Source organism: Gymnodraco acuticeps, unplaced genomic scaffold (genome assembly GCF_902827175.1).
Source record: "Gymnodraco acuticeps unplaced genomic scaffold, fGymAcu1.1, whole genome shotgun sequence".
Classification (NCBI taxonomy): domain Eukaryota; kingdom Metazoa; phylum Chordata; class Actinopteri; order Perciformes; family Bathydraconidae; genus Gymnodraco; species Gymnodraco acuticeps.
In genome coordinates, this window is record NW_022991645.1 from 239,100 (window position 1) to 504,371 (window position 265,272).

Consider the following 265,272-nt stretch of genomic DNA (forward strand, 5'->3'; position numbering starts at 1 on the left):
TAGAGAGAGAGAGAGAGATAGAGCAGAGAGAGAGAGAGAGAGAGAGAGAGAGAGAGAGAGATAGACGAGAGAGAGATAGGATAGATAGAGAGAGAGACACAGACGGACAGAAAGACAGAGAGAGAGAGACAGACAGACAGAGAGACGGACAGAGAGAGAGAGAGAGAGAGAGAGAGAGACACAGACGGACAGACAGACAGACAGACAGAGAGAGAGAGAGAGAGACGGATGGACGGACGGACAGACAGACAGACAGACAGACAGACAGACAGACAGACAGACAGACAGACAGACAGAGACAGACGGACAGACGGACAGACGGAGAGAGACACACAGAGAGAGACAGACCGAGAGAGACAGACCGAGAGAGAGAGAGACAGACAGACAGACAGACAGACAGACAGACAGACAGACAGACAGACAGACACACACACACACAGAAAGACAGACACACACATGTTGATTCAAAGGAACATGTGTTGCTTTCTAGACCCTCCAGAAAAACGCGATTCTGCGATCGCAGAATTTACCGCATAATCAGCAAAATGGCGCAGATTTTTAAAAGGCCACATATTTATCAAAAGACCGCATAATCCCCGCATTTGTCCACACAAAGTTGAGGGGAAAAAAAGTGAACTCGTCTTGACGTGAAGTGATGATGATGATGACGCAACGTCATCAGCTCGCACATCACAGAAGGTAAACAACACCGTAGAGTGAACGTGTGGAGCTCACACGAGAGAGAAAACACCAAGATGAAAAAATCTAATCCATCTCATTTACCGACGAACATTTCTGCTAAAGACCGGGCAAAGCAGTACCCCGATGTCTTGCACGAAAGTGGGGGGAAACTATTCTGCACCCCGTGCAACTGTGTTGGAGCATAAGTATTATGCTCCAACACACAGTTGGATAACAATGTTATTAAGAGAACATCGACGGTGACGACCCACTTTGATTCATTCAAACATTCGAAAATGCTTTCTGCTGCTGCGGACAAGAAAGCCAAACAACTCACGTTCACCGAGGCATCAACCTCCAAAACCCGTTCGAGGGCTACAAGAAACGAGGTGAGAAGCCTACAAGATTGAAGCTGGTCAGATAACGAACATGAAATTAAAACTGTGTGTGTGTGTGTGTGTGTGTGTGTGTGTGTGTGTGTGTGTGTGTGTGTGTGTGTGTGTGTGTGTGTGTGTGTGTGTGTGTGTGTGTGTGTGTGTGTGTGTGTGTGTGTGTGTGTGTGTGTGTGTGTGTGTGTGTGTGTGTGTGTGTGTGTGTGTGTGTGAGAGAGAGAGTGTGATTAAAATAGCCCAATTGCTTTTACAATAAATAAACATTGAATGTGTTTAATTGTATAGTAAAGGGGTTGGTTGTGTGTGAGAGAGAATAAATAAATAAGACATCCCAATATTTATTTTTTCCGCATATTTAGCATATTTCCGCATATTTCACAACTTCCCGCAATTTCACCGCATAAAATCACATAAAACCCTGCATGTTTGATCGCATAATCAAGGATTTTAGCCCGCGTTTTTCTGGAGGGTCTAGCTTTCATCTGTAGGACAGAGATAGTGTAGCACAAAGACTGTAAGCAGGGGGGACTATTGGATTATTGGGGATTCTCCTGACCTTGAACCTAGCACCAAGGTGAACATTATAACATGTCCAATGCAACAACACTTTGGTATCGTCCTGACCTTGAAACTCCTTAACTTTCTGAGTATGTGGTGTTCCCAGGTGAAGGAAACAGGTTGGAGGTGTATTCAGATAAGCAGCACAAAGACCTTTATTTGATGTTTTAATGTATACATTCAAATGAGGGCTGTCAGGGTTAGGGTTAGGGGTCAACCCTAACCTTAACCCTGTGGAGGAACAATGCTCAGACATCAAAATACTCTCAGCAGATGTGCAAAAGTAACACAATAATGTTAAACATGTAAAAATAAATGCTCTGCTACTAATCGATGTCTTTAAATGGGCTTAATAAATAACTTTGTACGTGTATAAGAAACGTCTATAAATCAGTACACTTTAGTAACATTTACTGTGTGTAAAGCTCTTTTTCAGTTCATTCCATCTCTGCAGACACTCTGTGTTTTCTCTTTGGCTAAATGTGATCTATCCCATGTGTGAAAGGGTCTGACGAAGGGCTACTGGAGAACAGAACAGTCTGGAAACCTCATCAGTGAAAAGTGAAATGTCCATGTTCTTTTTACTCTCAAGACTTTTCTCCTAAGTTTTGTCTCCCTTGTCTTTTTTGCCATTACTATTTCAACAATATAATATGTGTAATGGTCAGCCTGTCCTCCTACAAAAATCGACCATATAGGCCAATTGTTCAAGCCCTTATTACGACCCAGAGACACGTTTTAAAGTGTATGTTGTTTCTTACACGACCACTAGAGGTGCTCTAGTGGTCGTGTAAGAAACAACATGCTCCCGGCCCGTTCATTGCAAACGCTCTGGAGGGACGTTTATTCACAAATAACCCTCTCTGGAAAATCCTAAATTGTGGAATAGTTTGGTCATTAAAATGCTTTTTGATTCGATTTCTGGCGAGAAGTGTATATTGTACTCTTATAATCCACGTCCAGTCGATGTATAGGATCTATAGTTTGATAGATGTTACGAAGATGATTTGAGGTCTCGCCAGGAGAACGTGTACTGTATATGGGGCAGCTTCCATGTAAAGTTAGCGTGGGTGAAAACAGTTTTTCCGGTCTCAAAGTTTTCATAATAAAATCGGATATATTCCCCTCACTGTCAAATGATTACACAGTGATATCTCCATTACTCATCCACTAAAACACATCAGTTTATTCTTGTTAAGTACACACTATTGATTGGTTTAAATTGTGTACAATGCTTTTGTGTTTTTAACCTTCGATTCAGAGAAACAAATAGTTTTTTAGGAGTTTAGACACTACAGTTTCCGAAGACACTACACTACCCAGAATCCCCAGCTATCGTTTGGGACTACAACATCCGCCTTGCTTTACAAACCCTGTGATTAGTCATCAAGCTCTGTGATTGGATGTTGGAGTGGCAGTGCGACAAGGTTACGCCGAGTGTCAAACGGCTCTTTGAAATGGAATGGTCCACGCCAGTCTATCCAAAACTGGAATTGGACGGGTCCAGCCCAGCCCCCCCCCCACCAGAACTACACATGCTGGCTATTGTGTGTTTCGCAACATGTTCTATGGCACGTCTCTACTGTGAATTGTAGTTTTATAAGACGTTTTCGTATTTCCCAGAATTAGAAGTTGCTTGTTTACTGCTTACTTGTTTAGGGGGATACGAAACACATTGGTGTTATCACATTTAAAACACATAATTAATAAATGGGTGAAAATTGCTTGTGTCCATAATGGGCAGCATTAATATATACCCACATGACAGCTAAGGTCAGAAGAGCTTTATTTAACAGTTGGTCTTATGTCTGTGACCCCTCCTGTTGTTCATTGATAAGCCTGAAACATGCACTTGTCAAGGTTCAGAGGCACATTTTGCAAATATGGCAGTAGCCATCGATCATCTTAAGATAAGATATACTTTATTGATCCCAAGTTGGGAAATGTTTTTGTTACAGCAGCATACTACTTTGTTCTACAATTCAGAGGTTAACCTGGTATTTTTACTCCACTACATTTATTTTAGTTACTTTTCAGATTCTGATTAATGATGTGAAATATAAACAACCCTTAAATCAGACTTTAGTTACACCTGAGTCAAATTCAGGGAAGGTGATTGTCAAATGCCAAAAGAAACTGCAATATATTGGACGTTAAGTACTTTGTCAGACTTCATATTTATCTGTGGATAACCCTAAAAAAAATTCTTATTCAAAAGAAGACCTTAACTTAAAGTATTCTTTAATGTTTAAATAAAGCCTTATTAGTTGGTCTGTTTTGCACATCCTCCTGTTAATATATTTGTACATCCAGCACTAAACTGTTTTATTGTAGAGATCACTTACAGTATCTTCTTGATATTTTCTATTCTATATGTTTCTATCATTGACCTTCTACTTTCCCCCTATGAAAGTATGTACTCTTAATATTTTTTTCATCAAATATAACATAATTTCAACAAAAAAATGCAATAACGTTTTTTAACGACTAGGTGTCCTTTTCTATCAGCTGTGCACCGTTATGGTGTAAATATAACCAATTGGATCAAATATAAATGTTATAATTAATGTTGATACTGCAAGGAGACGTATTTTGTGAAAATAAATGTAAGATGTTGTTTAATTGCTGATATATTTATGATCACGCCACATATTCAGTTTCGGCGGCACTTCTTCCAGTTTGTCTTTAAGTCTTTTCATCAGGGCTCTATAAATAGCGAACTACGGCAGATATGTAATATTTAATGCAGCCGAACCGTGTATTACAATGCCGTTATGTGATGACCTCCAAAGAGAAAAGCAAGCAAACTCGGAATAAAGTATTATTTTATTTTTTTAAATGTTTTTCGATTTCATATCGCATTTACACCATATCCCGACGTGCATTGCGGCGTGATTTTAGCCTATCAAAACCTCTGAAAAAAGAAAGGTGTCTCTCAGAATCGAAAGAGAAAAACCTATGGGAAAAACATTGTACACAATTTAAACCAATACATGTCGTATAATTAACAAGGATAAACTGATGTTTTTTAGTGGATGAGTACTGCAGATATCACTGTTAAATCATTTGATCATTGGTTTTATTATGAAAACGTAGAGACCGGAAATACTGTTTTCAACCCGTAACTTTACATGGAGGCTGCCGCATACCTCAAATCATCTTCGTAACATCTATCAAACTATAGATCCTACATATCGACTGGACGTGGATTCTAAAAGTACAATATACACTTCTCGCTAGAAATCGAATCAAAAAGCGTTTTAATGGCCAAACTATCCTACAATTTAGGATTTTACAGAGAGGGTTATTTGTGAATAAACGACCATCTGTAACGTTAGCATTCAACGGGAGCACTAGAGGGCGAAAACTTTAAAACGTAATTATAGGACGTATTAAGCGCTTGAACAAACGACACATTTGGTCGTAATAAGGGCCTGAACAATCGGCCCATTTGGTCGTATGAGTTGGAGGACTTGTTGGTACTGGTGTGTGAGTAATATATTAGAAGCTACCTGGATGTGATGAGAGGAAGGATGAGCATCTTCAACATCCTCATCAGCAGCTCTCCAGGGAAAGAGAAGTAGATCTTCGCCTGTCATGATAAAACACATCACCATCAAACATTTCTAAATCAAAGCATACTTTTTGTCAATGCTTGTTGAATAATAAATACAGTAAAGTGCTTCATAGAGTTATAGCCCTCCCGCCTGTAACACAGCTTCCAATAGATCAATCTGTGCTGCGCAGTAACACTCGATGCTCACAAACACATAACTGTTCTCATGGACACAGTTTCTGAATATAGCTTTTTATATTTCAGACTCAAAGGATTGTTCAACGTATATATATATACAGTGGGGCAAAAAAGTATTTAGTCAGCCACCAATTGTGCAAGTTCTCCCACTTAAAAAGATGAGAGAGGCCTGTAATTTTCATCCTAGGTACACTTCAACTATGAGAGACAGATTGGGGGGAAAGAATCCAGGAAATCACATTGTAGGATTTGTAATGAATTAATTGGTAAATTCCTCGGTAAAATAAGTATTTGGTCACCTACAAACAAACAAGATGTCTGGCTCTCACAGACCTGTAACTTCTTCTTTAAGAGCCTCCTCTGTCCTCCACTCATTAACTGTATTAATGGCACCTGTTTGAACTCGTTATCAGTATAAAAGACACCTGTCCACAACCTCAAACAGTCACACTCCAAACTCCACTATGGCCAAGACCAAAGAGCTGTCAAAGGACACCAGAAACAAAATTGTAGACCTGCACCAGGCTGGGAAGACTGAATCTGCAATAGGTAAGCAGCTTGGTGTGAAGAAATCAACTGTGGGAGCAATTATTAGAAAATGGAAGACATACAAGACCACTGATAATCTCCCTCGATCTGGGGCTCCACGCAAGATCTCACCCCGTGGGGTCAAAATGATCACAAGAACGGTGAGCAAAAATCCCAGAACCACACGGGGGGACCTAGTCAATGACCTGCAGAGAGCTGGGACCAAAGTAACAAAGGCTACCATCAGTAACACACTACGCCACCAGGGACTCAAATCCTGCAGTGCCAGACGTGTCCCCCTGCTTAAGCCAGTACATGTCCAGGCCCGTCTGAAGTTTGCTAGAGAGCATTTAGATGATCCAGAAGAGGATTGGGAGAATGTCATATGGTCAGATGAAACCAAAATAGAACTTTTTGGTAAAAACTCAACTAGACGTGTTTGGAGGAGAAAGAATGCTGAGTTGCATCCAAAGAACACCATACCTACTGTGAAACATGGGGGTGGAAACATCATGCTTTGGGGCTGTTTCTCTGCAAAGGGACCAGGACGACTGATCCGTGTAAAGGAAAGAATGAATGGGACCATGTATCGTGAGATTTTGAGTGACAACCTCCTTCCATCAGCAAGGGCATTGAAGATGAAACGTGGCTGGGTCTTTCAGCATGACAATGATCCCAAACACACCGCCCGGGCAACGAAGGAGTGGCTTCGTAAGAAGCATTTCAAGGTCCTGAAGTGGCCTAGCCAGTCTCCAGATCTCAACCCCATAGAAAATCTTTGGAGGGAGTTGAAAGTCTGTGTTGCCCAGCGACAGCCCCAAAACATCACTGCTCTAGAGGAGATCTGCATGGAGGAATGGGCCAAAATACCAGCAACAGTGTGTAAAAACCTTGTGAAGACTTACAGAAAACGTTTGACCTCTGTCATTGCCAACAAAGGGTATATAACTTATTGACCAAATACCTATTTTCCACCATAATTTGCAAATAAATTCTTTAAAAATCAGACAATGTGATTTTCTGGATTTTTTTTTTTTCCTTCTCATTCTGTCTCTCATAGTTGAGGTATACCTAGGATGAAAATTACAGGCCTCTCATCTTTTTAAGTGGGAGAACTTGCACAATTGGTGGCTGACTAAATACTTTTTTGCCCCACTGTATATAAACAAAGCACCAAAGCCATATTAAAAATATAAAATAAAAACATGAATAGCTATTGTTACGTGCCGTAGTGTTTGTGTGGGTGTGTGTGTGTCTTTCTCTCTCTCCTTCTGACTCCCCAGGTGCAGCCTGATTGTCCCCAGGTGCAGCCTCTCCCCAGGTGCAGGCTGATTGTCCCCAGGTGCTCCTAATTCCAAATCAGGGCCTCCATATAGGACCGGAGGAAGACTGCAGTGAGGCCTCCTTTTTCCTCCTCTGGCTGCATGTGTACAAAACTGTGTCTTGCCGATTGATAGATGTGCTCCTAGACATATTGATTATTTAGTATTCTGTGCAAGTTGGCTGGTGAGCCTGTGTTCCTGTCTTGTTCATTAAACGACCTGTTTGTTACTTCAGAGATCGGTTCTCTCTCTTTTTTGTCGTGCTTGGTCATCCTTGTGTTTTGTTACTCCCCTTGGTACCCCTAGACTTGGAGGGAACGTAACAAATGGGGGCTCGTCCGAGATTCTGAGACAAAGAGTGAGTATCTGTTTGTGGTTTAGCGTTGATATTGTGTTTGGAAGCATTGGCTGTTTACATTTAAAATAAAATAAAACATTGTGGTTTAAAAGCTTCCTCAGTTTAGATAGGGGAGTGTCTAGCTGGGCTGAATGAGTCCTTCTTTCAGGCACTCATTTTTTATTTTGCCTTTTTTATTTTCGGGATAATCCTGGGTGGGGATTTCTTCCCTGTTGGAGGCAGGCGTTTCAGGGTTTCGGCCGCTGATGATTGCCTTTTTAAAGTCGCCTCGAGCCCGGCACGCCCCAGAAGATAGTTAGGTAAGTTTGGTAGGCAGGATCTGGAGGAGTTTGTAAAAAATTAAAATTAAAAAATTAAAATATTTGTAAGTAGCCGTTGCTAAGGATGGTTTTTCGATCGACTTTAAAATACCATCTACAAGCTGATGCTGACAGCCCCGCTCCTGCCGTCCGCTTGCGGCAGACCACACTTCCACGCTCACCGGCAGCAGGTACCGACTGGCCATCGGGAGGACCGGGAGGGTGTGTGTATGTGTGGCTCGAGCGAGCGAGAGAGAGACCGTACGTGTATTGTTGTTGTTAGCATCTGGTGCTAGCTAGCTGCGCTAACGGATATAAGGAGCTGTTTAAATGAAAACAGAGGAGCGACATTTCGCCGACAACTGCGCCGAGCACTTGACTTTATGCAGGAAGCCAGACAGTGGGACATTGTACGAAAAGTCAGCACACTCAGCACGGATAGTGCGCGCAACATGATTGCAGCGTCCAGGCAGCTCCCGTTCGAGCATATGCCTTGAGTTGCACATAGCTCCAACGATCCATCACACACACACACACACACACACACACACACACACCATTTGTATTGTATTATTGTATGAGAGGTTCCAGGTTGAATTGAGGCGAATATTTGTAATGTTCAGAGGTTGTTGTGTTTAATATTCATGAAAATATTTGTCATTGTTCAAATGATAATAACATTTGCATAAAGCATATTTGTCCACTCATATGTTGATAAGAGTATTAAAAACTTGAAAAATATCCCTCTAAGGTACATTTAGAACAGATAAAATATGTGCGATTAATTTGCGATTAACTATGGACAATCATGCGATTAATCGCGATTAAATATTTTAAGCCGAGCTTGAATGACACAAGCACATGTTTATTTCCATGCAACTCTCTGATTGGTCTGGTGTCATGCCTCTGTTGCATTCACTGAACACAGGAAATTACAGTCCTACCGTCCTCTCTTGTGTCATGATGAAGTTCACGTTGAAGCAAAAAAGCCCAAAATATATAATTTTCACTCCGAGTGGGAGGATGATTATTTTTGTGTCTATTCCAATTCAAAGTCCATCTGTCTCATCTGCAATGCGAGCGTGGCTTTATCAAAGAAGGGTAATTTAGGAGCAGCATTTCCAAACAGTGCACAAACGCTACGAGACGGAATTCCCTCCTAATTCTGCCCTACGCTCCCAAAAGGGGAGGGGCCTGAAAGGACAGCTAAATGCACAGCAGTCCATTTTCACCAGGCCCAACAACAAGAGCAAGGCTACTACCATAGCATCTTATCGTGTCAGTCACGTTCTTGCGAAACACATGAAGTCTTTCAAAGACGGCGAAGTTGTGAAAGAAGCATTCCTGGAGGCTGCTGACGCGCTTTTTGGGGACAGTCAAAATAACAGAAGCATTTCAACAGGTTTTTGATATAATAAAAACTCAAGTTAGATACCGTTATTAATCTGCTGTAAGTTTGAGTTTGTTTGAACTTATTCATTATAAGTATTGTACAATTCAGGTTAAGAAACTAGTGTTGCTTGCATCCTATTTTAAAGGCATTTATTTTTATACTCTACTAAAATGCAACAAAAAAAGGGTTTGATTCTAATAATGTTGTCTTTTTTATTGCACTTTGGCAGCAGATTACTGAGTAGCTTCAGATCTGAGTTGTCTTATTAGTAAGCCTCATTTATACTTTTGTAGCAACACTATTTGTATATAATGGCAAAGAAAGGGTCTTTTCTTTTTTCCCTGTGTCATATGTGGCAGCACTGTTCAATGTTTCTTGAAAACATTACCCACTGTAGTATGTGACGTGTGAATACACTCCAACTCTGTATCAACAACACTGTTGTATAACTTCAGTTAAATACTTGTATGTGTGTAGATTAGAAAGAGGTAAGATAAAGGATCTGCAGTATTTTATGAAGTATTCATCGTACAAAGGTCAGTTTTATACAAGTAGAAGTGTGTATTTACCTGGTAGGAGGCTGTCAGTAATGGCTACCTCTCTATTTGGACTGGTAGATCTCGGCAGACTGGCAACTTTAAAAGTAGCTCTCGGTTCAAAAAAGGTTGGGCACCCCTGCTCTAAGTGATCATGTGACCTCCATGTTTGTGTCTCTACGTTCAGCCGCTGAAAGACAGTTCCCAGTGAAACTGAACTATTTATAACTTTCACTTATAATACATGGTATGCTATTTACAAGCCTAGAGTCTTTTGCATATGAGTTGTACCTATTATCTGTATTTATAAAACTGTCCAAACAGCAATATTGTCTATGCTATTCTTTCTATAGAACTTGAATGTATTTATTTAAGAAGTGTAAATGTGCCAGATTTAACCATAGAGGCTAATTTTCATCTGCAGGTTGATGACTTTAAAAGAACATACAAGAGCACATAAGCAAAAACACAAAATGAAAACACATAAGCACTTTATACTGTCTTTATTTATACCTGTTTTATAGTGTATTACTTTTCTATACTGCTGATTATAATGTGTATACCTATGCTTGTGTAAATACTTCAGTTTGTTAATATCTGTCGATAGTATATATATATATGTATATGATAATAGACATCATTGCAATTTACTGCTTCTTCTGTACTTTTGATGCTTACTGCTTATTGTTGTCTTGTACTTGTACTCTGCGCAATGACAATAAAGTTTAATCTTATTATATTAATATAGAAAGTCTGTTAAATGTATCATTACTTGATTTTTTTTGTACTGGTTTTAGAGCCGCAACTACATGTCGTCTTATCACACAACTTGTTTTTCTATTGCAATTATTATTCATTTATTTTGATCAAAAGCCAAATGGTATGTACAAGGTGATGTCGTAATGCTCTCTAACAACATGTGGGATATCAGAGAAGCAGTGGGTGAATTTAAAGAGGACTTTATATTTAAACCCAGTGTGTGAATCCTTGAGCTCTGAAAAACATGCTGAATGCATTTTAGAACATTTACAAAGCCCCCTTTTTCATATTTAGATCCCTGCTTAGGCTTGAGCTTGACTGGACAATTTACGTTATGTTCTTCTAAGCTAACCTGAATTAAACCATTTAAGCTAACATGTGCAGTAAGCCATCTTTAAATAAACTGTTTAAATTGCTAACCAATTATTTTTATTTAGCCAGTAAACTAATTGTCATCCATCAGGGAAACCTGACCAAAAGCATCGAAGCATTAGCTCATAGTGTAGCAACAGGACCGGGGAAGTTAATCACACATTAGCAGTTTCAGCTGCTTCATTTAAAGCTTAAAGTGTGCAGCTGCTAAGCATACTTTTTAGCTCGGTCTTAAAAAAGGTAGCTATTAACAAACTGCAGACTTACTGAAACTTGCTTCTATAATAAAACTAGCTAATTTGAGTTAATAAAAACTATTTAACAACCTCAACCAAAGCAAACAAAAATGTAAGGGTTCAGGTTTTGAGAAGGAGTCACTATCAAACCTTCATGTTGTGTGATAAAACTTAAAATAAAATAATTGAACAACCATATAAAGTTAAAAATAAATATTCAATTGGACATTAAAAATGGAGTATTAATAAGGGAGGTGCAGACACGGCTCCCGCCCAGCCTGTGGTCCTACCTGTGTGGACAGCTGGGTTCCCCTCAGCAGGAAGCCCATGGTGCAGCCGCAGACCACGGCCACCACCGACAGTGTCAGCAGCCCGTTCCTCACCAGGAAATCCTTCACGGCATTTAGGAGGTTCAGCGGTTTCTTGAGGCCAGTCTTCACCCGGTCCCCCATCGTCCTTCCCGCGTCTCCCGTAACATACGTGCTGTGGTCGGAGCGCGTCTCCTCCTCCGCATTGGGTAAAAGAAGCTCCTCCATGCTGTCCAAGGTTTCCGTCGGTTCCGTGTTTGTGGACGCCTGGCAGCGTGTCAAACCTGTGAGAGCCAAAGACGAGCTGACCTCTTCCACGGAGGATTAGATGATCCTGATCAAAGCCTTGGGGCTGCGGGCAGACTTACAGCCGCTAAGAGGCTTAAGAGGGGAACAGCTCACAGCCTCTGTTGTGGAATCTGGTCCTGCTGCGGGCCGTCCTGCATGGACCCGGTCCGGATTCTGTGATTTTTTCAACAGTTGGGTTCAAGAAGTCAGAGGATTTCACATGATCCGGAAGGTTTAGACGGAGTTGTTTGCCTCAGGGAGGTTTATCTGTATGAGCTCAAATAAGTGTCAGTAAGAATACGTTAATAAACTAAAAGATTACCGTTTTATTAAAAAAAGAAATATCGCCAAAACTTGCATTTATGTCTCCCAACTATTTCATAGGTTCTGGCATTTTAATGTATACCAAATCAATAAAGTAAGTGTAGGCCTACAGATAAAGCATTTTCTGTATCACTTAAAGCAGGGTTGCCAACTTTGGGTACCTGGCTGGAGTGAGATTTTGATATCATGGGTTTAATTACACATGTGAGCACGAAATGACTGCTGTCGTGTCAGCAGCGGGACCTTAGCATATATATAGGATATATATATACAATATATACAAATACACAATATTGGACACAGACTATAAAGGGCACAAAGTTTCATTCACTAATGAAAGTCAAACACATGTTTGTTTCACTGTTTTATTGTGTGCCTGATAAGCAATTAATTGACTTATCGTACGATAAATAAAAAATAACTCGATACATTTCCATTTACATGAGGATGTGACTAGCAGTTTGAAAGGATGTACTTGCATTATTATTATATATTATCATTATGTCAGTGGTCTAAAATGGTCATACAATGGTGCCGACAATATTATCGTTTATCGCAATAATCTCCGGGAAAATGTATCCAACAAAATTAATTATCGTGAGAGGCCTATACATGAAACACACACACAAACAAATCTACAGACTTACTCCAAACTGCCAAACATATTAATTAACACACTCTATTTTGGCCTAGTAGAACAATAAGCAGCAGACTTTTACTTTTTTATCATTTCTACTGGATCTTAGATCTGCGCTTGCGCAATACGGGTCGGCAGTTGCGAGAGAGTATTTTTGTTGGGTAATCTATGGTAGGGCTAACCCTTGACAGTGAAACGCCACGCGTGAGGTTTAGATTATTTCCCTGTCTCAATCCAAATTGAACTGTATGAAATAAAAAGGCACATTTGTTTTGTAGTAAATAAAAAGGGCGACCTGGAGCCAATCCTGCAATTTACCCACAGGTGAAAGAGTTGACATGCTGAAAACCCAACCCCTGCAGGGGGGTCTGGGGAGATTCTCCCCCAGGAGATTTTTTGAAATACTAACATAAAATACACATTCTGGTACTCTCTTGAGAAGACAAATAAATACATCTATTAATACACGACATGTTTAAAAAAATGAATGCCATTTTAGTTTTTTGTTACTTTGTTCTGAAAGCTGAACCTGCTGCTCCTCACAGAGAGAAGAGGGAGAGGCTGTGAATTACTTTACATTGTGGATAAGGGTGGATAGTCCCCATTGTTCTGTGTGTCAAAATGAAAGACAGACCACACACCTATCACTCATCAAACCGTGGGGTCTTATTTCATTACGTGTTGATTTCTATCAACACGTAATGTTGTATCGACGTATAGAGATGTACTACAGCAAAAGTATTCTCCGTCGGGACTTCCTGCAACAACACCACGCCGTTATCTTGATTCTGATTGGCCAGAAGACATTATCAAAGATGTTCTTTAGAGAAGACGATCACTACGTGACAAAAGTTTTCAAAACCGTTTCTAGTCTTCGGTATTCTTGTTTTTTGGCGTGAGAATAGTTTGGACAGCGTGAGAGCGTGAGATTGAGAGTGAAAGCGTGTGTCACACGCCAGATGCGTGAGAGTTGGCAACCCTGACTTAAAGTGGACCTATCATGCTATATTGGAAAAATATATTGTAGGGCCATACCTATACAAAACATGTCTGTGAAGTTTTTTGCTTAAAATACCAAACAGTTCACCCATTGTAGCCATGCCTCAAACTGTTCATACCCCTCTTTTGCAGCCCTGTTAGAGAAACGCGGTTTTTGGGTCCTTAGCTTGAAAAAAAAAGAAAAGAGGAGGCGGAGATAATGCCTGATCAGAATTCTACCGGAGATAAAGTTAAATTCTGCTGTGATAAAACGCCATCCTGTTCTAAACCACATCAAAGATTATTTCTGAAACAGTATGGAGCTCAAATGCTTTTTCTCTTGTGGGTTTATCACAAGGTGAGTTCCTTTTTTTATTTCCTGCTTTTTAAACACATGTGGGCCCAATCCCAAACCACTCCCTCGACCCTACCCCTCTGTGACGGAGTGAACTCCGTCTGTAGCCACACTCGCAGCTCAATGAGGCTCCCTCCTGTCAGATGGAGGGAGTAAATACAGCAGCAAGCTTTGGGACGGCCTCCCCTCTCTCCGGCAGAAACAGGAAATGCCGTAACTGTGGCCGTTTCTCAATCTCGAGGATACTGGCTTCCAAGTCAATATTTCAAGGATACTACGTCATTGAGTGCCGCCAAAGGACTGTTCCAATCTCCAGCATACTTGGAATTCCACCAAGGCCGCGTCCTTGGTTTGGGGGAAGTTTTGAGGCTGCACATCGGTAGACTTCGCGTCCTTAAAATCCCCACAATGCTTTGCGCACGGATCAATTTCAAAAACCCTTGTGGAGAATGGCTGAACCAACGCAGCACACATTTAAATGTAAGTATGTAGTGGTAAATATGTGACTTTGTTACATTTGTTTGTTATCACCAAAAGTGTGTTCCGTGAAAGTAAAGCAAGTTCATAATTAGATAGACATCGTGAGGTATTTATTTTCGGTACGGTTTATGTTGAAACTGTTAGAGACTAGAGAGAGTGGCACACTTGTTAGTCTGTTCCATTCTTCTTCGTTTTCCGAAGCCGTGGCTTGGAAGTATACTGGCTTCGTTTCTGAAGGAAGTGACTTGGAAGTACGCGACTACCAAGCAAGCATCCTCGCGATTGAGAAACGGCCTGTATGTAACAACGGTTTGAAATCAGCGTCTCTTAGACAAAAAATGTAAATGTATAACTGAAATAAAACTCCAAACATCTTTCATTGTGTTTCAAAACTCTTTTAGTTTTAAACCTGATGTTTATAAGCTTCTTAGTTTTTGCAACAGTCTGTAAATATACACAACTGTATAATAAAATGCACACATTTACCTTTTTCTAGACTAAACACAGGTATGATCCTAAGTTAAAACATATGAGGTTATCATGAGGTTGTTAACATCGCAGTTTATCAGTGGATGTTTGCTGGAACTACTTGTTAACAGGGTGTTTCCTGACGGACACACACAGCGTGGAGACCGGTCAGGTCAGAGATGTTCACAAGTCTTTTTTTGCAAGTCCAAGTCAAGTCTCAAGTCTTTGGTCACGAGTCCAAGTCAAGTCTCAAGTCTTTGTGGGGTGAGACTTGATCAAGTCTCAAGTCTTTGGTCACGAGTCCAAGTCAAGTCTCAAGTCTCTAAAAAATAAAAGTCTCATGTCTCTTCTGGTTGTAATAAGCCTTCTATTGTCTGCTGCTATCCAGTCTGTTAAGAATACTGCACAGCTATATCTAAGACATTCAAAGCATTTACTGTATTATTATCACTCCTATATCTATTAGCATACAGTATCAGTACTGATTAGTTGTTTGTTATATGATCACTTTAAACAGGCTATTGCAATGCAATATGAGGAAAAACATCACACTTTAGCTAAATGCAAACAACTTATAAGCAAAACACTTCAGAATCAGAAATCAGTATCACAAATACTTTATTAATCCCCCGCAGGGAAACTGTGTTAAAAGTACTTAAAAGTAAACATTTGTTCTGTGCCATTTGTAACTAAAAAACTATTGCTGCAATATTATCTGAAATATACTGAACTGGTGATATTAAAACATGACCTGTTCCAAAAGAGATATCTACCATTAACACCATTTACCAGCTAAATGCTGGTAAATCATGCAAGTGGCTGGTACTGTATGTTGCACGCACCAGCCAAAAATAACAATGGCAATCTATTGAGTGGCTGGTAACATTTCAACATTCACTAGGCTAGCCATTTGGCCAGTGGACAAAAATGTTAAAATGTGACCTCTGCAACCGTATTGTTTAATTACACTGGGTCTATAATGACATCTTTTAAGTCTACTATAAATAAATATATTCCTCTATCCTCTCACTCAAACCCAGTGTAATGGTAACCTGATAAACCTGTAACATTAACGTTACGTGGTCAACAATAAACCTGTAACCTGCCTATAAACCGACAGATGTATTTATGTATGTAACTATGTATTTTTCTACGTTTAACGTTAGCCAGTAGATGGTGGCAGCGGAACGTAATGATTAACGTTACCGACCTTTTTTATGTCATGTCAAGAGTTGGATGTCAACGCCACTCAACGCAAACAAGTGTGACAAGCAAACATTCACTCATCTTTTCAAATATTCAGTTACAAAGCTAGTAGCAAGCTAAGTTAACATTACATAGCTGAAGCTGAGCTAAACATGTTTGCTAACCGTCCATAAGTGCTTTGACAAAAAATCTGTGGAAGCCGTAATACTGTAAAAAGCACGACCAATTATTTTAGCCGGCCCGGCTAAAGTAACTGGATGGCCTACCTGCCTGTCAGCCTTCCATCGGGGCACAAACTTATCTCGTGCCCTCATTGGTCATGTGCGCGTTCGTGTGTGTTGGAGGAGGGGCTCTGTAAGGAAGTGGCAGATTTTCTCCGGTTGTGTATTTTCAAATTCTAGCGCACTCGAGCCGGTTTCTCAAAATTACCTACCCCACCTTTAATACGTCAAAAATAGAAAACACAATGATTGTTCACGAGTCCCAAAACACGAGTCCAAGTCGAGTCCGAAGTCTTTTGAGCAGGAGTCCAAGTCAAGTCTGAAGTCTCTGTGTGTGCGACTTAAGTGCGACTCGAGTCCGAGTCACAAACTCGAGTCCCCATCTCTGGGTCAGGTAGAGACCGGTCTCAAGCATGGTCTCAAGTCAGCACCGATGCAGACTCGCTGTTTGAGGGCTTGATAGCCCACTCCCCCTCCACACCGCTCCACACTCGTTGGTTTGGAACAGCCCTCAATATGGCGGACCCTCCGCGCGAACACGCAAACGGAGGGGTAGGGTGTTGGGGGCGGTTTGGGAATGGGCCGTGCTCTTCAGTACAGGTTAGCTCTGAGTGTTAGCGAGGCTTGCTAATGTAAACAAAGACGAGATTACGTCCAAAACACGTCAGGCATTGTTTCTGATAGCAATTTTCTGTGGGTCCGCTGCCGATGTGACGTCAGATCGGCAGCAAATCTGTATCCGCTCGTTGTACCTCTGTTTTTAAAAGATTTGGGTATGGAGGAAAAGAGAGAGGGTTTTATTTTCTGACGCTGCGTGAGTTCCCCGACGCACCGGGGACACATATTTATGTATAAAAGACATCACAAAGTGCATTTTGCATGATAGGTCCCCCACATCCTGTTTGTCGATGTTCCATGAGGAACAGAAATGTCTCGATTTGTCCGACCCAGGCCCGGCTCCAGGACGAAATGACTGAGGGGGCTGTTAAAAAATCAGAGGGGGCGATTTTTGTTTCACAACAACAAAAAATACTGGCAATGTAATGAATTGAGACGCCAAGTTTTTTTCCTTCTCACTGCTCTACAATCTCTTTGCTTCTTTATTTTTATTCCGGATTTACCCCTCTCATTCTGTTCTTTTCCTCTGATGATTTAATAACAGATAGTACATTATTAGATGGCTGCACTTTGGTTAACCTGTTAAGCCGAGAGACCCCGGTTCCGGGGGCCTCCTGCAACATCTTGCAGAAAACAGTGTCTGAGGGCATGTTCATTTAATAAACTATGAATGTTTTATATCCATGTAACGGAAAGAAACTCATCTAACTGATCATTTAAAAAAAAAACAAAAAAAAAACCACAATGCTAACGCTGAGCCTCTGAATTAGCAACGAGCGAAAAATGCTAACGGATGACTGCACCGAAATTCACTCACAAAACCTTATTAGGCCTATTTATCTTTGCTGCACATATTAACCCATCGTTTCACATCGTGAGGGGACACAGAATCGATGGTTATCCTCATTATCACTCAATCATACGAACTCTTGGAGATAATAACAAGAACACACATCAAAATATATGGAGCTAGTTAGCCAAAAATGGCAAAATGGCTCACCTGTGTGGTAGTCTGGTCAAAAGTGGTCTTCAATGGCATTAAAACGATCAAAAACGATGCTGAAGTTAATCCATATGTGTCTGTGTCACTTTGAATGATTTCTGATTATCCATGAGCAATAAATCAGCTTTTCGGTTTTGAGATGTCAGACCTAGAGACAGCTTCACTATGGAGCAAAACTGCTTGAGCAAAGACGCCATTTTTGTTTTGTAACATGAGTGTGTGCGGGACGATTCCCCTTCGATTCTATTGGCTCTAACGGTCAGAAAGAGATGTCACATGTCAAAATCGAACAAGGGGGGTCAGAGATAAGGAAAATCCACCCAAATGGCCCCAGAAGAGGGTTTTTTAACTAAATCTGTCTAAAAAGGTCAAATGTCACTTGTTTTGCATCAATCTTTATACAGGGTACTTATTATATGTTGTACTTTGGATTCCTAAAGCTTTTAGTCTACTAACCCATCATCCAAGGTTAGTTCACTGTAAGTAAAAAATAATCTTTGGACGGACACTATAATTTACAGTTTTTTACCATGTTCAATCTGAATTTTATTTAAAATAAAAACATCTATATTGATTCTGACTTTTCTGCATCCAACTCACAGGTTTATCATTACTTTGAGAAAAAAGATTATTAATGTAACCCTTTTAGAAGGGAAGATATGGTCATTTGTTCTGGGAATGTCATTTTCGAGCCTGAGACCTGAAAAACAGGCTCAGGGCTGAACTGGTCAACAGACTAACTTTGATTTCCTCAATTCATAAATTGACAGGCTCTGTAATTATACCATAACCTTTTCTCCTCTATCCCTTAACTCCTCTTCCTATACAGATTGACTTACTTAATTACTATCTACTCTAGTCACGTCAGGATTAAAGAAAAATGAATCATTAATCATAATTAAATGGTTGATTTTTTATTTTCAGGATTGAATGTTCAAATCAAGGCCTAAAACCTGACATTTCATAAGAAAGTGACTAATATATAAACCAAATGTAATATTGGATCAAATACTACACCAAATGGACAGACACAGATTAAAAATAAAAATATAGTCCCCTGGTTTGTCTCTAGAGTCTAACTGCCATGAGAAATATCAAATTAATGTTCCAAAATCCGTCATTGTACCAATACGGTTTATATAATTACATAACATATTAATATTATTCTAGTAAAAGGGCTCGCTTTGGCAAAAACCTGATCCATCCATTGCAGCCCTAAATCATAACAAGTAACCATCATGTGTGGTGCTATCTGTAGTTGTCTGTCTTATATTGTTTTCACATTGCTGTGAAAATGAATTTCCCCCTGGGGACAATAAATCTAAACTAATGTAATATTCAATCCCGCACTTGGTGATTGAGAACATACATTCGTAACTTACCTTGTTTAAAGCACTTTTGTTGTCTTGTTTCCAATATTTTGCGGGCAGTTACATTGAATTAGAAGTAGAAGAAGAAGATGTTTTGATTTTTAAAACAAATTTTAATTGCATTTGTTTTAACTATAGACACATTTTGCAAAAGAGTTGGAAACAAACAATACATTTCAATTAATAAATAACCAGATTTCCATGACTACAATTAAATATAATTTGAAACATTGTACCCATTTAAAAACATCCTCCTTTACACACTTTAAACACAAAAACTACACTTATCTTTTAAAACTTCAATAATAGAGAGCCCACACATCCAGAACCCCCTGCAGATGATTGATCAGCGTATAGTGCATGCTCCACCCTCAGATGCGCTGCCACCAGCCCCCTCAGACAGAGCACAGCATCCGTCAATCCCACTCCAGCAACTTGGTTTTTTCTACTTTTCCAGATTGCTCATTTTGCATTAGCAAACAAGAAATGTATCAGTACTAGAGTTTCCTTATTTTTCAGGATGTATTTGGGGCCATGGACAAAAAGTGGTATGGAGAAAACCTCCCCCAACCCTTCCACCCACTCCTGTAACATGTAACACAACATGTTTTAAGACCAGCCAATCGGGTACAGGACACCACTAAATGCTCCAATGTTTCTGCCATAAAACAGAACGGTTGTGCCTGGGTCAAAATGAGCTCTGTATTTATTAGCGGCTATTGCTCCATGTATGATTCTCCATTGGATGTCAGCCATCCTTTTCTCAACCGGAGATTTATACAGGATCCGCCAGCTGCCCTGAGAGGAAGAGCCCAAGCCAAACACATCTGTCCACCTCGACTCTCTGACGCCTGCAAGAGAGAACTGAGGTTTAGCACCTTTACGCAGCTAAGGTATAGCTGCACTCTAAAAAGTCATTCAGGGGACCTTTTACCACCAGTTAATTAAATGCATGGTTGCAAGATACACATTTGAATTAATTGATTTAGATAAACATTTTAAGTTGCAAACATTCATTTATAAGTTGTGTTGACGTAATAAGGTTGGTAATTACATCAACTTAATATTGTGTGTAATTTAAACTCGGATTTCTGCGTTAATTGACTTCAAACTAAATTCAAGTTGTAGTTGATAACTTAATTGTTCTACACCTTGAGTGAAGGATTTCAAGTCCACTCCCACTTAACATGCCTGGACAAGTTCCGACAGTTAAGACAAATAGAAATACTATACAAAGGACACTTTTAAGGTGAGTGTCATCTTTTGTCATTCAAATACATAGATAGCCTTGTAGTTGCACTGTATAGGCAAATTGCTGTTTGACCAAAATGAGCAGCCTTTGAACTGTGAATAGTTCTGTGAGAGTATACAAAGTAGTAGAGGCTACTGTGAGTGTAACAATACTTTGGTTACTATTGTGATATAACTTTTTGTTAAAAAATGTCTTGGTGAAGCAGATAAAGGACATGCTTCTTGAGGTAGGATCGTTATTTAGAGTTGTCATTGAAATGCAAGTCGTTGGCAGTCACCCATTCAGAATATATTCATTTAGGTCATTTCTCTTTTTATTCCTTTTTCAAAAATAGCACAATACAATTGAAGTACGCAGAGAACTATAGCCATCCGCTGCCTTGTCGTGTACCTTGGAGAAAAGGAAGAGGACCTTTTCAAGGAGTTTAGCGAAGTAATTAAAAATCTTGAAATAAAATAAAATCTTTTTTGGGCACATTACTCCTGTTCTGGCTGCCTTACACTGGCTCCCTATAGAACACAGGATATAATTTAAAATTCTTCTTCTCGCCTACAAAGCCCTTAATGGGCAGGCGCCATCTTACCCTAAAGAACTCATTATACCCTACTGTCCTACTAGGGCATTGCGTTCCAAGAATGCAGGGTTGTTGGTTGTTCCTAGAGTCTCTAAAAGTACAATGGGAGCCAGAGCCTTTTCTTATCAAGCTCCACATTTGTGGAATCAGCTTTCAGTTTATGTTCGGGCGGCAGACACCCTATCCGTTTTTAAGAGTGCGCTTAAGACCTTCCTTTTTGATAAAGCTTATAGTTAGGGCTGATTAGATTCAGCCCCTAGTTTTGCTGATATAGGCTTAGTTTGTCGGGGGACATCTTACTTCTTCCTTCTCTCTGTCTGTACCTGTGTACTCTCATGTTCCGATTAACCCAGCTTCCCCAAATGTCTTTCTTTTTGGTGTCTATATACGCCGGGATCCGGAGTCATGGATGATCCTGCGGTCCTGTGTCCTGCATCGCGAGCCCTGGATCTTGAGTTGTGGCTGTGGTCCTGGATCATAGGTCCTGGATGGATATCCTCGTGGATTCATCTTCCTATTATACACACATGCATTTCCAAACATTTGGACTACCTATGTTGCAAATGTATTATCTTTTCAATTTACAGACGGCATCTATTGCACGTCTGTCCGTCCTGGGAGAGGGATCCCTCCTCTGTTGCTCTCCCTGAGGTTTCTCCCATTTTTCCCTTTAAACTGTGGGTTTTCTTCGGAAGTTTTTCCTTGTAGGATGTGAGGGTCTAAGGACAGAGGGTGTCGTATTGTCATACTGATATTCTGTACATACTGTGAAGTCCACTGAGACAAATGTAACATTTGTGATATTGGGCTATATAAATAAACATTGATTGATTGATTGATTGATTGCTCTCTGTCAGTTACATTTTGAAGCATATTGCACTTTTGGCCACACCCCAATCAATAAAATCTTAGCAACGTTCAGCATGGATAGGTGTTGACAGCAATGGCATGGGAAAAGGATTGTGTAACATTTGAAAAGTGGCTTCTGCTCTTCACTTAACCAGTTCACATATTGTATGGAACCTGCTAAAAAGATGAGAAGATCCACTAAAACTTGCACGGTTGTAATTGACAAAATCTGTCCACATGCATTTAAACATTAGGCAAAGTACTCAAAAGCACCTCTGTGTGTCTTCAGGACCACATTGCCATGACGACACACACATGCAGACTCAATAGGTGAAAACAATACCAGCGTTGCTTTAGCAGCTGGTAATAATGGCTCTGAATTCGCTCAGAGTGACAGTTTAAAAAGTATGCAGTTACCTAATTAATTATCTCTTATGCGCTAACCTATTATTTAATGTGCTTCAAAAGGACATGAATATCGCCTTCATCAGTGACCGGTCCACCCAGGATCTGACCATACGATGGCAACTATCGTGGTCCAGGGAAACAAATGAATGAGCAAGCATTCTGCGTTAAATGTGTTCATACTGTTTGAAATAATGACTGTCGGCAGTGCAAACATCTTTGTACATCTTTTGTGAAATGGATGTGTGTGATCTGCAGACTGGTGGCCATTGAGAGTTTGTTTCTGTAGTTTTACAAAAACTTTACAGATTTTACATATTAGGCACTGGTTTTAAATATGCAAAGGCCTCTAACTTCGTTGTGATGGCAGCATTTATTTGCTGTGTCCCCATGTCCCATGGTAATATGGCTAATGTGTTTATTTATTATTTGTGGGGTAATTTCAATTTGTGTTATTTATCTTTTTTTTCTCAAGATTTAAATCAAGCTCAGCGCAAGTTCTTTCAGGAAGACTGGGTATATATATATAAATTCACTCTGCAGCTGCATATAGAGTGGCGAAGTCACGCCCATCTACCCATGGGACCTTATTTCTGAAAAATTATGTATTGAAGTCAATGGAGAGAGAAAACGTATCTTTCGATCCCGTTTGAATTGTGCCATGAATTACACATATGATGTATGTCAATCTTAAAAAATCATTTCCAATTCAACATCTTTGTTATGGAATTAATTAATTTCTTTCTTTAAAGGCAAAAACATGAAAAAGCTAAAAAAAACACAACAACTATTGAATACAATATATTTGGAGCAACCTAATTTATAAATGGTTGTCAACTTAAAAACGTGTATCCTGAATGAGGGTAATTAAGTACATACAACTTGAAATGACTTTTAAATAATGTGGTAAAATTAGTTGGAACAACTTAATCTTTGGAGTGATCAACTTCAAAGGGTTTGTTGAGCCAAAGCATTTGTTTTTAGAGTGTGCCACTGCTTCCCACTGCAGGAGCTGAACGTTCCAGGTGTTAGAGTCCCCAGTTATAGCAGGAGACCATCCTCCTCTCTCCATTCCCCCACCGCAGGACCCACACTCAAGGCAGGAAAGACATACTCATGTCCCTTTCTCCACTGGTCAGCCAGATCTGCATCCAGAGCAAAAGTCCGGTGGGATGGCGACAGCGACTGCCACGCCTCATCTACCAAGTTCTCCAGAACTCTGGTTGATCGAATGCCCGTCATGTTCTCTGTTGAGATCCCTGTCAAATGGCCAAGTTTTACCACTCCCGCTTTGATGAACGCATTCTTTAGGGTGGCCGAAGAGAAAAGGGTTCGAGAAAGAAAACCAGTATCAAACAATGGCTCCTCAAACAGCCACATCCCAGGCCGGGGATCAGGTGGTCTGGTAAAACTCAGAATCGTCCAGGCATTGATGATCCAGTTATCTTGTAAGCAGGGGCCTTCAGCAGAAACAGATGTTTATAGAAACCAAAACCCCCTGCCCTCCAAAGCAACAGCCGGGCCATAGCCAGCCAGCAGGGAGAGGCACCATACAGCAGCCGCTGAGCTGCCTGCAGTCTAAAAGCAGCAGTCCTCGCAGTAATGTCCACAAGACCCTGCCCCCCTCCGCCACAGGTAGGTACAGGACCATAGAATGTATATATAAATGGACGTAGGGTCCGTGACGTCACCCAAAGGATTCTGCAGAGTTGCAGAGAAGCCCTTAGTAGGCGGAGTCGGCCACTAACGGCTCGACAGTGATATCAGAGTTCAACTCCCGCCTGCTCGAGGCGGGACCTGCTGCCACCGAGCTGGAAGTTCCAGAGCTAGCTGAAACTACGCTAAGCTAACATGCGCCGGGATCCGGAGTCATGGATGATCCTGCGCTCCTCTGTCCTGGATCTTGAGTCGTGGCTGTGGTCCTGGATCATAGGTCCTGGATGGATATCCTCGTGGATTCATCTTCCTATTATACACACATGCATTTCCAAACATTTGGACTACCTATGTTGCAAATGTATTATCTTTTCAATTTACACACTGTTGTGGAAATAATTATCATAAGATGCCAATTAGTAACATACAGGACAAACCTCGATGTCTGTTTACCTTCTTTAAGGACACAGGCGGCTTAGCCAATAATGTTATTGTTCCCATTCTGTGACCGGTCAATACTGGGTCACAGATGGTCTGTGTTGTGGGTACACTGGGACACTTCCTTCTCTGTATTTGTGGACTCCAAGGTAAAATCTTCGAGGTCATAAGTGTCCGAGGCAAGTAGCTCTGGATAATACATTAAAGAGTAGTGTTGTTAAGCCTGATTGCTGGATTCAAATCCACTAGAGTGCATGTACCTATCCAGAGGGGAGCCAGAACTTGATAGAGCTTGTCGCCGCACAACCAAACGTAATCTTGTGGCGAGCTAAACCCCACATCACTGGGCCAGGCCAGTTGTATTGCTCACGGTTGCGTTGTCCCAGGCGAGCCGTCATCACGAGGTGGGAATGCTCCATGGGGTGTGTGTGTGTATTCCCTCGGTCGATTTTGTGACACGGACAGTCAGACTCCGCACACCGGTAACACAAACGAGGAACCAGAGAGCATATGGAACCGCTCAGCTGGCACTCGCTTGTGACACCTTGTGTGTAGTGTGTTTTGGTGTATGTAGTGCAAGTGTGGTGCAAGTTGGTGATTAGGACACATCACTTGTTGTCATCTACTTTTGTTGGTGATTAGGACACATCACTTGTTGTCATCTACTTTTGTTGGTGATTAGGACACATCACTTGTTGTCATCTACTTTTGTTGGTGATTAGGACACATCACTTGTTGTCATCTACTTTTGTTGGTGACTAGGACACGTCACTTGTTGTCTTCTGCTTCTACCGTTTCTCCTTTCCTGTGACTACGACCTTGCAGTGGCTGGCGTGGACCCACGTAGCTCTCTCTCTGACCCTTGGCCTTCAGAGCTGTCCTACTGTAGTTATTGGGTTAACACTTGATAGGGATGTTTTCCTGAGTGCAGACAACTCAAGGTAATGGATTAGCACATTATCATTTAAATACAAAAATAGGATAGGCCCCTCAGAATTATTTGGGAGCCTTCCTGAGACATGCACATGCATAAATGTAAGGTTTGTGTTAGTCATTTAACATGCAAGAATCATAAACTCATCAGTCCAAAGCAGAGAAATGTTATTGTAATTTAAAGGTGAGCTAGTCCCTGCGGATATCACCCCCTTCTCAATGATTCTAAATGTTATATTAATTCACCATTTACCGTTTGATAACATATTAGTTTATCAGAAATATTTTCCTCTTCCATAAAACAGGTTTGAGAAATAAATGTTCCAATATAAAATCAATTACTCAATATAATTGACTCTTCCCTCCCTTTTCTTACATATGTCTCATATGAAATAATAACTTAGGAGTCTATTTAAGCATGGTGTAATCTATTACTCGAGAAGACTCAGTATCACCTGTGTGCAGCTTACAAAAAAACAAACAATTGTGAGAAACATATATTATGCAGGAAATGCATACCTTTGTTGAAAAACAAAGCATATCTGATTTGGGAGGAAAAGCTTCAACCCCTTAACATCTGAGTCACTACTGAAGGCATAGCATGAATGATAGTGGGTGTCTGAGGGTGTTTTTACTGAGAAATGTCAAACACATTCAAAGCCTTACATTTGAAAACTGGTTTGCATTCCTCCACTTAAAAAGACGTTATCATTGGAAACAATAAAAGCTAATTGTTTTGATGTAGAATCTATCAATTGAATCGTTAGAGCAGAACAGAATGGTCGTATTGTAGCCTGAGTACTGTGCAGCCTTTAGTTTCACCAGGTGGAAACATTGTCCATATAATGTGAATACATGTAGAACTAGACATTAAGAGGCTCCTGACATTAGGCCTATTTTAAAAATAGTAGGGGCTTTTAACAGCTTGCCAACTTACAGGCATCCTCTGCATAGCAGTATGAATAGCCTTAAAAAAACAACCCACTCTGCGATAACGAGAGTCATATTTCTGAACCAAATGCCCTAAGTTAAGCCGTTAGTCCCATCTGACTGACCCAAGGGTTGGTGCTGGTGTGACCGGGAGGCTTCCAGGTGTTCTTTCAGTTCATGGCTTGGTGGGGGGAGTGGCCCACGTGAGACACTATTGTTCAGTCTGAGGAGCGGCATTGTCTCTGGAAGCAGGGAATGGTGTCCATTCTCAGACCAGACCATTAATGTCATTTCATGTAGAGCAGCCATAGCATCTCTGTGACTGCACTCAGAACTGTGTCAGAACTGGGTGATTCTTAGTGAAGCCGTCCAAGGCCATAGACAGAATGGAACCACGTACCAACAAAAGGGACACAAGGTCATCAATGTCTCTCTTTACCATTGGCCTAGTTGCACAACAATTTAGTGGGAAAAATGTGGAGCACTAATCCATCATCATGTGAAATGTTGAGTTAATCTAAATAATTACTTATGGGTTGAAATCAAATTAACATTAGAACTAATGTTTTTAGGTTATCATAAATGATAAAAAGAGAGGACTGTTGTGGAAATAATTATCATAAGACGCCAATTAGTAACATACAGGACAAACCTCGATGTCTGTTTACCTTCTTTAAGGACACAGGCGGCTTAGCCAATAATGTTATTGTTCCCATTCTGTGACCGGTCAATACTGGGTCACAGATGGTCTGTGTTGTGGGTACACTGGGACACTTCCTTCTCTGTATTTGTGGACTCCAAGGTAAAATCTTCGAGGTCATAAGTGTTGTGGAAATAATTATCATAAGACGCCAATTAGTAACATACAGGACAAACCTCGATGTCTGTTTACCTTCTTTAAGGACACAGGCGGCTTAGCCAATAATGTTATTGTTCCCATTCTGTGACCGGTCAATACTGGGATACAGATGGTCTGTGTTGTGGGTACACTGGGACACTTCCTTCTCTGTATTTGTGGACTCCAAGGTGAAATCTTCGAGGTCATAAGTGTCCGAGGCAAGTAGCTCTGTGTTCCCACACTGTTTAGGCTATCTCCTCAAAATATGTTGTTTACTCTCTGCGAAACCAGTTAGATGGGCTGGCAAGAGAGAGGCTCTCCAGAATTGACGTGGCAACTCTACCGTGGAGTCAGAACCTCTGACTCTTGGATTTGTGATGTGAATACTCTGGTACCAACTCCAAATAAATCACAGTGGTTTGACATCAAAGCTCCGACTCTTCCCGTGTCTCCTTCCTGAGTCGGTGACTCCACTGCATGCTACACAGAAGTTTCCTCTACAATAAGTGTCCGAGGCAAGTAGCTCTGTGTTCCCACACTGTTTAGGCTATCTCCTCAAATATGTTGTTTACTCTCTGCGAAACCAGTTAGATGGGCTGGCAAGAGAGAGGCTCTCCAGAATTGACGTGGCAACTCTACCGTGAAGTCAGAACCTCTGACTCTTGGACTTGTGATGTGAATCCTCCGGCCGTTAACTCCAAATAAACCATCATGTGTTTGACATCAAAGCTACTGCTCTTCCCGTGTCTCCTTCCTGAGTCGGTGACTCCCACTGCATAGCTACACAGAAGTTTCCTCTACACACACGGCATCTATTGCACGTCTGTCCGTCCTGGGAGAGGGATCCCTCCTCTGTTGCTCTCCCTGAGGTTTCTCCCATTTTTCCCTTTAAACTGTGGGTTTTCTTCGGAAGTTTTTCCTTGTACGATGTGAGGGTCTAAGGACAGAGGGTGTCGTATTGTCATACTGATATTCTGTACAAACTGTAAAGTCCACTGAGACAAATGTAACATTTGTGATATTGGGCTATATAAATAAACATTGATTGATTGATTGATTGATTGATGCTCCCCATCTGCACGCTGCCGTGGCATTTTACGTTTCTAAGGTAAGCGGACATTAAACTATTCAGCAAAACTATAACTAATAATCTAAGTTATTGAGTTTTTAGCAAAATACTTCAGAATCTTAAAATCCCTTAATGTTTGTATGCAATTGTGCTAAATTCAACACTGGAATCAAGCAAATATTAATATGTTTGCATGACATTAGTTGTTTATATTTTGATATCACTTAATTATACAATACATTTAAGTCAAGCTAAGGTACATGTGATGGTAGCTAGTTAGTGCTCTTACGTGTGAGCAGGGGCGGACTGGGACTAAAATGCAGCCCTGGAAACTGACCCAGTCCGGCCACATGAAATGCCAAATGTTAGAAATCCGCTGTTTATTATTTAAAGTTTTACGTCCGATTCGCTCCTTTTTTCCTCTCTGTACACAGCTCCAGTTTGGGCATTGGCCTGTCATCAGATTTCATTTTTAGTTGCTGCTGTAGTGGAAGTTTAGTAAAATAATTTTTGATGAAATACTCCAAATCTCCACCCTCCATAATTGCACTTGCTTCAGTTGCTTGCTACTTTTTAAGGGCAGTGATGACAGTTACAGTACGAACTGAAGTTGATGCGATTTGATTGGATTGTGAGGCATGACGTGAGCCTCATCTGATTGGTCAATCCCTCGATTTTTGTTCACCAAGGGAAGCCAATTTCGGCTAGCCTCCTCTCGCAACAGAGTGCAATCTACTGTTTCACCATAACATCTAGAGGGGCGCTGTTTCACTCTTTGTAAAATACTCAATGAGAATGGGGGAGAGATGGGCCGGCAGAATAATTACCGAAACTAAACGAAGTGTTTTTATTTATTTATTAAAATTATAACTACAATCCAAAAAAACAGGGGAAGCCTGCCTTCCCTTGGCCTCCAGGAGAAAACGCCACTGAGTTCAAGGGATAATTCTCTATGGAAGCAAACAAGAGACAGAAGTATTTGAATTTGATCAGACAACGAATTTATAGCATTGAAAATAATTACTTTGAAAATCATGTATCTGAATTTGTTTTGCTCCGAATTTATGTGAAATAAAAATGTAAAAATTCAAGTTAAAAAAATTCGAATGTTCAAATTCAGATCCCAAAAATTCAAGTGAAAAAAATTCGACTTCAAATATTTCGGTGTTTAAAATTCGATGTCAAAAAATTCGGTGTATAATATTCGACGTCAAAAATTGCGATGCAGCATCAGCCGGGCTACTCAGACAGGATAAGCAATCGAGTCCGAATGCAATCAAACCGACTTCTGGCCTATCAGAGCCAAGCGGCAAACCCCGGGACAGTGCGGTGAAGCCCAATGCTGCAAACTGTAGGCGATGGATGCAGATGGGAGCAATTCCCGTAGACCCTATGTTAAAATGTCCAACTTAACATGAAAAAAAAAAAAAAAAGTTTTAACAACATTATTTATTGACTTTTCATTCCGGTATAATCATTGTGCGCAAAGATGGCACTGTTTGTCAGAGCACTTCATCCTTCTGGGATTTCATGAAGAACAGCTCCAACGCCTGTGTGTATGGGAATGCCTCTGGTGCTGGTCCATTAACTGCCAGTGTTTCCCACAGATCTGAAATATACTTTGGGGGGTGGTGGTAGCGGGGGGGGGGTTGAGGTGACGTGCAACAACATGAACCTTTCTGTTGGTCGCTTGTTAGCAGACCCTTCACGCGATGGCAGAGCGAACAGGTACAGGTACAGGTACAGGCAGGGTCCATAATGATAGCCCTATAGTTTAAATCTACTACCCACACATGAACATATGGAAATGGGTTACTATTTTAAAAAATAAATGTATTTATTAATGTATTTAGGAACCTATCCATGTGATTTTTAGTGGGGGTCGACCTCAAATCCTCTAGAGGGGTCCAGGGGCATGCCCCCCCGGTAAGATTTTATTTTTTAATTTGGAGTTAAATGCATCAATCTGGTGCATTTTGAGGGGGAAATAAAGAGACTAGATCTATGGAAACACCTATATTTAACAGAACTGTATACATTTCAATAATCCTAAAATCAAGGCCATAACCAATAACATACAATTTCCAATATGAACAAAACACTGAAACTTGTTTATTAATTTAGTTTTGGTTCATTTATAGTTGTGAGTGTGTCTGTGCTCCTGAATCAGCCTCTCCTGTCTCCCTCCTCTCCCTCCTCTCCCTCCTCTCCCCCTGCTTCCTCCTCTCCTGTCTCCCCCCTCTCCCCCTGCTCCTCTTTGAGGCAGCAGCAAAGACTAGTTTTCTCTCAACAAGTTTTAAAAGTGTATCTTACCTTTTTTCACCTAGTTAACTTTTTATTTATTTATTCATGCATATTTTACTAATCACATTACATTTCATTTAGCTGACGCTTTTATCCAAAGCGACTTATAATGACCGATTACAGGGACATTCTCCCTGGAGTAACTAAAGGCTAAGTGCCTTACTCAAGGGCACACTAGTGGTGGTGTTCCTGGCAGGATTTGAACTAACAGCCTTCCGATCTTCAGCCCACCTCACTATCCATTAGACCAATCACTACCCTCTCAAATGGAAATATGTGTTTACATAAATGGTGACCACACCGTTTGAGACCCACTGAGAACTTAGACTAAGTTAACTGTCTAAACACTCAGAGAGTCCTTTACCTCACCTGAGCTGAGGTTATCCCGAGCTTGAATGACACACAGAGACCAATCAAGGGCTTTGATTTATGATCTGTATGACAGTGGCCATGTCGGCAGGCCACATCATGTGGACAGCCAGTCACCCTGTGTGAGGCAGGCCACTTAACAGGCCAGAAGGAGGCGAGATCAGAGCAAGGGAGCGAGGGATCATTGTCTACAAGTTAATCGATCGCAGATGGCGTCGTGGTCACGGACGAATAAAAAAAATATATATAAAAAAAAAATGTTATAAAAAAAAAAATAAAAAAAAACTAAATGAGGCGCGAAATATACTTGGGCGGCCGTTAATATACCTGGGCGGCCCGCCCAGGTATAGTCTATGTGTGGGAAACCCTGTACTGGTGTTTTTATTAAGCTAACGTTAATGAATGTTTAGAGTTGGGTTAGCATTTGAGCAATCGTAGCTCCATCTGTGCTAACGATGCTATGCGTAGCATCCAAGAGTGTAAAACATTAAGTGGGATGCTACTGTATACCAAAAGGCTTCTGTGCGAGGTTGCTAAAATAAGGTCATCCTTGTACGTTAGATAGTTAGTTTGCTAGAGGTTACTGTATGCATTGTTAAGGTTAATTTAAATTTGCTATGCTCTACTATAGCATAACATAGACTAGCTAACGTCAACGTATTGTTGAAGAGAGGCTTAGTGTATATTAAATCAACCTCACAATGAAATGTGTGTATCTTTAAAATATGAACGTCACATTTATAGATAATAACGCTCCCTTAGATATTGTAATATGGTTTGTTGAACTGGAGTTATTTATTGCAGCTAACCGTCTATCCGACCCAAACATTGTTGTTTTTAATATTATTAATCTCCATCTCACCAGTCATAGCTCACATAATTAACCTCTCCATAAAACAGGGAAAAGTACCCAAAGACTTCAAAATTGCAAGAGTAACCCCCCTGCAGAAAAAGGGCAGCAAATTGGACCCAGGCAACTACCGCCCTGTTTCTATACTTTCCTCCATCTCGAAAGTCATGGAAAAAATAGTATATGAACAGGTCGAAAAGTACCTTGCGGAAAAGAAACTAATCTATGAATTTCAATCTGGCTTTAGAACATCCCACTCCACTGACACATGCCTTCTTTATTTGAGCGACCACATCAAACAAGAGGTGGACGAGGGCAAGTACTGCGGCATGGTGATGCTGGACCTACAAAAGGCTTTCGACACTGTCAATCACCCCATTCTGATTGACAAGCTAAAAGCAATTGGTTTTGATAAACTATCGGTGAGCTGGATGCAATCCTACCTGGAGGGGAGAGAACAGATGGTGGAGGTAAACGGTACTCTGTCCCCCCCACTCCCAGTGAGCTGTGGTGTTCCACAAGGAAGCATATTAGGTCCGTTACTGTTCCTAATTTATGCAAACGACATGTCATCAGCATGTGACTGCAACTTGTTCCTGTTCGCGGACGACTCAGCCCTGCTGGTCTCTGGCAGGAACAGGTTGCAGGTTGAAAAAACCCTCAGCTCCGAGCTCGGCAGAATCTGCACCTGGCTCGTCGATAATAAATTATCATTACACCTGGGTAAAACAGAGTCCATTCTCTTCGGTTCGAAACATAATCTCAGCAAATCCGACGACTTCTCAGTTGCAGTGGGTGACATTATTGTCACAAGTAAGAAGTAAATTACATACCTAGGATCTATTCTTGAGGCAAACCTCTCCTGTGACAAAATGGCATCCAATGTAATAAAAAAAGTCAATCAAAGAACTAGATTCCTATACCGGATCTCCTCTCTGGTAAACAAAAACACCCTGAAAACTCTGGCAGGAGCACTCATTCAAGGGTACTATGACTATGCTTGCACGTCATGGTACCATAGCACCTCCAAGGCGCTAAAAATAAAACTTCAAACGTCGCAAAATAAACTGGTCAGACCTTTCATCTAGAACCCACCTCACCTCTGCCCACTTTGACAACCTAGGATGGCTTAGAGTAGACGACAGAGTACAGCTACTTGCAATGGGCCTGGTCTACAAGATCCACTACACCTCTATGGTACCCATGTACATGTCAAAATTCTTCCCAAAGGTCAAGGAATACCATGATCATAACACCAGAGGGAGCTCCACAAATCATGTGAAACCCAGATTTGGCACAAAAAAGGGGGAATACACGTTTCACAATTATGCCACATCAAGGTGGAACGCTCTTCCCACAACTGTAAAGGAAAGTAAAACTATACTTACCTTCAAAACCTCTCTTAAAGAGCACCTTCGGGGGAGAGCATTGCAAAACTGGCCCCGGTAATGGTACAAATCTCAACCTGTCGTTCAATGGACAGCTTCCCCCCCCCCCATCTATGTATATACTCGCATTTTAGACTCTGTTACTAACTGTATATCTGTAGACTTGGTATGTCTTAAATGTCCGGTTAGGATGTATTAGAACGAAATCTAAAATGAAAATTGTAAATAAGCCATCTGTATGTCAAATATGTCTTATATGTCTTAAATTATATGATGAATTGGAAATGTGGGACCCTGATGTAAACAAGACGAAAGTCTTTCTCTGGTCTGCATCCCCTTAACAATTGTATGTTTTGAGCTGTACTGTACTGTACCCAATATACAAGCTGTTAATACACTTTTCAATCAATTCAATCAATTACCAATGCCTCTTTTAATTGTATTATCCTCACACTTGAGAAACAGCCTTATCGTAGAACAGAACATGTAACTTAATGCCTGCATTTAAGGACGATGAATAGCGTAGTCAATGCTTTAGTGACAAGGAAATGATTTGTTTAAATATTAGATACAGTATGACGTTATCTGTGACTTTAGTCAAAATTAAGCTTATCCATTACATTGCATTTGTTAAATAGGTTTGTGTCTTACCCTTACGTGTGTGATACATATGAATATGGCATATGAAAACAAATTAATTTGACTGACTCATGTAAACCTCGTCCAAAGTAACAGTAAAATAAAAAGGACCTACACAATAATACTCAATCAAACTGATACAGTATAAGGACTGTGATATCCAGAAATTTCTTAAGTATAACAATAAGATTATGACCTGTTTTTAAAAGAAGATAAAAAGTTGTTAAAGAAGTCTGTAACCCACGCATGTAACTTTACATCTGTTTGTTCAAAGTGTCCTCAAGGTGATCCAGACAGGCTGGACCAGAGGAGGAGAGACAGATCTGGACTCCTAACAGCAGAGAACTTCAGCACGGATTCCAAGGTACACCTTTTTCATACTTTACAAAGAATGCATAAAGTAATGACTCTAATACACTGATACACATGCCATTAAACATGACTAAATACTAGATCACCTACACATCAGTGATGTTGAGTGTACTTTCTTAGAAAAAGGAACATTTACATTTTACCAAGCAACATCACTTTTTTGTTCAACTTTCACATTTCAATGTATTTAAGGCAAATATTATTGAACATAGAGAGAGCTGTGACCCTTTGTCTCTGCATACTGACTGTAAAACAACATGTTAAAAGTGATTATTTCAGTGAGACAACCGAACAGAGCAAGCTTCTACAGTTGCACTAAGTTTTGATAACAGTTAAATATTATTTTAATAATGCATTTATTTCAATGTTGATGAATTGAGAACGGTGTATTCATAATCTGATTATCTTTGCAGTACACTGTTGGATTTAAAAAACACATTCAAATAAAAAAAATCATTATATTTATAGCCCCTGAACAAACAAACACACCTCTATCTTAAATAACACACTTGCTCTGCAATAATATGTTTTTTGATATTTCTGTTAGGAAAGGACATGCCTGAGAGACAGGACTGCTTCACCATGTTCTCTTTCTCTGAGGGTCCAGAAGAACATCCAAGAGGGAAAGGAAAAGCTGATGTGATGAGATTTAAGAGCAGTACAGGACATTAAGAGACATTTATATTGTAACACAAAGACCTGCACACTGAAGAGTTTTGTAGTCTAACAGGAACTTAATTTGTGTGTTGTTTTTTGTTTTACGTTGCACCTCAGAGACAGTGTGATTATTGTCAGGCCTATAAAGTTTGGCAAAAAAAAAAGTCAGCTGATCAAATGCATTTGCCTCACTTTATGAGCTTCACATCACTTGAGCCTTGTACCGCAGAGTTTGCAACGTCATAAATAAATGGTGCCAATCTTCAGTCAGATGTGAATGTGTAATCTAACATTTTCAGCAAGAATAACGGACAAAAGGAATGCAAATACAATTTATTGAAATGTGAACTAAAAGTTATCAAGCATGAACCATCACCATTTTTTTTTAAATAAAAACGAAATAATATACATAAGTTACACTAAATGTTAATCTGTTAATTGATTAAGTAAACACATCTTGTCAAATAAAGTGACAGGCTAGGCCTGTGCAGGTGGTAACAGCTATGCCCAGCATGGGCTAAGTTCTGTAGGTGCAGCTGGTGCAGGTCCTCCTCCCTCAGGCCTGGTCCTCCTCGCAGGGAAAGACCCTCAGCCCTCTCTGGCCAAACCAAGAGACAGGACGTTCATAAAGCTGAGGTTTCCCCCAAAGTCTCTAATCATCCATCCTGTGAATATGAGAGGGGAAAAAATAGTGTAATAGATGCTTTGGACAATAAGAAATATAAAGTTAACTGTTGAGTTGCTCAGTTTTTTAGATTGAAAGGGTTTAATAATACAAACAAAAGGAGAGGCACCATAAAATAAAGATTGGTCTTTCAATAAATTGTGTTGATTTTGTCTTTTGAATTGTTTGTCTAAAGTCAAGTAGCTAGAACTGTTACTTATAGTTTGAATGATACAGTCTGGTTATAATGTGTGGAGGAGGCATCACAGGTAAGAGCACCATTTGTTGTGTTCCATCCACAACAAATGCACACAGATTGATGTGTGTGTATTTATTGATCTACTATTTCTTGAATCATTACTGTCAGTCCAAAACAAGAGATTTTGTTTTAGTAACATTTAAAAATTAAAAACATTATCTCTTTTCCACTACACTATCTTGAATACTTTAGTTTTTACGTCACTACATTTATTACATTACATTGCATTTAGCTGACGCTTTTATCCAAAGCGACTTACAATAAGTACATTCGACCAGGAAGACACAACCTTGAAGAAAACAGAATCATATAAGTACATCAGGTTTCATAGAGCCAAACATTTCAAGTGCTACTCAACTGGCTTTAGGTAAGCCAGTCCTTTATTAGTATAAAAGTGCTTCGTTAATAGTTCTAACGCTCGAAGTGGAGTCGAAAGAGATGAGTTTTCAGTTTGCGCCGGAAGATGTGCAAGCTATCTGCCGTCCTGATGTCAATGGGGAGCTCATTCCACCATCTTGGAGCCAGGACAGCAAACCCACGTGTTTTCGCCGATGGGAACTTGGGTCCCCCTCGCAGCGAGGGCGCAACGAGTCGTTTGGCTGATGCAGAGCGTAGTGCACGCGCTGGGGTGTACGGTTTAACCATGTCCTGGATGTAGGAAGGGCCAGATCCATTCGCAGCATGGTAAGCAAGTACCAGTGTCTTGAAGTGGATTCTAGCAGTTACCGGAAGCCAGTGAAGGGAGCGGAGGAGCGGAGTGGTGTGGGAGAATTTAGGAAGGTCTAACAGCTTTAACATTGTAAAGGTGTCACTTCGGACTCTGGGTAATTATGACAGCATGTCGTACTATTTTGAGAGTTTGAACAAACCAGACCTGCATCTATTAATGTAGAAAATAGTCAGCACATTAAACCATTATGAAAGTAATAATTAGTTAGCTCATTGTTCAAAATGAGCTCCAACTACACACAGTTAAGTCAACTCTTGCATCGGTAATAACAATAAAACAAATGATATAATAGTATAACTTGTGTCTACTTTAACAACACTTTCCTAATTATACTAGCATACTTTTACTAAAGTAACATTAACATGTTTAAATGCAGGGCTTTTTTAAGAGAGTATTTCGTATAGTGTAGCATGGTCTACTTGACTTATCTAACCGAAGTGATCGTTACGTTACTTTGCAAACCGTCACAGCCCCCCCCCCACACACACACAAAAGGACACGGTAACGTTGTGATTCACTTCAATTAATGATAACTACGGAGCTTGCTAACAGCAAGGCACAAGGCTACTTCACTCATTTAGCTAATGTAAGATACAAATGCTGTCGAGCTTGTAAAATAAAGAGCACAAACTGACTACTTACCCGAACGGCGAGCCCCGCTCTTCTCCGTCATTTTTCTCCCGGGTTGTTGTGATCACATGACTGACAAAGCCGTGCTCTGATAGGCCAGAAGTCGGTTTGATTGCATTAGGGCTCGATTGATTATCCTGTCTGAGTAGATGGATGATGCTGCATCGCAATTTTGGACATCGAATTTTATACACCGAATTTTTTGACGTCGAATTTTTTTCACTTGAATTTTTGGGATCTGAATTTGAACATTCAAATTGTTTTCACTTGAATTTTTACATTTTTATTTCACATAGGTAAATTCGGAGCAAAAACATTCAGATACATGATTTTCAAAGTAATTATTTTCAATGCTATAAATTCGGTGTCTAATAAAATTCAAATACTTCTGTCTCTTGTTTGCTTCCATAATTCTCACCCACCTCTTGCTCTTGCCCTGCACTTGTATGTGCCAGTTGAGATGGTTCTTCCACCAGCTCAACTCTGTCCCTCATCATGAACGCAGGAGGCTGGCTGTATATCTGAACTCGCGCCTTCATCATTCTCTTCTTCATCTTGCACTTGTTCTTCTAAGCTGCTGCTGATAGTGCTTGTAGCAGCGCTGCTGCCAAAAGGGTCTGTTCATTTGCGACATGTATATGCTTCACCTGCGAGTGACTTCACCTTTTTTTCTCTTGACTTCTCGGCCCCACCTTTTTCTTTTCGTTTTCTTTGATTTGTATCCATGTTTTTTCATTCTCCCTGTCTGCCGCGGCGTCTAATCCCTTCTCTTTGTGTGGCCGGTCTTTTTTCTTCTTCATGTGTGATTATTTGACAGATAAGAACCACACAACTGCATTAGCGGCCGCTGTCGCCCTCTGTCGGCCGTCAGCGCAACTTAAATGATGACGTTAAACTATTTTTTTTAAAAAGGGCCGGCCGTCAACGGCCCTTGACGACCGGCCGTTCGGTGGTTCTCCAGATTCTACAAATGGCCAGTCCGCCCCTGCCTGTGAGGCCTCCTCCAAACAGCATAATAACCAGACTGTATCATTAAAACTAAGTACCAGTTCTAGATCCTTGACTTTAGACAAACAATTCAAAAGACAAAATGTATTTAAAGACCAATCTTTATTTGAATGTGCCTCTTAACCTGAGATATTAGTTATACAGTAATAGTATTGACAATCTAAAAAAACTGAGCAACTCAACAGTCAACTTTATATTTCTTATTGTCTAAAGCATTTATTATTTTCATTTTCCCCCTCTCATATTCAGTGTGAACGGATTGAGACAGCGTGGTGTCCAGAGAGCTGCAGAGACTTCTGGGAGAAACCTCTGTGTGATGGACTATTGGTTGGTTTGGAGAGGACTGTGGGTCTTGGAGGATGGAGGAGGACCAGGCCTGATGGAGGACCAGGCCTGATGGAGGAGCCCATGCTGGGCAAAGCTGATACCAACTGCACAGGCCTAGTCTGTCACTTTATTTGACTAAATGTGTTTACTTATACATTTAATAGGTTTACACCTTCTGTCCATATGTGCTTTTTATTTAAAACATGTTTGATTAACTTTTGGTTCACATTTCAATAAATTGTATTTGTATTTGCACTCCTTTTGTCCATTATTCTTACTGAAAATGTTAGATTACACATTCACATCTGACTGAAGATTGGCCCCACAAGGCACAAGTGATGTGAAGCTCATAAAACGAGGCAAATAGAAATAATCAGCTGATGGAGTGTAGATGTGGAAATAGGTGCATTCGATCAGCCGACTGTGTTTTCACAATAAAAGTAGTTCTTAGTGAATGTCCTGTACTGGTCTTAAAATCTCATAACATCAGTTTTTAATGTTCCTCTTGGATGTTCTTCTTGACCCTCAGAGAAGGACAAAATGTCCTGTCTTTCAGGCATGTCCTTTCCTAACAAAAATGACAGGAAACATAAAACATATTATTGCAGAACAAGTGTGTTATTTATGAAAGCGGTGTGTTTGTGTGTTTAGGGGCTGTAGATATCATTATTTTGTAATTGTAATGGTTTTTTTTTATTTCAACAGTGAGCTACAAAGACAATCAGATTATGAATGAACAGTATGAAGCTCATCAACATTGAAATATATGTTATTATCAAAATAATATTGAACTGTTACAAAACGTAGTGCAACTGTAGAAGCTTGCTCTGTTGACTCACTGAAAGAATAATTTTACCACGTTTTTTACAGACAATATTGAGAGATAAATAGTAGCAGTTCTCACTATGTGTTAAATATATTTGCCTTCAATACATTAAATTAGAAAGCTGACAAAGTCATATTGCTTGTTAACATCTAAATGTAACTTTTTGCATGGAAAAACCCTCAACTTAACTGATGTGTAGGTGATCTAGTATTTAGTATTGTTTAATGGAATGTATATCAGTGTATTAAAGTCAATACTTCATTTATTTAAACCAATATCTTTCTTGATTCTTTGTACAGTATGAAAAAAAGAGTCTTTGTACCTGTGTTGAAGTCAGTGTTGGGAAAGTTCACTTTCTACATGAACTAGTTCAGTTCACAGTTCACACATTTTAAAATGAACTAGTTCAGTTCATAGTTCATAATTCAAAATGTTGAACTAAAGTTCATGGTTTCAAAAATGAACTAATTTATAGTTTATAGTTATTTTTTCAATACGTTGCTGCGAGCTATTATTTGTCAAAATGATTGCCACAACCCATATAGACCCACAGACAGCAATCAGAATACTGGCATTTCCATAACGCTTTGCTGCCGCCCATTCAGTCCACACTAGTAGCAGCTGCAGCTTTCATCTCTACAGTATATTTTCAAAAACATGAGGAAAAACGTGCTGCTTGAATGGTCTTTATTAAGTATAATAAATAATCTAAATATACTTAAAGTACCAAAAGTGAAAGTAGTCATTGTGCAAACATATAACATATAAACATGTGCCGACATAACTCTGTACTAACACAACACGAGGTATAGGAACCAGGCTGAGGTATGAAACTAAGGTTACAGGCAAACGTTAGATTTTTTCCGTCTGAGTCAGTACTGACTTTAACGTAAAACTCTTTTAAATGCTCATACACCGACGCCGTAGAGTCTGACTCTGAGCGAGTGCTGCTGCAGCTGCTCTCGGCTTCGTCCATACTAATTCATCATTCAATGCTCGCCGGTTCCGTGGTTCCACATTGTTTGTTGTGAGGAGTCTGATGACGTATATTTTAGTGCGACAGCCAGGGGTGACAGGCACAGGCAGCTTGCCTTTGCCAGATTGGGTGGTTTTCCGCATTATTTTGAAGCCTGTTTACGGTGTGTTTTAACTGTGTTTTCGGCTGAAAGGCATATGAAATCTGGCACAGTTTTGAACGCCGTTATAATACAGTGCTGAGAATGAACGCACTTTTGAACGCCGTTATACAGCGCTGAGAATGAACGCGTTCTCAATTACGTTCATCTAGCGGAAATACAGTACGTTCAGTTCACGTTCGCCCAAAATATGAACGCGTTCAGGTACATCACTGGCTGAAGTTCACTGCTGTGACGAGTCCAGTTCTGTCTCTCACTCTCTGGTCCAGCCTGTCTGCATCACCTGGACACCTTAAACAAACAGATATATATATGTAAAGTACCATGTGTACAAACAATATAACTGATTCTCTTCTGTTGAACATGTTGGATTGTGTATTGTCCGAGTCAGGGTCCTTTTTATTTTACTGTAACTTTGGAAGTTGTGTTACCAATGCTTACTGTTCATTTGATACCCATTTGGTAATGCAATTAATAAAAACAACAAGGTTTGGGTTCGTTCTTCAGATGACTGTGACGTTAACGTGTAAGCTCGATAATGAACTACAGCTCAACCAACCGTATTGTAATATCTAAGTAATCATCTTGAAATATGACATTAATATTGTAATATACACACATCTTATTGTGAGGTTGATTTCACATACACTACTTCGACATTAGCTTGTCTACATACTTGAGCATAGCCAATTTAAATTAACCTTAGCGATGCATACAGTTCCTACCTACATAATAAAATATCTCTCTAAGTTACAAGGATGACCTTATTTTATCAACTTCAAACAGAAGCAGTTTGTTCTACAGTATTATCCCACTTAACGCTTAACACTTGTCTATTTAGTTTTAACCTTTATATATACAGTCTATGATTTTAACTTGGGAGGCCACTATTAGCAACGTTAGCACCGATTTAGCTACCACTAGCTTACATGCTAACTCAAGCGTTAACATTCATTACGTAGCTGATTAAAATGATTAACACATAAATAAGTACTTGAATTTCACTTACCGCAAAACCGCATTCATGCACCGTCTGTTTTAACCACAGAGCGAGTCACAATAGTCCGATATATAAGCATGAAGAACAAACAAACACGGCAGGGGTCAAGTTGTGTTACCTGGATGAGCTGAGCAGGCAGAGTCCCTGTAGCTTCACGGAGCAGCTAGCAGAGAGACAAGAAGCTAACAGCAGCAGTCACTTGACAGAGCCGTCACTCAATGTGACCACGCCCTAATGTATGCAAACACTTTAAGACCTAATATAAATAAAAGGGTCGTGTTAGAAAACAATTCACTCACAGATCCATAATCATGAAGGTGGAATCTAACTATATTCATAATAATATTTATTGCATCCAGGGGCAGAAACATGTTTTTTTCTGCTGTAAAGTTGGGCATTTTAACATGGGGGTCTATGGAAATGGCTCCTTTCTGCAGTCAATCCCTATCGGCCAATATATGAACTGCAGTGTGTGGCACTTCCGTATTGGCGTCATGAATGAGTCTATGAGGAGAAAAGGCGTGTGGAGTTATGCAATAAATACACAACGTCTAATAGATTTTATATGTTTTACGAGACATAAGGGCAGGAATTCAGAGGGAAAGGAGCAGTTTTGAGCTCTGCTACTAAAAACTGCTTTTTTTTTTAAACGTCATACGTCAAATGCGTCATATTACGTCACATGGGGGAGCAACTTTCTCGGACTCGTCTCTGCCCAATCCGCGGTAGTAGTTTGTAGTTAGTTTGAGCATTTGTAATCATAGTGAGCTGGAGTTTGTGCACAAACTCCAGCCTGTCAGGCAGTGGCGGAGCCAGGACATTTTCAGTGGGGTGGCCAGGATGGAACCAGTGATCATTTTGGGGTGGCATTGAAATTACTATTATATGAACATAAAAATAGATCTCACTATAAAATAAGGGGTTATTTAAGGCACCTCTACATTATTTGGGATTAAGTGGTGGAATAGATCAAATAATATTCAGTATATCTAACTATTTTTTTCGTATTCCCGCAGGCAAAGTATCAACGAAGCTTACATTATATAAATGTAATGCAATATAGAGACTGTTTAGCTTATGGTGATCAGCAGCACTATGAGCTCATTCTCTCAGTGTATCATCAGGAATACAGAGACACACACACATCATTTAAATAAGAGTTTTTAAATTAAATGATAGGTTAAGAATAAACATCTTAAAGTAAATAACAATAAATAATAGCCCTTAACCCTGTAAGGCCCCCGGTTGTAATTTTACAACATTACTTGAAGCTATCCTAAAAAAGTCAGTAAATGTTTTTGCTTTTGACTACATTTACATAGTCAACAGGTCCTTTTGTTCATCCTCACAATGCTATTGGGTAGTAAATGTGTTATAGGTCCTGCCCTCTGGCCATACATGCCAGGGATTTTGGGCCCCATGAAAAGATATCACATTGGGCCCCACCACCAGGCACAGGCTACGCCAACCAAGCACAATTGCTGTAACCACACCTCCAGAACCCAACCCACTCATTTATGCTTTAAATAACTCTACCTGTACAGGCTTGCATCTATCTTGTAGTCCAATACTAACTGCACAATATTTACTGACACTGAGCTGTGAAAATATAACGCTTATGGGGGGACAGGGCTGCTAAGTCTAGAGATGGATCTGTTGGTCCTGGCACCAGGGGGAGGGACAACTGATTTAGTATGAATAGCTGCTAAAAATGTACCTGCATTTACTAAATGTCAGCTAAAAGAGCAGTGAAATTAAAAACCTGTATAGATATTGTTAGAGATTTAAAGGGAAAACTGATCCGCTTTTCAAATCTCCGCGCGTCCCTATCAAGCTGGTTATAATACAGGAAGGAATCCATAGCTACCAAGTAACCGTTAACTTTAATGGTAATACGACAATGCAATACAATCATTACAATACAACATAATATATTACAATTATATTGTAATGGTTAAGGAGTATGCCGGCTCACTCCTGCCCTGGTTCGCGTGCTGCGGAGATCCTTTCGCTCGGGGCAGCATGTGAAGAGAGACCGAACGCCAGGGATCCACCGGAGATATACCAGAGTAAGAAGGAGGGGTTAGGGGTTAGGTCAGCTGGTCATCTTTTCAGGTCATCTCATTGGGAGACGCAACGCTGGCCAGCAGGAAACCAAACAGGCTCACTTTCCAACAAAAGGTCTCAAGGCCTACATACCTACACCTCCCCCACAGAGCAATAAAACCCTGTTTACTCCAACCAGCCCAGAATGTTTATAGCCATTTTTAGTCCTTACATTTATGGAAGGACAAAACAGAGAAATCAATATAAAACACAAACACAGGTATTGTTTGAACAGTATTCACTTAACTGCTACTATTGATAACCACCAGAGAAACCCAAGGGACCTCTCTTAATATCACAAACACTGTAGCTAGATCTAAGTTGAATGCAAATCAAGACATGCTCTCACCTTCCCCCATCTTCCTTTGTCCTCAAAAACACATGTCAACAGGCCCCAAATCCAGCTCACAGTTTTACTCAAATTATTCCCATTTTAAGCTTATCCACAGTTTGCTAATATGTATACATACAAATATTACACTACAATATTAACAGTACTTAATGTCAGCTTAGTAAAAAAAAACATAACAATTATTATTTACAATGGACTACGCGTAACTAACACCACTCATAGACCACACCCACCTTTTCTTTGAAAAACTGGGTGACATACTGTCGTGCTTTAGTCCCTCTCTCTTGTCTTTCTCTCCTTTCTTTTCTCTTTTGAAAGCCTGACTTTGTTAGTCGTTGAGACATGGTTCACACGCAGTGGCGGATGGTGGAAAATATTTTAGGTGGGGCTGTGGAATTGGTGACCAAACAATACTAGGGGGGTGCCCCAGTAAAAACAATTGAGAAAAGACCCCTTAAATTATGACTTCTGGTGATGTTAGAGGGGGGGGGAAAGGACAAATTGAGGCTTAAAAATATGAGAAGACTGATCAATACCTCCATAATCTTCAGTGTGGTTAGCTATGAATCTTCCAAAACTTCCAAACACCTTGTCCTGGACATAGTTTCTAGATAAACTGTGCAACAGTACAGTAGGCCCACACAAACTGCAGAACACCGGGGCTTTGGGAACACTCAAAATTACTTTAAATGATTTAATTCCCATTCAACCTGTTAAGGGGCTTTTTTCCCCCTTTTTTTTCTCACGAAAACTGAGTCTCAGGGCTTCTTAAAATGTAATAAACTATTCATGTGTCCTGCTCATTTAACAGTAAGAAACTCAGCTAACTGATGATATGCACCATGTTTACCGAAACAAAACACAAGTCTCACAAGAAGCGTCTAAATGAGCCCTGAGTGGAAAAATGCACTCTAGGTATAAATCAATCGATATACTTATCGGATATGCACAAAAAAGCTTAGCTAACAAGCTGAGATTCCACAGATTCTAGAAATATAAGTATCATCACTGAGCGATCAGAACTCGCGACAGGGGAAGCAAATACAGACATCACACAACCTAGCTTTAGGTAGCAAAACACAGAGATATGCCCACCTTTTCCTGTTATTCTGATCAAAAACGAGAAAAACGCAGTTGAAGGTTAATCCATAGGTCAGTTTGAAAAAACTATTGATAATCCATAATTCCATTTTTATGTCAAAAACAGAGTTTTCATTAGCTGCTAATGATAGCTTCCAGAGTGAATGACAGCTTCCTGTTTTGTCTCCTTGGATACGAGTCCAAACATCTCACAGACTGCACCGGGCGCTGACGTAGGCGCCCTGTGACCATCAGATTTGACAACGCTGATTGGCTGAAATTATGTTTTGGCGGCATAGTTTAAAGACAGCAACAGTTGGCTTCCGCTGCACTTGCTGCACTCTCATCTGGGCGCTGTGCATAGCGCCCAGATGAGAGAGGGTAATGATACACGGGCAAGGCCAGGCAGGAAACATGTGACTTATCAGTAACTTTAGACATCGTAACACAATTTTAAACGAGATTTTATTGTAGATTATACATGTTACTGATACCAATTATAGGGCCCTCCCATTTGACATTCCTGCCCTCCCCCAATAAACACGTTTTTTTTATTATTTATAACATTTAAAAAAAAAAAAAATGTTTATTATAAATAAACTGTGAACTTTTATGCCACGATGTAGATGGCATAAACGTTCCCATACAGGTTATCTATTGGCCCCTATACAAACGATGGGCTTTCGTAGCGTATCAGCGCGCGCCAGCAGAGGACCCGGAAACAAGAGTTTCTTCGGTTGTAGCAAAACAAACATATCTGGTGTTCGCTGTCTTGTATTCCTGCAGCTTTCACACACACACATTCTTCCGACTTCCCTCTCTGCTTCCCTCCCCCATCATTTCTAGTCTCCTGTCATGCAAACCTGCTCCTTATTTCACACAGAGTAATTTAAGCACATTGAAGCCAACTACTTCACAATGTTGTGGCCATTTTAGTACTCACACATGAAATAATAAAGCAGAGAAGTCAATAGAATACAAACACAGGCATTGTTCAGCATCAATGAATACATTCATTGATAATTCAGACCCTAACTGTGTGACTCAATTCTCAAGGCCTATTTATACTGTAGGTCTGCAGGATATGCATCATTAACTACAAGAATGTAACTGCATTAAATCTGAGGAAAATGTCCTTTGGAGTTCCCTTGTTAATTTGCAAAGACCATTGATGATTAGCCAAGAACCTCATGGCCTCTAACTGCAACAAGACTTTCTGAAAAACACTTAACGGGTAATCTTTTCACTCAAAACAGAAATCACAAGTAATTCTGCATTTTACCTCCTCACAGATAGCCAAAAAACCACCCTTTTGATTACACAGGTGGAAGAAAAAGACTAGTGCGCTAATCTACTTTTAAGAAAAAGGGAACATTGTTTCAGGAATATATAAAAAACCTCAATTCAAGAGGAATAAATGTACTTTGTCCTTCAAATTTAACATGCAGGAATGTATAAAACCACACCTATATTAGTGATAACATGATGCAACACACCTCTTATATATGGGTGACATTAAGATGAATATAATCTTCAATTCTCCACAATTTGTGAGACTGTCTCCCCCCGCCCCCCTCACACCCCTTCTTCTCCCCCGCTTTCTCACCCCCTGATTTTGCTGTTATCCTATGCCAGAAAGATAGGGGGGTGGAGTTAGTTTTAAAAAGAAATACGCTCAAACTAAATAAAAAGCCATTAATGTTCACTCACTAAGTCACCTAAAACCTTTATTGTCCTCTCTAAATTAGATTAGTTTTTTAATATGATTTGTGTTAACTAAAGATGTTCTTTTTTTTAAGTTGTATGGCTTGTGAACTAATGTGTAATTACTTTATTAACTATAAGAGGGGTAATAATAATTTAAAAGATCTTAATGACCCCCTGATCTTGTATTTTTAATGTTTAATTACTTCACACAACTTTAAAAGCCCCTATGAAGTTGTTGTTAACCAAGGATGTTCTTTTTGAAATTGTATGACTTGTAAACTGAATGTTCTCTTAAGTTGTATGGCTTGTGAACTAATGTTTTAATAATTGTATTAACTACAAGGAAGTCTCTTTGAAGAGTGTATTAATAGTTTAAAGATCTTAATGCCCCCTTGATCATGTCTTTTTTATTGTTTAATTACATTATTAACTATAAGGAAGATTCTCTTGCCAAGATACTTTTAGACACACGTTTATGTATGCAAAACCTTAAAACTAGAAAATGAAGTACATTGTCTGATTAGATTTTTTCTTAAAGACTGTTTCTCTAAAAGGCGAGTTTGTGATTTTAACACTTTTTACTGACACTGGGCAGATTTGTGTGTAATTCTCTCACAAAGGAACAGTAAGATACACTTTTTATGTATGCAAAACCTTAAACATTTTTGAAAACAAGATACTTTTGTGATACACTTTTATGTAGGAACATTTTACAACTAGTAGAATGTCATTTACTTTGTAACAAATATATTTTCTTAAAGACTGTGACTCTAAAAAGGCACGTTTTGCGTTTTTAACACTTTTGTACTGGCACTAGGCAGATTTTGTTTTTTCTCTCGTTGTGTTTCTCTTACTTGTGGATACAGTTTTACGTTGGTCAACTGTACAACTGGTAGAAAGTTAAGTACTTTTTCTGAACAGATCTTCTTAAAGAATCAAACTCTAAATGGAAAGTTTTGTGATTTTAACACTTATTTACTGACACTAGGCAGATTTTGGCTTTTTCTCTTTTCTCGTGTTACTAAGATACTTTTAGATACACTTTGATGTATGCAAGTGGGGGAGACAGTCTCACACATCCAGACTCCTTTCTTCATGAAGAGCCTCAGACGGAGGGTCTGAACCCGGCACAGATACTGCATCCGTTTCTTGATTGGCTCTTCCGATGGATGGCGGTAAGTTGTCACAGGCGTCTCGCTGATTAAACCCATATCAATGCGTCTCTTGGCCATTTTTCTGTTTTGAAAGGTGACTTGATGAGTGGAAATGACTGGCTTTTTATTTAGTCTGCACGGATTTCTTTTTTTCACCTAACTCCACCCCGCACTATCTTCTGGCCTCATATCGTGTGACAGGAAGGGGTGGAGAAAGGAGGAGAGGCCGGGGCTGTGAGGGGACGGGGCCTAGACAGTCTCATGCACAACTTCAAAGAGACTGCCTTAATCAACACCTAGATTAACATCAGAGGCTTATAACACACCGGTGTGAAATCACACCTACCTGTTATAACACCTCAACCCTCACATCAAAGGATTAGACAACAAAGGCGCTACACAGGGGGGCATTTCACACCTACATGTGATGACACCTCACCCCTCACATCAAAGGATCTCACACCTACGTGTGAATTCACACCTAGGTGTGACATCCACCTCGAACAAAGGGAGGCGGGACTTAGCTCATTAGCATAATTGGGGGCGGGCCCACCTGTAACTTGTTATGCATACTAATGTGATGAATGCCGTATCATTATTACTACTCAAAGAAAATCAGTAATATCTTTAAAAACTAAAGTCCTTTTATATCAGCTGTGCACCGTTATGGTGTAAATATAACCTATCTATGAATTAGATCAAATGTAAAAGTCAGCCGAATTAGTGTTGATACTGCAAGGACACGTATTGTGTGAAGAGAAATTGAAGATGTTGTTTAATTGTTGATATATTTATGATCCACGTCAAGTATTCAGTTTCGGCGGCATTTCTTCCAGTTTTTCCAAAGGTCTTCTCATCAGGGCTCTATAAATAAAGAACTACGGCAGATCTGTAATATTTAATGCAGCCGAACCGTGTATTACAATGCCGTTATGTGATGACTTTCAAAGAGAAAAGCAAGAAAACTCGGAATTAAGTATTCTTTTAAAATGTTTTCCGGATTTCATATCATATAAACACCAAATCCCAGCATGCATTGCGGCTAAAACATCCAATCAGTGAGCTTAAACCATAGCTGAGGATCTTGGGTAATCGCTCGAAATGCCTACGTCTGTTTCCGGTTATTTTTATTTTGAAATTCAGTTCCTAACGGACGCCAAAAAAGCCAGAGATTATGAAATTAAACCAATAAATAAAAGCAAGGATAATTGTGTGTTATTGGTGAGTAAATAACAGTGTGTTATTTAGAAAAGAATAACAAATTAGAAGGAAAAAAAGATTTAAAAAATACAGATTTCAGTATTCTGAGGCTCTGAGCCCCATTTATTTTCCTCACAGACATTACATTACATTCCATTACATTACATTGCATTTAGCTGACGCTTTTATCCAAAGCGACTTACAATAAGTGCGTTCGACCAACAAAATACAACTTGAAGAAAACAGAATCATATAAGTACATCAGGCTTCATAGAGCAAAAACATTTCAAGTGCTACTCAACTGGCTTTAGATAAGCCAGCCCTTTATTAGTATATAAGTGCTTTGTTAGTAATTATATCGCTCGAAGTGGAGTCGAAAGAGATGAGTTTTCAGTTTGCGCCGGAAGATGTGCAAGCTATCTGCCATCCTGATGTCAATGGGGAGCTCATTCCACCATCTTGGAGCCAGGACAGCAAACCCACGTGTTTTCGCCGATGGGAACTTGGGTCCCCCTCGCAGCGAGGGCGTAGCGAGTCGTTTGGCTGATGCAGAGCGTAGTGCACGCGCTGGGGTGTACGGTTTAACCATGTCCTGGATGTACGAAGGGCCAGATCCATTCGCAGCATGGTAAGTAAGTACCAGTGTCTTGAAGTGGATTCTAGCAGTTACCGGAAGCCAGTGAAGGGAGCGGAGGAGCGGAGTAGTGTGGGAAAATTTAGGAAGGTTGAAGACCAGACGAGCCGCTGCATTCTGGATGAGCTGCAGAGGTCGGATGGCACATGCAGGTCGACCAGCCAGGAGGGAGTTGCAGTAGTCTAGGCGTGAGATGACGAGAGCCTGGACCAGAACCTGAGTCGCTTTCTGTGTCAGCTGGGGACGTATCTTCCTGATGTTGTAAAGCGTGTATCTGCAGCAACGGGTTGTAGCAGCGATGTTTGCAGTGAAGGACAGGTTGTTATCTAGGGTCACACCCAGATTCCTTGCAGTCTGAGTCAGGGAAACAACTGAGGTGCCGATGTTGATTGTTAGGTCAAGAGTGGGACAATCTTTTCCCGGAAGGAAGAGCAGCTCAGTCTTGTCAAGGTTGAGCTTGAGGTGATGAGCCACTGAGAGATGTCAGCTAGACAAGCAGAGATGCGTGCGACGACCTGGGTCTCTGAGCGGGGAAAGGACAGAATTAATTGGGTGTCGTCAGCGTAGCAGTGGTAAGAAAAACCATGCGGGCTAATGACTGATCCGAGCGAGTTTGTGTACAGGGAGAAGAGGAGGGGACCAAGAACAGAGCCCCTGTAGTTAATTGACAAGGGTCGGACTCAGACCCTCTCCAAGTCACCCTGTAGGTACGGTCTTTCAGGTATGAGGTGAGGAGGGAAAGTGCTGAGCCTGAAACTCCAAGTTTTTGGAGAGTGCGAAGGAGGATCTGATGATTCACCGTGTCGAATGCAGCAGACAGGTCCAACAGGATGATGACAGAGGAGAGGGATGCAGTTTTGGCAGTGTGCAGTTCTTCCAGACGGCAACAAAAGTCCGAAATTATACGATTTAAAATAAAAGCAATAAGTGTGGCTTCATATTGAGTAAGAAGATGTTTTTATGAACCACACAGCTTCCGGTCTTCCACGACCCGACCGGAGAAAAAGACGTGTTGCAGGCACGAAACACATTACCAGTAGAAATACATTGCTTTTAAAATCGTGCTGTGCAACACGAAAAAAAAAAGGGGAAAATAGTGTTGGAGCCATGAGACTGGGTTGGAGCGAAAGGATGCACCTGCAGTGCATATGAAAATAAACCATGCCCAAGGCGGGCTAAACAGTTCATCGTCTCCGTCTCTACTATTTATCTCTGTTAACTGTGTTCGTTATTCTCGCGTCCAGGAGAGAAGCTTTAAAAGGAGAGAAGCTTTAAAAGGAGACTAAATGGAGTCTCTGAGAAGGTTCAAATGGTACTTTAATTAAATGGCGCCGTAATGTTACAAGCAGAAGATGATTCAGAGAGAGGGATGTAAAGAGCTCCCTCTCTGTGGTCGGCCGACCAGAAGAGGACCCACAAGCCTTCGTCCTTCCCGCTTGCTGGCTGTTTGCTCCTCCTCTCTGGGGGCTGTGGTGACGTAGGAGACTTCCCCTTTGTTCTTCTGTGTCCGATATTGCGTTAAACGGAGGATTTCGACATTTTACATTCATTGCTTACTTCCACATGCCTTTTCTCCTCCTTATCTCTTTCATAACTTTATATGTAATACATGTTAACGGCGTCAATAGCCACTTTAATGATACTAATGGACGGTAGTCCCGGATGTCGTCATGAAGGATTTTCAGAATAAAAGTTTGGTATTGAGAACTTCCGTTTTTTTCCAGAATAAAATAGCATTTAAACTGACGGTATATTTAAGGTACATTATGCTATCAAAACATTGATTTTAATTTCTAACATCTCCGAGTGCAACGATGAGGAAGCTGCCATCCTTAACCAGTGTGCCTTGCTCGTGATTTAGGCTACCAGTGTTTGTGCTGCCACGCAAAAAAATGTTTCAAAAGTGGTTTCTATGTTGCCCTTTATTTGTGTATGTATTTGCGATAAGTGTGCGTCTTTGCGCGGTGCTGTGTACCGGAGGGGGGAGAGAGAGGAGGGAACCCCCCTTCGCTCCTCTCTCTCTCCCCTCCGGTACACAGCGCCGTAAAACGTAGTGTGGAGTTGCATTAGGTAACGTGAGATAAGGCTGATACTTGCACATTAGTTTATGTTATGGATCAGTATCAACAGTGTTGTGATGTGACTGACGTTAGCTAACATTAACTGTAGCTAACGCCGGTCACTCACCAAGACAGCTGCTCTGTTCTCCACTGGTTCTCCTCACACTACAGCTCCATTTCTCTCCGATGGCCGTTATTTCTTCTAATCCTTGGCTGCTCCTGGTCTCTTGGACGCCTAGCAGGCTCATAATTATAATCATATGCATTCGAATATATATTTTCAACCTCTTCTGTGTCAAAACTAGCATTGTGATCGATGTTTATTACTACGTTAGACCGGCCGCTCTCCCCCATGTTACGTCACACGCGGGAGGTCACATGGGGAGGCTTTTTTTTATGCGGAAGTAAAAATGTCTTACAAAAACAACGCCAGATGTCACTGTAGTGTATATTTCTGTATTTTTTTTTTTAAATCTAGTGTATACATCATTTTCCTACACATTTATTCACTGGTGTGTCCAACCTGCAAGTTGCTCTTTAATTAAAGTAACCCATTTGAACCTTTTGAGAGACTCCATTAGTCTCCTTATTGTAAGCTTCTCTCCTGGGACGAAAGAACAACAAATACATCTAACAGCACCCAGTGATGATGACCCGACCAGAAGAAATCCACGAGGAGCCGCTGCAGTTGTTTCATGAGGCCCGGTGGTTGGGTTATGTTAGAAATTAAAATCAATATTTGATGATGTAAAATAGATTAAACACCAGTACTTTTATAACTGTTTTATTGTGAAAATACTTCCGGTTAGCTTACGCCTGTGGTTAAAGTTTATTTTGAAAAGCTATTCCGGAAGGGATCTCCGAAATGCCAACAGTAGCTTGACTTCAGGTTTTAGGGAAAAGTAACGTTTACAGCCGTTAAAATGTATTAAATATAAAGTTATGAAAGAGATAAGGAGGAGAAAAGGCATGTGGAAGTAAGCAATGAATGTAAAATGTCGAAATCCTCTGTTTAACGCAGAAGAACGAGAGGGGAATTCCCCTACATCACCACAGCCGCCATTGAAGAGGAGGAGCCAAATGAGATATATAGTCAGGTGACGTAGGACCTCTTCTGCTCGGCAAGGCACTATAAGAGGGAGCTTTTCTTGCTCTCTCTCTCTGAACCATCTTCTGCTTGTAACATTACCGCACCATTTTAATTAAAGTACCCATTTGAACCTTCTCAGAGACTCCATTGGTCTCCTACTTTTAAAGCTTCTCTCCTGGACGCAAGAATAACGAACAAAGCTATCAATTGGTATTACATTACATTGCATTTAGCTGACGCTTTTATCCAAAGCGACTTACAATAAGTGCGTTCGACCAACAAAATACAAACTTGAAGAAAACAGAATCATATAAGTACATCAGGTTTCATAGAGCAAAAACATTTCAAGTGCTACTCAACTGGCTTTAGATAAGCCAGTCCTTTATTAGTATATAAGTGCTTTGTTAATAGTTCTATCGCTCGAAGTGGAGTCGAAAGAGTTGAGTTTTCAGTCTGCGCCGGAAGGTGTGTAAGCTATCTGCTGTCCTGATGTCAATGGGGAGCTCATTCCACCATTTTGGAGCCCGGATAGCAAACCCACGTGTTTTTGCTGATGGGAACTTGGGTCCCCTTCGCAGCGAGGGTGCAGCGAGCTGTTTGGTTGATGCAGAACGGAGTGCACGTGCCGGGGTGTAAGGTTTAACCATGTCCTGGATGTAGGAAGGGCCAGATCCATTCGCAGCATGGTACGCAAGTACCATTGTCTTGAAGTGGATTCTAGCAGTTACCGGAAGCCAGTGAAGGGAGCGGAGGAGCGGCGTGGTGTGGGAGAATTTAGGAAGGTTGAAGACCAGACGAGCCGCTGCATTCTGGATGAGCTGCAGAGATCGGATGGCACATGCAGGTAGACCAGCCAGGAGGGAGTTGCAGTAGTCTAGGCGTGAGATGACGAGAGTCTGGACCAGAACCTGCGTCGCTTTCTGGGTCAGCTGGGGACGTATCCTCCTGATGTTGTAAAGTGTGTATCTGCAGCAGCGGGTTGTAGCAGCTATGTTTGCAGTGAAGGACAGGTTGTTATCTAGGATCACACTCAGATTCCTTGCAGTCTGAGTCGGGGAAACAACAGAGGTGCCGATGTTGATTGTCAGGTCAAGAGTGGGACAATCTTTTCCCGGAAGGAAAAGCAGTTCAGTCTTGTCAAGGTTGAGCTTGAGGTGGTGAGCAGACATCCACTGAGAGATGTCAGCTAGACAAGCAGAGATGCGTGCGACGACCTGGGTCTCTGAGCGGGGAAAGGACAGAATTAATTGGGTGTCGTCAGCGTAGCAGTGGTATGAAAAACCATGCGGGCTAATGACAGATCCGAGCGAGTTTTTGTACAAGGAGAAGAGGAGGGGAACAAGAACAGAGCCCTGAGGGACCCCTGTAGTTAATTGACAAGGGTCGGACTCCGACCCTCTCCAAGTAACCCTGTAGGTGCGGTCTTTGAGGTATGAGGTGATGAGGGAAAGTGCAGAGCCTGAAACTCCAAGTTCTTGGAGAGTGCGAAGGAGGATCTGATGCTGCTTTAGCCGTGTGCAGTTCCTCAGTGACAGCAAGGAGCAGTTTCTGTGGAGTGACCTGCCTTGAAACCAGACTGGTGCGGATCCAGAAGGTTGTTCTGATGGAGATAACAGGAGAGTTGTTTAAAGACAGTATGACCCTGAAGTGATCTCGTTGGACCGGGAGAGACAGCCAGCTGTTCGCCGGGGACAAGGCATCTGTTCAAACACACAACGAGCTTGAATCCACTCGGTAAGGAGAAGCCTGTTATATCGAATTCTTCATAGTTTATGCAGGACAAATTAGGTTTGTGTGTTTGACGGCGGCCAGCAGATCCTGAAAATAGCTGTGCATTTAAAACAACCTACATTTATAAACATAGGCATCCTATAACACGTGGCGTTGCTTTGTCACAAGCAGGGTGAGTTCAAATTTCTTCTTTCTTCTTACATTTAACCCTGCATGCTATTCATTTGTGCGTATATTCAGTTTTAGGCTGATCACTTCAATAGGTGTCTCTTGTTACGTTTTAAGTGTGAGGCCTATAACGTAAATGGTTCAGGCCATTAAACTGTTTGAGGCTGTTTGAGGCAAGGACACAGCCATAGTTGGAAGCTGAGGAAATTGAAGTGAGTGTTTGTGTAAACGACAGTTGGATGCTGTTTTAAAAAAGTCCTTTGTGTGATGAGGCTTGATTCAAGTTTGAAGCTTTATCAGTGGTTATTCTGTTCTGTTTTCAACCAGACATTGCATGTGGATTACGAGGGGAAATGCGACATTCGTGCGTCAGATAGACGATATTCTTCTGATTGTGTTTGGATAGCGTCCCACTTTGTCCCATTATAGCGTGTTTAAACAGTAATAGATAATCATACTGGCTTTTAAAGTCAAATATTACGTAGATAGGTTTGAGGCCTATGACGTAAAGGGTTTAAGGCCCATTTGTAGGGCCTGAGCACGAAGTGCAAAGACCTATTGAAATCGCTGGCGTTATCATTCTTATTAGGGCCTGAGCACGAAGTGCAAAGACCTATTGAAATTCATGGAATATTATTCTTATTAGGGCCTGAGCACGAAGTGCAAAGACCTATTGAAATCGTCAGTATTATTAGAGCCTGAGCACGAAGTGCAAACACCTATTGAAATCCATGGTATTATTAGGGCCTGAGCACGAAGTGCAAAGACCTATTGAAATCCTTAAAATTATTATTCTTATTTTCTTTGATCTGCACTTTCGACCTGTTTTTGAGGGGCTTGCGACACTATTCATGTAGCGACATTTGGCAACGCCGCCAGGACGGGTGAAAATGTTGACATTCTGGATTCGATGCGTGAAAAATTTCAAACTTGCTCTCTAGCGCCACCTGTGAACATTCAGTTTTTCGAACAAATGTACAAAGTCCCAGCGTAAGTCTGACTGACCTGAAATTTTGCACACTTATCCGGGTGCAGCAGCTCTACATATTATCTAAAAATCCCCATGAAATCCCGAAGCTCCGCCTACTTTGATTTTTTTTTAATTAGCATAATGTGAAAAAAATTGAAATATTAACTTAAATTCCAATTTCTTGATTTTCCAAACCAAACTTAGTGTCTGACCCAATGGAGGGTCAGACACATTACCGTACAAAATGAGCACGAGGTGTGGAAAAATGTGGCCGACATCAATCAAAACGTATTAGCAAAAGGGTGTGGCCTACACATAAATGCTCACAATTCATCCAAAATGTATCCAAATATCACAGATTTCGGTGGATAGGTTCAGTGTGTCTTGGGGAATAGGCACAACAAAAAATGTTCATTTCGGACAATAGGGGGCGCCAAAAACTAATTTATATCTCAAGAACCGATGGACTAAAAAAATATATGTTGTCATAGACATACTGGCAGGGTGAGTATAAACTGAGATTTAAAGGGTCGCAACCAATGAAAAATGTGGGCGTGTCCTATTCAGTTTTTTCTCGAAATCGAAGGGTTAAAAAAAGTACCGAGCCATAAGTAGCGGAAAAAATGAGTTACGGCCTTTAAATTCGGAACGCATGTCACAACCCACAACCTTTTCCAGACTGTAGAAAAAAATCGTACGTTTTCGTAAATACGGCTCAGTAGCGCCCCCTATTGTGCGCTAGTCAAATATGGTTTCTTCGAACTACCCGAAACTTGGCACAGAGATTTCTCATGGAAATGCGGACATATTTCAAAATGGCTTCCATTATCCCCGCCCCCCATGAAGTCGGCCATTTTGAAATATGTCCATTTTAAGCGCATTTTCGCATACTTCTCCTAGGACAATGATCGGAAAAATCCCAAACCAGGACAAGATCAGCCCATATCCAATGTGATGCTAAATTGCGAATGAATAGTCGACTGCTCAAACGGGGAGCTCGTAAGCTAACAGAACATGTACCAATGTTGATGATTTAAATGCCACAAAATCTCTAAAATGACTTTGGGACGCAAAACTTGGAACACACGTCACAACCCACGTCTTTTTCCAGACTGTACAAAAAAAACGTACATTTGTGTACACCAGCTCAGTAGCGCCCCCTATTGTGCGATAGTCACATATAGTTTCTCCAAACTACCCTAATCTTGCCACAGACATTACTGATGGAATTGCGGACATATTTCAAAATGGCTTCCATTAGCCCCGCCCCCCAGAAAGTCGGCCATTTTGAAAAAACGGTGTTATTCATGCATTTTCAGCGCATTTTCGTAAACACCTCCTCGGAAAAAGATCGGAAAAATTTCAGTCCAGGACAAGTTAAGCCCATATCCAATATCATGTTAAATTGCGAATAAAATAGTTGCTAGCTCAATCGGGGTGAACGTAAGCTAACAGAGAATGTACCATTTTTGACGATTTACATGTCTCAAATGACTCCAAACTACTCGCATATTTTTCCAGATATTCACGAAACACTGTATACACATTGCTATTATGATGGCACACAAATTTACCAGCAACAGCTCCGCTTATTAATTTCCCACATTAACCATAAACACCCAATACATATAAAAGTCCTAAACAATGTATGGTGAAATGTTTTCCATCTTTGTTTTTCTATCTACGACTACAAACAGTCTTTCCACTACAAGCAGAACAGTAACACATCTTTCTATGCAATACAATAGAACACATCATTTAAACCAGCAGGATGTAAACAGAGGAGAACAGCCTGTCTGATTTAGTGTCATGTGATTATCCTGTAATGAGTAACATACACGGTGTTGATCGACTATATAAACAGTTCATTTATTGTCTCGATACATGTGTTGTGTAAGACATTTGAATCAATTTGATACGTCAATATTAAATGTACCTTTATTTTGAAAAACGTTATTGTGAAGGACAAACCGGATGTCACATTTCCGGTATTGCCGGTTTAGGGAGAGACTTAATTCAGGTAGCTTGCCTTGGCTGTGTGTGTGCGCGGAGGTTTTGTCGTCGACAGACTCATTAAACTACCCACTTCTCGGTACATAGAAACCCTGCTCCACTTTGTCAAACGTGAGTAATATCGCAATTGGTGTGTTATACTGAAATGTGTTGACATTGTATGCTTTTCATTGGAACACGCGGTGGGTGTGTGCAGTGCTAAGTTAGCCTAGCGCATGTTAGTAGCTAGCGGCACTTGCTTTGATGTACGTTTTTGTTGATAACCTCGCGAGTTTGTATCTTTCAGTGTTGAGGTGGGCACCGTTAGATTCTGTGTCTTTACGGTCATAAACAATGTGTTGGATGTGGAGCTAGGATAAGTAATAAGGGAGCTAGGAGTGATTTTCGGTGCAGTAATAGGTTAGCATTTTTCGCTCGGGGCTAATTCAGAGGCCGTTACAGAAATGTGTTTTCCTTCGAGGCGGCGAGCCCACATACGTTTCCCGGTCGCTGCCGGAAGACCTGGGAGTCCGGGACGCGAACGTTTGAGAAATGACGAACGGCTCATTTCGGACATGCGCGTCTGCTTGACGCCGGGACGACCGGCGACCCTCCCCTACAGGCGCTCGGACGCGAAGGCCCGCCCACAACTGCGTGCACGTCTGTGACCGCAGTTTTAATTCATTGTAAACTACATAGAAATGTTATTTTAAACTACAGTGTTGTTTTGTGTTGTATTTTCTAGACTAAAGATCACCCCGCCATTATTTCAACTCCCCTGTGAGAGTCACGTGGTGTATTTTCAAATCCCTTTGTTCTTCAGGATAGAGGTTGGAAAATCAGTTGCCATCTTGTCTTGCCCTCATGTTGACAATCAGCCACATGGCAGTCACCATTTCGTGAAATGCTAATTGAAAGTACTCTGTTTGTTCTAATACACCTAGTACCACTCACATGAGGCTAGGCACTCCATCTTGTGAAGGACACATCATACTTCTTGGCAGAGTTGGAACAATAAAATAGGCAGGTTATCTTACCGTTGGAAGTTTAGTATTTGTGGGGAAGGAATATTGTATTTCCTAAAAGCCCAATCTGATTTTGGAAGTATTTCTGCTTGCAAGTGTGTATTGGCGGTTTTTGAAATATTCCTGTTTGCAAATGTGTTTTGGCGGTTATGTGCTGTGTTGTTTAACCATAGTGTGATTTTCTTCCCATTTTTAAGATATTTTTAAGGAAAATAAACTTCTTGTTAAAGGTGGGGTAGGTAAGTTTCAGAAACCGGCTCGAGATACACTTGTTATATTCCATGGAATGCTCTTAACATCCCGATAGCAATGAATATCTTAAGTGCTTTGACAAAAAATCCATAACAAAATGTCATCTGCGGAACCCGTAATACTGTAAAAAGTACAACCATTGGATTGCCGCCCTGTCTGTCAGCCTTCCATCTCGTGCACGCACAAATGTATCTCGTGCGTGGAGGAGGTGCTCTGTAAGGAAGTCTGAAGGAAGGGGCGGATTCTTTTCGGCTGTGTACTTTCAAATTTGAGTGCACTCGAGCCGGTTTCTGAAACTTACCTACCCCACCTTTAAATAGAGGTCAGTTTTGCAACAGCTATCCCTAGTGGATTGAGCTGGAAATTACAACTGCGTACTCTGCTGGTAATACAGAATTATTACACAGATAGAGGAAACACCTCTTAGGGAAAGATACAATAACATTCTGAAGTTTAATTGTAAGTGTTATAAATGAACACATGCTTCATCGCGAAGATAGAATTGCAAAGTGGTTTCTAATTATAAGAGGAGAAACTTTACATAATAGTCTTTCAAACTAGACTGTAGAATATTCAAACACCAATGTATTGAAGCTAACACAAGTTATGACATTTGCATAATTTCATACACTTCGGTATGCACTGTACACAGTAGATTTAGATTTTCACCAGATTTCTATTTTCATATTTCAAAGTCAAAGCCATACACTGTACAATTTTTATTTTTAACATCTTCTGATTTAAAAATGTGCATCATTTTTATCTTTTAATTTACTTTATTAATTTTTTATAAAAAACTTAAATCATAATTTTTATTTTTTATTTACTTTATTAATTTCTTACAGAAAACTAAAAACTTTAAAAGTTAAAAAAAAATCTTTAACTTCAAAAAGAATTTATAAAAAAAAAAAAAAAAAATCCCAGATTTAAAGTTAAGTAATGATGACATAGGATATTATTTATCGGGAACGAAGGTGTGAGTCAGAGGATTAGTGCTTCATCTTTGATAACTTAATAATTCCATTCGAGTATTTAAGAAACATGTCACCAAAAGACACCGTAGCTTGTAGGAAAAGGAGAAGGGAAGGGAAACTTCCAGAGAAGGCAGGGCAGACACCTCCAACAATTCAAGCTCAGGAAGAACCAGAGAATGCAGGGCAGACACCTCGAACAGTTCAAACTCAGGTAGCGCCAGGGATCCAGTTGCAGAATCAACAAAAGGGACAATGGAGAGGAGAGCAACGATCAAGACGAAGAAGAGATGAAGGCTTCTACAAATGTGGTCAGCTGACACATTGGTCCAGAGAGTGTCCGCAGAACATTGCACCAGAGACGGCCCTCCATGCAGTTAGCCCAGGGGAGGTTTCCATGATGACAACGGAGGCAGGGGGTCCCAGAGATGTCAAAGACGAACAGCATTGCCAAACATGAACCAAATGCCACTGACAGCCTGGTATCAACCACAACAATGAGGAAGCTCAGAGGGCCAGACCACCAGGTGATGCATCTTCAGCCCAAGGGTATTTTAAAATCCAGCTACATTGAGCCATATCTGTCACCACAGGTGGGAGAGGTTTAATGTTATTTAAAAAATCGAGAGTAGCATATCGCATTTACACATAAAGCATCCACATATTAGAAGTAGCAGATTAGAACATTTAGCAGACTATTTTTGTAATTATGAGAAGGATAGAGATTACGATTGATGTTGTTCCCCCACACAGAAAACTATTGTGTCCACACAGCTAGTGAGGTCAAGACGAGGGGTTTCCACACAAAATATGAAGACGGAAACCTAGTACTCGCCCGCCCAAGACGGAGGGTCTTTCCCAAGTCCTCCTGTTTACACCGACTGCAGTTCAAGGGGCGACGATACACCTGACGTGAAGCTGTTGAGACCTGAAAACAGAAACTCGATTCTGCTGTGGTGAAGTCTGCACTGTAAGCAATTGCTGTTAATTTACAGCCAATTCTCAACACTAATCTACTGTATTCATGTAATATGGTTTTGTACTGTAGTCAGTGATGCATTGTGGGCTGGCCAATGTGAAGCAGCAGCACAGGGACCCTAAACAGTATGCTAATGTTTTAAAGTACAGTACACAACAGTATTTCTTGGAAATTGGCGGTAATATTGGGGCTGGATAAGAAACGTCATTAGGAGAGCAGCTTTTCCAGAGAAGGACGCATTTCGGAGTACATGTGCGGATCAACAAGAAGTCCTGCATCATCTGCATCGATCGGGTTGTGCATCTACAAATTCGAAGGTGATTAAAAACCATCTTATTATCCTCGTCAGTAGGCTATATTATTCATTCTAGCATTACTTCAAAGACATTTTGGCCATTGTTCTTTGAGTTTACAGATGTTTACGCAAGGTGAGATGCATTCTGATGTTGCTATTACTTTAAGCTTCAGGTGGAACCGGGCAAGTCACTACTGGACGGCGATGGATGATCACCCTTGAGGGCCATGTCATATCGGAGGGCATCACACCAACCTTTTTGATGGGACTTGCTGCTGTCTTTGCGATCTACTATCTATTCAACCTTCAGTATCAGGAAGAGGCAGCCGGTACTCTGGAATTCATTCAGAGGTAAGACTCCTTTCATTTCCTTGTAATCATTATGTTTTTTTATTTACAATTAAAATCTTTGAAACCTGAATAACCACAAATCATTACTTTTCACACTTAAAGGGATAGTTTGGATTTTTTTAACATAAGATGGTATTAGTTACTTACCGGTATTGACACAGACATTAACTCAGGCAGGCAGTCATACATTTCCCTGCCAGCTGGTCGATTGTTAGGCAAACATGTTAACAAAAACACAAAAAAAACATGAACCATTCACACGAGAATACAACATATATTGAGTAATTCTGCTCCTTGATGCTCTTGTCCGAACTCTATATACTTTGAAAATATTTTCTTTGTTAATTATGTGTATTACTATTCAGTGGAGCCAATTCCAATATCAAGCCACCAATAAGCTTGAATAGAGGCGTAATATGTGAACTGGCTTCAGTGTGAAGTAATACACTAGCAATTTTCAACAAATGAAATAGTTCCAAGATATAGAAGGGTCTGATAGGAAAAATCAAGCAGCGGAATTACACTAAATACCCCGTTATGTCAGTACCGGTTAATAACTCATATCACCTTATGGAATAAAACCCAAACTACCCCTTTAAGACAACAAAGTGTTCCTAATAGTTTTCCATTCAGACTCTGATCTTAATATTTTTCTGATTTCAGGCGCTTCATTGGTATCAACCCAGAGAGGAACAAAGGCCATCCGGGGCAAGGTTGTCTCCAAGAAGACAGCTGTGATCGTCCAGAAGAAGTCTGCCACAGTCAACACACACGTCTCCACACCACTGAAGAACCTCCTTGACTTTGAATGGGACTTCATATACTGTAGGTCAGTGAGTTCTCACTCGTCTCTCACTCTCTCACTCCATGTGTTGTTTTGACAGACTGACGTTGCCACATTATGCCACAAGACACTCTTGTATTACCAGCTTTATAAGCAATCTGCAGAAGACCCCAAGTCATACAGACCAATCTCGTTGCTCTGTGTCCCATTTAAGATCTTGGAGAGGATGATCCATAGCCGCATCGAGCCAGTGGTGGACTCACAGCTCCCATGGGAACAAGCTGGTTTCCGTCGTGGAAGATCAACAGCAAACCAGGTAACACTACTCTGTCAGGACATCGAGGACAGCTTCCAGGACAATGAGAAAGCTGGGGTAGTGTACCTGGATCTGACTGCTGCATATGACACCGTGTGGCTCCGGGGACTCCACCTGAAGCTGCTGAGGACAATACTGGACCGCCACATGGTGAAGTTCATCATGGAGACACTTTCCAACCGTAGCTTCATCCTCCAGACCAGCAGTGGCCAGTGCAGTAGGCTCAGAAGACTGAAGAAAAACACCTGGAAGAAGTCAAGGCCAAGGTGACATCCAGGGTCGCGCTGATCCGCCGCCTCGCTGGAACAACCTGGGGAGCCTCCGCTAAGACGCTGCGAATATCCACTCAAGCTCTGGTCTTCTCTGTAGCGGAATACTGCGCCCCAGTCTGGAGCAGAATCCCAGAAAGGTCGACGTGGCTATCAATACCTCCCTCCGAATAATAACTGGATGCTTAAAGCCTACCCCTGTGTCCCTCTTGCCAGTCCTCGCTGGAATAGCACCGGCCGGCCTCCGACGGGAGGCTGCCACCCTCGCCCTGGCCAGGAAGGCACAAAAGTATGACTGGCACATCCTGCACAACACCACAATAACACCAGCACCTCCAAGCAGACTCAAGTCCTGCCACCCCTACAACAAAGCAGCTCAAGAGATGCTCAACTCCACCTCTGAGGACATCTCCAGAGATGCATGGTTGGCAGCAGCTTGGAAGCAGGAGTGGGAGTCAGCCGGGCCCTCCCGAATCCATCGTTACATCTGGGACCCAGGAGATGGCGCCATTGGAGGAGACGACCTACCGCGCCGGCAGTGGACCACTCTGAACCGTCTACGAACTGGGGTCGATCGCTTTAAAACATCGATGAAGACGTGGGGCTTGGCGGACAGTGCGGCATGCGAGTGCGGTGACCCTGAGCAGACCGCTGTCCATATAATCACCATCTGCCCCTTATATAGACCACCCTCGGAAGCCAGCCTCTTCGACCTAGGACCAGAGATGGCATGGCTACACGACACCGAGTTGGACCTCTAACGTTACACGAAAGAAGAAGAAGCATTGTTATTGTACATTCCCGATTCTAGAGTTATTTTTGATTAATTATTTTGTTTGTTGCTGTTTTAAAGTAGCAACACTGGTAAGGAGAGGAACAAGGACCAGCAAGGTGTTGGTCATCTCTACCTGAACCAGAAGATTCCTCTTTCTATCAGGACTGTCCGCACCCATCCAGAATCTTCCTGAAGTCAAGCATGCACCTACCTCACAGGACTATTTCAAGAGGCAAAACACAAGCCCCACATTTAGCTATTGCTGCATATTTTCTAAATGTTCTTACTGATGTATATTTTTTAAATGGTGTTAATGCAAATTTAAAAAATGTTCTTACTGATGTATATTTTAAAAATGGTCTTAATGCACATTTTAAAATGTTTTAATGGTACAATTTGTTTTCTAAATGTTGCTTATAATGCATTTGTTCAAACATTTTCTTACTGATGTTTTTTTTGTTTACAGTAGCGGTATTTATGTTGACACTGACTTTTTAAATAAAAGTTTGTTTGCATTAAATCCTTTCCAAATTGTTTATTGCTTATTTTGCATAATTTTAATAATAATGCATATTTTAAGCAGATGTCTGTAACCCACAGAACAATACATATTGTCAGAGAATATTTTAATCCGATCTGTGTATTTAGAGGTTCTCAGTCTTTCTGAGAAACTGTTAATCACAAAGATATGCTTTTCGTTAAACCGCATATACTCCTGCCTGTAATGTCATCCTGCGTGTAACCTCAGGAGGACACAGGTCAAGAGGTCCTCTGACTTCCTGTGGGGGTGAGGGGTTTGGGCACATGAGGAGTTGCAATACAAAGGTGCCTTTGTTCCGATGTCTGGTAATGGTTGGGGGAGAGGCGGGAATATAGGTCCCTCCTCTTTTCATGTATAGATCTGTGTTTCTGTCTCCTTTGTCTTCAGAGTTGATTTGGTTGCTTTGCATGAAAGTGTGAATTTACCTTGTGAACTCTCCGGCTGTATTCTCTCTCAATAAATATCGGTGTTTGACTAAAGACGATCCAGCTTCCATCATTTCCTTTGCATTGCTGCACAGAAGTTTTCATCACACATATTTTATGTTGATTAATTAATAATGACTTTTTAGATATTCTCAAATGCTAAATGTAGTTGTTGTATTGTCAATCAAGTAATCTACTGGCAATCCCCTAACCAGAATGTTACTGTGAATTATTACATTTTTTACAGTAATAAACTGAAATTGTTCAACAGTATGAATACTGTAGAATTTCAGTATATTGCTGGCGTCTCTGCTGCCAGTATTTTACTGTTAATTGAAAAAAATACAGCAGTATACTGTATTTTATGTTTACAGTAAGAGGCTGTAAAGTTATTTCACGGTATGAGTACTGTAGTATTACAGTAAAGTACAGGCGTCTGTGCTGCCAGCACTTTACTGTTATTTGACGGGAACATTTGTTACAGTGTGGCTACAAAGGGAGGTGTCCGATAGGATCGCTTGTCTCAAACCAGTGAAGAAGGCAACAAGAACCCAGCAGAACTAGAGAGTGACTGTTAGCGGGAGAACAGTGACTGAGCGACAGAGACTGGCACAACATTTTCCAGCCAGTACATAGATAGACCCCGGCAGAAGACCGGGGCTGTGTTTAAAGGGGAACTTCATTTATTGTTAGTGGAAGTGTAGTTTTTTAGTCGAACAATTATGTGATGTATGGAGTCAGATTACATTTTTCTCATAAACACAATTTTATAATCGGTATGAAGTATCTGTTTAAAGGCATGAGCTGCAAACTAAATAACATAACACTGATTGAGAGCTTGGATGAAGAAGTTGTAGGGTTTTTACTGCAGTTTCAAGAATCAGTCTTTATTTATTTATTCTTGAGTAACTTTACTGATTTATAGTGTAGTGCGTAAGGCACTATCTCATTTTGAGTGAGGGGCACCAGCCCTCCATGCATGTCAGCCTCTGTGAAAATAGTTCGTATTTTCACTCTAGTTTGGAGAAATATTATTTTATCATATGTTAGTTCAGCAGTATCAACCAATCCTCTAATCCTAGAGTTATTGAGACGCATTACCAGGGGTATTGTTTTTCGCAGCAACAATGATGCATAATACCATGAGAAAAGCCATTATTGAGACAAGTAAACTATTTTTTGTGCTAATGGCAGATTTTTCAGAAAGCCATACATCATACGATATTTTTGTACGCCTTATCGGTACACGGAGAAGTTATGTTTATTTAATGCAACGTTATGGGTTTTACATGTCCTGTTCAGAATAGGGTAATCATTGCAATATTAATTGAGCATGTTATGCTCAAAGGAGGGAGTGTCATGATTATACAGATATGTTGATTTCAGTGATGTTGTAGTTAATAAATAATAACATGTAGTCAACAATAGGTCTCATAACAACAAAAGGTATGCCAAAGCTTGGGCCTCCTCCAAGGAGGGAGTGGTCCAGTTTTGGATATTAGACGAATAGAAGTGATGAATATGTCAGAACTCTGAGTAATATTATCCAAGTGTTGTCTACACAGGCTAGGAAAGCTACAGAGATACCAGACGAGACACCAGAAGAGACTCCTGTTCGGCCAGGTGATTGGGTGAGGGTGAAAGTTCACAAAAGACAGTGAGCTGATCCCCGGTGGTCGGAACAGTGAGAAGTTGTAATGAACTTCACACGCGCTCCGGTTTAAAGGTAAAGAAAAAGGAGCAAATTGACACCACCTCACACATTGTCACCCTTCACTGGCAACTTCCAGAACATTATTGGGAGTTAGGACTGATTTGGCAGAGCTGGAACAAAACAATAAATAGAAATAAGATAAAGATAGAAACAGCTCAAAAGACGAATTGTCTTTAGATTTTTATAGATTGTACACTAAAGTGAAAACCTATTTTTGTTTTACATCTGAAAAAGAGTCCAACGTTTTGTATACGTTATTATAGTACTCATTATTTAAATTCTGTAACTGACACCAAGGGAGAAAATAGAGATGATGTCAAGAACAAAGCCAAAGCAATTGTGGGGTCCCCTAGGGATAAGAGTCAGAATAGCATTGTTGAATGTGCTCATTACACTTGGCACCTTTCTGGTTGGATGGGGAGTACAATATCAAGTAAGACATGGATCCATTAGTCCACTCATAGAGAATGCCCACATCACTAACAAAACTCCAGCTGTGTTTCAGAGACTTTCACTTATCCCCAGAGCCAAAAGATCAGCTGAGCAACAAGAGGAGGAGTTAGAAATACTCGTTCCCAAAGGTGAGGCGGTTATAATCAAGATGATTCACCCCCCCTATATGCAGTTCTTGTATCAAATGATGTGATGGGTTTAAGTGTTGGGGAAAATCAGTGATGGGGATTTACAGATTAGGGGAATCTCCAAATACACTGGATCCATGTCTTAGTCTGTACCAGAAACACCCCCTGTTAAGTTTATGAATAACCGACCGGTGACCTGAGCACAATTATTGAAGATGATTACAGTAGAAACAGGCTACTAACCCACAGGTACAGCTTTGTACGTACAAACTCTGAACAAAATTCCCCAGCAGATTGTGGCGACATTGCACAGAAATGTCCAGTCACAAAAGTTACTTATGTTCTAAATAACTGAGATTTAAAATGATGGAGAAAATATAGGGACGTTCTTTTATAGGGTGTGAAATATGTGGTGCTTGAAACATGTAGCTATTTCAATTTATGGAAGAAGATGGTTTCCTGAAAGAGTTATTTGGAGTAGCTATGTTACAGTGGGTGAAAACAATGTTTAGGGATATGGCAAAACCATTAGTAGACATGAATTGTGTTTAGATGACATTTAACATTTAAGACAGATAGTATGATTAGGAAAATAGAGTGGAAAAGATTGGATTTATTTTACCTCAGTGTGTTAGAATTAACTATAGGTAATGCGTCCCGAGACCTCTCTCTCTCTCTCTCCGCCTGTCAGACTGCTACGACCCCATCTTGCAAGCAGACAAAAGACCTCACCACAGGAGACTCCTCCTTCTCCATCGAACAGACAGAGAACCAGAGCTGAACCAACAACGACGAGACTGCATCCAGAACCATCTCCACCTGAGGCATCCAGAACCAAAACCAGGTGACATAAAGAGGCATGCTCTCATCGGTCCCCCACAGGACATGAAGTTCCAAACTGAGCCACGAGATTTGGCACAAGAGCAGTGTGTGGGACATGAGAGCAGAATACGCCCTCCATGCAACAGCGAAGAGACTGGAAAGGAGGAGATGAAACACAAAGCAGTTGGGCCACTGAAAAGAGTTACAGCGGAAGGATCCAAGGGCGGATGGACTGAGGAGAAGGTGAACTGAGGAGAAGACAGGACGGAGGAGTTGGCGTGGTCCAGCAGAACGTGAGGGGGTCGTGGCTTGACAACCAGAGGGGGGGAGAAGGAACACGGGAGTGAGTGAGTTTACACATAAACACACTGAGGGAACTGTGGGATAAAGGGGTAGACATGATGGAAATATTACTAGTACAGAGTAGAACATATTATTCAATCTTTTCATCATATAAACAAATTATTCTTTAAGAGATTCTTATCCATGTGCGAATTTGGGGAAGATTTAATTTGTTACAATATAGATCTACAGTTTAAAGGGATAGTTTTAGTAACCACTCTATAAGATCAGACAATTCTTTATTTGTATGGGAAATGTTAAAGGTAGAGCTAGAACCAAGCCAAAGATAGTATTCCTATCTAGAGTATTGATTTCTCCCATTGTAGCATGGTTATTACCACAAGAGAACTGTTAAGGTGGAAATAACATTTGTTTGTCGTCCAAGATGTAGAGTTTTAAAAAAAGACAACTGGGCAAAGAGCGATTGCACATTTTAATTTTGAAAAACTAATATAATTGGGAGTAATACATGCGGGGCCTTGGATCACTCATTGTAATGGTGCATATTTTTGACAACAAATATCGTTCAGGGAGAGGGGGTCGCTCGACCCACCCTGCAGATGTTTTAAATCTTACTTGCAGCTTCACAGGGAGCGCACGGCACCAGAGTATGAGTTTTAAAAGACAAGCGCCACCACCTCCTAATGGTCATCCATTTAATCAGTGATGATCTGAAATTTAGAGATGTTATTTAAAGGAGAAACATATCTGCCATAAGTGAAAATTCCTGAATTGAACTACAAACCATTGATGAAATGACTTCTGTTTTTAAATCCTTGTTAAAGGAGGGAGTAATTATCACATGCTCGGCACCCAAGGTTCCACACACTGTTAAAGCGGTTACATCATGGGCGTAGGAAGCATCCTGAATGTGGGGGGGGACATTTTTAATGGAGGGTGTGGAGGTCCCCCACCACGAAAAAAAAAAATAGATTTCCTGTATTCTGGTACATTTTAACAGGTGGTTTGATACTTTTATGTGGCTATACTAGCATGAAGAAAATGATGGGTACATTTTGTAATTTCATCCAGTAGTAAAGAAAGGAAACATTTGATTATTAATTCAGAGCCATCTTTGAATTAATAAAAAGCAGTTTAAATGCCCATTTTTTGTACATTTATATACAACAATGAATATTTGTGAGTGCATTGAGAGATATTGTTGTGGAGAGTCATTTATAAATAAATCGCAAAATACATTTGTGAATCCTTCTGTGAGCATTTATTAATATTGAGACTGATCTGACTCGATACAGATGTTAAGTTCACCTAGGAATGGTATCATTGACTTAAATGTTGCTCTTCTGTCTATATTGGTCATATGATGCCCCTTGACTGAAATGCTTCCTGTTCAATATCCCCACTGATTTCCTTAACATTCTGGGATGAGAGTCCACATCACAATTTACTCTAAACTGTCATTTCCCTTTCATCACTCACCTCAGCAATGGACCTCTCTCCACTGTCCCTGTGTTCTGCCTCTGACTCACTCTCAAGCGCCTAGATGTCAAGAGAGGTGGTGAAGTGATCATTATTTATTGAGCAGTATACTCTTTCACATTGAATCATAACAAGTCATACTGAATGTAAATACAACTGACTCTAAAGTAAGTCCCAGTCTGTGACATTGGACATTTTGAAGACTCAAAGTCCCAAGCAGTAGGTAGAATATTAGCGTGTCTTTGTAATGTGCACAGAAAATAAATAGTTAACTGAATACTCGGATGGAAATTGCCTATAAGCACTCAGTAAAACATAAACACACACAAAAAGCTTCTGAATGATAAGAAGTATAATTAAAACATAATGCACATTACCATTTTGAGAGAGAGTACCGAAGTTAAAGAACTCAGAAAATAATCTCTTATTGAACTGAGGCTCCAGTAAAACACACTGACTGCGTCTCTACATGGACATCAGTAAGCCGTTTATGAGTATTATCCCGGTTATGATCATATTGGGGATATGGTGTTTACATGAGCACAGAGAGATCGGGTTATTCATGTTCCCTGTTTAAATGATAAATACTAGTAACCTGGCATTTCGATGCCTTTTCTCATCTAAACGATTCAGTATTTGTATCTCTCTATCATGACATAAAGACGAAACTCCTCTCCAGAATTGAGATGCCGCCGCCATCACTGTTAACTGATTAACTGCTACCAGCTGATGACTTACTTTCCTCTTCTTTTAAGTGTTCTTATGTCCATGTTGTCTGGGGGAGAAAACATATCAAACCAATAGATCGTCAGCTTTGATTTTCGCTGTATTAACCATTTCCTGACCACTTACCTCCGCTACCGGCATCGCTTCATACAACAGATCTGAGCTGTCCAACTATGACAACACTCCTTGAACATGCGCGCGCTATGTGAGAATCTGCCTTGCAGTGAAAACATGGTACGGAGTTTCATTGATTTGGGCATTCTCTCAATAAGCAAGTGGAATGGATTTGATAGTGAAGCACTGACACAGCGCTCTACAGAGAGCGGCGAGTGGAGAGACCGATGCACGGACTTTCCGCATGGTAAAAGTGGGGGGTCTAACTAATCATTTGAAAAAGTGGGGGGACTTGTCCCACCCTCATATAATGGCTGCGACGCCCATGGGTTTACATTGTTCTTTGAATAGACCAGAATTTGAAGATAAATTAGTATAATGAGTTAGTGATATTCCACCGGTTGTCACACCATTTCAGGGACTTTATCACTGCATTAGAACAGACCGCCCAAGCTACTGAAGTAGGAACTTTTTAAGTGATGAAAATTCTACAACTGTGTAAATCTGACACAATCTTCTCCCAGAATGACTTGTCAAGAATGCCGTATCCCAGAGTAGGTGTTTGTACTCAGTCTTGGACTGGGACCTTTGCTCTAGCACAGCCAGTGATGTTTTTTATGTAGTTAATCAACATGGCGAAATACCCCAAGCCAGTAGGGCTAAGAGACCAGTCCCAGGGGAGTTTCGGCTCCACAGTGTACAAGGATAGCATAGGGGGCCCAGGGGAGGGCTAGATGTGCATTTCCATGTCCCAACGTACCGATTGATCCCAGACGGCCTCTTCTAGAGAACATATTACTTTCATACCTTAAATGGTATGAAAGGAGGGAGGGTACATTCTCATGAAGAGACAGTTACAATGCTTAGCAGGAACAAGACAACCCACCCCCATATACAGATGTTGATGAAAATGATGAGTTAGTTTAAATGATATGGATGTTCAGAGATGAGATTTTTCAATGAATGTCCAGCTGATGTGATTCTTTAAATGATGAAATCATGTGAAGAAGTGAGCAAACTAAAATGCTAAAATGGAGTGAATCCATTTAAATTTACTTACACTATTCCTATTATATATTTTATTCTTTATTATTTTAATACTATTCTAATATGGTAGATTTCATGTTTTATAAATCAATTGCTATTCTAATGGTTTGTTTCTTTTCACTTTGTAAAAAACAAGTGCCTTAACACTGAGCGTGGTATGAGAAAAGGTTTCTGTGAAAGGAGGGAGGAAGAAATGTTCTGATACCAAGCCATTGCTGCTATTTTGAAGAATGATATTGAATGTTAACACTAGAAGTTATGCATAAGGGAAAAACTTTTATATTTGAACACAGTCAAAGTATTTTTTTGTAATTTTGTAAAGTTGAGGCTATTGAACCATTCCATTTTGATTGTATGTTTTTGATATGAGTTATGTACTATGCAAAGTTCAGATTGAAGAACTCATTGATTTCAGTATTATACACACCTTTTAGGTGGTGTAAGGAGGGACTGTTAGAAATTAAATCAATATTTGATGATATATAAATAGATATTAAACACCAGTACTTTTATAAACTGTTTTATTGTGAAATACTTCCGGTTAGCTTACGCCTGTGGTTAAAGTGTATTTTGAAAAGCTATTCCGGAAAGATCTCCAAATACCAACAGTAGCTGACTTCAGGTTTTAGGGAAAAGTAATGTTTACAGCCGTTAAAATGTATTAAAATATAAAGTTATGAAAGAGATAAGGAGGAGAAAAGGCATGTGGAAGTAAGCAATGAAATGTAAAATGTCGAAATCCTCTGTTTAACGCAATATCGGACACAGAAGAAACGAGGGGGGAAGTCCCCTACGTCACCAAAGCCGCCATTGAAGAGGAGGTAGCCAAATGAGATATATAGTCAGGTGACGAGGGCTTGTAGGAACCCTCTTCTGCTCGGCCAACACTACGAGAGGGAGCTTTTCTTGCTCTCTCTATGAACCATCTTCTGCTTACCGCGCCATTTAATTAAAGTAACCCATTCGAACCTTCTCAGAGACTCATTGGTCTCCTACTTTTAAAGCTTCTCTCCTGGACCGCGAGAAGTAATGAACAAGCTATCAGTTTCTCACCTGGAGTCTGTGCACAGAGATGAGGCAACCAGAAGAAGAAGAAGAAATACGCTAACGCTACAAACAGGCACAACAACTGTCACTCTGTTTTTACTGACATGTTAACATTTTATTTCACCTTGCTCTCTGGTTCAGGGTTGCCAACTTTGGGTACCTGGCTGGAGTGAGATTTTGATATCATGGGTTTATTACACATATGCGCACTAAATGACTGCTATCGTTGTCAGTCGCGGGACCTTAGCATATGGAAATATATGCCAATATACTACAAATACACAATATTGGAACACAGACTATAAAGGCACACAGTTTTCATTCAGTAATGAAAGTCAAACACATGTTTGTTTCCACTGTTTTATTGTGTGCCTGTCGCGATAAGCAATTCATTGACTTATCGTACAATAAATAAAAATGACCTCGATAAATTTCCATTTACATGAGGATGTGAAAAGCAGTTTGAAAGGATGTACTTGAATTATTATTATATATTATCATTATATCAGTGGTCTAAAATGGTCATACAACGGTGCCGACAATATTTATCGTTTTGTCGCAATATTACCCGGGAAAATGTATCCAACAAAATTAATTAATGTGAGAGGCCTTACTCTACAGACTGACTCCAAAATGCCAAATATATTAATTAACACACTCTCATACTTTGACTCTATTTTGGCCTAGTAGAACAATAAACAGCAGACTTTAACTTTTTTATCGATTCTACTGGATCTTAGATCTGCGCATGCGCAATACGGGTCGGGGATTGACCAACTGGCTCCCACTGCTCTGCTGTCTGTTAACGTTGTTAAGAGTGGTGGGGGCGGGGAGGGAGCGGATCGACAGCTTGAGCAGCTGTCAACTCAACATTGTAAATAACCAACCAAAAACGATCTCCAGTTCATCTTGTTTTTGGCGTGAGAATAGTTTGGTCAGCGTGAGAGCGTGAGATTGAGAGTGAAAGCGTGTCACACGCCAGATGCGTGAGAGTTGGCAACCCTGCTCTATGTTTTTTAACGCACATTCAAAAACGGGAACATTTTCCGGAGTTTCAAACCGGGTACCGGCCACCGAAAACGGAGACTCTGCCCGGAAAACGGGGACGTTTTGGTCACCCATCCGACTGTGTTTACAGCTAAGCACACGCGCTAACATTAAGACTACAAGCTCACTTGGGGTTGAGGCTTTTTTACACGTTGCTTGACTGCCTGCCCACATATCTGATCTAAACATAGTGACGTATATTGGGGGAAATAATTATTTAAAGTTATTTAATAATTGTGTCATTTATCCTACTTTTTGATGGATGAATGATGCTGAAGGTGAGGGGGCAAAGAATACAACTGAGGAGGCAATGCCCCCTTTTGCCCCCTCGTGGCGCCGGGCACGGTGCGACAATCCAAAAAAAGTTAATGTCATCATGTTCAGAAAATAACAATAATGGCTTGTGGTTTATTTTGTTAACATTTGAAAAAGTACCATAGGTTGTGAATTAGCATACAATATTTGGTAAATATATGGTAAGTACTCAGACCGTTTACTCAGCATGAGTAGCATATACACCATTGTTGAAGTAGTGCAAAAGTAAAAAAGGTTTAAAGCATTAAAATATACGAAACATGCTCTTCATGGAGAATGGGCCATTCAAAAATAATGCATTTTATATTTTTTAGGTTGTAATTATTAATTCATTAAGTGGCAGGTGGTAAAAGGTGGAGCTCATTTTAATGTATTTACTGCTGGGTAGTTGTTTTCCCTACAGCGATCAATAACGTTATATCTATCTATATAGTCAACACATTCCCTGGTTCTGGCTGCAAAGGCATTTTAGAAATTGAGAATATATTTTTTCTCCCTCCGAGTTCAGCTGCAAATTCACTCAGGTCCACTAGATGCTGCTCCAAGAGGAGATACTACACCCTACTATTGTACCAACAGCCGGGTTTAGTTATAGTAGAATAAGTTGCACTTCACAAAAAGGAAGTCAATAAAATATAAAATTAGGCAGCTTTGTAAGTTAAAATAAATGTACAGTGTGTGCATATATCAGGGAAATCCTGAGCAGCCAACCGAACACAGAGTTCCAGCTCTATAATCGTCTGTGGATCCCTCAGTCAGAGGTCCAGATCATGACGTTCGGATTTGCCAGAGATGGCTTTAGAGTGTGCCAATAAATAATGAAACTCAGGAGCATGAGGACTAATCCAATCAATTCTGTTAGAGGCTGGCGTCAGGCCGGGATGTCTCAGGGTTCAGCTGTGACACATGATTCAGGCTCTAGAACAAATCGAATGGGGGGGGAAATTATTTACCAAGGGGGGGCACACACTGCTGTCAACAACCAACACACAAACACCAACGCAACTTCAGCTGTAAAGTCTATTGTTTTTCACACACATTGCAGGGGTGTAGCGCTATTTTATAGCGCACCTATGACTTGTGCATACATGCACGGTTGTGGCACGACCACCAAAACAGAAACATATGGACATAGGCCACCATATAAAAAGTGTGCAAATATATTTAGTATCCTATTCATGTGAACATGTTTTAGGTGGGGGTGGACCTAACCTCCTCTAGGAGGGTCTGGGGGCAAGCTCCACTGGAAGATTTCTTTTTAAATATTGAAGTTAAATGCATCAATCTGGTGCACTTTGAGAGCAAAATGAAGAGATCTATGGATAGCCTACATCTCTCAGCACCCATATGACACAGAACTGTACACAGATTTACTTTTTCTTTATGGATATTTTACTATCACTCCCCTTTTAAACTGTATTCTTGTGTTACTGTCCTATAGTATTTCATACCCGTTTTTCATTTATTCTCTTATTTTTTAATAACTATAATGATCATATAAAGGTGTTCCTCGCAAATACTTGTTTACATAAATGGTGACCAAACCATTTGAGACCCACTGAGATAATTTACCGGGAGGGTGTGTGTATGTGTGGCCCGAGCGAGCGAGAGATTAGTTGTTAGCTTCTGGTGCTAGCTAGCTGCGCTAACGGATATAAGGAGCTGTTTAAATGAAAACAGAGGAGCGACATTTTGCCGACAACTGCGCCGAGCACTTGACTTGACATGATTGCAGCGTCCAGGCAGCTCCCGTTCGAGCATATGCCTTGAGTTGCACATAGCTCCAACGATCCATCACACACACACACACACACACACACACACACACACACACACACACACACACACACACACACACACACACACACAAAATTTGTATTGTATTATTGAATGAGAGGTTCCGGATTGAATTGAGGCGAATATTTGTAATGTTCAGAGGTTGTTGTGTTTAATATTCATGAGAATAGTTGTCAAATGATAATAAACATTAGCATAAAGCATATTTGTCCACTCATATGTTGATAAGAGTATTAAAAACTTGAAAAATATTCCTCTAAGGTACATTTAGAACAGATCAAAAATGTGCGATTCATTTGCGATTAACTATTTTAATCGACTGACAGCCCTAATACATATACATTTTAGTTTATGATTCAGCCTTGGGTACGACTTGTATAGTCTATGGCTATGACGCCCATAATGCTAAACGGGAGCAAATGTTAATAGGGGACCCAATTATCCCAGTGGTGGCCGCCGGAGCTAACGGAGCCGCAGGGGGCTAGCTCCAGCCGGCGTCCCGGAGCTAGCCCACTGCGGCTCCGTTAGGTCCGGGTGGTGGAGTCCGTCTTTTCTCAACGTGTGAATGACAAGCATTAAGAATAACAAAATATAGCTAATTCTCTTGCAGATTGTCTCATTTGATTATGAATGTAACGTTTATATAGGGGAACTACATTGTTAGCAGTAACTTGGTATGCATGTATTTCATGTTAGCTTAGCTTCTTAGCTTGAGCTAGCTCTGTTTACTTCCAGTTCGGAGGCAGCAGGTCCCGCCTCGGCTCCGCCTCTTTGCCCTTATTTGGAGCAGGCGGGATTAGACTCTGACGTCACAGTCGAGCCGTTAGTGGCCGACTCCGCCTACTAAGGGTTTCTCGGCAACTCTGCAGAATCCTATGGGTGACGTCACGGACACTACATCCATTTATATATACAGTCTATGGTTATAATCCGAGTTTCTCTATGCTGTGTTACATAGCAAACATCTATGAGGTTCACACTGTTGGCCATCTCCATGCTGAGAGCTGTGGAGGCAATCCTGGGCCAGGGTTTCAAATATAGATATTCTCCCAATGTTGTTCATTGCTCATCAAAATGTTATGTTGTTTTCGGTTTTTACCAGAACATGAAATAAAGACAGTGAAAGAACCAAAGAGATCAGATATTTTACTTGAGTAAAAGTAGTAATATCCCAGTTTAAAAATACTATGTTCCAAGTAAAGTTCCTGCATTCAAACTTCAACAAAGTGAAAGTAAAGAAGTATTAGCATCAAAATATAGCCGATTTAAAGTACTGTCAGCATACTGATCATGCAGTAGGGCTGTGCGATTATGGGAAAAATCATAATCACGATTATTTGGTCAATAATTGATATCACGATTATTTTGACGATTATTCATTGACCATTTATTGAACTTTAAAACAAATAATATTTTACCAATAAACAAGATCAATAAATGTGTTGGAGCGCACTTCCAAAACCATACTAAACATATATTAATATGATAAATAAAAATAAATTAGACCAAAATAAATGAAATCAAACATGTTGCAGTGCACTGTCACAACCTACTGAAAACTCCTTAACATATAGCCAACATTTTGGTAAAACATATTCAACATATTCCACTCAGTTAAACGTTGAAGGCTGGCCAACCGTCATGGTCCAGAAGTAACAGGAAATACATATTGAACTACAATTTAAGACCAAATAAAAATGTTTAGGCCACCATGGCAAATGCTGGTAGGGCTGCTCATGTCATCTCTTAAAGATTGTTTGCAAGAAATACCAGCCTGTTGACATGGTCTGGTTTCAGAGATGAGTGCAGGCAGGTGACGATATTGCCACCTGTACTGAAGACCCTCTCTGAAGAGGAACTTGTGGCAGTGCTGCCACATATGACACAGGAAAAAAAGAAAAGACTCTGAAGAACCCTTTCTTTGCCATTATATAAAAATAGTGTTGCTACAAAAGTATAAATTAGGCTTACTAATAAGACAACTCAGATCTGAAGCTACACAGTAATCTGCTGCAGCAACAGTGCAATAAAAAAGACAACATTAATAGAATCAAACCCATTTTTTGTTGCATTTTATTAGAGTATAAAAAGAAATGCCTTTTAAAATAGGATGCAAGCAACACTAGTTTCTGAACTGATAGACTATAATCAATTTAAACAGAACAGATCTTAATGTTTGCATTCTTATACCATTTTGTACAATAATTATCATGAATAAATTCAAACAAACCAAAACTTACAGCAGATTAATAACGGTATCTAAATTGAGTTTTTATTATATCAAAAACCTGTTGAAATGCTGCTGTTATTTTTACTGTCCCACAAAAGCGCGTCGCAGCCTCCAGGAAAGCTTCGTTCATAACTTCGCCGTCTTCGAAAGACTTCATGTGTTTCGCAAGAACGTGACTGACACGATAAGATGCTCTGGTAGCAGCCTTGCTCTTGTTGTTGGGCCTGGTGAAAATGGACTGCTGTGCATTTAGCTGTGCTCTCAGGCCCCTCCCCTTTTGGAGCGTAGGGCAGAATTAGGAGGGAATTCCGTCTCGTAGCGTTTGTGCAGTTTTGAAATGCCGCTCCTAAATTACCCTTCTTCGATAAAGCCACGCTCGCATTGCAGATGAGACAGATGGACTTTGAATTGGAATAGATACAAAAATAATGATCCTCCCACTCGGAGTGAAAATTATATATTTTGGGCTTTTTTACTTCTGCCATAATTGCGGTCTTGTGTGTGTGCGGACTGTCACTCCTGTTGACCATCCATGCTGTTGACACGGACAACGTCAGCGAACTAGTGCACTGCTCACCAGCCACGCCCGGACACATGGGGTGAGGCCGGCCAATCACAAAGCTTTGATGCGTTCAAGTGCATTATTCTGGCACGGGAACATTATGTTACAGGACATTAACGATAAAACAGAATATTATTGTTCTATTTTTAGACACATCTCGCGATCGACTGGGAATCTCCCCGCGACCCTTCTTTTTAACTAGTTGCTGCTCTTGTTCTGACATCTTCGCTTGCGCTGAACACTCACAACACATGTCACTCCCACGTGGCCGAGTGGGCTTTTAGGGAGGGGCGAAAGCACACCCAGCAAAATAATCGTATTTTGTCAATTATGCTGTTTTCCTAATCGTCGCAAACCATAATCGTAATCGCGATTAAAATACGATTAATTGCACAGCCCTATCATGCAGTACGGCTGATTTAAAATTAGTGATACAATAATGTGTTCATCACTTTATTGTTGCACATGGTAAATGTTGGGCTTATTTAAATTACCTTACACATCGATGAGTTTCCCTCCCTCCTGAGGCCTGTACTACGAATCCAGTTCAACATACCCTGGATATGTTTGAGTTAGCTGGTTTACCTAATCCAAAAACAAACGCGCTCTCGCTAAACGGTCCTACGATGCTGGTTATCAACTCGGTAACTACTCAACCCAGGGTTTCTCTGTCCGGCTGAGTGCGCATTCACATGTAAGGGGCGGGGCTAGCAACATTTGACCAATCACAAACATGGAGAAGCCAGCGCCATATAGACTGAGAGTTACGTCATCTCCGTTAACTCCAATGGACCACTTTTTTACAGCAATGGCGGATCGTGGAGCCTCTCAATCGTTCCCCGGAAGTTAGCGCCAAGGCTAGCAGAGCTGTAGAATTGCAGCATAATAGACCGTTCGTGACGGACTTTTAAAGGTAAGAAGAGTTTAAAGATTTATATTGCGGATATTATCAGTACATCTGATTCAAATTAACATGTGTATTAAAGGATGTCAGTGGATTATCCCTAAATTAGTAGATTTAGGGAACGTTTACAGATAACAGATTAAGCTACCGAAGCAAGTTAGCAACACACGTTGAACAGCCTTTTAATTGTAAATTCCGTTCTCTTAATGTCATTTCGTCCAACGTTGTTGAATTAGAGAGGAGGGGCTTCTAAACGGGATTGTATGCGGGGGTGGAGGGAGTTAAATATTAGATAAATATAACTTTGGTGCGTGTAAGAGTGAGTGTTTTTAGCAGAGCCATATTGTGTCCTTGTGATTATATTGATTATTACCTGTCTGTATTATGTTGCAGCTCAGCTGATTTTGGATTGATGGCAAAGGGAGAGGGACTTAAGTGAGAGTGAAAACACAAGGTAAGTTTAATACTACTGTTTTATATAAGTAAACACCTTATCTCCCCAAGGCAATTTCCCATCCAATAGGTGTGCTATATAGGTGTGTATAACCCTTTCTCCTGTCTGTCACTCCCTCTTTCAGCACAAGAACCAGAGGCGGATTCAATGGAGCCTGAATACCTGCACTGAGACCCTCACCCTGCACCCTGAGTCTCAACTCTGTGTTTTTCAAGCCTTTCCCTGTTTTTTTGTATTAAACAAAACATTAAGCTTTCCCAATGGTGTGGTTTTCGTTTTGTGAAAAAGTGCAAATGCAGTGTTTGTATATAATTACATCACATATTTTTTTGCTGTTGGTCGTGAAATTGCTCCTGCTGACTTGAGCCAGCCATTTTTTCCTCCGCTCTGTGTCAGTGGGGAAGCCGTACATTCGTACTCCTTTCTCGGAGCGATTGGAGCATCCCCAGGCAGCACAGCAAACCATGGTGGCGACTAGGAGGCAGCACAGCAAACCATGGTGGCGACTAGGAGGCAGCACAGCAAACCAGGACAACAAGGAGGAAAAGACACAGACAAACTGCATGATATGCTATTCAATGTTTATTGAATTCCATGTATTTGCAATGGATGTTCCTAAAACAACACATTTAACATCATCATCATCATCATGCTGCTGCTGCTAGTCCTTTGATAGTCACCTGTCGGTCTCCTGTCCTTTCTGAAAGCCATAAAGATGACATTAGTCATTTAGATAACTTGTGTCCTCAATTACCATGGTTACTGAAACTACCATGAATTTAAGAAAATGGTAGAAATTAATCTAATCTGAATTTTAAAGCATTACTTTAGATCCCCTCCCTCTAAATATATCAATAAACATTAGAAAGTGATGCTCCTGACTACCATACAAGTTTAAGAAGATAATATTGGTTTTAAAGAATTTCTTTCAGTCTTTATTTCGAACAGATTGAAAAATAACAAATAACAAATGTGAAAAACAGAATACCGTATTGTTATAATACAGTATTTATCCACATTCATGGTAATATTTGTATATTCAACAAAAAAACTAAAAATGTCTTCATATTAATAATAAATCATATGTGTCCGAAAGGGAGTAGGAGGAAGCAAATGCTTATTAATTCCCACCCCTTACTTGATCAATGATTGTCCTTTAAATCATTATGCAAGTTATTCCTACATACATTTACATTTATACATACATATACAATCACTTCTCATCTTCAATCACCTTTCTTCATTCTCATAGTTTTCCCAAAAAGTGTTTCTGTACATCCTTTTAAACTGAATGATGCTTGTGCTTTGTTTGAACTCCTGCTCCAAACCATTCCATAAAATCACCCCACAGATTGTTAAACTCATACTTCTCAGAGTTGTTCTGACCTTGAGTTGTTTAAAATGTAGATTTCCTCTCAAATGATACCCACCCTCTCTGTCTACGAACAATGTTTTTAATTTCCTAGGAAGTAGATTATGTCTGGCTCTGTACATGATTTGTGCCGTTTTAAATTTAACCAGATCAATGAACTTCAATATGTGTGACTTCAAAAATAATACATTAGTGTATTCAAGATATCCAACATTATTGATAACTCTTATAGCCCTTTTTTGTAATGTGCATAACGGCTGTAGGTTGGTTTTGTTCGTGTTTCCCCAAATCTCCACACAGTAAATCAGATATGGCAATATTAGTGTGTTATATAGAGTATGCAATGAGTTATAGTCCAGAATGTATCTGGCTTTTCCCAATATTGCGATAGTCTTAGCCAGTTTTGCTTTTACATGAGTGATATGAGGTTTCCAGCTGATTTTGTGGTCTAACACCACACCAAGGAACTTCATTTCATATACTCTTTCTATGTTTATGTTATCTAGTATTAATTTTATCTGTGGATTTGTTTTGTGTTTTCCAAATAACATAATCTTTGTTTTGCTTATATTTAATGATCATTTGTTTGTGTCAAACCAATGTTTTACTTTAATCATTTCTGCTGTTATCACTTCCATTAGCTCTTTCAAATTGTCACCGGAACAAAAAATATTAGTGTCATCGGCAAATAAAATAAATTTCAATATATTTGATACTCTGCAAATGTCGTTGATGTATATTATGAACAGCTTTGGACCCAACACAGACCCCTGAGGTACTCCACAAGTTATGTTCATGTATTCTGATTTATGTTCACCAATTTCAACACATTGTTGTCTGTTGCTTAAATAATCTCTCACCCAGTCTAATCCCACCCCTCTGATGCCATACCGTTCCAGTTTTGTGAGTAAAATATTGTGATCTATGGTGTCAAATGCTTTTTGTAAATCTAAATATTCCCACTGCTTGTTTTGTATTGTCCATGCAGTTTTCTATTTCCTCACTTAATTCCATTAGTGCCATAGATGTTGATCTATCTTTCCTGAATCCATATAGACTGTCGTCCAAAAGCTGATGTGTTTCCATGAAACTGTCAAGTCTTTTTGTAAAAAGCTTTTCAAGGATCTTGGAAAACTGAGAGAGCAATGAAACAGGTTTGTAATTTGTATAATGGTGTTTATCCCCAGTTTTATATAATGGTATAACTTTTGCTATTTTCATTTTATTTGGGAATTTACCAGATTGAAAAGACAAGTTAAAGAGATGAGTCAATGGTTCTGCAATTTCTTCAATAATGTTTTTTATTATAATCATATCAATATTATTCCAATCGGTCGAGGATTTGCTTTTACATTTTCGCACAGTATCTATGATTTATTTTTCTTCGACTGGTGCGAGGAAGAAAGAACTATTGTTTTCATTCCAAAGGTCCGTATCTTCCCCTTTAGTTGTTTCTACGGTTTTAATTTTTTCTGCCAGATCTGGCCCCACATTTACAAAGAATTCATTAAAACCATTAACCACATCTTCTGTATTATTAATAACATTATTTTTGTCCACAAAAAACTCAGGGTAACCAGAGCTTTTTGCTCCATTTCTAATGACACTATTTAATACTTTCCATAAACCTTTCATATTATTCTTATTATTCTCTAATATTTTATTATAGTATTCTTTTTTACATATCCTCAGAATATGGGTTAATTTATTCTTATATCTTTTATATTTATTTTCTGCTTCTGAAGTTCTATATTTTATGAATTGTCTATATAGTGTATTTTTCTTTTTGCAGGCATTTTTTAGGCCATTAGTGATCCATGCACTGTGAGTTTGATTGTGTCTCTCTCTGCATTGTTTCACAGGACACTTTTTGTCATAAAGTGCTTTAAAGATGTTTAGAAATTCATCATAGGCCTTGTCAATATCGTCACTCTCATATACTACCCTCCAATTCTGCTTTAGTAAATCATTCTTAAATGCAATTATGTTATCTTCAGTTCTCAATCTTTTGTATTTGAAATGGCTGGCGACTTTCGGTTTCTTAGAACTGCAGTGATAGACAATAAAAACAGGTACATGATCACTTATGTCACTATATAATAGTCCGCCTACTGTATTGTTTTCCATAATGTTTGTGAATATGTTGTCTATTAATGTAGCAGAATGAGAAGTGATTCTACTAGGTCTGGTAATTTTAGGATACAAACCCATACTGTACAATGTATTGATGAAGTGTTCTGTCATTTTATGCTTATTTGGATTCAACAGGTCAATATTGTAATCCCCACAGATAAACATCATTTTTTGTAATGATTTAGTAAACATGTTTTCTACCCTATCTGTAAATGTGTCAATACAGGTTCCAGGAGCTCTGTATATACAACTCACAATAACATTTTTAGACTTTTCCATACAAATTTCTACTGTAACACATTCAAACAAATCATCAACAGCTGTTGTCATGCTCTCCGCCACCTTATAGTTCATTCCTTTATCCACATAGATTGCCACACCCCCTCCACTCTTATTCCTTCTGTTTGTATAATTCAGTTCGTAGCCATCCATCTCAAAGTCCACACCTTTCTCAGTACTGATCCAGGGGGGTATACTACGAAGCAGGATTTTCGCTTAGCCGGCTAAATTCAGGGAAAACTCCGGCTTTCCGGTCCTACGAAGCTGGATCTCTTTTTAGCGGGCTAGATCTCCATGGTAACTTATGCTTAGCGGCTAGCCTGGTCGGGACCAGGTTAGGTTGCTGGCTAAGAGCTCAACTCAGTGAAAGCACTGCCTGCTGACCAATCAGAGCTCAGTGTGCGGAGTTTAAAGCGATCAAGTCATATTACAGGAGAAAGGAAATACAGAAAAGCTGCCGTTACAGGAAAGACGGCCGGCAAAAATCACTGACTGTGTGAACGTGAACATTAATAGAATATCACCTCCATCTTCAGAGCAATCTGACTATTATAACATTAGCGTTAAGAACACTTACCACATATCTACCACAACATAAGTAACCGGATCAGAGTAACATTAAGTAGGCCTACAGTCCGCGGCATATCACTTCATAATGTATCATATATCTCCTTATCTGAGTCAGCTGAGCCGTATCTGGCCGTGCAACACTCACAGTGTCACATACTGTATGCAGAAGTATTATTTTAAGCAACACATTAAGTTGACGAAACACTCGAGACAAATGTAATTAAAGTCAGATCGTGTCTTAGACGGGGCAGTGATATCATAAACCTGTTAATTCAAACACTTGTTCTGTTACCAGCTGCATTCACCTTGCAGGTGCAGCTATGTGGCTTTGATCCTGGATCAAGTGTTTAAGTCATGGATGTTTAAAGTTTAACTTCTTCATCTTTGACTAGTATTAAAGTTAACTTTTCATTCAGGAAGTATGACGCTGCGCTGTCAGTACGCTTCTCCATGTTTGTGATTGGTCGAATGCTCCAGATACCACCCCTTTCATGTGAACGCGCACCTAACTAGATAGGAAACGGCTGGCTTGAGCGATTCACTTGATAACCAGCGTCGTAGTACAGTTTAGCGAGAGCGCGTATGTTTTGGATTAGGCCAACCGGCTAACTCAAACATATCCAGGTTAGGTTGAACCAGCTTCGTAGTAGGCTATAGGCCCCAGGTCTCTGATATTGCTATGATGTTGAATGGGTTCTTAAACTGACTTAGATATTCTTTAATGTTGAGGAAGTTGGCATATAGGCTTCTGCTATTGAAGTGGATAATTGATATGTTCTCTTCTGATTGACACGTTACATTGAATTGCTCTTCTGTGAAATAGTTGCAGCTGTTGTTGATATTGTTCAGTAAGTTGTTTACCGGATCAATGTCATTTTCCATGTCCTGTGCTTTATGCTCTGTATATGCAAAAGTTTCTAGTCTTGATGGAGATATGTGTATATTATCTGGAATTGTCATGGTAGTGTTTTATTTTCGTTACCTTGTCTGATTTGTTTCATTGGTATTTTTCCAGTTCCTCCAGGTCTCTGATGATTAACACTTTGGCTTGTTCTGGTGATCCGTTAAGCTTGATGAAGATGTTGCAGTTTGCAGTCCATGTTGATTGTATTTTTTGCTGTTTTCTCAGGAATCGGGCCTTTCTGGCGATCTCAGCATTTCTTTTAGTGAGGTGTTCATTCATATATACATCCGAGCCCTTAAGCCGTCTTCCCTGTTTCAGAAGTTCAGTTTTATGTTTTCTGTTGGCAAACTTTATTATTACTGCCGGTTTATCAGTTTTATTTCTCCGTGGTAGCGGGTGACAGGCCTCGATGTTGTCGCTGTCAATCTCTATTCCCTTGGTGTTGAGGAAGGCCGTCACCTGTAGCTCCACAGATGTAGCATTCTCCTCGCTTGTGTCCCTTCCGGTCATCCTCGTCGCCGCCCGAGCGTATGAGCGGGGTTTCGTCTCCAGTCCAGTGATTATGATGTTGTTAATTCGGGTGTATTGTTCCAGCTCATCCACCCGATTTTCCAGCGAGAATATCCTCTTTTCTTTTTCGGAGTTTTCTAGCCTCAGGGCTTTAACTTCCTCCACCAGGCTCATAATTGCTATCTGTTGCTGTCTTACAACAGATACCTCCTCCGTCAACATGTCTAACGATCGTTTAATGTCGTCAACCTCCTCAGCATGCGGAGGAATCTTTTTTGGTGGCATTGCCATTTGCTTAGGATTATTATATACGGAGAGAACGAGGAAATGTTAGTTTGCTCTCTGTCTCTCAGACCTCCTCCTTCAAGTTGATCCTGACTTCACCCTCAACATAGGAAGAAGCTTTTTCTGAATTCAAAGCTATAAATAAACAGCAACAGGCTCTTTAAGCAAGGCACTGTTAGCCTAACATGTAAACTAGTTGTTCACACTAATCCTAATATTATCACTTAATATTAGCAAATCCTATTTTATTTTTTAAAACATATTGATGTAAATACATACACATATCGATTTGTTGTATAAATATTGCAAATCAAAACCTTTATTCACTAATAATTACCAAAAATCGTAGTTCTATCTCCTGTTATCAATGCATTCACATTGCCCGCCATGAACTTCCGGGGAACGATCCTCGTCTACATGAACCACGTGACGATAACCGTTTTTGGACTTCCGTTGTCGTAACTCTTCTATCTATATGGCGCTGGGAGAAGCGTACTGATAGCGCAGCGTCATAGAGAGGCGAAGTCCCGCCCATCTACTTCCGACCCATTGGACCTTATTTCGGAAAAATTATGTATTGAAGTCAATGGGGAGAGAGATTATCTTTCGATCCCGTTTGAATTGTGCCACGAATTACACATATGATGTTTGTCAATCTTAAAAAATCATTTCCATGTCAAAAAAGTCACAGTTTGTCGTAAAACTGTTGAAATATAAGACTATGAAAAATACACAACTAGAAAGACTACAAATCCCAGAATCCCGGTCCCGCATGCTGGCTCTTACGAACCGACTAACTCCCCTTGTGTGTATGTACAGCTCTCAACGTGCCCAGACTTGGAGTGATTTTCACCTCTTTGAATACTTTTCGCCTCATTCTGAAAGAAAGAAGTGAAATGTGCCAACGTGACGGCTGTCTTGGTGCGAGACGGGAGATGTAGTTCATTGAGCGGTTTCACACAAAAAATGTGTTTCTTCACAGTTTTACGACACATTTATATTTTTTTGACTTGCACAATTATCTTTTAAATTGACAAACATCATATGTGTAATTCTTGGCACAATTCAAACGGGATTGAAAGATAATCTTTCTCTCCCCATTGACTTCAATACACTTTTTCCGAAATAAGGTCCCATGGAGGTCCCCCAGAAAGGGAGGGACCTGAATGAAAATAAAACTATAATATTAGTCAAATATGAAGAAGTTAAACTTTAAACATCCATGACTTAAACACTTTATCCAGGATCAAAGCCACATAGTTGCAAACCAATGTGAGTTTGGAACATTGCAAATATAAATCTATTTTAGTAGACCTCAACAATGGAATTATGATCAGTGGAAATGGCCATGACATGGGACATCTACAGCCCCACCTAATGTCAGCAGAAAGTAATGCAAATAATAATTCCCAAAATATTTAAAAAAAATAGATGTTAAAATTAGGGCCGGGACTCGATTAAAAAAATTAATCTAATTAATTAGAGGCTTTGTAATTAATTAATCGAAATTAATCGCATTTTTAATCACATAAATATTTGACCTGAGAACAGTGAGAAGCAATTTTTTTCACATGGATTTTAGTATACCATTAGGCGCATTCACACCGCAGTACTTTTCCCACAAAGGTTCATGAGAACTTAGTTCATGAGAACTCTTTGAACCTGGGGGAGGATTAGGCAAATGAAGCCGCTGACGTCACTTCTTCTTCTTCTTCTGCTTTGGGCTTACTGGCAGGCCGCAAACCACTTCACGGCGTATACTGCCGCCCAAAGTCCCCGGACGGAAGTCCCCGGAGTTGGGGACTGGCTTCAGTAGAAGCTGCTGGGACTCCCAGCAGCTTCTACTGAAGCCTTCCGAGTAAATCGCCAGAACGCCGACACCTCCTCATCTCCACCGCTCCCATGTTTTATTTTGTGTTGCCATAAGTTAGTCTCTCTGCGTTTCTGCGCTGGGATAATGCTAATGCTAATAATGCTAATGCGAGGATAATAAAATGGCGGCTTCACAAAACTTTTTGGGAGTTTTACGGGGCGTGGTTTGCAATCCGCCCAGCCAATCAGAAATATAGCTCTTTTCTCACAAGAGAGCCGCACGAAAGTCCCTGCTCTCTAGCAGCTCTCTTTCGTGGGGGTAAAAAGGTTCTCATGAACTAATTTTAGTACCGGCTCTTTTTGGTGTGAACGCGATAAAAGAGGCTAACGTCCACGCTAGCTGCTATATGTTTTGCATTGAGGTGATACTTGAGGCTTGATGTGCTGCGGTGATATGCAAATTCCTTTTTGCATAATTTGCACACAACCGTGCTCTTATCGACGCTTCCATCCGTCCGTTTTTTAAAACAACATTTCCCACTGTTGTTCACTGTGGTTTGTTGTTGTCTGAAGTCATGAACGTTAGTTGGTGCTCCAGTATAATCGGTACGCCTGAAACTCATCCAGTGAGAAACGTTCCGCGGTGCAAAAATAAGAGCGATTAAAATGCGTTAATTTTTTTAACGCGTTAATTTTTGTGTAATTAATTAATCTTAATTAACGCGTTAAAGTCCCGGCCCTAGTTAAAATATATTTTAAGATCATGTTTAGTCATCTGATTTGTCTGTACATTGCTGTTTTAGTCTGCGTTCTTCTAATTAGTGTCTACAGTACAGTGTGCCTATTGAGCCGTGTTGAGCGATGTGGGGCAAGCCCCTCTCTCTCTCTGCTGTTAAAATGAACGTGTACTGTAAAAACTACACTGCGCATGCTCAGAGTATTTTTCTATTCAATGTGTGGGCAAAACAATAATCACCATAGGGGCACTGTGCTGCCATATCTCATTATTCAGAGAGCTGATTGGCTGTAAGTACGTGTGCCGCGAAAAGTTTAGATGTGAAGAGGAGACGAGAGAGCAGCTTATAGCGATGGAACGGAAAGAAAATGAATGAAGTTGACCATCTACTTCAGCTTTGGTAAGTTCATTTTATGTCATATCTTTTGTTGATCTCCTTTGTTTTGCCTATAGGCCAGGGCCGGTCTTTGGCATAGGCGGTCGCCTAGGGCAGGGGTTCCCAAACTTTGCCATGCCAAGGACCCCTGTTGCCATTTTTTTGTATTACTTTATGATGGAAAATATGACAAATTAATTATACAGCTTAATACATTTTCTTAATAAATATTTGTATTAATAATTAATAATATATATATGGTGGGCTTGGTGGCTCCTACACAGTTTATCAATCCTAGGTTTTAGGTTTGTCATTGTCCACTTGCAAACGTCCTCTGTGCTTTGTTTTCAATACCTTCAATGTAGAAAAGCCAGACTCGCTGAGGTATGTGGTGGCAAATGGAAGAAGGGATTTGAGAGCCCTCTCAGCCAGTGCGGGATAGCTTTTTTTGACATACAGCCAGTACTGAGGGAGTGAAACAGTATGCAAGTTTCCGGAGCCATGAGGCATCTGAAAAACGGCCAGCCAGTTGATGATTTTCAGAAGAGAGGAATTCACTGATCTCCCTTCGCAGTTCAAAAACACGATTCAGCACCGCCCCACGGGAAAGCCAGCGCACGTTGGAGTGGAGCAGTAACCCCTCAAACTTTGCGCCCATCTTGTTACCTCGCGATGGAGCATGCAGTGCGTTGCCACTACATTTGGGGCCTTCCGCCTGATCAAAGCTGTCACTCCACTTTTTTTGCCTGTCGTAGCCCCACTGCCCCATCTGAACACACACCCACACAACGAGACCAGTCAAGTCCATTTGAGATGATGTACTCATTAGGGGTGTAACGGTATCCGTATTCGTCCCGTACCGTCACGGTTCGGACGTCACGGTTCGGCACATGCAGTCACACGACGAATACGCCTTTTTTTTACGAGTGGGAAAAAAGTCTGTCATTCAGGGCAGTATCCACTACACTATATATAATCCAGGGGGCGGTATTGCGCCTAAAAGCTGTTGCCAGCCGCCCTTAAACAACAAATGAAGAACAAGAAGAAACACAACAACAAAACGAACAAAATACAAGAAGAAGAAAAGTTAGTATGGCGATTTCAGATAACACACAGGAGCTAGAACCCACCTGCTTCTTTAAATCAGCTGTGTGGGAACATTTCGGGTTCCCTGTGGACTACAACAACGATGAAGTGCGAGTGGTGGATCGGACGAGGACGGTGTGTCGGCGTTGTTAGACAGCGGTGGGGTATGCTCATGGGAACACACGCCAAACATGCTAAATCATATCAGAAGGCATCACCCAGATTTGCCATCACCGGAGCCCGGCAACAGACAACAGCAGTTCAACAGCTTATCCCCGCTGTTTTTAATAAACCAACAGACATGAAAGCCGAGAGACCAAAATAAATAACGGAAGCTTTTGGCATATGTTTTTCAACGACTATGCGCTCTTGAAACACTTTCTTATTATTTATGATGTCATATTTTCAAGACATCCTTTTTAGTTTTACAGCTTGATGAAACCTTTTTGTTTGACATCAGCCATTATAGATAATATGGCCATCTGAGTGTGTGTGGTACTGTTTGTGGTTTGTTTTTAACTGTTTAATACAGTTAATTATTCAAAATGTCAGAGTTCCTTATTTTTAAACTGAAACTTGCACTACTGTTCAAAAATAAATAACAACAAACCTGGAATTATGCATTTGGGACTTTTTTAGCTTTTTATTGTTGTACCGAACCGTACCGAACCGTGACCCCCAAACCGAGGTATAAACCGAACCGTGACTTCTGTGAACCGTTACACCCCTAGTACTCATCTAAAACTTGGAAAATGTCTCTTCTCTACCTTCCAGTGCTTTGCAAAATAATATTTCCTCAACAAAGTTGTCTTCTGAAATAAATCTGATGTATGCAAGCAATTCTGCGACATTTGCTACATCCGTGCTCTCATCCAGCTGCAGAGCGAAATATTCACTAGCTCTCACTTGCTCCAAAAGCTGAGCAGATACTCAGTTTCACTCTCAGTAGCGGCAGCTCGATTCTGATTGGCTTGAAGGGCTGTCGTGTGATTTGAAAAAAATATTAAAAGATTGGCATCAAAGGACAAAAAGAAAAAATATCTTAATTTGCCCTGTACGATGGGCGCTGTAAGGGATGAAAGTGGGCGATGTTGACTTATCAGGCGCCCACAGCTCACAGCCAAAGTGCGAGCGAGCCTCCAAGTGAGCAAGAGAGAGAGAGAGAGAGGGCGCGCATCGGTACCGCGGATTGTTGTTGGATTGAGGCTGATAACTACAGCTCAGTGAGGTAAATAAATCTGAGTGTTTAGAATAGATAGCTCACTTTAGTCCAAGTTATCTCAGTGGGTTTCAAACAGTTTGGTCCAAATGTATGTAAACAAATATTTCCAAGGCACACCTTTGTAATTATTAGGATAAATAAAAACAGGTTTGAAATCATTCCAATGTATACGTCTAGACAGTAAACCAAAAATATTGTTTAAAACTGGAGATATTAAAAAAAAATGCATGAATAAATAGTACGTGTTAACTAGGTAAAATAATATATAAATGAACAACAAAAATAAAATACGCTACATTTATTTGTTATTGGCTATGGTAGGTTATTGGTTATGTTCACATAGCCTACTTATTTGGTTATTAAAATGTAAACCAATCTTTTTCATATGGGTGTTTAAAGTTTTTGTACATATAAAAACACCACTGGGAACAAGCTAAACTAGTTATACATATATTTATTCTTCACTGTCGGGTCACTCATTACTGGATCAGTGAGCTGCATGAGACGATAGAGTGGCGAAGTCCCTCCCCTTCCGGTGGACCTCCATGGGACCTTATTTCGAAAAAATTATGTATTGAAAGCGTTGACGCTTGGCGGTGGGCGTGTCTGAAGCTTGGGGATTTTTTGCGAGCAACGCGACCAACAACCAATCACATGAATCTCCCGCCCCCGACATACAAAGCAATAGCAATGTTAAAACGAAGTAATCTTTCACACACACATACGGGTATTGGGCCGAGGGCGACACCGTACTTCTGGTATCTGCCATTTTACGCGAGGTGCAAGCAGGCCGAGGGTTTAGCCGTACACCGTCTAGGTGTTGCTAAGCTTCCTGTACTGAATATCATAGTCTATTGCCTTGGGGGGGGGGGGGATCTAACCTCATCTAGGGGGGTTTGGGGACCAGGAAGATTTTTTTTAAATGTTGAAGTTAAAAGCATCAATCTGGTGCACTTTGAGAGTAAAATTAATAGATCTATGGAAACATCTCTCAACACCCATATGAAACAGAACTGTAAGCAGATTTTTTTCTTTATGGATATTTTACAAATCACTCCCCTTTTAAACTGTATTTTTGTTTATTAATAATAACTTTTTTTTTACTGTCATATTAGTATTTTATTCCTGTTTAATTTATTCTCTTATTTTTTTATAACTATAATGATCATATAAAGGTTTGCCTTTACCTCACTGGTTGGAGAAAAAGCTTCTTATATTCATTAGCATAGCTAGCTAACCAGATGCTAATAACAAAAAAGTTATTGACTGTATGATCAGTATGACAGATGAACAGATCGCCACTGGGCTTTCAACTAAAGACACAGCCACGCAAAAACTGCGGCATGTGTACAGCAACTTATGGGTATTGCAATTTGTGAAGTCCCGGCCCGGAGCCGTGTTCTGGTGCTCTCCGTTAGAACTACACCCGTGTCAGACGAGACATATACCACGTGATGACACGTTAGGCTCGTGTTGTGTTCAAGGACCCTGACCTTGGCCAGGAAAAACAGGCACTCGCTTGTTTAATTATTTTGCGGTCTAGATAATTTGAATTTTTTTCTTTTTTGCGTGTGTTTATAAATTACCTCGAGGGCCGTACCAAATGGTCTCGCGGGCCGTATACGGCCCGAGGGCCGGAGGTTCCCCACCCCTGCTCTATATAAAGGGCAGGTGGTTATTATATGTTCGGCAGTCTGTTCAGGGTCACCGCACTCGCATGCAGAACTGTCTGCCAGGCCCCACTTCTTCATTGATGTTTTGAAGCGACCGACCCCAGTTCGTAGCCGGTTTAGTGTGGTCCATTGCCGGCGTGGTAGGTCGTCTCCTCCTATGGCGCCATCTCCTGGGTCCCAGATGTAGCGATGGATGCGGGAGGGCCCGGCTAGCTCCCACTCCTGCTTCCAAGCAGCCGCCAACCATGCATTTCTGGAGAGGTCCTCAGAGGTGGAATTGAGAATCTCTTGTGCTGCCTTGTTGAAGGGGAGGCGGGACTTGAGCCTACTTAGGGGTGCTGCTCTCGTTGTCGTGTTATGCAGGATGTGCCAGTCATGCTTTTGGGCTTTCCTGGCCAGGGCGAGGGTGGCAGCCTCCCGTCGGAGGCCGGCCGGAGCTATTCCCGCGAGGACTGGCAAGAGGGACACAGGGGTAGGCTTCAAGCATCCAGTTTTATAACTGGACCTGAGGGCGTTGTTGATGACCACGTCAACCTTACTTGCGTGAGGGCTTCTGCTCCAGGCTGGGGCCCAGTATTCTGACCTGGCACTAAGCACACAGGCATCTTGTTAAAGTTATCTTATCTTAGCCAGCGCCATATAGATAGATTCTATCTATATGGCGCTGATCTTAGCTATCTCTTAGTGGAGGAAAACAATTGTGACATCACTTACGCGACTCTGGGATTGATTCTTTCACACACACATACAGGTTTTGGGCCGAGGGCGACACCGTACTTCCGGTATCCGCCATTTCACACGAGGTGCAAGCAGAATATCATAGTCTATTGCCTTAATCAATATAGTCAACTCTAAAATACCACATATATGCATTGGCATGATAATATTATTGTGACAAGTGGGGTATTCACCTGGTGTTTCCAGAAGATAGATGTAGATGCTGCCAAAATCGACCGAAGGCCACTTTCGAGAGTCGTTTTTCCATACATCTGCAGGCAGTCTGTAAGGGCAATCCGACAACCCACACAGCTCTAGTTTACGCTGGTAACGACCTAGAGCACACCCCTCAAGTCCAGAGATGTAATCCGAAGACATGCAGCGATTTCTTCGGTCGTTAATTCAGAAAAAATACCTAGTGCGCTCTGCCTGGCTCATACTTGCCAACCCTCCCGATTTTCGCGGGAGACTCCCGATTTCATTGCCCTCTCCCGGTTTCCTCCCGGGGTCATATTTCTCCTGCATTTCTCCCGATTTCTGACAAAATCAGATTTACTCACGACTGTTTCCACTCGGACTTTAATATAGCTACACCATGGTTTGGTTTCCATGGTAGCGCGTCTCTTTAGTAGCGTGCGCAACTGAAAGTCTGAGAGGGTGAGGCAGATAGTCACATAAAACAGAACAAGAATCGACAACACGACCCTCTGCTCACTCCTCTCCTGTAAAATACAGGTCCAGCCCACATATGCTCCATCGAGGATGGTGCTACAGGCTGCAAGACATTGCACTTACAACTACAATAAGCATGTTAATGTTAATCTAATACAGCTCCCCCCCCCCCGCGGTGGTTTTGAAATGCTCCCGATTTCTGAGTTCACAAGGTTGGCAAGTATGCTAGCTGTTTATATTAGCACCTCCAGGATATTTGCACCTCCAGATAAATGGCGTATTTATATATATATATATATGGCGCGCGTTGCATTGTGGGTAGCTCGTGACGTCACTGTGTGTGAAAGAATAGTCTTTCTAGTTGCGTCTTATATTTCAGCAGTTTTACGACAAACTGTGACTTTTTTGACATGGAAATGATTTTTTAAGATTGACAAACATCATATGTGTAATTCATGGCACAATTCAAACGGGATTGAAAGATACGTTTTCTCTCTCCATTGACTTCAATACATTATTTTTCCGAAGTAAGGTCCCATGGACCGGAAGTAGATGGGCGTGACTTCACTCTATACTGACGGGCTGTCAGGAGAGAGAGAGAGAGAGAGGAAAAGAGAGCGCTTCCGTTCATTTCTCCCATGTTATTATCCAGTGAATGTAAACTTGAATAATGTACTTCATTTGAATGTAATAATTATGTTGGTTGTTGTTCGTGGAAGCGCCAGTGAATGAGCCCCATGAACTGAGTTTTAAACATCACTTTAAATGGAAGATCCCCATAGCCCACTCGATCGGTATCGGCCGATACTGATTCCGGCGATCAGCCCCAAAATTGGCGATCGGAGCATTCCTGCTATAAATAGAGATGGGGAAAAACATCCAACAAAAGAAAACTGTGAAAGTGTGTCTAACATGTGGTCCAGGCTCTTGTCATCTCACGCCTAGACTACTGCAACTCCCTCCTGGCTGGTCTACCTGCATGTGCCATCCGACCTCTGCAGCTCATCCAGAATGCAGCGGCTCATCTGGTCTTCAACCTTCCTACATTTTCCCACACCACTCCGCTCCTCCGCTCCCTTCACTGGCTTCCGGTAACTGCTAGAATCCACTTCAAGACACTGGTACTTGCTTACCATGCTGCAAATGGATCTGGCCCTTCCTACATCCAGGACATGGTTAAACCGTACACCCCAGCGCGTGCACTACACTCTGCATCAGCCAAACGACTCGCTGCGCCCTCGCTGCGAGGGGGACCCAAGTTCCCATCGGCGAAAACACGTGGGTTTGCTGTCCTGGCTCCAGGATGGTGGAATGAGCTCCCCATTGACATCAGGACGGCAGATAGCTTGCACATCTTCCGGCGCAGACTGAAAACTCATCTCTTTCGACTCTACTTCGAGCGTTAGAACTATTAACGAAGCACTTTTATACTAATAAAGGACTGGCTTACCTATAGCCAGTTGAGTAGCACTTGAAATGTTTGGCTCTATGAAACCTGATGTACTTATATGATTCTGTTTTCTTCAAGGTTGTGTGGTCGAATGTACTTATTGTAAGTCGCTTTGGACAAAAGCGTCAGCTAAATGCAATGTAATGTAATGTATCAAGTGGACATATTGTTGCTCTGCTTCTGTTTACATAAAATAATCAAGCTAAACTTTAGCAAGTATAATTGTTTAATTTAAACATTCACAAGAGGAACATGAGACAACAATGAGATGGCACAAACATTATAAATACAAAACTGTTCAAGATCAGAATATCAACACATAGAACTATAAGAATGTATAGAAACAAGAGGACATGTTAAAATATATATGTCGAGTACTTTGAAAAGGCCACGGTGTGATTAGTGTAGAAACAGCAGGTTTATTCAGAAACACAATTTAACACCAGACTAAAAGCATTAATATATATTACAGTTCTTTCTATTTGACTTTCACAGTGGTTAAATTACCCACAACCCAGTCGGAACCTGAGACTTAAGTTCCACGTGCAATGGTGTGATTACGGAGCCAGAAAGCGATGCACGTTTACTCGCGTGTGCGGTGCGCCGTGTTTGTTTTAAAAAAACGGCGAAGCAAATTAAGGTTTAACTGTGGGGTAAAAAGTTCGGCCCACCCGTCAACATCTCAAACGAATGTTCAAAGTGATTAAACTGATAAAGCGCAAGATGAACCCGAACGAAAAGCAAAGAGGAAATGTGTAAAGTCTTGGGAAGCGAAATATATATGTACATTCTGCTCATGATTCTGCTCTGTTGTGCATTCACTTCCGGTAAAAGTTCCTTCAAAATAAGAGTCCCGATCTTATTACTACCAAAATAAAAGTGCAGAACGAAACTTTACCATAGGAAAATATTGGCGTAAAAATATAATCATTTCTATAAAAAGGCAACACATTTTAAATATAGTTAGACATATTAAAGGTAATTTACAGCATTAATAATTAATATCTAATTCTTAACTGTGAATGGTTTTCATTTATTTAACATTAGAAATGTATTAGTCTGGCCAATCCAAGACTTCAATGCTGAAGGGCCAATGGATCTATGGTGGGGGTCAGCACAAAGGTCAGGAAAACCCAAACTTGAAAGGGAAACAACGGATGACCAAGAAACTAGTGACTTGCTCAATTCATTTGTGAGGGATCTGTGAAGAACAGGACAACAGCTGCACCACTGGTATTTAGTATACCAGCAATTGAGGGTGGACAAGTTTACTACCACTTAAGTTTCAAATAATTGAATTAGTTAATTACTTATTGTAAGGCATTTGAACATTCTTTTGTGTCACATTTTCATTATTAAGTTGATGTATAACTGTATAGTATCTTAATTATTTAAAATATAAGGTGACTAAAAATGGAAACCGTATTTTCAGTTTTGGAAACCAAAAGCTGATGCCTGGTTGCCAGCCTGGCAACCACTTTTAAAAGTCAGCGTTGTGCCCTGCCTAAGTAAAGGGTCTGAGTCCTTCGTCCTGCACTGAACCTTTGGATTGAAACATGAGGGATAACTGATAAAAAAGTAATGAGAAAATAAAAAAGTGCAGAAAAGCCTTAAGGAGACATTCCTTGTTTATAAAATATATTATTTGATATATAGTAGTTACCTATAATTAGGGATGGGTATCGTTAAGGTTTTAACGGTACTACTACTTTTATCGATACCGCTTATCGGTCTGGTCTTTTAACGGTACTTTTATCGGTTCTTTTGGAGAAAAAAAAATTGTGAACAAAACTAACATTGCTTTTTATTTAAATTTAAATTCATAATATTTCACCTCAAAAGAAACAACAACGTTTTAACAAGTCGTAATAAATAATGTGATGACAGAACTGTAAACAGAATAGCTGAAACTTTAACAAAATAAATAACTCTAATCATGAACCCATGTTTGTATCATTGAGTTAACCCCTTTTGTATCTGCTAGCATACATAACACCTGACGTGGAAACGTTACTCGTGGATGGGGGGGGGGCTACAGAGCTACTAGAAAGTAGTGCTGGGGGGAAACGATTATTTTGAAAACGATTAATCGGGCGATTATTTGATCGATTAGTCGACTAATCTAACGATTATTTTTCTGTTGTTCAATTCATAAAAAACGTAATGTAAAACTTTTTTGTTTCACGATACTGTGTCTCAGGGGATCTTAATATTTAAGAACCTATTAATGTGTTATACCAGATTAACGGAAATAATCTCAGCTAATTGACGATACAAACCATGTTTACCAAAACAAAACACAAGTCTCATAAGAAGCATCTAAATGACCCCTGAGCGAAAAATGCTAACGGACATTGGCACAGAACTCAAGATAAAAGTACCCTTATTACTTATCGTAGCTGCACATACAATATATCCGATTAAAGCTGAGACTCCACAGATTATGTAGGTATATAGTATCATCACTGAGTGATCCGGACTCGCGACAGGGGAAGCAAATACAGTCATCACAACACGTACCTTCACAGAGCTTCTAGGGAGATCGTCTTACCACCGTAGCTGTCAATCTGATCAAAAGACGTGTTCAATGGCATTAAAATGAGAAAAAACGCGGCTGAATCGGTTAATCCATAGGTTTTTAACGTCTATGTATAAAAAAATGATTGAATTTATAATCCATAATTCCATTTTATGTAAAAATCGGAGAGCAAATGCTAGCTGCTAATGGTAGCCACCACAGCTAGCTGCTGCTTCTGCTAGGCTATGCAGCAGTCTAAGTGAGATATAAATATATAAATATCTTTGCGTTTTGGACTAACTTTAAAATATTCCCATGCTTTTGAAGACCTAGGGCGAGATGTTTTCGTTTGGGGGGCTTCGTGCGCAATCCTGTGAGGAGGAGGTGGTAGCCGTTTCAGTCTCCATTGTGTTTGAAGTGCGATTGCGAACTGCTTGTTGCCTTGGGTGACCCACGTGTGTGTAGCGACGCGTCGACGCGGAAATATGTCGTCGACGATATTTTGAAGTCGACGTCGTCGACGCGTCGCTACAGCACTACTAGAAAGATAGTCGAACCCGGTGCATTCCTCCGTCTGAATGTGGAGCACTTTTGCTAAATGTTTAGACAAATTGCTCGTGTTACCGCCCTTACATGCTAAACTCTTATTCCACTTTTGGTAACGAGCATCGAGACGGGTAAAGTTTAACCACACCTCGGAGCGCGTTCTCTCCGCCATCTCCTCCGTGTGTGTGTTGCTGCATCTAGCAGAGCGTGTGTGTAAACTGCCCCGCCCCCTCGCAAGCAGGCGGGCGAGAGAGAACGAAAATACAAAAAATAATCATAGACGCATATTTAAGTCTTTTTGCGTATTAGAAACGGAGTTGGCGACACTAAAACTGCAATATAATGTTTGTGTAGCAATAATACATATGACATATTTTTTACATGTCTCCAGTACCGATAAAAAGACCGCTAACGTCGGAGCTTAACGGTACCACGGTCTTTAATAATTCAGCCCCGGGGCCCGTTTAATACCGGGGCTCGGTACCCATCCCTACCTATAATAGTTCTCTTAACTAAACAGTTAACACTACAGACACAGCTGAAGACAATAAAGAGTTAGTTGAGCTAGTTAGTTGGGTTAGTCCAGCTGCTGCAGATTTGTTTGCCTCTCACAGCTGGACTTTGCTGCCTTTATGGAGTAAAGCACTTCCTGTGTGTCACCATTTGATGAAGACCAGTGCAGCGAGCACGGTGTAGCCGAGGATGAGGAAAAGCACTTTGAGCAGCCGGTCCTGTTTGTCTTCCAGCTCTCGGGAGAGGATCTCAAAGAAGGTGACAAACAGGAAGGTGCCCGCGGCGAATCCCTGTAGCACCACAGACACCACGCTGCCCGCCAGCGTCTGGGTCGACTCGATGCCCATCCCCACCAACATCCCCAGCGGGATCATAAGGCTGACTGTGATGCCCAGCTTAGCGGCGTCCTTCATGCCAAGCGATGCCTTGGCCACGCTCACCCCGAGGGCCACTGTGGCCAGCGTCTCGTGCACAGCCACGCCCAGGAAGAGGCTGGCCAGCTTTGATCCATCGTCCTGCAGGCCAAGCGCCAGGCCCTCGAATACAGAGTGAGCAGACAGAGCCAGCACCAGGCTGGCCAGCCGCAGAGGCCCCGCCCCCGCCAGCTCGGCTGGGCTGAAGTGTCCGTGCTGGTGTCTGTGAGAGCGGTGACTGCCCGCACCCCCCGGCGTGCCGAGGTTAGAGGAGATGAAGGGCGTCTCGTACTCCGAGTCGCTGCCGGCCTCCGACCCGACGGCATTGAAGGTCTCTAGATCGATGAAGGAAGGCTTCTCTTTCCTGAAGGTGAGCACAGATTGCTCCACGAACACCGTGAGGAAGAAGCCGAGCATCATCATCGTCTCAGCCAGAGGATAGTCGCTGCTGATCTTCAGCAGCTGGAACACGTCGGCCACCTGAGGAGAGCACACACTTAAGATCAAAAGGAGAAAGACCAGAGGCCTGTACGACGAAGCTGGTTCAACCTAACCTGGATATGTTTGAGTTAGCCGGTTTACCTAATCCAAAACAAACACGCTCTCGCTAAGCGGTCCTACGACGCGGGTTATCAACTCGTTAACTCAAGCCAGCCGTACCCTATCTAGTTAGGTGCACGTTCACATAAAAGGGGTGGTATTTGGAGCGATCGACCAATCGGAATAATGGAGAAACTGTTATTTCACGGCGGAGGAGCAGACGGTGACCATGAGCCAATTTGAAGCACATAATTAAGGCTAAAAAAAGCAGTACCCTTGCAGCTGCCAAAAGTCGCCAACAATGTTGGCAGCAGATTGCAGACTCTGTGAATGCGGAAAAATAAAATACGTATGTAACAGTGTGCACAGCTGAACATCTTTAAAAAGTGTATTGGATGCACGGCAGTCATGTACAAAAATAAATCCGGCGCTTGCAGATTAATTTGTTTGTTTACCGGATAAATAGTAGCCTAATTAAAATACCAAATTGATCATTGAGTGGCAGCCTTTTTTTCTTTATAATATCATCGCCCGATGGTCACAAGTGGACTTTAAGCTTAATATTTTTGTAATCCTTTTAATTTATAGCATTTTTTTCGTTTTTCAGATGTAACCCCAGCAGGGCTCGCAATTAACGATGTCCCGATGTCCCGGGGACCATAACAATTCCTACTGGGACACAAATCTATTTTGTCTGGGACTATTTCGGGACAGTGAAAAAAAAATGAAAAGTAAACTTCAAAATGGGTGTTATTTGCAAAGTCATTGGGCTGTCAAATCATAGAATGCATTCTACGTCATCCACTCTGCTGCTGACTGCTGCTAGACTCGCGCCAATGCAACGGTCACGACAGTTAAAAAAAGTAGAAAGAAATGCTGAGGTGGTTGAATAAACAGCCCCCTGATGCAAGCCCCAATTCTGCCGACTCCCGAAACGAAAACATCCCAAGTCCTGGTCATGATGCATCGTCTTCCACTGTGGTAAGTTAGTTGTCTTAAGTGTCAATGTTAGCTAACTAACGCTAGCGCTAACTAACGCTAGCGCTAACTAACGCTAGCGCTAACTAACGCTAGCGCTAACTAACGCTAGCGCTAACTAACGCTAGCGCTAACTAACGCTAGCAACTGAAGTGTGCCTTACAATGCATACAAACGTCCTAAAATGCGGTGTTCTTTTGAAGTTTGTGAAAATGATGTGAAATACAGTTGATCAGAATAAGAGGTGTAGCCGATCATTTTTGTATTTTCTTTGTCAGCCAGTCAGTGACCAGGCTAGAATCTTTAGCTGCAAAAACGTAAGGCATTTAGCTAATCATTTAGCTTTTCATCTTTTTTTAGTGTTTTAGTTTTTTTGGGTCAAGAACGTCAGTCAGATTGGGTGACGATTAGAAAGGGGGTCGCAAGGTAATTTTAGTTTGTCAAGAATCAACTCTGGTATGAGAATAATGTGTCATGTTAAGAGAGAGTAATGTTCCAGTTGTTTTTGTGCCTAGGGGGGAGGGGGTGGATGAATGAGTGAGAGCAAGATGATTGACATTCATGAATGAAGATAGAAGATCAATTTATATAATAATTAATAATAATTCCTTACATTTATTATAGCGCTTTATCAATGACTCAAAGCGCTTTAACATATACACACATTACACATGTTATACAGGGAACACATGCAAATTGATGCAATGGTCAGATACTGTGGACAATACCCACAAACGTATTCCTATAGTACTACTGACTTGTGAGGATAACTTGTAATTAGAACTGAAAACAGATACATTTATTAAACTGTATTATGGAACTTCTGTTTTTTTATTGTCATTCATACCACTTTTATTGCCAGATGGAGGGTTCCGATCATAAAACACAGAGACCATACAGCCATATTGAATTGAAAAATACAAATCAGAATTCTTCTATGTTGACATGACAATGATAAATTAGTCTGGATATTGAGAAACAATAGAAAAACATGTCTTAAAACAACTCTCTTCCCTTCTACTCTAGGAGAGGCAACAGATCAGACTAATATTCATATGTTTAAAAGAACAAGTATTTTAAACTTACATGGTGGACCAGAGTCTATGGTGTGATGATTAAGTGACAAAAAAGTATCAAATTATATGTATTCTGCATAATTGGGGGGGCGACGATACAAATTTAAATTTGGGACACTGCTGGTTATATCCGGGACAATACAAAGTAGAATTCGGGACAGTTGTGGGACACTGAGGAAAAAAGTTAATTTCGAGCCCTGAACCCCAGCGGGTCTAAAAGGACCTAGGGCATAAAAACTGTAACTATAAGTATCTGAAATAAATATGTGTTGCATCGTTTTCTTATGCGCAATTACTTCATACTGTCTGTCTTTTTCGTCCTGCATTTATTGTGCCTCTCTCAGAAAATAACAGGCCCCAGCCTGGCACCCCCCCCCCCCCAGTAAAATTGGTCTAGAACCGCCACTGCTAAACAAACTGTAGTGTATGCAGTGGGTGTTTCTCAATGTCGAGGATGCTTCCTTGGTAGGACATGTCCCTCCGAGACAGGTCTTTCAGAGGCTAGGCAAGAATCCTTCCTTTCATTCGGAGAACGAAGAATGGGACAGGCTAGCAAGTGTACGTCATATGAGAGGCCCCGCCTTAAATTTACCGCCAAAGATTTTGGAAATTGGTCCGTGCGCAAAGCATTGTGGGGATTTTAAGACTGCAACGAAGGATTCAAGAACTCCAAGGATCCTGGATATTGGAACAGTTCCTCGGCAGGACTCGATGACGTAGCATCCTTGAAATAGTGGCTCTGGAGGAGCCTTCCTCGACATTGAGAAACACCCAGTATGTGTGTTACTACCTTCTCTCTGACGGCGGGCAGCAGAGCGTTGAAGCACGTGGCCAGGAACACCCCCCCTCCGAAAGAGTTGCAAAGAGACAGCGCTCTCCTGTACCTCAGGGCCCCGGAGTCCGCCTGCAGGAGGCGCACTGGGACCAGCACACCCGCCAGCATGAGGCCGAACAATCCCAGCAGCCCGAGCAGCTTGGCCACCAGGATCTCCATCCTGAAGCTCAAACACACAGCCTCATCACACACACCTCCACTCTGCTGCTGCTGGGACACACAGAGACATGGGAGTATGAGACATTAGATTACATCAGATTCTAAAGTCTAAGATAAGATGTCCTTACAGCAATACACACATTATGGAAACCTTCAACTACTTAAAGGAAACACACACCGGGTGTCTGTTTACACCGTTTTGCACTATTATACCAATGTCGTCGTTTCAAGTGATAAATGACATCAAGTTATATCATCAACTTCCTGTGAGAAACTTCAAAATAAAACATAACCGCGAATCATAACCAGTCTATGAATACATCTCCCAAATATATGTATCTTTAAGTAATCCCTCTTTGTATAACATCAGTATTTTTACGTTTCTTCAGTAAGCTAGTCAATGCGGTCCTCGTTAACACCGAGGACCGCATTGAGCACTTCCGCTCTTGTTCTTGTTAAGAGCAGCTTGCTTGACGGAGTTCATCACACTAGCTAGCTGTCGTTCGCCCACCGTCAGCTACATGTGCTAACTAACACCTGAAATCCAAAGTTATAAATGAAAGCGGTGGTGCTCATCTGTGTTTTGGGCTCGAAGCTGCGTCTTCGACTAAACATAAACATTTTAAACCCGCAAAACATTAGTCAGCGTCATGTGTTTACCAGTGGGACCCTCCGTTTTCTCTCCATACATCCATGTTTCTCTCCAGCAGCAGCAGGTGCATGAAAACACTTCCTCATTGACGTCACGCGGCCTCCGGGCGTTGAGTTGTGGAAATGTTGTGAGGAAATTCTTCTTCTTCTTTAGTGTTAATTGGCGGTTGGTAAACCAACTTGTAGGTGCATTACCGCCACCAACTGGACTGGAGTGTGGACAACAGACTATGCAGAAAACAATAAATAAAATAAAGAACCAAAACTCTAGATTATTTTTAAATTGATCAATTTCTCTTAGAAACGTAATAATCTCACAATACATATCGCCTGATGTTTTCCCTAACAGCCCTGATAGCGACAAGTCATGGAATGTTGCTTTCTTCAGTGTCTGGAAAAGCACATTTCTCTGAGTACTATATTTCCTGCAAAGCAGTAAAACATGCTCAACAGTTTCTGGCTGGCTGCAGTGTATACACTTTCCGGTTGGATGCTTTCCTATTATACTTAATGTATGATTGAGACCTGTATGACCTATTCTCATCCGAGAAATGACATTTTCCTCCCTTCTTTTAAACCCCACCTTCCTTCCATCCCCCACATACCTTTGAATTTTATAAAGATGTCTTCCTGTATCACAAAGGTCCCAATGTTCTTGCCATGTTGTTTGTGCATATTTCTGTATGAATGTTTGAACCTCCGCTTTGCTGAGTGGAACTTCTATGAATATGTTCATACTTCTGAGTGTTTGTTTGGCCAGAATATCCACCTGTTCATTACCCTCCACACCAACATGAGCAGGAACCCAGATGAAACGAGTTGCTATGCCTTTGTTTTGCATTTTATATAAAATTAGAAATATTTCATTTATTATGTCCATTCTAGATGAAGATCTACCTGATCGTATACTCGATAATGCTGAAAAGCTGTCAGATGCAATTACACTATTATGTATTTCTTTCTCCTCTATCGATTTCAATGCCAACACCAATGCCAACAACTCTGTGGTGTATACTGACACATGGTCTGTTACCCTTTTCTTTATATGTGTATTACTCACTGGGATATAAACTGCTGCCCCTGCACACCCTGTCTCTGGATCTTTGGAGCCATTTGTAAATATGATTGTTGAGTCTGAGTGATATCTTGCAAAATAATTCTGGACTATGCGCCATACTGGTAGTTCTTTCTTTTCCTTTAACTCCTCTCGTATATTGAGGTCTACACTTGGCAATGGGAGCAACCAGGGTGGAATGGAGGAGATTGGAACTGTGGGGCAATACTGTATTTGATTCAAACCTATACTTGCTGCTTTAACATCGCCAATCCATCCAAAACTTGTTAAATGTGACTCATTGTGCTCGCAGCAGTCTTTCAAAAATACTTTTCGCAGGATGACTATCACTGTGCCCCTGAAGGTTTACCCAGTATGCCAACATTAACTTCACTCTTCTTATCCTTAAAGGCATTTCTTCCATTTCCACCTGTATTGCTGATACTGGAGATTACATTACATTACATTGCATTTAGCTGATGCTTTTATCCAAAGCGACTTACAATAAGTGCGTTCGACCAGGAAGACACAACCTTGAAGAAAACAGAATCATATAAGTACATCAGGTTTCATAGAGCAAAAACATTTCAAGCGCTACTAAACTGGCTTTAGGTAAGCCAGTCCTTTATTAGTATATAAGTGCTTTGTTAATAGTTCTAACGCTCGAAGTGGAGTCGAAAGAGATGAGTTTTTAGTCTGCGCCGGAAGGTGTGTAAGCTATCTGCTGTCCTGATGTCAATGGGGAGCTCATTCCACCATTTTGGAGGCAGGATAGCAAACCCACGTGTTTTTGCTGATGGGAACTTGGGTCCCCTTCACAGCGAGGGCGCAACGAGCCGTTTGGTTGATGTAGAGCGGAGTGCACGCGCTGGGGTGTACGGTTTAACCATGTCCTGGATGTAGGAAGGGCCAGATCCATTCGCAGCACGGTACGCAAGTACCATTGTCTTGAAGTGGATTCTAGCAGTTACCGGAAGCCAGTGAAGGGAGCGGAGGAGCGGCGTGGTGTGGGAGAATTTAGGAAGGTTGAAGACCAGGCGAGCCTCTGCATTCTGGATGAGCTGCAGAGGTCGGATGGCACATGCAGGTAGACCAGCCAGGCGGGAGTTGCAGTAGTCTAGGCGTGAGATGACGAGAGCCTGGACCAGAACCTGAGTCGCTTTCTGGGTCAGCTGGGGACGTATCCTCCTGATGTTGTAAAGCGTGTATCTGCAGCAGCGGGTTGTAGCAGCGATGTTTGCAGTGAAGGACAGGTTGTTATCTAGGGTCACACCCAGATTCCTTGCAGTCTGAGTCGGGGAAACAACAGAGGTGCCGATGTTGATTGTTAGGTCAAGAGTGGGACAATCTTTTCCTGGAAGGATAAGCAGTTCAGTCTTGTCAAGGTTGAGCTTGAGGTGGTGAGCAGACATCCACTGAGAGATGTCAGCTAGACAAGCAGAGATGCGTGCAACGACCTGGGTCTCTGAGCGGGGAAAGGACAGAGTTAATTGGGTGTCGTCAGCGTAGCAGTGGTATGAAAAACCATGCGGGCTAATGACTGATCCGAGCGAGTTTGTGTACAAGGAGAAGAGGAGGGGACCAAGAACAGAGCCCTGAGGGACCCCTGTAGTTAATTGACAAGGGTCGGACTCGGACCCTCTCCAAGTTACCCTGTAGGTACGGTCTTTCAGGTATGAGGTGAGGAGGGAAAGTGCAGAGCCTGAAACTCCAAGTTCTTGGAGAGTGTGAAGGAGGATCTGATGGTTCACCGTGTCGAATGCAGCAGACAGGTCCAAAAGGATGATGACAGAGGAGAGGGAGGCTGCTTTAGCAGTGTGCAGTTCCTCAGTGACAGCAAGGAGAGCAGTTTCTGTGGAGTGACCTGCCTTGAAACCAGACTGGTGCGGATCCAGAAGGTTGTTCTGATGGAGATAGCAGGAGAGTTGTTTAAAGACAGCGCGTTGTGTTTTTGACAGGAACGGGAGTAGAGAGACAGGCCTGTAGTTTATAACATCAGACGGATTGAGAGTGGGTTTCTTTAGGAGAGGGTTTACTCTTGCCTCCTTAAGACTGTTTGGAAAGTGACCAGAAGTTAGAGAAGTGTTGATGAAATGGGTGAGAAACGGTAGAATATCAGGAGCGATAGTCTGAAGGAGGTTTGAAGGGATAGGGTCCAGAGGACAGGTGGTAGGGCGGGCAGAGGTAATGAGGGTAAGAACCTCACTTGGAGAGAGAGGGGAAAAGGAGGTAAGTGTGTTGGTGGAAGGAAGGTCTGGAAACCCAGTGGTGAGTAAAGGTGAGTCAGAAAAAGAAGAGCGAATATCATCAACCTTTTTTTCAAAGTGGTTAACAAAGTCGCTTGACAGAAGGGAGGAGGGGGAAGGGGCTTTGGGGGGGGTCCAGGAGGGAGGAGAAGATGGAAAATAGTTTTTTGGGATTGGAATAGGAAGATTGGATCTTATCTTGAAAGAAAGTGCTTTTTGCCTGAGAGATCGAAGCAGAGAAAGAGGAGAGGAGAGCCTGATAGGTTAGGAGGTCGTCACGGTGTTTGGATTTCCACCGTTTCCGCTCTGCTGCCCGAGATGTTTTAAAAGAACCACTACATATTCTCAGGACCTGAGCTTGTAGGGCATCCAGTTTTTTAAGGTTTGATTCTGCTGCTGCCTTGAACGCTACACACCCATAATCGAATACAGGTCTCATGAGTGCCCAATATATATTCAGAAGTGATGACCTACTCGCTCCCCACTCCTGTCCCGCCAAACACCGAAGTACATTGTTGACCTTTTTACATTTATTTTGAACTTTTCCTATACGATTGCTCCGTCAAACCAAACACCAAGAAATGTTATTGTATTAACCTGTTCAAGAGGTTGCTTATACGATATAGGAGCAATGTTATGCCGTTTTGTAAAACAAATGACCTGCGTCTTAGCTACTGACAGTTTGAATCCCCATTTATTTGTCCATTTCTCCACTTCAACTATTGCAGCTTGTATTTTCTTTCCAACATGTGCTACATTGCGGCCTTTTGCCCACAAAGCCCCATCATCTGCATACAAAGATTTCCCCACACTTGGATGAACTTGATTAGAAATGTCATGTATCATTATATTGAACAGCAACGGACTACACACACTACCTTGCGGAGTACCATTTCCACAGCATAAACACTTGAATATTCTGCACCTACTCTTACTTGTATTTTCCTGCCCAGTAAAAAATTCATAACCCAATGATATGCTTTACCACCAATTCCCAATGATTTGAACTTGATTAGTAGTCCTTCCTTCCAGAGCATGTCATAAGCCTTTTCAATATCAAAGAAGACTGCAATCACTACTTCCTTATTGGTCTGTGCTTTCCTGATGTCTGATTCTAAGCACAATATAGAATCCATTGTATTCCGACACCTCTGGAACCCACTTTGATATGGGGACAACAGAGCTTTACTTTCTAAGATAGATGTTAACCTTTCTGTAACCATTCGTTCCATGATTTTTGCACAAATGAGATGTCAGGGCAATAGGCCTGTAGCTAGATGGATCTGAAGGGTCTCTCCCTGGCTTAGGATGGGCACCATTATCGCTTGACAATTTAATAATTAGAAACACTAATCTTTTTACGTAGGAAAAAGTAGCCTATTCAGGAAAATGTAATGTATTATCAATATGCATCAATTAATAGTTTGGTTTGTGAAAATAGTGCGACCACCATCACAATTAACCGGAGGCAAAAGTGAAACCTTCACACTGTCTGTTTTGTCCAACCAACAGGCAAATCTTATCGACAATGTATACGATTGTATTACTAAATATGAAACCGGTATCTCTGATGAGGATATGTACGTTACTAGGGAGAAGACTGTCTTGCTGTGAAGCCTCTCATAATTTGGTTACTGTGACCTCTTGAATTTATCAGATAGTGTTACTTTTCACGATTTAAGTCTTGGTTTCTCAAGTTTCATGTCTAACGATTACGCATGATCCGTAATGACAGGAAAACAAAGATGCTGCCTTATATTAAAGGTCACATATAAAACAGGTTGGGAATGTGGATTTTCTTAAGGAATAAAAAAAGCATAGTCCTAAAAAAAGATAATTTGTGCTGCTGAAATTCTATTTTTTGTTCTGTAAATTAATTCCAGAGTTGTTAAACATCCTCCTTCCTCCTTTGCTTTGATCGAAAGAAAGTAAAAATAAATGAAATCGGATATACAAAAAATGGTTTCTCTTGTCTAATTTGTGTATATTAAGGTTTATTAAAAATAACATAAGTATATACATTTATTGTTTTATACTAAACTTTTTAACGCCACTAAAATTAATAAAATCTAACAATCTGATAGGAGGAATCCCTTTTCAATACAGATGCCGAGAGCAAGAGAAGCTGTATTAGACCAGCCGCCACGGAGCTACAGACACTGTTGGGATCTTTAACCAAATTACTGCATTTACTTTTTGCCAAAACAATTTAGTGTGGATTCCACGAGATAGTGAAGCAGTATTCCGGTAAAGCTAGTGCTGAGGAAAACAGACGTCAGACGGGAGGAGGGTGTAAAATGTTGAGATGTTCTTTTTTTTTTTTTTTATTGTTGTTTGAACAGCTCTATGCCTCTTCACAACTCAACCTGCCACACACACTAAATTAACCCTAATTTCTCTCTCACTCACTCACTCTCACACACATTCAGATCTATCGATAAACAAAGTACTGGACAGAAACATTGAAAGTTACACTGTAGTTTAAGAAGACATTTTAAGCTTCAGTTCAAACTCTGCTGTTTAACATCCTTTTCCTTATTAGATCATTATTTTTCATTAGAATTATTCAGTATTTCATGACAAAATAGAGTCAAAATGTTCTTCCTAAACACAACAGAGCCACAGGAAGTGGGGGTTGACGGCTCCTAAATAAAGCGGGAGCTCCTCCTCCTCCTCTCGTGCAGTGATGGGGGAGGGGGGGACTTCCTTTTAGTCCTTCGAGTTATAAATGATCCAAATGAGCTCTTCTCCTTCTCCACACACACAAACCTGGCCAACCTGAAACAGAGACAGGAAGTGAAATGTTAACTGCCAAAAGAGTAAAACAGGAGGTGGTCTGTGAGCCCACTTTGATACAGAAATGTGGTCTTTTAATCAAGATGTATTACTTTATTATCACACTTCGAGTGGTGTCGATACTAAATCAGATCCCACTGGGGAAAAAGCTCGAACAGAGCATCATAAAATGTAAAAGTTCAAATATATGCAGTGAAAAACATTATTAGATTGGAAACAAAAACAACATTGTCCGAAGCTGGTCAGTAGGATGTTTTTATTAAATCGGATAATGAAAGAACACAACACAAACATTACTTAAATGTTTCAAACATATCACATACAGTGGGTCAAATAAGTATTGAATATAAATCACCCTTTTTCTCAGTAAATATATTTCTTAAGGGGTTAATGACATGAGTTATAAAATGGAATGACACAGGAAAAAAGTATTAAACACACTTACTGAAATGTATTAAATACTTCGTACAAAAGCCTTTGTTGGTAATGACAGCTTCAAGACGGCTCCTGTATGGAGAAACTCGTCTCGTGCATTTATCAGGTGGGATTTTTGCCCATTCTGACACAAACAGTCTTCAAATGAAGGTTCCGTTGGCCTCTTCTATGACCTCTGATCTTTTGTTATTTCCATAGAGTTTCTATTGGATTCAAGTCAGGTGATTGGCTGCCCCATTCTAGAAGCTTTATTTTCTTTCTCTGAAACCAATAAAGCCGTGCTGGAACGAGTCCTAAAACCCGGAAGTGAGTTAGCATTTTTAGCACTTACGGTTCCCTCGTCTCAGTCAATGGGATTTCTACATAGAATTTTGGAAAATAGCTGGAAATAAGGTCTGTGGTTGACACAAATTTAAGTGACAGATCACGTTTTGTTCTACGACAGGGGTTTTCAAAGTGTGGGAAGGTGAGCCTCCCCTCAGAGAACATAAGAACAGCCGCGCCCCCCCTCCCAATTATTATTGCTATTATTATTATTATTATTGTTGCTATAATGCAAGGGTATTATTATCCAGTGGAAAGCCCTTACCTACTGGCCTAGTTAAATCAAAGTGGTTACTTTTTTTTGGCTGGGCAGTGTAGTTTTACACACCGTCTTATTTGACTTTCTCAGGACTTAAAACAGTTTTTTGGGGGCAGACCCCCACAAAGAAAAATATATATTTACACACGTAAGGTCATCATCTTAACAAGTTTGTTATGCTCATCGAGTCATCCGTGAGCAGAGCATCAAGTTGGCATGCCTATAACAGCTGAATGCGACGATTACCATCTTGTTATATGTTATAGTTTGGATTCCTAAAGCTTTTTGTCTACTATCCCATCATTCAAGGGTGGTTTTCACTATAAGTAATGTTTTTTTTTTTGACGGACACTATCATTTACATTTTTTTACTATGTTCAATCTGAATTTACTTTAAAATAAAAACAATCTATATTGATTCTTGACTTTTCTACATCCAACTCACAGGTTTATCATTGCTTTGAGAAAAACGATTATTAATTTACCCCTTTTAGAAGTGAAGTTATAGTCAATTGTTCTGAGAATGTCATTTTCGAGCCTGAGGCCTGAAAAACAGGCTCGGGGCTCAACTGGTTAAGTTGGCTTGACGTTGAAGTTGTGCGACCCTGCTGTACTCTGCTGTAGTTTGTTTATAGTATAACGTTAGCATTTTGCTTCTGGCGATTAGTTTCAAGATTAGAAAATTATAAAAGTAGGGTAGACATTTGGATATTATCTGGCTGAACAAAACGTGCATTTATCAAACGGGTTCGTTTTCCACAGATCTTAATTTTTACAATATTCCAAAACCCTATGGAGAAATCCCATTGCTTTTTTGTCGAGAGAACCCATGCACAGCTTACTTCCGGGTCGGCCTACAAAAATACGTCATCCCTGCACCACTATTGAGAATTTCCTTGGCTGTGTATTTGGGATCATCGTCTTGCTGAAATGTCCACCCTCGTGTCATCTTCAAGTGGAGGACCATTGGTGAGAGAGGACGCTGGCGTTGCTTGTTCGCAGCTTCTCCACTTTTGTGCTGCTTTAAGTTCGCATTTGAACCTCTTTGTTTTTTTCATTTAACATCATTACATTGCATTTAGCTGACGCTTTTATCCAAAGCGACTTACAATAAGTAAATTCGACCAGGAAGACACAACCTTGAAGAAAACAGAATCATATAAGTACATCAGGTTTCATAGAGCCAAACATTTCAAGTGCTACTCAACTGGCTTTAGATAAGCCAGTCCTTTATTAGTATATAAGTGCTTTGTTAATAGTTCTATCGCTCGAAGTGGAGTCGAAAGAGATGAGTTTTCAGTCTGCGCCGGAAGATGTGCAAGCTATCTGCTGTCCTGATGTCAATGGGGAGCTCATTCCACCATCTTGGAGCCAGGATAGCAAACCCACGTGTTTTTGCTGATGGGAACTTGGGTCCCCCTCGCAGCGAGGGCGCAGCGAGTTGTTTGGCTGATGCAGAGCGTAGTGAACTGAACGATAACATCGGTAACTTTAGTTTCATTTGTATCGTTACTGTTTTTCAAGTAGTTGTTGTCAAGCCAGGGGGGCGTCTTGCCGTCATTTGATGCCCTTATTCAGCTCGGAACGCCCTGAACTCCAGCCAAGGGCGTCCAAAAAAATAAATAATTAGAGAGAAGATCGAGAGTTTTAATCGCTTGAAATGGCGAAAAGGAAAAAGTACAAGGACATCTCTCTGTTGGAGGGGCGATTATTTTCGCTGCCAGCAAAGCGTGTTCCTGTGACGGAAAGTGTACTGCCGACGAGCTAGTCGGAGCACGCGCGTGAACTGCGAGCGCCGGAGCCTTGCAGCGGCGAAACTGAGGCTCCGTGGTAAACTGTGGTAAAATGAAGAGCCGTTTAGGAGCCGGCTCTTCTTAGTGAGCCGAGCCAAATGAATTCCCATCACTAATACGTAAAGAGATAGTATCTATAAGGGATGGCTCAATTCAAAATTCAAGTCAGGTAACAAGACATGACGTCACACACACCACCCCACCCCCCCGCACTCGGGATGGACGCCCTCTCAGCCCTGGTCTGGCGGAAACACTGCTGTTAGTGATCAACTGCTCAACGGTTCCTAGCCTGCTAGCTAGCAGCCTCCATCTGGCCGCTATGACCAAACTCATCTGATCCCTGCCATCAGCTGTCCTGGCCATTGGATACATTCGTCTCTGTACGGCACAGCTACTGTGAGGTATTTCCCGGACAGTCTCTCAGATGTCCCGGTGCGGTCAGTCCTGTTAGCTGGGATCGTTACCTCTACAGCTAGCCGTCAGCTAGCCAGCCTCCAATCAAACTACCTGCTTCGTCTCATCGCCGTCTTTCTCCCTCGCACTCCCGCCATCTCATTGGCAGTCAACTCAGCCTCTCCACTCGGCTCGATCACCTGCCATGCTGTGGAGATTCCTGCTGTCGCTGTCGCTGTCACTTCTCTTCTCCTCTCAACAACTTCAATGCAACAGGCAAACGACTCCTGTCTCGCATCCTCCCCGTTTGGCATTACACGGACATACGCCCTTGCACAACTACTCCAGCTAACAGTTTTCCACTCACCATCAGAATTCAAGGACTGCTACAACGACCAAAATACATCCACAAAAGCTACGGACGAAATTGTACTACTCCCGGTCCGGTCATTCCATCTCATCACTCTGGTCTGCTGCGCGCACTGACACACCCCCGCAACCATGTCATCATCACAACAACCAACATTTGCACTCTGCCTGCCTACGCCCCCTTCCCAAAGCACCCCAGCCTGTTCAAACCCAACAACATCTCAAACTCAGACAGCCGGTCTCTGCATAGCAAGGTTCTCATTCTCAATGAATTAATTACTGACAATAATCGGAACTTTCTCTGCATCACTGAAACTTGGCAAAAATCACAGGAATACTTCTCCCTCAACCAGACTACTCCCCCCGGATACAAATACATAGAAAAACCACGCAACCATGGCCGCGGTGGTGGAATTGCAATATCCATACCGGCTCCCTCCTCATTTGAACACATTGATTTTAACCTGTTAAGCCCTGAGCCTGTTTTTCAGGTTTCAGGCTCGAAAATGACATTCCCAGAACAAATGACTATATCTTCTCTTCTAAAAAGGGGTACATTCATAATCTTTTTTCTCAAAGCAATGATAAACCTGTGAGTTGGATGTAGAAGTGTCAGAATCAATATAGATTTATTTTTATTTTAAAGTAAATTCAGATTGAACATAGTAAAAAAAATTAAATTATAGTGTCTGTCCAAAAGAAAAACATTACTTATAGTGAAAAACACCATTGAATGATGGGATAGTAGACAAAAAGCTTTAGGAATCCAAACTATAACATATAATAAGTACCCTGTATCAAGATTGATGCAAAACAAGTGCATCCTTTTTACATGAGTGGTTTAGCAAAAAAAAAAAAACACTTCTGGGGTCATTTGGATGTATTTGTCATATCTCTGGCCCCTCTCAGTCGATTTTGATGATTGACACCTCTTTTGAACCGTTAGAGCCAATAGAATCGAGAGGGAAGTTCCGAAATCCATCTAAACATTACCCATTGGTGTTTCGTTTTGCTAAAAATGGTTCATATCGTCAGTTAGCTGATTTTCTTCCCGTTAAGTGGGTATGACACATTAATAGGTTGTTAAATGTTAAGAAGCCCTGAGACACAATTTCGTGAAAAAAAAGCGTGCTGGGCTTAACAAGTTAAACGGTCCAAAACCCCTGGTTACTGCAGTTATTTACGCCACCCTTCCCCAAACCAACCCTGCTTTCTCCTCTGACCTGTCTCCATATCTCCGTATGTTCTGCTTCTGGGTGATTTCAATATTCAGGTTGACTCACCTGACTCCGAAGTCACCACAGAACATCCTCAACTATTTCAACACCACACAGCATGTAGACTTTCCCACCCATAAAAAGGTCACACACTGCACCTCTGACCTCTCAATCTCAAACAATGCTCTCTCCTCCTGTCTCTATCAACTCACACCAATAAAAACCAAATCTGTCTCTTTCACTCACTCCTCCCCCTGGTACACTGATCATCTCCGACGCCTCAAATCTAAAGGCCGCCAGCTCGAAATAATTGCAAATAGAACCGGTCTTACGATACATAAAGATGTCTACAAACTACACCAACAATAGTACAAAGACGCCCCCAACAGCGCATGCTCCTCCCACTACTCCTCCGTCATTCAATCTGGCAGCAACAACCCTAAGACACTTTTTTCAACCATAAGCAAACTCCTCCAACCTATGGACACAATCTCCAACTCCTTCACCGCCACTAAATGTGACTAATTTCTCCCTCTGATCCATGCCTTCATTACTGGATTAATGCAACAGCATCCTCTATGGTTCACCTGCATACATCCTCAATAAACTGCAATATGTCCAAGACTCCGCTGCCCGTATGCTCACCTCCACCCGGCGCTCCGACCACATCACCCCTATCCTCCACTGGCTCCCCATCAAACACCGGATTGAATTCAAAATAGTACTTATCACCTACAAAACCATAAACAACCTTGCCCCCCCTACCTCAGTGACCTCATCCACCTACACACCCCTACCAGTCACCTCAGGTTGGCTGATGCTAACCTACTACAGCCAATCAGGACAAAGCTCTTGACCTGGGACAGGGCCTTCACTGCACCCCCCCCCCCACTCTGGACCTGTGGTGACAGGGCCTTTGTTGCAGCACCCCCCTGCAGTTTCAACTGTCTGGTCAACACTTCTTGTAATGTAAATTTGCTTGCTGAAGACCTTCCCCTTCCCTCCTTCTGTAGTGTATAAAGTATTTGTATTTTCTTTGAATGTGGTCAGATCTTGTACTAACTTCCTGGTGCAAGAATCTGTCCTTTCAGCTGAAATAGATTAACTCTGTTAAATTCTTTTTGACTTTTATTTACTTTATTAAATAACACAACTTTGCTTTAGACTTCTATTATTTGTTCATTTCTTGCCAACCAGGTTGTTTCTGTTTTTAAAGTGAAATTTCCTCCACAATTATATTCTCCCAGTATTTCACTGGCTCGTCTAAATGTTGTGCAGCAAACCTTAAACGAGCTTCAACATGCTTTCTCTTCAGTGATGGAGTCTTGCGTGGTGAGCGTGCATACAGGCCATGGTGGTGAGTGCATTACTTATTGTTTTCTTTGAAACAATTGTACCTGCTAACTCCAGGTCTTTCTGAAGACCCTTGGCTCTTGGACATCTCTTCTGATCATTATTTTCACTCCTCTGTCAGAAATCTTGCGAGGAGCACCTGGTCGTGGATGGTTTATGGTGAAATTATGTTCTTTCCACTTCCGGATTATGGCCCCAACAGTGCTCTCAGGAACATTCAGAAGTTCAGAAATCCTTCTGTAACCAATGCCATCAGTGTGTTTTGCAACTATAAGGTTGCGAAGGTCTTGAGAGCACTCTTTGCTTTTCCCCACCATGAGAGGTTTCTTGTGTGACTCCTTGGTAATGAGACTTCTTTTTGTAGGCCATCAGTTGGGACTGAACCAGCTGATATTAATTTGTATTACCAAGGCACAGGATTGCTTTCTGATTACTGATATATTTCAGCGGTCTTGGCTTTACATGCCTTCTTGAACCTCCCTTTCTTCATGTGTTCAATACTTTATATCTGTGTCATTCCATTTTATTACACATAACTTAATTTATGGTCATCCATGGTTTAAACTATTTGCATGTGTGAAGTGCATGGGTTGTTACCGACATCTGGCACCTTCAGAGATATATTTACTTAGAAGAATTGTGATGTGTTCAATAATTATTTATGGGACTTTTTACATTGTGAAAATCAACTTGTTTTAAACATATACTGATAGTAAGATCATATCAGCACCGGTCCATTTACGCAACATAACGGAATAAATGGGGGGATTTTTAGAGAATATCTAATCACTTTAAAGCAGTGGTTCTCAAACTTTTCCTGTCAAAAAAAAGTCGGGCCCCCCCAACACAAATAGTCAGGCTCAGTGGCGGCGCCAAAGATTTATTTTGGGGGTACTGTGGGGTAGCTTGACATTTCATAGAGGGTGCTCAAACATTTAGGGTTTCCCATTAATGTACCGGGCGCTACAGTGGAATGTTCTACTGCAACACTCCCCACGCATATACACTATGTACCCGCGACTGTTACAATGAAGGCTCGATAATCAGCTCACAACATATAGGTGTAAGCAGGGGTAAAGTGCTATTTTTATAGGTGGTGTGTGGACCTCACATAGGGGGGTCCGGGGGCAAGCTCCCCCGGGAAGATTTATTTTTAAATATTGAAGTTAAAAGCATCAATCTGGTGCACTTTGAGAGCAAAATGAAGAGATCTACAGTATCTCTCAACACAGAACTGTAAACAGATTTACTATTTCTTTATGGATATTTTACAAATCACTCCCCTTTTAAACTTTATACATTTTTTAATGTCATATAGTATTTCATAATTGTTTTTAATTTATTTATATTAATGGTGACCAAAACGTTTGTGACCCACTGAGATAACACTGAGAGAGTCCTTTAGCTCACTGAGTCTCTCAGTCTGACAGGAGAGGACTCTCCTCCACTTTGTTGTTGAAAAAACTCCTTATATCCATTAGCGTAGCTCGCTAGCACCAGAAGCTAACATCAACGATCTCCGGTACCGGTGCGCTATCTCTCTCTCTCTCTCTCTCTCTCTCTCTCTCTCGCACACAAAATGGCTCGTTCCACACACACACAGAGCTTTAATGAAACACAGACACCCAGACGTAATAGTACTGTATCATATTATTTTCGAATCAATAACTTTTCAAAATATGATTTTTTTAATCTTTTTTTATCTTTCTCCTGGTCTCTCGCGCCCCCCCCTGTCACGCCCCCCACTTTGAGAACCACTGCTTTAAAGAGACAATACTTTAAAGCCTTTGTTTTTTTAGCTGCCGTTGCCTTTCTCTTCAAGGTTGATTATCTGGTTTTGCTTCAATTTATGAAGCTTCATCATTCATGATACTTTGGCTATTCCCTGAACTTTGTATCATACATTTAATCAAATACTTTAATTAAGAATTAAATATGATTCTTAGTACTCAACACCATCTAGCAGTCAAACATTGTTGATACAGCACTACATGTATCCATCTACTTTGCATAATGTATTTGCAGATTTTCTAAACTTTTTGTCCCATTTCCTAGTTAGGTAATACATTCATGTAACTTTCTCTAAAGAAATACAGATAATTTTGAGCCTCATTACCACATTAAAACATATTTTCCGTATCGGTACATAGTGAATGTCAAAGTGATTTTAGATGGAAACAGTATAGAGTGAGTGTATTTACTGTGTATGAGTGTCATGGCTGCTCCTCGTTTCCAGCGCTGGGTGTTCGGTTGCGGATTTGACTCCTCAGCTGTTCGATGAGTTCAGGGTTCTGCTGCTGCATCTGCTGAGCAAACTGCTGACCTCTGCAAGAAACAAACAACACAAACACATGAAACGTATCAGAATTCCTGTAATAAAGTGTTACAAAAGCAACGGCCCAGTGCAGATACCAGGCAAAAATAAAAAAAGATGAAAATATGATATAAGGAGGCAAGCGGCAAGTGCATATTAATGAAAAAGTAAGTAAACATATAAAAGGATCTTTCCTTCAGATCACTGATATGGAGGATGATGGCTGGGAAAAACATTGACTGCTTAGCCTAATTAGACCCTCCAGAAAAATGCGGGCTAAAATCCTTAATTATGCGGGCTAAAATCCTTGATTATGCGATCAAACATGCGGGGTTTTATGTGATTTTATGCGGTGAAATTGGGGGAAGTTGCGAAATATGCGGAAAAAATAAATATTGGGATGTCTTATTTATTTATTCTCTCTCACACACAACCTGCCGCTAACGTTAAACTCCTTTACTATACAATTAAACACATTCAATGTTTATTTATTGTAAAAGCAATTGGACACGGACACGGACACACCCCCCACCTCGATGTTCTCTTAATAACATAGTTATCCAACTGTGTGTTGGAGCATAAGACTTATGCTCCAACACAGTTGCACGGGGTGCAGAATAGTTTCCCCCCAATTTCGTGCAAGACATCGGGGTACTGCTTTGCCCGGTCTTTAGCAGAAATGTTCGTCGGTAAATGAGATGGATTAGATTTTTTCATCTTGGTATTTTCTCTCTCGTGTGAGCTCCACACGTTCACTCTACGGTGTTGTTTACCTTCTGTGATGCGCGAGCTGATGACGTCGCGTCATCATCATCACTTCACGTCAAGACGAGTTCACTTTTTTTTTTTTTACTTTGTGTGGAAAAATGCGGGGATTATGCGGCCTTTTGATAAATATGCGCCATTTTGCGGTAAATTCTGCAATCGCAGAATCGCGTTTTTCTGGAGGGTCTACCTAATACAGTGGACAAAATAAAGGGAGGGAAAGTGACGTCATCCCCATTCAAAGTCAATGGGCGGAGACGCGCTGGAAGCGGTGGACAAATCGCCAAAAGCTGCTGTGTGTACGGGCCGTCAGTGTTGAGTATGTAAGTCGCTTTGGATAAAAGCGTCTTAACAAGTGACATGTCATGTAATATAAAAGTGTGTGATTTTGACTCTAAATATGAAACTGATCATGTTGAATTCGAATGATCGGTAAACTTGTGTTTCTCTTTATTAGGTCGTAAATGCAACTCAAATGAAATTCCTTTTCAGTAGTCCATGTGTGTCCAGAGAATACATTTGTTTCTTAGCGCTTGTGGTAAGAAATAATAAAACTGTCAGTATGGACCTTCTGCTAAATTACTTACGCCTGGATTAGTCCTGATAAATCTCCCGCACCAGCAGCAGGTCCGGGTGGTGCTGCACTTCCTCCAAGTCCCCCTAGACCTCCTAGACCTCCCAGACCTCCGGGCATTCCTCCGGTCATTCCTCCGGGCATTCCTCCCGGCATTCCTACGGGCATTCCTACGGGCATTCCTACGGGCATTCCTACGGGCATTCCTCCGGGCATACCTCCCAGCATTCCTCCCGGCATTCCTCCGGGCATACCTCCCGGCATTCCTCCCGGCATTCCTCCCGGCATTCCTCCCGGCATTCCTCCCGGCATACCTCCCGGCATACCTCCCGGCATTCCTCCCGGCAAGCCACCTGGCATTCCTCCTGCTCCTCCTGGCATTCCAGCACCTCCTCCTGGCATCCCACCATATGCTCCTGACATCATCCCTGACATCCTGATGGAGAGAGAACAGATTGGAAGTTACCCTCAACAAAAACCAGAAGGGAAGAAACAGACGGAGAGAAACTGAAAATCCACTTACAGCTGCTGCACCTGAGGATTGTTCATCAGAGAGGACGCCTGCAGGGAGACAGAAGTTTACATATTCATTCTGAGCAGAGTTCTAACAGGTACAGGAAGGATTACCAAAAGAAAACCTTAGAATCAGTAAAAATCAAATGTATTATTATTAGGGCTGTCAGTCGATTAAAATATTTAATCGCATGATTGTCCATAGTTAATCGCACATTTTTGATCTGTTCTAAATGTACCTTAGAGGAATATTTTTCAAGTTTTTAATACTCTTATCAACATATGAGTGGACAAATATGCTTTATGCTAATGTTTATTATCATTTGAACAATGACAAATATTCTCATGAATATTAAACACAATAACCTCTGAACATTACAAATATTCGCCTCAATTCAACCTGGAACCTCTCTCATACAATACTGTGTGTGTGTGTGTGTGTGTGTGTGTGTGTGTGTGTGTGTGTGTGTGTGTGTGTGTGTGTGTGTGTGTGTGTGTGTGTGTGTGTGTGTGTTGGATCGTTGGAGCTATGTGCAACTCAAGGCATATGCTCGAACGGGAGCTGCCTGGACGCTGCAATCATGTTGCGCACTATCCGTGCTGAGTGTGCTGACTTTTCGTACAATGTCCCACTGTCTGGCTTCCTGCATAAAGTCAAGTGCTCGGCGCAGTTGTGGCGAAATGTCGCTCCTCTGTTTTCATTTAAACAGCTCCATATCCGTTAGCGCAGCTAGCTAGCACCAGATGCTAACAACAACAATGCACGTAAGGTCTCTCTCTCGCTCGGGCCACACATACACACACCCTCCCGGTCCTCCCAACAGCCAGTCGGTGCCTGCCGGTGAGCGTGGAAGTGTGGTCTGCCACAAGCGGGCGGCAGGAGCGGGGCTGTCAGCATCAGCTTGTAGATGGTATTTTAAACTCGATGCGCTCTGAAACTACGGGGCGGCCGAGGACAAAAAATACACATGCGTTAATCGCGTTAAAATAATTAGTGGCGTTAATTTTTTTTGCGTTAGCGCGTTAACTTGACAGCCCTAATTATTATACGAGTAGAGTCTGACCCACAGTGGGACTTACAGATACAGTAGCCTTCGTTTTATTGTGGTTTGTGTTTTTAAACAAGGATCCTTTATATTTGGTTATTAATGAGTTTTGGTACATTTTGAAAAATAAACATAACACCATACATCTCAGAATTTACCAAGATTCATTCAATTGAGTTTTCAGCTGTTCGCCTTTGAAACTGCCGTGTTAAAGGCTCTGAATCCTTTCACTTGAAACCAAACAGTCTTCACACCGTCAAATGTAAAATGAACGCCATAGTTTGCTGGCTGTTTTTTTTAAATTATTATCTGGATTGAAAAATCTGGGGTGGCTCAGGAGGTGGATGGTCCTCGTCTAACCAGAAGGTCTGTGGTTCAATTTCCAAGCCCTGCACTAAACATGTCGACTGTCCCTTGGGCAAGATACTTAACCCCAAATTGTGTCTGATGGCATGGCAAACCGTGTGTAAGTGTGTGTTTGAATGATACTGTGCCTGAGCAGGTGCAATTTGTATGGCAGCCTCTGCCTCTGTATGAATGTGTGTGAATGCTTTCTATATGTGATAGCGCTTGTATACATGCAGTCCATCAACCATCAAAAGTACTGGGCTATTTAGAAATATTGGGTTCATGCTTGACTTTGGGACCCAGTAGTGAAGAATCTCTCTGACGGATTAGTAATCTGCAATGTTTAACACGTTTGAGAAGCACCCGCTAAAAAGTTTAGCACTTCTTTCTTAAGTGAAAAGGAAAATAAAAGTGGTGTAATATGTGGAGATTATCTGACTGAAATAAACATATAGGTAACTAGACGAAAGATTTTCTAGTCGACCAATAGTCCTCAATTCAGGCGAAAAGTCGACTAATCGGTGCACATTTATGATTATTAATATTATTGTTTATTTTGTATTTCTCTCAAAATGGTATCAGTTTCAAAGGCTGATAAAGAACGTTATTATAAGAGCATGGTACAACCATAAAACGTAAAAACATAAAACAAAGCAGTAATAATGAACCTTTGAAATATAGATTCAATGTTACACTTAGAAAGTGCATGAGTCACAGCGCAACGCACGGTCGGAGCGTCCGCTCGTCAGCGGTATAAACAGCAGAAGCTCCGGTCAGGATTCTTAATGTGTGTCGGAGCAAGCAGCGAGTACACACACTAAGCATTTAGTTCTAGTTTCTATAATTCATATCTGAATATAACAACCCAATAAATACTACACAGGAAACACCGAGATATATGCGCGTCGTCAAAAATCCCTCCGCACATTAAACCCTCATCATGAAATGAAAGCTAGCATTTTTTGGGGCTAATAGACTATTGAAAAATTAGTTGACAAATACTTTGTTCGCCAACTAACGTTAAGTCGACTAATTGGGGGCAGCTCTATAAGTAAGATGAACATTCGTTAGCCACAGAGTTTATTTTCTGCAATCACCAACATCTAGTGGAGAACTCTCATTGCTTTTTGCCCAGGGAGCACTTGTGATGCAAACTTTTGGGTCGGCCTACTAAAATAGCTTATCACTGCACCCCTCATGTATACATAACAACTATGAGAAAGAACATTATAATCTATATAAATTACAGACTAATCCACAGGCTGATTTAGGTAACCTTTGTTTAGGTAGGATTGGACAGATGAAGGCAGTCCAGAAACAGACAGAGTGAGCTCTCACCATGTTCATGAAGCCGGGGTTACCGAGCAGACCGGCCAGATCCACTCCACCCATCCCTGCTGTCTGAGAGAGAGAGAGAGAAGGGGGGGGGGCGGGGGTGAGTACACATATGTCCCTGCATATCTGCTCTGTATAAAACGTCTTCTTTGTTCTTACTGGACTGGACGTTTCCATCTTCTCCTCTGCGATCTTCAGGTTGGTTTTGTAGGTGTCGTTGTCGGGGTCGAGCTCCAGAGCTTTCTTGTAGTAAGTCCCTGCTTCTGTGTGTTTGTTGAGGCTGGCCAGAGCCAAACTGAAAAACAAAGAACACACCAGGATTTCCATCAGAACCTTAACAAAAAAAATGAATCAATAATTTTGCTCAAATAGAGTGGTGCAGAGGGGATGCATTTTAGTGGGCCGACCCGGAAGTTAACATTGCAAAGGCTCCCTGAAACAAAGCATTAATGGGATTTCTCCAGTTTATAGCAGAAAACGTGCTCCGTGGGAAACAAACATTGATGATACATATATGTTTTGTTCAGTAGGATAATCTCCACATATTAATTAAATGATATATTTCCTGCAAAACAAATAATCTTGATAGCTAATCTTGATAGCTTATATTAACCACAGTCCTTATTTCAGGCATCTAACCAGAAACACATTCAAAAATCAATCGCAACAAGTGACCCAAAGTGCTTGATTGCTAACTCATTTCCGGGTTTTAGGACTCATTCCTGCACCACCTACACGCAGTTGAACAATCTGAAGTTGATATTATCTTTCATCTATTACAGCTGCTACAGCTAAAAAACAGTGAGCAGAGGGAACAAGCCTGACAAATGCTGCTGCATTTCAGCAGAAAGGGAGCTGTAATACAGTGAGTTTATTCAGAAGGCAGCAGCTGAGACCGAGCCTGGTCTTACCCCATCCTCCCGTAGGCTTTGCTGTAGTTTGGGTCGATGCTGATGGCCTGCTCACAGTCCTGCACCGCTCCAGCATAGTTCCCTAGTTTACTGTATGCTGCAGCCCTGAGCACAAAAAAAAACTTCACGTCAACTCTTCAACTTTGAGTTCAGGTCAAGATAATTCCAGGATAAGCCTGGTTGGTAGGGATGGGTATAGTTAGGATTTTATCGATACCGATACTGCTTATCGATACCGGTATTTTTCGATACTCTTATTGATACTTTTCAATAATTTGGTGCTCAACATTATAGACATGATTTAAAGGTGGAGGCGTGTGGTGCAGTGGATAGAGCCATGGTGTTGGGATCAGGGGAGCACAGGTTCAAACCCCACTGCAGTCAGCATGTCGTTGTGTCCCTGAGACACTTCACCCCAAAGTGCTCCTGTGGGGATTGCCCACAGTATTGAGTATGTAAGTCGCTTTGGATAAAAGTGTCTAACAAGTGACATGTCATGTCATTACAAGATGTGAAGATTAAACAGTCATTTTGTTGTAATTTATTTATTATTTAATGTAACTTTTTCAATGTCATACCAAGCAAGTATGAGTGTGTTTGACAGTGTGTCTCTGGAAGGGGGGCGTTAATTAGGGGCAGTTTATAAATCCATGTAAACATGACCATTGGTCAGTTAAAACGAGACGCTGCGTGCGCACCTCCTAAACCGAAAGCTCCGGTCGGCTAACCATTATAATCCGTTTATTGCATTTATTATTTATAATTGTAATGATGGATTATCAGTAATCATTTTAAAGTTACAGAGACATTGGATTAACCGTTGTTATGCCCTTGAACACAACTTTTGATCACAAAACAGCAAAGGTAAGACATAATTATCATCATGGCTACATAAAGTGAAGTTCTTTTCTTGCTCTTTCCTGGCTGCTAGTTCAGTGAGTTTTTATACCAATGGAATCTGTGGAATCTCAGCTTTCATGTGGTATGTTGTTTGTGCAGATAAAATGACGTAGAAAAGATCGCTTTTGCCAGTGATGTGCTAAACTAGCCAATAGCCCATTTTGCTAAGTGTTGATTTTAGACTCTTGGTGTTGGACTTCTGTTCCGTGTAGGTAAAATTGTTAATATCGTCTGTTAGCTGAGTTTTTCCCGTTAAGTGGGTATGCATCATTAATAGCTTGTTAAATGTTAAGAAGCCTTGAGACGCTGTTTCTAGCAAGATGTTGCTTCTGCCCCTATGGTCTGCCCCCGGGAGTCTCACAATAATAAGAGCGCTGTTAGGAGAGATGACGAGTGGCATTCACAGTGGCCAATCAGAGTGGTATTCAAACCGGATACGTCACACGGGATGAACTAAACTAAGGAAGTAGCGTAATTCATATACCGATAGCAGCACTGTTTGTCCAGCGGCTTAACGGTATACCAATACCGTCCAATCAGGTACCGGTAATGACTTAGTACCGGTTCTCGATACCCATCCCTACTGGTTGGTGTACACCAGAGATGTTCACAAGTCTTTTTTTGCAAGTCCAAGTCAAGTCTCAAGTCTTTGTGGGGTGAGACTTGATCAAGTCTCAAGTCTTTGGTCACGAGTCCAAGTCAAGTCTCAAGTCTCTAAAAAATAAAAGTCTCATGTCTCTTCTGGGTGTAATAAGCCTTCTATTGTCTGCTGCTATCCAGTCTGTTAAGAATACTGCACAGCTATATCTAAGACATTCAAAGCATTGACTGTATTATTATCACTCCTATATCTATTAGCATACAGTATCAGTACTGATTAGTTGTTTGTTATATGATCACTTTAAACAGGCTATTGCAATGCAATATGAGGACAAACATCACACTTTAGCTACATGCAAACAACTTATAAGCAAAACACTTCAGAATCAGAAATCAGTATCACAAATACTTTATTAATCCCCCGCAGGGAAACTGTGTTAAAAGTAAACATTTGTTCTTTGCAACTAAAAAACTATTGCTGCAATATTATCTGAAATATACTGAACTGGTGATATTAAAACATGACCTGTTCCAAAAGAGATATCTACCATTAACACCATTTACCAGCCAAATGCTGGTAAATCATGCAAGTGGCTGGTACTGTATGTTGCACGCACCAGCCACAAATAACAATGGCAATCTATTGAGTGGCTGGTAACATTTCAACATTCACTAGGCTAGCCATTTGGCCAGTGGACACAAATGTTAAAATTTGACCTCTGCAACCGTATTGTTTAATTACACTGGGTCTCTAATTACATCTTTTAAGTCTACTATAAATAAACATATTCCTCTATCCTCTCACTCAAACCCAGTGTAATGGTAACCTGATAAACCTGTAACATTGACGTTACGTGGTCAACAATAAACCTGTAACCTGCCTATAAACCGACAGATGTATTTATGTATGTAACTATGTATTTTTCTACGTTTAACGTTAGCCAGTAGATGGTGGCAGCGGAACGTAATGATTAACGTTACCGACCTTTTTTATGTCATGTCAAGAGTTGGATGTCAACGCCACTCAACGCAAACAAGTGTGACAAGCAAACATTCACTCATCTTTTCAAATATTCAGTTACAAAGCTAGTAGCAAGCTAAGTTAACATTACATAGCTGATGCTGAGCTAAACATGTTTGCTAACCGTCCATATGCGTTAATGTGACTGACCTCTCCGGGTGAGTTTTCAAGTGCCTGATGAAATTTGACGTTGTTGCACCAGCATCCTTGATTTTAATATTGCAGACTTTGCAGTGTGCGCTCCTTTTGTTGGTGCCGCCGGCGTTTTGTTCGAAGTTTTTATAGTTGAACCTAATTACAAGCGGGACAGCTGCAGGTGTGCCGCTGGTCGCCATGGTGTTACCATGATGTTAATGTTAATGTTAAAGGTGGGGTAGGTAAGTTTGAGAAACCGGCTCGAGATACACTTTTTGTTATATTCCATGGAATGCTCTTAACATCCCGATAGCCGGCCCGGCTAAAGTAACTGGATGGCCTACCTGCCTGTCAGCCTCCCATCGGGGCACAAACTTATCTCGTGCCCTCATTGGTCATGTGCGCGTTCGTGTGTGTTGGAGGAGTGGCTCTGTGAGGAAGTGGCAGATTTTCTCCGGTTGTGTATTTTCAAATTCTAGCGATCTCGAGCCGGTTTCTCAAACTTACCTACCCCACCTTTAATACGCCAAAAATAGAAAACACTGATTGTTCACGAGTCCCAAAACACGAGTCCAAGTCGAGTCCGAAGTCTTTTTAGCAGGAGTCCAAGTCAAGTCTGAAGTCTCTGTGTGTGCGACTTAAGTGCGACTCGAGTCCGAGTCACAAACTCGAGTCCCCATCTCTGGTGTACACTTATGCATGCATCCATTGTAGAAGTGTCAGACTGAATGACACTCAGAAAATAAGATGTAATGTATTATAATGATAATAAGATATAGTAAGAAAATGTATGAGCTACCAGTCAGAATATAAACTTTTAGGGAGACCTGACGGGACACTGACCTGTTGCAGTAATAGACGGCGTTCTGAGGGTTGATGGCGATGGCCTTCGAGTAAAACTCAACAGCAGCTCCGTAGTTCTCCACTTTCATTTGGTCGTTACCTGCAGTTCAAAACACATCACCTTATTGTAAATAAAATATAGAAAAGAAATCCCAAATAACGGCAGTGAAGAGAAGATCCTTCCTTATTGTCGTCTCACCATCAGTTTTGAGCACCTCTGCCTCTTCTCTCTGATCCTCGGTGATGGAGTTAGGAGGTTGTTGAGGAGCGGTGTTGTTGTTGACCTGCGACTCAACCGGAAGCTGCAACAAACAAACTGTAAGACTGACATCCCTGCCTCAACATACTCAACCTGATTTGATCTTTATTAACAGATATTTATATTTCACATGTGAAAAGTCACACAAGCTGCTTTACCCCGGCTGTGGCTGAGGCGAAGATCTCCGGTAACGTCATGGGGACAGCGAGGGTATGGTCGTCAGTCGAAACCTCAAACGCTGTCTCCAAACACTGAACAGCAACTGCAGAAGGGCAAACTCACTCAATAAACAATCTGATAAAACATAAAACTACTACTATTACCTCATTCACACCAACGCGGTTCGAGGGCCGGTTCGGAGCTGGAGCTTGAAAAGCACCGGGTTTTCCTGTTCACACCGCAGCGGAGCAGCCTCTCCGTTTCAAGCACCAAAAAAAATTGTCCGGCTAGAGCAAAAGCACCGCATACGTCACGCTTACGTCGATGTGGGGCAGGGGGAATCGGAATCATCGTTGAACTTGATGATTACGATTGTAAAGCAGTTTTGAATGTAACATGTAACGACTGTAAAGTTGGTAGTAAAGTCGTCCAATTTCTTCCATTTTGTTTCGACAGAGCAAAACCAAAACGAGTAGCGCTTCAACACAATCGGCCATTGTTGTTATTGTCGGTTCGAGCTGTGAGGGGTTCCCGCGCGGTTTGGCTTTATGAAGCAGGCACGCAAACGGTTACGTCATGACGCAAATGATGACGCAATGACGCAGCACCAGTCGGACTCTGGGCGGTGTGAAAAGAGCCGGAGCTAAACCGAAGAACCGGTTCTGAAACTGAAAAGCTCTAGCACGGAGCTTGAACCGGAGTTGCGATCCCGCTTATCGATCCGGTCTTTTAACGGTACTTTTATCGGTTCTTTTGGAGAAAAAAAACAAGGTAAACTAACTAAACAAATTGTGAACAAAACTAACATTGCTTTTTATTCGAATTAAATAAATCATATTTCACCTCAAAAGAAACAACAATGTTTTAACAAATCGTGTTAAATAATGTGATGACAGAACTGTAAACAGAATAGCTGAAACTTTAACAAAATAAATAACTCTGTTCCCTCTCATCATTAGCCCATGTTTGTATAATTGAGTTAACTCTGTGTGTTGCTGCTAGCATACATAACACCTGACGTGGAAACGTTACTCGTGGATGGGGGGGGGGGGCTACAGAGCTACTAGAAAGACAGTCGAACCCGGTGCATTCCTCCGTCTGAATGTGGTGCACTTTTGCTAAATGTTTAGACAAATTGCTCGTGTTACCGCCCTTACATGCTAAACTCTTATTGCACTTTAGGTAACGAGCATCGAGACGGGTAAAGTTTAACCACCTCGGAGCGCGTTCTCTCCGCCATCTCCTCCGTGTGTGTGTTGCTGCATGTAGCAGCCGCGTGTGTGTAAACTGCCCCGCCCCCTCGCAAGCAGGCGGGCGAGAGAGATCGAAAATACTAAAAATGATCATAGACGCATTTTGCAGTCTTTTTGCGTATTAGAAACGGAGTTGGCGACACTAAAACTGCAATATAATGTTTGTGTAGCAATAATACATATGACATATTTTTTACGTGTCTCCAGTACCGATAAAAAGACCGCTAACGTCGGAGCTTAACGGTACCACGGTCTTTAATAATTCAGCCCTGGGGCCCGTTTAATACTGGGGCTCTGTACCCATCCCTAGGTATAAGTGGTGTTGATCATCACTATTTGACATCTCATAGCTGGGTTTTTGGGGAAAGCAACATCATTTGTATTACAAAAATTATAACAGTAAGATATGTCAAGTTACTTAGTCTCTTATCCTTAAATATACATTATCTGTCGATAAATAGCCAGATCATATACTTATATTTACCTGAAAGTTGTTGGATATGCTTCTGACACATTAAATGAACAACTAAGATACAACATAATATGTAATGTATATCATTTAATAATATATCGTATTTTATTTAGCTACTTAAACCAAATACTGACAGTCCTGATTCAAAACTAGAGTGTTTAAAATCTTAAATGATTGATGATATGAATGAAAGTACAATGTGACCCCTGGAATTGACAGGACATCCTACAGAGAAAATGTCTCACTCTCCTGCAAGTGTTTGAACTAGAGAAACACTCAATCCACTCTGATTATAGCGTCAAAGAGTGAAAATTCTTCACGATAAGTTATTTTTAAACATCTCTGTGGCTCGTACATCCAACATACTGTACTTGCAGTACACACATAATTTGAGCGGAAAAATATCTAATTGTGATAGTATATCAAATAATATCATATATAATAATAATATAAAATGTTTTAGTCATGTATTCTACCCCTGGTTTTGTTGTCTAAGGAGGACTCACCTTCCAGACTCTCCTGGGCCCCTGAGGACAGGTTCCCTGACTTGAGCTGATCATGGAGGAACTGGAGGATGGAGAAGGCGAGACGCTTGTTGTCTGTCATGGTGACGGAGGCTCAGACCTCTCTTTGGTCACTGAGGGAGAGAGACCCTGGAAATAAGGACAAGGACAATATTCATCAGTTAGTCAAGTTGTGATTATATTAATAAATGTCATGCAGAGGGAAAAAAAACACAGTATTATATGTATGATTTATAAACTTAGTTTTAAATTAGATGTAACTGCTTCCTGTTACAGAGTAGGGATGGGAATTTGAAAGCAAATGTATATTCGAATATTCGACCCCCAAAAAAACGGTTAACCGATTAACCGAAATGTACATATGGAATGTGGGAAATGTTTTTACAAAAAAAATATTTTTTTATTTTTTATTATGAAACATAAATAAATACATCCAGGGTTCTTACACCTTTTCCAAAGTCAAATTCAAGCACTTTTCAAGCATTTTCAAGTTGCATTTTCAAACTTTTCAAGCATCTTACAGCGGTTGTAAATTACATATTTATATACACATACTTATACTCAAATGATTATTTCCCTACCTCACATTAAATCAGATGTTCTTTATGCTATAAACAACCAAATGTGTGTTTCGTGATAGCATTCTACACGAGGATGACAAATTAAAGAAAAGAAAACTAAGTTTAATATTTCAAAATGAGTGATCTGTACGTAGACTGGGCCTCCCATATAACCTGTCTGAGCCAATATAAAACAATCAGCCAAATAACTTTTCAATACATTATTGATTACTATTTTTGAGGTACTTTTAGGTTAGCAGTAAACATAAGTCAGAGGTAGATGGTGTACTTTTACTCCACTACATGTATTAATACCTTGAGTTACTTCACAGATGTGGATGAATGATGTGAAATATAATCAAGTGTTGAATCAGACTTTAGTTCCACCTGGAGTAAATCCACCAGCTACCCTGCAGTATACAAAGTCATTCAAACTAGCTGCACCTTCACCAGCTTTGAGAACACTTTCATGATCAATCATTATAAAACATATCATATATATTATTCTGAGATGGACCAATCTGCACGACGACTACTTTTACTGTCGCTACTTTCACTATATTTTGATGATAATACTTTTCTACTTTCACTTGAGGAACATTTTGAATGCAGGACTTTTATTATAACAGAGTAACACTCTGGTACTTCTACTTTTACTCAAGTACAATATCTGAGTACTTCTTCCGCCTCTGTCTGATTTCAAACTCTTCCATAACACCCTGAGTAAGTTTGCAACTGTGTGTTTTACTCCACTTGGTGTAAATCAAACTGCAGCAGCTTGACCACAGAGCGTGAACGTTGTGATCAGCTGATTTTGCGCAGTTCTCCAGTGTGTGCACGGGGCACAGAGTGTGCACAGGGGAGTCTCCCTCTGTGGCCCGTTGGAGGAGTTTTGGCACAATTCTGTTGTTCACACCGACGTTAACCCTGTGTGTGCACACGGCGACCAACTCTGTCGTCCGGTGATCTAAGCCTCTGCCTCCTGTAAGCTTCACAGGTCCGTCGGTTATGTCCTGCGCGGCTCGGCCAGCTCCAGTTCAGTCAGTCACAGAAAGTCCGAAGAGTTTTTGCAGGGAGCGAAACGACAACGTAACTGCTTAATGTCTTTTTTTTTTTTTTTTACATGTCTCGTAGTTTACTCCAAAACTTGACAAGAAACACGTATAGACGAAATATGTGTTTTGTTTAGATGTTTTGAGGTATGCAAAGGCGCGTAGTGACAAGTGACGTTACGCAATTCAGATTTTTGCCGCGCATGCGTACCTGCGTACCAGTTATGTGCACCCCTGAGTATACCTCAACAATGGAATTATGATCAGTCGAAATGGCCATGACATGGGCCCTTTAAGTACAAATTAGAGGTACTTGGGAAATATAAAATAAGTATATAAATAATAGAAACTAATGACATTTTGACAATCTGACAATTTTGACAATCAATACCTGGTTCTCACAGGACAGCAACGCTACTAACATATAATGAACTTTTATAATATAATATGTTTTTAGGTTAAATTCTAAAAACGTATATAAAAAAGTTAAAGTTACCACAGCTTCATACATCTGCAGAAGTCAAATGCAAAAAACGAATTAATGCAGCAGTCAGTGGCGGCAGGCCCATAGGGGCGCCGCCCCCCCTCTTCCCACATGTTGATTGTCATTAAAAAAAATATATATATATTTAAAAAGAATATATAATAATAATAATAATACATGGGACTTTTATAGCACTTTTCATGACGCTTATATAAATATATTTTTTTAATTTTATTTTAATAAACAAGGTAAATATTATATAATTGGTATCAGTCAAATGTATAATCTACAATAAAATCTCGTTTAAAATTGTGTTACGATGTCTAAAGTTACTGATAAATGACATGTTTCCTGCCTGGCCGCAGCGTGTATCATTACCCTCTCTCGTCTGGGCGCTAAGAAAGGAGCCCTCAGCCAGAGCAGCAGCAGCCAACACATAGAGAACTATGGGTGCAACAACTAATCGACTTAATCGATTACCAAATTAGTTGCCGACTAATTCAGTCGTCGATTCGTTGGTGACGTCATCACGTGTGTTTTATGCGCCGTTAAGCTCCAACGTTATTGGTCTTTTTATCGGTACTGGAGACATTTAAAAAATATATGTCATGTATTATTGATACAAAAACATTATATTGCAGTCTTAGTGTCGCCAGCTCGTTTATAATATGCAAAAAGACAAACAAATGCGTCTAGGATGTATTTCCGATCAGACGAGATCTCTCTCTCCCCGGTCTGTGTGGGAGGGGGCGGGGCAGTTTACACACACGCGGCTGCTACATGCAGCAACACACAGCGGAGATGGCGGAGAGAACTCGCTCCGAGGTGTGGTTAAACTTTACCCGTCTCGATGCTCGTTGCCAAAAGTGCAATAAGAGTTTATCATGTGAGGGCGGTAACACGAGCAATTTGTCTAAACATTTAGCAAAAGTGCTCCACATCCAGACGGAGAAATGCACCGGGTTCCACTGTCTTTCTAGCAGCTCTGTAGCCCCATCCACGAGTAACGTTTCCACGTCAGGTGTTATGTATGCTAGCAGCAACATGATGATTAGAGGTAACTGAGTTAGTTAGTTTGTTAAAGTTTCAGCTATTCTGTTTACAGTTCTGTCATCACATTATTTAATACGATTTGCTAAAACACTGTTGTTTCTTTTGATGTGAAATATTATTTATTTTATTTAAATAAAAAGTAATGTTCATTTTGTAAACAATTTGTTAATTTAATAATATATGTATTTTTGAATCAAGTATTCATCTTTATTGTCTTCATTGTTAGTTTCCACATGCCTAAAACAACCTCAAGCTAAATCTAAAAGTTGATGGCTAAATAAGAGCGTTTGAGAAATTGTGCAAGGCATACAGTAATAGTCCGAATAGTCGATTAATCGTTTCATTAATCGATAGATTCATCGACTATCAAATTAGTCGTTTGTTGCAGCCCTATAGAGAACCGCAGTGACGCATCCTAAAACCCGGATGTAAACTCCTTCCAGTTCCTTCGTCAAAAAAGCAATCCAATGTCTCCATAGGATTTTGGAAAATAGCTGGAAATAAGGTCTGTGGTTGAAACACATTCAAGAAACGGATCACGTTTTGTTCAGCCGGATAATATCCACATGTCTATCCTACTTTTATCATTTTCTAATCATAAATCTAGTCACAAGAAGCAAAATGCTAAGGTTATGCTATAAACGAACTACAACAACGTCACACAACTTAAGATCCATATTAAAAACTACAGATTAAACATTGTACAAGTTGAAACGTTTGTTTTAACAGTTTGCAAGAGCGCAGGTACTTGCTTTCAAGTAGTGATGGGAATTATGGCTCTTTGAAGGGAGCCGGATCTTATGGCTCCGTTCCTTTCAAAAGAGCCGTTTTTTTTAAAAAGGGGGCGGGGTCTATAGGTTTATCTGCGAAATAATCACCAGGATAATGATTGACTGTATTGCCAGACCTAATGTCAATAATCTGCATTGTAAACATGACACAAGGTGGCGCCATATCCATCTCATCATGTCAGTGAATGTACTACTTTGAATGTACCCTCTGTGTGTGTTAAGTAAATAAAGTTGCCTTGCCTTGAATGAAATTCATGCAACTCTTAATATTAGATACTGTGTTTTTAAAGGTGGGGTAGGTACGTTTCAGAAACCGGCTCGAGTGCACTACAATTTGAAAGTACACAGCCGAAAAGAATCCGCCCCTTCCTTCAGACTTCCTTACAGAGCACCTCCTCCAACACACATGAACGCACATGACGTCAGCAGACTGGTGAAAGTGGCCGCCTGTTGCTGGCGAGTCATTGAAGTACTGCTGCAATGCACGCCCAATGACGGCACGAGATACATTTGTGCGTGCACGAGATGGAAGGCTGACAGACAGGGCGGCAATCCAATCCGTTTAGCCGGCCCGGCTAAACGGATTGGTCGTGCTTTTTACAGTATTACAGCTTCCACAGATGACATTTTTTAATGGATTTTTTGTCAAAGCACTTAAGATATTCATTGCTATCGGGATGTTAAGAGCATTCCATGGAATATAACAAAAAGTGTATCTCGAGCCGGTTTCTGAAACGTATCTACCCCACCTTTAAGTGGCGATGGAGAATTCTTTGTTGACCCTGCTTTAAAGGGTATTTTGTCTTTACAAATGGTGCGCTTTATCACTGCCTGGGTTTTGGTTGAAGTGCATCCAATTCTGCTGCGTTTTCTCGTTTGGCTCGTTTTCCATCCGAAAAACCCGTCGTCTACCTGTCCTGTACCACTTGTTATGACTTCTCTCTCTCGCGTATTCCGTAAAGACCCACCCCACCTCACTCCTCGTGCTGAAACCTACCAATCAGAGTAGGGGCGGGTCTTCACAGAATACGTTTGGGGAACAAAATCAAGCTTTTCAAAAGGCGAGTGGATTTTGGCAGGCAGTGAGTGCGGACCAACGATTGAACGATAACAAGAACGGCTCTCACCAAGTAGGACTCGGTTCCCCTCGTTCGTACCAAAGAGCCGTTCAAAAGAATCGGCTCGTTCGCGACCAACACATCAATACTTTCAAGCAGAACAGGGCAAACAAACTTAGCGGGAGTGTTTACGTTTTTGGTGTAATGACGTACAACGGCCTCGACAACTTCTGTAGTCCTATTCAGCCACATGTTAACAACCATCGTTTTTCAGACACGTAAACTCTTCAAAAATCACCAGTGGAGTCACTGCTGATGTATTTAATGTCGTAGAACAAAACATGAGCTGTCTCTTCAATGTGTCTCAACCACAGTCCTTATTTCAAGCTATTTTCCAAAACCCTATGGAGAAAATGCATTGCTTTTTGTCGAAGGAACCGGAAGTGGTAAAAATGCTAACTTACTTCCGGGTTTTAGGATGCGTCACTGCGGTTCTCTATTGCTGACTGTTGCTATCTGTAAACTATGCCGCCAAAACATAATTTCAGCCAATCAGCGTAGTCAGATCTGATGGTCATAGGGCGCCAATTTCAGCGCCCGATGCAGTCTGTGAGTTGTTTGGACTTGTATCCAAGGTGACGCTACAGTAGTTGTTGAGGATGGCTGCGTCTGCAGGTGGAGACTCCGGGTGCTAGTGGATCGCCGGAGCTGTAGATTAACATTTACATGCTTATTGTAGTTGTAAGGGCAATGCCTGTAGCACCATGGAGCATATGGACATATGGACCTGTATTTTACAGGAAAGGAGTGAGCAGAGGGTCGTGTTGTCGATTCTTGTTCAGTTTTATGTGACTCCTGACCCTCTCAGACTTTGAGTTGCGCGCGCTACTAAAGAGACGCGCTACCATGGAAACCAAACAATGGTGTAGCTGTATTAAGGTCCGAGTGGAAACAGTTGTGAGTAAATCTGATTTTGTCAGAAATATGACCCCGGGAGGAAACCGGGAGAGGGCAATGAATTTGGGAGTCTCCCGCGAAAATCGGGAGGATTGGCCACACACACACACAGTTCGTATTCAGTCTCCTGATTTTAAATGGGAATTCAATCATTTGAGTGTTCCCAAAGCACCAGTGTTCTGCAGTTTGTGTGGGCCTACTGTACTGTTGCACAGCTTATACTGTAGAAACTATGTCCAGGACAAGGTATTTGGACATTTTGGAAGATTCATAGCTAACCACACTGAAGATTATGGATGATATCATATTTTTAATATCTAACATCACCAGAAATCATAATTTAAGGGGTCATTTCTCAGCAGTTATATCAACCGAAAAACGTAGGACTTGTGGTATTAGTGGAGTACTTTACCATTGTGTTACAGGTACTTGAACTGCAGTAAAAGATCCCCACCGACCACACACACACACACACACACACACACACACACACAACACACACACACACACACACACACACACACACACACACACACACACACACACACACACACACACACACACACACACCACACACACACACACACACACACACACACACACACACACCCACACACACACACACACACACACACACACACACACACACACACACAACACACACACACACACACACACACACACACCACACACACACACACACACACACACACACACACACACACACACACACACACACACACACACACACACACACACACACACACACACACACACACACACACACACACACACACACACACACACACACACACACTAGATTAAGCTCCCCCTTTAGCATTAGCTTTTAGAATTTTCTAGAAACTCCCTGGTGGGAGGGACTAGTCGCAGGGTGACGCAAGTGAGGGAAGCAAGGATTTCATTTAACCGAAGTGAGAAGGACCCCAAGCCGGTGTCAGTAGAGGTTTCTCAATTCTCTAATTTCCCCTCCTCGACTCCTCGACTCCTCCGCTCGCATCTCCTGTGCGGGACTAAGTCTTGAGGATAGGAGTCGAGGAGGGGAGTCGAGGAGGGTACATTTAACAATTGAGAAGCCTCTCTAGTGTCGTTGTTACTGTCACTACCCGATCTGCAGTGCGCATGTGCGAGACATGGATGTAGGACCTATAATAAGAACTGGGTTGCGTTCCAATAGTCCATTTAGCTTAGGAACCATAACCAAGTGAAATGACCCGGAAGTACGTCAGTGGCAGCCATGTTAAGGGCCGTTCCAATTCTCCAAATGAAAGGAAAGGAGGTTTCACACTTCCTTTATAACCACCTTTAGCTTGGGAACCACTGGACCTCCCAAAGGAGAGGAGAAAATGCTGCCCCACAATGCATTGCAGCCGCAGCATTTGCCGTCACACAACAGTCGGCCGTTCACGGAAACAACCGATTATGACCGAGAAATGATATCATGAAAGTTACGGTGCTTATTAAGCTTTTTAAAACGTATGTGGTAAACTATGTCCAGGACAAGGTATTTGGACATTTTGGAAGATTCATAGCTAACCACACTGAAGATTATGGATGATATCATATTTTTAATATCTAACATCACCAGAAATCATAATTTAAGGGGTCATTTCTCAACATTTTCTTTCGGGGGAGCATCCCCCCGGACCACCCTAGTATTGTTTGGTCACCATTTCCATAGCCCCACCAAAAATATTTTCCACCAGCCGCCACTGGCAGCAGTTATATCAACCGAAAAACGTAGGACTTGTGGTATTAGTGGAGTACTTTACCATTGTGTTACAGGTACTTGAACTGCAGTAAAAGATCCCCACCGACTCTCTCCCCACACACACACACACACACACACACACACACAAATTAGATTAAGCTCCCCCTTTAGCATTAGCTTTTAGAATTTTCTAGAAACGTATGACTGATTGATTGAAAAGTTTATTAACAGCTTGTATATTGGGTACAGTACAGTACAGCTCAAAACATACAATTGTTAAGGGGATGCAGACCAGAGAAAGACTTTCGTCTTGTTTACATCAGGGTCCCCCATTTCCAATTCATCATATCGGTTCGACTGTTTAAGTAATGCTAACACTAGCCATCTTGGTAACGTTATATGAATCATGTGAACAACTAAAAGCCACCTAGCAAACAGCTGAGTGTAGGTCAGATATAAGAAGCCAATGTTGAAAAGGAATTTTTAACTTGGATTTCCCATAAACAAAAGTAAGCAGGTTAGCTGCAGTTAGTCTGCTGGGATTTGGTTAACTACTAGATCACAATTGCTTGTAAAATAAAGTTTTACCAATACAGGATATAATTATAGCAGGTTAACTCTAGGAGAGGAGGTGTACAAATGGGCACAGTTATTATGGGTGGAAGCCTCCAGCTTCAAGGTATACTCGACATGTTGACAGGTAGTCACCGGGGAGATGAGCAAACTCATTACTGTTTCATTTACAGCAGTCGCTTTATAACTCCTACTAAGTCGCTATTTTTAAGTGTTACTAACATATGCCAAATTACAGTGTTTTGACAGCTCATTGTATGTTTCAACGTCTGTTCTAATAGGTGTATGGTTTTACGAAGAAGCAAGACCCTGTTATTTTTTCAGAGTATTCTAAGGGTTTGGCGTGACATGGTCTCCTTCCAAAACGACACGATGCTAAGTAGCAAGCGACCTAGCTTATTAGATTCCGTTGACTCCAGCGGTGCTGTCCTATTTGTTTGAAGACCGGCATGCTGCCTGGTATAACATGAGGACACAGTAGTGGGTTTTTCCTACCAGTTGTCTCTATGGTTCAGTTGTAGATTAGCCCGAATAAGGATGAATTCACGTTAGCTCCGATCCTTCGAGTATTCGTAGCCGTCATTCAGCTAGCTAATTAGCTTGGCTTGGAGTTATGTCGTCATGCGTAGGCGCCGGTGTGGATTCATTCGTTTCCGGCGTCAGATCCATGCCAAGGCCCTTTCTCACTTCTCTTATTTTTCATTTCCTCGCTCCTCGGTCTCGGTCTCACCGGAAGTTGATTTGTCTGCGCCATCTTGAGTAGCGTCTGGTAGCATCCCAATGGCCTTATTTTTGCCGGAGGAGCGAGGAGCGAGGAGCGATAATAGAGGAGCTATAATCGAGGAACCACCAGACCATCCTTCGATGAAATCCTCAAACACTCACCCCGCCCTCTTACAGTGTATCGCTCACTGATTGGACGATGCAGTGCCTGCACTGATCTAATGCTTCTTAACATGAGAGCAGTTTCTCAGCGGAGTGAAGAAAACACATGAACCTCACGGGAGTCACTCCTCAGTTTATACCGTGTTTTGTTTCAATTCATGTATCATTTAGTTACAAATATGTGATATATTTGAACAACAAAGTGGTCAAAAATCATTTTATTCATTTTTTGGAAACATTTTCATAATCTCTTTTTTCGTTTTACATTTTCATTTATTGTCATTTCCATTCAGTCAGTCATTAAGTGCTATTAAAATGTTAATGTGCTACATATCCACACAAACAAACAAAGTGTGCAATCCAATGAATGTTAATCTAACTGGGTTTTGATAGATAACATATCTCTTTTTCTTCTCTCAATTATTTTATTTCTATTGTGCACTCTAATCAATATTAATCAAACTATTGTTCGTTTATACATTTTAAGAATGGCGTTTATCTTTTTTGAGAATTAGTTCTTATTTAATTTTATTTATTTGGGTCTACAACAGATGATACAAATGTTTGTGTCAGTAAATGTGCACTAACAGAGGCGGGGGTGTTTGTGGAAACAACGGGGACAGAGCTGCTGTCAGACGATCAGCTGTGCAGCGTCATCAAACGGACGTCGCTTCACGTGACGCTCCGGAGGAAAGGACGTCCCATTGCTCTTAAAACTCATTTCCCTGCTTCTCGTGGTTTCCTTGCGTCTCTCCATGCTTCCCTGGTGGGAGGGACTAGTCGCAGGGAAACGACGCAAGTGAGGGAAGCAAGGATTTCATTTAACCGAAGTGAGAAGGACCCCAAGCCGGTGTCAGTAGAGGTTTCTCAATTCTCTAATTTCCCCTCCTCGACTCCTCGACTCCTCCGCTCGCATCTCCTGTGCGGGACTAAGTCTTGAGGATAGGAGTCGAGGAGGGGAGTCGAGGAGGGTACATTTAACAATTGAGAAGCCTCTCTAGTTGTCGTTGTTACTGTCACTACCCGATCTGCAGTGCGCATGTGCGAGACATGGATGTAGGACCTATAATAAGAACTGGGTTGCGTTCCAATAGTCCATTTAGCTTAGGAACCATAACCAAGTGAAATGACCCGGAAGTACGTCAGTGGCAGCCATGTTAAGGGCCGTTCCAATTCTCCAAATGAAAGGAAAGGAGGTTTCACACTTCCTTTATAACCACCTTTAGCTTGGGAACCACTGGACCTCCCAAAGGAGAGGAGAAAATGCTGCCCCACAATGCATTGCAGCCGCAGCATTTGCCGTCACACAACAGTCGGCCGTTCACGGAAACAACCGATTATGACCGAGAAATGATATCATGAAAGTTACGGTGCTTATTAAGCTTTTTAAAACGTATGTGGTAAGTTGCCAAAGTGCTTTGTTTTGAACGTTCATCAGTATTATAATCAAAAAGAGAAATATGAACGTTAGTTTTTACTGAAATGATCAAATAAAGTCAACATTTCACTGAGCTGTGTGGGGTTTGTTCAACTTTTAAAATATGTTTGAATGGTGATATACACAGTGATAGGTGTTAAGGACTAACGTTTATAATAAATACATGTGTATTGATTTTAAGATATTTTCATACAATCATACGTATTGGGATCATTTGTATTAATGTGGACCGGAGGGAGAGGGTGACGAGCATAAGTTTCACTTTCCTTTTTTATTTCAATTCCAACTTTGGTCCTGAAGAATATGTTTCTCTGTTGTCCACGTTCATAAAGCATAAAGCAACAGCATCAGAGCACGGTGCAGAGTCTCTAGATGAGTTTACAGTAGTCCCTCGTTCTTATTAAACATCCATGTTGTAGTCCGCTGTATAGAAAACTGTAGTTTCCATAGTTTCCCCACAGCAGCAGACGCACATTCATGACGTCCGCTGGCGCATCATAAACAGGTTGGATAGTGAAAGTGCATTCGGATTCTCTAAAGTACCGCAGTCTCTTCTCCTAAGTCCTTTTGAATTCTCCTATCCACTATCCCTTAACCCTGTGACGTTTCACTCAGAGGTCAAGGAATAGGAGATAGGGTTAGAATTTAGGAGCTGATTTTTGGATTATCGGAACCCAACCACGGTGTGAGAAGTCTTTTTTAGCTGTTCTGTCGTCATTTCCTGCGATCTTCTTCATAAAGTCAGTCAAAATGAATGAATGGGCGTTTCTTTGACTATTTATAGGCAAATATGGGCGTTACGTGAAGCCCGCAAAAGCTGCACCGCATTTCGAGTCGATTGTGATTTATAAAGGGAAACCGGCGTAGGAAGTGCTGTACGCACTTTCCTCGCCGGTACGCAATGTTTGGTGAATCGGAAAATGTCGGAACATTTCTGTACCTATTTTTTGGATTTCTACTACGTAAGCAACCTTCCCACGTGAATCCTAGGCATGGCGTTATAAATGAGGCCCCAGATCAGCTGCTGGGTCTGACGGAGACACGCAGCTCTGCATGATCACCTGAAGCCCCGCCCTCTGTTTAGCGAGCTGAATACGCAAAATGCGTATATGAAGTGTCATGAACGCAATAAATCATACCTTCGTGGGGGCGCGCTCATGTGATTGGCTTAGAATGAAGGAGACATCTGATTGGCTATAGATAGAAACAATTACAAGTACGAATCGGGTGAGCGTCAGGGGAGTCTCAAAAAACCCACACACGAATGCACAGCGATCCGTGCACAGAAAGCTGTTTGTGTTTGCAGGTTCAGAGGATTTAAACGGAAAACAAATATGTGAGGATCAAAAATACATATGTAAAACTTTTTTCTGTATTTTATTTACATGTATATGAAACGGAACACATTTGTGTGTGCATTGAAAAACACAAGTGTGGATCCGGAAATACAAGTGTGAATCATTTTGCGGATCATGAAATACAAGTGTGAATTCCTTCTGTGAGCATGTGTTCTGAGCCCATACAATTACGTCACTTCCGCCGATCTAGCACTAACCCCACAACGGACCTAACGAACCATCATTCAAAATCTGAAACCATGGGGGCCGACAGGTAAACAATGTCCTTACCTTTTTAATTTGACTGATTCATTTAAATGTACAATTGTCTCTGTGACGGCCACGTCTCCTGGTGGATGGTGTCTGTGATCATTTAGATCTAATTAGCTAGCTTTGATCTGTTTGAGCTAGTTTCTGCATTTACGTTAGCTAATTTAGCTTCTGTGCTGTAACTGTACATCTTGTACCCGAGACAGTAAATATGAGTTGATTTAAATTACATAGAAACACGGTTAAACTGTCAGTTTAGTATACAACAAATACAATTGTTCTTTTAATAGTGGCTAATCTCTCCACAGTTCTGTATTGATTCTCTTATCGTTTTTTGTCTAGCATGTTAGCTGTTAGCTTTACCAACCTAACTGAATGTGATTCCTAACGGGAATTCCACCTCAGATTGCCTGCGTGGATTATAGATGGATTACTAATAACGACTCTCCAGTAAATGTACTTCCTAAATTAATTAAATGAACAATGTACTATGCTCCATTTAAAAGAATTTGATATTAAGCTGTTTGTTACCAAATGCGTTATAGTTTCTAATTGTCCGCCTTCTTCAGGAGTTCAGCATACTTCTGATCCACTAAACAACACTTTTATGTACTTACTAATTGTTCCCTGATTAACAGGGTGCTTGTGTAAAGTAAAATATGACTAAATCTGAATATAGTATATAGTATTTGTCATATTCTATTCTATTTTAATGTGTAGAGCTAAAGGTTTCCACATGATCTTTCTGTAGGGAGGATCTGACTTGGTTTTGGCCGATAACAACATCCACTAGTGTTTATTCAGTCCTTGAGCTTTGTATAATATCTGAAGATGTTTAACTAATCAGGAATGGTTTAAGATGCAGTTTGGAGCACAGCACAAACAGAGTCTATAAGGCCATTACACAGTCCATCCATCTATTAGCTTTACCGCTAATCGTTAGAGGTCCTACTTCTTATAATATACCACATCTGCTAACAGCTAATAGGCATCCATATCAACATTACTCCAATAATATGATGTATATTACAATCAAACACTGAAAAATGTGGCCCTATGAGTGCTTTTCATCTTGATACTATTATATACATGTACATCATGTGTGCTTCTTTCATCACTGCCATGCGTTGTAACCCCCCACCCTGCTCACCTGTCCCTCTTCTTGTTCCAGGTGAGGCGGTGAATGGCAGCCAGATGCCGGTCTGCTCCGAGAACCGTCTGCGTTGGGACCTGAGCACCAAGCAGATCCAGCAGCTCACCGACAAACTCATTGCCAACACCAAGGAGGTGTACGATGGCGTGGGAGCGCTGGACATCGACAGCGTCACCGTCGAGAACACGCTCAAGGCCCTCGCTGACGTGGAGGTGGAGTACACCGGTCAGTGTCCACCAATCGGCAGCGTTTCTCTCCTGATGCTAAAGATCATGTGTACAGATGATGGTCATCTCTTTTCATATCCAAAAAGCTAAAGTTATTTAGAATATAGTTCTAAATAAGAACTGACCGTTATTTCAAATTCAAGGATTAATGTAAACCTGTGTCCTGATATAAGGGCAACAATAGCAGGTGAAAGTATCAACAATATCTCTATTTAAAAACCAAAACTTCCACTGAAATCTTTAGTAACTAACTACAACAAATATGCAGCTGGGAGCAAACCCAAATCCCTAAATAGCTGCTCACTGTAAATTTGAAAAGCAGGATGAAATAGCACATTTCTTCATGACTATTTTTAGTGCCAGTTTAATCCATATTAGGTGCTCCAGTGAGTGTTAGTGGCAGCAGGACAGTGTGTGTGGGATTATGTCAGAAGCGGGGAGTGTGTGCACATGATATTGAATACAAATGCGGCCCTGGGAAACGGTGTGCCTCCCTGAGTTACTTTTAAATGTTTTTAGAAAACAATTGAGTTCTGTGGCTCAGAGGAAGAACATATAACAGGCTCTGATACACACACACACACACACACAATACTAGGTAGTAGATACATTCACTGTTGGTCTGAACTAGAAGACTACCACCTGATTTATTCTAAAAGACAGCAGTTAATCGGCAACAGAGCAAGACAAACAAATATTTGATTTATATTTATTATTATTATTTAAATTGACCCCCCCCCCCCCCAGATATTTTTGCAGCTTGTACTGTCAATTTGACGATGAACCTGACTTTAAAGCGGTCAAACACAGCATGACCCTGAGAGCAGTCAGGGCATGAGTCCATTGTGAGCTCTGCAATGAAGCTCTGAGTCAGCAGAATGAGATGGTAAAGACTCGTCAGCAGTTTGTAGAGAAAGCAGCTGAACCAGCTGTGCAGAGACAATAAAGATGGCGAGTTTGTGTGGAGGCAGCTGAAAACACCTCCTTGTTCCATATTTATGGTAGCCCTCTAAATTAACCAGGTAAATTAAAAAGTAAATGAAAATACATTTACTTTTGCAAATATATGAGATTCAGAAATTCAAAATGTCCAAGTTGAAATAATGACTTGCTATATAGAATTTACAAGATACCACATCGACATTATACGATGGGGAAATGATAATGGAGACTTTAAAATGAAGTTCCACCTAGGTATGTTATTTAAGCAAATATTAGAATGGAATAATCCAATCAGCATTTGAATCTTCACATACTTGTATGGGTATTTTATGATCAAATAAATATGAAAATGGAAAGCTGTTTAATCTTAAATATTGAATGTACATCATTTTCAATTTGTCAATATTTGGCTTAAAATATAAATGCAATTCTCAAACTATTTAAGAGGTTCAAGTTAAACTATATTGTCTAACCAAGTGGAATATTGTTTCCTTGGCCTTTTCTGCAGCCATACAAATAAAAAAACTTTCTACATACTAAAAACATCCAAAGGTTTTGAAACTAAATGATACTAGCAATTGACATTTCATGAACCTGCTGTACAGTGGACAACATCCAAACGGATTGTGACGTTGCTGTTTTTTCTCTCCCGGCCTCAGTCCAGAGGAACATGTTGGACTTCCCACAGCACGTCTCTTCCTGTAAGGAGGTCCGAACAGCGAGCACCGAGGCCGACAAGCGTCTGTCTGAGTTCGACGTGGAGATGAGCATGAGGGAGGGCGTGTACCTGAGGATTGTTGCTCTGGAGGTGAGCTGACGGAGAGATGTCCAATGCAGACAGATAGATGAATGAATGGAGGCATAATCAATTAAATATAGGTTGATGGGTTTGTCATTTCCTTTAGTTTTTTCCATATTTTGTACCTTTTCCATTTGACATTTAGCGTCTGCTCATAACCAACCATGAAACACTATCACATGTACTCTAAAGTAAACTCCCATCCCAAAAATCCTAAACACGAAGTGATGTTGAAGCCAGGAGCATTTATTGATCTGCCTGTCTGTCTGTTATGAGTGGACCCTTAAAAATGTGAAACATCTTAGACTTTCTTTAAATTTGGTTTTACATTATTGGACTTCATTTGAACAATAAACTGTTGATCTAACAGCTACAATTTGTTACAAACGTGCACCAAGTTAAACATGGGACAACAGGAAATACTGGGTGTGGTTGTTGCTTTGTTTTAGAGAATATATTTGTGACATGGAGGCAAAAATCCTAGGTCCGACCGGCCCACTTCGGTACCGGCCCACCGGGAAAACTTTTCCCGTTTAGTTCCGCTAGTACCCCTTATGCTGCGTTCACACCGGACGCGATGCGAATATTCGCTTCGCTCTAAACGCTCGAGTTTCACCGCGGCTTGCAGTTTGTTATATCGCGTCATTCAAAACAGACATACCGTTGAGGCGCCGCGCCGTTGACGGACAGTTGAGGTTGTTTACACTTCCATGCAAGATCGTTTTGGTTATTTCTGTCCTTGACTATGGAGGATATAACAACTATTGCTGCTTTGTACCTTCTGTGGAAGTGTATCGTAAAAAATTGAACTCTCGCGTTTGACGCGGCCCCCTTCAATCGCGTGATTCGCGCCGCGTCCACCGCTTCATGCTCGCCGTCGGAGTGAATTCGCGTCTCTGCATTGACTCTACATGTAATCGCGCCGCCCCCAAACATCGCGGAACTTTTACCCCCATTTTTAGTGCCTGCTAGAGAGGTGGTACTATCCTGGTACCAAAAAAGTACCAATTTCTATTGGCTGGGCGAATTGCAAACCACGGCCCGTAAAACTCTGAAAAGTTTTGTGAAGCCGCCATTGTATTTGCTGGCATTAGCATTATTAGCATTAGCCCCTCACACCAACAGAGAGAGAATGGCAACACAAAAAAAAACATGGGAGCGGTAGAGTGATGAGGAGGTGTCGGCGTTCTGGCAATTTACTCGGAAGGCTTCTACTGAAGCCAGTCCCCACTTCGGGTGGCAGTATACGCCGTGAAGTGGTTTGCGGCCTGCCAGTTAACCCAGAGCAGAAGAAGAAGAAGAAGTGACGTCAGCGGCTTCATTTGCCTAATCCTCCCTCAGGGACTTATTCCGGTGTGAACGCGATCTGTACTTAGTGCCCTGGGGTACTAAGTGCTGGCACTAAGTACGGCAAAGTACTTGGTATGAAAGCGGCTAAGGGTATCATAATCTGGCATAAAATAGCTATATGCAACGTGTGTGAAGCAGAAATCCTGCTGCTCCACCCGCTGTGACGGACCGGTGAGCGGAGCAACACACACGCTATTTTATCTATCTGTCGGCGGCGGTTAAAATAGAATCGCCCCGTCAAAATTGAAATCCCCTATTAATGTAATGATTATAGGTCCGGGCCCGTATAGGTCGGCGCCTGGGTCCGGATCCGGACCGCAGTCCGCCTGTTACTGAACTATGCTCTATGCCTTTCAGACTTCTCAAGAGTTATTTTGAATGTAGGACTACATTACGGAGCTACTTGCATCACATCGCTTACATTTATTCACATGGCACTCATCAGTTGAGTTAAGCTACTTTTGTACACGTGCGAAATTGCAATACCTAAAGCTTATCAAAAATCTTAACTTCACATCAAGGTCCAAGAAAAGGACAATTTCTCACATATTATTATTATATTATTACATCACCTTAATCAAAATAAGTGTATTCACTCTTTTTTACAGTCAGTGAGATGACTGGCATGGAGTCCACCATACAGGTGTATGCTGGAGTGTACCCACTTAGGTTCACTCTAATAGAGTCATTGAAATGTTCATCACTCAGTCTTGTTCTGTATTTAGATTTCATGACATTCATGTCAGAAAAAGCTGCTTCACAAAGGCCTGTAGAGCCAAATAAAGCAGACATGTTCAGTGCTGCTTGGTGATGTTCTTATAGTTTTCTGGGTCTACAAGGCTCCAGAAATGTTGTGAGTTTTGCTGAGACTTAAGCTGAACATGATTTTGGAGATTTATAACCTCCATCTCCATCTCCACAGGATTGACACTGAACAGTTCAGCCATCTTCTTCGTCTTGACATGAAATTATAAACCATAATAGATCAATTGTATAGCTCTAGCCTCCCTATATCTGTGTGTGAAATTGTTCCATCCTCAAAAACTAATGCTTCTGCAGTCTAGCTGCAGCTTCAAGCAACGGTCTTCTGTTAAAAAAACGGACACTGAATGTCCTGAATGTGGCATCACACACAGGACTTGTTTGTGAGACAGTAAGACAGAGAATATAAGTGTGTACCCACATGCAGTATTTTTGTTTTGATATGCTGTTGTAAATACTCCTGTTGTCTGCTGTGTTCTTACAAACACAAAAATAGTGCTTGTGGGTGCACACTCACATTCTCTGTCTTACTGTTACATAAATCCCATGGATGTATGAGATTAAGTTAGCTTCATTATATCTCAATCAGTGATTAAGTGAATAATAAAGTTTCTATCAGGTTACTACTATCAGCCTGTCACTCATTATATTTAGGGGGGGCGGGGTTTGGAGGAACAGAGAGCAGACAGTGATGGCGGAAGCTTTTTTCCTACTGCCTTCACAAACTTTACACACATATTTATCAACTGAAAATAGCAGGAGGACATTCATACTCTGCAATCCAAGACTTGATTAAATCCTCCAAAAACCTGACATGACGATTACGAGTGTTTTTCAAAAACATAAATCCATTCTATTATGTTGTATTGGAGGGGGGAAGTTAGAATGGTTCTGTAATATCTAAGTTCCTTTTCAGATAAGACGGGATTCTTTCCTAAATGCAGGTAGAAACCATGTTTCGGTAATAGCCATGCTCTCAACGTCAACCCAAACTGATAGAAAGATTGGGACGTTTCTGTCATGAGGCTTCTGGTGACCTGGTTTCTCGTGCCAAGGTGTTTTTGTTTCTGTCTGCAGAAAAAGGTGGATGCCAGCAGCCTCACTGCAGAGTCCAAGCGTTACATGGAGCGTCTGGTCAAACTGGGGAGAAGGAACGGTCTCCACCTGCCCAAAGAGAAACAAGAGGTGACCAATGTTTTTTTTTATCAATTACCTTTTGTTCATGCAGGGAAACTTCACTGAGATCATTACTCTTCCACGAACCCACCCAGGAAAGGGTCAACATTCATATGATGCCAATCTTAATTTGTAACAGATACTTTTTGTTGTTGTGGTTATAAAGCTTTACCACACAGAGTATCCCGTTATAATATTTTTGGATAAAATCCTGTATGATGTAACTCTGATTCTGTTACATTTCTGTAACAGGAGATCAAGACCATCAAAAAGAAGCTGAGCAACCTGTGCATCGATTTCAACAAGAACCTGAACGAGGACACTACCAGTCTGCCCTTCACCAGAGAGGAGCTGGGTGAGTGTTGAGCTTCACACAGTCGGCCTCGTCTTCCTCTCTCTGTGTACTCACACATGTGGTGGTGTTGCTTTCAGGCGGCCTCCCAGAGGACTTCCTCAGCTCTCTGGAGAAGGATGGAGAGAAGCTGAAGGTCACCCTCAAGTATCCTCATTACTTCCCCACCATGAAGAAATGCTACATCCCAGAAACCCGCAAGAAGCTGGAGGAGGCCTTTAACTCCCGCTGCAAAGAGGTGAGACACAAAGTGAAAAAGTTATTGTCTTTGACTTGGCTTGAAGAGGTTTAGATTTTTAAATAGTTTGAGAGTCAGTTTGTGCTGTTTTTTCTTTGCCAGATCGTGATAATCTGAGCGAAGCTCTGATCGCCAGAAGAGTTTTTCATAGTACAGAGCACTTCACAGTCAGTGAAGGGTTAGAGATTACACGTGGGAATACAAAAAAAGATATATATCTATTTTATATAAAGATGTGTGTGTGTTCGTGTTCAGGAGAATTCGGCCATCCTGAAGGAGCTGGTGGAGCTCCGGGCTCAGAAAAGCTCCGTGCTCGGCTTCACCACGCACGCTGACTTTGTCCTGGAGATGAACATGGTCAAAACTGGGAGGAAGGTGGCCGGCTTCCTGGGTGAGTTCACAACCTCAATCACTGAAGTTACACCTGAGAGCTCCTGAGACCTGCGGAGAAACTTGTGTTTGTTCAAATGAAAAGTTAAGGGAGGTGCAGAATAAGGGAAGGTTTCACTGGGAGTGATGTACACCTTGGGTTATCGGTAAGAACACACAAGTTTCTTGGTAACGGTGGATTTCCTTTACTTATGAATATCAGCACAACAGCAATACAGCCATGGAGCAGGTGTAGTGTATGTGTGGTCTATAACAGAGAAATATAAAACTACATTTAGGATCTCTTACTTAAATATATTATACAGTAAACAATAACTTTCCCCTGAATAGTACTTTATTCTAAGGCTACTTAACTGCAAGTTGTAATAAAACCATTACAAATAAAAACATGGAAAATACCGCACAGATAACTCCTTTAACTTACAATTAAACCGGTTAATATGTCATCCAAACATTAGAGATTGCCAACATTGTCAAACATAACAGAGAAAGGTATATAATAATGCTAACATTAGCTTCGGTAGCTTAGCTCAACATGTCAATAACAGCCGGAGTTAGCAAACTCCAATACAACTCAAATGCCGTGAAAGGCTCAATAATATCCCATTCAGTGTGCGTAACATAGACTTACTGTTGGTCAGCGCCGCACAAAACTCACACACCACGTCACCACGATTAGGTCCAAGCTGCTCTCAGTCGACTGACTTTTCCTCCTAACTCTAGCTACGCAGCTTCATGTGCTTGATAGTTGTTGTAATTGTGCGTGCCGCCAACAGAGTGCGCTGGACTAACAGTCAACAGCCTTTCGAACATAGCCGCCCCCAATTGCCGTGTAAATTGGCTTCCATGGAAAGGCCAACTACTCTGATGAGGGATCTGATCCCTTGTTGTCCTCGTCCTGGATCTCTGGGAGGACAATAAGACGAACTATAGGCCAGGTGTAGGTTTTGCCCTGTACCTTCACTTCTGCTGTTCTGATGTGACCATGTGGACCAGGACATATTCTGGTCACTTGCCCAATCTGCCATAATGCTCGTGGAAGCTGTGGGTCGACAAGCAGTACAACCGCTCCTACTTTGATGTCTTCTGTTGGTCTCTGCCACTTGCCTCGAGTTTGAAGGCTAGGCAGATAATGTCTCACGAAGGCAGATCAGAAACGATCAACCAATGTCTGTGAATGTCTCCATCTCCGCTGTCCTAGAAGTCCGGATGCAGGATAAACCACCTGGGGCAGGGAGCTGTCAGCTCGATCCAGGAGCAGGAAGTTAGGGGTCACAGGGTCAACTTCAGCCACGTCGGAAGAAACATACCCTAAGGGTTTTGCATTTAGGATGCTCTCAACTTCAGTAAGAACTGTCATGAGCACTTCACCACTCACCTTTTCAGAGCCAATGGTAGTGTGCAGAGCAGTCTTGATGGAGCAAACTTCTTATTCCCACGCGCCACTGAAGCGTGGTTCTGCTGGTGGGTTAAAGCGAAAACTGACCTGTGGCTTAGCCAGTTGCTGCTGGAGCTCTGGTCACATATTGGCGAACGCTTCCCTGAGCTCCCTTTCTTCCCATCCAGATTGTTATCAGCGCAAAGTTCAAAAGCCAACATCTGTGATGGTATGGGGGTGTGTTAGTGCCCATGGCAACTTGCACATCTGTGAAGGCACTATTAAAGCTGAAAGGCACATAAACGTATTTTCTAGGGATGTCCCTGCTTATTTCAGCAAGACAATACCAAGCCACATTCTGCATGCGTTTCAACAGCGTGGCTCCGCAGTGAAAGAGTGAGGGTACTAGACCGGCCTGCCTGCTGTCCAGACCTGTCTCCATTGAAAATTATGAAGCGCAAAATACGACAACGGAAACCCTGGACTGTTGAGTAACAGTCGTACATCAAGCAAGAATGGGAAATAATTCCACTAACGGTAACAAAGCTCCAACAATTAGTGTCCTCAGTTCCCAAATGCTTAGGAGTGTTGTTAGAAGGAAGGTGATGTAACACGGTGGTAAAACCAGCTTTTTTGGAACGTGTTGCATGTATCAAATAAAAAATGAGTGAATATTTGCCAAAAAACATCAAATGTATCAGTTTGAACATTACTTATCCTGTCTTTGTAGTGTATTCAATTGAATATAGGTCGAAAAGGATTGGCAAATAATTGTATTCTGTTTTTATATTTACGTTTTACACAACGTCCCAACTTAATTGGAATTGTGGTTTGTATTTGATATTAGGGCTGTGCAATTAATCGTATTTTAATCACGATTATGGCTTGCGACGATTATGAAAACAGCATAATTGACAAAATACAATTATTTTGCTGGGTGCGCTTTCGCCCCTCCCTAAAAGCCCACTCGGCCACGTGGGAGTGACATGTGTTGTGAGTGTTCAGCGCGAGCGAAGATGTCAGAACAAGAGCAGCAACTCGTTAAAAAGAAGGGTCAAACTATTTCCACTATTTGCAAGTACTTTGGCTTTCAGGAGTCCGACGTGGAGCAAAATAAAGTACAGTGCAGGATTTGTTACCAGGTTGTGTTGGCACCACACGCTAACACAACCAATCTCTTTAATCAACTGAAATACAACCACAAAGTGCAATACGACCGGGCAGTAATACAACAAAAAGCAGATGCCCGCTCGACTTCATCCACCACATCATCACAGTCATCGATTCAGGACGCATTGTACAGAGCAACGGCCTACGCGACGAGCTCGCAGAGACACAGAGATATTACAGGTGCCATTACATTTCACATCGCTAAAGATATGTGCCCAGTTAGCACTGTTAGCAACCAGGGCTTTAAGCAACTTGTCAACACGTTGGACAAGCGTTACGCGATGCCGTCTCGGTATTATTTCAGCAGGTCTGCGCTGCCTGCGCTATATGACAAATGCCGTGGGGAAGTTGAGAGAGATGTGGCTTCAGCTGACTACTTTGCTACCACAACAGACCTATGGTCTAGCTCAGGGGTGCCCAACCAGTCGATCGCGAGATGTGTCTAAAAATAGAACAACAATATTCTGTTTTATCGTTAATGTCCTGTAACATAATCTTCCTGTGCCAGAATATGCACGTGAACGCATCAAAGCTTTGTGATTGGCCGGCGTCACCCCATGTGTCGGGGCGTGGCTGAGGGTCTTCAGTACAGGTGGGAATATTGTCACCTGCCTGCGCTCATCTCTGAAACCAGACCATGTAAACAGGCTGGTGTTTCTTGCAAAAAATCTTTAAGAGATGACATGAGCAGCCCTACCAGCATTTGCCATGGTGGCCTAAACATTTTTATTTGGTCTTAAATTGTAGTTCAACATTTATTTCCTGTTACTTCTGGACCATGACGGTTGGCCAGCCTTCAACGTTTAACTGAGTGGAATATGTTGAATATGTTTTACCAAAATGTTGGCTATATGTTAAGGAGTTTTCAGTAGGTTGTGACAGTGCACTGCATCATATTTGATTTCATTTATTTTGGTCGAATTTATTTTTATTTATCATATTAATAATATATGTTTAGTATGGTTTTGGAAGTGCGCTCCAACATATTTGTTGATCTTGTTTATTGGTAAAATATTATTTGTTTTAAAGTTCAATAAATGGTCAATGAATAATCGTCAAAATAATCGTGATATCAATTATTGACCCAAATAATCGTGATTATGATTTTTGCCATAATCGCACAGCCCTATTTGATATCATATTCATTATGAATATCTTAGGGGTTGGACTGAAGACAACATTTGAAGACATCACTGGGAAATGTTTCACTATTTTCTGACATTCCATCGACCAAATGAGTAACTAGAAAATAACTCACAAAATTATCAAAAGTGAAAATAATTGTTAGTAGCAGCCAAGTTTATCATATTTGGGATTTCTAAAATGGGAAGCAACAGATATTTAGTGAAGCAAAACAGGGATGGTATAAAGTAAACAAAAACATTTATGAATTGTTAGGGAGGAGAGTAAACTGACAAGAAACCCTGTAGCTAAACACGTATAAAGGAATTCTTCTCAATGGAAAAACTGATACGTATGTGGACTCTACAAAACCGTTAGTAGGAGAGATACAAAAATCAGGAAAGAAGACATGCAGAGGTCCTCTCCTGACTGTCTCTGCTGTGTTGTTTCAGAGGAGCTGGCTCGTAAGCTGAAGCCTCTGGGTGTTGAGGAGCGAGCAGTCATCCTCAAACTGAAGGAGAAGGAGTGTCAGAAGAGAGGTCTGCCTTTCACAGGAGAGCTGCACGCCTGGGACACGCGCTACTTCATGACCCAGGTACGAGCTGCACCTGAGATACACACACTTCAGTTATTCTTATATAAGCACGACGCAGAAAGAAAGATTAAGCCAGACTTTTTTTTAATGTTTCATACATTTTTGGATCTACAAATGACACCAAATGTAAGTAATAACCCTTACTTCAAACATGGCCCCAAGATGATACAATCTTATTTAAAATGTATACAATTTAAAATCTTAAAGGTCCCATGTCATGGCCATTTCCACTGATCATAATTCCATTGTTGAGGTCTACTAGAATAGATTTATACTGTGCAATTTTCCAAACTCACATTGGTTCCTCATACAGCATCCTGTAAAGTATGTGTATTGACTCTCTGTCCTACACGGCTTGTTGGAGCTCCTGCCCCCCCCCTCCCTGTGAGCCCAGTGTGCTCTGGTCGCGAAGCTGAGAGGCTCATTCTGCTCACAGCTCCTCACAGCTGTGTGAGCTGCTGCGAGGAGCTGACAGGCTTTGCGTGTCGGCGTCTCGCCGATACAGGAGAACAAGCTAAACTCATCCTGAGCACACAAACACTAACAGCCGAAGTAAAAACAATAATTGTGACTTGATATTGAGTAAGAAAAAGGTTTATAACGCTGTGAGAATGGGTCTGCGGAGAGCATTTCTCCGCCATCCCAACGTAGTCCGAAAAACGTTTACCCATTCAAACAGTCGTGGTAGATACCTTGTTTGTTTTAAACATCATAAATAGACAAACAAAAATGAATACTTACAGGTTGTGTACCCGAACTCCCGCTGGTCCAAAAAAAGTAGGAACAGCATCGTTCTTCAGTGCCCTACGCTGTACATATCCGGCATGCATCGCTGAAAGGTTTGGGAAGCTTTGTTTCGTGAAAGGCTGGCAGAGGGTGCGGCCATAGCTCTGGGCGTGGCTACTGGCCATTCCTACGTCACGATACCCAGGAAGTAAACAATGAGAAATCTCCAACGAGGCATTTTGGGGAGGTCTTTTCTGTGTTAGAGTTTTACTCCCTACAGGGTGTACTTTGAGGGTTTTTGACTCTGCACACCGTTTACATGCATTAAAACCTTCATAACACACAAGGGGACGGGTAATAACCAGAAAAGCATGACATGGGACCTTTTAAAAAAAACAAAATGGGATCATTACAGATTAAAGCATAAAATAGATATCAAAATTAAACAAGACAAACAAATAAATGTCTGAGGTAAAATTGAATTCATTTAAATTTAATTAATACAATTTCCCCTCCTCTTCTTTCTCCTCCTCTGTCCTCTTCCCCCACATATAATACATTTTCTCTGTCACTCTTTCTTTTTTTTTTCTCCCCCCCCCCTTCAGGTGGAGGAGACTCAGTATGCAGTGGATCAGAACCTGCTGAAGGAGTACTTCCCCATGGAGGTGGTGACTCAGGGTCTGCTGGACATCTACCAGGAGCTGCTGGGTCTGACCTTCGAGCTGGTGGGGGGGGCGGCTGTTTGGCACCCGGATGTCACTCTGTACTGTGTGAAGGACCAGAGCAGCGGGCAGGTGGTGGGGCAGTTCTACTTGGACCTCCACCCCAGGTGAGGCTCAGAGCAGATGGCTCTGCTGCCCCTTTCACACCAACGCGGTTCCTGGGCCGGTTCGGAGCTAGAGCCTGTGTCGGCTGTGCGTAGTGATGAAAAGCTGGTTTGAGGGGCCCCCAGTGAATGTTTGCCTAGGGCCCCCACAGACTCTAGAAATGCCACTGCTTACTTTGACCATCCGTTCGCTGTTATTGATCATTGTGGAGAGCAGGCAGACGTTTTGTTTTGTATTATAGCAGCTATCGGATGGAATCAATGCATGGTCTGCACAGGTTGTCATGTCTGACTATCACAAGTAGAATCATAATGAAAAATATGCCGGTAAAATGTGCCTGTCGAAAACGGCTTATGCCACAATAGGATAGCAACAAGTTGTCAAGATAGTCAGTTTAGCTTTGGTTGCTAAGCTAACATCACCCATTTTATACCAGAGACACTTTCATAACAGCGTTGTGATGCCAAACAGCGGGCAGCACTGCAGCGGTCGGTAGATGCCGCTGAAACACATGAATAAACAATGAACCACGGCACTCTGGAGAAAAGTGCAAGGGTTGAGAAGTAGTTATTTAATTTAATCTGGCTTCGTATGATTAAAAGCAACACGATCATCGACCCGACGCAGTTGTGAGCGCCGTTGGGGAGAAAATCAGCGATGTAAACGGCGACGTCATGACGCAGCAGTGGCAGCACCTGTCGGGCTCTCGGCGGTGTGAACAAAATGGGGGCTGAAAAGAAAAAACGGTTCCGAACCAGAAGAGCGCGAGCACGGAGCTAGAACGGGAACCGCGTTGGTGTAAAAGGGGCATGCATGTATTCAGAGAACACCTAAAGGGGAGTTATGAGGGTCTACTTTTCCTCCTCCCTCACTAAATATCCTCTCCTCCACTTAGTTTTTTATTTCGTCCCTCGCAATCTTTCAATGTACTCTCCTCCTCCTCGTCTTTTTACTTTTCCTTTTCGTCCTTCCCCCTCCTCGTCATTTCTCCTCTTCTTTCCTTTATAAATAGTTCCCTCTTCCTTTATGTCGGTTTCCTTTTCCTTCTCCCCTGTTGCTCCTCTACTTTTGACTACAGATGTGTTGATGTGTGTGTGTTCTGTGTCCCTGCAGGGAGGGGAAGTATGGTCACGCTGCATGCTTCGGCCTGCAGCCCGGCTGCCTGCTGCCTGACGGCAGGCGGCAGATGTCGGTGGCGGCTATGGTGGCCAACTTCAGCAAGCCGACGGCTGACGCCCCGTCTCTCCTGCAGCACGACGAGGTGGAGACGTATTTCCACGAGTTCGGACACGTCATGCACCAACTCTGCGCTGAGGTCTGAGGAACCAGTGTTCACCTGTAGTCACCGATGCTACACCTGTCTAGCTTCACATCCAATTAGCTGTTCACGTAAACAGTATGCAGTTATTACAAAGTAGATATTTTGAAGAAACAGCTCAGATGACCACTATGGAGATACCCACACAACACGTTTGAAATCTCTAGCAATAAATCTGTTTGAATGCTCTTTCAGGTCATTTTATTTAGTATGAAGTGTTTTTTTCTATATGGAGAACAATGCTTTACAATGGTTCATCAACACTGACAAATATGACAAGAGATAAAGATAGCTCTGAGCAACAGATCGATAAGAATAGAAGAAATCAGCAAGTAATTGGTCAAATATGTTACAAGCTTAGCATCAACATGTGTGCCATGTGAACCATGCATTTCAACTGTAAACTAGAGAATGCAATTCCTGAAGAAATTGCTAGTGCGAATGCTTTATGCTGAAAAGCTGACGCTAAACTGCTATGCTGAAATGTAATGTTTAAGAAGAAAGTGAAGAATTTAGATTGAAATGATACATGAACACTGGGGGCTTGAATGTGTGATGAGAGAAGAAAAGAAAGTAAAAAGGCTTGGAAAAGCAGCAGAATATTTGAACTGCAAACTTCTGAACTAACTTGATGGCGAATGATCTGTCGTCATGGCAACAGCATTTGATGACATCCCAGAATACGCTTAGATGCGTTGATGTCTGCATCGTTACCAAACCTGTGAAGTTTTGGGGCGTTTGGAGCAGTTGCACTGAAGTTATGGGAAAACCGTGTTTCATTGCGAGCATTGTGTTGCCATGGCAACAGCATTTGAATAAATCTCAAAACTGTCCCGTATATGTCTTCACGGCTGGACTGTTGGCACACATGTGAAGTTTGAGCACTTTTGAAACATTTTCATAGGAGTTAAAGCGACATCATGTTTTATGGCGTTTCCATGGAAACGGCATATGGTGAGATCTCAGATTTGGTGTAGAGCTGTTGAGGCATGGACCGGTGATATACAAGTGAAGATTGGGGGACGATTGGACTTACAGCCACATCATGTTTCATGGCGAGTGGTCTGTCGCCATGGCAACGGCATTTGATGACACCCCATAATACGCTTAGATGCGTTGATGGCTGCATCATTACCAAACCTGTGAAGTTTTGGGCTGTTTGGAGTATTTTCACTGAAGTTATGAGAAAACCGTGTTTTATTACATTACTCTCTCTCTTCTCTTGATCGCCCTCTCCCTCTTCTCTCTCTCTTCGGCATATAATGATGACACCCCATAATTGAGTAGAGCTGTTGAGGGCAGGACCATTAACCTTTATCTGAAGTCTGCTGCTCTGAGCATGTCAGTTGGTTCTATTTCGTCCCTACTGACCGCCAGAGGCGGTGCTAACCCTCTGGAGTCTAAGGGTATTTTCTCGATTTTTAGATGTTTTCTTAAATCACCTTTTTAAATGTATTTCTTCTAACATGGCACCCATGTGTTAAATATCAAAATGTTCAGGGCAATCTCTAGTATTGCTATATATGCATATTACTCACCTTAGAGCACTGTTTGATGAGATAAGTAGCTCAAAAGCTTAAAACGTGACATCTGATTTTCGGAAAATCTTCAAAACTCTTGTGAAAACACAAATGTGATCGAATTGTTTTGGTGTTTTAGATTTGGTTACCAAAGTCTTAGGATTACAAAAGTAGTGAAATATTTGAATTACACTGTATATAAATGTGTTATTCATGTCTAAAATGAAGTTTTATAAATTCGAATTCTGAGTAAAACAGCTGTCAATCACTACTCTCACCACAGCAGGGACTGAGATATATCAGGACTGAATAATGACTTCATAATACATAACAAGGTTCATGTGATGTGTAACAAAAAAAAGAATTGAGCATTAGAACTTTTTTTTTCAACCCACAATTTATTATAATACCAACAATGTATATAAATATAACTGCAAAATCTCACTATTTACAATATTGAACATCAGAACTTTTTTCCTTCAACCAACTATTCATTATATACTGACAAAATGATCCTTCCTCCAGTAGTCCAATACATTGTCCAGTTTCAGCAGGGCCATGTATAGAAGCAGCCCCATGTATTTATAGAAATCCTCTACAGTCAAGTCAGTCCATTTGTAGGTTTTACCCTTTCCCATCTCCTGTGCAGCCCGCTTGTTTGTGTTGGTACAGAGTGTCTGTACTGTTAGTGCACTGAAGAACAGCTTGAACAGGTCAAGGGGTTTGTTTGATACTGTTGAGCTGAGCTGTGGCCCGGGTGTGCGAGCAGGTTGAAACCTGGAGACAGGGGGAGCAGTGTCAGGGTCTTCGCCTGTCTTCCAAGACAGTGGAGCTGGCTGCTGTGCAGGTGGGGGTGATGGTGCATGGGCAGCTGGAGGCTTTGTGGGAGGTACGTGTGCTCTACGAGAGCTCTACGAGACCTCTTTGCTGTCCGGGTTGATGGTGATGGCTGTGGTGGAGCTGAGGTGTATCTTGACCTCGTCGCAGGCAGAGATGGAGGCAGCTGTCGTGATGCTGGTCCGCTAGTCCTTGGTGGGGATGGCAGTGGTGAAGGCCCTTGATCCGCGGTAGATCTCAACATGGTGGCAGGCACAACTGGAGGCTCCTGGATAAATGTCATCTGTGGGCCGCTAGGCCCAGGCAGCTGTGAAACAAATAAAAATGGTGGGACAATAATTATTACGAAGTTCAACACACACACACACACCTATGTATTGTACTCCCCATTACTACATAGCACTCCCCACAAATGGCAGGCACACATATAAATAAATTAAATGTCTCCGTTGTGGGACAAATAAAGGATTATCTCATGCATCTACACATGTAACCTTACTGATACACACCAAAATAACGTTTATACATAAATAAAGTTTACAGAGAGTAAACGTTTACTAATCAAGAGTTTATTTTGTCCAAAGATAAAATTCATGACGAAAAAAATAAATGGCTGATGAATATATTGTTCATTTTCGTGCTCCTCCCCACAAAATGGCAAATGCACATGTAAATAAGTATATGACAGTCTCATCTGTACAGAAGAGTACGGTAAAATAATCACAGACACACATGTAAATAAGTCTATGACAAAGTCTCATCTGTACAGAACAGTATGATCAAATAAAATACATGTCTATAAATGTCTACGTTGTGGGACGAATAAAGGATTCTTTTTATTCATCTACACATGTAACCTTACTTATACATGCCAAAATAACGTTTACACATAAATAACATTTACACAGAGTAAACGTTTACTAATCAAGAGTCTATTTTGTCCCGAGAAAAAGTTCATGAGGGGAAAATAAAAAGGTTGATAAATCCATTGTTCATTTTCGCGGTACTCCTCACAAAATGGCAAATGCACTACAAGTTATATTTACACTTACCCATCCTCAAATGGATCCCTGCTGTCCCTGTATTCTTCTTCTTCAGAAGAGTCAAAGCCTTCAGGTTCTGATGAGCCATCTTCTTCACTGCCGCTCGCGAAAATGAAATCCAGCGCGTCCGCAACGGTAAAGTTCCTTCGAGCCATTTTCTCTATCTTCTTCACAGACTAAAAGACTGAAACTGATGGGAGACACCTGTTATGTTTTTTTTATTGGTGGGTAGGTCCTTAGATTTCTCGAGTGTCCATTGGTCATTTCAGACCGACATGGCTGCCGGCCGGCCGAGATGTCCTTGACTGACACAAATCCACCAATCACACACAGTGTAACGCCGAATCAAGCTGCTTTGAGCGGCAATATTGGCTGCTGTGCCCTGGGTACAGTCTCACAGGAGATACTCTTGAAAAGCTACGATTCTAGCGATTCCGCAGATATCTGAATCATATTTCTACTCCTTACAAGCGAAAATCTATGATTAAATACGTAATCATATCAGCCGGTGTCGTCAGAGGATCTGTTCCGTTCATCTTCTCGCTTCGCGAGAGTACCGTGGCTACATTTTTGTAGCCTACAGCGTTCAGGTTTGAACGTTTGATCTGAGGGATTGCTCTGCAAGCAGCTGGCCGCGTGCAGCTTCGCGACTGACAGTCGGAGCTACGGGTTGTTAACGCGTCCTCCAGGAGCTGTGGCCGGCTGTGCGCTGTGCAGAGCCTCGACAGACAGGTTTGTGTCAACTTGTTGCTGGTGATGGCTGTGTCCCCGCACCCTCTCCCAGCCAAGTTGTCCTGATTGCCGTCTTATTTTTTGTTTGGCTTAGACTTTCTGGTGACGACAGTGTTCCCGCTTCCTCTCCCATACAGTTGCCCTTATGCTCTTTTGAAAGTTCTGCTTGTGGCGTTGTGCCCGAGCAACCATTAGCATTTGAGTCCCAGCTTTGGCTGTGTCCCTCATTCAATTTAGTATGGAAAGCCCAGTGTGTCATATTTTAAACCCGTTTTTCGTTTAGATGCAGAGAGTAAGGTAAGTACTTTCTATTTCTTAGAAGCAAATTATCTGGTCTTAACATTGTGTTCTGACTTGGTTGCTTGATTGTTAGCAGCAGCCGCTTGGCTAACACCTTGCATGTACTGTTCAGCTTCATTATTTAACTCAGCCGGTGAGGGCAGTGCTCTCCCTCCCGCTCCCGGTAAACGCATGGTATGGTTGCAGTAGCGCTATATCGTTGTATTTACTGCTCCTAGTACTAGACTCCTAGCAGTAGGACGATATGCAGAGAACAAGCTTCACTGTGTGTGCTGTGTGCTCTGCATGTGTGGCCATTAAGGAGGATTTCATCCTCCCAATATTATATTATCTAGTGGGCAGCCATTTGGCTGACACTTTTAGGCACTAAGGTTCTAAGCCGTAAGTACTGGCCATAATTACTATTGTAACTACGGTTCCAAGCCGTGTAAGTACTGGCCATAGTCAATACCGTAACTACGGCTCTATGCTGTGTAAGTACTGGCCAAAGTTACTACTGTAACTACGGTTTTAAGCCGTAAGTACTGGCCATAGTTACTACTGTAACTATGGTTCCAAGCCGTGTAAGTACTGGCCATAGTCAATACCGTAACTACGGCTCTATGCTGTGTAAGTACTGGCCATAGTTACTACTGTAACTACGGTTCCAAGCCATGTAAGTACTGGCCATAGTCAATACCGTAACTACGGCTCTATGCTGTGTAAGTACTGGCCATAGTTACTACTGTAACTACGGTTCTAATCCATGTAAGTACTGGCCATAGTTACTACTGTAACTACGGTTCCAAGCCGTGCAAGTACTGGCCAGAGTTACTACTGTAACTACGGCTCTATGCTGTGTAAGTTCTGGCCATAGTTACGACTGTAACTACGGTTCTAAGCCGTGTAAGTACTGGCCATAGTTACTACTGTAACTACGGTTATATGCCGTGTGAGCACTGGCCATGGTTACTGCTGTAACTACGGCTCTGTGCTGTTCTCTTCTTTAGAAGCTAGTTATCTGGTCTTAAACATGTGTATTATTTGACTTGATCTCGCTTGATCGTTAGCAGCAGCCGCTCGGCTAACGTCTTGCGTGTACTGTTAAGCTTCTTTATTTTACCCAGCTGGGTGAAGGCAGTGCTCTCGCTCCCGCTCCCTCTACCGGTAATGCGGATGTAGCTACATCCCCTTTTCTGTTCGGCGAGAAGTATCACCGCTCTACTCTTCCCGTTCAGCAGGTAGCTGGTGAAGGCTGTGTTCCCGCATCCGCTCCCGGTTACGCTGCATCTGGCATTCGTCTCTAACTCAACCAGTGAAGGCAGTGTTCTCGCCCCCGCTCCTGGTAGACGCGGAACTGCCTTGTTTCTCCGTTAAGCAGGTAGCTGGTGAAGGCTGTGTTCCCGCACCCGCTCCCGGTTACGCTGCATCTGGCATTCGTCTCTAACTCAACCAGTGAAGGCAGTGTTCTCGCCCCCGCTCCTGGTAGGCGCTGAACTGCCTTGTCTTTCCGTTAAGCAGGTAGCTGGTGAAGGCTGTGTTCCCGCACCCGCTCCCGGTTACGCTGTGTCTGGCATTCGTCTCTGACGGCCCGTCCACACAGCAGCTTTGAACAAATCTTGAAAATCTTGGAGCTGGGCGTGTCTGACAGCTTGGGGATTTTTTGCGAGCAACACGACCAACAACCAATCACATGAATCTCCCGCCCCCGACATACAAAGCAAAAAAAAACGGGGATTTTATGCGAGCAATATATATATATATAAACTCCCCAAACAGGCGAAAACCTACCAGTTTCACCCACTGTCTCTGGCACCTCCCTCCATGCCTGGTTCCTCCGGTTTGTATCCCGGTAAATAGTTCTGGTCGTAAAGAACCGGGTGATTTGCTACCGTAATTTCTCGTTTGGAATATGAGGAAATGAACTGCGGTCTGGCTCTCCCTGCTTACACGCGGTTTGATTGGCTAGAGCTTCTACTGTCAGATTTGCATAAACGGATCTGATTGGCTGTCGCTTCCAGCTCAGCCTCAAAAGTTGAACATTGTTCAACTTTGGAATCCTGAACATCCTGGAAATCCTGGAAATCTTCGCCTCGCCCCCCCACAATGCAGTTCGGCGACAAGCGAGGGAAAGTGACGTCATCCCCATTCAAAGTCAATGGGCGGAGACGCGCTGGAAGCGGTGGACAAATCGCCAAAAGCTGCTGTGTGGACGGGCCGTTACTCAACCAGTGAAGGTAGTGTTCTCGCCCCCGCTCCTGGTAGACGCGGAACTGCCCTGTTTTTTCGTTAAGCAGGTAGCTGGTGAAGGCTGTGTTCCCGCACCCGCTCCCGGTTATGCTGCATCTGGCATTCGTCTCTAACTCAGCCGGCAGTGTTCTCGCCCCCGCTCCTGGTAGACGCTGAACTGCCGTGTTTATTAATCCATCCAGGTGAAGGCAGTGCTCTCGCTCCTGCTCCCTCTGCCGGTAACGTGGGTGTAATTACATCCCTCTTTCTGTTGGGCGAGTAGCAGCAACGCTCTACTCTTTCCATTAAGCAGGTAGCTGGTGAAGGCTGTGTTCCCGCACCCGCTCCCGGCTACGCTGCATCTGGCTACGTACAGTATGGCTTCTCTTGAGCCCGAGGACGGCCACGACCGCTGCCTCGGCTGCCTCTGGCGGTCAGTGGGGACGAAATACGAGCATCTGAGGGAGGTTCTCACAGTAAACGCCTGCATGAGCTGTAGCTGCATGCCTCGGGCGCTCAGAGTGGCTAGAATCACTGAGGTGGAACGTCTGGCAGCAGCCAACAGACACCTCTCCTTGTCACATCCTCCTCCAGATCAATTCGGCCGTTCCCGGCGACTTGAGGGAGCGATGGCTATGTGTGCTCCCCCCAATAGAAGGACTAGAAACAGGCTGTCCTCTAAAGTGGATCGGCTAGCTGCCGATAGGGGCATGATGAAGTCGCCTCTTGGCCCTTCAGCCGGGGCCCGGTGTAGGGGCTGCTAGCGGGCCGCCTGTCCCCCCTCCCCCCTTCGGTTGACGCCCCTCCTTCAGTTGGCGCACCTCCTTCGGCTGACGCACCACCTTCGGTTGACGCACCTCTGTATGAGGACGCCTTGTCGCTGGTACAGACTCGTCGCCAGGTTTGGCTGGCCCAGTCACCACTAACGGAGGCATGTAGGAGAGTCCTCCGTAGCGTACCAGTCGAGCCAGGGGAGCTGTTTCGGTCAGCTGCCCTGGAGGCACTGGAGCGTGCTGCCCAAGCTAGGCAGACCAGGCAGCAGCTCTCGGGTCTTCGCAGACCTGTGCCCACTCCCAGCAGGCCCAGGGGCCGCTCTAGCAGCCGCACTCAGCCGCCGGATTACAGGGGTGGTCTGCAGAGGTCTTAGCGGCCCACTCAACCACCTCCCAATGACTTTCGTGCCCCAGAGCCTTACCGGCGCCCCCCAAGAGGCTCCAGGGGCCGGGGGGCTGGGCCCTGAAATCCCGGGGGCAGTCGTCGGCTGCTTTCCCAGCAGCAGCTCAGTTACTGGGCGGTCTGTACTTCCGGCCCTTGGGTGGTTTTCACCTTAACCCAGGGGTACGGACCGCAGCTCTGGCCCCTAGCCTTCGGCTGGGTCTAATTGACAGTCGTCAGCGATCTGGCAGGGGCCCTAGCTCTGGCCCAAGAGTTGTTCGTCCTTCTGTCCAAGGACGCAATCAAGCCAGTAAGACCCTCTGCTTAGCCCAGGGGGTTCTACTCGGCGTACTTTCTCGTGAGCAAGAAAGTCGGCGGATTTCGATCTTGGACCTCAGAAGAATCAACAGATTCCTGAAGGTGCTGCCATTCTATATGCTGACCACTGCATATGCACAGGTGGATTGGTTCTCAACCGTGGACTTGAGCGATACCTACTTCCACGTGGGCCGTGCAAGATGGTGCCTTATATTCAGTTCCTCCGGCCCTTGGGCAGACTGGCAGCTGCCTCGGCCGCTGGGCTCTTAGGCCCGCTGTCATTGCGCCCCATGCAGATGTGGCTGAACAGCCTTCACTTGGACGCCAAGAGGCACAGGGAAGTCAGGGTGTCGCTGCATTGCCTCCACTCTCTGTCACGCTGGAAGGGCAGCGCCTATCTCCTGGTGGGCGTGCCCATGGGCGCCATCCCATCCCGCCAGGAGACCATCACCATAGGTGCATGCAGTGGCAGCGCCAGGGTATGGCTGGGGTAGGCTACAGCCATACCAAGAAATGGCTTAGCCCTACCTTAGCCCCACCATGAAAAAGCATGTTAAAGTAAGCATGTTGAGAACACGGATTGTGAAAATCTACCGGTCGTGTCCACAACACACAAACTGATCCTGCTGTAACAACAAGTGCATGTTACTGACGCAATATGGTTGAGACCATTCGGGCTTATGCTAGAGGGGTGTAAGGAATAGTCTAAGTAGTGGGGGAGTTTTATACACTAAAGGTGTGGTCATTCTCTCGCGTTATAATATCAGCGCGGCCGCGGTCAGATCAAAATGCCTCCGAATGCAATTTGAACAGACCTACAGCCAATCAGAGCAACGAAACGTTGGGTCTGCTGCGTCACGCATTACTGATTCGTCACGTTCACAGTGAAAAGTCCCCAAACTCGCGCTTAATAAATTGCAGACAGACAGCAGAACTTCTAGGATTCATTGTATATTTCGGATGGATAGATTTGTTCTTAAACGCCCTCGCATTGAGGTACAAGTCGAACAGGTGCCAGAGTCACACGACCCACCTGAAGAGTGAATAGTGAGTTTTGAATATATTTTGTAATAATGGGTCATTTGAAAAAGTGTTTTGTATGACAATAGAGATACAGGCTGTCTCTCTCTGTTTACCTGTGTCTCTGTCTCTCTCCCTCACTCTCCCTCTCTCTCTCTCTCTCTCCGTGTCAATTCTATATGCCAACTTTTCTTGTTTCTGCCGCTGCGTAGCATGTTGTAACAACGTGGAATTAGCAGAATAGGCTATTGTATTGTTTAACTCACACCTGTTGCTCTCGATGTAATTTAGCTGATAAAAGGAGACTAATAAAAGCCTCACGTGTGCGTTTCACTGTCAAGGGGTGCGATATAGCGTGTATGTAATACTGACTTGAGCCCCACCACTGTATGGGTTAGCCCTACCATAGATTACCGCATGTCTCTCAGGTTGGGGTGCAGTGTGGCAGGGCAGGACTGTTCAGGGTCAGCGGTCTGCCCAGGAGAGTGCGCGCCAGGTCAATGTGCTAGAGCTTCGGGCTGTGCAGCTTGCACTCACGCACTTTCTACCCCAACTGGGGGGCAAGAATGTGCGTGTTCCTTGGGGACAGCATGTACGTTGTTGCTTAGACAACAGTCCCTTTTAGATAGTGGACGTTCTCACTCCACTCTGAATTTATGTGGCTGCAATTTCTGCCCGACATGTTCGGGTCGCCGGCGTCACGGCGGGGTGCCACAGGTCGGTGTCTCTCTTCCTGAGAGGGGCTTTACGGCAGCGTCCCCCTAGCACCCCGAGGGCTCCGGCTTGGGACCTGCCCCTGCTGCCCTATCATCTCCTCCCTTCGAGCCCCTGGCCCAGGTGGGGCTTAGGTGGCTGCCCACGAAGGCAGCATTTCTGCTTACCATAGCCTCAGGGAAGCGAGTCGGGGAGTTGCATGTCCTCTCCATAAACAATACATGCCCGAGGTGGGACTCTCAGGCGTTGCCCTTTGGGCAAATGTGGCATTCCTGCCCGGGGTCCTTCCACAAACCCACTTCAATCAGCCTGCCCAGCTGGCACGCTTTGACATTCAGGAGTACGGCACGTCGAAGTTGCTGTGCCCTGGGGGTGCCCAAAGGGCATATATCAAGGCTACTGCCTATATACGGCAGTAAGAGCAACTCTTGATTTTGCCCTGGCGGCACTAAAGGAGGTTATGCCCTCTAACCAGTGGCTGCCCCACTGGGTTATCGATACCATCTCACAGGCTTACGGGGCCAGTGGCCGCCCCTTGCCATCAGGCTGAGATGCCACTCTACAAGGAGCATCTCAACATATTGGGCTGCCCTGAGGGTGGTGCCCCTGGAGACCAGCTACGCCGCGGCGTCGTGGGCGTCTTCTGGCACATTCTCCAGTTGTCATCAGGTCAATGTCGCCACTCCCCATTCTTTGGGCGTGGTCCTTTTGCCGAGCTCCGCTGCTTCCAGTGGTGAGCAAGGGCTTGGATTCTTCATGACATTGTTGGTATATGTCATCCAGTGCTTAAAGCACCGCCTCTGGCGGTCAGTAGGGACGAAATAGAACGATAGTTATGGCTGTAACTACGGTTCTATGAGTCCCGGATGACCGCCAGAGTTCCCTGTCACTCAGAATTCTTGTGTGCTCGCGAGAAGATTCTGGGAACAGATCCTCTGACGACACCGGCTAATATAGCCGGTGTCACGTGGGTCACAGGTGACTTTGTTGTTATTGGTACTCGAGCTGCGCATGCGCGCGATGGACATATCCAGTGCTTAAAGCACCGCCTCTGGCGATCATCCGGGACTCATAGAACCGTAGTTACAGCCGTAACTATTGAGTGATGACATCATCGTGTTCCATGACACAGGTGTTTATATGTGAGCTAACGAGGTGTGCAGAGATCACAGGTTTCCATTGTTCTGAATGAGAGATAAACCTCTTACATGTGAACGTTTTGTGGAAGAACCGTAACAGATATCTGTGTACTTTCGGGTTAATAATGTGGCCTTTTTGGCAGTTTAACTAAAGGTGTGCGGCTGCTGCCGTGAGGAAATATCAGCCTGAAATTACAATGGGCTTTAATGGAGGCATGTTGAACGTTTTTATCACTTCATGCCCTCAAGAGGCATTTTGTTGAATTATTTTGCTTAATTATTTGTCATTTTTCAAGCTACGAGATGTTTTCCTACGTTTGTCATGATAAATTATGTCTCAGGAATGTAGGGTTTGGGAATTATGGCAGTTTAAAAAAAATATATGAAGGCAAATTTCAAGATTTCCTACACTCTAGCTGTGACATCTCGCACTCGAGTTAATGTTAAAATCTGAAGAAAACCTCTTTACCAAGGTCTGAACAAATGTTAATATCTCTAAAAGTAAGAATCAGATTTAAAAGTTGTTTCACACGAATAATGTCAGAAAGATGTGTAACATTTTAAAGTTGGAATGAGGTTTCTGAGTGAAAGTATGAATGAACAGTTAGCAGTTGAAGTCGCATGAAGATTTGTTGAAGTTGAAGATTTCCTCCATTGTTAAAAATGTGATGTATTATGGGATGTATCTCTGGAATTATGAAAGTTATGAATGAGCAAAGTAATAGCCATCGATTCCCGACCGAGCTGAACGTTTTGATGTTTGAACGGAGTTTCTGCGATGTTCAATGCGGGAGGAGAAGAGGGCCAAAATACCGGCGGAATAATAATAATAAACTTTTCGTGCGTAGAATAACAGATAGTTGGAATGCTGTTACATTTTAGTTCTACAATTCAATTTTCTGTATCTGTGTTGTATGGGTTTCATCTGCCGCGGTTCTTTAGGAGACTATCAGCCGGTCTGAATCCAATGACTATGATGATGGGATAGTTCTAGTCACAGTTTATGATGGACTGAGTTATGAAAGTGAATATAGGGTCCATTTTTACAAGCCTCATGTCTTCTGAACATTCTGACACTGTAAGACATGTTAAGAGAAAATTAACAAACTGTTGTGAGATCTGGCAACACAGAGCATTAACATTGGACAGCCACTAACGGCAGAGCTCGCTGATATTCGTAAAGCTTAAATGATTGTTAGCTGTGTACATTTCTAATGATACTCCATTGGTGCCGATTGTAATATGCTGTCGTTACTTTTTTCGTACCCTAAGAGAATGTGTCTCCTAAACAGGCTGTGAGCCGGCAGTGAGTGCGCCTCATCAGGTTTCTGAGTGTCCATGTGTTTGTTTGCAGGCGGACTACGCCATGTTCAGCGGGACTCACGTGGAGCGGGACTTCGTGGAGGCTCCATCTCAGATGTTGGAGAACTGGGTGTGGGAGAGGGAGCCTCTGCAGAGGATGTCCAAGCACTACAAGACCAACAGCGCCATCCCAGAGGAGCTGCTGGACAAACTCATCAAGTCCCGCCTTGCCAACACCGGTGGGTACCACACATGAAATAGTACTTTTGTACCAAGCAAGTATTCCACTTTAACTGTGGGTAATGTTGAATTCCAAACCCTTAATGTGACTGTGCCCCTCGTGCAGGGCTGTTCAACCTGAGGCAGATCGTCCTGGCTAAAGTGGATCAGGCTCTGCACACCAGGAACGGACTGGATGCTGCAGAGGAATACGCACGCCTCTCTCAGGACATCCTGGGAATCCCTGCTTCACCAGGTCACTTTTTAAATGCTGCAGATGATTATTCCACACATGTTAAAGAACACAAAAGGCAGGCCACTAGCTCCCAAATACAAGTGTCATAATAACGTTGTACCTTAAACAAGCCCCATTATGCTAATTATCAAGTGTATATTAGCGTCTCTACTGGGACATGGCTCCATGCTTTCATGTTCAAAAAGCTCTTTCTTTGTCTCATACTGCCTGTGCTGCAGCACCTCTTTTCACCCTCTGTCTGAAACCAGAGCCCAGTCTGCTCTGATTGGTTAGCTGGCCAGCTCTGTTGTGATTGGTCAACCGTTTAGAGATCTGTCTGAAATGTACAATGTGTTGGAGAGCATAAAAGCAGAAGTAAACCAGTGTGTCCAATGGAGGCGTTTCAGGCAGGGGGGGGGGGGGGGGAGTGTGTGGGAGAGAAACTCCCTCTGGAGGGAACACAGGGATTTCAGCCTTTGTAGACCAGGGCCCCTTTAATCATGTCAAGTTTTGCTTTCTGAATGTTGTTGAATTATCTCTCATTTTGTTCCAGTTGTAGTAACAAAAGTCGTGGCAAGATGCACGTCAAATAATTTCTGAAAAAAACCTAGCAATAGTACAAACTAGAGGAAACACTGAGTTCACTGCCGCCTGGTTTCCATCCTCTCTTCTCTCTCTCCCCGTTGACTTCTCTCCGCAGGAACCAACATGCCGGCGACCTTCGGGCACCTGGCCGGCGGCTACGATGCTCAGTACTACGGTTACCTGTGGAGCGAAGTGTTCTCCATGGACATGTTCTTCGCTCGCTTCAAACTAGAGGGAATCATGAACCCGAAGGTCAGATCTGAGAAAAATCAAATAACTCATTTTAATCCGGGTGATATGATATGAAGGAAAATATTTGCTCACTACTGATTAAATGAAACTGAACCAAAACAAGCAAGTAAAGCTGGGTACATTTACTTTAGTACTGGACTTAAGTATATTTTGAGGTACTCATACTTTACTTGAGTATATTTAGAATTCTCTACTGCCTTTATATTCATACTACCCTAAACCTCAGAGGGATTTCTTAGTTGTACTACACTATACTGCACAATAATGTGACGGCTTTGGTTATTTGCCAAATTCAAAATATTGTATTCTTTCTTCCAGATTAAAACAAATCTGTATGTTGGTGAAAATCTTTGTTACATAAAATGGAGATACATTATTATCCCAAAAGTAAACCTTTTTAAAAGCTTGCAATCGAGAATATATGTTTTTTGAGATGTTAAAAGTGAAAAGGCTATTTATCCTGAGATAAATTAGTGTGCAGAAGTTTCACTAGTAGAAGAGTGTAAATATAAGCCTAGCTTAGCACAAACACTGTTGTCTTTAATTGCTGTCTCCTGATTGGCCCTCCAGGTTGGTATGGACTACAGGAAGTACATCCTGCGGCCTGGCGGCTCAGAGGATGCCTCCGAGATGTTGAGGAAGTTCCTCGGGCGGGAACCGAAACAGGAAGCGTTCCTGCTGAGTAAAGGACTGACCGTGGAGCTGGACGCCAGCACGCCGTGTCCCTGCTGACCAATCACAGCAGACCGCTCCACACACAGTTCACAGAGAACAACGGACTGATGTTTTCTAAAAGAAAAATAGTGACAAAATGTTTCACGACATGTACACAAATTTGCATCAATAAAAGGATTTGAGGATATCTTCTGTGTCTTGCTTTACAGATGAGTGGTAAGGGCCAGTACACAAACCCTTCTGTCATCTGAGGGTCTGCATGCTTTTTATTTAGTTATTGTCCTAGCAGAAAGTTGATACAACAATTCTCAATTTCTGTTTGGTTCCTCTTGCTGAAGTTAAAGGAATACTTTTTTTTTTTTTCAACAACTCACCCTTTTGTATGCAAAATTCCTAAAGGAGACCTCTTGAATCCACGGTGAACGAAGAATCCTGGAAAAAGGGGGACATTTTTTGATGAAACAGGGACTGCATTTAACAGCAGACTTAAAAAAGAAAACGAAACTTGTGCAGAGGTCTCGTATATCCAGTTGTTTGCTCACTACTACACAAACACATTTACTAACGGCACTCTGCAAGCTAAGACTGTTTATGCTGACTTGTCTTTAATGGTAGTTTAAGTAAAAATGCATGTTTGGGAAGTAGCGAGCATATACTGAATGAATGACACTTCGATTATACTGCACAAGTAGTGTGAGAGTTTGTGAGCGTGTGAGCTGATATCGTTTAGTCGAGTCAAAGCTATTTACATCAAATCAACAAAACTTCACTGAGGGGGCAATTCAAGAATTTTGAGTGAGAAATCAATATTTAAATGTTTTTTTGGGTGAACAGAGACAGACCCCTTAGGGGTCATATGGTAAGACACACGTGGTAATTAGTGAGCAGGTTAGTGAAACGAGTGTTGTAGGGATTGGTGATACATCATAAGCTCCGTCGAATGGTAACTGATATGGGCAGCTCCACTAACATTACACTACATGTTCAGAATTTGTTATCTGAAAGATTAGCAGATCATTTTGCGCTGTTTCCGTGTGTGCAGTTTATCCAATTCATTCACACATTTATATTTTTTCTGCAATTGTAAAATAAATATTTTTTAAGTTAAAGCATAAATACTACCATGTGCAAGTACTCCATTACAAGTACAATCCCTTCCTAAAATCTTCCTTTAGTAAAAAACAAACAAAGGTATCAAAAGTAAAGGTAGTCATTCTGCAAATTATATTTTATTAGAATATACTAACTGATGAATCAGTTGAGCTCATTTGAATGCTCTGCTCTTTCCACACACTTTGTTGGTTGCTCTACCCTTACAGCCCAAAATAGGAGTTCCTGATCCCAGTATGAGAGTTGGGAGAGAGGGAGTTGTCAGTCGGCTACAGAGGGAGTGTCTCCCAGCTGATGTAACGTCCTCGGAGAGCTTCAGGTCAACATCACTGCTTTTTAAAAAAACAGCCTGAAGGTAAATTTGCTGAACAAACATGACAGAGAGCAGATTTAACATAATCAAAAACAACTCTTCCCACTGCATACGTTGAGAATCAAACTGCTATTATTATATTATATCTCCCTCGTTTAAAATGTTTTGTGCATGAATATTTCAGTAGGGAAAAATCTGAAAATAAATACATATTTGAATAGCAGAATTGCTTCTGCTTAATTATCACTGTTTTTTATAATATTGTGAATATTCTGGTTAGGGAATTTATTTTAATCTGGTCCCCTACCTTAGACCTGATCTGTGACTGGCAGTAGAAAACACACAATGTCAGCTGGATGTAAATGAACTGACGGATCTCTTGTTTCTAATGCACCACAAAACTTGACAAATAAAAATAACTGAATAACATTTTGAAAAAGGTAACACAAATGATTTACAGTAATGTATTTTCCTAGTTACAAGGCATCATTGTTATAACATTGAAACCAGACAAACACATCTTAAAAACAAATAACTGATATTTGTGGTTACTAAAAAATAGACATTTTCTATTTTTGAATCAATGTGACAATTAATGATATGCACTAGAATGGGATGATAACAGATAAAGTACTAGCCCATCACATATATGATCAGGTGCAGCTGCATTGTTATCCTGAATGTCATCATCATGCTCAGTGTAATGAGCATCGAGCAGCAGCTGTGGGCGTGGCCCCTGGGGACCCCCAACTCCCACCTGCCCCCGCTCTGTAAACACTTCAAAGTGTGAGTTCAAAGTAAGCTGATCTGAAACAATGTTGTAGTAAGTAAGTCCAGCTGGTCAAACACACATCAAAACCAGAGAGAAAAATAAAAGTATTTCTTTACAGCAACATTTAAATGTCTATCTGTGTTTAAAATAACTATCAGTGTGTCTCACAGAGCCCCAGGATGTGTGTGTTTATCCTAGCTTAGCATAACAACTGCAAGCATTGGAGAACTGATAAAAGAGACAGTATAAATAGTACAGACTCACCTCAGAGTGCGTTTTGATAGCAAACTATGGCTAATTACCAATCCATCCTGTCTTCAGCTGCGTTTAACTATACTTAAGTCAAGCTAAGTCGAGCTTACAAAGCTAACAGGATGTGAATGCTAATGCCAAGTTAAACCTCTGAAGACCAAGTTACAAGCTAGCAAGCTACAGGTAAATAAGATCCAACAGGAACTACACTCTTCACAAACCACAAATATGTAAAACTACAAAAAAAGCTATTGTAGGCTAGTTATACAGTGTAATCACAATGCTAACTGCGGGGGATTTCCCAAATATTTGATTACAATTTTTTTTTAAATTGTTGTTGAACTTAGCTAACAATTAGGTTGAGCATCACAATGGTTTGGTTCGTGTTAGCAGTCAGACAGATGCTTCAAGTTAGCTAGTTAACATTTAAGTCCAAGCCATAAGTTTGTGTTGTATCTAGGTTAATGTTTCAGTGGTTCCCGTTGGCCATGATTTCAGCATAGCCTCATGAATTTCATTACATTGATTAAATGCTGCAGCCAGGGCCGCCTTAATGCACGGGCTGACCTGGGCTGAAGCCCAGGGGCCTACGGAGATCGGGGGCCTATCATGAGCCAATAATTTAAAAAAAATCAGATAAACAAAGTCTTGGCTTTCAGAATATTAAACTTGTTTCGGCAAATTCAGATGATAAATACAACTTTGAAGCTTCTAACGTGTTTTCCCCGGGAAACAAACACAATACAAACAAACGCAAAAATACACACACACATACACACACCACAAATTCAGCAACATATGGCCTCAATGTCAGGTATCAGTAGATGAGAATGATCATTATCTCCGGTGGATTAACACAAACCTAGTTTAGTTATGTAAAACGATGCACAACACATTTAAACCAACATCATATTTCTGCTGTGTTCGCTTGGATCTTTTGTGCAACAACCCTGTCAAAATCCCTCAACCAGTAGGAGGCCTGGTTTCCTTGCGGGTGCGTTCGCTTTACTTATGGTGCGTTCGCTTTACTTATGGTTTATAAACTACCGCCCTCCACTGCTTTATGTACTTCACTTGTTTAATTGTTTTTTTTTTGGGGGGGGGGGGGGGGGTAAGCACAGTTAGTATATATTTATAAAACGGACAAGTCAAATCAAGCAATCTGATGATGGTGATATAATGAGCGTATATCCCGGGTATAATTGTAGTTACTTTTCACAAATCTCCGCGTCTGAGAAAAGCTACAACTGTTACATTACGTCCGTTACGAAACTAACTAACTAACAAAGCTCAAGATGGAAACATTTAAGGTTAACTTCGACCTCCGGGGTGGCCTTACTATGGAGGAGTAGATTGAGAAGTGCCTATCTCCAGAAAAAAAAGCACCTAAACGACGACAATGCTGTCTGTCTAATATGTTCGCTAGCTGTTATTGTTGTTGCATAGCAACCACCTCGCACTATGATTTTTTAGTCCCAGTCCACCACTGAACGTAGCTATTATGTAAGGTGCTGGTATACTAACTGTGCTTCCCCCCCCAAAAAGTGTTACATTAAGTGAAGTACATGTTATGTTATAAAGCCGTTAGCCGTGGAGGGCGGTAGTTTATAAACCAAAGAATAACCGCCCTTACGGGACGCTCTAATAAGTAAAGTGAACGCACACGCAAGGACACCAGGCCTCCTATTGGTTGAGGGATTTTGACAGGGTTGTTGCACAAAAGTTTCGAGCGTGTACAGAAGAAATCTGAGAGCAGACATTTCACGAGCGCACAGAAACAGCCTGAGTGCGAGGAGAAGGTTTTAAGCTGGAACACAGGCAATCTGTAAGCAGCAACAGTTTGAGCAGAAGCATAGCCAATCTAAGCGTAAGCAGGCACTATTTGAGTGCGAGGACAGGGTTTGAGGGAAATAAATCGATAAAGTATGCTCTCAAATTTAAATACCACGCTCTTGAATAAAGATAGGGAATAGGGAAGCTACAGAGCTACATAACACACAAGGGGATGGGTAAACCGGAAAAGCATGACATGGGACTTTTAAATCTCCTAACAATGTTGTCAATTTTAGACATAGGCTTATTATATTTACAGCCCTTAATAACATTCATTTTCTGGGCTCAGTATGTGTCTTGGCTGTTTTCGTTGTGATCGCTAAATTCACCTTGTTTATAATATTATCACCGTTCCAATCAAACGAGTGCTTTTGTTTTGAAATCACTTCCGTGAGTTTCGCCCCGCCCCTCGCTCCAATGACCATTAGACCATTTAGTAAGGTAAAAAGCAAAAACGCCTCGCAGACACTCTTCCGTTTAATTTTTTAATAAATAAAGAAAAACAAATGAACCGTACACAGATTGAAGACCCATCCATGACCCATTTTCAGTGTCCTGGCTGAGGGAAGGAGACTACCTGCCAAGATTTTAGGGTACATGGCCCCTCTCCTCGATGCAGGCAAGCAGAGAAACACCCCAAAGCATAACGTTTCCACCTCCATGCTGACGGGGGGATGGTGTTCTGGGGTTATACTCAGCATCTCTCTTCCTCCAAACACGGCGTGTCCAGTTGATGCCAAAGATCTCGATGTTGGTCTCATCTGACCTCATCACCTTCTACCAAGCCTTCTCTGAATATTCAGATGTTCATTGTCAAACTTCAGACGGCCTTTCATGTTCTTCTTGAGCAGGGCGCCTTCAGGCACTGCAGGATTTGATCCATGATGGTGTAGTGTGTTCCCAATAGTTTTCTTGGGTCTGTGGTCACAGCTGCCTTGAGATCATTAACAAGTTCCTCCGTGTAGTTCTGATCCCTCACCTTTCTCATGATCATCAAAACCCCACAGGGCCAGATCTTGTGTGGAGCCCCAGCCCGAGGGCGACTGATGCTCATTTTGTGTTTCTTCCATTTCTGAATAATGGCACCAACAGTGGTCTCCTTCTCACCAAGCTGCTTTCTGATGGTCTTGTAGCCAGTCCCAGCCTGGTGCAGGTCTACAGTCTGGTCCCTGGGGTCCTTAGACAGCTCTTTAGTCTTGCCCATGGTGGAGAGGTTGGAATCTGATTGATTGACTTATGTAACCGGTCAGTGGGAGCCAGGATTCTTGTTGGTTGCAAGGGGATCAAATACTTATTTCCCACTTATTCTTTTAATCTTTTATATAATGTAAATCTCTGGATTTTCTTTGTGATATTCTGTGTCTTATTAGTCAAATAAACTTACCATTAAAATGGTAGAATGTTAATTTCTTTGTAAGTGGGTAAACTTACAAAATCGTCAAGGGATCTTATTTCCTCCACTGTATAGCAGCCAATAGGAACTGTAGACTCCAAGCAGCTGTCAGGAGGGAGAAGTGGTTGTCATGGAGGAACTCTGAGGGAAACAAACAGACTACAATTCAGCTATAAGGGAGGTAAGGCACCCAGAGCAGTGTGGAGAAGAAGACAGACGATGGCAGAAAGTCCAGGAGCAGCAGGACTCGTCAGCCTGCAGGACGTCCTGAGAGGACGCTCAGACGGAGCTCAGAGGAACAGAAGCAGCTCCAACATGGTCCGAGTGTTCATCAGCTCCACATTCACAGGTCAGAGTTCATTAACTCATGTTTATGCTCCCTACATTACAATCAACTTTTAGTGCAATATATAAATCCTTTGTTAAAGGCAAAACATGTCAAAATACAATTCTGGATGTATTATTCATGTTGCCTCAGAGATGTCACAGGCTACAGACTCTTTGTTTGTTCCTTAGAAAACCATGTCATGATTAATTATTTTTCAATGACTCATATCGGATCGGATATTCTTTCAAAATCACCGGACTTAACAATACATTTCTCCGATCAGATATGAGCATCGAGAGGAAAGCCCTGCTGGAGAAAGCTTACCCAGAAGTCCTTGCTTTCTGTCGCAGTCTTGGACTGGTGTTTGAGGTCCGTTTCCAGAAATCCAGTAACTGATAATATGATATATATGTAGTTTCAGTAAATACCTGCTCCTTTTTCACCGAGGTCACTTCCTGTTCAGGTAGTGGATCTGCGTTGGGGAATTCGAAGCGTTCCGTCCGGAGACCACGAGGCCTGCGAGATCTCCCTGCAGGAGATCCAGACCTCCAAGAGGGTCTCAGCAGGTCCAGCTTTCATCGTGAGTGTCTCATCCTACTCAAATTATCATTCCGATTTTTACCGTCTTGTTTTGATAATATCAAAGATGGCTTACTTGAGTTTAAAGTAGTCACAAATTCTTTAAGACATATTTTGACTGATTAGTTTCTATCTGCATCAGCATGTACTGTCTCTTACCTCCCTAAACTCACACAATCATGAAATCTACATTTTCTCATGCAGTTTTCCATTCCTGGAAAAATACAAAATAGAACAAAATATTTGTATATTGTTTGTAGATTGCAATTCTTTTTTAATATTCATTTCTAATTACATTTCTAATTAGTTGTTTTCCATTGGAGCGATATGATGCCCTTGATTTAGGGCTGCTAATACTATTTGATTAAATGATAATGATAAATATGCTAGCTGTTCCAATTGTTTGGTAACATGTGCCATTGTGGCAAAAAGAAGGCCCAAAGTGACTTCTTCAAATGTTGTTCCAGTCAAGAGTCTGAACATCCGAAATGTTATGTCTACTGTGCTATACAGTACGGTAAAACAAAGATAAACAGCAATTGGCGAAACAAACAAAAAAGTTTTAAAAAAAGAAATAAATTATTTTATGGATAAGGAAATGTTTTTCCGAAATAGGTTTTATTTTTTGTCCGATGTCCTCCGTTACAAAAAGTGAGGGAGAAATAACTAAGAACATTTATAAGATGGCCTGAGTCGCAGAAACATATATTTTTAAGTGCTTTTATTTACAAAAAAAGGGTGAAAAAGTGAAATTACACGGACGTCCAGTCCAAAAATAGAAAGGTAAAAATAAACATATATACAGCGTTCATAACATTTTTCACAGATACCTCTCTGCTCTACAGCCAACGTCAGACTCCCCCAAACATCAGTGGCCACTGGCCAGAGGCTTATGATAAGCTCCTCCCCATTGGCCAACCAACTATTTATCCAATTAATTAATGGAACTCTAAATAACTACAAATGTATTCAAAAGTATCTTAAAATAAATAAACACAATACATTAAAGAAGTCATATGCTACTATTTTAAACAATTAAAGCCCTAAACAATTCTAAGAAATGATGATCACCCATGCCCATGCAGAACATGGTGGTCCAGTTGGCAACACCTGTTTTAAAGGATTGAGCCTCTATTTAAGGCAGCACTTTTTCTGTCTAACTCATGAACTGTGATCGAGAGGGACAGCAGGTTACTTTGGCACATAGGAAAATAAAAATAAAGCGGCCGGCCCATAGGGGCACTAGGGGGGCCGCCCCCCTCTTCCCACATTACAAATAAATGTATTTTTAAAAAAAACATTTAAAAAAAACATTTATTATTTTTATTTTTAATAAACAAGGTAAATATTATATAATTGGTATCAGTAAAATGTATAATCTACAATAAAATCTCGTTTAAAATTGTGTTACGATGTCTAAAGTTACTGATAAGTCACATGTTTCCTGCCTGGCCTTGCCTGTGTATCATTGCCCTCTCTAGTCTGGGCGCTATGCACAGCGCCCAGACGAGAGTGCAGCAAGTGCAGCAGAAGCCAACTGTTGCTATCTTTAAACTATGCCACCGAAACATAATTTCAGCCAATCAGCGTCGTCAAATCTGATGGTCACAGATGGTCTACGTCAGCACCCGGTGCAGTCTGTGAGTTGTTTGGACTTGTATCCAAGGAGACAAAACAGGAAGCTGTCATACACTCTGGAAGCTATCATTAGCAGCTAATATGAACACTCTGTTTTTGACATAAAAATAGAATTATGGATCATCAATACATTTTTTAAAGTGACAGACACATTGGATTAACCTATGGTCCAGCCACGTTTTTCTCGTTTTTGATCAGAATAACAGCTAAAGGTGAGCATATCTCTGTGTTTTGCTACCTAAAGCTACGTCGTGTGATGTCTGTATTTGCTTCCCCTGTCGCGAGTTCATCCCCTATCAGTGATGATACTTATATTTCTAGAATCTCAGCTTGTTAGCTAAGCTTGTTTGTGCATATCCGATAAGTATATCGATTGATTTATACATAGAGTGCGTTAGCATTTTTTCGCTCAGGGCTCATTTAGACGCTTTTTGTGAGACTTGTGTTTTGTTTCGGTAAACATGGTTCATATCATCAGTTAACTGAGTTTCTTGAATGAATAGGACAAATGAATAGTTTATTACATTTTAAGAAGCCCTGAGACACAGTTTAGTGAGGAAAAAAACGGGGGGGGGAAAGCCCCTTAACAGGTTAAATGGGAATTAAATCATTTTAAGTAATTTTGAGTGTTACCAAAGCCCCGGTGTTCTGCAGTTTGTGTGGGCCTACTGTACTGTTGCACAGTTTATGTAGAAACTATGTCCAGAACAAGGTGTTTGGAAGTTTTGGAAGATTCATAGCTAACCACACTGAAGATTATGGAGGTATTGATCAGTCTTCTCATATTTTTAAGCCTCAAATTGTCCTTCCCCCCCTCTAACATCACCAGAAGTCATAATTTAAGGGGTAATTTCTCCATTTTTTCCCCCCGGACCCCCCTAGTATTGTTTGGTCACCATTTCCACAGCCCCACCTAAAATATTTTCCACCAGCCGCCACTGAAAATAATGAGGAAAACTGTCTTGAACAAAATAATGATTTGAGTGATAATTTTCCAAATGTCCAGCAATCATTCAACTGTCAAGTAATTCAACCCAGTCTCATGGCATTTCGTGTTCACCAACACGATTTTTAATCTATTGATTCGTGTTCACCAACACGATTTTTTATCTATTGATTCGTGTTCACCAACACGATTTTCCCCTTTTTTTCCTGTTGCACAGCACGATTTGAAAAGCAATGTATTTCTACTGGTAATGACGCTCATGAAAGCACGGCATTCGTTTGTGTCGGCTGCCCTTAAAGGCAATGTGAGCGTCCATTCCCATTGGATAACGGATAATTGTACACCCGGAAGTAAGTATTCCCCTTACTGTCGATTGATTTTACAGTGATATCTGCACTACTCATCGACTAAAAAACACCAGATTATCCTTGTTAATTACACAACATTGATTGGTTTAAATTGTGTGCAATGCTTTTGTATTTTTCCCCTTCGATTCGGAGAAACAAATATTTTTTCGGAGTAAAGGATGGCAGAAGACACTACCCAGAATCCCCAGCTATCGTTTGGACTACACCATGTGCTCTGTTTGACAAACCCCGTGATAGTCCTCAAGCTCTGTGATTGGAGAGTGTGCTCCGAGGGTTACGCCGAGCCTCGAACAGCACTTGAAATGGGATGGAACCACGGCAGACTGTCCAAAACTGGATTTGAACGGGTCCACCGCGTCCCCCCCTCCCCCACCCCGTCCCCAGAACTACACATGCTGGCTATTGTGTTTCGCAACATGTTCTCTATCTATGGCACGTCTCTACTGGGAATTGTAGTTTTAAAAGACGTTTTCGTATTTCCCATAATAAGAAGTTGCCGGTATTAAACTGTGTACATCCCTGGAGGTTTAGGGGATAGGAAACACTCAAATTTAAAACATATAATTAATAAATGGGTGAAAATGGCTTGTGCCCATAATGGGCAGCATTAATATATATACACACATGCCAGCTAAGGTCAGAAGAGCTTTATTTAACAGCTGGTCTTATGTTTGTGACCCCTGTTGTTAATTGATAACATTACATTACATTAATTGATAAGCCTGAAACATGCACTTGTTAAGGTTCAGAGGCACATTTTGCAAATATGGCAGTAGTCATCGATCAGCTTAAGATAAGATATACTTTATTGATCCCAAGTTGGAACATTTGCGTTACATCAGCATGTGTAACAGTTGTAAATATGCAGTGGTGTTTATTTGTAAATCATTTAGTATAATCACACAAATTCTGTGTTTTATATTTAACAATTCAGTGTTCTTTATTTATTGATTGTTCAATACCTGACAAGGCCGGAGATGAAATATCTACATACATCTTATAAGAGTATAATACATTATGTATAATATCAGTTAAAATAAGTGCTTCAACATAGTTAACATTGCTGGAGGTATGCACAAATATTGATAGATGTCTTGTAATGCACTATTGAGGAACCTGCAACCCAAGTTTTTCATTCAATGCATAACTACACCATAGTTGTGTAGGCCTACATGATATGTCAATAAACCTTAGAAAATCTTGAAATCTTGAAAGGGATGTGCAAAATAGTCATTATATACAGTCTTTAATTAACTATTAGTAGAGAATAACGAGTAATGAATATACTTTATAGGGATCCTATCAGCGACGTGCAGTCAGGGGAGGCAGGGGAGGCAGAGCCTCACCTGTCATACTCCTTTTAACGGAAAAACAACTAAAGAAAAACTAAATAGTAATAATAATAAAATGTCTCCACTGATCTGTGTTGTAACTTGTAAATGTGATTTATGTATGATTCCAATCGCTTTTTATAGTCAAAATCAGCAAATTTGCAGAGCTCCTCCGCTACAACTACGGGTAGCGATGATAAGTGAGGCAGGGACGAGCTCTGCCTCACGTAAGCCCACAGTACTGGCTGGAGCGCGGGCACTAATTTAACGCGGGCACTTATTTTGTGAGCGCGCTCAAGCCAGTTACTGTGTGGTGAGGTGAGGCACAGATGAGATCTGCCTCACCTCAGAATGCGTCACCCCACAGAAACTGGCTGGAAAGCGGGCCCTAAGCGCATGCCTGTTACCATCTCACTGTATTTCACCAATGTAATGTTTGTAGATCCCTTTATTACATTTATCCTCGCCATCCATAGTCTCTAAATAACTTATTTCACGTATGATATTTAGGCTCGCTGGTCTCATCATACAACGGCAATAAAAAAAGCACCAGGGGAGGCAGCCATAACCTCTGCCGCACTGAAGGGGGCGCAAGTGAGCCCACAGGTTCTTGTTGCTACTGTTATTCTACGCAGAGACGGTAGACGCGAACAACAAACTAGACTTTTGAAACTAGAGGAAGATAAGGAGGACTTTTACAAAAAAGTAATAGAGATTGTTGTCCAGAAGGAAAGCATGGACTTCATCTTCAAGTCAAGGTAAGACCCCAATTGTAATGAAAATGGGATCTTACTAAGAAAGAACAATCCAATATTTAGATTTTGGGTATCCTTTTGTTGAACGGTCTGTTTAAAATGAATCGAAGCATCAGACTAAAAAAGCTTTTGAAAATAACCGAATATGTCGATTATGGTCAAAATATGATATTTGTAAATCTGACTCTGAAAAAGTCAGTGCCTCACCAGCCATGAACCTCACCGCACGTCACTGGATCCTATTAATATCTAATAATAAAAATAATGAAATTCAATAACATGCTTTAACCACTAGGTGTCCCTTTATATCAGCTGTGCACCTTTATGGTGTAAATACAGCTTATCTACCAATTGGATCAAATATAAAAGTCAGCCGAATTAGTGTTGATACTGCAAGGAGACGTATTGTGTGAAAAGAAATGTAAGATGTTGTTTAATGGCTGATATATTTATGATCCATGTCACGTTTTCAGTTCCTCATGTTCCCAACAGTGGTTCCCAAACTTTTTGTGCCCAAGGCACACCAAAGGACAAGTAAAAATCTCAAGGCACACCTATTGTGCAGAATAGCCCTTATAACACGTGTTATCAATCATATCATGTAAAATATCTGTAAATGTGCATAATTATTTACTAATGCCAAATAAAATGTGACAAAGACAACTATATTACTCATGAAATATTTATTAACGAAATATTTCAGAAATTAATTTGAAACTGTATCAAATTAGGCTTCATCAAAGCAGCAACACACTCATTTAAACCAGACAGGTCACAACATTAAAAATGAGGCAAAGGAAACTCAGCAGAAATTCAGCACAGAGAACTGTGCAAGCTGCACGGTCCATGGTCCTGAACTACACATTATAAATGTAACATTTCAGCAATCAGCATTGAAACATGTGCTATTGTAAATATTTTGCCGACTTACAAATGAGTGAGATACATGTGCCTGTCGGGGCGCGCAGAATTTTTTAATCCTTGGTGGCACTGAGGAGAGGGGCACTCGCAAGTCCTGTTCAACAGAGAGCCGTGACCTCCTGTTGCTCTTCATGTAAATCAGAGTAGAGAACGCCAACTCCAGAGATGGGGTCGTTACTAAAAAAATATAATATATTACATATTACTTTTTAAAAAAAAGTAATATATTACACTACTTCGTTACTATCTACATAAAGTAACTTGTTACTTTACACGCGCATGCGTGAGTGGCAATGGTTGTCACAAAATCCCACGGCACACCCGGACTTGACTCACGGCACACCAGTGTGCCGCGGCACACCGTTTGGGAACCACTGGTCTAGAAGTCTTCTCATCAGGGCTCTATAAATACAGAACTACGGCAGATATGTAATATTTAATGCAGCCGAACCGTGTATTACAATGCCGTTATGTGATGACTTTCAAAGAGAAAAGCACACTCGGAATAAAGTATTTTAATTTAAAAAAAAAAAATGTTTTCGGTCTGTTTCCGGTATTTGTTAATGACGATGTGCTGTGAGATGTGAGAGTGGAATTGCACAGGGGAAAATAACGTATCTTTAGATGCGGATTTTGTTAAACTAATATGTTTGCGCTGTGGACCAACACTATACATTGACGGGGAAGGGGGTAGCAATAAAGATAACACCATTAAACTGTTACACAACATAACAGAAATAATATCGATAGCAGCGTCCCTAGCAACCACCTTGGGAACAATGAAAACATTCTATGGACGCAATTTCCTGAAGTAATCTTCGTAATAACTAGCAAACTAAAGATCATGTACATCCACTGCACACATAATCTGAAATAACAACTCATATTTCTCGCATCAAATGGCATCAAAACGCATTTTAATGGCCAAACTAACTTTCAAATAGGCATTTTCCACCGAGAATAAAACGAAGTTCGGCCATGTTTTTTTTTCTGCAGGGAGAAATTTGAAGATCACGTGACATAGACGCCAGCCATTGGAATGAATGGTGAAAAAAAAACGGGGTTTGTCAAACAGAGCACATGGTGTAGTCCAAACGATAGCTGGGGATTTGTTTCTCCGAATCGAAGGGGAAAAATACAAAAGCATTGAACACAATTTAAACCAATCAATGTTGTGTAATTAACAAGGATAATCTGGTGTTTTTTAGTCAATGAGTAGTGCAGATATCACTGTAAAATCAATCGACAGTAAGGGGAATACTTACTTCCGGGTGTACAATTCTCCGTTATCCAATGGGAATGGATGCTCACATTGCCTTTAAGGGCAGCCGACACAAACGAATGCCGTGCTTCCATGAGCGTCATTACCAGTAGAAATACATTGCTTTTAAAATCGTGCTGTGCAACAGGAAAAAAAGGGGAAAATCGTGTTGGTGAACACGAATCAATAGATTAAAAATCGTGTTGGTGAACACGAAATGCCATGAGACTGGGTTGAGTAATTGCAGTGCGTGCACTCTCCACTGTTTTTGAATGCGATGTCCTGACTGTGCCTTTTACCATGTGCGTTATACAAATATGTCTTAGTCACATCCTCACAGCAATTTATGAGCTGAAGCTGAGATTTTTTGGGATTGCTAGTTTTGTGTTGGACAATTGCTACAGACTCAATCTGTTACTAGTGAAATTAATATCTGGAACTTAAAATGTGGCATATTTTGACTTTTCAATATCTACTCTTCTCTAACTCTACAATTTAAATACAGATAAACATGAAGATAGTTTTATATTTAGTGCTTTATTGATGTTTTAAGTATTGGTTGGATATATCTCTCCTCCATGGGAGCAAAGTTGTTTTGAGTACTGTATATGTTGTCTCTTGTTTTTTGCCCTTTTTACGCAGCTTTGTAGACGTCACGATACACATCGTTTTGTGGATTTTTGTCTCTTAAGAGTTGTGTGTTAGCCTTAGGGTATTGATAATAGGTATACTTGTTACCGGAAAGTTTGAAAAAGAAACAGAATACTTTATTATCCTGCCTGCCTGCTTGTCACTCCAACTGTAAATTCCCCACGCCTTCCTACCTGCCTGCCTGCTCGCTCTTATAAAAAATGAATTCCTTCAATATCTGCCTGTCTTTTAATTTAGTCTTTTAATCCAGGACGATCTTTCAGCTCATTCTTCTGCTCTATTTTTATGTTTGGGCTCAAAAGGCACTGCTGGGGAACCGGTATGGCTACCGAGCTCTTCCTCGTCTTGTCCCAGAGAAGCATTTTGAAGTTCTTTTGTCCAAACTCTCCAAAAATCCTGAAGATGTCAAGCAGCTAAATCAGTGGTACTTAAAAGACAACAATGCGGTCCCACCCACCTACGTTCTTCAGCCAATCACTGATCACTTCCCCCACTTTGGTGACCTCCAGCCTGGGAGTGAAGCGCAGCGGGATGACAGCCTCCTCTCCTGGCGCTTCACAGAGACTAAACTGTTGAAGCTTCTCCGCTCTGCTGCCGCCGCCGCAGAGGCAGCCGGCGACATCACAGCCAAGCAGAAACAACACTTCTTCACATCAGGTCAGACGCCTCACACATTTTCTCACTTATTGACTGAATATAATTTGTTAGAGCTGAGCGTCTCTCTCTTCTTTTCCACAGTCACAGAGCAAGAATTTGAGCAGGGTTTGTGGAAGGATAGCAGCGAACCATCGGCTCTACTCTTTGTGCGAGAGATTCCCTGCCAGAAGATGAAGGACGTTCCTAAACGTCTCGCTAAATACATGGACCTGTCTGCAGACGGCCTGCTGGATGCAGAAGCTCAGGGACTCCTTACCGGCCTCAAATCCCACCTCTACGCCACGCGGCAGAAGATTCTTAACTTGAACTGTGTAGAGCTCAGCAAAGGAAGCATTGACCCCAAACGTAAAGAGCATGCTCGGTACCTGGACATCATCTGCGAGCAGTTTGTGTTGCAGATGAAGGCCAGGATAGGAGAGGTGGTTGATTTAAAGGTAGAGGGGAGGAGCAGGAATATTTGGGGAAGCATTGATGAAGAAAAGGAGATCATCTCAGACTTTTGGGTTGAACAGGTTGGATGGCATGTCTCCATGAGTAATGAGCTATGCAGGAGTCTCTACGGCAGGGAAAGCCTTCTGGGTAAACTCTGTTGTGCCATGTGGGAGTCCACCAATGTGCCCCATGGCCCCCTGGTGGTCCATGGGGCTGCTGGGATGGGGAAGACAGCTTTGCTGTGCAAAGTAGCGCAGGAGACACGCAGCGTTCTTGATGCCGAGGCAGCGGTGGTGATCAGGCTGCTCTCAGCACATCATCCTCAAAGACCAAACATTGACAACGTCCTACGTAGCATCTGCCTCCAAATCTGTTTGGCCGGGGGTTTGGCTCCGCCCTCACCTCTGACAGCCAACAACCACCAGGAGCTGCTCCAGTTCTTCAGGAACGTCCTCACTGAGGTGTCCCAGCAGGGGAACACTTTGCTCATTATCCTTGATGCTGTGGATCATCTCTCAGACGTACACCATGCTCACAAACTCCGCTGGATGCCCGCAAACCTCCCACCCAATGTCCACCTGGTGGTTTCCATGGATACCAACAGTGAGGCGTTTGCTAACATGCGGCTAAAGTTGAATAGTCAGAGGAGTTACTTTGAAGTGGAAGGTTTGTCTCGTGATGAAGGTAGACAAATGATGGAGTCATACCTGCACGAATCTCAGCGAACGTTGACTCCTGAGCAGCGTGAGGCCGTGCTGCGCAGCTTTGAGACTACCCGGCTGTCCTCTGCACCTCAAACTGATTCTGTCTGCAGCTAAACGCTGGCTGTCCTTCACCCCGCTCGCAGCAACACATCCGAGCACCAACACACAGGAAGTGATGTTACAGCTCTTCCTGAAGCTGGAGGAGAAACATGGGAAGGAGCTAGTGGGCGGGGCTTTAGGGTACATTGCTCTGGCAAGGTAAGGAGAGTGTCATGTTGCTCTTTGTTGTTGTTAATATTGTCTGCTAATGCAAATTACCTTTGCGCTTTTTAAATAACAGAGATGTGTTTGTTTGCAGATAACAATAACACTTTAGACATAATTGGTGACATTGATTGGTGTATGGGTGGTTGTTAGAAGTGTGTGGCACTTATGATTGAATGGTAAGCGTACTTCTTTATGAAAATATGGATTAAAATGAAGCTATTTTATGGCTGATGGACCTAATTATTTGTTTACATTGGTGGAGAACTTATAGTGTTCTGCAAACACAGGGCACACAATAAAAACACCGAAATGTTTACATTTTCATACTATCCAGTATCCGTAATCAGAATAACATCCGAGGAAAAGGTTTGGAGGCACATTTATATATTAACCATAATACAGTGTGAATTAATTTAAATGAAATGTACCTGCAAATGTCATCATTGTTCAGAAAAAAGGGGCCTTTTTGTTATTTTTGTAATAATTATCTATAGCAATTAGTTAAAAGGTATGTTGAATTTAAATGAGAAGGAATGCATACCCAATGATTCATCCAGTTGAAGTCGCATTTATGTAGAAGTGAGATATGTTAAACCTTATCATGTGTACCTTAGTAGTAAAAAACATCAACACTAACAGTAATGATATTAAGTCATTTCAATATATGGAACCTTGCTAGACTAAAAACAATGAAAACTAACTCCTCAGGGAAGGTGTGCTGGAAACTGAACTACGTGACGTCATGTCTCTCGATGATGACATCATCAGTGAGGTGTACAAGTACTCCCTACCTCCATCCACCACGTTAATCCGGCTGCCCCCTCTCCTCTGGGCTCGACTCAGACACGACCTCGAGGATCAGCTGGAAGAGCGCTGGACGAGGGGGGTCGCTGCCATCGCCTTCAAACATTGGTGAAGAAAAATAAATCTGATAAAGGTTCACATGGCTCAAGGGAACATTTTTAATGTGTGTGTGTGTGTGTTTGTGTGTGTATGTGTGTGCGCATGTGAAGGCGTCTGTGTGAGGCAGTTTCAACTCGTTATTTGACATCAGAGCGCCGTGGGCGGAGCCTCAGGATCCTGGCGGAGTACTTCCTCGGTCGGTGGTCGGGGAAACTGAAGCCTGTGGCTCTCCAGGGTCTGTCGCTGCTCCTCTCTGATAGAAAGGTACAAACGACTCAAAATAGATTAGCTTCTAAATTAAGTCATTGTACTGAAGCTGAAATAAATATTTATCTCTGCTTTTTATTTAAATGAAATGTTGTTTTGGATTTTTATTTCGGCAGCAGTCTTTGACTTCACTGACCTTCTTTGACCTTTCTGTACCGTCCTATGCAGAAGTTTTTTCGACTGTTGATTGTGTATTTTGATTGGCTTTATGGTGTCAGGTCCCGCCCCAGCCGCTGTGGTTTGCTCCAGGATTGGCCAACATCAGAAAGCTCCAGGAGCTGCCCTATCACCTGCTGCATGCTGGTCTGTGGAAGGAGCTGCAACAGGAAGTCATTGGTAAGATGTGGGAAGAGACTCAGTATAAATACAAATATTGTGTTAGTTGTATTGTTCCATACAGCTACTGAACACAAACCCAGTTTGAAATGATAAAACAAATGATAAACACTAAAACATAATGATATGATTGATAAAAGTAATACACTAATAATATAAAAGCACTATACTGTATATAATATTATATATAATAATATACGGTATAAACACCTTTCTTTCATTGCTATAATTTGCCATTGCTTAACTATATGAGCAGGTTTTCTTTTTTACTATAATCATTATTCATTTTTTTAAATACCAAAATAAAGAAGATTAAAGAAACAGCATCAGGTTCAATAAAATGAGTCATTATAAAATAAAGTTTGGTGTAATAGTACTGAAAGAAAAACATGTATTTAAACATTTGTAGTCACTCTCAATACTTACAAATGCACATTTCAAGTAGTAGTAGTAGTAGTAGTAGTAGTAGTAGTAGTAGTAGTAGTAGTAGTAGTAGTAGTAGTAGTAGTAGTAGTAGTAGTAGTAGTAGTAGTAGTAGTAGTAGTAGCAGTAGTAGCAGTATTGTTTCTTCCTTGATCATATTCCTGATGATCAAATCAAGTCGTGGACTTCGGGTCGTGGCTGAACCTGTCTCTGCGGTCCTGCCTTGGGTCTCGGCATGCTGCTTCCACAGGATTGTAGCTGACATCCTCGTGGATTCATCTTCTTATTACAGACACATGCATTTCCTAACATTCGGTCTATATGCTGTAAAATGTATTATCTCTTTTAGTCAAGATTTAGTCTAATTATTTGAGTCTACTTTTTGTCAATGAAAACTGTTGAGTCTTTTTTAGTCATCAGATTATATAGAACATTTCAGTCAAACTAGTCTATCCAAAACCAATAATTTGTCATTTTAGTCAAACGTATTTCACAATAAGATTATATCTTGTCCTTATTTGATGAAAAACACAGGTTGAATGATTAAGAAGCTTTGCAGAGTATCTGGTCAGGTTTGTGGTGTTTTTACCTGTGTATGGCCACATTGCTTCCCTTCTGATAAAACAATGCATTCGCTTTTTTTCTCCGCCTCATTGTAGCAAAAATGCGTCCAAATATCACATCGTTTCTTTCTCCCAAGCAGTGGTGGCTTTAGACTTTTTCGTTGTCAGTCATTTTGACGGACAGGATCGTAACATTTCCGTCATAATCCATTATTATTACCCGTCGAGTGCACAATTTATCAATCACTCGCGCTGACGGGGGGTATTCGGTAGTTATTGTTACGTATTGCGCCGAGGCTTCGGAGCGTGTGTCGAGTAATCCCCGAAACTTCTTGTGAAGCATGTATCGAGGCTTGTATCGTTTTGGGCCAGTGACGTCATCGATGACAAACGAAGCCTCGCTGCCTGTTGATACCCAACCCTGTCTCCTAAAAATTACGTTCCCACAGAACTAAACTGCATTCTCAATTACGTTTAGCTAGAAACGTATTTTCTCCCACGTTACGTTTGTTATGAACGTATCTCAAATACGTTTATTTTCTACATATCTTCTAGAAACATATCTTCTCCCACGTTACGTTCGTTATGAACGTATCTTAAATACGTTTATTTTCTACATATCTTCTAGAAACGTATTTTCTCCCACGTTACGTTCGTTATGAACGTATCTTAAATACGTTTATTTTCTACATATCTTTGCCATTTATTGCCTTGCTTATAATAATGATAATAGTCATTTAAAAATATCATTTTAGAGCACACATTTGAAATCGAGAATCGGGCTCGATATATGGTTAAATTAAAATCAGTAGGCGAGGCTGTAATTTCGCCAGCTGTTACTCTCATGAGCGAGGCAGAAAATAATAGTTTTAACATGCCAAAAAGCTGCTGTGTCGTTTATTGCACCTCAAAGATTAAAACAAATCCAGAGTTACTTGTTTCTGTACTTCCTCGAAGAAGAAAGGACAGTAACAGAAGAGCTCTGTGGCTTCAGGCTTGATCGCCGTTCAAATGACAGCGTTGGTTTCCCCAAAAGTGGGCGGGGCTGTAAAGTGACGTTTTACTATCATCTATTATTCAAAACCATTCTATTTATTCTAACGTAAATTACATGCCAGTGTTTTATCTTTTTATTTATTTGTTTTTATTTTAAATCGTATAATGTCGGACTTTTTTCCCGTCTGTGAGGAAAATAAATGGGGTTTAGAGCCTCAAAATACTGAAATCTGTATTTTTTAAAATCTTTTCCTTCTAATTTGTTATTCTTTTCTAAATAACACACTGTTATTTACTCAACCATAACACACAATTATCCTTGTTTTTATTTATTCGTTTAATTCTATAATCTTGGGCTTTTTAGCCGTAAATAAAGTCACCGGAAACAGACGGGACATTTCGAGCGATACACACCACAAACCCACCGAACTGATTACCCAAGATCCTCAGCTTGAAGCTCGTTGATTGGATGTTTTAGCCGCAATAAACGCTGGGATATGGTGTTAATAAGTTGTGATATCCGAAAACGAAAAATAAAATAATACCTAATTCAGAGTGTTCTTGCTTTTCTCTTTGGAAGTCATCACATAACGGCATTGTAATACACGGTTCGGCTGCATTAAATATTATACATCTGCCGTAGTTCTTTATTTATAGAGCCCTGATGAGAAGACTTCTAGACAAACATGAGGAACTGCCGCCAAAACTGAATACTTGATGTGGATCATAAATATATCAACAATTAAACAACATCTTCAATTTCTTTTCACAAAATACGTCTCCTTGCAGTATCAATAGTAATTCGGCTGACTTTTATATTTGATCCAATTGGTAGATAATAGGTTATATTTACACCATAACGGTGCACAGCTGATAGAAAAGGACTTGTAGTTTTTAAAGATATTACTGATTTTCTTTGAATATAAGAATGTAAATACTGAGTTGAGAGAATAGTCAGGGGATTTGGGTGATGGGAGACACATCTATGGATTCAGAATTTCAATAGCGTACCATTAAATGACGGATATACCTTTCTGTCTGTGATGTTTTACAAATCAGATATTAATGTGTAGAAGTAAAACATGTGAAATAATATAGCAATATCCTGTAAAATTATGTAAAAACATGAATAAAACTACACATCTTCAGATGTTATACATACATAAGTGTTCTACACTAATAATACAAAGTTATTATTAGTATGCTGTGTGTACCTTGTGTGCACCGCCTAGTGGTTAAAGCACGTTATTGAATTATTTTTGTTGAATAATGTTATTTGATGAAAACAATATTAAGAGTACATACTTTCATAGGGGGAAAGTAGAAGGTCAATGATAGAAATATAGAATATAAAAAGTCAAGAAGATACTATAAGTGATCTCTACAATAAAACAGTTTAGTGCCGGATGTACAAAGATATTAATATGAGGATGTGCAAAACAGAAAAACGAATTAACCTTTATTAACACATTAAAGAATACTTTAGGTTAAGGTCTTATTTTAAATAAGAAAAAAGCTTTGGGGGTATCTATCTACAGATAAATATTAAGCCTGACAAAGTACTTAACGTCTAATATATTGCTTTCCTGCAATGTTAACTATGTTGAAGCACTTCTTTTAACTGATATTATACACATTAATTATACTCTTATGTATGTAGGTAGAATAAGAAATGTTCAGAATATGACAGTTTAATGGTGGAGGTACACACATATTGATAGATGTCTTGTAATACGCTGTTGAGGAACCTGTTACCCAAGTTGTGTATATGATCAAGAAACCTTAGAAAATCTTGAAATCTTGAAAGGGATGTGCAAAATAGCCATTATACAGTTTTTAATTAACTATTAGTAGAGAATAACGAGTAATGAATATACTTTATAGAGATCTGCAGATAAATGTTTCGTCTTCTCAAGCACCACCTATCAAATATCTCTCCTGATTGTTGGCACTTGACAATCACCTTCCCTGAATTTTACTCAGGTGTAACTAAAGTCTGCTTTAAGGGTTGTTTATATTTCACATCATTAATCAGAATCTGCAAAGTAACTCAACTAAATGTAGTGGAGTAAAAATACCAGGTTAACCTCTGAATTGTAGTGGAGTAGAATTACAAAGTAAGCTGTCGTGTGGGTATATATTAATGCTGCCCATTATGGATATAAGCGATTTTTACCCATTTAGTAATTACATGTTTTAAATGTGTACACACCAATGTGTTTCCTATCGCCTAAACCTCCAGGGCTGTACACAGTTTAATACTGGCAACTTCTAATTTTGGGAAAAACGTCTTTTAAAACTACAATTCCCAGTAGATACGTGCCATAGAGAACATGTTGCGAAACACAATAGCCAGCATGTGTATTTCTCGGGGGGCGTTCGAGTCCAGTTTTGAATAGTCTGCCGTGGTTTCGTTCCATTTCAAAGAGCTTGACGCTCGGCGTAACCTTGGTGCACTGCCACTCCAACATCACGGGGTTTGTCAACGGGACTGTAGTCCCAAACGATAGCTGGGGATTATGGGTAGTGTAGTGTCTTCGGCCATCCTAAATCTCGAAATGTCCCGTCTGTTTCTGGTGACTTTATTTACGGCTAAAAAGCCCAAGATTATAGAATTAAACAAATAAATAAAAACAAGGATAATTGTGTGTTATTGTTGAGTAAATAACAGTGTGTTATTTAGAAAAGAATAACAAATTAGAAGGAAAAGATTTTAAAAAAATACAGATTTCAGTATTTTGAGGCTCTAAACCCCATTTATTTTCCTCACAGACGTTTATACGATTTAAAATAAAAACAAATAAATAAAAAGATAAAACACTGGCATGTAATTTACGTTAGAATACATAGAATGGTTTTGAATAATAGATGATAGTAAAATCTACGTCACTTTACAGCCCCGCCCACTTTTGGGGAAACCAACGCTGTCATTTGAACGGCGATCAAGCCTGAAGCCACAGAGCTCTTCTTTTACTGTCCTTTCTTCTTAGAGGAAGTACAGAAACACGTAACTCTGGATTTGTTTTAATGTTTGAGGTAAACGACACAGCAGCTTTTTGTCATGTTAAAACTATTATTTTCTGCCTCGCTCATGAGAGTAACAGCTGCCGAAATTACAGCCTCGCCTACTGATTTTAATTTAACCATATATCGAGCCTGATTCTCGATTTCAAATGTGTGCTCTAAAATTATATTTATAAATGACTATTATCATTATTATAAGCAAGACAATAAATGGCAAAGATATGTAGAAAATAAACGTATTTAAGATACGTTCATAAGGAACGTAACGTGGGAGAAAATATGTTTCTAGAAGATATGTAGAAAATAAACGTATTTTAGATACGTTCATAACGAACGTAACGTGGGAGTAAATACGTTTCAAGCTAAACGTAATTCAGAATGCAGTTTAGTTCTGTGGGAACGTAATTTTTAGGAGACAGGGTTGCGATACCACGTGACTGTTTCATGAAGCGATTCAGATCGGTTGAACCGTTGAACCACAACGCTCATAATACCCATGGATGTATAATAAGAACCATATTACCCCTCCTGTACCCGGCGGGCCCGGTGACACGATGGAATCAAGAGAGCTCAGACCCTCACTTATAGAGGTCGGAACATGTCATAATAACTAGATACAAGCATAAGTAAATGTAGGAATAAAAACATCAATAAATACAGGAATACATATGTTGCAGTGTTTTCAGGGAGCTTTAGTGTGTGTGCTGTGGCTCAGCTGGAAAGCAGTTGACTCATGACTGCAGGGTCCCTGGTTCAACACTGAACAATACGTATTTGTTGTTGTTTATAAAAGCTACAGCTAAATGAGATAATGTAGTTTATAAATGTATTCTTTGATATGGTTTAGCCTTTCTCCGGCTACAACATGGTTACGTTTATGAATATTATTAAGGAATACAAATCCCTCTTTGCAATGTTTACCAGCCTCCTTAGGCTTTTCACTTCCACTTTTCCACTTTTCAATCACAATCATTAAACTGGAATAAATACAATATTGTTAACATGAAAATACGATGTTATGTTCGTTGTTTAGATGTATTCTAAGTCTTTACTCATTGGGAACTCGGTATGAGATGATGGAGCACACTGTTGATATGTCCAACCTGCCTGTTTTACACACTTTGACCAACAGGGGGGTTTGTGTTCAAATGAAGCCCATTCTCTGGAAGTTTTTCCTTGTACGATGTGAGGGTCTAAGGATAGAGGGTCTAAGGACAGAGGGTCTAAGGATAGAGGGTGTCGTTTTTCTCATACTGATATTCTGAACAATCTGTGCTGTTGTATTTGCTGTAAAGTGTCTCTACTGTAGGCTATTTTTATTGTATGTACAGCACTTTGGCTCGACCAAAAATCGTTTATAAATGTGCTATATAAATAAAATTTGATTTGATTTGATTCCTAATTTGTACAAACCAGTTCAGTAAATAAATAAATATATATAAATAAATAAATGTGTTACATTTTTCAGGCAGTGCTGAGTGGCTGTACTGTAAGAGCAGGGTTTGTGGGGTATCCAGTGTGATCCAGGATCTGGACCAGTGCTCCAAGTACATGGACTGCACTGAGACCAGCCTGCTCCGAGACACTCTGCTCCTGATCAAAGCCAGTCTGGACTTCCTGGACGGTCACATGGGTCAGCTATGACATGTGTCAATATTAAGTTATTCATCTTTTTTTGGTTTCAAATATTTCTAATCATAGTTCGTCTATGATTTTTACTTCAGAAAAACATTGCCCGTCCAAAAGAAAAGTTTCACTCTAATATTTAGTTGTACCGCCTTTAGCTTTAGCCCGCAGTCGCCGTGGCTTCATTTCGATAAGCTTCTGCAATGACACAACATTTATTTCTGTCCAGAGTTGCATTCATTTTCCGCCAAGATCTTGTATTTATGATTGGAGAGTCGCACCGCTGCGCAAAGTCTTCTCCAGCACATCCCAACGACTCTCAATGGGGCTGAGGTATGGACTTCCATGTGTAGAAAGGTTGTCTCCTGCTCCCTGAAGCACTCATTCACAATGTGAGCCCCCCGGGCATTGTCCCCTTGGAAGATGGCCGTACCATCAGGGAAGAAAAACTCCATTGATAGAAAGACCTGGTCGACTACTCGCAATGTCGCACAATTGACACGTCATCAGAGCGCAACCTCTACCACTCCACATACACTCACCGCCAGTCCGCTACAACAACACACTTCATTCTACCTCCACTCCGCCCTTACGCTTACTTGACCCTCTACCCATTCCTCTTCTGAAGTCCTGCCTCCCTGTCCTCTGCCCCTATCTCGCTAACCTTTTCAACTCCTCGCTGTCCCATGGAACCGTCCCCTCTGCTGCTGTAACTCCAATCCTCCAAAAAACAGGACTGGATCCCTCCTCCCTCACTAATTACCCCCCCTTTCCAACCTCCCATTCCTCTCAAAAACACTTCCATTGCCATTTCCAAACCAACCAGCTTTATGATCCCCACCAGTCTGGATTTCGTCCTCACCACAGCACAGAAACTGCACTAATCAAAGTCCTCAATGACCTCCTCACCTCTGCTGACACTGGTTCCCTCAATATCCTCATCCTCCTCCACATGAGTGCAGCCTTTGATACCGTGAGACACAACATCCTGCTCACCCGACTCAGGGACATCGGTATTGAAGGTACTGCACTCAGATGGCTCCAGTCCTACCTCACTGAACGATCCCACTTCATTTCCCTCCCCAACCACTCCTCTGCCACAGCTTCAGTCACCCAAGGCGTTCCTCAAGGAACAGTACTCGGCCCCCTCCTCTTCATCATCTTCATCCTCCTTCTCGGTCAAATACTCCGCCATTTCAACCTGGACTTCCACTGCTACGCTGATGACACCCAGATCTACCTCAGCACCAAATCTCTCCATAACCCACATATATAGAAATGTTATTCATTGGGATAATCGACTCCTGTCTGACAGCAATAAAAACTTGGATGCAACACAACCTCCTCAAACTGCACAGCAACAAACAGAACTCCTCCTCATTCAGCAAGGTCACCAACATGACACTCACTATCGATAGCACCCCTGTTTCCCCCTCCACTCAGGCACGCAACCTTGGCGTTATCTTTGACCCCACCCTCTCCCTCAAGCCTCAAATTCGCCAAACAGTCAAAACCTAATTTCACCACCTCCGCAATATTGCAAAACTCCGACCCTATCCCACCCGCCCCGCAGCCGAACGAGTTATCCATGCCTTCATTTCCTCCCGCCTTGACTAATGCAACTCACTTCTCTACGGCATCAGCTCTACATCCCTCAATAGACTCCAACTGGTTCAAAATGCAGCCGCACGACTCCTCGCGCATACCAAATCATGGCACCACATCACCCCAGTCCTCAAAGAACTTAATTGGCTTCCTGTCTCCCATCGCATGAATTACAAAATTCTGGTCCTCACCTACAAAGCCCCCCCCCATATCACCAACCTTCTCAACCCCTATCAACCCCCACCGTCCCTCTGATCCACCGCATCGGTCTCCTATCCATTCCCAAATAATCCAAACTCCGCAGCATTGGGGACAGAGCCATTTCAGTGGCAGCTCCTAGACTCTGGAATTCCCTCCCCCAAGTTCTTCGTCATTCCGAGTCCCTCACACTCTTTCAGTCCTGCCTCAAAATTAATCTCTTCACCTCTGTCTATCCATAAGCGCCTCCCTATTATTCACTTATCCAATGGGAGGCTCTTACAGATTGGCTTAGGTGCTGTTTACACGGGAACAAAACGGGTTGTAGCCGCTACTTTTCTCTTTCGTATAGCCCGTTCGTTCACACAAGGCCGTAAAGGAACCGCGGAAACGGACCCCTAAAATGATAACGGGTCCCAAGGTGGATAGATCAGCGGACGGAACCCTCCGTGTGTACGTCCTATACGATAATTTCCTGATAACGATGAAGCCATAGCCCCATCTCTGCTGCTCACTGCTGTAGCATGGTCAGTAACTACTATCAGTAGCTACTGCTGCTACTGCTACTGACCATGCTACAGATGTTAGTGCAAAATCTACAGTTCCTCTACCACAACCCTCAGCAACAAGTGGACATGGTGAACTACATGAACTACATGTTGCTAAATCCACCGCGGAGAATAAACAGAAGGGCAACCAGGCAACCATGGCAACCATGCTCGGGGGTCTTCTTCGCTGCTTTTGGTGTATTTTGTGGCGGAAGTACGCCACTTACAGGCCCGGCATATGTACTACAGCGTCTCCAGCCGGTCTAGCCGTATCCGTGTGAACGGAAGACTTTTTTTATATCGAATTCGGTTCGTTTGCGTTAGCGTTCCCGTGTAAATGGGGCCTTAGTTAAATCCAGTTGGGGATTTTTTTTTTTGGACGGGCAGTGTAAGATAATGTTCTTCACCAAACTAAATGTAAAAAGTTAACAGAAATGTTCAAAAAATGCAAACAAATGCAGTAACTTGTTTTTCACACTTGTTTCAGACATGTCTCTGTTTTACACTGAGCTGTTGGCCAGACTCTGCTCCTTGGCTAAGCCTTTTCCCTCGGTGATTGGCCGGCTGTGTGGCCAATGTGAAGAGTGGTTACTGACGCACCCCGAGCCCATCCTCATTCCCAAGTGCAGTTTCCTGCAGCAGCCAGGAGGGGCGCTACAATACACGCTGACCGGACTGCAGGGAGGTCAGGGAATTATGCTGCTGCTCTTAAAGTAGCATTAAAGTAGATCTAAAACATTTATGTTTAAACCTAGAAAGTGAACATTTTTTATAATTTTTGTTCGAACTTCAATAATTAACAGGGTTTTTTCCAAATTGTAGGAGTTCAAAGTTGTAGTTAGCATCTGTTAATTGTTTAAGTATAAATCCTGTGACAACGAACTTCAAGCTGTCAGTTGTTAGTTAGTTTAGTTTAATTTTTTCAAATGTATTCATTGCTGTTAGTTTTGCATTCGGTCTCCGAAATGATGCTAACCGTAAGTGAGCAAGTCAAAGCTATGTTAGCTAACATTGCTTGCAGCTGACTGAAAGTATTGTGAGGACCCGTATCAGAGGTTTTACCTGTCGTCTTCTTTTTTTTCGTTTCAGGTGTGCTCTGTATGGACCTCAATGTGGAGGCGGAGCTTCTGGTTGCAGGTTCAGATGGTGGCGTGGTGGCTGTCTGGAGCCTCTCTGACCACCAGCTCGTACACTCACTGCTAGGACACACAGGTCTATGTTCATTAAAGAATAGTAAGAGGGATATAAAGTTATTATTAATATAAATATGAATAACCTAATCTGTTTATAGGTGCTGTTCTGTGCGTCAAGGTTGTTGACAGCACCGCCAACTGCCTCTCAGTGGCAGCAGATGGCTCTCTGAGGAGGTGGAGCCTGGTGAACGGCCAACAGCTGCTCTGCATCCAGGAGGCCATTCCTGTCAACCCCGCACCTTCCTCAGTACACATACACCTGTCTGAACAGCTGATCTTCATTTACACCAGGACACAGGTACCATAATGAAGCCAATAGAGTTGTTCAGGAATGAGTCCTAAAGCCCGTAAATGAGTCAGAATTGTACCACTTCTGGTTAAACATAAACATCAACGTTTCTGAACAGGTTTTTGGTTAGATGCCTAAAATAAAGTCTGTGGTTAACACAATCGTAGGAGTTTTGCAATATAACTCTATGACATCAAATACGAAAGTTAATACCCCACTCATGTAAATGTCAAAAGCTCCTGCCATAAAAGCTAACCGGTGTCCGCTTTTAGCTTAGTGGGTGGTGATCCAAAGCCCTGTGACCATGATGTTGCTGTTTATAGCCTAATGTTAGCTTTTTAATTCTGGCGATTTCATTCACACTTCAAAAATCATAAAGTCGTGTTAATATGACACCTATCTTATTTTCTGCAATTCTCCAAAATCCAATAAAAAATTCCCAGTTTTTTTCCTAACGCTAACATTTGTGTTGGCATACAAAATGATGTCATCAATGCAAAACTCTATTGAACATTTATGCCAGATTCTTGATATCAGATGTTGCTATAACATCATAACTACTAGTCATTTTGCTTTTGAAATAAATACAATTACTACCACTACTAGTACTTGTAGTTAAATCCAGGATTGTGTTTGGATCAGAGTTCTTGCTGTTTCAGGTGAAGGTGTGGCAGCTGGACGGGGGTGAGGTCCTCAACAGCAGTAATGCTGACGGGTCGGTGGTGCTGGGAGTTCTGGGAGAATCAGTGGTTTCTATGTGTAATTCTGGTCTTGTCAGAATATCTCAACCTATCAATGGGACTCAAACTGTTGAGACTCGGCTGGAAAACTGTCAGAGAAGTGTGACCCTGTCTAAATCTGTTAACTTACCAAAACGTGGGAAAGTGTTCTTCGTTTCTAAAGAAGGCTTCCTCTATCAGGTGTGTGTTTTCTCCATCTGTCATTCTCTTTTTGTTGTGCAAAATGTATTACATGGGAGCTGGATGTCTGGAGAATTTTAGAGCAAGAAGAAATAATAACTCTGCAATTGTGACACTTTCTTTTTATGTAAAGATAACATACTCTAATAGTTTGGCCGATAGACAATCCCCTAAACATCCATAAATATCAATAGTACATACAAAATATCTTAAATTCCACTATCCTCCTAAGTTCAATCATTTGGCTCCAAAGAAGTTGTTTCTTAATTTCCTCCAAATATTGTATGTTTGAAACAGTTTATCCGTTACATTTAAACTAATTAATATATTTTTTATTTGATTATTTATTTGTTAAATATTAATATATGTTATTTGTATCTGTATATTTAATATTGTACTATTGTGTTTTAATTGTGAGGGCATTTCCCACTTATTTGTTTATTGTTTCAAACCAAAAAAAGGAAATTAATCAACATTTAAATACAAAATAAAAATAATCATTAGTTCATTAAAATAAACTCCACCTCATCTAACTATTACAGTAAAATCCAGATTTTAAATAATGATCTGATGATAGGGTCTCTACATTTTTCTAGTTTGATGCTTTAAATACATTTCTTATTATACTTACATACATACTTAATGTAATGAAGTAAACATTTTTACAGTTACAGTTATTTTTAAAGCGAGTTATTAGTACTTTTACTTAAGTAAATATTTGGAATACTTCCTGCTCCATAGTTCATAGGCAACAGCCAGTATGAACCAGTGGGGGGGATGCCAGCCCAGTCACATTGTAATCAGCCAGTATTTATCCTTAACATGTGCTACACATGTTCATAACTCATAATGATGGTATTTACCTTCCTGTCTGCAGATTTCCTTGAAGGGGAGACACATGGCAGTAAAGTTTCCGCTGGTTCCTTCTCTGCTTTCAGTCACTGAAGATGAAAAAATACTGGTAGCAGGTAGGACTGTTATTGACATAACTAACAAATACATACTGAAAACAGACTGGCTTGTTAAGTCTGTTTTCTCTTTATAAATGAGTTGGAATAGGGGAACTTATTAAATACTTTTGATAAAATTCTCCAAAACATAATTCATTGTCGAGCCTTCCTTCATGTGCAGCATACTGAAGGGATAAAACAAGAGGAAGCCAGGATCTCATTCTGTTTCCTGTTTCTCACGTCCATCATGTGCACATTCTCAGAGTGAAAGAAGCGTGTTTGTGTCCTGTACAGGCAGTGATCGGACTCTGAGCCTCTTCAACATCGACAGAGACTCTGTGGACAGATTCCTGGAGCTCCAACACGACGACAGCGTTTTGTCTGCCTGCGTCTCCTCAGACTGCCGAGTGCTCGCCTCAGGAGCTGCTGACCAACTCATCAGAGTAACACACTAACATACAGTAGATGTAGATGGTAATCATGATGTGCTGGCAGCGGCTTCTCCGTGAGGCATCCTGTCAAAGCCACGCTTCACAGTTGGAATAAAGGCCCCAAATTTGCCTCATACTAAAATCCTCCCAGTTGCTTTACTAGTTAGCCTGTGCAGCGGCTTCAAAGTAAAAGCTTTTAAGCTGCTTTATAGTAAAATCTCCCCAGCTGTGTCACAGGTAAAGCTTATCCAGTGATTTCATAGTGGGAGGTCCTCAAACTCTCAATGTAACGCTCTCTTCATTCACCTCAGCAAAATGTTAAGCTGTTTCAAAGTAAAAGCCCTCTACATGCTTCACTGTCAAATCCATGAGTAAAAGCAAATCCAGCCTTTCTGCTATTTCACAATTCCTGTAGCTGCTACACAGTTAGAATAAATACCATCAGCGTTTCTTTATAATAGAATCCTTCCAGTTGCTTTATTGTATAAGCTTCAGTAACAGTCTTTCACCTGCTTCACCTGCTCAAAGCACTTAAGGTGCTTCACATCAAACTCTCCATATATGTATTACAGTAAAAGCCATCAATCTGTTACACAGTACACATTATTTCAGCTATTTTATTCCACAGTATAATTCACAGTAAATACGTCAAGATGTTCCACACTTAAGAAAAACCCAGCTGCTTTAAAGTACATCTTAAAGACCTATTTGTGGAGAATCTACAGCTCTACTAAGGCAGTTTTCACATGCTCGTTTTTTCGGTATGAACTTCTTCTTTTACAGATCTGGTCGGTGACCACCGGTGCGTTGTTGGACACTCTGAGTGGCTCAGACTCCCCCGTCACTTCTGTTCTTCTGTATCACGGCTTTGTGCTTTCAGCCTCAAAGGCAGCTGCCAGCGTCCGTCTGTGGAGTCTGAAATACGACCCCCGCCACAAACCCACCGCCACCATCCCTGCAGGCTGCGCCCACGTGGCCGTCACTGAAGACGCAGACCGGGTTTTTTACGTCCGGCAGCAGAGCCAAACGACGGTCCTCAGCTGGAACAACAACACAGGTCACTGCAAAGAGAGAGATGTACTCGTTTGTGCCCCTGTATGTACGTGTTTATTTAACTCCACCACTCCACCACCACCATGGTTATCATGTTCAAGTAATGTAAGCTAGTGTTTGTCACACTACTTTTTTAAAGTTATTTCTATCTGTATATTGATCTTTAATATCTTACTTTTATGTTTTGATTGTGATATCATTTCTCATTATATTATGTATTTTTGCAAACCAAACAATCAATCGTTTAGTGTTAAAAAATAATAAGGAGTAAATAGTTAAAAATGAGCTCTAGGTAATCTACCTACAACTTAACATTCTGCTTTTACATCTATTCACGAGTAATGTCATCTTATACATTAATTACTGTTGAAATAATAAAAGCAGGTATGTGTCAGTGTTTGTAAAGCACCCTCTACAGGTGGAGACTCTGACTCCCCTGGATCTCCCTGCAGGTTCTCTGTCTGAGTGTTATGCGGTCTCTGCTGAGGTCTGCTGCCTGGAGGTAGCTCAGCACAAGCGGCTGCTGCTCTGCGGGCTGACCACCGGCACGGTGCTCATCTACCCTCTGTCCCTGCCCCAGGAGACGCTCTGTATCCCCCCCCCAGAGAGCCTCTCCAGGGTGCTCTGCATAGCTGTCAGCTCCCAGGAGAAGCATATGGCGGTGGCCTACGAGGATTCTGTGTGTTTGTTTGAGATCACCAACAGAGACAGTTTCCCCACGGTGGAGGGGCCCCTGAAGAGGGCCCCCCTGTCTCTGCTCCACGCCCCGCTGTCCTCCATGGCCCTGCTGCCCGACCGCAGGCTGCTGTACGGGACCAGCTGCGGGGAGGTGAAGCTCCACGACTTCAGCAGCGGCATCAGCTCAGGCCTGGAGCCCCACCGCAGCAGGGTGACATGTGTGACGGCCGGGCACTGGGGGACCCACGCCTTGGTGGGCTCCGAGGACGCTGTCCAGAGGCTTTGGGCCCTGAGCCCACTGGTGCTGGACCACACCATGGAGTACAAGGTCAGAACTACTGTGGTTTGACATCAAATCACATCACCATGCAATCTGCAACTTCACTGTAGCGGCCAAAATCATAAAGAAATGAACTGCCGCTGAGTCACCAGTTAGTGAACGATCCATGTGCAGACCAGAATATCCGTATATGCATTTATTTCCATTTACCAACATGAACAAAATACAATGAACAGGTGTTTGCCCTTCGCCTCTCCTATGGCATGCTTGTTTCACCCTGTGGTAAACAAACATATGCCTACTGGTGCTCTGCTCCCACCACCAGCTGTCTCCAATATACAATCACACCAGGGGCCCAAATACACCTTCAAAATAAAAGCATAACACTACTTTAACTAACTTAAATAATAACCCTGAATAATAATACATTTACTATAAACAAAAACTATTACATAATATAAATCAATATATAGCTCTAACACTCATCACTAGATGCCATAAGTCTCACACACTGCACCTAAAAACACAGTGCTATTACCGTAGGTCAGAATACTCTGTTGGGAAAAATATCTTCTATCAGACAATAATAAGCCAAACATGTACACATTTGTATTTAACTATTTTAACATAGTATTGAAAGCAGATATAAGGACATTTTTAAGTGTTTAATAATGTACAGTATTTGTCACGTTTATATAACTTCTCAAATAAATACACAATATATGTTATATATTGTTGTCATTCATTATCTATTTATACTAAAGCATGTTATGAATGCTTCTTAGAAGGAGTTAGAGTTTTTGAAAAATGTTTTCTTGATGTTCAGGGATTTTTCTTCGAGGGGCGTCCTCTCTGCTGCTTTCTCCGACGCGACCAGTTCGTCTTCACAGGATGTCAGGACAGAACAGTGAAAGTGTGGGACGTCGCTTCAGGTACACACTGTTCCAACACATTCCTAAACTATTTCTGAAATACAGGATTGGAGTGTGTTCTACTAACCGGTGGCAGCTCTAACGGCTCTGCTTACATGTTTTGTAAAATGCTTAACGGAATGGAGACTCGCAGATGGGGGTGCTGCAGCCCCCTCAGCACCCCCCTTCCCGCGTCCATTCGCGATGTCTCGCTGTCTTGCAGACCCCACGCAGCAAGCAGGAAGTGAACCCAGCTCACACTGTCCGCTCCTCGCAGCAGCGAGCCCCGCAACGTCCCCCCAACACGGCACCCAGACCCCACGCAGCATTCTCATCCGTTTGTCCTTACTGATGTCATTTTCTGGTTGCTAACAAACGCCATTGTAACACATAATCACTGATGTTCCGCTGTAACGGTAGTGGACTCATCAGAACAGAGTGGACGAGCTGACCAATCAGGGAGGGGGGGGGGGGGAGCTCCAACAAGCCGTGTAGGACAGAGAGTGAATACACATACTATACAGAGATGCTGTTTGAGAAACCAATGTGAGTTTGGAACATTGAACAATAGGCGCATTCACACCGCAGTACTTTTCCCACAAAGGTTCATGAGAACTCAGTTCATGAGAACTCTTTTGTCGCGTTCACACCAAAAAGAGCCGGTACTAAAATTAGTTAATGAGAACCTTTTTACCCCCTTTTCTGTCCCTGCTAGAGAGCAGAGAGCTGCTAGAGAGCAGGGACTTTCGAGCAGCTCTCTTGTGAGAAAAGAGCTATATTTCTGATTGGCTGGGCGGATTGCAAACCACGCCCCGTAAAACTCCCAAAAAGTTTTGTGATGCCGCCATTTTATTATCCTCGCATTAGCATTATTAGCATTAGCCCAGCGCAGAAACGCAGAGAGACTAACTTATGGCAACACAAAGGGAAAACATGGGAGCGGTGGAGATGAGGAGGTGTCGGCGTTCTGGCGATTTACTCGGAAGGCTTCAGTAGAAGCTGCTGGGAGTCCCAGCAGCTTCTACTGAAGCCAGTCCCTAACTCCGGGGACTTCTGGCCGGGGACTTTGGGCGGCAGTATACGCCGTGAAGTGGTTTGCGGCCTGCCAGTAAACCCAAAGCAGAAGAAGAAGAAGTGACGTCAGCGGCTTCATTTGCCTAATCCACCCCCAGGGACTTATTCCAGTGTGAACGCGATCTGTACTTAGTTCATGAGAACTAAAGAGTTCTCATGAACTAAGTTCTCATGAACCTTTGTGGGAAAGGTACTGCGGTGGGAATGCGCCTATTGTAAATCTATTCTAGTAGACCTCAACAATGGAAATATGATCAGTAGAAATGGCCATGACATGGGACCTTTAAGTTAACTGCTGCTAAAACTTCAGTTTACCACAGCCTCTAGGTCCACTGAAGAGGACATCGAGGGTCACTCTAATGCAGAAATCTTCTTACATGATCAAAATGACTATTCCATGTGATGATCAGCTGAGGGTCTTTGAAATAAAGAGGCTGTCACTCACCGGTTTGTATTTTCTTGTTTCTTCCTGTCAGGAAACCTGCTGTACGTCCAGTACGTCTACTCCCCCGTTGTCAGGATGGTGACCTTCAGGAACGGCTTTGTGGCGCTGTCCCAGCAGGGCTCCGTCATCAGGGAGGTGTTTCACTGTCCGGAGCTCATCAGTCCGGACTACAACCCTCTGAGGAACGTCAAGGCCCAGTACCGGGTCTCCTCCAGGGCAAAGCAGAGCCAGGACGGCCAGCAGAGCTCCGGATCCCACCTTCAGGAATTCAACCCAGCCGGTCTGAACCTGAACCTCATGAGCATGCTCAGAACCAGACCCTCCTCCACCTGTCTCCTGCTGTAGGACGCCTAACACCTCCAGAGGCTTCAAAACTATAGAGAAAACAATACATAACACAAATATATCTATAGTGCATAAATTATTTCATATATAATATAATATCACTTTGTAACAGTAGACAGTTAGCATCCTGTTTATCTTTGTCATAAGTTATAACTAAGATAAACAGGATGCTTGTAACATGGAAGATAAAATAACATATTTTTAAGGTTTATGGAATCCTTAGACACTTAGGGGCTAAAAAACGTAACATCTAAGGGTGCTAGCAACAACAGCAATACAACCATTTAAGCCTAAATATGAGTGTTTTTTAAATGAAGTAGATACAGCAGGACTCTGTCTGGAAAAGGCCAGTGACTTCAGCTGCCGTCCTCTGTGAAGACGGAAGCTACAAAGTGATCAGATGGAAGGGGGTGAGTATTTGATTCATGAAATATATATTTTCTGAGTATTGTTCCTTTACATTTTGCAAAGCACTAACCCTGGGTTCATCTGCAAAAACTTACAACTTAGCCAAAACATAACTTTACATCTCTAAGGCCAACACATTGATTTATTGTTAATTTTAGAAAATGTAGTTATAATTACTGTGAATACATGTTGAAGGATATTAAAGGTGAGCATTTGCGTATACTTTTTTTGTATACCAAGATAATGATAGAAGAGTAAATAACAGACTATTCTAATAAAGACAACACAATGAGTTTCACCATCATACACTGACTACCTAAGACTCTGTTAACCAACCTTTGACTTCCCACCACCTCCCAACAAACCCACTTAGAAACAGCCAAGTGCTTCTTTCAGGCCCTTTTTACCCAACTAACAACTTCTAGAGCTTTTTGTAAGCAAATATTCATTAGCTCGATAGCTAAAGTGGTCAAATCTGCAGGCAATGCTCACATCTAACAAATCAACGGTTGATTGCTAAAAATGAGAAGATGTGTTTTGTTAACTTGTTTAGAGAGTTCTTAATCAGTATATCAAATTATAACCACATTGATTAAAGATATAAGATATATTAAATATGAAGCCAACACATCTTTCCATCCCAAGTTGTATAAAGTATACCTGAAAATATGTCAAACTTATAGATGAAACTAGTCTGTAGGTTATTGACTTCTAAGTGTCTGAGAGGAAACAGAGACATAGGCCATACACACAGAGCAGATACAGGCTGTTAAACATTAACAGAACACCTGAGCAGTGATCTACTCTGCTGTTCGCTCCACACTTAACACCGTCTGAAGCTTCAGGTTTAGCTTTGTTTTTCTTTCTTCATAACTCTGTTTTTCTTCAGTCACAGCCAAAGGACCAGCCATGGGGAAAGTGTGTGCGGCGGTTTGCTGTCTGCTGCTGAGCGTGGCAGCGGTGACGGCCCAGGCAGGTACTGTTCCACATTTACTGATGATAACAATGAAGACACAGATAGCTCTTAACTGAGTCACACCAGTGCTGACATTATGAAAGGAATAGAATATAGCCGTGTCACTGAGTGTTTCAGAGATTTTCAATAGCAATCAATCGGCTTGTTTTCTTATGAACACATTTATGTATAAACTTCAGAATGTACTGAAATTGAAAAATATATGTTAGTTTATGTGGTGGAGTTTAAGTGGTGGAAGAAGTACTCAAATATTTTACTTCAGTTAAAATATATTTTGTAGAAATATTGATGTATTCAAGGTATTTCCATCATAACAAACACACAGTTAAAATAAATAAAAGTACTCACTATGCTCATTCGTTTTTCACAATGTTGTAGCTAAAGGTGGAGCATAGGGACTGCATATGTGTAGCCTCATCTACACTAGAATAATATGCCATCATCGTGTTGAATATATGTTTTTGATTTGAGTAAATTAAGAATCTAGTAGAAATAGAGAGTAGAAGAAAATACCTTTAAGTAGTACTGCTCTTGAGTACTCCTCACCACTGAATATCAAGCAAGAGAGAAATAGTCTTTCAGGAGATAACACCGGCAATGTTCGGCATGTGTACCAGAGAAAATACTATAACAATGAACAGATAGTATTACCATATTGCTTTTGATCAATGTTTCAGCTCTACAATATTAGTGACAAGTTGGTTGAAGTTTTGCTTATATAAGTGTACAAGGAAGCCGTTTTTATTTACTGTTAATATCATTATTGGGGTTATATAAAGAAGACACACGTTGTGAAACGAGTTAGTCGTCTCTTATTAAACCCAACACTGATTAATGTACTGCACTTCATTTCAAATGTGTGCTAGTGGTATTTTATTATTTTAGTAAATCTATTTCCCTACATTTTAGTGGGAACATTATACTTTTGACTTCACTATTATCACTTGGGTCGTGCAGGCATGTCTTGGAGGTAATGGTTTATAGAGTTATGCTGACCTCTGACCTGTGTCTGTGTGCAGCTCAGAGTGATCGAGCGCTGCCTCAGTGGCTCACCGGCATCATGGCCCTCTGCGGCTTCCTCTTCCTGTCCTTCGTCGGGTTCCTGGTGAAGAAGGCCTGGTGCGAGGAGCCCAGGTCAGAGGAGAGCTACAGAAGCCTGCATCATGGTCAACTCAACCAGTGACCGGTTTACCGGGGGGGGGGCAGTTTTTTTTAATGTGAGGGGCACACTCAATGGGGGACAAATGAGAACAAGACAATGTTCAAGAGTATAGCACTTTTAGTTCAGTACAAGAGAAGAATAGAATAGAAAGCCCAAACCGGGCCACAAAGGGGTCAAAGTTCAGTGTTACAGGGGCACTTCACTTTAGAATTGTAATATTCTTAAGGTTAACATTTACATAAATCAGTCAGTTAATCAAACTAGGAAAGTTAATCAACAACCTTCCATTGAGCAAACATGACAAATACTCTCAGTTGTGTGTCCCAGTACAGCGAACATCTGAACTCTGGGCGCTTTTGAATGATTTTATAAAACGTGCAAATAGAAATGGATACAACATTTAAAATAAGTAATTTAATATTTATATTAATCATGATTTGAAGCCATATACTGAGAAAATAAATGCAAAAAAATCCGAAATTTTTTCAGTTATCAGTTTTTGTGTCAGGGGATTATGACCCCGGTATATCTATCATCTTCATTTTCTGATCAAATGTATAGATACATCTTATTACCTTTAAAATAATGCATTGTAATAAAGTGCATCTGTCTGCAGGAAGAAGAGCACTGTGAAGTCGGTGAGAGAAAATGATTACGTCATGACGGAGGAAAACGCGTACGAGACCAGCCTGGACATTGTCAGGTAGGAACAACCCGACTAAATCATTAGCATGTTCTCCCCCCTTTACCTTATTCTTTATGAACATTTTTCTGAGAATACTTACACACTTTTACTTAGTGGTATAAGTGATGTTATTTAAGAGAAGGATATGAATACTGATAACTAAGTTTTATTATTGCGTGTGTCTATTAGAAGCAAAGAAGACAGGAATGCTTATGACAACGTGGTGATGGACAGCACTGAGGACAAACTTACCGCCATGTGACCCTCCTGCCCTGATTCTATTGGCTGCCGTCCTCACCAACTCTGGACAGGGAAAAAAATACCTTAACTGCTGTTCGTTTTTATTTTTAGTTGATTGAATCATTTACCTGGCTAACAAATATCTTCTAAGACTGTTTGATTTTTTAAATATTTAAATTATATTATATGTATTGTTAATACTTTTTGTGTTAATCAGTTAGTGTATCAGCATGTTTTCAGTCCCCTCTTGTGATTTGGAGCAGTGAACATGAGGACAAGCAGCTGTCCATCCCATGATCTTTCTGCTGATTAATAAGTTATGTTTTCTAACAAACTGCTGTGTCGCCTCCTTTCTGATCAATGGAAGACTGACCTGCCATTATGAATGAAACACTCAGACAGTATGGCACATTTTACAATAAACAGTGAGCAGTACTGATCCTGGTGTGTGACTGAATCAGAAACTGATAGTACAACACACTGACCTCACACCTGAAGTGGAACATACGGACACACTGACCTCACACCTGAAGTGGAACACACGGACCTCACACCTGAAGTGGAACACACGGACACACTGACCTCACACCTGAAGTGGAACACACGGACACACTGACCTCACACCTGAAGTGGAACACACTGACCTCACACCTGAAGTGGAACACACTGACCTCACACCTGAAGTGGAACATACGGACACACTGACCTCACACCTGAAGTGGAACACACGGACACACTGACCTCACACCTGAAGTGGAACATACGGACACACTGACCTCACACCTGAAGTGGAACACACGGACCTCACACCTGAAGTGGAACACACGGACACACTGACCTCACACCTGAAGTGGAACACACGGACACACTGACCTCACACCTGAAGTGGAACACACGGACACACTGACCTCACACCTGAAGTGGAACACACGGACACACTGACCTCACACCTGAAGTGGAACACACTGACCTCACACCTGAAGTGGAACACACGGACACACTGACCTCACACCTAAAGTGGAACACACGGACACACTGACCTCACACCTGAAGTGGAACACATGGACACACTGACCTCACACCTGAAGTGGAACATACGAACACACTGACCTCACACCTGAAGTGGAACACACGGACACACTGACCTCACACCTGAAGTGGAACATACGGACACACTGACCTCACACCTGAAGTGGAACATACGGACCTCACACCTGAAGTGGAACACACGGACACACTGACCTCACACCTGAAGTGGAACACACGGACACACTGACCTCACACCTGAAGTGGAACACACGGACACACTGACCTCACACCTGAAGTGGAACACACGGACACACTGACCTCACACCTGAAGTGGAACACACGGACACACTGACCTCACACCTGAAGTGGAACATACGGACACACTGACCTCACACCTGAAGTGGAACATACGGACACACTGACCTCACACCTGAAGTGGAACATACGGACACACTGACCTCACACCTGAAGTGGAACACACTGACCTCACACCTGAAGTGGAACACACGGACACACTGACCTCACACCTGAAGTGGAACATACGGACACACTGACCTCACACCTGAAGTGGAACATACGGACACACTGACCTCACACCTGAAGTGGAACATACGGACACACTGACCTCACACCTGAAGTGGAACACACTGACCTCACACCTGAAGTGGAACACACGGACACACTGACCTCACACCTGAAGTGGAACACACTGACCTCACACCTGAAGTGGAACACACGGACACACTGACCTCACACCTGAAGTGGAACACACTGACCTCACACCTGAAGTGGAACACACGGACACACTGACCTCACACCTGAAGTGGAACATACGAACACACTGACCTCACACCTGAAGTGGAACATACGGACCTCACACCTGAAGTGGAACACACGGACACACTGACCTCACACCTGAAGTGGAACACACGGACACACTGACCTCACACCTGAAGTGGAACACACGGACACACTGACCTCACACCTGAAGTGGAACACACTGACCTCACACCTGAAGTGGAACACACGGACACACTGACCTCATACCTGAAGTGGAACATACGGACACACTGACCTCACACCTGAAGTGGAACATACGGACACACTGACCTCACACCTGAAGTGGAACATACGGACACACTGACCTCACACCTGAAGTGGAACATACGGACACACTGACCTCACACCTGAAGTGGAACATACGGACACACTGACCTCACACCTGAAGTGGAACACACTGACCTCACACCTGAAGTGGAAAAATCATTCATGGAATATTGTGTTCTCTTTATGGTTTCATTATACATAGATCATTTTTGCACAAAACAAACAGAGTGGATGCTCAATAATTAGAACAGACAGATACTTCACAACATGTCTCTGTTACCTCAGAGGCTTCAGTCTCTTTGGATCATTATATGAAATCAAACTGAGCAGTTTTAGTTTTTCACTGAGTGATAGACAGCCTTAGCTGGATGTCTTTTGAAAATGTTAAAGTGACATTCGAGTTGTTTAATCCTTTTTATCATTTGTATTCTTACAGGTTTCTGATGTACTATTTATGCACATTCCTCAAAAACATTATATTTGGACAAATAATATAATTGGAGTCTGACTGATATATTATTCATCATACTCATTAAGTATAAGGGTTTATCTGATCAGTTCATGTGAGCACACAAATGTTTATTTGACTTTTCAGCCGTACATTTAGTAGATGATCAACATTTTAGAAAAAAGAAAAGACAACAAAGTCTATCAAATCTGTTTTGGGAAAAATTCAGTTTTAGTTTGGAAGGTCTTTTTGGGTTCAGCATGCGAGACACAAATACATCATTATTGTAACAAAAGACGAGGGAGTACAAGAGAAAGACTGACATTGATGGATGTGTGGTGATTAGATTATTTTTTCAAGGGACTTTGGTACTGTGGCTTCCTGCACTGACAACACCAGGAAACAAGAGAAAATCAAGTCCTGTCCTGCACCACTTTGCTTCAAACTGCAGCGTGTTGTCACCGAGTGTCACATCAGGTCCTTTTTCCTGGTAATTTATAAAGATTGTTCAGACTGGATTAACATTAAAGGAGGAGGCAGATAATTACATTTTCACTGTATAGTAACTCATCGTTCAGGACATTGTAACAATGGTGAAGTGACAGGATATTAATATCTGTACTGCAATAAATTAAACAAGAAAAGCCTTAAAAATAAGGGAGTTAAATGGAAGACAAAATATACTGCAGGAGGTTTATTTGCCTCACACTTGTCCTGTTCTTCACAACTCAGTGAAATGTGAAATATTGATATCATTCAGTGTGACTAACCTTCCCGAGTATATCGTTACTTCTGATGTCCCTCCAGAATAAACATCCAGAAATCCACTTAGGCATGGAAAAAAGACGCTTGAGAACTTGCCATCATGTCATAGGTTATTTTTCTTTTGTATTACTCCAGTGACAGCTATGTGAACATAGTTCAACTGCAAATAGAAGTAGCTAATAGATAGTTCTGCTTACTTAGTGAACATTTGACAAAATGTTAACAAATGTAGGGGATAAAAAACATTTTTATATAAACAATGAAGGGTAGGCCTACGTTAGTAACCAGAGGCACACTCAATAATTCCTTCCCCTTGCATGTCCTCATAATTTCCTTTTAGCAGTTGTACTTTTCGAAAGAATTTACTTCAAAGAGTGTGTCTATTCATTATTTTTTTATTGTGCTCTGACTACAAGATACTTTTTTTCTGCAAATAGTACCAATGACATGAGATGAAAACTCAGGAAATGATTAGGAAATTACGTAAAATAAAGTGCAACCTCAGCTGGTTTTTGGCAGCGACTCTGAAAGAGACCGGTGTGAAGGCTAACCAAAGCTGCAGGGTTTCAATAGAGGTTTCTGACTGTTCACACAATTATTCAGACACTGGCACAAACAGATCGGTGCTCATTATATTAACAAAAAAAGACATCGTTAATTTCCGGCAAAATCAAAAAATAAATGACAGTTCATCAACTTTGACACCTACAAATAAAAGTAGCAAAAATTAAGACAGTAATTATGACAACAAAAAAGCTGAGCATTTTGTAATTGATATGTTTATCACAGGACCCTGCGGATACAAACTGTTCTCCATTCTGACGCCTACAGCTGCTGCTAAATACTTCACTTACACATCGAAATATCTGACCAGAGTACTGTGGTACCAGACTAGATGTTAGCAATACTAGAAGATGATGTTCCGAGGAAACAACTACCTTCTCGTTGTAGAATTTAAGATTAAAAGCAACAGTCTGACATGTTGGACCGTCCTCTTGTTCTCCCTCTAAACTAAGGCTATGTTCATTAGCTTTTTATGGAAACATACCTTCTCAAATCTATTAGGGATAGCTTTCAACATTTATAAGTAACACAGGTTATATATAAATATTACTTAGTTTAAATGAAGAAAAGGGAACATTTTGGGAGTTTAGAATTTTAGCCAATTGATGTTGTCTTTTCAACCAGTTAGCTGTTAAAGCTAAAGTGTTGTTGAAGGGGTTTTTCCGTCAAAGAAGCTAGGCTAATAGATTCCTTTCAGTCTTTGTGCAAAGCAAGGCTAACCAGAGATGAAACTGATATCTGAAACGACTAAGTGAAGATCCCTTTACTTTGTCTGTCTGTCTGTCTGTTGCTTTTATGGACGTCTACATCTAGAAAGCCAATATATAATCTCCACGGATCATTGTTATTATAACTTTTCTGTCCATGATAACATCATGTGGAAGACACTGTATCTGTTGCTGGGGCCACAGGGGATCTCCAAGCCCACCAAGTCCTGAGAATCATCTCCATGGAGACACATTAGCATTAACATTTATATAATGTTCTCTTTTGTGTGTCAGTATGGATTTATTACTGGAAGAAAAATGTGTTTGTATGAGAAATGAAAAGTTTATCAAAATATAGCACTTTTTATGAGAACCGAATAATTCAATCAAAAACTTTAACTAAACTCTGTGATTAAACAGAAAATGGATGGAAAACTTCAGGATATGTTTTGTATACATACTGTAGGGAAACTTTATCACATCAAACAGTGTCTCTATTACGGATCATTGTTTTCAATGTTCAGTTTGGTTTTTGTTTAATATCATTTTCAAAATAAGAAACTTAAGATTTCTCTGAAAATGTTGAACAATAAACCAAGGACATATTCCACAGAAGAAAGACGTGTGTAATCTGATAACGTAGTATTTTTAAATGTGTAGAAGTCTGGGACTGCAATGTTAGTAACATTTTTCAATTAAATTGAAATGAAATATTATATTTGTGCCAAAGATGTAGAAGATATTTTAAATTAAAGTCCCACATTTCCATTACCATGTTTGAAAATACAGTGTTCTTCCATTTTGATGACTAGTTTTCTTATCTATAATAGCTGTTTCTGTTATAGTGTTGGAACAATCAGTGGTGTTAAAGTCTACACTCTCCCTTCTGGTGGCTTCCATATTTAAAGTAGCTCTTCCTCTGAGGCAAACACTTCACCAGTCTTGGACCACAGAGGAGATGCTAAGCTAACGTGAGCAGAAGTGTCAGAGAAAACATATTTCCCCTCTGGATTATAAAGTTGTCTCTGTGTATGACTGCACCAGCACAGGTTGGATTTACATGTGACTCCATGTTGATAGTGTTTTGTTTTTAGATGTTATTCTGAGTTGGTAGTGTGTTTAGTAACAGAGTTTCTGAACCTTTCTGTCTGGGGATGCCATGTACAAGTATTTCCATTGTTGTGGTTAGCACTAGCTAACTAAAACGTATTTGAGACCGTTGGATGGATTTGACATTTTGCCATTCATGTGACTCAGATGATGAATCCCACAGACTCTATGGTGTCACCATGAGGTTATGGTTTGGGCTCAAATAGTCCATCTATTTTATGGATAAGATGTAGTTCAAACATTCACGCTAAAATGTGTTATAGTTGTCGAGTTAAAGATGTTTTGGTGTCACATGTTTCTCAGGATCACATCTATGGCCCCCGACCCCAAAGTTAAGAAACTCTGTTTAAGGTATTAAAGTAAGACACACAGACATCGGCATGTACCGGTTTCACCCACAGGAAGTGTGTGTATTTTGACACCGTCTGATGCTGTTGCACGATGGAAAGTTCAGAGTTCTTGATCCACAATTATTCGTAGTCCAAGAGTCAAAAGAGTGTGTATGCATGCAAAGTGTGTGTGTGTGTGTGTGTGGGTGTGTGTGTGTGTGTGTGTGTGTGTGTGTGTGTGTGTGTGTGTGTGGGTGGGTGGGTGTGTGTGTTATGACAGGATGTCCAGTGTGACGGTTCCTCTCTGTCTCTTCAGGATGCTGACGGCCTGCTCGTGCGTGGCCCCCTGCAGACTCTCTCCATTCACAGACAGGATCTGGTCTCCTCGCTTCAAACGCCCGTCCACAGCCGCCGCGCCCTGAAACACACCAACACACCAACACGTTGCATTAACAGTGTTGGGGAGACACTCATTACATACTTCCTTCCTAGTTTTTCATTGGTTCTCATCTGTCCTGCCTGGGACCAGTGGGTAGTATGGGCAGTACAAATGCTGACAAGATGCCAGTTGTCTAGTCTAAAACATTACAAAAATGGATGTAATAAATTGCATTGCAATATCTGAAGAGCAGGGCGACAACACTGATTACGTTTGGCTGAATAACGTCAGTTAGCTTAGCATAATCAGACTTATAAATAACTCTAAAACCCACAGTTTTCTCCATATATGCAGACAGCAGTTACAAAGATGAATCTGTTTAAACTCTAATCTGGGAAGTGATGGATTAAATGGAACCTCGTGCTTTTGCTAAAGTCCAGACCTGTTAGCCTAGCTTAGCATGAAGACTGACAGCAGATGGAAACAGCTAGCCTGGCTCTGACTGGCTCTGACCTTGCTAAAGACCGTCTTGACGTAGATGGGCAGGTCTCCATGTGGACTGCCGAATCCTCCAACGATGCTGAAGCCAAGTCCCTCAGATCCTTTTGCCAGACTGATGCTGCGGGGCCGCGGGGCCCTGAGGAAGAGGGTGGGGGTGGTCAGATACACTGGGGCACTACAGTATTGTGTGTGTGTGTGTGTGTGTGTGTGTGTGTGTGTGTGTGTGTGTGTGTGTGTGTGTGTGTGTGTGTGTGTGTGTGTGTGTGTGTGTGTGTGTGTGTGTGTGTGTGTGTGTGTGTGTGTGTGTGTGGCTGTATGTGAGCTCACTCTGGCTCGGCTGTATGTGTGTCAGTGTTGGCTGACAGAATGGAGCCGCTGGTCAAACTCTCCACCTGAGTGGCGATGGCGCTGATGTTAGTGTCTGCTACCACCTGAGACACACACACACACACACACACACACACACACACACACACACACACACACACACACACACACACACACACACACACACACACACACACACACACACACACACACACACACACACACACACACACACACACACACACACACACACACACACACACACACACACACACACACACACACACACACACACACACACACACAGTAAGAAACATAGTGTGTCAGTAAACTGAATTTAACCGATTTCATCTAAAGTGGCTCTCCAGTGATTTTACAAGTTTAGAGCATTCTTCACAGCTTTACTATCCAGGAATCTATTAGGACATGTTTCAAAAGCATCTGTTCTTCATTAGAGGTCAGGTATTAAACTGTATTTCAACAATATATTATAGGTCTCAGATATATACAAAATATGTCTCTGAAGTGTTCTGCTCAAAACACCAAACAGATTGTAGCATGCCATAAACCCATCTGTTTCAGCCCTGTTCTAAAGCAGAGTAGCTACAGGGAGTGAGCTTTTGATATCATGGGTTTAATTACACATATGCACACTAAATGACTGCCATCGTGTCAGCAGCGGGGACCTTAGCTATATGATATTATTTCATATAGCTAAGGTCCCCGCTGCCAACACTCACGCATTGAGCGTGAGAGTCACGCAATTAACCAATATCTCACACCACAGTTGCCTTTCCTCACGTTAAGTTTTGGTCCAAAATAAATGTATATAAAAATAAAGTGAAGGAACAGCAAACCGAGCGGTCTACGAAATGAGTCTTCTGGCTTAGTTCAGTAAAGTTGGAACGATATTGGGAGATTCTGATTTCACGGATCAATAACTCATGAACAAAATGTTATTCAGACACAAAGTACGTCTCCTAAGTACCGTGGTAAGGTTGACAACGAATTACACATCACATCACATTTTGATCAAAAAAAGCCAATACGCGCCGTCCTCCAAGCTGGACACATTACATTGGTCTCTATCTGCAGCAGGAGAAGAAACGAGTGCTCGGGGACCGTCTGCAAAGTGCAACTCCCAAAAAAGAGAATACAATAATATTCAATCACTATTATACAGCTTATTACTACCAAACTCACCACACACATCAATAGTCTCCTGTGTGTCTTACTACACAGCAAGGGGTTTGGAAGAATATGCTTTTGAATAATTTTGGGGAATATTTATAATGTAAAATCTTCAATAAATATGGCATCATCTTAAATAACTTTACTATTATACAGTATATTTCTACCAAACTCACTATTTGCATTGTTGTTGTTAGCATCTGGTTAGCTAGCTGCGCTAACGGTTATTAAAAGCTGTTTCTAAAACAAGGAGAGGGAGAGCTCTCTCCTGTCAGACTGAGAGAGATAACTACAGCTCAGTGAGGTAAGGGACTCTCTGTTTAGATAGTTCACTTTAGTCTATCTCAGTGGGTCTCAAACGGTTTGGTCATCATTTATGAGAATAAATGAAAAACAGTTATGAAATACTATATGACAGTAAAACAAGAATACAGTTTAAAAGGTGAGTGATTTGTAAAATATCCATAAAGAAAAAGAAAATCTGTTTGCAGTTCTGTTTCATATGGATGTTGAGAGATGTATCCATAAATTCATTTTGCTCTCAAAGTGCACCAGGTTGAGGAATTTAACTTCAATATTTCAAAAAAAAAAAAATCTTCCCGGGGGAGCATGCCCCCGGACCTCCCTAGAGGGGGTGAGGACCCCCCCCCCCCCACGTGTAAAATAGCACTTTACCTCTGCTTACACCTATATGCCATTTTATATGCTGTGAGCTGATTATCGAGCCTTCATTGTAAGAGTCGCGGGTACACTGTGTATGTGCGTATTCCACTGTAGCGCCCGGTACGTTCATGGGAAACCCTAGTTTATACATGTTCAATACATTTGTAACACTGTACACATGAACGTTTGTTTTTTCGGTTCACCAAAAAAAAATCTCACTACAAGCTGAACTCAAATGTTGGCAACTCAATACACAATATCGGGCACAAAGTTTCATTCACTAATGAAAGTCAAACACATGTTTGTTTCACTGTTTTATTGTGTGCCTGTCGCGATAAGCAATTAAATGACTTATCGTACGATAAATCAAAATGAACTCGATACATTTCCATTTACATGAGGATGTGACTAGCAGTTTGAAAGGATGTACTTGAATTATTATTATATATTATCATTATGTCAGTGGTCTAAAATGGTCATACAATGGTGCCGACAATATTATCGTTTATCGCAATAATTTCCGGGAAAATGTATCCAACAAAATTAATTATCGTGAGAGGCCTGTGAAACACACACACACACAAAGAAATCTACAGACTTCAAACTGCCTAACATATAACATACTCTGACTCTATTTTGGCCTAGTTACACAGGGGTCGGCAACCCGCGGCCCTTTAAGCCCTCTACTCTGGCTGCCTTGAGCTTAGACAAAAATAAGAAGGAAATCAAATCAAAGTATTTGTAGGACTATTTATATTTTGTTGCATGGTTGAAAATGTTTCGTATCTTGTATTTTGAGGTGATACTGTGATACAAAAATAAAAAACAAAACGGTTTTAATTAGGTCAACTAAAATATGCGTCACATCCTGCTACGGTCCCGCGCGAGCGCCTTTTCTTGGAGGCGTATAACCTGACCCCCGGCTCGATGAGCGAACTATGGATAAATCAAAGAAAAGTACCGGAGGAACACAGGATTTAATTCTGTGTGGACAGAGTTATATGCTTTCACAGCAAACGATGCTGGTTTACCGGTATGTTTGATATGTAGAGAGAAGTTGTCAAAGGTGCTGCAGCCTTTACGTATCGAGGAACAACACGGGAGAGGAAGACAGCTGACGATCTTCAGTCATAATTCAATGGGGTATGTCATTTATTTCAGAAAACACTTTTTGTTATTTTCCATGGAATGCTCTTAACATCCCGATAGCAATGAATATATTAAATGCTTTGACAATAAATACATACAAAAATTAATCTCTGGAAACCGTAGTACTGTAAAAAGCACGACCAATCCTCTGAGCCGGCCCGGCTAAAATAACTGGATGGCCTACCTGCCTGTCAGCCTTCCATCTGTGCACACACTTATCTCGTGCCCTCATTGGTCATGTGCGCGTTCGTGTGTGTTCGAGGAGGGACTCTGTAAGAAAGTCTGAAGGAAGAGGCATATTTTTTCCGGTTGTGTACTTTCAAATTCTAGCGCACTCGAGCTGGTTTATCCATTCTTACCTACCCTACCTTTAACTCTTTTTAGGGTGCAGCTATATGTTTTATTTATTTCAAAGTGGGCCCATTTTAATAATATTTGTTTTCCTTCAAATGTGCAGAGGACTCCCCAAGTGCTGTGTTTAATTTATTTTAAAGTAGGCCTGTGTATTATTTTTAATTCTCCTTATAAGAGTTCTTTGTTTCTTACTAGAGGTTAACAGTTTTATATCATGTAATAAATAGCCTAATAAATGCAAAAAAACTGTAGTTTTTGTCTGATATAACAATAAAAAACTATGAAATATGTTTTGCGGCTCCAGACAAAAAAATGTTTTGGAAAAAGGAGCAAAATGGCTCTTTTGGTCAAAAAGGTTGCAGACCCCTGGCCTAGTAGAACAATAAGCAGCAGACTTTTACTTTTTTATCATTTCTACTGGATCTTAGATCTGCGCATGCGCAATACGGGTCGGGGATTGACCAGACACACAGAGCGGCTGCGGGGGCTTACAGTAGTTGGTTTGTTGCTAATGTATGAGGTGTGAACTATGAACTTTTACGTCGCGTATGAACCAAAACCTTCTCGCCCGTTTTTTGATCAGCGTTCACATACTTGGATCAGGACGGAAAGAGAGACAACCTTTTTTGCTGAAACTTTCTGATTGTCTTAACACACAGTGGAGATGTATTTTAATACATTAAAAAAGTGCATTTTGCACAATAGGGTTTAAACTAGTTTATTTTACAGCAGTGCTGCTTTGTGTTTGTTTTTGGATTAAGTGTAAAGTACCACACAATGGGAGGTTGGTGTAACACCGGCAGTGTTACCTTCAGGCTGATTTTTCCGTAGCTGTTCTTCAGCATGGTGACGGCCTCGCTGTGCGACAGACCGTCCACAGACTGACTGTTAATACTGACGATCCTGTCCCCCACCTGAGCACACACACACATACGGGCTTTCTTATTTTATATGGGTATTATTGTGTGTCATTGATACAAAAATAACAAATCCTAACACACAGCCAAAATGATCTTAGTCTACCTTTAGTTTGTGCGTTTTGGCAGCGACACCGTTGGCCTGAATCATGGCGATGAAGATGGGTATGTCACCCAGCGGGCTGCCCTTCCCCCCCGCTATGCTCACCCCGAGAGAGTCACTGACAGTCTGAGGGGTAAGAGTGAGAGGAAACGTCGACATAATTGTAAAGACTTGCTTCTGATGACGAGTGCTAATCTCCCCTCAATGATTTCAGCTTCCTCAGGAAGTGCCGGTGTTACACCATCATCTCGGTATCATATTGCGGTTTTTTTAACCTGTTAAACCCCAAAGTCCCGGCGGGTACTTTACTTTTTTTTTTTACGACAGTGTCTCAGGGGATCGTAATATTTAAGAACCTATTAATGTGTTATACCAGATTAACGGAAATAATCTCAGCTAACTGACGATACAAACCATTTTATACCAAAACAAAACAAAAGAAGCATCTAAATGACCCCTGAGCGAAAAATGCTAACGCACTTTGGCACAGAACTCAAGATAAAAGTACCCTTATTATTACTTATCGTAGCTGCATTTACAAGATATCCGATTAAAGCTGAGGTTCCACAGATTATTTAGGTATATAGTATCATCACTGAGTGATCTGAACTCGGACAGGGGAAGCAAACACAGACATCACAACACGTACCTTTACGTAGCTTCGAGGGGAGATGTCTCACCGTAGCTGTCATTCTGATCAAAAGACGTGTTTAATGGCATTACAACGAGAAAGAAAAAACGCGGCTGAATCGGTTAATCCATAGGTTTTTAACGTCTCTGTATAAAAAAATGATTTAATTTATAATCCATAATTCCATTTTTATGTAAATATCGCAGAGCAAAAGTTAGCTGCTAATGGTAGCCACCAGAGTGGCTGCTGCTTCCGGTCTCGGCAATGCGGAAGTCTCTCACACACACATTACCAAATAAGGACTGTGTGATTTCCCCTCGATTCCATTGGCTCTGACGGTCAGAAAGAGATGTCACATGTCAAAATCCAGCAAGGTGGGCCAGAGATATGGAAAATCCACCTAAATGGCCCCAAAAGAGGGTTTTTTGGTGCTAAATCTGTCTAAAAAGGTCAAATATCAGGGGAAGTTCTACACACACCAACACATGAACAAATAAGGAGTGAGAGTGACGACGCGTAGCCAAAACCGGAAGCTGCATACCACCAAGGTGGCTACCATTAGCAGCTAACTTTTGTGATCCGATTTTTACATACAAATGGAATTATGGATTATAAACAATTGCTTCAAAGCCACAGATACATTATCAACCTATGGATCAACCGATTCAGCCGCGTTTTTTCTTTCTCGTTTTAATGCCATTGAACACGTCTTTTGATCAGATTGACAGCTACGGTGAGACGATCTCCCGTAAAAGCTCCGTAAAAGCTAGGTGTTGTGATGTCTGTGTTTGCTTCCCCTGTTGCGAGATCAGATCGCTTAGATACTATACTTAAATAATCTGTGGAGTCTCAGCTTTAATTGGATATATTGTATGTGCAGTTTCGATAAGTAATAAGGGTATCTTTATTTTGAATTCTGTGCTAAAGTGTGTTAGCATTTAAAAAAAAAAAAGAATAAAACCGCACGTCCCTGCGGTGTGAATACCGCGCATGCGCATACCGCGGTTATCGCCATGACACGGTATATCGTTCAGCCCTAATCTCCATCACATTTTGTATCATCCTTTCACTCTGTTGGAGCCGACACCTTTGGGTCAGTTTGTTGGTTGGTTGGTCAGAATGCTTTAATAAACAAATGAGACCTTAGATATAAATTATGGTGTTACTTTCGTTATATGAGCAAAAAACTGGCTTTTCAATCAGTGTAGGAGGTAGCGGCCAACACACTCTCACTCCATAATCGTCCAGGAGCGACGTTTGGTCAGTGTCCGTGGCGTGCAGTTGTGACGCTCCTAGTCTCCTTCAGCTTCATAAAGGGACGCAAATAGCTTTCAACTGATTGCAATGTATTCTCATCTGCGGCGGGATTTGACGCTCATGGAAGCACGGCATTCGTTTGTGTCGGCTGCCCTTAAAGGCAATGTGAGCGTCCATTCCCATTGGATAACGGAGAATTGTACACCCGGAAGTAAGTATTCCCCTTACTGTCGATTGATTTTACAGTGATATCTGCACTACTCATCGACTAAAAAACACCAGATTATGCTTATTAATTACACAACATTGATTGGTTTAAATTGTGTGCAATGCTTTTGTATTTTTCCCCTTCGATTCGGAGTAAAGGATGGCAGAAGACACTACACTACCCAGAATCGCCAGCTATCGTTTAAGACTACACCATGTGCTCTGTTTGACAAACCCTGTTTTTTTTCACCATTAATTCCAATGGCTGGCGTCTATGTCACGTGATCTTCAAATTTCTCCCTGCAGAAAAAAAAAAACATGGCCGACCTTCGTTTTATTCTCGGTGGAAAATGCCTATTTCAAAGTTATTTTGGCCATTAAAATGCGTTTTGATGTCATTTGATGCAAGAAATATGAGTTGTTATTTCAGATTATGTGTGCAGTGGATGTACATAATCTTTAGTTTGCTCGTTATTACAAAGATTACTTCAGGAAATTGCGTCCATAGAACGTTTTCATTGTTACCAAGGTGGTTGCTAGGGACGCTGCTATCAATATTATTTCTGTTATGTAACTGTTTAATGGTGTTATCTTTATTGCTACCCCCTTCCCCATCAATGTATAGTGTTGGTCCACAGCGCAAACATATTAGTTTAACAAAATCCGCATCTAAAGATACGTTATTTTCCCCTGTGCAATTCCAGTCTCACATCTCACAGCACATCGTCATTAACAAATACCGGAAACAGACCGAAAACATTTAAAAAAAAAAAAATAATACTTTATTCCGAGTGTGCTTGCTTTTCTCTTTGAAAGTCATCACATAACGGCATTGTAATACACGGTTCAGCTGCATTAAATATTACATATCTGCCGTAGTTCTGTATTTATAGAGCCCTGATGAGAAGACTTCTAGACAAACATGAGGAACTGAAAACGTGACGTGGATCATAAATATATCAGCCATTAAACAACATCTTACATTTATTTTCACACAATACGTCTCCTTGCAGTATCAACACTAATTCGGCTGACTTTTATATTTGATCCAATTGGTAGATAGGCTGTATTTACACCATAAAGGTGCACAGCTGATATAAAGGGACACCTAGTGGTTAAAGCATGTTATTGAATTTCATTATTTGTATTATTAGATAAGATAAGATAAAATTGACTTGTATTAATCCCTCGTGGGGAAATTGTTGTAGATATGAATAGGATCCCTATAAAGTATATTCATTACTCGTTATTCTCTACTAATAGTTAATTAAAGACTGTATATAATGACTATTTTGCACATCCCTTTCAAGATTTCAAGATTTTCTAAGGTTTATTGACATATCATATTCACAAACGGTGTAGTTATGCATTGAATGAAAAACTTGGGTCGCAGGTTCCTCAATAGTGCATTACAAGACATCTATCAATATTTGTGCTTACCTCCAGCAATGTTAACTATGTTGAAGCACTTATTTTAACTGATATTATACATAATGTATTATACTCTTATAAGATGTATGTAGATATTTCATCTCCGACCTTGTCAGGTATTGAACAATCAATAAATAAAGAACACAGAATTGTTAAATATAAAACACAGAATTTGTGTGATTATACTAAATGATGTAAATAAACACCACTGCATATTTACAACTGTTACACATGCTGATGTAACGCAAATGTTTCCGGGTCATTCCAGAATTGGAGGACATTTCATGTCCCCCATATAAAAAATCTAATAATCCATGCCCAAAATGCTAAAACATGCACTTGTTGTGTTAAACATACTTGTATTGAGACAAAATGTATATAAAGTTGTAGAAAAAGTGGTTTCAAAATATTATTTAAATGATCAAATAGCTCTCGAACATACTCTAAAATGGCATTTTTCTCTTGTCCCCCGCTTCTTGGTGACCAACAAGTTATGTCAAATATAACATTTAAAATAGGGATTTTATTTACTTTTTTTGGTATTATACTATTGATATATGTCTCTTGTAATGGTAAAATCAATTTGTTAAATCATAAACATATTTTAGATAACAGTAATTTTGCACAGAAGGTGTGTCCCTCAACATGCGTTCAACCCTGTTACCCAAACCTTTTTAGATTGGCAGAGGAAGTGAACAAACTGTAAGTCAGATGACACAGTGGAAAGGACATCAGCAAGCCATGTCCTAGTGCCATGGGTAGACCAAAACTAAGTCCTCTCTTTTATTTTTCATATTTTTACAATCTTTTCAGTCTTAAAAGAGTGTGGCACTCTGACCCACTCAACCCTGTTACTGATATTATCAGAATAAAGCATATTAATTTCAAAGTTATCTTTCTTGCATTAGATACAAGTTTGTCCTTGCCTTGAAAGTAGCATTACATGCTACATCTAGCAATACTTCCTGAGGTTAAAGCTCAAATTAGCATTGATTTTCAACCCTGTTACTTTCAACCCTGTTACTATGATTAGAGTAACAGGGGTAATTCTTCATTGGAAAATATTAATTTGATGCCTAGCTGGGCAAATCACTTTTTTTGATGGTTTATTATCTGTTTTTCCTAAATACATAAAAAAAAATTATAAAATAAAAGGTTCATTTTTCAAAAATGTTGGTGTCTAAATTGTCCTCCAATTCTGGAATGACACTTCCAACTTGGGATCAATAAAGTATATCTTATCTTAAGCTGATCGATGGCTACTGCCATATTTGCAAAATTTGCCTCTGAACCTTGACAAGTGCATGTTTCAGTCTTATCAATTCATGTAATGTAATGTAATGTTATCAATTAACAACAGGAGGGGTCACAAACATAAGACCAGCTGTTAAATAAAGCTCTTCTGACCTTAGCTGGCATGTGGGTATATATATTAATGCTGCCCATTATGGGCACAAGCAATTTTCACCCATTTATTAATTATATGTTTTAAATTTGAATGTTTCCTATCCCCTAAACCTCCAGGGATGTACACAGTTTAATACTGGCAACTTCTTATTATGGGAAATACGAAAACGTCTTTTAAAACTACAACTCCCAGTAGAGACGTGCCATAGATAGAGAACATGTTGCGAAACACAATAGCCAGCATGTGTAGTTCTGGGGACGGGGTGGGGGAGGGGGGGACGCGGTGGACCCGTTCAAATCCAGTTTTGGACAGTCTGCCGTGGTTCCATCCCATTTCAAGTGCTGTTCGATGCTCGGCGTAACCTTCGGAGCACACTCTCCAATCACAGAGCTTGAGGACTATCACGGGGTTTGTCAAGCGAAGCGGAGAGAATACTTACTTCCCGGTGTAATATTCTCTAAAGCAAATGAGCTGCTCCGACCCTCGGTCCTGACGGACTCCAACTTGTGTTTATCAAACAAATAAATAAACACAAGGATAATTATGTGTTATTGTTGAGTAAATGGAGAATTGCACAGGGGAAAATAACGTAGGCTTTCTATGCCACAATTTTAGATGCGGATTTTGTTAAACTAATACATTTGCGCTGTGGACCAACACTATACATTGACGGGGAAGGGGGTAGCAATAAAGATAACACCATTAAACAGTTACACAACATAACAGAAATAATATCGATAGCAGCGTCCCTAGCAACCACCTTGGTAACAATGAAAACGTTCTATGGACGCAATTTCCTGAAGTAATCTTCGTAATAACTAGCAAACTAAAGATCATGTACATCCACTGCACACATAATCTGAACTAACAACTCATATTTCTCGCATCAAATGACATCAAAACGCATTTTAATGGCCAAACTAACTTTAAAATAGGCATTTTCCACCGAGAATAAAACGAAGTTCGGCCATGTTTTTTTTTTCTGCAGGGAGAAATTTGAAGATCATGTGACATAGACGCCAGCCATTGGAATGAATGGTGAAAAAAAACAGGGTTTGTCAAACAGAGCACATGGTGTAGTCCTAAACGATAGCTGGGGATTCTGGGTAGTGTAGTGTCTTCTGCCATCCTTTACTCCGTGAAGGAGGTAGGGGCACGTGAAGGAGGTAGGGGCACGTGTAGGAGGTAGGGGCACATGTAGGAGGTAGGGGCACGTGTAGGAGGTATGGGCACGTGTAGGAGAGTGGTCATTTGTGCATATCGTTCCAGGTTGGGCTGACGGGATTGGATATGCGATGGGTCTGGTGGATGTTTGTTTTAAACACCCTCACCACTGCATCATTGCTTTAATATATAATCATTTGCATGTTTCAATATATTTGGTGTAATAAAAGCCTAATTGTTTATTTTCTGCAGCTTTGAGACTTGTGGAAATGATATAAATATATCAGGTTGGCTTAGAGTCTGTTGTTATAATTTCAGTACAAAAACATTGCTTAACAGTGATTTATTTAGTGCAAAAAGCTTTTTAATTTAATTTCTGCTACTGTAGTTGGTAGAAGGCCTTCGGTGGCCGATGTAATTCATCCGCATCTGTAATTGGCACTAAAAATGTTTTTATCATACTTTCTCACAAGCATTATTTCCACAGGTAGGTAGACTGTTAAACATTGTGCCATCATATAATTTGGACAGGGTCACATATTTTCAGTAGACCTGATAAGCATAGATGTTGGATACACTATAATATCTAATGGCGCGTTTCCACTGCAGGCCTCGCTCGGCCTCGCTCGGTTTGGTTAGGCCTTATTAGGCCCGGCTCACTTTAATGCTGCGTTTCCATTACAGTTTAGGAACTGGGGCAGTTACTATAGTAACGCAGTGTAGGCGGAGCCGTGACGTCATCTTCAATGAGAGCCCCAGAAAAACAACACAGCCGTTAGCTCTTAGCACTCGGAGCTCACAGCTCTTCATATCTGTTCAGAAACTTGACAAAAGTTAAACAAGTACAAACCACAGACTGCCTGTGTCATGGCGAATACAGTCGCAGGTTTATTTATGTCTGTATAGGCCGTTGTTGTGAGTGTGGACGGTCGGAGCATATATAACGTTAGCTTAGCCAAGCTACATTTAGAAAACACGCATTTTAAAAGGGTTTTTCACCTGCCGTCTGTCTGCAGACTTGTCAAAGCATTAATTCATGGTTTTTACTAACCGGTATCAGTATGTTGTTACTTCGGCATCATTTTGAAACGTGTATTACAATTAAATCACGGTCAAATATGTTCATCTTGTTGTAGTTGTAGCCCCCTTGCCAGCGATTCTCTCTAGTTTAGCATACTCAGCCCGACTCAGCCTGGTTGTTCCTAGCCCTAGAACCACGATTTAGTCGGGCCAGAAAAAAGGTGAAAAAGTAGCCCCGGGCCAAAACTAGGCCAAGTGGAAACGCAACCAAAAACGGGCCCCGCACGGCTCGGCACGCTTAAAGCGAGCTACCCGCTGCAGTGGAAACGCGCCATAATAGGACAAACCAGGTGATCTGTCTGTAGAACACAAACACCTCATCTGACCATATTTGGTCTTCATCATCATGTGAGCGTTCAGACACCACTTTACTTTACAGTTACTCTTTCCTGAGATGCTGTTAACAATCAGAAGTTATCCAGCAAAAATAAGTGTTTACATGTCAGCACATCGCAGGATTATGAGTCCCTCTCTCAGGTTTATACCCGCCATATACAAATATACACTTTAACCTCCATCAAGAACTCAATTTCTTCCACTGACAATGTACTTTTTAATTGTTATACTTATATTTGTGTTATTCTTATAATTGACTTGTCTGTGTATAGTTAGTGGAAGTGTACAGTATGCCTGCACTTTGTGTAATACTCTTTTATTTACCCGTGTGATCTCCACTGTTCGGATACCAGCATCTACCCCTACACAAACACACAGAAAGGAAAAAATAACAGTGAGTGTCTGCATCAATATCACACTATCATCACATTATATCATACAAACATCATATAATTACATTATTTACGATTCCATGAAAACCTGTTTAAAGCTATAGTAAAACTTTAAAGTAACTTCAAATCCTAAAATACTTTAGCTACATTCTTTTACCCCTTAAGAGACATGTGAACGTGCTTAGTAGCATAAATCCACTCCTTTATGTAACCCTTCACATGACATTGACATTGTTTACTTTACATTTGAAGTAAAGACATCATTTATCACGTACATTTTTTTTAACAGTTAACGCTGGCCTATAAACTGTTTACAGATACTGAAGAATTCAGTCATTTCAAAGTATACACAAGATTGAGGATTTTTTAATTAGAAATGTATACCTTAAAGGCCCTTCATCTTTTTATTTGTGTGAACATTCAGGCTTTGATGCTGCTTGAGAAAGTTCAGTTAAAAAAACGTTATCCACTCCCAACACGCAGGACATGTTATGTATTTGTTCATGTATCCTAATAACTACCTGTGCTGTTAGAGGAGGAATTGATGTCACTGGTGGTCTCCATGTTGTTGTTAAGGGGCAGTAAGCCAGTGGGGGTCATTGTCGGGGGGTCGGAGTTCACAGGGTCAGGTGATATTGAGGTATGTGTTAGGGTTGGAGCCACAATGCCTGAGCTGTTCCCACTCACGTGACTCATCTGGAAGAAAGACAGGTTATACAAAAGATGATATTTCTTGCCACACACACACACACACACACACACACACACACACACACACACACACACACACACACACACACACACACACACACACACACACATACACACACACACACACACACACACACACACACACACACACACACACACACACCACACACACACACACCACACACACACACACACACACACACACACACACACACACACACACACACACACACACACACACACACACACACACACACACACACACACACACACACACACACACACCTGGCTTCCTTGTGAGTTGCGTCTGGAGGTGATCCAGGATGCAGCTTTGAGTCGTCCGAGCTCCAACAGGACCAGACCTCGAGCACACTGCAGGACACAAGAATACACATTCCAAAGTACAAATATGTGACCATCAATCTCCACAGCCCAGAGACCTTTGTTTCCTGTCTGTTCTACACTTCCATAGATCAAGTTAAGGCAAAAATGCAAAGAAAATTATAAAAAGAACACCTGAGCCCTTGAAAGCAATCAACTATTGTGTGTGTGTGTTACCTTCAGTATGGCAGCGACAGTTTCCTGGGAGGCATGTCTTGTGTCTTCTCCCTTGACTGACAGGATCTGATCTCCCTGCATCAGACGACCGTCCAGCTCAGCGGCGCCCCCTCTGACCACCTCAGAGATAAACACACCACTGCCACTCCTTACACATCCACACACACACACACACACACACACACACACACACACACACACACACACACACACACACACACACACACACACACACACACACACACACACACACACACACACACACACACACACACACACACACACACACACACACACACACACACACACACACACACACACACAATATGTTGTGTTAAGTCTCTAAAATATGATTTGTACGCAAGGATATAACATTTCTATTAGTGGTGCAGCCTTAACTTTAAAGGTCACCTATTATGCATAATCCATTTTTCATGTCTTTTATAAATAAACATGTGTCCCCTCTGTGTAAAGAGATTCTGTACGTTTCAGGAAAAAATATTCGCTGACTTTTTGTCCTGATCCATTTCAATAAAAACTAGGGCTGTCAGTCGATTCAAATATTTAATCGCGATTAATCGCATGATTGTCCATAGTTTTTATCTGTTCTAAATGTACCTTAGAGGAATATTTTTCAAGTTTTTAATACCCTTAACATATGAGTGGACACATATGCTTTATGCAAATGTTTCTTATCATTTGAACAATGACAAATATTCTCATGAATATTAAACACAATAACCTCTGAACATTACAAATATCCGCCTCAATTCAACCTGGAACCTCTCATACAATACAATAATACTGTGTGTGTGTGTGTGTGTGTGTGTGTGTGTGTGTGTGTGTGTGTGTGTGTGTGTGTGTGTGTGTGTGTGTGTGTGTGTGTGTGTGTGTGTGTGTGTGTGTGTGTGTGTGTGATGGATCGTTGGAGCTATGTGCAACTCAAGGCATATGCTCGAACGGGAGCTGCCTGGACGCTGCAATCATGTTGCGTGCACTATCCGTGCTGAGTGTGCTGTCTTTTCGTACAATGTCCCACTGTCTGGCTTCCTGCATAAAGTCAAGTGCTCGGCGCAGTTGTCGGCGAAATGTCGCTCCTCTGTTTTCATTGAAACAGCTCCTTATATCCGTTAGCGCAGCTAGCTAGCACCAGATGCTGACAACAACAATACACGTAAGGTCTCTCTCTCTCTCTCGCCACACATAGACACACCCTGCCGGTGAGCGTGGAAGTGTGGTCTGCCGCAAGCGGGCAGCAGGAGCGGGGCTGTCAGCATCAGCTTTTAGATGGTATTTTAAACTCGATGCGCTCTGAAACTACGGGGCGGCCGAGGACAAAAAATACACATGCGTTAATCGCGTTCAAAATAATTAGTGGCGTTAATTTTTTTTGCGTTAACGTGTTATTAACGCTTTAACTTGACAGCCCTAATAAAAACCTGTCTGAAAATAGGCTAATCAGATTTTGGCCACTTAATGATGTCATAACGATTAGCCAATCAACAACCAAGGTAGCACCATTGTGTTATTTTTAACCAAATATCTCCCAGAGGGGCGTGGGGAGGGGCTCCTTATTTTCATCTAAAGTAACAGACAGAGGGGATTATGGGATGCTGCAATGATCTTTTTGGTATTTTGAGCCAAATACTTCAGAGACATGTTTTGTATATATCTGAGACCTGTGATATATTGATGAAAAAACAGTATAGGGGACCTTTAATACATTTAGCTTTACCATTTTATTTTAACCAACAACAGCAGTAACACACACTGAGGGTCTGCAGTGGAATGTGTGAGAAGTGATCATTGAGTGTTAGTTTTCAGCGGACCTCTTCCCAACGATGCTGAGTCCCAGCCCCCGGCCGCTCCTCTTCTGCAGTTCCACCTTGAAGACGTCCAAGTTCTCCTCGTCTCTGTACTGCGCCTCATCCCTCAGCACCGTCAGACGGACCGTCGCCGGCGTCTGTCTCAGGGCGGCGATGGCCTCCTCGTGAGACGCCCCGCGCAGGTCCACCCCGTTCACCTAAAATTCAATAAACTTAAATAAATTCCTATGTTTTGTGCATCTTCAACAAAAGGAATAACCATAATCTGATAGATGAAGGGTTTCAGTATGGGCTCAGAACAGTCTCATAATACACACATGCACACAGAAGGATTTCTATCTATAGCCAATCAGATGTCTCCTCCATTCTAAGCCAATCACATGAGCACGCAGCCACAAGGGTATAATTTATTGCGTTCATGACATAGCGCTTCATGTACGCATTTGCGCTGTCCGGAGCTGACAGGTCCATGGAGCCTGCCTGCAGGCGCTAATCTCAGGACACCTCCACTCTCAGTACAGCGGCACTTTTCGAACAGGAAATGCACGCAAATACAATATTTTATATTATTAAGGTACAGCGCCACTTTCTGAACCATTAATGAATGCTTGTGTACACAAAAACGGCAGGCAAAACCGTTTTAAATGTGTGTTTCCTGTATGGCGAATACAGCTGCTTTATTTATGTCTGTATGAAGTTGTTGTGAGTGTGGAGGGAGCAGCTACAGGTTAGCTTAGCCTAATCGATCAGTGCACTACGAAGCCAGTGCTACAGACCCTGGATATCTCTGAGTTATATGGCTTAACTAACCTTAACAAGCAAGATCCCGCTAAGCGGTCCTACGACCATACTTGCCAACCTTGAGACCTCAGAAATTGGGAGCATTTCAAGCTGTTAGAACTGTTAGCGCCGGAGCCTCGCAGCGGGGAAACAGACTTTTAAAGATGAAAAGAACATCTACACATGCTTATTGTAGTTTTAAGTGCAATGCCTCGCTGCCTGTAGCACCATCCTTGATGGAGCAGATGTGTGGGCTGGGCCTGTATTTTACAGGAGAGGAATGAGCAGAGGGTCGAGTTGTCCATTCTTGTTCTGTTTTCTGTGACTATCTTCCTCACCATGCTGAACATCCTCTCAGACTTTCGGTTGCACGCGCTACTAAAGAGACACGCTACCATGGAAACCAAACAATGGTGTACCTGTATTAAAGTCCGAGTGGAAACAGTCCTGAATAAATCTGATTTTGTCAGAAATCGGGAGAAATGCGGGAGAAATATGACCCCGGGAGGAAACCGGGAGAGGGCAATGAAATCGGGAGTCTCCCGCAAAAATCGGGAGGGTTGGCAAGTATAGGCGGAGTTTGACATTTGCGCTTAGGGGGGAAAACCTTTTTTACTGACGTCAGTACACAGTCCCAACTATTGCGTGGGTGCTACGGATACAGTAGCAATAAAGCCAGCGTTCACCGCACTGAGAGAATAGGCTTGTTTGAGATGAGCTGCGGCTCGCCTCGAAAGTAGACTGGAATTTATTGAAGTAGCTGCTGTACCTAAAACTCCACTACATAGAATAATTGTGAATTTCCATAAAAAATCTCGGCAAGCAAATGGTGCATCAAGCCCACAACTGGAAAACCTCAACTGGAACTCAGGAAAACCTCAACACACTGGCACAGAGACAAAAGGACATAGCTGATCTCATGATAATGCAACAAAATCTATCCCTGCTACCTAAGAGAGAGGTGCCTGTGTTTAATGGTGACCCACTCTCTTATCAACCTTTCATGCATGCATTCAGATACCTAATTGAAGAAAAAACTAGTAACTGCCAGGTAGGGCTGTCCCGAATACAATTTTTCGGGCTCTGGATATTCGGTAGTAATCAACAGCGAATATTCGAATATTCGGTGCGGAGAGATCTTTTTTTTTTTTTAATAAAAATGTTTTTTGCCAACATTTTTTCATAACACGCTCCGAGACCCCTGACAACACGCTGTTAAGTAGAAGCGCAGAAAGAGCATACTATTACGATTTTTATTTATTTATTGTCTCAGTACGCGCATACATTAAAACTAAATGTGTCCTCTTGCATTTAACCCAGCCGCAGTGCAGCGCCCGGGGACCAAATCTGGTTCCAAATTCCGTCTATAACGTTTTACAACCTGAAGATACAAAACACATATTTCTGTTATAACAACAATACTTTTAATAACATAGCCGTAACAGTAGGCCTAACAGGGTAATACTTGTTACCGATACAGTAAACAGTATTTAAATAAATGAAGAACGAAAAATAAATGAACGAACTGTATGCCAATAATTGCCTTAGCCCCAGATGTTCCCACATTGCTCCTATTATTTTCACTATTCGGATCAAATTGAAAAACTAATATAAAAAAACAATTCGGTTGCTTGCTTGCAACGATTTTCCAAGCAAAGTAAGTGCACGATTTTATTATGTGTAACGTTACTGTTTAAACGGCGGATAAAGCAGCTTCATCATGGCAACTTGACAACAGCTAAGCTAAGCTAGGCTAGTATTTACAGCATCCGGTGACTTTTCAGAGTTGTTGTGCCACCGGCCAGTTTCTTGTCGCATATTTGGCACACTGCCTTCTTCTTACCGTCGTCCAATTTAAAATGGTCGCACACAGCTGAAGTCTTAGGCATTTTGTGTTCAGGTGTGTGAAACGAGGTGAAGCGAGGTGAAGCGAGCCGTTTGCGTTCGTGACTGTGAGTGAACGCGATGTCAGGAGGAGCACAGGCTGATATTGTATATTCCGCATTTCAACAGTGCAATTCAAAAGTATAAATATAGTATAAGAATATAGCAATTCGCCTTTATTGATAACATACATTTAGGGGAAGAAAAAAAAAAATTTGAATTTTTTTTTAAAAACGAATATCCGAATAATGAAATTGAAACCCGAATAGTTGGCCAACGAACGAATATTCGAATAGTCGAATATTCGGGTACAGCCCTACTGCCAGGACAGGCTCTACTTTCTTGAACAGTTTACATCAGGTCAAGCCAGAGATCTGGTCCGTAGCTGTCTTCACATGGATGCACAAAGAGGATATTCAGAGGCCATGCAACTTTTAAAGAGACATTATGGAAATGATATGAAAATGGCAAATGCTTATCTGGATAAGGCACTCAACTGGACAGCTATCAAGCCAGATGATGGAAAATCTCTTCATGCCTACTCACTATACCTAAGAAAATGCCTTAACGCCATGCATGAAGAATTTCAAAAGAAAAACATCAGAGCTAGATTCAAACATCTGGTCGAATTCACCGAAAAGCCTTCTGACATATTATTGCACCCAGTGTTTGGAGAAATTAAAGACTTAAATCCAACTAAAAGGATAATCACCAACAATAGGACAACTGACCTCAGAACAGCTAAAAGGAGCAGTAGCTTTGCCACAGCTGTCGCCGTAACTGAACATTATGACACCAAGCTACAGGTATTTAAGGTGCAGCAACCCACCGACATCAAACCTGCCTCTGCAACCATATGTAGTTTCTGTCAAGGCAGGCATGCAGTAGTGGACTGCTTAAAACTCAAATCAGAGCCTCACAACCAAAAGGTTAATACAGTAAAACAGAACCAAAGCCAGCGTCCATCAACAGTGCGAAGGTATCAGCTGATCAGTCAACAGGGGCCGGTGAGGATTGTGCCCTTGCTATTATTCCGGTGGAAGTTAAAGCAGCAAAAGGAAGCAAGTATATTCAAACCTACACCTTTCTTGACCCTGGGAGCACGGCCGCATTCTGTACTGAAAACCTAATGAACCAACTGAATACTAAATGACGAAAGACTGAAATTCTACTCCGCACAATGGGACAAAAAAGGAATGCAAAAAGCTATGAAATCACAGGTCTGGAAATAGGAAACATAGATGGAGGACAATTTATCAACTTGCCTGAAGTGTACACACAAACTAAGATTCCTGTCTTAAAGGAAAACCTTCTCACACACAAAATGGCCTCATCTCAGTCAGATCTAAATCAAGGAAATTGATGCAGACATTGAAATGCTGATAGGGATGAATGTTCCCAAAGCCTTGGAACCCTGGGATATAATCCACAGTCAGGGTAATGGACCATATGCAGTGAAGACAATGTTTGGATGGGGGGTCAATGGGCCCTTCAAATCTCACACTGCTATGGATACTTCTGAAACAATGTCAGTAACCGTCAATAGAATTTCACTGGATAATCTGAGGCACCAGCTAGTCTCACAGTACAACCAGGATTTCCCTGAAAAGGAATATGAGGAAAAAAGAGAGATGTCATGTGAGGACAGGAAATTCATGGACCTGGCTGAAAGTTCGATAATCATCAAAAACGGACATTACCACTTAACTCTACCCCTCCGTGATAAGGACTTGGCCCTGCCTAACTATTACAACATGGCACTACATCGCACAACCAACCTTGCAGGGAAATTCAAGAGGGATTCAGTTTACGCTGAAGAATATAAAGCCTTCATGGCAAAGGTACTCGAAAAGGGCTATGCCGAAAAAGTTCCACAAGATCAACTTCAAAGATCAGATGGCAGGCTCTGGTACATACCGCAACATGGGGTTTACCATAAAAGCAAGAAGAAACTCAGGGTTGTATTTGACTGTTCAACTTCATTTAAAGGAAAGTCCCTTAATGCTGAACTCCTCCAAGGTCCGGACTTGACTAATCCCCTTCTCGGCGTCTTGCTTCGTTTCCGTCAGGAGAAAATTGCAATAATGGCTGACATTGAAGCAATGTACTACCAAGTACAAGTACAGGAAGACCACCGTGACTATCTCAGGTTTTTGTGGTGGCCTCAAGGAGACATCAGCAAACCACTGGAGGTCTATCGGATGAATGTGCATCTCTTTGGTGCAGCATCATCCCCAAGCATAGCCTGCTTTGCCTTGCAACAAGTGTCAAGAGACAATACCAGTAAATACAGCATGGAAGTACTGGAAACCATTCAGCGCAGCTTTTATGTGGATGATTGTCTCAAATCTGTGGCTTCTACATCTCAAGCTATCGATCTTACCAAGGACCTAATGAAGGCATGTGCCGAAGGAGGATTTACTATTACCAAAGGGGTGAGTAACAGCCAAGACGTGCTTAGAACCATCCCTGAAGTGCACAGAGCTAAACCAGTTGAGCAACTAGATCTGGACAAAGAAAAAACACCTCGAGAAAGAGTTCTAGGCATCCAGTGGAATATCGTGAGAGATACTTTTACCTTCACTGCTGCCATCTAACACAGAGTTCCTACAAGAAGAACAGTTCTTTCTATTGTCAGTTATATTCGAGACCCCTCAGTTTCCTTTCACCATTCATCCTCAAGGCCAAGCAAATCCTTAGAGGACTCTGCATTGGTAAGTGTGGATGGGATGAAGTTATCCCAGAACACCCTTCAAAGTCATGGCAAAGATGGATAGCAGAACTAGATCAGCTGAGCAGATTTGAAGTGGACAAAATGAGTGTCTTTATGACGTCTCTCACACCGTTGGTATTTTTCACAAAATTCATTTTTAAACACATCATCTTGATACAGAGATAACACATTTTCGTAAGACAACCCCGACGCTCTTTTACATAGGTAGAAAACACAATGCTTTTCTTTGAGGGGTCCTTAGTTTTAAATGATCTGGTGAGGAGGGTGTGACTTGTTATGTTGAGTGGGAGGCGGAGTCCTCTGCAAAAGTGAGAGTCTTTTTCACCAGTATAATGTCCATCGATGTCTGACTCTGTTTAAAAAGTTCTTTAAGCTTTGTAGCTTTTCCATCAATAATTTTGATTGATGTCTGAAAAACCCTGCATGTAGAGTTGAAATACTCCAAAATAAAATCATCAGAGGGGTCCTTCCCCAGCGTCACCAAACGGCTTGCGCGGTAATACCATCGCCCCGATGGTCCGCTTTTAGTTTCCCAGACGGTGCTTGTCAGGACTATTCTTACTTCTGGCGGCGGGGGAATATCTCCTTCTTCTTCCTCCACATTGAGGGGCAGCGGTGCAAACTCTTCTTTGATCTCGCATGCTGTCTGCGTTTCTTTGCTTTTTACTGCAAATATCTTGTACACCGCTGGTTCCACGGTGGTTTCTTGATGCACTACTTCTTCCGATACAGTGGTTGCGTGGAGATCTCTGGAAGACACCAGAGTTAACACAGCCCAATCTGTTGAGGTCAGTGTCGCTTTAACACTACGGGGTCCATACGTTTCTCCATTCTTCAGATTGTAGAAATGCAGTTCATTCGCCATATAGTTGAATACATAACCCCAAACATCGCCATTTTTCAGAGTCCATTCTTCATGAAGTTCTTTGGCTGGAGGCGTCTGAACCCGGCACAGATACTACATCCGTTTCTTGATTGGCGCTCCGGACGGATGGCGGTAAGTTGTCACAGGCGTCTCGCTGATTAAACCCATGTCGAGGCGTCTCTTGGCCATTTTTCTTTTTTGAAAGGTGACTTGATGAGTGGAAATGACTGGCTTGTTATTTAGTTTGAGCGTATTTCTATTTTCATCTAATTCCACCCCCCACTATCTGCTGGCCTCATATCGTGTGACAGGAAGGGGTGGAGAAAGGGGGAGAGGCCTGGGCTGGGAGGGGGCGGGGGGTAGACAGTCTCACGCATAACTTCAAAGAGACACCTAGATTAACATCAGAGGCTTATAACACTGTTATAACACCTCAACCCTCACATCAAAGAGAAAACATCAAAGGCTAATTAGATTAGACAACAAAGGGCTCTGAGGGGACAGGGGCCAGACAGTCTCACGCATAACTTCAAAGAGACTGCCTTAATCAACACCTAGATTAACATCAGAGGCTTATATCACACCTACCTGTTATAACACCTCAACCCCTCACATCAAAGGATTAGACTACAAAGGGGTGTGAGGGGACAGGAGCCAGACAGCATAACTTCAAAGAGACTGCCTTAATCAACACATCAAAGGATTAGACAACAAAGGCGCTACACAGCGGGGGCTTTTCACACCTACCAGTTATAACACCTCACATCAAAGGATCTCGAACAATGGGAGGCGGGACTTAGCTCATTTGCATAATTGGGGGCGTGTCACCTGTCACTTTTCATGCATACTAATGTAATTGAAACAGCATTGTTATTACTACAAAAGTGGGTCAACACTAGAAGGAATCTTCAACCCAACGATATTGTGGTCATCGTCGATGAAACAGCACCAAGGAACTCATGGCCCCTCGGCCGTGTGGTTAAAACCCTGCCTGGACCCAAAGGTCTGGTCAGAAGTGTGTTAGTTCAGACCAAGACTAACATCCTGCAAAGGCCCATTAGTAAGCTCTGTCTACTCCTGGAAGCCAACTGAGCTCAAAGAGCTAGCCAATGCCCTACCCCGTATCCCCTGCACACACACATACTATCTTTCTTACATCTTTCCATACACAAACCTCTCTATTTCAAACTACACTGATACACTTTTGACTATTGTCTCCTGCCTCAGGGACAGTGAGTGGTGATACCACCAAATACACTGATGCAGCATGAACTTTGGGGGGGATCTAAGTGGGGGCTAATTGAAATGACTTGTTGAATGTATATATGCATATTAGTAGATTTTGTATGATAAACAGAAATGTGATTTGAGATTTTGCGTAGTTTAAAATATTTAAAGGTGTTACCTGGCTCCATAGAATGTTTTGTTGTAATTGATTTGCTATAGCATCACAATTAGGGGCCGGTATGATGAAGCCATATCTAGGAGCTTATATTATTTAATAGTTATCCATTTATTGTTTATAGTAAATCTTCCTTTGAATTCTTACTTAAGTTGATCAAATAAGTTGTACTATGCCTCTGTTTTTGTAAAGGTAGCTTTTGGGCACCGGGGGATGGGAGACCTGCTCATTATAAATCTGGGAAACAGATGGTAGTGCGCGGCGCACCCGGTATGCCTATGGTTTTTTACCATCGGGTAAGAACGAAGAAAAATGCTTGATATGTGTATAATAAATTGCACTAAAACGACTTTTGCTCAGACCTTGATTTTACCCATGCGTAAGATTTGCTGACGGGTGCCTCAGCGGCACTTTGCTTTGAGTTATATTTCTTTCTTATATTTTTATGATTTTGGCCGCTTTAATATGTTTGTTACTCACTCCTGTGCATCGATAGCATTATTTTGTGCATTTTCTTAAGGATTCTATCTTTACTCTTTCAATGTTATCTTTTATATCCTTAAATGCTAGGGGGCTAAAAAACAATGTGAGAAGTAAGGCACATTTTCTTTTTTGTAAGGAACAAAAAGCAAATTGTGTTTTTTTGCAAGAAACTCATTCTGCAGAGGCAGACACTAAGTTCTGGAAAGTGCAATGGGGAGACAACATCTTTTCAGCCATGGAACATCACATTCAGCTGGAGTGATGATTTTATTTACCTGGAAATATAATGGTCATTGGCTAATGGTTGTGACTGATGTTAGTGGGACTAATTACATACTGGTGTGTGTTTATGGGTATAACAGAAAGATTCAAAACAATCATTTTCTTTCAATCTTGTGCCAAAAATGAGAGGAATGGAATTTATATGACTTTTATTAAGATTATAATCGGAGGGGATTTTAATGGAGTTCCTGATGAGTGGTTAGATCGTCTTCCTTTAAGTGGACAATTTTTAATGATTCTGATGTTTGGAGAATAAATAATCCCTCAAAGTCACAATATACCTGGTATATTCTAACAATGGTCAGTGTTCTAGGTTTGATTATTGGTTAATCTATTAGTTTAGCTAATAATGTCTCAAAGTGTGACATTTCAGCATCACCTCTGACTGATCGCTGTGTCATTTCTTTGTCCTTTTTACTAAGTAACTTCAGTCCCAATCTTTAACCTATATGGAAATTCAATAATAGTCTTTTGGAGAATGCAGATTTTTGTAGAGAGATCAAACAACTGATAAAAGAAACTCTGGCTTTGGATATGTCATCTCTGAGTAAATGGGAATGGTTTAAATTGAGTGTGAGACAGGTTGCGATAAATTCCAGGAAATACTCTTCTAGATTAAAGAAACAGAAACAACAAGAGATGACAAGAGAAATGAATAATTTATGCCTTAAAGCTGAGTCATCATTGGATGAGCAAATTAAACTGAACAATTACAAACTCAATTAGATAATATGTATTTGGAAAAAGCTAAGGGAGCTTTTATTCGTTCAAGAGCCCGATGGATTGAGCAAGGAGAGAAAAACACTTTATTTCTTCAATCTTGAAAAGCAAAGACAAGTGAAAAAGAAAATCCAAAAACTGATTATTAATGTCACTATAGAAAATCAATACCAGATAAATGAGGAAATTAGACTTTTTTTATAGCAATTTATATAACTCAAGGTTTTCTAAAGAAAATTGTGATAACTTTTTTAGTAAAATTACAGAATTCAAAAAGACAATAGATTATTCTTTTAAACAGCATATGGACGATCGACTACAAATTGAAGAATTAGATAGTGCATTACTGCAAATGTCTGGTGGCAAATCACCAGGGCTGGATGGTTTAACCATAGAGTTTTATAAATGTTTTTGGTCAGATGTGCGAGAAATGCTTTATAAGGGATGTGACACTTCAGCTCTGCATCAGGTGACGCCCATTTTCCAATATGGCGGCAGGCAGTTCTGGTGGAGTGGCAGCAATCTATCTCTGCATGATTGCCCTAAATGTCAAACCTCTGTGTAGCTACACCACTCATCTTGCCCCCATGGTAAAACAACATGTTGAGGATACATCATTATCTGCACCTGCAACATCGTTGAATATCAAGCACTTCGGCCATGGTCGGCATATTATCTACAGTTCATTCATCTGGCACTCCTGGCAGACTCTCTCAAACACAAAAATTGGTCTAAAACGAAAAGAGGAGAATATTGGGCTATTGGCTCTGCTGTGTCTCTTGCTCTCGGGAGATATCCACCCGAGTCCGGGTCCCGGCGTTGTTTCCATCGACCTGACGGCTGGCGGCCCAGCCGCTGAGCTCCACGCGCCATCAGTCGGATTCCGAAGAGGCTGGATAGCTGAACAGCTAGCTCTGCCGGTGGGTCTCTGTGGTCTCGCGCTGACGGCTGCTGGCCTAGCAGCAGGACCAACATCCATACCATCGGAGGACTGGGGGCCAGCGCAGACGGCTAAAAGCACAGCAGCGGAGAACCATGCATCATTGGCTGGCTGCACACGAGGCCGGCTAGCAAAACAGCTAGCTCGGCCGGAGGATCTCTGTGGGTTCGCGCCGGCGGCTGCTGGCCTAGCATCTGGACCAACATCCACACCATCGGAGGACTGCAGGACCGCGCCGATGGCTAGCAGCCTAGCGGCAGAGATCCATAAAACACCAGCTAGCTTTGACTGCTCCACTGTCAACAACGGCACAGAGGTTAAGCCTAGAAATCCTGTATTTAAATAACACCGTTGCACAAAAACGTTTCAAACAGTGAATAAAGCAAAAACAGTGTGGGATCCTCGGTGCAAGCCGAAGGGACTATTCAGTGGACATTTAAATGTCCGCAGCATCTGTAATAAACATGAAGAGCTAGAACATCTCTTCCTTGAGTCCAATATTGACTGTTTGGGAATATCTGAATCTTGGCTAAAACAGTCGTTACCATCCACTCTTGTAGCTATGGCAGGATATAATGTGTTTAGGAAGGACAGACTGAAGGGAAAAGGAGGGGGTGTGTTGCTTTATGTGAGGAATACCTTTACTTGTAGGGAGATTGCACTCCCAGCTAATATTGCATTTGATTGTGTTGGTGTGGAAATCACACTATCTGAGGAAATGTCCCTCACCATGATTTGCCTGTATCGACAACCCACCGCTAAGGTGCATTTCTATGACCAGGTAAAACTCCTGCTGAATGCCTGTGACTCCAACAAAGAGTTAATAATTGTAGGAGACTTTAATATCAACTGGAATGACAAACAAAATAGAAAAAGCTTAAAACGGATCACGGATAAACACAACTTAATACAACTAATGGATCAACCGACTAGAATAACCAAAACCTCCAAGACTATGATAGATTTATTATTTACAAACAAAGCTGACAGAATAGTCAAAACCTACAGCTTCCTGACTGGTCTTTATGACCATAATCTTGTTCTTTTTACCAGGAAACTCACAAAAAAAAGGTTCATGGCCACACCTAAAACCCCTGCCTTCGGTTCACGCTTCATCCCCAAAAACCTGCAACAACGTTTTATGGAGGCAGTGAAAATGATTGATTGGGGGGACACTCTGTCCTCTGAAGACTTTGGTGAAAACAGTAATCTGTTCATATCTAAAATGAATGATACAATGTCTTCCTTCTCAATAAAAGGGTGCCTTAGGGACAGGAAGGAACATCATCTTCCCTGGCTAAATCTACAGTGCAGGAATTTAATGAAATCTAGAGACCAAAAGCAGAGCTTGAAATCCGGACTATCCACTGATAGACATAAATTCACTCATGCTCGTAACAAGGTAACACAAGCAATAAGACAGGCCAAAGCAAACTTTTTCATCAACATAATTGAAGGTGCGAAAGACAACAGTAAAAACGTTTGGCAAATCTTAAATAAACTATTAGGTAAACATAAGAAACAGGAAAATAATGTACTAGAATTACAAATCAATGATGCCCTGATAAAAGACCCTGCAGTGTTGGCCAGCTCTCTAAATGTGTATTTCATAAATAGTGCTCTGGACATCACAAAGCTCTTCCCACCATCTGAGGTCTCACCTGACTGTGGGTACACATCCAGTTTTGTACCTGAAGGAAATCACAGAGGTGGAGGTACAAAATATAATCTTAGGGTTAAAAGGTTCTAAGGCTAGGGATGCAGATGATTTAGACACCAACTTCATAAAGACAAATATTGACGGTCTAATAAAACCAATTAGTATGCTAGTAAATCAATCTATCAGCACGAGGGAAGTCCCATCATCCTGGAAGGTGGCCACGGTGACACCGATCTTTAAATCTGGGGATAAGGCAATGATGTCCAACTACAGACCAATCAGCATCCTCCCCTGTGTCTCTAGCTGAGAAATGGGTGTCAAAACTAATCACCAAACATTTAGACAAAGGTTTCGCTCCACTCCACCCAATGCAGTTTGGTTTTCGTGCTCACCACTCCACTGAGACAGCTAACTGTGTCTTTATGGAAAAGGTTAAATATGTTGGACACGAGCCCATATGTAGGTGCTGTCTTCCTTGATCTCAGGAAGGCTTTTGACACTGTTGACCACCAAGTGCTCCTTACAAAGCTGACGTATTTCAATTTTTCGGCAGATTCAATACAGTGGGTTGAGTCTTACTTATCAAACAGAAAACAGTGTGTTTCGGTCAACGGTACCAAATCCCCCTACCTTGTCAACCCTGTTGGGGTTCCACAAGGTTCCATTCTTGGACCATTACTGTTTTCGCTGTACAATTAAGCCCCAAAGTCCCCGCCGGCGGGTACTTTTTAAAAAAATTTCACGACACTGTGTCTCAGGTAGTGTTAATTTCGTTGACTAAAACTATGACGAAATATGTTCGTCAACACCTTTTTTTCCATGACGAAAACGAGACGATGACGAGACGGCACCGACGGCAGTAAACAATAACTGTAACTAAATCATCATGCAATATCGTTGACGAAAAGTGACGTGACGAAAATGTAGTTTACTAAATAAAAACTATACCAAAATCTCTCTTTACTTTCGTTAACGAAAAATGAGGAGACGAAATATTATCAAAGATAACGTTACATTTCTGATAGTCAGTTTTTCTCCCAGCAGTTCCATTTCCGGTGCTGCGGCAGGGCAGCAGCTGTGTGTCTGTGGTGCGCGCGGCGGTACATTTGAATTACACCGGGCAGCGGCACACTGAACTGTCAGGAAGACTCGGGTCTAACTCATGGTCTAACTAACCTTATTTAACAGAAAATAAAATGGCAACAACAGGGCTTGGGAGCAGTGGTCGCACTCGCGTTAACCGAATACCCCCCCGTCAGCGCGAGTGATTGATAAATTGTGCACTCGACGGGTAATAATGGATTATGACGGAAATGTTACGATCCTGTCCGTCAAAATGACTGACAACGAAAAAGTCTAAAGCTACCACTGCTTGGGAGAAAGAAACAATGTGATATTTGGGCCCATTTTCGCTACAATGAGGCGGAGAAAAAAAGCGAATGCATTTTTTTATCAGAAGGGAAGCAATGTGGCCATAACACAGCTGGTACAAACACCACAAACCTGACCAGATACTCTCTGCAAAGCTGCATTCTTAATCATTCAACCTGTGTTTTTCATCAAATAAGGACAAGATATAATCTTATTGTGAAATAGGTTTGACTAAAATGACAAATTATTGGTTTTGGCTAGACTAGTTTGACTGAAATGTTCTATATAATCTGATGACTAAAAAAGACTCAACAGTTTTCATTGACAAAAAGTAGACTCAAATAATTAGTTTTCTTTGACTAAAATGCTCAGACTTTTAGTCGACTAAAACTTGACTAAAATGTTTACTGTTTTAGTCGACTAAAATAAGACTAAAATGCTCAGACTTTTAGTCGACTAAATAAAAACAGGATGAAGGTGACTAAATGACTAAAACTAAAAAGGAAATGTAACACAGGACTAAGACTAAAACTAAATAAAAAAATAGCTGACGAAATTAACACTAGTCTCAGGGGATCTTAATATTTAAGAACCTATTAATGTGTTATACCAGATTAACGGGAATAATCTCAGCTAACTGACGATACAAACCATTTTTACCAAAACAAAACACAAGTCTCATAAGAAGCATCTAAATGACCCCTGAGCGAAAAATGCTAACGCACTTTGGCACAGAACTCAAGATAAAAGTACCCTTATTACTTATCGTAGCTGCACTTACAAGATATCTGATTAAAGCTGAGGTTCCACCGATTATTTAGGTATATAGTATCATCACTGAGTGATCCAAACTCTTGACAGGGGAAGCAAACACAGACATCACAACACGTACCTTTACGGAGCTTTTACGGGAGATCGTCTCACCGTAGTTGTCAATCTGATCAAAAGACGTGTTCAATGGCATTAAAACGAGAAAAAACGTGGCTGAATCGGTTAATCCATAGGTTGATAATGTTTCTGGGTAATAATTATTTTAATTTATAATCCATAATTCCATTTGTATGTAAAAATCGGAGAGTAAAAGTTAGCTACTAATGGTAGCCATCAGAGTTATCGCAGCTTCCGGTCTTGGCTATGCGGCAGTCTCACACACACACATTACCAAATAAGGAGTATGTGGGGGTTCCCCTCGATCCCATTGGCTCTGACGGTCAGAAATAGATGTCACATGTCAAAATCCAGCAAGGGGGGCCAGAGATATGGAAAATCCACCCAAATGACCCCAGAAGTGGTTTTTTTTTGCTAAATCTCGCTAAAAAGGTCAAATTTCACTTGTTTTGCATCAATCTTGATACAGGGTATTATATGTTGTACTTAGGATTCCTAAAGCTTTTACTCTACCATCCCATCATTCAAGGGTGGTTTTCACTATAAGTAATTTTTTTTTTGGACGGACACAATAATTTATATTTTTTTACTGTGTTCAATCTGAATTTACTTTAAAATAAAAACATCTATATTGATTCTGACACTTCTACATCCAACTCACAGGTGTAACCTTGCTTTGAGAAAAAAGATTATTAATGTAACCCTTTTAGAAGGGAAGATATGGTCATTTGTTCTGGGAATGTCATTTTCGAGCCAGAGACCTGAAAAACAGGCTCGGGGCTTAACAAGTTTGACTTGCCTAATGTATGTCCTGATTTGAATGTACAAATGTGTGCCGATGATGATGTCATCTTTGTAAACGGGAAAAATACTGAAATAATCTCATCCTGTCTCTCAAATGCTTTGGACAGAGTTCAACACTGGCTGAACAACATTTGCTTACAGTTAAATGCAAAAAAAACAGTATGCATGATGACCAGTCAAAATCGAAGGATCCAATGTGTTTTTAAATGGAGCAGAATTAGAACTAGTCCCCCACTTCAAGTATTTTGGAGTCATACTGGACTCAAACTTGACTTTTAAGAAACATATTAAGAAAGTATCCAATACCGTTAAATTCAACTTGCAAAATGTTAAACAAATTAGACCTTTCTTAAATGTCGATGCTGCAAAGTCATCCCTCCACTGTATGATTCTATCCCACATTGAATACTGTTTTACAAACTGGTCGTTTGCTTGTGCCACAAACCTGAAACCCATAGAACAGCTGTACAAGAGAGCTATCAAGGTGTTTGGCAGAAAGCCACATTCATACCTCCACTGTACCATCCTTGAGAAACACAATTTCTTGAGTTTTGACAATTTTAAGTCTTTTAAAAGTATGTGTATTTTTTATAAAGTTTTACATGGACTCAGGTCAGAATCAACTAGTAGACAAATGTCAATCAGCCTTTATAAAGGGCAGAAGTATTCATAACCATACCAGACTCATATTGGATATGCTTGATTACCAGGAGTTTATTGATATTGAAGGTCTTGTACTACTTCTGGATTTTTACAAAGCTTTTGATACTGTTGAACATTCCTTTTTAATGGAAACTCTGACATTTCTGGGTTTTGGTGAACATTTCTGCTACATAATTAGGATGCTCTACTCGGACATCTATAGTTCTGTATCTTTGAACCCTGGAATGAGCCCTAGGTTTAAGGTTTTATGTGGTATTCAACAGGGTTGCCCTATTTCCCCATAAATTATTTATTCTGACCACCCAAGTTTTAACAACGCTTATTATAAAGAATCACAAAATATTAGGCATTACCCTCTTTGACAAATAATTCAAAATTAGTCAATTTGCGGATGACACATCCATTTTCCTAAAGAATAAATCCATGGAAAAGGAAACTCTTAACACAATTTCAATTTTTTCAAAAGCATCAGGGTTATTTCTCAATCTTTCAAAATGTAAATTACTCCCTATCCATTCATGTGATGATTCCACTATTGACTCTATTAGAGTGGTACCTAAAAGAAATATTTAGGAATAACATTATCTAAAAATGATATCAGGAGAGAAGATCTTAATATTTGTAACCATATCACAGATATGAAGAAATCTCTGTCGTTGGTTAACTAGATCTTACTATTTTTGGCAGAGTTCTTCTGTTGTGCGTAGACGGCTCTGCTAAGATTGTTCCCTAGTTTAGGTTTCATGTTATGTGTTTAGATAGGTTCCTGTTTTATTTTGATAGTCTTGTCTACCCTCATGTGTCTAAAGTACGTTTCCTGCCTTGTCTGTTTTCCCACGGTTGTGAGTGTCTAATTGTCTTCACCTGGTGTTGTCTGTCTAGTATATATAGTTCTCGTCTTCCCCTGTCTCGTTGCCAGATTGTCTTGTGTGTTCCAAGCCTTCCAGCGTAAGATCATTTTGTCATTGTCCATAGAATTATCGTCCATAGAGTTAGATTAGTGTATTAGTAGTTTTTGTTTTGTTGCTTTATGTATTGAGTGTGTTATGACCTGTCTACATTAAAACACTTTATTTTGATACTTTGTTTGTCTCTGCATCGTGCATTTGATTCCACGCCCTTGTACAGCCCTAACATCTTCTTACTAAAGCAGAAGGTATATCTAAACTTATTTATCCATGCCACTCATGTTTTGTCTCTTCGGCTAATATTTAAAAAAGCCAACTCGATTATTTTCCATTTCTTGTGGAAGAATAAAACTCACTACATTAAAAAGTCACAGCTTGTTAAAGAATATAAGAAAGGCGGAATTAAAGCTTTAGACTTTGAATCGATGATTGGAACAATTAAAATTAAATGGTTGAAAGCTTTTTGTCCCAGCCAGAATCCATGTGGTTCCATATTCCAAAGGCCATATTTAAACCTCTAGGAGGGTTTGATTTTCTTTTAAAATGTGATTTTGAGGTTAATAAGATTCCGACCAAATTGTCAAATGTTCATAGGCACATACTTCATTATTGGAAAATGGTATTTACACAATTTTTCTCCTCATGGATCTACATTATGGAACAATAGAGTGATTATTATAAACAGAAAATCCTTGTTTAGGAGTGATTGGAATGAGAGGGGTATTTTGTTTGTTAGTGATTTACTAGATTGCAATGGTAAACTGCTAGATGTTTTGGCTTTTTCAACGAAATACAATATAACGTGCACTGCTAAAGATTATAACAAAATCTGTAAAGCAATTCCTGCACCACTTATTGAAATGATTCATAATACTTTCCTGTACTCAAATGTTGTATCAGTTTTACCTCATTTGGAAATGATTGGCGATACTCTTAAGAATAACAAATCTATTAATGCTTCCCTGAAATCCCACATTTTTCACAATTTGAACAGAGGCTTATTTCCACAAGGGACCGATTTAGAGACTTTATCTGTAATGGAAAAAGCTATATCTTATTTTATAAAATGGCCTATTTCTCCTAAAGCAAAAGAAACTCATTTTAAAATTGTTCATAAAATCTACCCGTTTTCTACATTTTTAAATTCAAGATTTAAATTTGAAGTGGAACCATGTTCCTTTTGTAATTTATCTGATGAATCGTTGGAACATTTATTTTTCTCATGCCCTTTTTCAGAATTGTTTTGGTCAAATGTGAGAGATTGGTTGTTACTTAAATTAACAAATATTCCTGCCTACAAAATATATCACATTTTATATTATATTGATAATTTGAACTCTTCAATTTTTGATTTGGTAAATACCATTTACATTGTAAATGGAGAGGAGGCAAGCCCTCCTTTCCCTGTTTCATAAATGAGTTCAAGTCCTTTTTTCTGTCCCTTAGAAAAATGCAATCTTGTAACCTGTCTATAAAGATTTACAATGACATGTCCAAATTGTTATTATTTTAAGTAAGCTTAATGCCTCTTAAAAGTTGTTTTTTCTTTCCCCCTGGCTCTTATCGGATGTATTATTTATGTTTTTTTTGTCTTATTGTGAATGAATGGCTTGCACTTATGTTTGATGAGTTGATGATATCCTCACCGAGCTTTTGTATGTTAAAAATATGTAACAAAGAACAAAACACAACTCGTCCCGTCATGCATGCCTCATGCCCGCCGTACACACACACTCATGGAAGGGGCGGTCTCTCTCCCCTACAACAGTGCATTACATAACTGTAAAATGTATCATAACTGTGCACATCTTATACTTATTTGATAACTAATATCTAACTAGTAGCGTGTTGGTTATCAATCATCTTTATTTAAAGAGACTCTTGGTCCATTATTACAAAAACATACAACACTCAAATATAAACAAATTAATTAAAAAAGGCAGTGATAGCAATGTTTCCACAGAGGTGACTGGTATCGGACAGCACTGAAACACGGATTTGACAGCAGCATAATGACAGAGTATGAGAAACATTCAATCGACAGATGCATTTGTACATCAGATTTCTCAAAAGAGCATGGAACGTGTTGACTCGTGCGTTACAGAACATTTCACTTGCACTGCACCACCTTGGTTTTCTAAGCAGTATACGCAAACAGTCATTATATGCAACCTGGAGCTTCTTGAGGCTCGCCTTCTTATACTTGACCCACAAGGGGGCAGTATAGAGAGGAGTGCAATAAGCTCTAAAGAGGTTCACCTTAACCTTATCTGAACACCAAGAGAGTTTTCTAGCCAACATGTTGGCTTGCATATATAAGACACGCCGCTGTCTATACATGTAATCATCAGCCATTTCATCTGTGATGACGTGTCCCAGATACTTAGTGTTACAGCAAACAGACAGCACCTGTCCTGACAGGTAGAATGTTGGAAAACCAAGGTTCTTATCCCCTTTTGCTCTGCAGATCATTACAGCGCTCTTCTTAGCATTGTATTTAACATCAAATTTGACTCCGTAATCAGAACAAACAAACAAGAGCAACTGCTGAAAACCAGCACTGCTAGGAGAAACAATTGCCAGATCATCGGCATACATAAGATGGTTTACAATCACATTACCAATCACACACCCTGTTTTACAGACACTTAAATCATCTGATAGATCAGGGGTGGCCAACCAGTCAGAGGTTAAGAGCCAACATTTTGACTATGTTACTGCAAAGAGCCACATCAAACACAGTCACAGATGCACGTGCACCCCCCCTCCCTCATTCTCTCTTTTGTTCTCAGCCTTTCTCTGTGCTCCTTCACTTTCTTCCTCCCTTCTCTCTCTCACAGATAAAATGAAAATATAAAACTTCACACACACACACACACACACACACACACACACACACACACACACACACACACACACACACACACACACACACACACACTGTATACATCACTTCAGGGGACATTACATTGACTTACATGCATTTCCTGGAGACTTATCCTAACCCTAACCATAACCAACACATGCCTAACCCTTAACCTTACACTAACCCTAATCCTAACCAAGTCTTCACCCTAAAATTAATGATTCCCCTCATGGGGACTTCCAATTTGTCCCCATAAGGGAGGCGAGTCCCCACACGTGACTGTGTCAACAGATTTAGGTCCCCACAAGTATAGTAATGCTAGGCCACACACACACACACACACACACACACACACACACACACACACACACACACACACACACACACACACACACACACACACACACACACACACACACACACACACACACACACACACACAGCTCTGCTCAGACAGATTTATTGTAAATGACACACACCATAATATTGACAGAAATTGAATTAAACCTCTCCTACCAGTATTCAGAGGCCAGTTAACATAACAACATAACAATGAACATTGTGTGCACTCACACACAAACTCTCAGTAAACAAAATTGAAAAGGTTTGTTATCTTACTTTAAATTAGTGAGACTTCTGACATTCCTTGCTTTGAACAATCCTCCTCAAATCTGGCTTGTATTCCGTTGTGGCCACTCGAAGCAATTCTCTCACATGTGTGTCAGTCAGAACAGATCGATGCTTGGATTTCACGTGTTTCAGGGTAGAAAACACAGACTCACAGACGTATGTTGACCCAAACATTGAAAGTAGCTTGAGCGCAGCCCGTTTGACATTTGGGTATTTTTCGATCGGCACAGTTTTCCAGAACTCAAGGGTCCCTTCCCTCAGAACAGGTTTCAGTCGGTCATCCTCTGAAAGTTCGATCATCTCCAACTCGGCCACCGCCTCGTCCTTGACTAGCGGGGCTTTCAAACAGTCCGTCTCAGCATTAAAAGGATCAACGAGGAACGTAATCTGTGGCCTTTTCACATGTAGATCATGGAACCGGGTCGCAAAGTTTTCCTGCAGGGTTTCAATCAATATTGCATAACGGGCTGTTTGCTTTTTCCGGGTGGCACGGTGGCTTGTGTGCTTGCTTTTAGCAGAGAGGGGAAATGCGCTAATTCTCCCTTTTGAAGATGTGTCTTAAACAGTTTCAGTTTGTTAACAAACGCAAATACACTTTGCACTAAGTCAGGCAGCATTTTTAACTTTCCCTGCAGATCCAGGTTCAGTCTGTCCAGATGACACAGCATGTCGACCAAAAAGGCCAGATCCATAATCCACTTGGGGTCTGAGAGCTCCGGATAATCCTCGTCCTTCTGTTCCATGAACAGTTTCACAGCATCCAACAGCTCAAAGAAGCGAGACAGCACTTTGCCTTTAGAAAGCCACCTCACAGTGCAGTGCAGCGGCAGGTCTCCTGGAAGCCCTTGGTCGAGTTCAGCGATGAGATTCTTAAATTGCCTGTGGTTAAGAGCATGCGTGCGGATGTAGTTTACGATTTCCATCACAGGCTTCATGACGTTGTCTAAATTCAGTGATTTGGACACAAGTTGCTCCCGGTGAATGATGCAGTGGAAATTCCAAAATTCGGGAAATGTGTTGTCAGCTTTGCACAGCCCCACAAGCCCGTTCACAGATCCGACCATTGATGGCGCTCCATCCGTGGCTATTGCAGTTAGTTTCTGCTTGGGCACATTTGCTTTCACAAACACATTTATCATTGTTTCTTTTACATCGATGCCACGGGTTCTGTCTTTTAATGGCACAATATCAAGGAGTTCTTCTTTTATAACACAATCCTTTGAGACTGATCGTGCAAATATTGCCAACTGAGGCTTGTCTTGTATGTCACAAGACTCATCCAATGCCACACTGAAAAACTCACATGTTTGAAGATCAGAGTGTAACTGCGCTTCAATGGCGGTGCTAATGTCCGATATTCTGCGTTCAACAGTGTGGCGGGACAGTTGGACGTCTGATACCGCTTGTTTCAGTTTTTTGTTTTCTGGAGACAAGATTTCAACCACGTCACTGAGGCATTTTTGAACAAACTCCCCTTCATTGTACGGCTTTTTAGCTTGTGCTATGTTCCAAGCAACTTGATAAGATGCAAGTGTTACGGTCTCCGAGTGCTTCGTTATTTTTTTGAAAAACTGTGTCTGCTTTTCTGCCTGACTTTTCAAGGTGTTTATCTTCTGCTTGCGAAGTTCCGTACCTTTTGGGAAGTCATGGTCGATGTTAGCATGGAGTGAGGTGAAATGGCGCTGAAGATTTGAAGCCTTGAAATGGGTTAATGCTGCCTGGCATATAAGGCAAAATGGCTTGCAATGGCGTTCGATAAAAAAATATGAACTCTCCCACTCTACTAAAAACGTCCTATGTTCGTCTTCATATTTTCGCTTAGCTGTGCATTTCTTCCCTGCCATTTTAGGATCAAACTCAATTCATGGTCAGATAGTGTTTAATACTCGATTCTGATTGGTCAATTCAGAACACGTGACACGTTGTTAATCCAGAACAGACAGACCGCTGTCAAGCAGTTCCTGCCGTTGCTACGTTCAAACAGTAACAACGGACTATTTCTCTTAGCGGATGCATGTCATTTTAAATAAATAATAGCGTACTATTTTTTTAAATCAATAAAAACATTTTCTAAATCTATAAAAGCATTTCAATTAATATTGGGAGTCATATCGTTACTTTGTTGAGAATGTGGCCATATAATAAGCGGGATAATGGGAAAATAACACCCTTCATGCAGATCTAGACCCCTCCGCTTCGCTCCTGATCAAAATTAGACGGCGGCGCTGTCATCCTCTCATACTGACACCTGACACCACACATACACACGTAGGGAGAGCCGGGACGAAAGTAACGGAGCGATTTTATCCGTGCCCAAACAACTTTGACCGGTCAAATTACGTCAGAATGATCAGCATTCAATACTTAACAGACCTATTAAATATCAGGTCTAACTGTCAGGAGTCCGTGTCTCTCCCCCACACTCACACATATAAAATTCGATATGAATTGAAGAGCCGCATGAAACTGGCTCTCGAGCCGCATGCGGCTCGCGAGCCGCGGGTTGGCCACCCCTGTGATAGATCATTCATATAGATATTAAAAAGGCATGGTGAGAGGAGCCCCCCCTGGCGGACTCCATTACCAACACCAAATGGCGCAGAGACTGCATTCCCCCATTTGATCCACATGCTCTGGTTGGCATACCAATAAGCCAGGATCCTAATTATACTGTTAGGCACACCCCTTTGTCTCAATTTTAAAAACAGTTTATGATGGTTAACTCGGTCAAAAGCCTTAGAGGCATCAATAAAACCAATCAGAACAGTGGAATTCTGTCTTCTATATGTTTCTACCATTTCCTTCAAAGCATAGATGCATAGCTCAGTACCATGCTTAGCCTTGAAGCCAAACTGGTTATCTGAGGTACATAAATAGGAACATAGACTATCTAACAAAATTATTTCCAGGACTTTGGATAACACACTGGCTAGAGCAATTGGTCTATAGTTATCCAAGCTCCCTACCTTGCCCGCTTTGTCCTTAATGACAGGGACCAAAGTAACAGTCAACATGGAGTCTGGCAACATACCATGAGTCATGAGGCCGGTAAAACAAATGGCAAGAAGAACTGCAACCTTCGGGCTTGCCAGTTTAAGGTGCTCTGCAATGATTCGGTCAGAGCCGCATGCTTTGTTATCAGCTAGCTGTGCAATTGCTCGATAAACCTCTTTAGCTGTGATTCTCACTGTGTCACTCTTCACAACATCACCAACTTTGTAGGGGTCACTTTTAACACAATTAAGTATATTAGAGTAATGTTGCCTCCACAACTCAGCTATGTTATCGGCTCCAGATACTCCCTCTATGGTACACGGTAATGACGTACTGGCCCTGTTCAGAGCTCTCACCTCCTTCTAGAAGCCAGTCACATCATTATGAAGGAGCTTTTCAGCCATAGAGTCCGCTCTCAATGTTTCTGTGTGTTTGTTGACATAACGAACTGCATATTTATATCTAGCATTTGTACGCTTTTTGAGATCCAGGACAGGCCCCTCTCTGGGCCTACCTGCCTGGACCCAGGCCCCAAAAGCATTCTTGGCTTCAGCATATTGATCAGCCACATGTTTATTCCACCCTGGCTTGACGTTGTGTCTCTTCCTAGAGTAGGTATAGCACGGTCTACTGGCCTCCCATACAGCTCCCACAATACAATCATACATGTTACAGAGGTCTTCACGGTGAGAGTTTTCATTACAACCCACATCAACACACAGAGTTGCCACTTTGGGTAGATATACATCACTCAATAGGACATCAGTTCTCCCATAGTACAATAGCCTATCCTCATTTGTGAGCTTGGACCAATCCACTTTAGTGGCACAGGCATTTTTAACCTCCTGAGACATCTCAGGGAGACTATCACAATCTAGTGACATTATAAAAGGAATGTGATCTGACATTGATGCCTCATACACAATCTCAATTGATCTTACAGTGTCATGGGCATTAGCAGTGCTTATGCAATGGTCAAGCCATGAAGTTGTATGCCAGGCCTCGCTTATATATGAATAGCTATCTGTAGGCAGAAGTATTTGGCTTGATAATATAAGATTGTTATCATCACAAAACTGTAGCATATGCTTAGCAAACAAGGACCTTTTGTCTGATATGTCAGCATTCATATCACCCACTACAAAAACACTGGTGGAATGATTATCAGCAATAAAAGAATGTATAAAAGCAAGTCTGTTCAGGTATTCATCTTCATTATGCTGTGACTCATATGGTGTATATACATTGAGAATGCTAAACTCCTTGTTATTCATTTTGATCTGTACAGCAATACACCAGTCAACTTCAAGCCTGATGACATTAATGACAGTGTCCAGCTTTTTGTGCCACAGGATAGCCACGCCCCCTGCTATCCTTCCTCTCACTATTCCCAGAGATAGGTCCGTAGTGGACTCACAAGCCCCGTGAAAATTGTCATTAAGAGAGTTCAACTTTCCCAAGTCCTGCTTTGGTAAGAAAGTTTCTTGCAAGCATAAAATGTCACATTTTTGTAGCAAGTTGTCCACCACTACACGTCGGATCCTATCAGCAGCGCTGTTGCCCAGGCGCAGCCCGCGACAGTTAAATGATCCAACCCGCATAACGTTTAGCTAAGCAGCTCAGCCGTAGCCCCATTCAGTACCCTCGCACCAGCAAAAGGTCTAGCTCTGCTAGCCCCTACCACCTCCGCTTTACGTGGTTCATAGTATCTTCTCACAACTGAGCCTTCAGGCCAGAGTTCTGGGTTAAACATCTCCGCAACTTCATTGCACTCAGCACACACTTTAAACGAGCTATATCTGCTGCTTGCAGTGTCAATACGGTGACAGTTAACATCACGGCCGAGTTGTTCAGTTAGATATTCGGACAGTGTCTCAGCATCAAGGTCTGGCGAGAATTTGGTAGCAAAAACACTCACCAACTTCGTACGGATCACTTTGATATTCCCTTGTGCAGCAGTGCCAACAATAGGCTTAGGCATCCTCCGTTCAGGTTTCCCAACAAGCTGTTTAGATAAGGCAGACTGGCCCTCGGCCCTATTCCTCCGACCTCGGCCCTGTTTCACAACTTGACTCCATACCTGCGAATTTACCGCAGTTCCTCCAGGGCTCACACAGGCACTCACGGTCCCTGACGCAGCGAGCGGGTCAACACAGTTGGGATGTACTACATCAGTAGAAGAGCCGGGGGGGCTCGCATCCTTCACCAACACCGCACCATCCTGGCCATCACCCTGAGCGCTCCCACAGGTAGTTTCAGCGTCACTTGGTACAGCCAGTCCTCCACCATGACTCGGCTCCAACTGGCGTTCTACGGCAGCAACTCTGCTGTCCATGGTCGCAGCCACAGCACGCAGGTCCTCACCGATATCAGCCTGAACTTCCACTACGTGTCTTAATGCGCAAACCTCGCTGTGCAGTCGCTCCATCTTGCTCAGCAGGTTGGACACATCCAGGTTGTTAAACGTAACAGGCGGCAGCTCATCCAGGTAGTGGGAGACAAAACGGGGGATGTTTTCACCGCATTCATTTAGCACTTTTAGGCAGCTTTTAATATTGTTTGCATCCTTCTGGTTGCCTTTAAAGGCCACACACCGCTGCTTGGTTTCAGGACAGAGTTCAAACAACGTCTTTTTAGAAGTCTCGATCCATTCGGAATCGAAGGTGTTAGAGGCTACAAGGACTAGCTCGTCCTGGGTCATAGTTTTAATTTGAACCGCCAGGAAGTTGAGTAACTCATCCTCTACAATAACTAGGCCGTCAACAGTCTTATATATTGTAGGTTTTAGTCGAGGCCGGTGGTTTGAATCGGGAGCTACCGAGCCACAAGACACACCATCAGCCATCTTGTATCTCATCTGCATCCAGTCTGCTTAACGGTTGAAGAAAGACAACACAATATTATTAACCAGTGTCCTACCTTAGTGCAGAAGTAGATGCATTTTTTTACGTTCCGCATATATGTCCACTATCCCCTCAGGTGACAGCTGTCGTCCTCAATGTGAAGAACCGCAAGTGAGGAAAATCTTGTTCCTCCCATCGTTGACCGCAGCCAGTTCCGAATTCTCCTCATTGCAGAAAAACTTCTCTCAGAGGTGGCAGATCCGATAGGCAGAGTCAGTGCCAACTGGAGCATCTTGTATACATTTGGATAGCTCTCCTTTTGAACAGTCTTTCGGAGATGCTCAAGTGCAACAGGTGGGACAGCAGAGGCTTTAACAAGGTCCATCTCTGCTCCAAGAAGGAGAGGGTGAATTTTGAGCGGCTGTGCGTATTTTTGTACAAGAGGTTCAATTCCATTTTTGTCACATTCAAACACTGCTGCACATGCTCGTGTCAGGTCTATGGACTCTCCCGTGAATCGTCTGTCTAGTTCGTTGATGAGGGTGTCCAGCACAGGGATTTTCAATCCATTACTGCTAATTCTTGTAATACAATAGCTGAATCACTAAAAGTGAGGGAACTTTTTCTGTCATTCCCCACTTTCAACAGGTGGGCCTTTTCAAGCCCCACCTGCATACAGTACATGCCAACCTTTCCAAATCCAAAAGAGGTAGGTTTGCGCGCGGCAAATGTGCATGCCCAAATGAGGTAATCAGAAGAAATGGAACCCCAGTAATTACATAAATACATCATTGTATGCATTTTTCAGAAAGAAGTGGTAGTTTGGTAAACAGTGATATCAACGACATGTTTGGTCTGTAAAATGTCCAAAAGTAAAAGAATGGGAGATAAATATCCTAAAGTCTCCACATTTTATTATATTTTGTGTGTTTCTGGTCCTCTTTCAGTTGAGATAGTGTAGATGAAGGATGTGTCAGGATGTAGAACTCTTGTGTGAACATTGGATAAAGCCATTCTTGTTTCATGTTGTTGACATATTAGTCAAAGGTTTGCACAGAGCGAAATATCTTTGTGTTGCGCCATAAATCAGAAAATACTGCATTAAAAAAAGTTATTTCCTGCATGTTTTTGCAGTGTGATATAAATAATGTACAAGCTTTCAGATTGCTGTAGTTCACCAAACGGAGACATTAACGACATATCCACAAATCTAAAAAAAAAATGCCTCGTCTCTGTTCCCTTAAACTCATTTGGGAGTGATTACCCATCAACCCCGGGGGTGCAGAGGAAAGGCAGCGTTACCCCCGGTCTGCACGTTGTTTCTCTTTCAGAAACACAGAGGACTGTTTGTATGATGCGATCACAGACACGCTGCAAACGGTGTCCGCCAAAAGTCGAGTCCAGTGTCTATGTAGTGTCATTTTTATTTGTTATAGTTTGGGAAGATTGAAAATTGGTAGGGAAAGCCAGCTAAGTCGGTAGGCGGTAGAAACATGTCAAAAGCGATAGACTACCGCCCAAATCGGTAGGGTTGGCAGGTATGCACCTGTTCCTCATCGCTCCAATAAAATGGTTGGCCAAGCTTAAAATGGTCAAATGTATCGTTCTATAACAGGGGTCTCCAACCTTTTTTAGGATGAGAGCTACTTTCAAAAAATAAAACAAGTCTTTTACTCCTTTTTTTTGTTTTTTGCAGTGTATATATTTAGCACATTTGAACATTATGATATGCTGACCTTTAACCTTTGTGTGCTGTTTGGGTCTGTGGGACCCGTTTGCAGTGTTTACTAAAACAACATGTACGCAATTCAATTATTTTAACCGGCTTTATTTGGGGGTGGACCTCACCTCCTCTAGGGGGGTCCGGGGGCAAGCACCCCTGGGAAGAGTTTTTTTTTTTTTTAAATGTTGAAGTTAAATGCATCAATCTGGTGCACTTTGAGCACACTTCATTTATGGATACATCTCTCAACCCTCTATGAAAGGGAGCTGTATACTTTTCAATAATCCAAATATCTTTAGAATATGATCACAACCAATAACAAATCATTTAAACTGGTTTATTCTTATCTTATGTTACCTATAGTATTCTTTCTTTCTATTTATGCATATTTGACTAATCACTCCCCTTTTAAACTGTTTTTACTGTACACAGAGGCTGTGTGCTCCTCCGTGGCGATGACGGCTTGCGTTAAAAGATAATAATAAACATAGGCCTATTTGTAAAATGGGGGGACACAAACGGGATTTCGAAAAGTGTCACGGTTAAACTCCTTATGAAGTGGTGAGGTGCCACTCCACATTGCTTTTCTTCCTGACTGCAATGCTGTTGTGTCTGTGTGTGAGAGCGTTTCACATGTGTGTATGAGAGATTTTTACATATGTCTGTAAATTATTTTGGTTTCAGTTGTGTGTGTGTGAGCAGGCTCGGATTGGCCATCGGGAGATTCGGGACTTTTCCTGCTGGGCCGCTGCCTTTGGTGGGATGCTGGCTCTGACATAGGTGGGCCGTGGACTTTCACAGCGCCGGTACCGCACCCGCCGCCGCACCCACCGCCGCACCCACAGCCGCACCCGCAAACACCCACCGTTGCGAGGCTCCGGCGGCTCCAGCGTTGTGAAAGTCCACCGCCGTTGCGAGTCTCCGGCTGTAACAGTCCACTAAGGCCGGCGAGGACCCAGGTTCGATTCCGGCCTGATGTCCAAAACATTTATAAAAAAAAAGAAATCCCGTTCATCGTGTCCATTCGCGACCCACCTATCACATCTCTGCGCCCCACACTTTGAGAAACGCTGCCTTAACCTCACACGTCACACGTCACAACATGCGACTGCTTTCAAACAAAACATGATATTATTCAGATTTGTATTGTAACAATCATTTTATTACATCTATTAAAATGTTTGTATTGGGACAGTTTTAGACGTAGTAATGCTGTAGCCACAATGCCCTCCCCCCGCCCCCCACAATGCCCCCCCCCCCTTTCCCCCACAATGCCCCCCCGCAAAATCCGCCTATGTTGACAAGTATGCCTACGATGCTGGTTATCAACTCGGTAAATCAACCCAGGGTTTCTCTGTCCGGCCGAGAGCGCGTTCACGTGAAAGGGACGGGGTGAGCAACATATGACCAATCACAAACAGGGACAAGCGTACTGACAGCGCAGCATCATACTTCATGATATGACAATAATAATAGACAAATATGAAGAAGTTAAACTTTAAACATCCATGACTCAAACACTTAATCCAGGATAAAGCCCCATAGCTGCACCTGCAAGGTGAATACAGAACAGCTGGTACAAAAAACGACCTAGTGTTTGAATGCGTACATTAACAGGTTTATGATATCACTGCTCCATCTAAGACACACACGAGTGGATCTGACTTTAATTAGCCTACATTTGACTCCAGTGTTTCGTCAACTTAATGTGTTGTTTAAAATAACACTTCGGCATACAGTATGTGACTATAAGTGTTGCACGGCCAGATACGGCTCGAGGAGCTGACTCAGATGAATGAGGCGAGTAAACACAGCTGACAGCCGGCGTGAAACTCGAGCGATTAATCGCATCGCGTCCGGTGTGAACTGAAGAAAATTGAAGTAACGTGATACAGCAAAAAGTTTAATACAGCGTATTTTTGGTATATTCATTTTAATGTCCCCTGATATATAAGAAGTGTGTTTTTATATATTCATGTGTGTACTTAATTACTTTGTATTTAATAGTAGCAGTTTATATGAACAAGAAGCTGGAGATATGAGGAGTGAAAACTTCCCTATTAGGAGAAGTGGAGAGGGGAGAGAGGAAATATCCTTATATGGATACAGCGAGAAGACAGCAGAGAGTAGAATGTGTGTGCGTGCATTGCAGTAGCCATAGGCTGTATAATAACTGCTCAATTATACTGGTGCTTGTGTGTTTATTGATTTATTTCTCTTTTATTCTTTCAGGTTGTGAGTACTAAATTGCCACAACATTGTGAAGTAGTTGGCTTAAATGTGTTTAATTACTCTGTGTGAAATAAGGAGCAGGTTTGCGTGACAGGAGACTAAAGATGTGGGGAGAGGAGATATTCTTATCTAAACACAGCAGGTCAAGTAGCTGGAACGATACATGTCTAAAATATATGTGTGTGTTTAATTACTTTGTATCAATAATAATAGTCTGTGTAACAAGGAAGTTGGAAATATGAGGAGTAAAATCATTGTGTTAGGGTTAGGGTTCTAAGGGAATGTCCTTATTTGAAGATAGCTCAGATCTCTGGAATGAGTGTGTGTTACACATGCTAAGGAAAATGAGTGTGCGTTCTCTGTATATGTTTATGTAGGGTTCTGCTGTTCCGCTGTTTGAGAGCAGAGGTAATGTTTTCCTCGTTATTATTGATATTAAGGTAATTAACATGTATTACTTGTCAACCATAAACAAACTATATCTTGGACATATCTTTAAGATACCAAAAGTATGTGAAACTGTGTGTATATTGAACTAAGGGGAGAGGGGGCCACAGAGAGGGAAGTCTCTGCAAAATGTATGTGTGGAGGTTTTCCACAAGATGACGAGCTTGTTATTCAGAGCAGGTTCGTGCTGGACACCCAATGTGTCTGTTTTACCTTAAATTGTAAAATACTCTTGCTTCCGGGTCCTCGGCTGGCTCGCGCTGATTCGCTACGGAAGCTCGTCATTTTTTATAACACCCAATGAATGGACTCTATGGGAGGAGAATCCGGCACACCTCCTACCCGTTCTTTTAGCATATAAGTCTGTTGTGTTTTTAGATCGGTCTCTCTTCTCCTGCTGCAAAGACCGAAGATCTAAACAGCACGAGAACCAGGGCAGGAGTACTCCTTGTATTGTATTGTAAACTATTTTCCATCTTCTCCACCCTCTTGGACCCTCCAAAAGCTCCTCCCCCCTCCTCACTTCTGTCAAGCGACTTTGTTACCCACTTTGAAAAAAAGGTTGATGATATTCGCTCTTCTTTTTCTGACTCACCTTTACTCACCGCTGGGTCACCAGACCCTCCTTCCACCAACACACTTACCTCCTTTTCCCCTCTCTCTCCAAGTGAGGTTCTTACCCTCATTACCTCTGCCCGCCCTACCACCTGTCCTCTGGACCCTATTCCCTCAAACCTCCTTCAGACTATCGCTCCTGATATTCTACCGTTTCTCACCCATTTCATCAACACTTCTCTAACTTCTGGTCACTTTCCAAACAGTCTCAAGGAGGCAAGAGTAAACCCTCTCCTAAAGAAACCCACTCTCAGCCCGTCTGATGTTATAAACTACAGGCCTGTCTCTCTCCTCCCGTTCCTGTCTAAATCACTTGAACGCGCTGTCTTTAAACAACTCTCCTGTTATCTCAATCAGAACAACCTTCTGGATCCGCACCAGTCTGGTTTCAAGGCAGGTCACTCCACAGAAACTGCTCTCATTGCTGTCACGGAAGAACTGCACACTGCCAAAACTGCATCCCTCTCCTCTGTCATCATCCTATTGGACCTGTCTGCTGCATTCGACACGGTGAATCATCAGATCCTCCTTCGCACTCTCCAAGAACTTGGAGTTTCAGGCTCTGCACTTTCCCTCCTCACCTCATACCTGAAAGACCGTACCTACAGGGTTACTTGGAGAGGGTCTGAGTCCGACCCTTGTCAATTAACTACGGGGGTCCCTCAGGGCTCTGTTCTTGGTCCCCTCCTCTTCTCCCTGTACACAAACTCGCTCGGATCAGTCATTAGCCCGCATGGTTTTTCTTACCACTGCTACGCTGATGACACCCAATTAATTCTGTCCTTTCCCCGCTCAGAGACCCAGGTCGTCGCACGCATCTCTGCTTGTCTAGCTGACATCTCTCAGTGGATGTCTGCTCATCACCTCAAGCTCAACCTTGACAAGACTGAGCTGCTCTTCCTCCCGGGAAAAGATTGTCCCACTCTTGACCTAACAATCAACATCGGCACCTCAGTTGTTTCCCCGACTCAGACTGCAAGGAATCTGGGTGTGACCCTAGATAACAGCCTGTCCTTCACTGCAAACATCACTGCTACAACCCGTTGCTGCAGATACACGCTTTACAACATCAGGAAGATACGTCCCCAGCTGACTCAGAAAGCGACTCAGGTTCTGGTCCAGGCTCTCGTCATCTCACGCCTAGACTCCCAACTCCCTCCTGGCTGGTCTACCTGCATGTGCCATCCGACCTCTGCAGCTCATCCAGAATGCAGCGGCTCGTCTGGTCTTCAACCTTCCTAAATTCTCCCACACCACTCCGCTCCTCCGCTCCCTTCACTGGCTTCCGGTAACTGCTAGAATCCACTTCAAGACACTGGTACTTGCTTACCATGCTGCGAATGGATCTGGCCCTTCCTACATCCAGGACATGGTTAAACCGTACACCCCAGCGCGTGCACTACGCTCTGCATCAGCCAAACGACTCGTTGCGCCCTCGCTGCGAGGGGGACCCAAGTTCCCATCGGCGAAAACACGTGGGTTTGCTGTCCTGGCTCCAAGATGGTGGAATGAGCTCCCCATTGACATCAGGACGGCAGATAGCTTGCACATCTTCCGGCGCAAACTAAAAACTCATCTCTTTCGACTCCACTTCGAGCGTTAGAATTATTAACGAAGCACTTTTATACTAATAAAGGACTGGCTTACCTAAAGCCAGTTGAGTAGCACTTGAAATGTTTGGCTCTATGAAACCTGATGTACTTATATGATTCTGTTTTCTTCAAGGTTGTGTCTT

At 41.5% G+C, this 265,272-nt stretch overlaps 6 protein-coding genes across 7 annotated transcripts in view; 3 read left to right on the plus strand and 3 right to left on the minus strand.

Moving 5' to 3' along the window:
• The window catches only part of LOC117534335 (excitatory amino acid transporter 5-like), a 29,616-nt gene extending 17,877 nt beyond the window's left edge, over window positions 1-11,739 (minus strand). Inside the window, 2 exon segments of the mRNA XM_034198529.1 lie at window positions 5,144-5,223; window positions 11,479-11,739. Coding sequence (XP_034054420.1) covers window positions 5,144-5,223; window positions 11,479-11,724 — 326 coding nt within the window. The 5' untranslated portion in view covers window positions 11,725-11,739.
• Window positions 11,740-98,792: 87,053 nt separating this feature from the next.
• On the minus strand, window positions 98,793-105,497 carry LOC117534336 (zinc transporter ZIP3-like). Of its 2 annotated transcripts, none has more exons than XM_034198530.1 (3): window positions 103,952-105,497; window positions 103,088-103,342; window positions 98,793-100,183 (listed from the first exon to the last, which is right to left on the minus strand). In XM_034198530.1, exons 1-3 carry the CDS (start codon window positions 104,027-104,029, stop codon window positions 99,434-99,436), a joined length of 1,083 nt encoding a protein of 360 aa, XP_034054421.1. In that variant the 5' UTR covers window positions 104,030-105,497; the 3' UTR covers window positions 98,793-99,433. The 2 variants fall into 2 exon arrangements, with proteins under 2 accessions (XP_034054421.1, XP_034054422.1); XM_034198531.1 differs by having other exon boundaries at window positions 103,088-103,339; window positions 103,952-105,496.
• Window positions 105,498-109,528: 4,031 nt separating this feature from the next.
• Window positions 109,529-139,179, minus strand: LOC117534329 (small glutamine-rich tetratricopeptide repeat-containing protein alpha-like). Its single transcript, XM_034198522.1, has 12 exons — window positions 138,906-139,179; window positions 130,136-130,282; window positions 127,904-128,007; window positions 127,686-127,788; window positions 127,487-127,586; window positions 123,988-124,092; window positions 123,236-123,371; window positions 123,080-123,142; window positions 120,358-120,395; window positions 119,848-120,270; window positions 118,383-118,506; window positions 109,529-110,020 (listed from the first exon to the last, which is right to left on the minus strand). The coding sequence occupies exons 2-11, from the start codon at window positions 130,233-130,235 to the stop codon at window positions 118,395-118,397; spliced, it is 1,284 nt and encodes a 427-aa protein (XP_034054413.1). The 5' UTR covers window positions 130,236-130,282; window positions 138,906-139,179; the 3' UTR covers window positions 109,529-110,020; window positions 118,383-118,394.
• Window positions 139,180-142,187: 3,008 nt separating this feature from the next.
• thop1 (thimet oligopeptidase 1) lies at window positions 142,188-171,306 on the plus strand. The gene is made up of 14 exons (XM_034198521.1): window positions 142,188-142,344; window positions 143,512-143,718; window positions 145,322-145,470; window positions 148,651-148,758; window positions 149,002-149,104; window positions 149,182-149,339; window positions 149,595-149,730; window positions 153,852-153,994; window positions 155,326-155,549; window positions 156,661-156,862; window positions 169,206-169,392; window positions 169,500-169,628; window positions 170,308-170,444; window positions 171,015-171,306. Exons 2-14 carry the CDS (start codon window positions 143,535-143,537, stop codon window positions 171,174-171,176), a joined length of 2,022 nt encoding a protein of 673 aa, XP_034054412.1. The 5' UTR covers window positions 142,188-142,344; window positions 143,512-143,534; the 3' UTR covers window positions 171,177-171,306.
• Window positions 171,307-177,011: 5,705 nt separating this feature from the next.
• On the plus strand, window positions 177,012-206,717 carry LOC117534330 (NACHT domain- and WD repeat-containing protein 1-like). Its single transcript, XM_034198523.1, is given in 20 exon segments — window positions 177,012-177,141; window positions 177,404-177,489; window positions 177,584-177,700; window positions 185,873-186,227; window positions 186,309-187,435; window positions 187,437-187,621; window positions 188,339-188,542; window positions 188,644-188,797; window positions 189,019-189,136; window positions 195,611-195,775; window positions 198,607-198,804; window positions 199,209-199,331; window positions 199,411-199,610; window positions 200,261-200,521; window positions 201,399-201,489; window positions 201,766-201,914; window positions 202,686-202,959; window positions 203,408-203,961; window positions 204,740-204,845; window positions 206,375-206,717. Coding segments are annotated over 20 exon segments (4,911 nt in total). The 3' UTR covers window positions 206,689-206,717.
• Window positions 206,718-206,769: 52 nt separating this feature from the next.
• On the plus strand, window positions 206,770-212,792 carry pdzk1ip1 (PDZK1 interacting protein 1). Its single transcript, XM_034198527.1, has 5 exons — window positions 206,770-207,098; window positions 207,986-208,072; window positions 209,092-209,206; window positions 209,851-209,937; window positions 210,109-212,792. Exons 1-5 carry the CDS (start codon window positions 207,089-207,091, stop codon window positions 210,179-210,181), a joined length of 372 nt encoding a protein of 123 aa, XP_034054418.1. The 5' UTR covers window positions 206,770-207,088; the 3' UTR covers window positions 210,182-212,792.
• Window positions 212,793-265,272: the final 52,480 nt, after the last annotated feature.

What these genes read in the sequence shown, in the direction of transcription:
- LOC117534336 (XM_034198530.1), bottom strand. Translation starts at nt 104,029, where the DNA reads ATGAGGAAGTGTTTTCATGCACCTGCTGCTGCTGGAGAGAAACATGGA. An exon ending in GAAAACGGAGGGTCCCACTG is followed by an intron (nt 103,343 to 103,951) that starts GTAAACACATGA and finishes TGTGTGTCCCAG; the next exon opens with CAGCAGCAGAGTGGAGGTGT. An exon ending in TGCCCGCCGTCAGAGAGAAG is followed by an intron (nt 100,184 to 103,087) that starts GTAGTAACACAC and finishes TGCTCTCCTCAG; the next exon opens with GTGGCCGACGTGTTCCAGCT.
- LOC117534329 (XM_034198522.1), bottom strand. Translation starts at nt 130,235, where the DNA reads ATGACAGACAACAAGCGTCTCGCCTTCTCCATCCTCCAGTTCCTCCAT. An exon ending in AAAGCCTACGGGAGGATGGG is followed by an intron (nt 123,372 to 123,987) that starts GTAAGACCAGGC and finishes TTTGTTTTTCAG; the next exon opens with TTTGGCTCTGGCCAGCCTCA. An exon ending in AGATGGAAACGTCCAGTCCA is followed by an intron (nt 123,143 to 123,235) that starts GTAAGAACAAAG and finishes TCTCTCTCTCAG; the next exon opens with ACAGCAGGGATGGGTGGAGT.
- thop1 (XM_034198521.1), top strand. Translation starts at nt 143,535, where the DNA reads ATGCCGGTCTGCTCCGAGAACCGTCTGCGTTGGGACCTGAGCACCAAG. An exon ending in TACTTGGACCTCCACCCCAG is followed by an intron (nt 155,550 to 156,660) that starts GTGAGGCTCAGA and finishes GTGTCCCTGCAG; the next exon opens with GGAGGGGAAGTATGGTCACG. An exon ending in GTCCCGCCTTGCCAACACCG is followed by an intron (nt 169,393 to 169,499) that starts GTGGGTACCACA and finishes CCCCTCGTGCAG; the next exon opens with GGCTGTTCAACCTGAGGCAG.
- pdzk1ip1 (XM_034198527.1), top strand. An exon ending in GCCTGGTGCGAGGAGCCCAG is followed by an intron (nt 209,207 to 209,850) that starts GTCAGAGGAGAG and finishes ATCTGTCTGCAG; the next exon opens with GAAGAAGAGCACTGTGAAGT. An exon ending in ACCAGCCTGGACATTGTCAG is followed by an intron (nt 209,938 to 210,108) that starts GTAGGAACAACC and finishes TGTGTCTATTAG; the next exon opens with AAGCAAAGAAGACAGGAATG.